The following is a 268208-nucleotide window of genomic DNA, read 5'->3' on the forward strand; positions in this document are numbered from 1 at the left end:
AAGTGATGACTGTTCTGTGAGGCCACACAATGAGCTGCTTTCTCCCAGAGCCATGACCTTTACCCAGGAAGAGGCCGACACACTTATCAAGTCTCTACATTTGCTGGAGAGAATCTGTTGTAAACAGAGCAAGAAGGCCTTCATTGTCACCAACGGCCTCTAGAAGCCACTAGAGCTTTTTATGCAGAGCCCTTAGTTGCCTGGTCAATGGCTATCATCCACTTTTACTGTGGAAATGGATTATTTAAAGTTAAAAAATAATTTACTTAGTTGAATTTGGATTGGGCTGGACGATTGCCAATGACAGCCAATGTGGCCATGCTATAGAAGATGTCTTCTCCTTCCATGCTCAAAAGCCCCGATTTTGTACAGTTAATTGGTGACAAGGAGTCAATCCCAGAGGATAACCGTTCTTGCAACCATGCCTTTCCTCCTTGCCAGGGATTGGTCTAGACTGTGGATTGCTGAAAGGTAGGGAGAAAATGCTGCCGTGCTATCTTTTCTTCTTGGTTTTGGACTTGTGTGAGGGCCTGCTGCTCTGGCCACCTTCTGTAGAGTGTAGGTATTATAAGCAGTTGACAGAGGTGAATAAAGGCCCAAGTCCTTGTTGATACAACTGAGCTTTGGAACTGCCTACTTCGGGACATCTTGTTAAGTTGGGTTTTCTATGGATTGCTGTCCAAAGCATCCTAACTGATACACATGCTTTTCCCCCAGCTGATCTAATATTATCAGGCATAACACAAACCCTTCAGCAAACACTTTATAAACACTCTGGTTTCCTTACAGCTTAAAGCAAGATGTTGGACTCCAGAGGATTTCCAAGCAGTTTGATTGTGCAGTTACACTACAGTGAAACTGGTAATTGATTTGAACAATAAGCATCAGGCTGGATGGCCAGGGAATCCTCTTTCCTGTCAAGACAATAGCCTGATTACTTCAGAACCAGCTTTCTTCTTTGTTTAGTTCTTTTTGCCTCCCTGAAGCATTTGGAATGGAGATCCATCCACTTCTCCATTCATCCAGTAAATACCTATTAAACCCTCTCCATGTGGTCATTTACCAGTGTGGCTGTGATGGGTTCCCTGATTCCTCTCATCCAGGTGCTGTGTTCACTGTGATGACTGTGGCAGTGGCGTGGGCCAGGGGCTCTTCGGTCAACAGCCTCCTGTTCCCAAAGCTGGGCTCTTCTGGAAGTAGTGTCAGAGGCAGTCCCGGGGAAACAGCCTAACAAAGATTTATCTGGGGCCAACCACACAGTGTCAAGGTATCAGGTGTGCAGAAAAGGACTCATTGCACCAGTGATATAGGTGCTACTGCATGAAAACATCCAGAACTCAGGGGGTCACTGGCTTGGAAGAAATCTCTGAGAATTGCTGCCTCATTAACATTCACCTGACAGATGAGGACTACAGACCCAAAGAGAACAGATCACTTGTTTTTCATATGCTAAATCCATCAAGCTGTATACAGTTAAGCTTTGTGCACTGTACTGTGGGTATGTTTAACTTCAGTAAAAAAAAAAAAAAAAAAAGGAACAAAAGCAGAAATGACCCTAGATAATTCTTTTTAAAGTTTATTAATTTAAGTAATCTCTGCACTAAAAGTGGGACTTGAATTCATGACCAGAGCAACAACCTCCTATGACTGAGCCAGCCAGGCCCCCCCACCCTAGGTATTTTTTTTAACCATCTCTTAAAAAAGGAATAAAGGCAGAGCTTTGCATAAAGGGAAAAACCAGTGACACTTTACATATTTAAATTAGTAATTATGGGAACGATCCAATTAATTTCTCATCTCTCTCCTGCTAGAAGCTCTTCTACATCTAAGGTTGAAGTTTTAACTTCAGTGTCAACGAGATGCTTCTAAATGTGTTTTGTTTTCTGTAGTAATAGGAATGCTGGCATCTCTGTGTTGATCTTAGAGTTTCAGATGCATTGCCTTCAAGCCGTTGGCTCCCACTCTGGGGTCAGGAATGGTCACAACGATTCAGAATGGTCTGGATGTTTGTAAGGGGCAAGCATCAGGGGACTTTAGGAGCCAGGGCAGCTTGCCTTGGCCAGCTGGTTTTATCTCAACCTCAATACAAAGGTCAACTTCAATACAAAGCATCCTAAGGGTATCAGATGTCAGCAGTGGGTCAGAGAACACTTAACCTCCCCTCTCGCCCAGGAGGTGCAAGAGTGCAGTCTCCATGAGCACAAGGGGGAATTTGTTGGCTTCCAGAAAACCCAGGAGTAAAATTAACTCCAGGTATGGCTGCATTCAGGGCTCAAATACTGCCATCAGCACTCAATTTCCCTCCATTTCCAGGTTCTTCCACTGGATGAGTTACGAACTCAGGAGCTCCAGGTGGTTCCACAAAGCTCCAGTCCTCCCTGGTGCTGACAAGAAGGCAGTTGGGTCTCCTTCTCTTTCTGCCCCTCCCCACTGCTCATTCTCTCTTTCTCTCTCTCAAATAAATAAACCGAATCTTAAAGGAGGAGGAGGAGGAGGAGGAGGGAGAGGAGGAGGGAGAGGAGGAGGAGGAGGAGGGAGAGGAGGAGGGAGAGGAGGAGGAGGAGGAAGAGAAGGAGGAGGGAGAGGAGGAGAGGGAGGAGGAGGAGGGAGAGGAGGAGAGGGAGGAGGAGGAGGGAGAGGAGGAGGGAGAGGAGGAGGAGGAGGAAGAGAAGGAGGAGGGAGAGGAGGAGAGGGAGGAGGAGGAGGGAGAGGAGGAGGGAGAGGAGGAGGAGGAGGAGGAGGAGGAGGGAGAGGAGGAGGGAGAGGAGGAGGGGGAGGCCGACGGCCACCGGGCTCTGCAGCAGTAGCTCGCACTCCTTCAGCTCCAAGCCCAGCGCCGGGAGGAACCGCCTCTCTCCGAGGGTTCCCAGGAATCTTAAGTCTCATTGGCGCTGAGCGGGTCACATGCACAATCCTGAGCCACTCGCTGTGACCCTGGAAATGCGATTGAGTAGCTGAGGCTTAGGTCACTTGCTTCTTGCTCGGCGCTCTTCCCAGACAAGTGGGTGGTTCCCTTGGCTTCCCGGGGTGTCCTGCTGCCGCTGTAACCCCTGCACCTCCCGGTTTTCCGGGGCCATCACGTATCTGTCGCCCAGGGGCTGTGAGGTGCAGTTACCCGGCTGCCAGGGCGCAGGGGCGGCTACACATCCCGCGGCCTGGGAAGCTGGCGTCTCCCTTGGCCTCTGACGCCGGGAGCACCTCAGCCCCCGCCCCCTCACCCCCCAGTATCGGTGGGCGCTGTCCTATTGCAATTCAGTGGTTTTTAGGTGCCCTACTACTCTGCCCCATCCTACAGATGCAGTTTCTTCCCCCTGCATTCTTTTTTTTTTTTTTAAAGATTTTATTTATTTATTCATGAGAGACAGAGAGAAAGGCAGAGACACAGGTGGAGGGAGAAGCAGGCTCCCCGTGGGGAGCCCTATGCAGGGACTCGATCCCGGGACCTCAGGATCACGACCTGAGCCAAAGGCAGATGCTCAACCGCTGAGCCACCCAGGCGTCCCCTCCCCTCCCCTATTAATGGACGCATGACCCCTCGTAGCATCTCTTGCCACTACAGAATGCTGGCAAACTGGTCCCATGTATGCAGCTGCTGTCCACGGGGAGCCCTGGGCTCACAGGTGGCTGCTCAATGCCTCTCATTCTTTGCAGGCGGCCACAGGACCCTCGCCCTTGCCCTTCTCACTGGCTTGTACCGCCCCACGCCATACACAGCGCCCATCCCTGCATCATAGGGGTCTCTGTCCGTGTTACCTTCAGGCGCATGTGTGTGTGTGTGTGTGTGTGTGTGTGTGTGTGTGTGTGTGGTGGGGTGATTCCTGGTCCCAGGAATCCAGGCAAGAAGCAGCTATAACTAGCTTCCGGATCGGGCTACACCTGGTCAGATGCCATCCAAGGTTGGAGGGGACCCTGCTGCTCTGTGTCACATGTTACTGCCTGTCTTATTCCGAGGATCACCTTAATGTTAAACTAAAGACTCAGATTTGGGCTATGAAAGGATAGGTAGGGCAGCCCGGGGGGCTCAGCGGTTTAGCGCCGCCTGCAGCCCAGGCCCTGATCCTGGGAACCCGGGATCTAGTCCCACGTCGGGCTCCCTGCATGGAGCCTGCTTCTCCCTCTGCCTGTGTCTCTGCCTCTCTCTCTATGTCTCTCATGAATAAATAAATAAAATCTTAAAAAAAAAAAAAAGGGTAGGTAGCAGTGAGAAAAAGTGTCCACGGCATGCACGCACCTTGCTAACGCGCCACTGGGGTTATTTCCTTCAATATGCCAAGCAGGGAGCAAATGAATGGACAGGAAGGAGCAAGAATCGGGGAGGGCGGGGACCTACCCTGCGGCCTCGGCGGCTGCCGAACCCCAAGCCGGCGCGTCAGTGACCTCTGCTGGCAAGAGCTTCCCTGCGGTCGGCACAGAGGTGGAGGCCCCTCCTCGGTCTGCGCGTCTGGTTCGGTCTCCTTGAGAGAGAAGGCGCAGGGCTGAGGCCTAGCGAGGGCAGGGCAGGCTGGGCTTTCAGGCTAAAGCTGTTACAAGGGCTGTGGAGGTTACAGCAGGTGGCAATTTAGGCATAGATCCTGCCCGGGGGTCCCCCAGCTTTCTCTCAAATGCTGACAGCTTGTTTACATTATCCACTTTGCACTTATAAACATGTTTTCTTCTTTTTTTTTACAAATATGTTTTCAAAAAGAATGCATTCAAAGACAAGTTGGGCATAAACAAGTTTAGAAAGTTTCTTAAGAACACTTTTGCAAATTGGCGGAGGGAGGTGAAAACGCTGTCAAAACAAGTACACTTTTTAATGTGTAGTATGTGTCGGGGGGTGGGAGGTGAGGTCTCCTTTACAAATACCTACTCAAATCACACACTTTGCGTTGTCCCACGCCATCCCACCCAAAGATATGGGGGAAATGCTGTCATGAGACAAGGCCTGAGCCCACCCCTAAGCCAGGCGGGCCTTTTAACAACTGTCCAGGTACATCTGTGTGGGACATTTGGGGAAGGAAAGCTGCCCAGCAAGGCTGGAAGCCACATAGCAGGTGTCAAGGCTCCTGCTGATGCAGCTATTGACCTCCTCCCTCGGGACCTCGTGGTGGGCACTTGAGGGCCTCTCCCAGCCCACCCCGCCTTCTCTGAATGTTGGGTTTGCCCTCAGGATTAGGCTTCTGCAGTCTCCTAAGGGGGCTCAGTCCCTTTAACCAGAGCTAATTGGATCCGGACTAAACTGACCAGGGGGAACCAGTGTCTTCAGTAGAGGGGGGAGGGAGGCAGGAATCAGACATCCTTTTCCAGAAACTGGCAATTAGCACCCAGGGATGGCCGTCTCTGTCTGATGGACACTGCCTGTGAGGTCCTGTCAGCTGGCCAACGTCTTGTGCTGCAGCTAGGGAGAGGCAGAGAAGGCTGGGAGCACAGAGAGAAGGAATAAAGGTGGCATGGGGATCCCTGGGTGGCGCAGCGGTTTGGCGCCTGCCTTTGGCCCAGGGCGCGATCCTGGAGACCCGGGATCGAATCCCACGTCGGGCTCCCAGTGCATGGAGCCTGCTTCTCCCTCTGCCTGTGTCTCTGCCTCTCTCTCTCTCTCTCTCTGTGACTATCATAAATAAATAAAAATTTAAAAAAAAAAAATAAAAAGGTGGCATGAAGGGGGCCTGGAGATGAGGGGAGGTGCTTCCCGGTCCAACTTTCCCATCCGTCCATCTTAGGTTCTTCTCGTTTCCTCCCTACATCCCATTTTTGTCTAAACAACAGGGGACCCTGCAGACAGGAGCACTTCTGTTCAGCTTGCATTTAATACAGAGCAAAATGAGTCTGAAGACTTTTGCTCAAGAGCTCAGGATTTGAATCACATTCATCCAAACTACCAGGAACTTCAGAACGGAGTGGGGCTTCTGTTTATTGGCGTTTCTGGGTGAGAGTTAAGCAGGAAACTCTTTCCCTGTTTGATTCCATCTTTGTTGTAAAAATGGTCTAAAATGCATGAATAAAGAAAAGACTGGAAACAAACGTTTAACAAACTCCTACAAGGGAGTGCTATGTAGGCATTAAAAGAATGAGACAGATGGATCCACGTGCCCCTTCCCCACCCGGAAGGTTCTCCATGATATATTGTTAAATTAAATAAAGTATTAAACACTATGTGTACTTACTGTGTTCTCGTTTGTGTAAAAAAAAAAAAAGGAAATAAATTTATATAAGTTCATATCCTACATAGAGAGCTAATATAGAAAATATACATATATGCTTGGGTATGCATACGATGTCTGTGGAGGACTCCCCAAGGTGGGGAATAGTGCATGCTTCCAGGGAGAGACCTAGGGGCCGAATGAGAGGGAAACTTATTTTTCTCTGTCTACCTTTTCGTTGTATTTGAAAAAAAAAAATGTTCTTTTACCATATATATGTACTAGCTCTTTAAACACATTCACATGAATGCATTAGCCCGCTTTCCCCTTTTATCACATATGGTGCAGTCACTTCTGTTAACCGAGAGAGTTCCTGGAAATTGGCCTAGAAAGGTCTTTATAAATGTCCCCGCAGCTGGGCTCACCTCTTCTAATGTGTTTGCATTCATCTGTAAAAGTCGATGAATGATCAAATAAAAGTGAGGAGTGGAGGCTCAGTGTTCCTTGAGCAGCACGAGTGAGGGGGGGCAGGGAAACGGGCAGGGGTAGAGTCGGGGTGGCAGCCAGTCAATATCCGAGCTGGAGGATGTGACAGGAAACTGGGTTCTCATTTCCTATGTAGATTCTCACCACTCTGCAGAGTGAGGTCCTTGGCTTTGGGCCTTTCTGCCTCTTTCACACCGTAAAAACAATACCTTCTTGCAAGGTTCTTGTTCAGAAGCAAGCATTGGGCATGGTGCCTGGCTCAGTTGATTTTAGCTGAACGTAATGTGTTTTGTGGTCATTTTGATTGACTTTTCCTCGGCACGTCCTGGGAGGAGGTGTATAACCTACATGAGTAGAGAGTGTGAGTGTCAGCGATGACGTTGGATGCTCTGGGTTTGAGTTCAGACTCTGGTGTTTGGAGGAGGTGATTGCTAGGAGTGCTTCTCTTCTCTGAAGATGTGGCAGGGAGTGGGGACTTTACTCCATTCAGCACAGGCATCTTTGCCATCAATTGGAGAGAACCAGACTGAGAGGGAAGCCAGTAGAGAAGAAAGTGGAGAAGAGGGAAAAGGAAGAGATAGGAGGAGAGAGAGGGGAAAGATATCATTTTTCTTAAGCCCTTACATCCGGCTCTGCTTAAGACCAGCGGTTCTGTCCATGGCAGTGGAGAAGGTCCGGCTCAGTTTCCTTGTTCTGGTGCTGAGATGTAGAAACACAGGCTACCAGAACCAGGCCATGTGTTTCCCATCCACCCACACCCCAACCTGATCCATAGTGTCTGAAGGTGGGGCTGAAGGAAGAGGGAGTGAGAGGTGACTTCTCAAAGAAATTCAAGTGCTTTCATCATCAAAATAGAAAAGGACTCAGCGGGAAAACCCAGAGCTGGACACACTTAGCAGGACGGATGGGCGGTGGTGAGGAAAACTGGGATAGGCCATCACTTATTCTCAAGGTGGACTCTGTAAACACTTCCTAGGGCAAATGCCTCGTGTGGGCAGCTGCAAGCTGCAGGGTCAGCTAAGCTCCCCAGGAGGTTCTTGGGAGAAATGAGAGTAGAGGGAGTTTCTGTGAAATAATTAAGGCCTTTTAGTAGGACTCTGGAAACTGGCCCCCATGATTGTCCTTTCCATTCTCTCAGCCCAGACTTGCACAGTCTAGCCACTTTCCTGTGTGGCCTAGATGTTTCTTCACTGCTCAGGAGGAGGTGGGAGAAAGCTGACAGTCCCTTTAGTTGTTTCAAACTAAAATTGGCCACTTAGTTTTATTTCTGTTGTGGCTGCCGATGCCCCCTCCCGTTCTGAAGAACCTCTTCCCCATTAGGGTGATCAGTCCTCCCCGTTTCCCCAAGACTGCCCCGGATTTAAGCACCGAAAGTCCCACATCTTGGGAAAACCCTCCTTCCCAGACACAGTGTGATAGTTTGTCACCCTGGAACGGAGCATCACTACTCTCAGAAGATGACTCATGTTTGGGACTGCTGTGCTGATGCTGGAAGCAGAGCTAAATAAGTAAGTTCTGGACTCTGCCTGGAGGAGCTTGCTGTCCGAGAGCAGAGGTGGAATTGAAAAAAAATATTTTGCCAGAGAGCTGTGGTGGGACTGAGGCAAAGGCAAGCCGGAGTCTGACGGTGTCTCATAAACCATCTCAAGGAAGAAGCTTTAGAAGGGGCTTTGGAACAACACACTGAGACATGGTCATGCCTGTGGGTGGGGGTAGAGTGGGGGTGGGAATGGACATCTCACTACCGCCAGGAACTGATATTCAGACATAGTGTGATGAAAAGCCAGATGCCCTAGGGAGTAGTGACGGCCTCCCAAACTTTTACAGGGTCGAGGGCAAGTGTTCAGATGGAGGCCTATGCAGTTGACCCTTGAGCAATGTGGGGACTGGGGTGCTGGCCTCCCCCGCCCCAGTCAAAAATCTGTGTATAACTTTTGATTCCCCAGAGACTTAGCCACCAAAAGCCTACTGTTGACCAGAAGCCTACCAACAACAGAAATAGTCAATTAATACATATGTTGTATATTTAGGTATTATATACTGTTTCTTATAATCAGGTAAGTTAGAAAAATGTTAAGAAAACCATAAGAAGGAGAAAATATGTTCACAGATCAACAGTAGTATATCAGATGTCTAAACACAAGTTATGAATCAGGTGAACTGCTCTTAATTAAGTATGCTCTACTCTCTGTCTTTGGTAAACATACCTTCATAACAATCTGGGAGGCCAGGTTTGGATTTGGAATTTCCGGTCTCGGGTATTCCAGACTGGGGTGAGACAGCACAAGTAGAGCCCGGGTCCTCCTCTCCTTCCTTCTTACTCTCCACCCTGCTCCCTCTGATAAGGCTGGGGGACTCAGGTACGCACATATGGATGACAAACTCTGTCCACATCCCCAGCAAACACCTGACCATCCCTGGGACCTAGGAGAGTGACACTGGCATGAAGAGGCCTGAGCAGGCCCTCCAAGTGGGCAGAGCCCACTGTGCCTGAGTATTCAGACTGGCACAGACTCTGGGTGGGCATTTCATTATTGGCCCTGGAGACTCAGCCCTGGGATGGGGTCCAGGTGGACTCCTGGAGGAGGGCCAGGGTGGGGCCTCCTCGCTTAGGTGTGGGGATGCTATCAAATAGCGAGGAGTTCCCAGTGACTGGGATGGTGCTGCAGTCGACATGAGCAATAGTGGAGGAGGCTGGTTCCCATCATGGTGACGAAAATAGTGGCTCTGAATTTCTCTTTAGGAACAGGAACGTCAGAAATGATGGGGTCCGACCGGGGAAATGGCCTGCTGCTCTTTCCACTAACCACATTTACCAAGATGTTGAGCATGTTCCAGTCAATGTGTGGGACCCGGCCTTTTAGCCCAGTAAAACCGAGAAGCTAGAAATTAACAGCACCTAAGCTACACGTTATTTCAGGTCGTCAGATTTCGGGAGAGAAGCTGGCCACTCAGAGGTGAGTCAGCTTCTCCCTGGCAATACCCCATTGCTCATGTGACATGAGTAAACTCTTTGACTTAGAGATGTCATTTCCTTTCATGGAAGATGTTCTCCCATTAGAGGGGCCGTGATGGGTAAAAGTAAGCAATGATCTGGACTTTCAGGGCTATGACATTACATGGGAACCTGAAGATCCTTCCTGAGGCCAGTCTACACCTCAGATTCTAACTCCCTGGTCCCAGTCATAGGCTTCCCCCCTCCTTATTTGACCCTTTGGAGTAGCTAAAAGTTTCAGATGTTAATTATTTATAAGACAAAAAAAAACCAATATAACCCATGCCCTGCCTTGACTTATATTTCTGTTCTTTCCTGATTGGATAAAGAACAAGTAAAAGTATAAAGCCTTCCACTGGCCTTGGGCCACACAAGACCCTATTTTCACCTCTAACATAAGAAGAGCTTTGTTTAGGGGTGCCTGGGGGCTCAGTCAGTTAGGCAGCTGACTCTTGATTTCAGCTCAGGTCATGATCTCGAGGTTCTGGGATGGAGCTCCTCATCCGGGTTCTGCACTGAGCAGGGAGTCTGCTTGAGATCCTCTCTCCCTCTCCCTCCATCCCTCCCTCCATTCCCATGTGCAAGCACACACTCTCTCTCTCTAAAATAAACAAATAAATCTTGAAAAAAGGTGAGCCCTGTTCAGCTAGTCCTTGAAATTTGAATCAATTTGTACCTTCCTCATTTATTTCCATTTAAAGTATTTTTAGACTTTCTTCCTCTCTTTGAGATCCTTCACAGCTAACTCCAGGGACTCTCTGGTTCTACTATGAATAATGCTGTGCTCCCAACCACCAGGGCTTTGGGATGAGAGGATGTGCTGTGTTATGAGCCTTCAGTCCCTTTCGCCTGTCTTAGCAGATAGACTCTGGAATTCAACCGCCTGGGATTAACTCTGCTTCTCCACATACCAGCTTGGAAATGGCCTTGGGTAAGTTATCAAACTTCTCTGTGCCTTGGTTTTCTCATTGGGAATTATCTCTTGTAGAATAGCTTGTCCCCAAAGATGCCTGCCATCGGATCCCTTTCCTCCCTGTATGTGCCTGCTACTCCCCCACTGAGGAGTATGGTCCATCCCTCCACCCTTGAATCTAAGCTGGGCTCAGATTGGATGCCCAGTGTGGTTAGGGCTTTAGATGACACCACACGGCGATCATCTGACTACAGCTGCATGAGAGGCCCACTCAACTGATCCCACTCAAACCACAAAACCATGTGAAATAATAATACTGGCACCTGGCTGTCTTAAGCTGCTAAATTTTGCGGCACTGTACAGTAAAAGATAACCACGTTGAATGTTGATGGAGATGATAATATAAATGACTATCTCACAGCACTGATACGAGGATTAAATGAATTAATATTCACTAGATGCTTAGAACCGTGCCTGGTAATACAGGCACACCTTGGAGATATGGTGGGCTGGGTTCCAGACCACCACAATATAGTGAATAGCACAAAGAAACAAGTCAAATGAATTTTTGAGTTTTTTAGTGCACATGAAAGTATGCTTACATTAGACAGTAGTCTATTAAGTGTGCAATGGCATTACGTCTAAAAAACCAATGCACATACCTTCATTAAAAAGTACATCATTGCTAACATGCTAACCCGCATCTCAGCTTTCAGTGAGTTATAACCACTGATCACAGATTATCACAAATATAATAATGAAAAAGTTTGAAATATTACCAAAAAAAAGCAGCATCTGCAAGGCAAAATAAAGTGAAGTGCCATAAAATGAGGTCGATCTATACTAACTGCCACATAAGAGCACACTGACAGAAAAAAAAAAAAAAGAAAAGAAAAGAATGACTTAGGGCATTCTTAGGGTATTGGAGTCTCAAGCTAATAAACACTCATTTTGAGGAAAGCCCAGCAGTTGTCATTGTCCCAGTCTTCCTTCCAAAATATCCCCTCGTCAACGTGGAGTCGGTGGTGGTGAAAACCGCATCCTGAAAACTGACCTGTCTCCGAGCCCCTTAGCCTCCTCATACTCTGTGTCCACAGCTTTCAGGTGAGGAAGACAATCGTCACCGCCACCGCAACAGGGGAGGGGGAGGGCCAAACAGAAAAGTAGTAGCGCAAGAGCTTCGCAGCCCCCTCCATCTGTGTGCGTCCACCAGACATTGAGGTCTCTAGTCCCGTAGGTTGAACCCGGCCTTTATAGCTCTTGACGACGACCACGCCTCAGGCCAAGACCCTCACCTGCCTTGCCTCCTCACCCTCTGCTCTACCCCACGCGGCGCAATCCTGGTCTCCAAACCTTAGGTTCCACTCACCTTTCTCTTTCTTCTCTCCTTCAGAGCTAAGTTTGCTTGTTTGCTTCTGAGAGACAGACAGAGAGCACAAGCATGGGAAGGGGCAGACTCCCCAAAGAGTGGAGGCCCCACGCGGGGCTCCATCCCAGGACCCCGGGGTCATGACCCAAGCAGAAGTCAGATGCTTAACCGACCGAGCTGCCCGGGCGCCCACTTCCCAGCTAAGCTTCTTGAAACAAGAAGCCACATGAACCACCGCCAAAATTACTCTTGCCAAGATCCACCTGTTGAGCCACTAGAGTGGGTCCGTGTCACCTCTTGTGAGCCAACTGGAGGTCTCTCTTCCCAACTCCACGTTCAGTGACGTCATGTTGTTCTCCAGGATTTTTTTTAATTTGTTTAAATTCGATTTGCCAATATATAGAATAATGCCCAGTGCTCATCTCATCCTGTGACGATGGTCCTCTTTTGCTATACAAGCTTCACAGGAGACATCTTTCATTCCCATCGTTTCAACAATTCCAAAACCAAAAGCTGCATCCTTGGCTCCTCCCTGGCCCTCACTTCCCCATATCCATCCAACATCAGGGGCTGTTGATTTTATCTTCCAAATAGCCCTCCTCCTCTCTCCTCTCCTCTCCTCTTGCCGGCCAATACATGGTCCAAGCCACTGCTGTCTCCAGCCTGGACCACTGCAGTGGCTTCCTACCCGCTCCATTCCTGGCCACTACTGTCCTCCACATCATTCTCTACATTTCAGCCACAGTGACTTTTCACACTACAAAACTGATTAAAATACTTCTTGTCCTAACAATTCAGTGGCTCTCTGTTGCTCTTAGTAGAAGATCTCAATCTGCAGCATGACTTGGGGACCCTGCAGGGTCTGGCATTTGGCCTCTGGTGTCATCTAAGAGCCATCTCTCCTGTACTCTGGCCACTACTGGCTTCCAATGCACAGTGTTCCTTCTAGAAGCAAACTTTTGTACATGCTGTTCCCGCTGCCTGGAAACTTGCTCCTCTTTCAACTCTTACTCCTTGTTTATTTTTTTTAAAGATTGTATTTATTTATTCATGAGAGAGGCGGGGACACAGGCAGAGGGAGAAGCAGGTTTCCTGCAGGGAGCCCGATGTGGGACTCGATCCCGGGACTCCAGGATCACGCCCCGAACCAAAGGCAGACGCTTAACCGCTGAGCCACCCAGGCGTCCTATGTTTATTTTAAAATTTTTATTTACTTATTCATGAGAGATAGAGAGGCAGAGACACAGGCAGAGGGAGAAGCAGGCTTCCTGCAGGGAGCCCCATGCAGGACTCAATCCGGAGGACCCCGGGATCATGACCTGAGCCAAAGGCAGATGCTCAACCACTGAGCCACCCAGGTGCCCCTCTTACTCCTTGTTTAGATCTCATTCAAAAGGTACTTCCTCAAGGCTGACTTCCCTTGAACTTTCAGACTAGCTTAGGACCCCCACCCCCGTGCCACTACATGTCCTCATAGCACCCCTTTTTCACAACACTTATTGCAATTGTAATTGCTTAGCTCTTTGTGTTCCCCGCTAGGTCATAAGCACCAGGGACAATGTGTTTTGCCCACTCTTGTATTCCCAGCACCTAGCTCAAATATGTTTTGAAGTAATGAAACATGACTTTCGGCTTCAGACCTGAAGTTAGTCTCCTTTTCCAAACTTCTGGTCCACATATCTAGTCTTCTGCTGGTGACTCCATCCTTCCAATGGCTCAGGCCCAGAACTTGGGAGTCATCTCTGACTCCTCTGTTTTTCTTACCTCCCGGGACCGAAATCACTTGCAAATCTTTTCAGATCTACCTTCAAAGTACATCCAATATGTCAGTGAGACAGTAGATGCCTCCTGATGGATGAACATAACCTAACTTAGGAAGCGGTCTTGCTAATTACCAGGCTGTGGAAACTCTTCAGGATAAACAACATAATTTCTTCAAAAATATATCGCAAGGGGGGAAACAAAGAGAGCCTCTTCACTGACCTGCAGTCTCTGCTGCATTGCAGTGAGAGTCAGCCTTTAAACACATTAGATCATTTCCTGTCTGTGGAAGCCTTCCCGTGGCCTCTCATGTTGCTTGGACCTTCTGGGACCTGTCTCTGACTTTCTGTCCTAGCACTCAGCTGCTCCTCTGTTCCCCCATCCTCTGTCAGCGTCAGAAGTACAGATTCTCTGGCAAGGCCCATGAGGTCCTGCTGATGTGTCCTCTGTGTGCCTCTCCTGGCTCACCACCCAAACCCCAGGTTTGCGGAGCAATCTGCCCTCACCCGTGCTCCTCTGTTTTAGCCACCCCTACCCAGGCCTGCTCCCACCGGGAAGCCCAGGCTCCCTCAGCCCTTGCTCTGTGCCATCCCTCTCATAACCTGACACAACCCAATCTGCTTCTGAGCTCCTAGGAGCTCAGAATTTTGTTTTGTAATCATCCCTTGCCTCATCAGTCTCCTTCCTCGGATCCAGCTCCCTAAAGGTACAGGCTACCTCTTATGTCTCTAGTGCCCTGGCCACATCTCCTGAGACTCAAAATCAAACATATTTTGAATGAATTAAAATTCTACATAAATAAGCATTGTTATGTCTTTTAAGTCTCTGTACAGCAGTTTTGTATAATAGGAATAATATCCTTACCCCTATTATTACATAGAAGTCATAACTTTAAAAATTATTGGGAAAAAAAGTGCTCTTGATTTTCAGCAAAACTTTTTTTTGGGAAAAAAAGGTTTTTATTTATTTGAGAGAGAGAGAGAGAGAATGAGGAGAGAGAAGCAGAGGCAGAGGGAGAAGCAGACTCCCCACTGAGTGGTGAGCCCCGAAGCAATGTGGGGCTTGATCCCAGGACCTGGGATCATAACCTGAGCCAAAGGCAGATGTTTAATTGACCTAGCCAGCCAGGCGCCCTTCAGCAAAAGATTCTAAATAAATAGAACTGAGATCTTACATGTCAAGAATGAAATAGTAATTTAAGAAATATTTAAAAGTGTAATCATAATTTTTATATTCAGTTCTTCCATTAGTTGTCTAAATTTGGAGTTTCTTTTTAAAAATTGCACAGGAAGCCAACTTGCCTGTTCACTGACCACCTCACTTGAAGACTCATCATCTAGGGGTGCATTCTGGAGAGGGAAGGTGGGGTTCCTCTCTCCAGAAGGGAGTCCATAGCCCATCAGGATTTGGGGAAGAGGAAGGTGAAGAGTTCTCAAGTATGGAGGAAACTGCCTCTGCAAAGAGCATCTGATGGAGACACAGGGCATGGAACCAAATCAATGGATAGGTTACGAGAAAAGAGGGCAGTGAGCAACAGGAATAAAAGGACCCAAAGTAATTAATACAGTATGTACAAATAGGATTGCCTTGCATGATTTGTTTTGGTGCTTTTAATCCAGTTACTTTCTCAATTGTTACAAATTCCTTCAATGTTTAATCTGTTTTGCTAGTGAAATGAGGTTAGTTTCAACAGACAGCAGTTACCAAATTTCTGGTTTGGGTTTGATTTGGATTATCCTTCAAATACAAAACTGATGCTACTGGTCAGCCACGGGAGGACTGGAAATCCGAGGTATTTTCCCTGTGTCGGTGATGGATTGTGCTGTCTGAGCCACTGGCACTCCCTTTCACGTTACCTACTGTGACTAATTGCATGCATTTGAAGATAATAAATTAAGGTTAGGACTATAGTCTGTGATGATGGAACACATTTTTTTCTTTATGTGAAAAATTACTCATTTATAGTAGCATTAAATGATGATTTTACTCCAAATTTTTTATTTAAAGAGTGCACAGGTTTAAAAAAAAAAAAGGTCTTATAGGGCAATATCCCAACATCTTAAGAGGAGCCAATGCCCAAAATGTTGCATTGTCAGTAAAAAAAAAGGAGTGGTGTGTCGGGGAGAGCTGAGACCAATACAGCCTCCTGAAAGCCATCACTGCAACGGCTGTCCTCCTCGAGTGGCGTTCATTCCTCACCTCGTGCCTCTCTTCCTCACTCTCTGCTTGGTTTACATTAAGCATTTTTCTCTAAGGTGTTTTGTTTTGTTTTAAAGATTTTATTTATTCACACAGAGAGAGGCAGAGACACAGGCAGAGGGAGAAGCAGGTTCCATGCAGGGAGCCCGATGTGGGACTCGATCCTGGGACTCCAGGATCACTCCCTGGGCCCAAGACAGATGCTCAACCACTGAGCCACCCAGGCGCCCCTCTAAGGTGTTGAGAAGAAACAAAAACATGGGCTTTGAAGTCAGGAAGCCCTGGGTGAGAATCCTGACTCTGGCTGTGGGATCTTCTCAAAGTCACTATCAAGTGTGGATGATGAAGTCGACTTGCAGGGGCGTCAGGAAAGACCTAAATGAAACGGCCCACGGGAAGAATGATGCCACTTCCAGGGCTCTCTGGTTCATCACGACAAGGTCAGGCCTATCCTAAGCACTACATGACAAGGAGACTTACCCACCTCTCTCATTCTGCTTTGTTTTTTTTTAAACGTGTATTTTGTTTGAGTCCTAAGCATGTAAGTAGGTATCACGGAAGGTAACCAAGTCAGGAAACGGAAATATATGAAGCAAATAGAACCTGTGGAATAAGGCTGTGACCCACAAAGAGGAGACTGCTGCTTGGCTGCACACGGGAATTAACAGTGAAACATGTAAGAGACTTAACATAGGAATAAGCTATTTTAATCAAGCAAAACCAAATTTGTATTCGTTATTTCTAAAAATAAAATTAGGCTTTTCCAACCCTTAACATCTGCATTTAATAATATCTTCTAACCGAAATACAGATGCTAGAACGGCAAATTACAATGTACCTTGTACGGCATATAGTATGTTCACTGCGCACACCTACTGTGGTTCTAGTTGGTCGTTAAGTACTCAACGCAAACTTCAACGTCACTCATGGTAAAGTCTTCACAATGAACAGAAAAAGGTGATGAGGCTGTCTTAAAACGGCTCTGCTATAAATTGTATAGAATATACAGTTACAAAGTCAAGTATTTTTTTATCAAAATATACACCCCTCCCTGAAACTAACACAAGCTATCAACATTTTAAACGGATAATACAATTATAGAAAATATCTGCAAAATTATTTTTTCATGTATAAATATTCTGCCATATTTACTTTGGTCTAGAATCATCAGCATACAAGTCCACTTAAAAAATTCCCACATGTGAGGGCTGGGAGACGTCACTACGGGTGATCGTTTTATAGAGTTACCTCAAATCAAAATGACTGAAATACACAGTAATTCTCTCTGATTAACGATCCTAATTGAAAGAAGACAGATTAGTAGATCACAGAATTGCCTATTCAATATTGTAATTATCAATTCAGAAAGGATTTTCATAAGCCCTTTGTGACTATCTCTTTTTTTTTAACAAGAACCCAGGTGAGCAGGGCAGGTATACATATATACAACGTATAAAGTAAGGTTGGATTTGTTTGCGTTTTCCCATTTTCCTCGATTATATAATACTGTATGTAAGTGAAAGTAGATGAACGAAAGCTAGATGCAGATGCAGTACTGGGGTTACTTAACAGCAAAATACTACTGTATAAAAAGGTCAGCTTTGATCATGTCCTTCTCTGGGTGTTTAAATGCCTTCTTGCCCACCCAAATCCACATGAAGTCTTCTTCATGGAGATATCACAATACTTGGAGAGAGGAACTGGAGTCCTTTGAACTACTTCTTCATAATGGTGACCTTGCAACCTTGGGTAACCTTGGGCTTCCATCTATCAAATCCCATGAACAGGAGTGGCTGTAGGTCACCCTTAAACCAGGTTCCAGATTCTGCTCACACTGCTGATCAAAGGGTAGGAATGTTTTCTCTCTCCCTCCTATCCTGGCAGTTTAAACGTAAGAATGATGAGTTCCAGTTTCCCAGAACCTAGTCCACGTGATGGAATGTCCTACTGGGCAATTGGACTTTGAGGCCAATGCTTGATGGTGTGGGTCAGCGTAAAAAAAAAAACATGAAAAAACTTAAGTGGGTTTTTAGCAAGGGAGCTAGATGTCTGCAAACATGAAGACGAGGCGTCTGGCTTTGGGGAGATGTATCTGGGTCCTATAAATGATGGAATCTTATCACTCCACATTCCATCTCCCCACCCCACCCCCCCAAAAACAAAGCTACCACTGGAGGCAAGGAAGGTCACTACTTCCTCTTGCCCACTCAAGTTATTAATGGGTGAGGTGGGAGGTGTCTTTCTGATGTCCTTTTGGTTTATACTAGTGTACACTTGTGGGCTGCATAATCTCCAAGAAGGCTAATGATTACAGGGATTAGGCTGTCACTTTCAAGTGGCTGGGAATTCACCACCATACGCATGCTTGCACTAAATTTCCTAGACACTCCTTCCGTGGAATTGGGAGTTGTCAGGTTTTACTTAAACCCTTGAGGCTGACTAAGTCTGTCCGAAACAGACTTCCACATCCATGGCCTTGTGATGGATGGAAGACTGCAGGGAGTTTCAGAAGAATTTGACCCTTCTTTGTTATCTGAGGTGAGGCCACTGCAAAGTAATATACAGCACAGGTCATCACAGGAAAGTTCTGGGAGGGCTCTCCCCCATAGATAAGGCATGACCTATGTTTTCTGTGACTGGAGTAGACCAGTTCTAGTATAGCTCAGCCATAACTTCAAGGGAACAGCATTCCATCTAAAAGCACACAACATGCTCTTAAACCAGATTCAAGATGCTTTCTACTGATTTTTCCATCAGTCCTCACTATTTGCAGATCTATTGCTCATCAATTATAATTCTCTACAGGGGACGTGGACAGTTAAAAGTCATAGTGGTTTATATATGTATTTTACAAGGTTTGTGTTGCAGAAAAAGTAGTTCTAGATAATGAATGTCCTACTTAGGTTACTCAATTTCACACATATTTTCAGCTATAATATTAAATATCTCATATATATCCACTAATTTAAACAATCTTTAATAGTGCAGAAGCTGGATGGGAAAAATGACCGTCAGAGCTCATTTACCCTCTAACATATTTACGAAGATGATGTTTTCATGATATCTGACCCTCGTTTTCTCCAGTGACTAAAGACAGCTCAGCAGCCAGTTCCTATCAGCACTTACTAGAAAGTTTTAAATTAGGCTAACGTTCGACTCTTTTTTTTTTTCCCACTGGCAGAAATACCACAGCTAAGAACTTCATAAACTTCCACAAGATACTTGGGATACTGGAGGATTCAGCTATTTCATTTTTGTGCACTTTGCATGAAGTTAATGCTAAAACCCAAAGTAGATACTAGGATCCTTTTTCTGGAATTTTCACAAAAGAGATTTTCTTTTACATTTCACTCCTTCATCAATGCTGTGTGAACAAAACTAACTTAAAAACAACAACAAGAGAAAACAGCTAACTAAAAAACAAAAACAAAAAAACAAAACCAAAACAACAAACCGGCCAACTTATATTTTTGAAGATTTTTCTATGTATCGCCACTCAAAGGACATTTTCAACAATGGTTTGTATGTTATCCTTTTGGTCACTGTCTTCTGAGTCATTGACATGTGCGTTCTCCAGGGGGTTTGAGTTTTCCTGGCACATGTCACCTTCTACTTTCTCCCGCTGACTTGGACTTTTGAACAAGTGTTTCTTCTGGTGCATTCCAAGGGCAGCGGCTGTTTTGCAAATTTTGGGGCACTGGAAGCAGGCGTAGCCCTTCCCATCATGCTCCCAAATGTGCCTCTGCTCATGATTCCTTTTTGTGGAAAGGTACAAAAAACTCTGAAAGCAGAACTGACAGTGGTAACGCTTTTCGCCGGTGTGGATCCTCTCGTGGATTTTGAGGGTCTCGTTCAAGGTGAACGCCTTGTTGCAGTACTGACAGATGAACTCCTTCACACCCAGGTGGATGCGTTCGTGTTTCTGCAAGTTGCCCTGCACCGAAAAGCGCCGCCCACAGGTTTTGCACGGGTAGGGCTTCTCCCCAGTGTGGCACCTCATGTGCATCTTGAGGGTGGAAGGGCTCTGGAACTGCTTGGCGCAGAGCTCGCAGGCGTAAGGCCTGGCGGTGAGGTGCCGGTGGGGCCTTCCTTGGCTGCCAGCCCCCGAGGTTTTGTCCCCATCACAGAGTTCACACTGCAACTTGGGCATCTCCTTGTTTTCTTCTTCCTCAAAGGCCTTCTCCTGCGGGGCCTTGGCCACGGCACGGTCCGGTTCTGCCGGGTATCTGCACTGAGTGCTTGGGCTCCTGTTCTCATGTTCCTTCTTCCAGTTGACTTTCCTCATTTTTCTCAGCTGTCTGGACTTCTTTTTGGGTTTGTAGTTGTAGTAAGGACGCCACGGCTTGTCCGTGGAATCCTGGTCACTGGCATCATCGAACATTTCATTCATTTCCACACACTCGGATTGGCAGAGCCCAAGTGGGCTGTCTCTGTTGGTTTCTGGGTCGCTCTCTTGGGGCAAAGCCTCCTCCTCCATCTGATACTTGGGTCTTCTTCCTCTTTTGTAGAATAGCTTAGATCCCAGGATATGCCTTTTCACGATGGCTTCGTTGCCGATTTTCACGGTTATTTGGCAGAGGGGCGCGACGTTGCTATTCGTGGAGGTTCCAGGCAGAGCGGGCTTTGCAATGTAGGTCTCAATTTTACTGGTTTCTTTCATGCTTGTGGTTTTGCTCAACGACCCTCCGGGATCAGCACTGTACTTTGGCTCCTCGGCTACTTCTGCCTTGTTACACGGCACGGTTTTCTTTTTCTCCTTAACGCTTTTGGGTCGGCTGACAGCTCTGCCGGCTTTATCGGGCTCGAGTCTGCGGTCATCCTTCAGGGCCTGACTGGCAGCCGGGTCCGCGGGGGCTCTGTGGCTGCTGCTGCTCATGGCAGCAACGGCGTTGCTGTGCATGATCACTGATGAGAACTGGCTACTGTGCACGATGACCGACGGAGCCGAGCCGCTGTAGCTGATCACGGAGGCCGCGTTCTCACTGCCGTTACTCAGAGATGAAATAGGCCCGTCCCCTACCGGGAGGTTGGAGCTCACCGCGTTTTCAGTGGAAGAAACGGACACCTCCGTGGAATAAAAGTTATTGTCCAGATCAACTTTCAGTGCCTCCTCTCCCCATTTGGTCCCCTCTGTGTTCTGTGCGTTGGCAGAAGCTGGGACCTCCTGACGTACAGATGTTTCCAAGGGGACGGCCGGACCGTGGGTCAAGGTGTTGATGCGGTCTTGGAAACTCAAGGTCGGTAACTCAGAGCTGTGTGTGTTCTGAATCACATAGGGACCAGGTGCAGACTCGTTCATCTGACTGTTTTCCCGGGCATTTTCATAGGAAGAGTTTCGGTAGCTTTTATAAGGAGCCCTCTTGCATTTCATAGGCAGTAGCCTATAAAGTTTATATGGATAGACACTAGGCTTCAGGCCTCCATTTGCTGTTTTTTTACTTATGGAAAGTCTGTGATCTATGGCATGGAAAGACTTCTGATGGTTTTTGAGAATATAGTAGGTCATGAAAGTTTCAAGGCAGAAAATGCACTGATAGCGCCTTTCTCCCGTGTGCCAAATTTCATGTCTTGTCCTGTACTCCGCCAATGCAAATACTTTGTTGCAATAATGACAAGGATATGTTCTTCTCCAGGAGTGAACGTTTGCATGTCTTCGGAGGCTGGATAAAGTCACATAACTACGTTTGCATACGACACAACTGTAGAGCATTTGCCCGTTAACAAATTTAACCATGTGGTCCGTCTCTGGCAAGGTACTTCCGGGACCGGAAAATTCACCAATCCTATTTTCAGATAATAGGGGTTCTGGACCTGTGAATGAACTTCCATTCTGTCCAATGGTAGGATAGTTTTCTAGAAAGCGTTGATTTCCCCCAGGAACCGGCATGTGGCTTGACCTCATACAAATCTGCTCGTGCCGATCCAGTCTGTTTAGAGTGCTGAACTGCTTGTTGCAGTATTTGCACACTAACGGCTCCTGGGTCGGCTTGTGAAGCTGCATGTGGGCACTGAGCAAAGTGCTACTGTCAAAGGATTTGGAACAACAGCTGCAATTGTAAACGAGAGGTGGGACCTCCACAGCCGGTGGCCCAGGCATGTCAGAGGACTTATTTTCATCTTCCTTGGAAAAACGGCCATCTCCTTCGTTGTTAGATTTGGAAGGAGGAAGAATTGCAGCTGGCTGTGGACTTCTTTCTTGATTAACCTCTAAGCTGGCTACTGGAGGGGGTGGTGTGTTTTCTGCAGCTGACTCAGAATCCTGGGGTATGGAGACTGTCTTTGGCTTCCGGCATGTTTTCGGCTTTCCTGCAAGAGCTTCACCATTTTCTTTACCTGTCTTAGCAGGGGAACTGCTGTCATGCTCACGTACAGGCGGATTTCTGTAGGCCTCGGCCACAGAAGAAACGGCGTACGAGTGCTCAGCTAGGGTGCGGACGGGTTCCGCCTCGTGGCACACGTCAGTCCTCTCCAGGCAAAGGCTAGTGCTTCTCATGGAGTCGGAGACCTTTTTAAAGCTTGCCCTCAAGTCCAGTGGAGAAAACATGTTATTACTATTTTCTGTTTCGATGATGGAAAATGCATTTGTGATCCTTGGCCCATTGGTGATTGCAGGTTCTTCATGCCTTTTTTCATTTTTTTCTTCTTTAACCACTCCTTTTTCAGTAATGCAAAATACATAGGGACCAGGGGAATTTGAGAAGTTGCGATCAGTAAGATCCTCCAAGAAGGATATTCCCAGCTTCTTTCCTGCAGCTGCAAGATCGGTGACTGTTTCCTGTCTCTTGACGACAACTGTGGAGCTGTAGATATAATTAAGAATTTCTGTAAACACTTCAGCTTTGAGATCATCCAGTTCCAGGACATGGCTGGAGATACAGATTGTATGGCTCCAAAAGATATTTTTGAAATAAAGGCTTGAAGCAGCTAGGACATTGCTGTGGGCTTTAAATTTGGTGTCTTCCACAATAATGGTGACATCACATAAAATGCCCCGAATGCGCTGCTCATTTAAGATGGAGAGCACTGTGTCACTGTGCAAGTCGTCCTTGAGGTCCCTGGAAAGGGACATGACTGTCATCTGAAATAAGAGGAGAGATATGATCAGAAACCCTTCTACAAGTAGTTTCTTTTTCTTTCTTTCTTTCTTTCTTTCTTTCTTTCTTTCTTTCTCTTTCTTTCTTTTTTTTTTTTAAAGTAAGCTCTATGCCCAACATGGGGCTTGAACCCATGTCCCTGAGATCAAGAGTTGCATGCTCTATTGAGTGAGCCTACCAGGCACCCCAACAAGTAGCTTCTTTACTTCTAGACAATTTTCAGTGCTTTTGAAACACTTTTTTTTTTTTTTTGGTATGAAAATACAGGTTTTTATCTCACTCTGCTGTTACTTGTAAGACTTGGAGTCAATATTAGAAGCTAAATCTTGATCTCGCCCCAGCCTGTTTCTCATACCATCGCTAATAGTTGTTATAGTTGGAAGTCCTCCCAGAACTCTTTCTCCAAGACCGTAGCTATATATACATGTCCAAATTTGGGAGGAGGAGGGTTTTCTCCACAAACCTTAAGGGTCTCATCATCAATCAAGGCTGCTGCATGAACTCCTAGAGATGAGCAATGCTGTGGTCCTGCCACGACCTCCTGTTTCACAGATGATCCTGATGATCTGATCCAAATATCATTTATAAATCAGGAAGATGATTTTTTAAAAAAAATCTTTCCCTAAGCAAGCAGAACCTGTATAGAAAGGTACTGCTGCTCAGAGAAGAAGCAAGAACTGGAGAAACCATTCCTACTTCGTGGCTCTGAAAGGTCTCCCCATGGAAAGCCTCATTCTGCATAACCAAGTCTGACCACCAGGGGTGCTCTGCCTCCCTGCGCTACTGGCCCTTACCTCTCTTACCTCATTCTCTGATTTCCCTTTCAGTATAACCAAAGTACATTAAGATTTCAGAAAAGAACTCTGAGGTACTGAGGGCACACAAATAGAAACAACACACAGAACCACCAAAGTATGTATCTAAGTCTAGTGTGATCTCCTTCTGGTTTTGATTTGCAGACATCTCTACAAGATCCTGATTCAATGCCTTCGGATACATACCCACAAGTGAGATTGCTGGATCTCATAGTAGTTCTATTTCTAATTTCTTGAGGAATCTCCATACTGTTTTTCGTTGTAGCTGTCACCAATTTACACTCCCACCAACAGTGCACAAGGGTTCCCTTTTCTCCAACCCTTTATCAACACTTGTCATCTCTTTTTGATTTTAGTAATTCTAGCAGGTGTGAGGTGGTATCTCATTGTGGTTTTCACTTGCATTTCCCTGTTGATGAGAGATGCTGAGCATCTTTTCATATGTCTGTTGGCTATCTGTATGCCTTCTTTGGAAAAATGTCTATTCAGGTCCTCTGCCCATTTGTTAATTGGGTTATTTGTGGCTCTGGGATGTTGAGTTGTACAAATTCTTTATATGTTTTGGATATTAACTCCTCACCAAACTATCATTTCCAAGTATCTTCTTCCATTTGGTAGGTTATCATTTTGTTGATGGTTTCCATTGTGCAAAAATCTTTTTAGTTTCATGTAGTCTCAATACTTGATTTTTGCTTTTATTTCCCTTGCCTGAGGAGACAAATCTAGAAAAATGCTTCTATTGCTGAGGTCAAAGAAATTACTGCCTATGATCTCTTCTAGGATTTTTATGGTTTCAGGTCTCACATTTAGATCTTTAATCCAGTTTAAGTTTGATCGATTTGTTTATTTATATATTTATTTTTAAAGATTTTATTTATTCATGAGAGATACAGAAAGAGAGGCAGAGACACAGGCAGAGGGAGAAGCAGGCTCCCTGCAGTGAACCTGATGTGGGACTCTATCCCAGGACCCAGGGGATCATGACCTGAGCCAAAGGCAGAAACTCAATCACTTAGTCACCCAGGCCCTTGAGCATATTTTTTGTATCTGGTGTAAGAAAGTGGTCTGGTTTCATTCTTTTGCATGCAGCTGTCCAGTTGTCCCAGCACCAGTAATTCCACTATTGGGTATTAACCCAAAGAAAACGAAAACACTCTTTTGAAAAGATCTATGCACCCCTATGTTTATGGCAGCATTATTTACAATAGCCAAGGTATGGAAGCAGCCCACATATCCACTGATAGATGAATGGATAAAATAGGTATGTTACACACACACACACACAGGAATATTACACATAAAAAAGAATGTTGCCATTGAAACAATATGGATGGGCCTACCAACTAATATTATAGTGAGGGCTAGAATATTACATAAGAAATACATGGTACATAGGGATCCAAGACACAAAAATGAAAACTTAACCTTACTTCATGCAATGTATTCTGTTCTGTTCTATTCTATTTTCTTTCATTTAAAAAATGCTAATGGCAACTCACAAATTCACTATACAGATCACTCCTGCAGTTAAAATAAAAAAAAACCCTCTGGTCTAAAGGCCATACTAAGCAACTATCATCCAGCTTCTCTATCTTTTATCAAGTGATGTCCAGAAAGCAGCAGAGCTTGAAGAGATCTCTTTAGCTTCCAGTGGCAAGTTCTTCCTAGCATTGGAGTACCACATTTAACTCATGGCATTCATTCAGTTATGGAGAGACCAGATGGCCACAAAATGAATTTTTTACCCTTTTTAAAAGCTATTATAAGTTGTGCCCATTATGTTATTTAGTGTCCTTTGTACTTTAGGATCCATTTGATTGATTTGATTCTTTGATCTCATCTAGCCATAGGAAAAAGTACATCACTACTAACAAATTCTTCTATTCCCAAGACAAGGAAGCTTACAACTAACTGTCATCGTCACCTGTTATAACAATGGCTACATTGTTAGCTTGGGTTTCTGGTGTAACTATTGTCTCATTTCCTTTATTTAATGTTAGTTTTTCTACTCTTGTTTACTCTGCCTTTAATTTTAACTGTCCATGAATCTTTTCTAGAAGTGTAAGGGATTATGTCTATGAATAAAAATGGAATTAAATGAACCAGAATCCATGGCTTCTTGTATGGCCCTGAGGAGAGGGGGCCACCTCTGAACAGACGGAATCTGTCCTTCATTGGTTATAGATCAACAACATATTTTGCTGATGATTCTTTTGCCTCCCTTGGGGTCTCTGCTGTGGGCCTCTATAGAATCCCTACTTTCTCTCCCGACTTAATTTATTCTCATCCTTTTAGGCTTTTCCAATAACCATACATTATTTCTTTATCCAGCCTGACTGGGTAGTCTCAGATTTGGTAAAGCACATACCATGGTTTTAAAAGCTGGTTTCCATCTTGGTTTAGTTCCATGCTGACATCTATTTTGTCCTTCCACATCAAAACTACTGCTTCTTCCAAAACACCCCACAGCACTCTGAAACTCCCAGTAGGCCTCACTTCCACCTGGGGAATACGGTATTTCACATCAAGCTAATACTCCCAAGGTATTAAATGATAAGCCCCATTTACTTCTATAGGATTTTATGATTCTTCTCTTAGATTGTTCAGTTAAGGTGGTTAGTAAAAGGCTGTTAACATTTAAGAATATCTTAATCATACAGTTAGAATAACAACATATAATAGAAAGTATCATTATATATATCATTAATACAACCTCCTAATTTCAGAATATCCAAGTATGACTTGTTCAAAAGGGGGACTATCTACCATTGTGTGGCAGAAATACTTTTAAAATCATAGTAACTAGGGATCCCTGGGTGGCGCAGCGGTTTGGCGCCTGCCTTTGGCCCAGGGCGCGATCCTGGAGACCCGGATCGAATCCCACGTCGGGCTCCCGGTGCATGGAGCCTGCTTCTCCCTCTGCTTGTGTCTCTGCCTCTCTCTCTCTGTGACTATCATAAATAAATAAAAATTAAAAAAAAAATAAAATCATAGTAACTATGATTTCTGCCACACAAATACTTTTAAAATCATAGTTACTATACAGTACTTCGATTTGCCTTCTTGGCACATAAATAAGAACTTCATTCTTGTGTCATTTTTACCCAACACATATGTTAATGCCTAACATGGTCACAGGGCTCAGAGCAGAAGATACTGAAGAATGTGAGGCACCTGTTTGTCCTCAAGGGGCTTAGAGTGTAGGGGAAGAAAGAGAACTGTCGACTAATAATTGGAATCCAGGATGACAGGCCTTATGTTAAAAAAGTATGTACAAAGTGTTAAAGGATGAAATGCCAACTTATTATTTATAGAGGCCCTGATCAATCAATAAGTAAAACATGGATATGGGAAAGGCATTCTTTTTTTTTTTTTTTAAGATTTTATTTATTTATTCATGAGAGACACAGAGAGAGAGGCAGAGACATAGGCAGAGGGAGAAGCAGGCTCCATGCAGGGAGCCTGATGTGGGACTCGATTCCAGGACTCCAGGATCACGCCCTGAGCCAAAGGCAGATGCTCAATGTCACCCAGGCATCCCTGGGAAAGGCATTCTAAGCAGAAGGAGCACCATGGGCAAAACAAACAAAAAATGTTTAAAAAGGTGGGTGTACTGCACTCAGGGACTGATAAGTGGGTCTGTGTGATGGTAGGAGAGGGTGTGCACACTGCTGTGTCCCTAGTGTCCTCAGCAGTGCCAGGCACATGGCAGGCCTCAACACTCTTTCTACTGAATGACTTGGGCGAAGAAAGGAAGGGTCAGACCAGATCATAAAGGCCCTAAAGTACTCCTAACAGTAAATTTAATATTGCAGGTTAAGAGGGAACCACTGAAAGTCATAACCAGATTTCAGTTGAAAACAAACAAACAAACACCCAATCACTCAGGCTGCAGTGTGTTGAAAGGATCAGAGGGAGGGGCAAGCTGGCTGTAAAAGACCAGTAGTTTGGCCATCTGTGGTACATCTGTGGTCCAGCAGAGAAGTTGCCCATCCACCCAAATGGACTGAGAAGTGGGGGCATATAGACAGCCCCACTCCACCTAAGAAAGTGGGATGGGGGTGGTATCTGAACTTAAAATAGATTTTCATTCCCTCTACCAATATTTATGGAATAACTGTTAAGTACAGGGATCAGGCTAAATGTTATAAGTAGACAAGAGTTCATTCTTCCTTTAAATGGATGCTTACTGAATATCTACTATATGCATTGGGACAGTAGTTTCCCAAACCTGGCTATGCATCAAAATCACCTGGGAAGCTTTAAAATAGCACAGATTTGTAGATATCCCCCTTCCCTGCTCCCACAGAAATTCTGGTGTAGAATAGCTGAGGCAAGATCCTGGAATCTGTATGCATTTTTATATTTATTTAGTGAACAAAGAATATATTCACATACCAAATTAAAAAGACACAACATGTAAACATTGACGAGCCTCTTTCCCACCTTGTTTCAGAGGCTCTTCAAGTTGCTTTTGGTTTTTGGGTGTGGAGCCCAACACAGGGCTTAAATTACTGACCCTGATATCAAGACCTGAGCTGAGATCAGAAGTCAGACACTTAACCGACCAGCCAAGCTGCCCAGGCACCCCAAGTATTTTTTTATCAACTAGCTAAAACCAGGCCTGGGGGGCTGACAATAAAACTCCATGCTAACAATAAACCCCATGCCTTCAAAGGTTTGTGGTGTAGCAAGGGAAATAAGATGTGTTTATGAAACACTGAATGACAAAGACAGAATGAATGTGCAGGATCACACAGGCAGGCAGGCCCGAAGAAGATGGAGAAGACGGTGGGAGTTCTGGGGAGCATCATGGGAATGGGGGGCGAGGGAAGGCATAGGGAGAAGCTCGACAAAGCCTTGCAGGAGGAAGCGCCATTTACTGCATCTTGAGGGTAGAATTTAGCTCTGCAGATACAAACAAAGGGGAAAGAGAATTTCACTCAGAGACAGGCACAGAGTTTCATGCCCTCAAGTTTATAATCCAGGAGTCAATGTAAGAGTTTAAAACAAAAAACCCAAATCTGCAAATGCAAACTGGAAAAAGCAATGAAAGCTGCTGAAGATGTACCTGAATGTCTTTAAGACTCTGGCACCACCCTTTCGAGCTTACCAGTGCCTTCCACCTGACCTACCTCCCAACCATAGTCACCTGACCATCTCAGAAGCTGCTGCAGCTAAAAGCCACATTCTACATGTTCAAAGGGCAATAACGAAATGAGTCTGAAGTCTGTAGACCAGAGGACCACAGGCAAGTCTGGTTCCTGCAGGTTTCGTCTGACCAACCTGGTCTTTGGAACTGTGTTTTTGAAAAACTGGGCTGATGTTGAAAAGAGTAAGATTTAACATATAAATCATACACCTTTTCTTGAACAATATGAAGAGGGGGCAACAGTAGTTGTTGCCTGCCTGGCAAGAAGGACAGGGCGCCTAGTAGCTGTGTCCCCTCATCGTAGTCACCTGTACACACAAACTGCTAGCCCAGCCACTTCCCACCAAGTGGCTCTCTCTGTAACATGACCAGCCTGGCCCCTTTAGCTGCTTTCCTTTGTTGAGACTGATAAGTAAATTATGTGAAATAACATTAGACTCACAAATCTTATCAGATATACTTACTTTAAAGATATCCCCATGATTAAAATTAAGACTAATAAATGACCTTTTATGGGTTTTTTTGGGGGGGGGGCAGTCATCCTCAGCAAAAATAGTATTCTTGACTTTAAAAAGTTGAAGTGATCTCCTCTACTATATTTCTTTACAGAGAGTAACTTAATATTGAAGCCTTAGGAGTTCCTGCCAATGGAAAGCCCACGAAAGACCTCAGAAAAATAAATAGAAGATGGGAAGATGACTTTTAATTTACATGTAACTTTCTAAAATGTTTCCTAAAAAGCAAGTTTCACACAATAAACTCACTATTCTCAGTAGTATTAACCAAGATGGAGTAGATAAGCATGAAAAAGGCTAATAAAAATGTAGAGGCAAAAACTCTGGTGGGCCTACATTTCTTTTTTTAATTTAATGTAGGCCTACATTTCTTTTAAATAATTTGTCATTAGATAACTAACAGTAGGGCAGCCCGGGTGGCGCAGCGGTTTAGCGCCGCCTGCAGCCCGGGGTGTGATCCTGGGGACCGGGGACCGGGGATCGAGTCCCACGTCGGGCCTCCTGCATGGAGCCTGCTTCTCCCTCTGCCTGTGTCTCTGCCTCTCTCTTGTTCTCTCCGAATAAATAAATAAATAAATCTTTAAAAAAAAAGATAACTAACAGTAGTCATGTGACTTGTTACTATTTTCTTGAGTTTGTATTTAAGCTATAAAAGCCTTTAACATATATCTTCTAAATACACATATGCAATCTATTCAAACGTATGTACAAATAAATGTGTGACTTTATAAATATATACTATGTAAAAATGTTTATGTAGTCATACACTTATTTATAAATATATAGGTATATATAAAGATAGGGCAAACATATAATTCAGCATCTAAAAAAGACACTTGAGAGAGAAAAGGGGTAAAACTAACAACTATGCCAGAGACACTGGTATATATTGGTTCAGTCCTGGGGAAATAAGGGCGAATCATCCTCTATTTATACTTATACACATACATGTAAGTGTACATTTGTATATAAGCATATATATATGAAAAAATAAAAACCTCTATATGAATATAAAATTCTATATTATAGTTGTAAGTACATATGTGTATATTTACATAAAATGTACTTAAAAGTATGTAAAATGCTTTTAAGAATTTTATAAATATAGGATAAACATACTTTTGTTTTTTTGTTTTAAAGATTTTGTTTATTTATTCATGAGAGACACAGAGAGGCAGAGACATAGGCAGAAGGAGAAGCAGGCTCCCTGCAGGGAGTCTAATGCAGGACTCCATCCCAGGACTCCAGGGATCATGACCTGAGCCAAAGGCAGATACTCAACCACTGAACCACTCAGGTGTCTCAATAAACAGACTTTGTATTTATACTTTATATAAATGCCATTGGGAAATTCTAGTTAATTCACATATTTAGGATCTTCTGCTGCTTTTGTCTCCTGCCATATTCCAACCTTCTCTAATAAATACACATACATATAATGCAAAGATATATCTTTTTTTTTAATTTAAAGATCTTATTTATTTATTCATGAGAGACAGAGAGAGAGGCAGAGACACAGGCAGAGGGAGAAGCAGGATCCCTGCGAGGAGCCTGATGCGGGACTCGATCCCAGGATCACGCCCTTGCCAAAGGCAGATGCTCAACCACTGAGCCACCCAGGTGTCCCAACAAAGATGTATCTTAAATAAGATACTTTTGATGATTAAATTACCTTTTCTTCACTGCTTGTAGAATGAACTAGCTTTAAAAAAAAAAAAAAATAGGGCTGCCCGGGTGGTACAGTCAACTGGGTAAGCGTCCAACTCTTGGTTCTGGCTCAGGTCCTAATTGGGGTCATGAGATTGAGCCTGAGTCAGGCTCTGTGCTCAGTGCAGAGTCTGTTTGGGTTTCTCCCTCCCTCTCCTTGTGCCCCTTCTCCCTGTGCTCCTGCTCTTTCTAAAATGAGTAAATAAACTTAAAAAAAATAAGTCTATGCTCGTGGTAAAGTATTCAAACAGTACAGAAGTCTATTAAGGTACAGAGCAGAAGCCGCCTTCTCCATCCTAGCCTCCCTCCCCCAGACCAGTGCACCCATTAACACCCATAGTACCCATACTCCCTAGGCATGGATACCTTTTTCCTAACTTTGGAAGATTTGCAAATTATATCTGTATAAAAGCTCTATGAGAAAAATTATTTCCTCTTCAGTTTCTTCTCTCCTAGCCTCTAGCTCCTCTGTTTGGCAATTCCTTAAACTTACTCATCTCAGGGAAGAGCCCATCTGGGCAGCGTCTGTCCTCTGGAATTTCTAGATTTTTGGTTCCTACCTTTATTATAATGTGTAGTGTTATACATCTATTCATGTTTATATCCTTCCCTCCCTGCTCCTTGAGTGCAGGGTCAATCTAACTCATCTTTGTTCTCCTGACACCTGTAGGGTACAGTACATTATTGATGATGTTGACAGCAAAAGGAACTGGCTCCTCAGACCCCGAGCAGCAAATGGCTTACACATTGTGCTTAGAAAAGTTCCTGATTTAAACTTTAAAGATGAGAAGCAGATGAATCCAAATTCTATTCTACAGAGAGCAAAATTAACTCTCTACTTTTATTAGAAAAATAAAAATTAATTTCTGTCCATTTCTTACCCCTAAGTTTCCTTCTAATCTGGCAGTTCTCAAAGTGTTTCATGGACCTCAAGTCTCCCAAGACCCTTTCAGCAGGTTTATGATGTCAAAACTATTTCATAATAACACAAAGATGCCAGTTGCCTCCCCCCACCCACCATGTGGAACATGTGCATTAACAGTACAAAAGCAATGATGGGTCAAAGAGTCGGTGTGGTAGCAAGCATCAGCCAGTAACACCCAGATGAAAAAGTAAAAATTATTAATTTTATTAAATCTTGACCACTGAATATACAGCTTTTTACTATTCTGTGTGACAAAATGGGAGGTACACACAAAACACTTGCAGTGCACACTGAAAAAACAATGACTGCCTTAAGGTAAAACATGTGGGTGGTTCTTTGAGTTGTGAGTTGGACTAGCCAAATTTTTTTCATGGAACACCATTTGTTACATGAAAAAATGACTGACAAACTATGGTTATTCAGATGTGGGTATCTGGGCAAACATTTACTTGAAAATGAACTAAGTATGCTTGTCATTTCTTTCTTTAAAAAAAAAAAAGATTTATTTATTTTAGAAAGAGAGAGTATGAGCATGGAAGGAGGACAAAGGGAGAAGGAGAGAGAATCTTGAGCAGACTCCCTGCTCAGAGCTCAGCCCAACCTGAGATCATGATCTGAGTTGAAATCAAGACCTGACTTGACTGACTGAGCCACCTAGGTGCCCCTCAAGGAAGCAGCCATTTTATTGCCAGTAATAAAATTCAACTTTCAGGTGAAAATTACAATTTTGAGGGATGGCTAGGTGGCTCAGTGGTTGAGTGTCTTTTGGCTCAGGGCATGGTTCCGGTCTAGGGACTGAATTCCGTATTGGGCTCCCTGGAAGGAGCCTGCTTCTGCCTCCGCCTATATTTCTGCCTCTTTCTGTGTGTGTCTCTCATTAATTAAAAAAAAAAAATTACAATTTCGGAAAAGTTGGGATTTAACATAAACTTTGGTATCTACTACGATGAGCTCTACACTTCTCAATACATAATTATTTTTCTAATGAGGTTAACGAATGTGATTTTTGGATAGCGTGCAATGAGTCTGGAAGACAGGCATAGTTTAGTGAACTAATATTTTCCATATAACCATATAACCAATGGTATTTTTACAAAAAAAAAAAAAAAAACATGTACGGGCTAAAAGGTGAAAGAGACATTAGTAGATTTAAATGTGACCAAGTATGGAAAGTTCATTGCCATAGTTGAACTTGGAAACTTAGAGTTTCAAGCTCCATGTTGCAACTAACCTTTAAAAAACTACCTGCCTGTCAAGGTTTGGATGTAGTATCAAAGAATATCCACAATTAATTGAAAAAGCTATTAGAAAAATTCTCCCCTTTCCAACGATCTATTCGTATGAGGCTAGGTTTTCTTTACATCAACTACAACAACATGCTTGGCCATTGAATTCAACGACTGATATGAAAATCCAGCTGCCTTTCTATCAGACTAAACATTATATATTTGCCATTCTTCTTCATTATATCTTTTGCCTTAGAAAACAGTTATTTTTTAAAATAAAATATGTTGGCATTCCTGGCTGGCTCAGTCGGTTAAGCATCTGCCTTTGGCTAGGATTATGATCTCGGGGTACTGGGATCGAGTCCCATGTCAGGCTCCCTGCTCAGTGGGGGGTCCACCTCTCCCTCTGCCCCTCTGCCTCTCTACCCCTCTGCTGCCCATTCTCTCTCAAAATAAATAAAATCTTTTAAAAATAAAATAAAATAAATAAAATACATTATTTTATCATGTAACTGGGTTTACTGTAGTCATTATTCATGAGTTAATTATTTTTTAAGTTCTCCTTTTAAATTTTGAATATGGCACATATTGATAGATATAGAACTCAGATAAACAAAAGCTCTTTGGGTCCTGAATGATTCATAAGGGCGTAAGGGAGTCCTGGGGCCAAAAAGTTTGAGAAATGCTACTCTAACCTATAAGAAAATGTTCAAATGATTTTTTTTAAAGATTCTGTTTATTTATTTGGCAGAGAGAGAGCAGAAGCAGGAGTAATGGTAGAGAGAGGGAGAGGGAGAAGCAGACTCCCTGTTGAGTAGGGAGCATGACCCAGGGCTCCATCCCAGGACCCTGAGATCATGATCCGAGGCAAAGGCAGATGCTTAACTGACTGAGCCACCCAGGCATCCTGTTCAAAATGATTATTAAAGAAATTATTTAAAAATTATCTTCGCAATAAATGAAATCAGGCATAGGTTTAAAAGAACTAGGAACAAAGTGGATGAAAATGTGGTTAAATACAAAGCAAAAATCCCCAGGAGAGGGAGACACCAAGGGATGGAGAAACACAGATACACCCACAGTCACGCAGATACACATTCCAGAGCTACCTTTAATCTCCCAAGCTTAAAGTGGTTGCTAACCATCTCTGGAGTTCAGGCATGGCTGGAAAACCTGGGGGACCGACAGTGCCCCCCCCCCCACACACACACACACTGTACAGACTAAGGTGAAAACTGTTCCTTGATCTGCAGGACCGCCGCCTCTCTTCTGTTTGAACTATCTAGCACTGCTTGCAGTCCTGCCTTCCAAATCTCAAAGGTTAGCTTGGTCAGTGTTGTGTGTGCCCATACGATTCTATCCACTCATCTATTAAATTCCCCAGTAGATCCTGGAGACCGCGTTTAGGTACTGGTTCACTCATTCTGTGACTGAGCAACTCATTCCCTGTATTTCCAGCTTAGTTAAATCTTCCCTTTCCAATTAGTCCAGGCAATTTTACTGAAAGACACAGAGGTCAAAAAACTTAAAATGAGCATTTCCACATAAACTTTAACTCTCACAGTGCAAAAAAAAAAAAAAAAAAAAAACCTTGGAAAACCTCTAGGTTATTAATCAACAACATATCTATCATGTAGAACTTTATAGGGCTTGCTAATAAAATGTGGTGTGCTTTTATTAGTAAATCTTTAAGACCTGACAGAGAGTGAGGTAACACTATCCTGAGTAATAAAGCCACTCTCCAGGGTGAGACTGAGGCCCATTTTTCTATATCTTCAGATCAGAGGCAAAGGCCAAGAGCCCTCTTGCAGCAAGTTGGCCACTTAATTCCTAACGTACATAACAACAAAACTGAACCAAGAGGGCAACTTTTGCTTCTCTCAACTGCACGTCTTCTGCTATAAAAAGAAACTTAGAAATAAAACCCAACTAAAAAAAGAACACATTGTATTAGGATACCGACCTGGAATCCTGCAAAAGTCAAAGGCCCAGTCCATTTTGGGGCAGTACGGGGCCCATATCGAAGTGGAAGCTACTGCCCGGGGCTGAGAGTCCCTGTAGAAAGTGTGCCGATGAAGGACACTGTTCAGTGATCCCGCTCCACCATCCCACACACATCTCTGCGGGGCACTTTCTCATAGTCATGGTGGGTGACGACGTCAGACCTCATGTGACAAGGTGTTAGAAACACACGCATCGGATCTCAAAAACAGATTACAAAACAGAAGCCTTTTATAGAGTATGGCTGTGTCTGGGAAAAGGAAAATCCTCTTGATTTCTAAATGTAGTTCAAAAAGGGTAGAGAAGAGCTGCATTTATCAGATTTTTAATGCACTTAAACTATTGGATTCAAGAAGGCATCATAAGGCAAGGCAAGTTTGCTCTTTCAACTGAAAATCAGGCCATTTGAAAGGCTGACATCAGAAAGCTGCCAGGGTGTATTCGACAGAGGGAGGTTGGCTTTAACAACCTTACTTGAATATATTACTTTGAAAAGGTAAACATTTGGTCTCTAGACTTGTAGTTGCGTGCATATTGATTGTAAGAACGAGTATTATCAGATTCATGAGTGATGCAATGTGCTCAGTTAAATATTTCAGGCTGCTTGTTTGGAAAGATGAAAGGGGGGAAAGGTCCTTGGCTTCTCTCTTTCTTTTTCAAACACAACAGTATTTCAGGGTAGCCCGTGTACCTTGGGTTCATCTCAGGATCGAGCTTGCCTACATACCTGCTTGCTTAAGAAACCTGGCCAACAGGCTTCAAGTGTTTATCTTTGAAGCCCTCCAGTGCTGTATTCGTTTCTCATCTCAGCCAAGCTCACTGAGACTAAGAGTCCCTAATGTGGGAGGCATTTTTAATCTGAATGCTGTGGGGGCCAAGTTACCAAGATGACCAGCACAGGGCTCTTGTCCTCTGAAACTTTTCATTTTGAGGTGAGCTTATCATCAAGAGTTGGTTTCAAAAACCAAATACTTTTATTGTGAGCCTTTAAAAGGCCAACTGATTTAATGGCCCATGCTTCTCTCAGTTGACTGTTTTCTCTTGGGAAAGGCCAAGGGAAGAACTGTCAGATATTCTGGGTACTGAACAAGGCTGACCTTCCAGCTAATCGCAAGGACGGGTCCACCAACTGCTGCTTTGGCATTACACTATATAAACCCACCTCCCCACGGCACCCTCCCTCTCCACCCCCTGCTCCCTTTGCACCCCAGCTTTCTGAGGACTACTTATGATAAGGAATCACAGTTTACACTGGTTCTTTCTCGATAGGCCAGGAATCGGGCAGGGAGAAATGAATGACACAACACACCCAGCATGAAGTGCAGTGCTTGGCACATTGTGGGGCTCAGGGAGTGTGGGCTGGAATCAGCTTGAGAACTGACCGTGTCCCGTTCAGCTGGTGGCTTTCAAGAGAACTGCTTATACAGTCCATGCTTCATATGATACATGGGACATTAACGATATCAAGTCAAGCCCTGCTGAAAACCCTTCAGTGGCTTTCCCTGAAGTCGGTGCAAAATCCAGACGCTTCACTGGCTTGTGAGGCCTGGTGTGGTCCCCAGGTCCTGTTCACTGTCTCTAGACTTGCCTGCTCCCTTCCATCCCACTCTGTGCTCACCACACAGGCCTCCCTATGCTTACTCTATCTGCCAAGTCTCTTCCGGCCCCGGGGCCTTGAAACACACGGATCCCAGTACTGCCTGTGGCTGGCTCACTCGCATGCTTCAGGCCCTGGTCAAATGTCATACTGGAGGGACCACCCTGTCCATCTATTTGATCCTGCTTTCACTTGCTCTCACAATGCCTGAAGTATGATAGTTTTCCTTCATACTACCCATCTCAACCTGTAGTCATCACATGTGTTTGCTTGGTCATTGTCCATACTCTGCCCACCAAAAGGGAAGCTCCAGGAGGGAAATGACCTTGTCCATCCTGTTCACTGCTACATCTACAGGACACAGCACATGACAGGCACTCAGGAAACAGTTGCTGAATGACTTAAGTGGGTTGTGCACAAAAAACACAAATGCTCACCCTGATTAAAAGAGCAACGCGTCCTTCTCCCCTGCATTCCTGATACCAGAACGCTGCTCTGCTTTTCTCTTTGCCACAGTACCCATAACATTCCAACAGATTACACATTTTACCTCTTGCTTACTATCCATCTGCCTGCTAGAATTTAAGTGCCACAAGGGCAGTAATCTTTGATATTCTTCCCTGATGTATCTTAAGCACCTAGAATAGTGCCTGACACATAGTAGACCCTCAACATTCAATTACTAAATAGACAATCCATATTGTAAATAGATACGTTTCTAAATCAGTATTAGATATGGGTAGGCACCCTACATATTGCTATGACAATTTGTTTGAATTTCCCTAATCAATTTAGAATAAGTTTGCTTTTATCTGATGCATTTTAGGTTGTAAAGCACTTCACGTATTAATTCTTTCAATCCCCTCACCATCCTGTGTAGTAGGCATGTAAAATGGAGATATTACTATATACTCACAGGGTTAAGAGAATTAGAAGAGTCTGTGCAGGGTATATATAGAAGCTGATATTATTGGGTCCACAATATCAAGTGGAAACTGAGCCCAGATAGTGCCTTGCTTACAGGGGAGCTGTAATTTCGGATGGCAGCACAGTGCTCAGCCCCCTACTCTCTGCTGTCTCATGGGCATGTGCACTCACAACAGGAGTGAAGACAGAGCAGGTGACCTGATCTACCCAGCGCAGAACTGTCCTGTGCCAAGTCCAGACGGTAGGCTCACTGTATAGGATCACCACTGAGAAGCCCGTGGCAGGAACAGACCCAGGCTGAGATTCAAGAGCTAGAGCTGCCGGGGGCAGCCAGCTGGGGTCACATGCCAAGAAGTAACCAAGAAACACTGCCTGTCATGAAGCAGAATGTGTCAGAGTGGGATCGGAGTTAAGGCAAGCAGACCCCTGGCCATGAGCAGCCATCACCAGGGCAAGCTGAGCATTGGTAGAGAATGGCCCTGGGCCTGGGCACTCAAGGCCAGCCGGGCAGACAGTGGAGGGACAGAGGCATCCTCTAAGTCAGTCCTAAGGTCTGCTCCATGGCCCAGAATTGGTTACACACCTGACACCAAGGCTTTTACACCCACAGGTTGCCAACTTAAAATTTCAGTATTTAAAAAGGTTGATCATGACCTGAGCTGAAGGCAGATGCCTGATTAAGCTACCCAAGCACCCCAAAAAAGGCTGACTTTTAAAAGTCTATTACCAATTCAATTCAGTCCATGCATTCAGAAGACAAAAGGAAATGCATAGCCAGGATTTGCTAATCTGAAGTGTGTGTAATAAGGAAAATGAGTTTTCATTTGCCTCCCCTCCCCCATGAGTACTTAGATTTGCCTTCTCAGCATAGGACTGGGGATGATGCAGGCTCAAAGATCAAGAAGCTCATGCTGGAGATCTGTCAGTCAGAGTATGGCATAAGAGCAGTGAGCATGAAGCCTCAGGGGAGCACCAGGGAAAGAGACTCTCCAGGGGAGGGCCAACTCTGGGTGTGCGCTTTCTCCATGACAAATGGAGAAAAGAGTCCCATAAACACGGAACTGAGACCTGGCCAGTGAAGCTCATTAACACCCTAAATCCAAATTCTAATATCTTCACCAAGGCTTATAAGTCCTCTGCGACTAAACCCCATTTCCTGCCACTCTACCCTGCCTCGGCAGCCTTCTTTCTATTTCTTGAATATGCCTAGGATCTTCCTACCTCCAGGCCTTTGCATGTGTTGCTTCTGCATCCTAGAACGCCCTCCTAGCCCAGATGGCAGCCTACTCTTATCTCCATCCAACAATCCTTTCCCCCTTAATTAGGTTCATCCATTACATATTCTTAGCATACTTTTCTTCTTTCATAGCACTCATTATGATTGTAATTAAGTATCAACAAATGTGTACCTTTACCACAAGAGTATCAGTTTTATAAGGACTAAGACTGTTCACCAGTATCCCCAGCTCCCAGCTCTGGACTTGTCACATGACAGGTGCTAATAAAGCTTTATTAAATGAACACAAAAACAAAAAGCAACCAAACACCAAGCCTTCTAAAGCCCACTACATTGGGCACTGAAACCAAGCTTTCTGGATCTAGCATTAAGGCAACACGAATTGCCCTATTTGTCACCTATGGTAAGGGATGAGTATGTTTGTTGAGCATAAAAAAGTCAAGAGGTTGTTCTGACATGCTACAAGGAAACACACACACGTAACCAGATCAACACTGCTAGCCTAAAGCCGGGCTAGATAGGACAAGCCAGGGCCATCTGCTGCCCACAAAGCTGTCATTGCTCAAACAAGTTGAAACATTGAAACACGGCTTCAAAACACTGAAAAAGGACTTACTATTTCTGCTTTGGCTCAAGTGAAGGAAAAGAACAATACTTGAAGCTCTACTGATATGCCTTGATCTGTGAGAGACAATGCCCAAAATGGAGTCACCTATGCTAAGCCCCACGTCACCAAACTGAAACATAACTTAGTTTGGCTCTTCCTGAAATGGAATCTTAAACCAGTCAGTCAGGAATCAACTGATCAGCATTAAATAAGCAATCTGCCCAATGATACCCTGCTGTCCTATATAAGGAAAGCAGCCTTGCAATAACCAATCCATTTGCCTAGTGTAACTTCCTTCTTCTGCTCCCTGCTGCCTATAAAATCTCTTGTCTTACACAGCTCTTTGGTGCTCCTTTTTATCTGTTAGATTGGATGCTTCCCAATTCACAAATCACTGAATAAAGCCAATAAAGTCTTTAAAATGTACTCAGATGAATTTTGTTCTTAAATAGTTTAAACTCAAAGGATTTGGACTTTGCCCCTGAGTGCTTGGGTTAACTTGGAAACAAACTTTTAAAATAGCTTTAAAAAAAATAAAATTTCAAAGTAATAAACATGTGGGTGTAGTATAAAAAAGCTGCGCACATGCACTGGCCCATGACTTTGAACTATGCTATGAAGAAACAGCTCACTATTGTCTCCTGCTTGTGTCAGAGCCCCCCTGGGTAGCCTTCCCAAGGACTACTTTCATGTGACACTGACATCCCACCACAAATGCATCAATGTCCTCAGTAAGACTCGTTCATTTGTTAGGAGGAAATCCACCTTATATGTCAGCCATGTCCATGCATCCAGTATTGTTCTACATACTCTGCACACACCATCTCGATTAAGCTCATGGCAACCTGATTTTGCAAATGAGAAAACTGAGATGCAGAGAGGCTGTATGACTTGACTAGAATCATTTCACTAGTGGGCAGCATAGCTGGTGTTCAGATCCAAGCAGTGTGACTCAAAAACCAATTTCAGATTTATGAACAACAAGAAGAAGAACTCGGCTTTTCCACCTCTTTCTTGGTATCAAAGTCTCATATGCTCATGACCCCAGCCTACTTACTAGTGTGTGAGTCCTTGGCAAACTGTTGGCTGGACCTGAGCAGGGCTGCCACATGCAGGGGGACAGGTTATGCCGTGTGATATGCTGTGAGAAAAGGGAGGCTGAGAGCCAGCTTATGCTCTCCTTGGCCAGGCAGGTGCACTGGTGAGGGCTGTATCCTCCTGCCAGATGGAGGGGGCCTTTTCTTTAAAATGTACAAAGATGCCATATGGCCCACCAGGTGGCTCTGTGGCGAATACATTAGGGAAATTCGGAATTCTTCGTAACATTCTACTTTAAATTTGTTTTTCTAAAAAAAAAAAAAAAAGTAAACTTCAAAGTAATATATGGTGCTCATAAATATTATTATTTTAAAGATTTTAAGTTATGTTGATGTCCAACATGGGGCTCAAACTTACAACCCTGAGATCAAGAGTTGCATATTCTACCGACTGAGGCAGCCAGGTTCCCCAAAATTATTAATTTTTGATCCACTTCTATTTCAAGGTACTATTTATCAAATGCCTACCACTCACCAATTACTGAGTGCAACACAGGGGCTCCTATAGGAAATAGGTATTGAGGGGTTCCTGGGTGGCTCAGTAGGTTAGGCATCTGCCTTCGGCTCAGGTCATGACTGCAGAGTGCTGGGATGGAGTCCTGCATCAGGCTCCCTGCTCAGCGGGGGACCTTGCTTCTCCCTCTGCTGCTCCCTCTGCTTGTGCTTTCTCTCAAATAAATAAATAAAATCTGAAAGAAAGAAAGAAAGAAAGAAAGAAAGAAAGAAAGAAAGAAAGAAAGAAAGAAAGAAAGAAAGAAAGAAAGAAAGAAAAAAAAGAAGTGGGTTTTGAAAAGCCGAGCGGGTGCAGAGATTAAATAATGCTCCTGAATCAGGAGAACTGAGAGGCCCCAAAGCACTGTATTAGTCTGTTCACAAAACAGAGATCTACAGAAGGATAATTCAGGGTAAGACAGGCCACTTCCAGTCTAGGATAGTGGGCGAGAGCCTGAACTTTGGTGTCGGATGGCCCTGGCTCTGTCACGTTCTGGTTGTGACCTTTGGGCAAATTTCTTAAGCTCTTTGTACCTCAGCCTCTTCATCTGCAAAATGGAGCTAAAAATAGAATCTACCAGGGTTAACACACGGATTAAATGATAATACCTATAAGTTGCTTGGCATATGTCTGGCACAAAATCAAACTGACTAAATGTTGGCTTTTATTAATATTACTATTACCAAATAATAATTAGTTGCAAGTGTCAGTAGGAACAAATATTACAAGCCTTGGCCCCAGGCCCCAAATAGAGGGAATGTGAAATTCCTCAATGGCAGGGACAAATGTTTTAGTTCACTGTGTGCCCAAAGGTCCTCATCACTCCTCCCAGAAGGGTTTATCAGATGATCATTCTACCCTAATGCAGAGAGCAGTTACATCTGAGCCTTAGCTCCTATGTGGGCATTTAGTTACAAGTATTGTCTAAATTCTTTTCTTTTTTTAGTTGCATTGTCTGTTAGTTTTCTTCTTAACAGGTGGAAAAAAAGTATTAAAAATTCAAATAAAAATCATTCAACTTAGCTATTTATTAGCGATTCTGGTAAAAGGCTTTTTATAGGAAGGAGACTAAAATAATGTTTAAGACATATACTTAAATCATCTATAAATTTCCATAATGTTTTCTTGTCCTTTTATGTCAGATCACTCAAATTATGCTATGTAAGGCAAAGCTAGCGTACCTCAGTTTATTGGGTTACCTGTTTTAGATAGCAACATTCTTTCACATTCATAAAGCCTCCCTTGGGGTGCCTGGGTGGTTCAGTCAGTTAGGTGTCCAACTCTTGGTTTCGGCTCAGGTCAGAATCTCAGGGCTGTGAGATCGAGCCCTGAGTTGGGCTCCACACTGGGCATGGAGCCTGCTTAAGATTGTCCCTCTCCTCTCTCTGTCCCTTGTCCCCTTCTCTAAAACAAAACAAAAAAAAAAAACAAAGCCTTCCCTATGTTCTGCTTCTTTACCTTTTCTGTAGACAGACGCCTGGCAGACCACGTTTGCTCCTTTCCCCCTCATACCACAGGACTTTTAGAGGGCGAACATCTTGGGACCTCCTCCTTACCTCAAACTAAGAATCTAGTAACATGTCCGTTTGTTATGTAGGATTTATTTTAGAGAACACTTTGGTTTATTGATTTTACAATTTTTTAAGTTTATGTGCAAGTGTAATGGATTGATTAGATTTATTCAGCAAAAAAAAAAAAAAAGTGGGCTCGGTTTGGGGTTTAACATGTTTATGTTCTTATTTGGGATTTTGGTTCAGGCTTCTACTGAAGTCCTAGAGGGAAATTTTTGACAACTGTCAGATGTAGTCAATAGTTTCAAGCTCTCCTTCTCTTGTACATTGAGTCGTCCTGTCTGTACAGTTAAATCTTTAGACTCAGAGGATCAAACAGTGCCTCTGCTTACACACTCTTGGGTTTAAACTCCAGTTCTGCCACTTACTAGCTGTATGAACTAGGATAAGTTAATTAGCACCTCCAGACAGGTTTTGTTTTTTTCTTTTTTTCTTTTTATTTTTTGTTTCCTTTTTTTTAAGGTTTATTTACCTATTTGAGAAAGAGAGAGTGCAAGCAAGCACGCAGGAGAGTGAGCAGGAGTGGCAGGGAGGGGCAGAGGAAGAGGGGGAGAGAATCCTCAAGTAGATCCTCTGCTGAGCACAGAGCCCTACAAGGGGCTCAATCCCAGGACCCCAAGATCATGACCTAAGCTGAAATCAAGTGTTGGGTGCTTAACCAACTGAGCTCCAACCGCTTAACCAACCAACCCAGGCACTCCCAAACCTGTTGTTGTTGTTGGTTTTTTTTTTAATCTACAAAATGGATATAACCCAGTTCTTTATAAGATTAGATGAGACAACATAGATATCTCATATTCTATTGCTCTTTTCACCCTAATTTTCTGTAAAAACTCCAGAAAACAATACCTACAACTCATTTCCTTTTGCCCATCTCATTTTGATAATAGCAACCAATTTAATACTTGTTGGTTGAAAGGTTACTGGAATCAGGGGCCGTTTTGTAAGCAGGGGTTTCTCTGAAGCTGAATGGAAAGATGGGTGGCCTGGAGAGTCTCAGGCTTCCAGGGTTTCTGGCAAGCCGAAGCAAGACTACTCCTGACAGGCTGGGCAGCTGGAAGCCAGGCTGACCCCAAAAGAAAAGAAGTTAGCTAAAAAATACTCATGGAAGTGCAAAAACAAATATTTAGCAAAATAAGGGACTGCGGGTAACCCAGTAAGGGTTCCTATATTAAGTCTTGCGAGAATATGCTGGCGTAGGTACAGTGATGCAACTAAAAGAACAAACGTTTACTTTGAAGGAATGAGTACATGAATCATGATATTAATATTAAGATACATAAAAGCCAAATACAAAATTAGTGACTGCTGGTTTTTTTTTTTGGGGGGGGGGTCCTACAAGCCCATTAAAGATATCACACACACCCCAACCCTACTGTGAAGAATAAGCAGAGAAGAGATCAGTGGCTTCTTTGGGTCTACACATTGCTCCTTCCATTTTGGGTAAAGGCGATGAGCAAGACTGCCTCAGACCATCCTCCTAGCCGCAGATTAGATTATTACTACTCAGTCTCTTCACACACAGAAATGGCCAAAACATCCAAGTGGCCAGCCTCACCAGTGTTAGTAGACAAGAGTTAGGGAAGGCAACACATTTTACAACCTGAGTGCTCTGTTCTCTTCACCCCTTCATTCTGTTCCATCCTCACTTCACTGGGAAGGAAGGGGGCCTTTAAACACAATAAAGAAGTTATGTCCTGAGTGGCAATCAATACCAGCAAGAAGGAGAGGAGGTGGGGCTGGATGCAGGATATAGGGAACAGGGCCACGGAGGGAGGAGCTTGGGCTCCCTCTCCAGGAGGCCTCTGCACTGATACCCTTCCAGGTAGACACACAACTCCTGGGAAGGTCTGGCTGCTGTGTCCCTGGATCTGCCCATCCTGCTCTTCCAGGTGTCGGGCTTAACAACAGGGTTGGGTCATCAAAGTAAATTCCCTAAGGCAGTTCCTAGCTCCAAGATTAGGCAGCCCCTTTAAAAAATGTGATCCCTTAAACAGAGCTTTGCTTCTGCAGCTGCTTTTTCAGGGTCGTTTTGAGGTTCTTTTCCATTTGATGACCACAGCCCATCCCCAGTCCAGGGAGCTGCATCCACAAGATGGTGCTGAGTCCACACACAGAAATGCTCGTGTCGGGGTAGCTGGTAATCCAATGCCCCAAATCTTTCTCAAAACGGGCAGAAGAGCAGCTACTGCTCCAAAATAAATGGACACTGAGTGTTCTAGGTAACAAAAAGCAAAGAACCTGCTTCTTAGTGGACGTTGCACTCTTACTCATTCTTAATTTGCCACGAATGGCTTCTAGAGATTCTTCAGATTGGGGTGGGAGGTGGAGGGGGTGAGGGGATGGTGAGGGCTCCACCCAGCACAGCCATTTCCTCCTCAGAGGAGCAGTCCTCACCGGGAACAAAGAAGGAGTCCTCAATTGTAGCCTCTGCCCGGATGACAGCCCTTTGAAGGCTTACTCTGCATGGCCCTCTCCCTGGGCTAAACATCTTAAATTCCTTCTGGTATTCCACTGCAAAGGGTTTTGTAGACCAAAGCAGCATCAGATTTGGTCCTCTCATTTTGGATGTGAGAAGATTGAGGGATGGAGAAGTCAAATGACTTGCCTAAGAGCTCATGGTCTGATCAAAACTGGTTGCTTAGGCACCTGGGTGGCTCAATGGTTGAGCGTCTGCCTTCGGCTCAGGTCCTATTCCCTGGGTCCTGGGATCAAGTCCTGCATCGGGCTCCTGCATGGAGCCTGCTTCTCCCTCTGCCTATGTCTCTGCCTCTCTCTCTCTCTCTGTCTCTCATGAATAAATCAATCTTTAAAACAAAAGAAAACTGGCTGCTAGACTTCTGGTCCCACATGCTTCACTGTACCAGGCTCAACAGGCAGATGCTGGGACCTGCTTACTAACAGCATGACCACAGAAGGACTTGACCTCCCTAAGTCTCAATCTCCTCATTTATAAAATGGAGTGAATGCTACGCACCTCACAGAGTGTGGGAAGATTAAATCAGAGTATCTGAGGACTTGCAAGTGCAAATAGTAAGCAAACAGCGCTTGGTAATTTATTTTATTTAGGATATACAGGTGTTTTTTCTTTTTTGGGGGGCATGGAGTTCTCTTTTCTTCCCCTGTTTTCTTCTTCCTCCTTGGCTTCCAAACTTCCAAGCCTGAATTTTTTTAGCTCAAAAATTCCCTCATTTATTCTGATGAAATTGAATCACGTTCATTTTGTTCCTCATCTCCAGTGTGCTGGGATATTTTTAGAACGTCAATTCTGTCTCATATTAGATCTACTGGATTTTTTTTTTTTAAAAACATGTCACACAGATTCACACTCTGGAAACTTACAGGTTAAGTTCAGAAGGGCGATGTCTCTGACAGAAAGGCAGGGCTGTTTCCTATGCCCACCTCCAGACAGTGGCAGAATGTGGTCATTCTTCTCACACATGCACACCCTTCACCCGAACAGATCGTATTTCGAGATCAGGACTTGGAAAATATTTTTCAATCTATCAGAATAAAAAAGATAAAGGCTTGGTTTCATTTCTGAGGAAGAAGGAGGTTGAATCCACACGATGAGGAAGTGACCCTGTGAAGAACAGCTCTGGCTGTGTTACCGGATTAATAGGTTAAGAACCAAGACCCTGAGACCTCAGGGAAGTGAGCTCTTACGTGGAGATTCAGAAAACTTCTGAGCTGCAGCAAAGAAAACTTTTACTTGAAAGAACAAGAGGTCAAACTCTGTGGACCTGACCTGTGGTCCCTAGGCTAGCCCCTGCTTAGAGGTGAACCGGCGTAAAACCCTGTCCAGTTACATTCTCTCAGCTCTGTTGTTTCGTTAAGCACAACAGGACTCTAATTTTCTAACCACTTGTCTCCATTCTCACATCCTCCCCAACTAGCTCATGCCATGCGTTTTTCTGGGGCTCATAGCCCAGCATCCTCATACCCTGCCCATCCCCCCCAGGAAATCAGACAACCTGTAACTGTTTCAGTGCCCATATCCACTGACCCCGCAGAACATCACCCTTCCCCATCCCAACACTTCCCAAAGGCCAACCTTCTGGACCCAAACAAAGGACAAGGACAAGGATGCTCAGCCTCACTCCCATTTAGTCCTATACCATTTCCAAATCACATTCGTACATACCATTTCATTTTCTTTTCTCACAACACCCCTGTTGGCTGTGAAATAATATTTTCATTTCAGAGACGAAGACCCTGAGGCTCAAAAAAATTAAGCCAAAATCCTAACATCATATATTGTGTAATTGGCACAGCTGGGTTTTCAACCCTGATCTTGTGACTCTGGGTCACACACTCCTTCTAGCACGCTGAACAGGAAGACTGTATTTATGTGATCCCAAATGTTAATAAATAGAAATCACCATCTCATCTTTTGAGTGCTGTTTAATGGCTTTGTTTGTTTTATGTCAAATTTGGTGCCAAATGTGAACATGTCACTCAAAAGACTACTCACCAAGAGCTATTTTGATCAACAGAACCAGTTTTTCCTGACCAGCCTATATGCTATTAATACAGCTGACCAGGTTATCATCCATGCATTCCACTTTGTGTTCTCTGCCATCTTGCTTTACCTGATGGCAAGCATTTTGTTTAGTTCACTCTGTAAAATGGGAATGATGCCTGAGATGATTATTGAGTTAGTTAAATGAAACAATAACTATGGAGACTGCAGCTAGCAAACATTCAATTAATGGCATTACACACAACTACTGTTACTTCTATAGCTTCATTACATTCATTAAAACCAAGCAGAGTTTTAAGTGTCTGATGAGATATAAGGTAGCATAGGTGCAATAATTTAGGAAGCAAAAACACTATTTCATCCCCTTGGCTTTGTTTACTCCTTTATTTCTTCCCTCATTCAGCCACTTTTTGGATGCCATAGTCTAATGGAAGAGACAGACATGCGGACAAACAGCTCCTCTGTGATAATCAAAGCGCACTAGCAAGTGGGCCTAGGACTCTGGAGCACGCAGCCTTAAACTGAGTTTGGGGAAGAAGAGTCAAGGAGAGAGAGATGGAACTAAGTCTTGAAAGACAGAGAGCATTTCTTGGAATCCCAGAGAGAAAGGGGCATTCTATTCCAGGCAGAGGTCTAAGCAAAGGCAAGCGGGCGTGAGATAGAATGACACATTTAGGGAATGGCAAGAGGTGGGTATGGCTGCCGCACAGGGTGTGGGTAGGGTCTGATGGAGATGGAGAGGGAGAGATTAGCAGGGATATAGTTGAGGAGTTTGGGATACTATCAAGACTTTGGATTTTATCATCTAGTCTAGAAGTTCTCAACCCTAAACTGCATCACCTATGGGAACTGAATAAAGAACCAACACTAGGCTCCAACTGGAGATTCTGTTTTGTTTGGTCTTGGGTGAATACTAGGTATTGCAATTAAAAAAAAAAAAAAAAATCTCCAGATGATTCTAATGAGCAGCCTGGACGATAGTGAGTCATTTAAAAGATTTTCAGCGGGAATTCATCTGGCAAATTTGTAGACAAATCTTTCTGGGAACCATTTGGTGAGAAGGATGTCTGGAGGGAGTCTGAAAAGAAGACAAGGAGAAGGTGGTGGGGAATGAACAGGGGAGAAAGACCTGAAAGCCATTTGGATGAAAGAATCAACTCACTGGAATTCAGAGGAGAGAGAGAGGGGAAGAATGAAGGTTAATACCCAGTTTCATTACCTCAGTGTGCCATTGGCAGGTAGGGAACCAGATCAAAGAGCTGGTTTAGGAGGACGATAATGAAGTCTGTGCTCCCTGAGGAGCCTGTGGGAGATGCAAGTGGTGCTCTCAATCAAGAGGCATCCAAAAGAGATTTTATTGCTGAAAGGAAGCTGGGCTGAAGAATTAGATGTGCACTGCATTGACACACAGGATGTGGTCGCAATCATGAGCAGGGATATTGGCCAAGGAAGGTAAAGTGGATGAACAGAAGGAACTTGAGGAATACCACTACCAAAGGGGTAACAGATGTATCAGAACCACCTGAAGGCCCTTATTAAAACTTTAGTTTCAGGGCACCTGGCTGGCTCAGTCGTTTAACTGCCTTCAGCTCGGGTCATGATCCCAAAGTCCTGGGATCGGGAAGAATAGGGTCCCCAAGTCACCTGTCCCCACCAACTTACCTGGATAACTTTCAAATCATCCTGAAATCCTACGAATTCAGCCTGAGATTTAAAGAGAGAACAGCTGGAATGCTACAAAGAGAAGAGTTCGCACTTCTAACAAGGTAGGAAGACTGAAGTCCTGGGATCAAGTACTGCATCGGGCCCCCTTGCTCAATGGGGAGTCTGCTTCTCCCTCTCCCTCTGCCCCTCCTTCTGCTTATGCTTTCTCTCTAGTGCTCGCTCTCATGAAAGTGAGCTCTCATGTAAAAACAAAACAAAACAAAACAACACTTTAGTTTCTTGGTGCCAGAGACCCACAGATTCAGAAAGGTCAGGGGTCAAGCCCCAGAAACTGATTTTTAACAAGCTCAGAGGCATTTCTGAATCAAGACAAGGACTGGACACTGTATCAGCTTCCTAATCATGCTGTAACAAGTTACACAACCTTGGTGACTTACAACAACAGAAACTCATCCTCTCATATTTCTGGAGGCTGGAAGTTCGAAATCAAGGCGTCATAGGTCTGTGCTCTCTACAAAGACTCGGGAGAACAATCCTTCCTTGCCTTTTCCAGCTTCTGGTTGTTCTGGGCAGTCTCTGGTTTGTGGTTTTGTCACTCTGATCTCTACCTACGTCTTCACATGGCCTTCTCCTCCTGTGTTGCTCCTCCCTGTGTTTCTCATAAGGCCAGTTGTCTTTGGATTTAGGGCCAGCCCACAATCCAGGATGAACTCATCTCAAGATCTTTAACTAACTTACATCTGCAAAGACCCTTTCTCCAAATAAGGTCATATTCACAGCACCGGGATCTGAACATATCTTTTTGGGGCCACCATCCAACCTACTAAACACCATGGCATCAACTCCTCTGGATAAATGAGAGAGGGAACTGAGATCCAGAACGCCAAGCAAAATTCCCTGCCAGTGGCAGGAAGAGGAGGAAGCAAAGAGGAAGAGAGAGAGCTGTTTCAGGAACTAAGATCTGTAGCTGCACTTCCAAATCTTATGCTGCCTGAGGGACCCCAGGCTGCCAAGTGTACAGGACATGAGGAAAAAAAATCATCACAATCATAAATTAACAAAATGCTAGACTATGTTACCCTCAAAACACAGATGAAAGCCATGAAAGGCTGAAAAGGCTTGTCATTAATTCACTTCTATAGGTAGGGTTTCGTCTCTATGATGCTGTGGCCATTTTGTCCTCACCACCCCAGTAGCTTCCGGTCCAGACAAGTCACCGAGGCAGCATGGGATAAGTTATTTCCATATTTCAGAATGTTTTCTTAGGAGCAGGCAAAAGTCTCAGTCACCAACATTACAGAATATTAAGAAGGTTACACCTTCATTCTCATACCTACCGGGGTCCTCAAGTCCTCACCAAGAGTGCATCACTCATTTTTACTCTGCTACATGTCCCACATTAAAATGATTTGTGTCAGTTCCTTGACACACAAAGGTTTTCTGGCCTCGTAACACAGGAATTTCCCTCCTTGGCAACATGGTTTGCATGGCCATAAGGGCCATGGGGGGTGGGGAGGGTGGAAAGGAACCAGGTGCAGGAACCAGGTGCTGTGTTCAGGTTAAAGTCACAGGCAGGGGACACAAGCCTTCAGAATCAGATTCCTAACATGGTCAAAACCACCCCATCATACATCCCTATGGTATTATGTAAAAGGCACATCTCCCAGCCCCTGCCCCAGAGACCTGTCCCAAAGCATCTCCAAGCTGGCAAGCCCATAAGGACGGGTCTCCATGCAAGTCTGTCTCTCTGCTCCCCACACATTAACGTGAACCTGTCAGAGGGGCATCTTGTTAAGGCACTTTCCAACACGGTGGGTCACTGCCATGTGGCCCGTGTTCATTTACATCAGGGTGGAGACAGCTGAGGTACACAGTTGAGTTGATGGCTTAAGGAAACCAAGTTCCCTGACCTGCTAGTGCAATCATAAACATTATGATGGTGATGGTGATGACGCCAACTACAACAAGAGCTAATATTTACTGAGCACTTTCTACATGTGAGATCCTGTGCTAAGTGCTGTATAGACGTAACAAGTCAGCACCAAGAGTACAAGGGAATACAGGAGTAGCTAAAAGAGATTTAGAAAAAAAAAAAAAAAAAGGCAAGGCATTATAAACTCCAGGATGTGCGGAAGGTCATTCAAGTGTCAATGGAGATAGGGGCCAGTTCTCACACTGTCCTCGTCTGGGACTAGTTAGGAAGTGGCTAACTGCTTGATATTTCAGAAAGCATCTTTGGGCCGAGCCAGTCAAAACGGGAGACTAGGTATATCACGAAATGCCTGCTGCCCTTCACGGTCACCCCAGGGCCTGGCGCCAGCCACCCCTGCAGTCTTGGCTCTATTCCGCTGCCTTGGGAGTAATGTGCCTGAACAGGGAGTGGCTTCCTTTGGTGGGTTCGTCGTGTTCTATCTGTCGTGTACTATTGGGCAGGCCGAGCACTGGGCAGCTTAATCGAGGCCGTGACGTCTCCTGCCTCTCCAGATGTCCTCCAGATATCCTTGGATGTACACGCTTGTGTTCTGCTGCTGATCCCACTGACAAATTGCTTTGCTTGTATGACACGAACACAGTTTATCACCAAAGTGGCTCCCTTATTTGCTGTGACACAGAGAAGGTTCAGTGGCCATGACTTTTCCTTGGGATGGGTCTTGGAGAACCTCAAGCCCAGCGCTCTGCAGGAAAGGCCTGGGCAGGCCGCCACGGAGGAAATGCAGACTGGTGGGCTGAGTCTGATGGGATGGCTCTCTAACTGGCATGCAGGCAGTCCAGAGGCTGGATTCAGCCCGCAGATGTGTTTCATCTGGCCCTACAGTATTTTTTAAAAATTTCATGCCTCCGGTTTGCCACCACTTTACGATTCCATCTTCTTGTACCCAGCCTGCACTGAACATTCATATTACCTTCCTGGTCTGTATGTATCTGAACTTTAGACCCTGATCTACAATAACGTAAGTATAAACCACTTAGAAGTTTTATCCTGCCTACAACGTTTCAGTCTCTGTACCGTGATTCACTGTCCTAAACTTTGGTGATTCACTGTCCTCTAAAATTTATGTGGTCAAGTATCCGTATTCTAGCTTCCATAACTACTAAAGTATTCCATCTTAATGAAGGACAGGTGGTGAGAAGCTGTGACACAGAATATATGTGAATCATAGAATATATTCTTCAGGATCTCTCCTGTTCATGTTTGTTCATTAAGAAAATTTCTTAATATATGAATCCTAGGGGGCAGAGTGGCAGATAGCAAACTCTTCGCTTTGCTCCAAAAGTCACTTTAACCATAAGGTTAGCTTGAGCTCCACAAAATCAGATTGACACTCCTGGAAGCACCTGGCTTTCCTTCTCAAACGGGGCTCCGTACTCCTCATTAGCAGATGATGTGGTGAGGGGAGCAATAACTGCTGAGAATGCACAGGCATTTACCAGTAGCTCCTTACTGGGTCAGAGTAATTTGGACGATACCATGCTTCACTACTATATGACACAAATAACGATTCCAAAAACCAGACCACAGAAGCGCAGCCTGGGCAACCCAGCAGTCAGAGCTTCAAACAATGGGATCAACACAATAAAGCATATCCCCCAGGATCACAAGTGTCTCCAGGGAATCTCTGCAAACTCCTCAGTAGAACAATGGTGGTCAACCCGAGGAAGCAAATTCAGCTCTAGAGACCCTGGAGTGCGGGGTGGGGATGCAGAGTTGATCCTTCCAGCCTCTGGCCTCCCGAAGGAAAGCTGCGGATGCTCTTGCCCTGTCCTGCCACACTTCCTTCCCGTTGTCAACAGACAGCCCATGGTTGGCAGTCTCTCCCCACCTCCCCACCACGGGTAAGGTGCCAGCACACAGAGATCATTTTCACGGACCCAAGCTCTCATATATTCGAGTCCACGTACTACTTTCCTTGCACACACATTTCCTCCTCCCGTTGTTTTCCATCATTTCTCTTCCCCCACCCACTTTTCCAGTTTGAAGCCACCGCTGCCCACACTGCGATCTCTGGAGTGAGGCCAGGCATGGCAGCCCAGATCCCCGAGGCAACATGGGATTGTGCAACAGTCACCTCCTCCCAGGGTCCAGGAGATACAGGTGACTGGCAGGGCGGTCGGGCAAGCCCACGGGCAGGTCGGACGGATGTACAACTAGAGGCACAAGAGCTTCTGCACTGTGGGAAAGTGGCAGAAGCTCTGGCTGGTCACACAAATGGACGCACAGCGGTTTAGACAAAAGAAATGGCCTGGGGAAAACTGGTGGGTGGAAAAGGCTGGAGAGGGGGGTAGAATATGAAAGGAACTGAGTCCCAGGGAGCTTCTGCCAATTTCTCTCCAGAAAAGACACTAAATTGAAGCCGAAGGATGGTTTCTGGCAGTAGGCACGTATCCGAATAGTTCCCCAGCTCACCTGTTGGACTAAAAGTGGCGGGGGGTGGGGGGGGGGGGTGGACAGGGAGCGATCACAGCGATAAATACGTTGTCTACACTTAAAAAAAAAAAAAGTGAAATCCCCAAACAAACCCAAACCCACTGCAGATAAAAACAACCCGCAATAGGCTGTTTAAAAATTATGCTTTTAAATATACTGATCTAAAAAAATCTGAAGAACAGGCTGTTCTGCAGAACAGCTCGAGTTTCTGCTTGTGCTTTCATTTTAGAAAACAAATGCTCAGAGACTCCACAGTGGGAGGAGCTTCATCACACAGGGATTCAAACTCACAGAAAATGGCCACCGGGTTTAGAAGCCTGAACACAACAAACAGGACACTCGACGGACCTTCTGGGAATACACGGCGCTTACCTTTCGCGGCACTAACCATCTAGAGACACATAGAACCTTTTTCTCCAACCAGTAACGTAAATCATGGCCTCCAAAGGATTTGTTTGCTGAACGCCACAATGACTAATCACCCGACTTTTTTTTTTTTTTTTATCTTCCCTAAGCAAGGGAACCTCCTGGGGCGAAGAAATAGGTCATTTTTTAATGTAAGGTAGCGACTAGGCTCCGAGGTAAGACTCCCATTTAAACTTCATTTACAAAAAAAAAAAAAAAAGCCCTCAAAAAGTATTTCCTAAAATAGAGAAGCACCAAATCACCTTATCAGAAACTCGTGACAATAAATAGAAAAGAAAGTCTTAAAATAGATGATTCAAATGTGGCAAAAAGTTCTTGAGTGATTTCCTGAAAATGTCAAAACCAAAACCAAGTATTAAGAGTGTTAAATATACAGCAAAATAGGGCAAGAGGCCAACCCTGCCGTGTATGTTCGTTTAGGAAAACATGTGTTTCCCAGGTAATCAACCCGTGCTTCTGTGCACAAAGTCAAATCATAGGGGGTAGTGGCTAAAGAAACTCCAGAATTGCTAGACCTGGACAGGAAAAAATTTAAAGGTCTGGTTCTTTTTTTTTTTTTTTTTTTTTAACCCTATTTAGCCCAGCACTTGAGGTAGGCTACATTCTCTAACGTCTGAGTAAAACCCCATTCGAGGCCTCATGTCCATGCCACTCACTGCTTTTTCCATCTATCCTGGTGCCTTCTGCTTCCTCAGGGTGGTCCTCCCATTAAAGCAAAGGTGGAACACCACAGGAGGTAGGGTTCAGCAGCAGGCACCCAGGAAGCAGGTATGACTTTGGCTACTGTGAGATAGTCAACTGCTTCCACACACGAGCATAAATACAGCGCGGAGACCTTGAGAAGCCTCGCTCTTTGAGCTCACGTCAGGGACTACAAGACCAGAATAAGTAGGTGTAAGCAGGGACAGACCAGAATATTGATTTTTTTTTTTTTTTTTTTTAGATTTTATTTATTTATTTAAGTGACAGAGAGAGCACGCGTGGGCAAGAGTGAGCAGGGGGAGGGGTAGAAGGAGAGGGAGAGAGTCCCGAGCAGACTCCCAACCCAGGGCTCAATCCTACCACCTTGAGACCATGACCTGAACCAAATCAAGAGTGGATGCCCCAATCGACTGAGCCATCCAGGTGCCCCACTGAGTAGATTTTTTTAAAGAGGAAATCCTCACTTTGTTCTAGAAGTGAATAAACCTTCTATCAGAGCTAATCAGAAGTCTTTATGTCTACATGAAAATGCATGCAGGTTTAGGGAGACTGTGATTCCAAATGTGGGTCCCCCTGGCCTGGCAAGATAATATATCCGGCTTTGTTTTTACTGAATTTGTGGTCTTATTATCTAATTGTGATCAACTCTACAAATAATCAGAAGTTGTTCTAACACACGAACAGGAAAAATAACACAAACAATATGGGGCCTAGAAACAATATCCAACTCACAAAGCAGGAAGGAAGGGACAGCTCATATCTATCTCACCTTGCACAAAGCCTGCATTCATGGATTGCTGAAATAACCCCAGGATGTTCCTCTAGGATTTAAATAGCCACTAGTTTTCTCATGAAAATGCAGCAGGGGATGAACGCATGTATAAAAATGGCCAGCAAAACAGGCCAGCATAACACACGCATACCAGTGGCCAGTGCAAGCTGGGTTGTCTTCTTCATATTCCTTCAGAAAATACTTAATTCCTCTCAAAATTAAATTATTTTATAGCTTAGTAATTTGCATTGAAATAAAAGAGAAAAAAGCACTTTCAAAAATAGGAATCCACCTTCTGCTTCTCCCAGTTTAAAAAGAAATTTTCTTGACTACTTTAATTGACAAGAATCCCAGTGGTCAACAGGATGGTAGTTTTGCATCATGGTGTCCAACTGGGTACTTGAAGCCCAGCAGGCATTATGGTCCACTCTCTCTAATGGAACAGCTTCAGCCTCTCTTTAAGCTTTGCTTTCTGACTGCCATCTGCTTTCCTGATCACCTGCCTTAAGAGAGGACCCCCCTCCTTCTGCAGAGAGTGAACTGGACTAAGCACTGGACACTGGGTTCTCTTCCCAGTTTGCTACTACCTGTGTGATCCTGAGTAAATCCCATGATGTCCCTGGGCTCCTATATTCTCATCTAAAATGTGAAGAGATGGGGCTAGTTTATTTCTAAGGTTCTTTCTGGCCACATAATTTGACAACCATAATTCCCTACCTCCCACTTGATTATCTTCTGATTGATTCCCAGCCAGTCTCCATCTGTTGGTAAGCATCCTAATTTTCCCAAAGCAAGCAATCTCCCATCCTTAAATTCACACACTTTCCTCAAAAGTGTAAGGTAAAAGCAGAACCCAGAATCTGACTGGTATTAGTCATTCTATGAGGAGAGTCAGAGGGGACTCTGAAATCAGGACCCCTGGCAGACCTCAAGCATGGTGTTAACTCTCACTCCACCTCTCTACTTGCTTATCGTGGCTCCTCTGCTTCTTTGCTGGAGAGGGAACATAATTCATCTTGAAGCCAGAAGAAACCTCGGTCATCACTGAGCCATACCTTCCTTGGTCACAGATGAGGAAACCAAGCCAGCAAAGTTACATGACTTTCTTTCCCCAGGTCACACAGTGGGACACAGGGACAAGTCTCAGGCCTGCCGGTTGGTCTGGTTTCTCACACCATGGTGAGTGGTTTTTTTTTTGTTGTTGTTGTTGTTTTTTAATCTCTTCCAACCTCCCTCTGCAGGGCTCTGGGCTCTTTCCCTCTCCCCATCATAAACTTCCTTAGGGCCTCAGAGGGTAATCAACAAACACTTGCTGAGCACCTCCGGCAATCCCCCAAGGAGCTGTTCTCCATTTTCAACTGGCATAGTGACTCTGGGAACATTTAGCGCTGCAAAGGACAGTAACAACTATAGCAAGACACAAATCGATGGTCTTATCAGTGTAGAAATCCACTGGTGTTTTCAGTTTAAAAGGAAAGCTTGCAGTAGCATATGGATGGTAGATAAGGACAGGTGGGGAAAACTAGGAGGCCCCATGAGCGTGGGGTCTTAATCTGGTACCTGGCACATAGTTGATATTTGTTCAACAATTTCAAGTTTGTGCATTAGCTGTGCTCCACTTGTTTCTTGTCAAAAGTTCTGAGGTTACAATAGTATCAGGGACAAAGGTCTCTAAGCTAAAATCAGAAAGAGTGATCTATTTCATATTATCTATCTGTGCCTGGGGAAACAATACGGTGTATGGAGAGAAGAGCCTGGGCTTTGGAGTCAGACCCTACGGTGTGAAAATCTCATCAACTGCATTACTGATCCTCTCTGCCTCAATTTCCGCCACACCAGGTTATTCTGATATTCTAATAAAGATGGCTGAAATAATGCATGGAAGGTATAGAACTCACTTCATGAAAGTTGCTCCATCTTTTCCCCTTAGGCACGATAGGAATAGAGAAAGAAACTCATTTCTAGGAAGGTTCCAGGCCACTGGCATCCTCCAACAGAAGCAAACCACCAACAGAATGCCAAGGGTATTACAAAAGGACCTGGTATCATTTTAATAAACATATTCACATTAAGTTATCGGATTTTTAAATTATGTACAGGGAGTATAAAGCTCAATTCAATATGAACAAGTCAAATACGTCTTATATTCTCCACACTTAGCTTAAGTATCACGGATAGACATATGTCTCAATCCCTTCTTGTGAATAAGCAAGGAAGACAGCGAGCACTAGGAGGAAAAAGAGGATCAATTCTTCTCTCATCTATAAAATGAGGTTGGGATGGATAAGCAAAATGAACTAACCTAAAAATTCTATGATTCCTGGATGCAGACAGGCAGAGAAAGGAATCAAGTTAGCAGAGATGTTTACCAACCAGAGGACACTGAGTCAGACAGAAAAACGCATCAAAATATATTTTAATGGCATCACCAGGCAATGTTGCTGCCATTATATTTCCTGCAGGAAGAGAAGTTGATATGGAGGCTACACGTCACCCGGTACTGCTGTGGATGTGCTGCAGACCGAGACGGTTGGGGGATGAGAATCCCAGCATGCCTTGACTATCTGGGACTCGTCTGTTTTTATCTTCTTACAAATATAATCCATTAATGTTAAGTCTCAAGTTTGCCCCTTTCTCTGCTTCCTAGAAACTGGCACTTGTTAATCCTCACCTTGTCCTGCTTGTCTAAAATGAAGATTCCTAGGCCCTCCCCCAAAATCTATATACTTAGAATCTCTGGATTGGGGGTGGGGGTGTCAAGGACCACATTTTAATGCATTCCCCAGGTGGATTCTTATCCATACTAAGTTGCCAGTCAGTTGAATTATCACGGGATAGATTAGCTATAATGGGAGGAATGCTTTTTCCTTGATAAAATCAACACATTAAAATGAGTCATAAAGATAATGCTTTGTATATAGATGCATATTATACAGAAATTTGCATATCTATACAAGGTTGTAAGGGGAAGGGAATCAACATTTATTAACTTCCTACTATGGTACAGATCCTGACCAAATTATGTATTACTCAATCTTCAAAATAATCTTATTTGAGTTATAGATGGAAAAAGTTAGGCCCTGGGAGTAACTTTTCTGAAGTCACAAGCCTGGAAAATGGCCCGGTGAGGTTGTGAAACTAGATTTATCTGACCCCAGTCTTCTCATTCCATTGTATTAAGCTCATATGCCCATGAAAACACACACACACAAACACGCGCATGCGCGCACACACTTTCTCTCTCACACATACATATAGCCATTTAGTAAAAGGCAAAGGAATTAAAATACTTTTAGCAAACCTCTTCCATCAACAGAAATGTAGTTTTCAACAAACTTATCCTACCAACAGCTATTCTTTGGTCTGTCTACTCACAACCATATTTAACAGTTGGAATTTTAGTAATCAGAAGTGTTTTGGGGGACTCACTAGGATCAAATTTAATGGTGATTCTTGATTAGTACAAGCTACAAATTCTTGTGAATGAAACCATTTAATATTCATTCTGCAAGTCATATTACCTCAAAGAGAAAAGTGTCAATAATGTGATGTAGCCTCTGTCAATCCAACAGCGTCCTGAGCCCAGCCCCCACCTCCCCAGAGTCTGGTACTTCCGGCTCCCTCCACTAGGAAGCCCCTTCTGCTGGCTGGTGGAGTCTGTTCCCTTGTAATTCTTCCTTGCTCTCTTGCCAGACTTCTCACTAGGTCCGTCCCCTAGGTCCTTCTTTCTTTTCCAATAAGGCTCCATCCTCCATCTTTGCTTCCCTATATTCTCTCTCTAGATAATCTCCCATCTCTTGACTTTTTCTTAGATCTTAATGACTCCCAAGCTAGCTCTGGCCCTCCTCTGTGCACAAAGCCCCCCGTGAGCTGTCACCACCTCAAACTCAGCACCTCTCACATGGTGCTCCTTACCCACCTTTGACGTTTCCCTCACAGGCAGCACTACTCTGGGAAATTTCAGTGGCAGCTTTAGCTATTCCTTCTTTACGGAAATGTCACATTGCGTCTGTTCTCTCTTTCGCATCTGTTCTTTCCTGTTTCACTGCTATCACCCATTTCAGGCCTTCCCTTCCAACAGTCCTACCTTTCCTTGATGGGCTGTGGCAGCCTTCTAACTGGTCTCCCTGTCACCAGTTTCTGCCCTGCCTTTTCTTCTGCTCCATCTCCCCATGAGCTACTCACAAGAGCATGCCCTGGATGCATAGCTGTGACACTCCCCTGTTCAAACATATTCAATGACTCCTTTTGGTTTAATACATTCATATTTCCAAGCTTGACATTCAAGACCATTATTGTTCGCCACTGAATGTTCTGTTTTATTTCCCACTTGATGCCTGTATAGGCCAGTTCTACTCAACTGGACTCACTACCTTTCCCTGAATATGGTTCATGCTCTCTTGTTCTCCTGCTGTTCTTCCTATCTCAAATGCCTTCTCCCCATCTCTCTCTTTTAAAAAGACTTATTTTTTTTTTTAATTTTTTTTTTTTCTTTATTTATGATAGTCACAGAGAGAGAGAGAGAGAGGCAGAGACATAGGCCGAGGGAGAAGCAGGCTCCATGCACCGGGAGCCCGACGTGGGATCCGATCCCGGGTCTCCAGGATCGCGCCCTGGGCCAAAGGCAGGCGCCAAACCGCTGCGCCACCCAGGGATCCCGTCAAGACTTATTTTTTTAAAAAGATTTTTTATTTACTTGAAAGAGAAAGAGCATGTGCATGAGCAGGGGGATACAGATAGAGAGGGAGAAGCAGATTCCCCACTCACCAGGGAGCCAGATGTGGGCCTCAATCCCAGGACCCTGAGATCATGACTTGAGCCAGAGGCAGACACTTAACTTACTGAACCATTTAATATTCTGTATTAATAGAATAGTAACCTGCATCTATAATAATAGGGCACCTATAGGCCCTAGGTGCCCCTATTTATTTTTAAGAGAGAGAGAAAGAGGAGTGGGGACAGAGGGAGAGAGAGAATCTCAAGCAGACTCTCTGCTGAGTGCAGAGCCCAACTCAGGCTCGATCTCACAACCCTGAGATCATGACCTGAGCTGAAATCAAGAATCGGACATTTATCTGACTGAGGCACCCAGGTGCCCCTTCTCCCCATCTCTTTTATGGAAATTCTACATCCTTCAAGGACTTGCTTAAATGCCTTTTCTCAAGAAAGAATCCCTTGATTCCTAGAAGTAAAAGAGCCTTTTCTTTTTCAAACTACCAAACTATCTTTTTTGGCATTTACCACACGGTGTTTCTGCATATTTTATTTCCTCACCTACATAATAGGCTCTGAAAGGCAAGGAATCAGATCTTTTTTGCTGCCGAATCCTCTGTTTTCTCTAGCACAGTGATGTACTCATGTAGACACTCAATAAATATTTGCTGTGTAACATTTGTAGAACTCCTAGAAATTTACAAAGCACATTCACATTCAACATCTCATTTGTTCTATCTGGAGTTAAGTTTGTTATAAGCAGCATTCAAGACTTACAAACTGATTTCTGTTGCTTAATGCAATTACCGGAGCTATCTCTAACTTTGTATTCTGTAAATCAGAGCATCTTAAATTGCTTTACCTTTGAACACTCCTAGTCCTGGGTAACCTACAAAGCTAGAAGAGAGAAGCATTTCAAGTTAAAGAAAGCTTCCTTGCCAAACTGCTTTCCTCTATATCTGTCGGTTAAGTCGACAAATAAAAGACCACTATAAGCAAGTGACAGTAATGGCAAAGTCAGAATTTAAAAGAGAAGAAATTCCTTTCTTTTTTGGGGGCAGGGAGGAGTAGAGGGAGAGAGAGAATCTTAAGAATTGACTCCAATGCTGGGGTCCACCTCACAACCCTGAGATCATGACCTGAGTGAAAATCAAGAGTTGGATGTTTAACCAACTGAGCCACCAAGTGCCCCAAGAAGAAATTCCTTTCAAGATTTTTTAAAAGATCTATATATCCTTAATGGGTCAATCTTGAACATCCTTGGAGCTAATATTCTAGTATGTTAGCAAAAGCAAATCTCTAACAGTTGGACAAATAATTCCTTCCTAAGAGATTGAACATAATTAATAATCATGATTGTAAAAATACAGCACATTTGGTCTTGAATACCCAAGTGCCTTATAGGAGCTTAATATACATTTGTTGAGTGAACACATCAATGAATTAATTCAGAGAAGATCTTACTATCGTTTCTAAGTTGAAAGTAAAAGTTTTAATAGTTGGATGGAAGTATAGGTTAAATTTGGAAAAAAGAGAAAAATTGCATCGAAAGGCAAGAACTATGACATGCCAGCGACTCAGGTCTCTTTCTGCAATACCTCCCACTCTGCCTGCTGGAGAGGCAGGTGAATGAGGGGTGAACGTCAGGCACAGCCCATCTGACTGTCTCTTTGAAGATTAGGCTACAAACTCTTGGAGGGGGCAAGCACTTTGCCTTGAACTTTGTGGTCCTAGCATTGTGCTTTGCATATAGAATGTGTACCATACGTGCAGTATGAGCTATATAGCCCTCCAGGACCTGTCTGAATTTTTTCACATGTTAATCCTTCACATCTGTTCTTTACCTTGTAGAGGTATTGTGAGAAGTAAATAAATAAATAATCCAGCACTTTGCTAGCTGTCAGTTCTTGTCTACATAAAAACTGCAAGTGTCCTGGGGGTGGGCTCTTCATGTGTGCACTCTCCATGCCTAACGTGGTACTCACCCTACAGCAGGCCCTGAGCTGGCTACATGACTGACTGAGATCCAAGCTGTGGTCCCACCTCGGCCCAACCCACTGGGGTGCCCTAAAGAGTCATTTAAACTCTCTGGGCCTCAATGATGTCTGTGGGCCCTTCCAGTCTGGACAAATCTGAGATCTACAAAAAGACTTCTAGAAGCTCCCATGATAGTCATTGGCAGAATTGGAATGAGAAACCAGTCGTCCGGGAGCCCTGTTTCACTTAGCTCCTCCTTCATCACAGGGGCCTCCTGTCTCCTTAATAACAGTTCACTTAAATGTCATTGTCACTTTGTAATCCCCCAATCTGGTCAATTGCTGGCACAAATCAGATGCCCCTTGGGAGTCATTCAGTCCCTCAGAAAAATCCCTTTCTTATTTCATACGGACTAACATGAGACACAAATTCAGTTACCTCAGTGAGAACACACCAGCACTAACAGTTTCTTATGCTTTGGAAGAAATCACTTGGAAATTCTTGGTTCTGAGTCCTCCATCTCCTCCTCATCAAGACCTAAAAAAGAAAAAAAAAAAAAAAAAAAGAAAGAAAGAGCACAGTCCCGTGACTGGCTGCCAGGATTTGATGTTTCAGCAATGACAATAAGTGCAATTAGCATGTATGTTGAACACGTACTCTAAGTACTGAGCAAAATACCGCCATATGTGACCTTGTATAGTCTTGATAATACCCCTCAAATGTAGGAGACGTTCCCCATTTTACAGCTGCACAAAAAGAGGCTTTGAGAGGTCATGGAATCTATTCAAGGTCACACAGGTAGTTTATGTTAGAGCTGGGACTTAAACCCAGGTTCAGTTGATTCCAAAGCCTGGGCTATTAACCTGTAAACAAGTGTTTTAAAAAACTTTCTGTGACCCGCTGTTTTTAAAAATTACATTATATAAACAAACCCCAAAGTCTTAAAATAACACTTGGTTTTACTAAATGCAATGTGCTCTGATATCTTCTATTCTCTTCTTTTCTGTATTGGATTATATAGTCTATGTCTTTAAAAAAAAAAAAAAATCCTGAAGTAACCCACTAAACCGAGTCCACAATCTTCTAATGGGTCCCTACTCTTGTTGGAAAACCACGACACCGACGTATAGTAGTACCTCACCAGGAGTTTCTCTGAAGCCACGCTCTGAATTCTCCTATGCTTTTTAGCCCTGCGAACCTGACCCGAGTCGTTGAGGTGGGCAATTGGGAGAAGTCTTCAACCGTTAAAATATGTATAAGGCACCATAACATACATCATCTATAATGGATCCTTCAAAGGAATATTCAATTAGGGCCGAAGTCCAGAATGGAATTAGTCACTTACCGACAGCAGAGGTGGACTTATAAAGTGGAGTCGTGGACAGACTAAAACCGCGGGTGCCTTTACGATGCACCCTGCAGGGCAGCGGCTTAGGCGGGCGGTTGTGTTGTACCAACAGAGGCGGCCCGAACTACTCGGAGGAGTGAGAGGCTGAGATTGCAACCCCTGGGGGCAGGGCCCTGCCTTTGCACGTCCCATTCAATTCCAGGGGCTCGGCGGTGAACCGAGAAAATCATCAGGTCCCCGCTGCGTCGGAACTGGGGTCCCCAGTCGCGGGCCGGGCGGGAGGAGCTGCGGCCGCCTGCGCGGTTCCTGAGCCCGCGGGCCCCGGGCCCTCGGGTCCCCAAGCCCTCGGGGGCGCCCTCCGCCCTCCGCCCCCGCCGCCGCCCCCGCCGCCCAGCGCAGCCGCGCAGTCGGGCCGTTAGACGCGGCGCCACCTGCCCGGCGCGGCTGCCGACCCTCGCCCGGGGCGCAGGCCCCGCTCCCGGCACCTGCGGCCGCCGCGCCCCCGCCGCGCCCCCGCCGCGTCCCCGCCGCGCAGGGGCTCCCTCCTGGGGAGGGGACGGGACGGGAGGGGAGGGGGAGGGGGGAGGGGCCGGGCCGGCGGCACCCGCGCCCCAGGCCGCGCCCCAGGCCGCCCCCCGCCCGCCCTCCGGCCCTGCGGGCGGCACTTACGGGGCTCCCCTGCTCCGGCGCGCGCTGCCCGGGGGGCCATGGCTCTTCCGGACCCGCGAGCCCGGCCGCTGCGCCACTCAGCACCGCCCAGAAAATGGACGCCGGCGGCTCGGCTCCGGCGGCCCGGCCCGCCCCCGGCCGGCCCGACCGTCAGCCCGCGGCCCGGGGCGCCGGGGAGCGTCGCGCGGAGACCAGGCCCGGCGGCGGCGGCGGCGGCGGGACCCGGGCGGGGCGGGGCGGGGGCCGCACGCCCGGCCCGCGAGGCCCAGCCCGCACCTGGCGCGGCGGGGGGGGGGGGGGGTCCTGGCGGGGCCCGGGCTCCGCCGCAGGGGCTGCGGGGGCTGCGGGGGCTGCGGGCTCCGCCCCCTCCCGGGGACGGCGACGGCCCCGGCCCCGGCCCCGCGCGGACCGCGGCCTCCCGCACTTCGGAGCAAGGCCCGGGGCCGCCGAAGGGACCCCGCGGGCCGGATCTCAGAGGGCGCCCGTACCCAGGACTCGGAGAAAGTCCAGGGCAGGAGTGGTGCGTCACCTGTGCCTTCCCGTGGCCGTCGGGGGAGGCCTGCATCCACGGCCCCAGCCCGCTATTAAAAAGCACTTCACGCAAAGACCCAGTCCTCTCCTCCACATAACGCGCCCTGACTGCCTGCTGGCATCTTTCTTCCAAGATTCAGGGGCTGCTCGTTGAAAAAGTATTTACTGAGGCCTGCCACAAGTTTGCCTTGTGGAGCTATGAGCCTCGTGCACTAACGCGCAGGTTTTGTTTGCTTTTTGTTTTTCAAAGCCATCCATGTTCCCTGCGTTTTGGTAGTACGACTCTTATTTTAAAATTTTCTTGAGCAGGGAAGCCTGGGTGGCTCAGCGGTTAGGCCTCTGCCTTAGGCTCAGCGTGTGATCCTGGAGTTCCTGGATTGAGTCCCGCATAGGGCTCCCTGCATGGAGCCTGCTTCTCCCTCTGCCTCTCTCTGTCTCTCATGAATAAATGGATAAAACCTTAAAAAAAAATTTTTTTTTCTTGAGCAAAGATTTACTCCCAGGTTGCAACTTAAAAGGATTAAAAAAAAAAAAAACCTGTTGTCCTGTTTTTAGTTTGGAATGCAATGTTTGCAATTCTGCATCTCAGTTCCTGACCATATTTTAAAGACCTGATCGTTTTGAAGAATAAAGTGGATTACAATATTAAATACACGTCTAGCAAAACATTTTAAATAATCAAGGAAAAATAAATTGACTTATAGTCAAATTAAAGAATTATGTAATTTAAAAATAAAGGCCGGGTTTTAAAGGCTGGCGGTTTGGGCAACATGCACACACATGTACACTAGCAGTTCCCCAGCCTTCTCAAAGCCAAGCACCCTCTAGTCTTTCTCAGTAGGCCACATGTTTAGAAAGATCTATTCCACTAAATTGTGTTCATTAACTAATGATTCATCTTGCCACTTAAAAAACAACCCTGCAATGTTTTTGTGTAACTGCCAATCAGAGCTTCTACAACACCTGAGCCAATCCATTGTTAATGGTAGATTGCAACCTAAGGAAACTTGCGGTCTGATTGCAAGTTTATGCGTTCCCAATGAGGCTTTTGGAAACTGTGAAAATCATTTGGAGACCTCCAAGAAAACTGAGGCACCCAAATTAGGAATCGCAGGTTGGAAAGTGCCAGTATGAGGCATGACTGTGCTTCCCTGAGACTGGGAAGGCAGGAAGTGGAAGAGCAAGGGAGTTTGGCCTTTGGATTCTGTCCCGCTGGGTTGAAAGCCCAGCTTTGTCACTTACAAAGCCACTCACTGTATAATTTTAGGCAAGTTACTTAACCTCCCCACGCCTCAGCTTCCCCATCCATAAAATGAGGTTTATTTTAAGATTACACTTACTTGTAGGGCTTTTTAATAATAAGTGGGATAATACATATGAAGTCTCTACAGAAGTGCCTGGAACATAGTAAGTGCTCTATACGTGTAAACTGTTGTGGCTGCTAGTGCTAGAAGGCAATGATCCAGAGCTCTAAGTTCCTACCATCCAAGCAAGAAGAATCATACGTACGTAAAGCAACCTTTATACCCTATAAATTTTCCATGGGTGAGCTCCCAGGGTCACCAGGTGAGTGACATAAAAGGATTTAAACACAGGTCTGTCTCCACAGTCCACTTTCTATGCTGCTAACATGTTCCAGGTGGTACCTTGATCAGACGCTGTCAACAGCTTGTTAAGGGTGAAATCGGCTCTGGCTTTCCTAAGAGGCTTAGCAAGTGAATGGCTCCTTACATCCACTTGGGAATTTACAAACAGTGGCATTTCTTTCTCATTAGAGCCAAATGTTTCTCCAGAAGCGAGTAGATTTCCCCAAATTGTTATTAATAACTAACATATCATGGCAACAGTTTTAAACGCCACAGCCGAAAACTTACATAAGCAGGCTGTCCTTCAAAATTTTCCACCCTTCCTCATAACCAGTCTCAGATTCTCTCTCTTAATCATTCTTCTGAGTATGGGGAACTATCTGGAAAATTCCAGGAACATCCCAACTCGTCATGATTTTATTCTTTTCTGTAAAGGTTTATTCTTTCCAAACCAGCTCAATTTGTCTATATTTTTTGTCTATATTTTTATAATACCTTTCAGTTCAATACATTTGCAAATCAGAAAAAAAAAAAAAACAACCCTAAGACTTTTGGGATCTTCTTTTCTTAAATATCCACCAGTTCTTTGACATCTCCACAGCCTGGCTCCTGGTCCTTGCCCCACCCCTTTCCCGGGAGGGTTTCCTCATTTTCTACCTTTAATCCTCACTTGACTTCTGCTAGGCTACAGCTACATTCTTGCACTTTTTGATTTAGGACTGTTGGCCAATGTAACGTTTACTGCCCACTTCTTTGCTCCTTCTCTCTCTAAGGTTTCAATATTATCATAATATATAAAAAGACTAGAGTTTGTCTCTTTTTAAAACCCACTTCCTTCCTTAGTTTCCCACCATGGGTTAGGAATCTATAACTCATTCTGTCTCTCATATTTGCGGCACTCTGTTAATTTATTGTTTTACTTCTCTTCTCTCTTGCCCTTATCTTGGGCTGAGGGAAATTTCTATCACTTGGCCTCCTTTTATGTGGCTGCTGATCTCTTTCCCTTCCAGCATTTTAAGAAAGTCCATGTCTGAATCGTCTTCCCTGCTTCCTGAAGGGCCTCTTGTGGTGGTGTGCTGAGAGGTGTACCAAAATCCCTGAAGAAGCAGTGTTTGGAACAGGGGCTCTAGGGCTCCAGGGAGCCAGGCAGAAAGGAGTGTGAACGGTGGCCCGCAGGATAATTCATATCCCACCTCAGTGGGGAATAGGTGTGGTCACTACCCAGTTCAAGGTTGGCCCTTGCTAGGAAGGGGGGGAAGGCCAGATCTGCAGAATTTTCCAATAAAGCCAAAATCAGAATTTTTATATAAAATCTATGGAATGTTGACTACTTAAAACAAAGGAATCTGAATCTGAACAAGCCTCTAGCTGTAACTACCAATTTATAAGAAATTTCTGCAACAGAAACATGTAGAACAGCACCAAGGAGTGTAACCAATCAGATTTCAGATTGTAGGAAACTCTATAGGTCAAACACTGTCTTCAACAGACTTTTTTTTTTTTTTTTTTTTTATTTATGATAGTCACAGAGAGAGAGAGAGAGAGAGGCAGAGACACAGGCAGAGGGAGAAGCAGGCTCCATGCACCGGGAGCCTGATGTGGGATTCGATCCCGGGTCTCCAGGATCGCGCCCTGGGCCAAAGGCAGGCGCCAAACCGCTGCGCCACCCAGGGATCCCAACAGACTTTTTTTTATAGCAATAACAAGGATGAAATAAAGAGGTCAGGAAACCAATGAATTAAATGAAATTTAAGGGAATATCAATTTTACTGTACGGACCTTATTTGGAATTGTGCTTTGAACAATTTTTTTTTTAATGACATAATGGAACAAGTTAGGCCAAATTAGGAGAAATGCTAATTATGATATATGATGTTATTAAAGAATTATTATTTGCTGATAATAATAATGATACTGTGGTTATTTTTCCTAGAAAATCACATTTTAAATGTATTTTTTATAACTCACATTTTAAAAACTATTTAGAATATTAAAAAGTTAGAAAAAAATTTCAAGAATAATGCAAAAAAACACCTACATTCTATTCACATCTACCTACCTATTTTTTTCCCGAACCATTTATTTATTTATTTTTTAATTTATTTTTATTTATTCATGATAGACATAGAGAGAGAGAGAGAGAGAGGCAGAGACACAGGCAGAGAGAGAAGCAGGCTCCATGCCGGGAGCCCGACGTGGGACTTGATCCCGGGACTCCAGGATCCCGCTCTGGGCCAAAGGCAGGCGCGAAACCGCTGAGCCACCCAGGGATCCCCTCCCGAACCATTTATAAGTTACAAACATCATTCTCTTTTACCCCTAAATACTTTGGCATTTATTTGCTAAGCAAAGGGGCTTTCACTTCTTATCCATGTCTTTTAGAGAATCACACTAAAATACTTAGAGGTAAAATGTTATGATATCTGGGATTTGCTTCAAAATAATATAGGAGAGAACTCACATAAAACACAGTTGGGGGATCCCTGGGTGGCGCAGCGGTTTGGCGCCTGCCTTTGGCCTAGGGCGCGATCCTGGAGACCCGGGATCGAATCCCACGTTGGGCTCCCAGTGCATGGAGCCTGCTTCTCCCTCTGCCTATGTCTCTGCCTCTCTCTCTCTCTCTCTCTCTCTCTCTCTGTGACTATCATAAATAAATTTAAAAAAAAAAAAAAAACACAGTTGGCCAGCCACTGAGAATTGGAGAAGTTGGGTGATGGCTATGCGGGAGTTCATTAAACTAGCCCTTCCATATTCTGTACAGGTTCAAGATTTTCATAACAAAGTTTTAAAAGATTATGTAATGAAAGGCTTTAAAATGATATATGAAATGAATAAAAGGAAGATACAAAATTGTCTACAAAATATTATCTCAAGTATTAAAAAGATCACCATGCATAGATAAAAGATTGAAAGGATACATGATCAAATAGTAATATTCCAAATTATTTCACAGCAGATATATATTACTTTTATAATTAGAGTTATAAGCATAACGAGAAGAATTTATAATTAGAATAAGTTAGAAAATGAGAAAACAAAAACATTGCAATGGACTAGATTAAAATTATTAACAAAACACAAATGTGCTCTGGACTGTCCAAGGGGCCCCAGTTTGCTGATTTTGGCTTAGAAAATGGGTCTACAGACTATAGCCTAGGCAAAAATTCAGCTTACCACCTGTTTTTGTATAGCCTGTAAGCTAAGAATGGTTCTTACAATTTTAATTTACTTTATCTTTTTTAAAGATTTTATTTATTTGTTCATAAGAGACACAGAGAGAGAGAGAGGCAGAGACATAGGCAGAGGGAGAAGCAGACTTCATGCAGGAAGCCCGATTCAGGACCTGATCCCAGGACTCCAGGATCACGCCCTGAACAAAAGGCAGACGCCCAAACGCCCAGCCACCCAGGCGTCCCTGTTTTCTCTGTTGTTATATAAATACCTACATAGTATCCCCAATTGTGCTTCAATCCACAAAACCTAAAATATTGGTAATTTACCATCTTACCCTTTACAGAAAGAGTGTGCAAACTCCTGGTTTAGGACTGGGCTTCCCCTGTGACCTAAAAGCAGCTTATTGTAGAAAGCGCACTGGACAAGGAGTCAAGGATGGTCTCTTAACTGTCCAAGTGACCTGGAGAAGTCAAGACTTCTTTGGGCCACAGTTCCCTCAGTGACAAAATAAAGTATGTCTAAGGTCCACGCAGCAACTGAAAAGTCTGTGATTCACATTCCTCTAAGAGCTAAACAAGCAGTACAGGGATGATGACAACACTAAGTGCTGGCATGCCAGCCGGTGTGGTCCTCCTAAAGATCAAGGAATTCAATGAGAATAACTATTGGCCCTCCAACCAGGGTCTGGAGAGGCCAGAGAAGAGCAATAAACAGACTTTGGGCATTCTAAGAGCAGAGCAGCATTCCCACATTGGGCAACAGGACTTTGGGAGAGAGGTCCTAAAATCTGCAGCTTAAATCAGGTGTTTTGGGTCTATTTCTAGTCTTTGCTTTGTAGAGGACCACAGCACATGTAAAAAATTTGCTCATTTAAAGTTTAATCCAGATCTAGCAGAGCGATGGGGGCCGGGTGGGGCTCTCTGGCATCCTCAGATATAGGAGAGGAGCCTTGGGATGGAGCCTTCCTAAGATTCTGGGATAAATTACCCTTAAAGATGTCAATCTGTAGGCTCTTTGTAAGAGCTTACATGGGACAATTAAGCAGCAAGGCCAACATGACCACGGAAGCCAGACAGCACATCATGGCGCCAGCCCCAAGGCCCCAGGCCCATGGCCTGCATTTTAGGGGCTTTCCCAAGACTTCTTTTTTTCTGAGTTGCACCCCTTTCCAACTCTTTCTCTTCTCCCTTATACCCTGCACCCCTCCTCCCTTCAGGATATGCACAGCAGCACCTCCTTTTGTTCACCAGTGGCCTCCTGACTGCTCCCTTTGTTTCCTCTTATTTTTTGCACCCCCACCAGCTCCCCAAAACCCTCTCAATCTGCGGTCACCTCCCTCTCCCCATTTTGTCTTCTAGATGACCACCCATTCTCTGCCACATTTCCTCAATAGCCCACAGTTCCTAGAGAATCTTCTAGTGGTGTAGCTCTACTCTTTCCCTCCTAAAGGTTCCCTTCTTTCCTTCCACAGCTCAAGAAACAAGAGAAAAGGGGAAAAAAATTACAAGGGCACTGCCCTTCTGGGATTTAACCACATTCTCAGCTGGTGGCTTTTGTTTTCTCGTCTCACTGGCTTGTAAGGCCCTCGGGGCAGGCACTCCGCAGTCATGCTCTGTGCAGGGAAGATGGGCAGGACTGTTAGGCCTTAATTAGAGCAAGGCCTCAGACAGGGTAGAGGATTTTAGCAGGCAAAATGAAAAAGGAATTTCAAAATGTCCATTTGGCAGCAATTACCACAGGGGAAGGAAGAGGTTTATTGTATTTTATAAAGAAAATCATGAAAGCTCTCACGGCTTTTCGCGAACACAGAAATAATATTTACACTGGCTTTTTTAAAAACAACACAGAACCGGAAAGCAAACTCCCTCTGCAGGCCAAATGTAGTGAGCATAGACCCAAGTGCTAGTCTTGAAACCACCCCCAAGCAGGACTAGCTGCAGAAGCAAGGAAAGAATTAAGGGAAAAGATGCAAAATGAGTTACAAGATCAAAAGAACAATTTTCTGGTCGATGAGACTTTTAGGCCACAGCAGAGCTACACCAGGATCATCTACTGAAGAAATGAGCTTTGGCGACTGGTGTTTGATACACCTGCTACCCACCCACCAAGCCTTCTGCAGGAGAGCCAGCCAGGAGACCCTCACTGTCAGCCAAAAAGGCACCAGCATCTTGCCTGCATCACAAATTCAAATCTTAGCACTCAAGGGTTTCTCAACTTAACATCTGCTCATGAATGCAAAAGGGCAGCAGCCCTTATGGAAGTCACCTGGCACACGCAGGCAGGCCAGCTTGGAGTAGGGCAGCCAGACATACGGGGGCTTATTAGGAGCCAAGAAGTCTTGGGAAGGTGATGAGCATGAGAGATGGAGTCCCAGGAAGAACCGCCCTTGCCATCAGCTGAAATGCCCCCAAACTGAAGGCTGGCCTCCAAGGGAACAGTGTAAAAGGCCACTAAGAAAACAGCATGCCATCCATTTCTGTCTGGAACAGAGAGGACCCACAACTGTGCCTGTCAGTATGACACTCTGGCCTTGGGTGGGAACCTGGATGGAAGTTCCACAGGGTATCTCATGTCATCTTCCATTTTGCCAGGGATAGAGTGGTCACTGTCACACAATAGGTGCTCAACAGGCGATGCTCAAGGAAGTGAACTGAATTATTGAGGTCCACTCCCCCTTTGGTGGGCAAGACTGCTACAGAGGCCTAGAACATTCTTCAGGCAGTGGAACGTTTCATAAGTTAGCAGTGGAACATTTCATAAGTTAGTTAAAACCGAAGTGGAGGAGTCAACGAGGCCATCTCTGACTTGTGATGAGCAAAATCCACTAAATTATGAATTGATTTTAGAAGGTGCTTCTGATACATTCTGAAGGCTTCATATGGTCTTACTGCTTTCCTTTTTCTTTCTTTCTTTCTTTCTTTCTTTCTTTCTTTCTTTCTTTCTTTCTTTCTTTCAATATTTATTTGAGAGAGAAAGAAGGGGAAAAGGGCAGATGGAGAGAGAATCTTAAGCAGACTACACATTGAGGGGCTGATCTCATGACCCTGAGATCATGACCTGAGCTGAATCCAAGAGCCAGATGCTTAACCGACTGAGCCACCAGGAGCCTCATAGTTTCTAACTTAAATAGCAAACCTATCCCTTTGTTCTCAGAGCTTTATCAGCAGACTAACCTAAAAGGCCTAAAAGAGTTCTGATTCTTAAAAAGAATTTCTTTGGTATTACTTGCTCAAATAGAGAAATACCACTCCAAGAAGTAAGGCCTTTAGAAAGCTTCTATCAGGCAATGAGATCTGTAGAACCGAAGAGTTTTAGGCACGAAAGTACAAAGACAATTTATTGGCAAGATGGGACAGATCCTTCTACCACTTTTGAAAAAAATTAAAGGAAATGGGCATCTCAATGTGTTGCCATGAGTTTATTTCTGAAGTTCTTACCAAAAAAGTCTCTGAGGAGCCTTTCTTCTGTGGATTTCTGGAGTTAGTGCTAAATCTATGCTGGCATTTCATCACGACCACTGCACCTTCTTAGGTTGTTTCAGGGTGGGACTGGGTCAGAGGCAGTGACTTCACGGGCACTGTGTCCTGGGAATTTGACCAAAACCAGCCATGGGCCTGGCCCACCCTCTCAGTGCAGCAGGGGAAGCTGACCCTAGGAGAGGCTTAACCCGCGAAGTCATCAGATCTGGCTTTGTTATAGTGGCAGTTACACAAAGAAAGGAGTTTGCAGTCTGAGCATGAGCACTCCTCTGCCTCGTGATGATCCCTGCAGAACTTCACTTGGTTGGGTCCATGCAGGTCTCCACTTAAATGCCACCTCCTCAGGAAGGCTTTCCCTGGCCAATCATTCTATGGTTGCTCTCCTCCCAACATGTCGTTCTTGCCTTTTAAATTTTTATTTTTCTTCTTTGCACTGTCTTCTTTAATCATTTACACATTTATTTTTGAGCTTCCCCAACCCCACCACTCTACTTCACTAGACACAGTTCCTTAAGAAGCAGGCCCTGATCTCTCTTGTTCATTACTCTACTTCCAGCCTTTGGAATACGCTTGGCATATAGTAGGTGCTCAATACATGTGTCGAATGTTTAATTACCAACAAAGCTGTTAAGAATAGCATTTCCTCTAGAAGGGAGCTGTTAGAATGAACCACACAGTTCCAGGAACTCAAAGGCTTAGAAGGATTTAGTGCTAAAGATAAAGGTGCTAGATCTTTTTCTTGATCCTTCTTCCCCTACTAACAGCTCTAAAACAGGGTCTGGCTACCAGTCTCTCTATGGGGGATCCATGGAAATGGTTGAAGTAGATCAATATAACTCTGAGTGGCAAGAAATGCAATATTGGTAGTCTCACTGAGTTAAGGCTCAGAAAAACATTTCCTATTCACTGCCATCCCCCCGCCCCCCCAAAAAGAAATAAAAGAAGATAAGAATTGTAGACTATAAATCATTCAGGTAGAAAACCACAGATTTGCTCATTTTGTTTTGGTGAGAACAAAGCAGTTGTTTGCACATTCTTTCTCTCGCACCTGCTCTGGCCTGCCCAGTATAAGCACCTTAGCCAAAAAGTGTAAATGGGTTAAGCACAGCCTCTTAAACAATGAGAAGGGGTAGGTGCCATCTCTGCGATCATCAGGAAGTGTTTTTTGGCTAGACTAGGAAATCCAATAATAATTGTAAATGGGTAAGTTTAGAAAAGCTTTGTGCCTTGTAAATATTTCTGTGAAATATGAAGGCTAAGCATTAAAGCGAAACACGACAAAGTAATAAATAATAATTATTTTCTTCCATTCACTGGTCTATTTATTAGAGTGACAATGGTACAATATACTTCCCAACGGTCTCATTTGGCTTTCAACCTCCTTGAATTGTGTTTAAAATTCTTTTAGGCAAGACCGAGAGCAACATAAATGAATAATGCCACACACAAAAAAATCATTAGGTATGAAAGTCTACAAGATGACGCAACCATGCTTGAGTTAACAATAAAAGGATCAACATTTTATAAAGAAGAAATACACTGTTGAATCTATCGGGCATTCATTTTTGTGGTAAAACAATCCCATTGCATCCATCTAATCTTGTGATTAAGATTCAAATAGGTTCAAAATGATTGATTTGTACTGGCCTATCAAAACAGAAGACATTGTACTTGTAATCTTTCTGAATAGCAATAGTGTTTTAATCACAAATGCCCGGCTCATTATTTGCTCAAGAGTGAATGACAATTAGCTTGATCCTCCTGCAACTGTTAATGCTACCGGTACCGAAATAAACAGGCAAGACTGAATCAGGTTTCCGACATTTCCCCTCGGTTTACGATCTTCTGATTGATGCTACATTCAAAATGTACTTAGTCACTTTTAGTCACAAACGAGAAGGAAAATGGCCCCTGAGCAGCCCAAAAAAAAAAAAAAAAAAAAGGTGTTGCAGGAGGGATATTTCATGGCAAGCCCCAAGAACGAAATCACCATGAGATGAATCATGTTCTAATATCATTGAGCCAGAGAAAGACGCCAAGCAAAATATTCAAGTTGGCCTCAAAACAGCACAACAACAACAGCAGCAACAAACCTTTAGCCCATAAGAGCTTTGTACTGTACACACGGTGCTTTGGAATATTAGACCAACTGCTAGAATAAAGCAGCCATCTACACAGATGGTTCTGAGTCTCAATGTTCTTCACATAGGAGCAAACCTCAGAGGGGTTTCAGGTTTGCCAGTATCTTCCTCCTAACACATCTACAAAGACATTTCCACAAAGGCTCCAGGTGCACTTCTCGTTTGGGGGGGTGGGCTTGGGTTTGGGTCCTTCTCTACCCAGAGCTCTGAAGTTACCAGTGGAGGGAATCAGGGAAAACAAGAGCACAGGCATTTTCTGATTCTCAGAATTTCTGAGATGCCTTTTGTTTCAGTGGCGCCGGTGAACCAGTGATAATGAAACTACAACTACACCTCTGTACACAAACCTTGACCGGCATTCTGGGGCATGTTACAAAGAAAACCTTAATTTTGAAAGTACTGAGCACAAAGGAGGAAGAAAAAAGCCCTCCCTGTGCATGCTTTCTCTCTAAGTGTAGAAATATGGCTTAATGTTTAAGGCTCGAAGACCGCATTTAAAAACGTCTAAAGCCAGTCCAGACTATATGAGAGGGAAAAGGACTGTACAATTTTCCTTAACCATTTGTTTCTTGTTTTAAGACAATCTTTTGCATATCTGTTATTGCATTTTTAAACAAGACTTGGTTACCAAGGAAACAGGTTCTGGCCCAGTGTTAATTTGAAACTAAAATACATTTCGGAAGTTAAGCTTAAAGGAAAGAGCCCATGAAATTATTTTGAAAAGTGCCAGAATTTGGTACTTACAGAACCACAGCTGTATGGTCTGCAATGAACCATTCTAGGGACTCTTTCATTCAGTGAAGCTCTTTTTCTTCTAACAGGGCCATCTACATTCAATATTCCCCCCCCCCCTTCAAAAATTCTAACTCCTCATCTCTCCAAATAATAGATATACAAATAGCATATTTATTCTTGTAGATTTTCTAAAATTTATTTAGGAAGCATGTAAGTTTTCATTTTCATCTTTCACATAACACGTTTACAGACCGCTTCTTAAAATTTAAATATTTTAAATGTTTCTTATTAAGCTTGTTTGCGCTCTTTGAAATTATCTCAAGAAACCCATTTATTTTTAGTTTCAAGCTAAAATGGAGCTGAAGCAACACACTTTTCAAAAAATTCTTTTGTTGTCTAATGGCGCCACACCTATCATATATATGATTTTTTTAAAAGGAATCATCTCACTTTTAGAGCAGAATCATTTTGTGAGCTTAATCAAAGCTATATATTGATATAGTATCTGAATAAGAAAGCCTATCCAATTTAATACCCTCCCTCCAAAAAATTACAACTGTCTTATTTAATGTTTGTTCCAAAAGTAATATTTTAATCCATCTAAAATTCTTGCTTCATGGCTCAAAAAAAATCTATAAAACATGCAAATTTCGACCTACCTGTATGTATCACTTAATGCAGTGCTAGCATGACAAGACACTCAGCCATTTTTATGTAAAGCGATGGAGACCAACTGATTTCTCCGTCTTCTTGCTCACAAGTTTTAGATGCAATTGTCACACACACAAAAAATCATACGCAGAACAGCTTGAATGTACTGTGATCACGAGAACTGAATTTATCAACAGGAAAACAGGATTGAAAAAAAGAAGTTTCTCATCCAAGGTTTCTCTGAGGCTGCAACCAAGGAGGTGGTGTGTTGAATTTTTTTCCCTTCCTCCTCTGAGAGTTCAAAGCCCGGAGCTGACCACTGCAAAGGCCACTGTCACATTTGCTGAAAATCAAACCACTGATACCAGCACTGAAAATACAAATTTGAGAACCAAGTTGTTTGCACACCATGGAGTGCATAAGAGTTAAAAATAGATTCCACCTTGCCTCCTACCTGCATAATAAATATGTAAGTTTCAAGTGTTTAATTTGATATTCACATTAATTAACAATACAACATACATTATTTAAAAGACAGCAAATGCAAGAAGAAAGGAGAGACACCATCTGGTAGCAGAGTTTTGTTGTTGTTGTTTTTGTTTTTAGGGGCTGGGTTTTTTTTTGTTTTTGTTTTTGTTTTTTGGCTTTGTTAAAAAAAAAAAAAAGGTAAAATCCTATTTTGAACGTGATGAAAAGCAAACATCCAGAGGCAAATGAATCGGAACTGAAAGGTGATGTTGAAATATCTGAGGCTGTAATGAGGCAAAAACAAGTCTTCGCTACCAGATGATATGGCATACCGAGCATTTACATACTCACATCTGAAATACTAGGCAACGTGTAATGAATTCTATACACAGCATGCACACACAGCAAAAGCACGGCTAATCCTGCCTGCCATCTTAGGCTCACAGAAGCAAGATACGCACTGCATGCAGCACACCGGCACTGGGGAAGGAGGAGGCAAGGGGGCAGCTCACCTTAAATGCAGTATCTGATTAATGTTGTAAGTGACATTGCATATCAGCCTCAGAGTCTTGGTTCAACTGGGTAGGAGGGAACAAAGAAAAATGTCATCAACTGGTGATGCAAGATGAGCCCAATCACTAAACACTGTTTAGCAAACTCCAAATTCTGCAACCAGACAGTAGAAGGCATTTCATACATTTAAGCAGAGCTGCTGCACAATGAATGTGTCCTTTTGCTTCTGAGGATCAAACAATCCTTTTGCTAACGAAGAAAATAAGCTGGAATGAATACTGTCATATCTTCTTCTTGAAGCAAGCTTTCAATACAGTATGTATCTGGTTTGGGATGCATTTTATAGACTATTAATTTCATAGAATTGCTAACAACAACAGCAAAAAAAAAAAAAAAAACCCAAAACTGTTATGCTTTTGCAAAGTAAAAAATAATATTATGTAGGGTATAGCTTTTCTAGATTATTTTTCAGATCCTAAGTGATGCCGGCAGGCTTGTAGAAGAATGCATGATCGGGCTGTCTGTATCCGTGCTATAACCTCTAACCACAAGCTGTGTAAATGTATCCTGCTAAATGTATCTGCAGTACAGAATGGCAGATACCTCCTCAGTTGGAATTGTATTCAAACGTGAATGAATTTGCTTAAACTTAGAAGCAAATAAAATCAGTACAGAAAAATAAATTGATGCTGAATTCCTTTGGATGTACAGTTGACCGTCATGAACGATAAAAGCTATCCTTAGGATGCTGACCTAAATAATGTTAAGGCTTGCAGCAGCATACTTACCGCGCCTGCTCAGAACATAGAACATGCAAAATGATTTTTCTCCTCCCTCCCTCTCCAAAAGCTAAATTGTAAAGTAACAAGGCATTAACAGGAATATCAAAAGGCTATATGTATATACATAGTACATACTGTAAGAGAAGAAATGGTGTTGTGCTGAAATGCAATGTTTCTTTGTTTTACTTCGAGGCTTATCTTAGCTATGCTTGTACGATGACATTGACATCATGGAGGTCAGGGCTGACACTGGGGTGCCATCCGTTTTATGAGTGAAATGTTTTCCGAAAATTAAATCTCATCTACTCAAACACCAAATTTCATGTCTTCTTCAATACCACCTCCCTACCCCCGCTGCTTAAGATTGATGGGATCTAGTTTGGCTCTGTGTAATAAATTGGAATTGCCTTCTGTAGAGAGTCCAATACATAATTGTAGGAATTAATTTTTTAAACAAAAAACCTTCAAGAATTCTTATGCATTCCCTTTCAATCCTTCCTATCAACACACACACACACGCACGCATGCACACACACACACACAATTGAAGCTCAAATTGCAATGAAACGTTTAACATGTGGAACAAAAAATGTGGAAAGAGCTGCTTATTCAGGATTTTGAAGAAATGCCTAATAAGCAAATACTGTTTTGCTACAAAACCAGTGTCACCATGTCCCCGAAGAGAGGAAAACAGCATAGCTTGCTAGAAAAATTTCCTCCAGAAACTGCCGGCAGGTAAAAAACAGAAAAGCATTTCATTTACCATGCTGTATAAAACAAGAAGTCTTTTATTTTTTAGGAAATAGAACAGATTCTTTTCCACTTTCTTCAGCTACAAAGAAACCATACCCACCCCCACCCTTAGATCCTGGATGTAAGCCAACATTTTTATAAAACGCTATGAGCCTGATTTTGAATATATATTTACGTTTTTCTTCTTATCTCTCCAAAAGTCTTTAATTGCCTTGTTGTATCACTGAATATACTAATGTTAATTAATTTTAACACATGCAAAAATGAATTAATATTTTCTGGGGTTGCTAGTTTCCCAGCGCCTCGATCTTCTATAAGGACTTGCTAAAAATAGGTTAGCAAAATATTCAAGTTCCCCAGAATTTTTTTTTAAAGGAGAAAATGTATTCAAATATCTTAACTTAGGTACTAGGTTTCACAACCGGATCTTTTGTTTCTAGCTTTCATTCTATCTCCTTCCCCAGAACCCAAGTGATTTTCAGCTCAATGCGTGGAAAGCACCAGCCCACCTCTAACCCATATACTTAGTCTCTGGGTTGGGTCGTCCAGATGGTCAGTTCATACCTGAACCACATCGAATCCTCTTCTCTTTGGAGCACATCTCTTCCCCACAACTACTCCAGAAATAAATGTGGCTCTAACGGAAACAGTAGCTCCTGGTCTAACACCAATGGTGGAACCATCTTCCCCACCCCCACAACATGCTCTATGAGCTCTGGTTAGCATTGACAGCGACAGAAAATTAGAATGGAGTGTCCTTAGGCTAATTCCTCCTTTACTATGGGGGTCAAAAATTAGAGAGACTATCAGGCTGAGTTACAAGGTACCAATTTAATATATGGTCATCTATAAAGCGGGGTCCTTAGAGTGGGGTCAGAGGAGGTTGAAGCGAACATCTAGGCATTTGATGCTATTGGTGTCTGTTCAGATATTCCCCAGTAACAACATCTGAAAGTTAGACAATCAAGTTTAAATACTCACAAATTATTATCATGTAGGCAAAATATATACGACACGGAAGCAACTCTGACCACATAGAACTAAGTTGCTGCCTCCTCTGCATGGGATAATAAATGACAGTAACAAGGACAGTAATCCATATCAAGCTCTCATGAGATGAGTGAATAGTGTTATGTCCTCACAGGGACAGGGTGGCAAATGTGGCCAGGCCCCCTACTAATACTCTTAAACCTGATGCCAGGGCAAGAGATTTCCAAACCTCCTAGTGGGTTCTCCGTTCACCCTCTGTCAAAATGAACCTAAAAGCCACGTATTTGTTTATTTTGTGATGTTCTAAAAATACTCAATGAGCAAACCTGGCCTATTTACCAAATCTGCTTGTGTTAAATTTGAACTGTAGTTGAAAGCATTCGGATAGATGAGCTTGTTTAGGCAGACATTCTTGACTAGTAAATCCTGTTTTGCACTTAAAAAAAAAAAAAAAAAAAAAAACCCCACCATGCTCATGCCTGAATTATTTAGGCTTTGTCATGATTACAAGTGGCAAGGGTAGGCATTCCCTTATGATTTTTAAAAATTGCATGATACTCATCAATCTCCTCAGGGCACGTACACAAACATTAATTTTAAAAGACAAATCCCTTCCCATGATAAAAAATTTTAACCTGTTTCTGCCACTTTGAGGAGCCAAGTATAAGGAACCCTAACTAATCTGGCAGGAGCAGGCTAGAGGACGGGGCCAGTGGTGAGGGGTGCGTCTTTCACTTTGATTAACGCTTTTCCTTGCTCACAGTCTTGTTGTTCTGCAGTCTGAGCTCATTTTATTTTCAGTCCTGTGGGTTAAAGTTAAATTGCATGGCTTATGCAAAGTACATAATTCGAGTATGAACAAAGCTTGACTCTGTATGTTTAAAAAAAGAGTAAAGTCAGGGCACTGAGTCCCAGAGGAATCCTTGGTTTATAAACATTTGGATTGGTTTGCACATTTCTTTACTCCATTCACTGCATTAAAAATTACAGCTGGTTTCCATTTACACCTCATATAGGCATTCAACAATTGTGGGTAAATTTGTTATTGGGTTTGGCCATTCTAATCTAAATTTTTACAAATAAAATGTTCAGCAAATATAACATTTCTGTTTAAATTCTTAGAATGGAGATGTTTAGAAAATTTTATGAGGTTATTACATCTGTCTATAATGAATGTATTTAGCCCTGGAAACAACATCGTGACTTAATTTATCAATGATTAAAAATGGCTTTGGATGATATATTTAAACTTAAATTTTTTTGGAAAGCCCAAGGCCATTTTGAACATCTACATCTTGCCTAGAGAGCTGGGCAGGAACTTCTGCTTTCTACTTTGACCAGAGCTAAGTCTACATAGCTACCATTTATTGAGAACCTACTACATACTCAAGATTTTGGCTATATTATTTAATTCTAACCCAGTAGTCCTTTAAGGTGAGCATTAGCTATCACCAACTTTGGGTGAAGAACTAATTGGGATTTCTAGTCACATAGTAAATAGCAGGGTTAGGATTCAAACCTAAGTCTGACCAATTCCAAAGTCTAGATCTTTCCACCAGTCCTCAGAGGGTAAAACCTCCTCCATCCACATTCTGTCCTGATGTAGGAATCTTCTTCTTGTGGAGACCCCTGGTAGAAGGGATCCCCACACCCTGAAGGGAAGATTAATTCTGTTCACATGAGCCAGCCTTCACCTCCCAGGCCCCAGGCATTGTGGGTACCTAGGATGCCACCAACTGGAGACAGGCTGGACCAGCAGGTGAAAAGATAAAATAAAAAAGGAGTAATCAATTAGACCACATTGAAAAATTAAGAGTAGAAAGCAGATTAATAACTTGGGGCAGAGGTTTGTTGTAATTTGGAAATATTTTATGAGGCAAAAGAAGTGGAAAAGCTTATATTTCCATCTGAGCAAAATGGAAAAGCACCACATTCTACCAGGTGTCTTTTTCTATTATGGATGAGGAAGCCAGGGCTGAGAGGGATCTGGTCATCTGCCCAAGATCACACATTTAATAAGTGAGTTTGCCCATTTGCTGTATTAAATGTATATCTTATTCCCTTTTATACTGAATATATTCTGCATGTGTGAGTAAATTTCCTATCAAGCCATTAGATTGTTCTAATCTAAATCATCAGTTAAAGAAAAATCAGTGTAACATTCAGGACTGACATGGTTTCCATTCACAAATAACGTTTTTGTCCTGAACAGATAAACTAAGTTGATATTATGAGTTCCTTCCCCAACATATATTAAAAACGGATTTTTCAAAAGTCTAATTTTTTAGTAAGAGATTTTTCTTCAACCACGGTTAGTGTTTCAAATGTATCATTTTAGTGATTAACTCTCTTTTAGCATCTATCCATTTTGCCCCTAAGATCCCTTCCAGCTCTGAATGTTTATGATTGTAAACAAATCTAGCCTAGCTTGCTTTTTAGGTTGGGTAGGCCAAGAGCTGGACTCCAAGTCTCCTGCCTCCTGGTTATGTGGCCAGCTGACTACCTTGCTCGTTGGCAGTAATCTTATATGCCAACCAGATGGCTCTCAAACGGGGCTTTCTAATCAGCTCCACTCTGCCTGGGAATATGAGAGGACGATTATGTTGCTCAGTGTTCATGAAGCAGTAGAGTGAATGCTTGATGGTCGAACAGAACTGAGGAATCTGAACTCTGGGAAGCCTCTGATTCTTACACATGAGCTTTCTCCCTTCTATCCATCAGCATCTATGTAAGATATGGGAAAGGACTATATACTTGATGGCACGTAAACTTTGGGGTTACCCCAAAAAGACGTGGAGGCAGAAGGGAAATGTGAACCATGTGGTTTTCAACAGAGAAAAGGTGGTAAGTGACTTAGGGCTTCGAGGGAGGCTCCGGTGGACCACATTCTGCCCCACTGTAATCCAATTCAGACTCTCCCACAGGAATATCAACACGTCTCACCATCGTTTTGATGTCACTACCTCTGACTTCAGCAACAGAATCGTGCCTGCTTTTATTTCTCAGTGTATCTATAATATGGCACTAATAAAGACCTTGTGAGCACATGGAGACCAAGAGCATTCCTGCATCCCTAGTCACACATTCATTTGTGGCCAGGACTGCTTGCCACTTCCCAAATGGAAAGCAAGTACAACAACAAGGTTTTACTAGATCCCGCACTGGCAAAACACATATGTGGCAAGATGGTGGAGTTTCTTCTTTCTAGAGAGACCGGCAAGTAGGGTGAAGAGGGAGGGTAGGGATGCAAATAAAAGGGAAAGAGGAAGAATTCCTACTGATTGGTAAAAGCTACCCTGTGTGAGAATCCTCTCCTGGTAGGAGAGTCCTCTCCTCTCCAAGACTCAACCCGGGGAACAAAGTCATTTGCTTTTTCTTCTCTTAGATAAATGACACAGCTCAGGGAGGCCATAACGGTGCACCTCATCTCACCAGAGCAGCTTAACAAACCGGCGAATCTGCATTTCCTTCGGACTGAAGATAAAAACAGAATGTGTTTATTGTATTGAATTATCTATCTTTATTCCTATCTCTGGCTTGCTTCCTGCAAGATTTGTGTATCTCCCATGGCACCTAGAGCATTGTCTGGTGCAGTGGAGAGGCCTCCTGTGGGTATGCTCTTCACTGACCAACACCAAATTGAGAGACCTTTCTCTGCTCTCACAACTACCAGTGGAACTTTAGCTTTGTCTCATGAAGCTACTTCCTAAAATAGAACTTGCTCCATGAACTAAGGAGTGGACCTGGAGGCTGAAAATACCTATAGAAGTCTTTCAAGTACTTAATCACTTATTTACCAAGGGGAGCCACAAGTTGTCTGGCAATCAGACCACAGGCTTTGTTTAAATCAGTCCCTCCTAGAACAGGGAAAGGGGAGACAGAAATAAGAGTGGTCTGACAGTAACCCAACTGTCTCCAAAATGTGCCTCAGTGTTTCCTCGGCCCCCTGTGTTGGAGCACGTTTCATAGAACTATACGATGGGCAAGGCACTTTGCAGGATGCCATCTCAACCCTTTTTTGAGGTGAAGAAAATCAGGTTCAAAGACAGTATTATGTCTGAAGACTCCAAGCAACTAGGATAAAAGCCCTATTCCTTACTTTCTAGAATTCTGCTCTTTGTAATGCAACAGACTGGCTCAATTAATAAAAAAAAATTCCAAGCTCTCGTGCAAATAGGTACTTAATAAATGGTTATAGAATAAGCGAATTAATGAATAGATTCTAGAAAGAGGGCTTACCACTTTTTTCTTAATTCCTCTTGGAAGAGAATGTTACAGTATACTTGTTTAAATTTGTTTAAGCTCAACTAAATATAATTTTAAGCAAAATAGTACATGTTGGCCAAAATATCACCTGAGACCAAGTGCCACTTTGTGTATCAGAGTAGTTGTCTTGATTGCTATTTAAGTCAATCAGATTAAGTTTAACCAGCCAAAGTCGCCTTTATCTTATTTGGTTTGCAAAAGAAATCTCATGAGTTAGCATGAACAGCTAAAAATAAGTTGCAGGTTTCATTTTCCGTTGTTCAGTATGGTTTTGAAACCAAAAGGTGCAAAGCTAGGAGATTCATCAACGCCTACTGAAGATCAACAATTCAAACTGTCACCTCTCTAGCCCACTGCCCTGATCTACAGTCCACGGCCAGGCCCAGGAAAGGTGCACCAGTGTCCTTCTCACCGTGGTCCCTTGACATTAGTCACCCTAATAACACATGGCAGGAAATTGGGGGCTGAGGCCAGTCCTGAGGGACAGTGGCTTATGTGCAAGTGTCTTGTCATATCCGGACAGGATGCCACGTAATCAGCCCCATACGCTCAACTTCAGTCTTCAGTGATGCTACGGGCCTTTCTGTAAAGCAAGAGAGTAAATAATGCTGGGCTTTCAGTAAAGAGGGGTCCCTCAAGGTAGTGGCACAGCAAGGAACCCTTGACCTAAGTGCCCATGGCCTTGTGCAATTCCATACCATAAACCCAGGCGGCTCAAGTTCGGTTTAATTTCAAAACTCTTTCCGTGGCCCAATCTGGCAAAAAGGTGTTTGACAGAGGCATAAATGCTTCAAAGAGAAGGCAGCCATCTCCTGCTGCAGCATTCAGCTGTGGCACAAGGCTCCAGAGAGCAGTGTGGCTGCAAGCAAGCCCTCAGCTGAATGAGATTGAAAGGGGGCAAGGAAGGGTTAATCTCCTTCCATTAGAGGGGGGGCCATTTGGTGAAGGTGAAGAGAATAAACTGTATGAAGAGCAGAGAAGACAAAGAGCCATTCCAGAAAAGAAATCACGGTGCAGGGGTGAGAAGGATGATTTGTCCTAGATTTTCACCAGGAGACCATTTCTTAGATCTCTGAGTCTTTACCTTGCTTTGAAGTTACAAGTCTCAGGGAGGGGGAAGGGGACATATTCACACTCAGCGCTGGAATACTTGAGCTTTGATTCCATCTGAGATGGGCTGTCTCTGAAAAGCAGAGGTCGAGGCCACAGAATCCTACTCATAAATTAGAAAGTGGCAAAATAAACAATAGAAGTTGCTCATAAAAGAGAGGCCGGCGGCTGAAGCCCCCTTTCTTGGGGTGGGGAACACCCCCCCATTTTTTCGACCTTAAAGTTTTTAGAAGTTGCTTTTAATGACATTTTTGGAAATAGTTTAAGAGTCACAAAAAGTTGCAAAAATAGGACAGTAACTATGTAACTTCATCCAGCTTCCCCCAAGGATAGTACCTCACACTAGTATAGCACCTTGTCGAAACAGAGAACTGACATTGGTGTAATACTATTAACTCAGGTGTGGACCTTACTTGGGTTTCACCAGTTTTTGCCTGCTCTGTGTGTGGGTATGTGTAGTTCTATGTAATCTTATCATACATATAGATTGGAGTAGCCATCACCACAACTAAAAGAACTATTCCATCACCACAAAGAAATCCTATGCTAACCCTCTCAGGATCACACCTTCCTCCAGCAGTAACCTCTGGCACTGGTCTATTCTAAATCAGTATAATCAGTATGTAACCCTTTGAGATTGGCTTTCTTTCACCCAGCATAATGCCCTTAGATCCATTCAAGTTGTAGGTAAAGAGTGTGTGCCTTACTCTTGCTGCGTAGAATTCCATGGTATGGATGTACCACAGTTTTGTTATCCATTCTCTCCTTGAGGGACATCTGGCTGGTTTCCTGGTTTAAGATATTTGAAATAAAACTGCTATGAGTATTGATATATGGCCTTTTGCGTGAGCATAAGTTTTCATTTCTCCTGTGTAAACACCCAGGGGTGGGACCGTATGGCAAATGTACGTTTAACTCTATAAGGAACTGTCAAACTCTTCCAGAGCAGCTGCACCATTTATATTCCCACCAGCAGCACATAAGCAGTCCAGTCCCATATGCTGGCAAGCAAATCCTTGCCAGCATATGGGAACATCAGTATTTGTCATTTTAGCCATTCTGATAGATGTGTATGGGATTCCTTTTGCTGATCCAGTCAAGATGGCAGTCAAGTGGGGGAGGCCTTCACAGCTTAGGTGGGTGGCTTCAGATATCTCTCACTGTTCCAGCTATCCTAATGCTTATCTATACAGCAGTTTGAGCTGTCTGGCATTTCAATGATGGAAAACAGGGCTCTTCATACTGGGTGAGTCTTTAGATTTGACAAGTTGCTCCTGACTACATTAGTGGGACATCACCAACTGGGGATGCTGGGCTTCTCTGAGGCAGTACATCTTGGCCCAACAGGCAGACTTGATACTAGTGGCACTCTCCCAAGAGGTAATATGAAAGCCATGATATGACGGCCATGGAGCAGAGACAAAATTTGCCTGGGTCAGGGTTGTCCAGCAACTTTGGCCAGAGACTGTGTGAATGCTTTTTATTCTGAAAGTTAGCTACTTATTAACAAAGTGTGCAGGGAATGGACATGGAGTCAGCATAGACAGGGAAAAGTGGGATTACCAGTGGCGCCTTGTCAGATCACAGGCTCCACTGAACACTTTCTGCTCTTGGGCTTCCTACCCTGTTTATCATCTACGATTCACCAGCAGCAATGTGGACACCTTGTTTGGATGTCACAGAACTCCAGCGTGTACTCCTGGGGGTTAGATCTGGACGCACTGCTTTCACCACCACATGGACCTTCTTGGCCTAGGGATCCAGGTCTTGTCAGTAATTAGAACTCTATCTAAATATTGGGAGGTACCTCCCAATCCCAAGTTGTAAAGGGTGCCAGGGAGATGGGCTTTGCATAGAGCCAACATCATAGCGATGGCCTGAACTGCCTCAGCCATGTCTGGAAAGTCACTCTCCATCTCCTGTGCCCCTGACTGAAGGGAGGTTGTGGACCTTCCCAGAATCCATACTCATCATGTCCCTGGATCTATGAGTTTGGACCAGAAGGCCAAGAATCAGGAGAGCAGTGATCCTACGTGGGAACAGCCAAGAGATAATGAAGACTGCACAGAGGCAGTGAAGCTTAGTGATTATAGGCAAATTCCCTGGTGCTAAGCATATATAATGGGTGCAGCAGAGGTACACCGTTGGGTTCTGGCTCTTGTGCTTCACCTGGTGCAGTCACAAGAAAAAGATGTGGGCTTCGGCATGGAGGAACCTAAGTGGTCATTTATAGAACCTGAAATGAACAAGAACTAGGGACCATCAGGATCAGGAGCTGAGCAGTACGTGAGGGCTGAACTTGAAAGCAGATGATATAAGGGAGGCCCTCTAGAAGTTGGGGTGCTAGAATGAGGAAGGGCAGCCATATGCCATCAGGTGGCCAACAGGTATATAGTCTGATGGGCTTGAATAGAGTTATGCCAACAAAATGGCTGGTCACACTTCCTCTTAAAAGGTAGTAAAAAAAAAAAATTTAAATTTGGTTGTTATTTGTTTACTATGTTCTCTGTTATAACACAATGCTCCCAATTTACCAGTTTCAGAGGCCTCTTCTCTGTTCCACTGCCCCTTCTTTGGCCAGGTGCTCCTATTTCCCTGCTGTCAGAAGGCAGCCTGGTGGACAGCACCTCTCAGATTTAAAGAGGCAGGTGCAGCTGGGGCAGGTACCTCCCCAGACTATGAAGTTATGCAATGGGACTCCATCTTTGAGGGTGAATCATACAGGTTCCCTCTAGTTCTGGCTTTGTCTTTTTTTCAGCTAATGCCTACTCTGACTTAAATCTGATCCCAATATGAGTCTCTGCTCTCTTGCCTTCTGACTCTGGACCCCCGCTCCTACTCTGCTCTTGTTCATGGATCTGCGTGACTGCTCCATGTCCTCCTTGGTCCTGCTTCAGTGGTACCACCTCAGGGCTTAGGGCACATGGTGATCTGGGTTCATTAGGTGACCAAAATGGGCATGTGGGCCCCTCATGGGGTCTGGGCTGCCCACACACATCCTGAGATATAGCCCTGCCCATCAGAAGGCAGACAGAAGTTTCCTGGCTGAGGCAGTCTCACCTGAGGGGTCTGTCTTCCCATTGGTGCCTTGTCTCTGCTACCTCAAGGTTGGATGGGTCTGGGCCCTTTGTCTACTCGAGTTGTAGTTTTACCTCTGCCACTAAATCTCTCTGGATAACCACCTGGAAATAAATGAACCATTCTCGGTCTCTGTTATCTCATATTTACAGTTAAGGTTTCCTGATTCCCATCTGACAATCTTTCAACTATCTCACACCATGATTAAGGAAAAATCTAAAATTCAGAGGCCAAAAAAGAGCTTTTATATTAAATTCTGGTTTAGATATACTATCTCAGGGTTCCCTGTTTTCTGCCTAATAAGTGTTTGCTGAAATGAATGTTTATTGCATTGAATGCAGCATATTGACAGTTCTCAGGTTTTAATGTGCATAAGGAATAGGAAGGTGTATATATTTTTTAATATTTTATTTATTTATTCATGAAAGACACACACACACACAGAGAGAGAGAGAGAGAGAGGCAGAGACACAGGCAGAGGGAGAAGCAGGCTCCACGCAGGGAGCCCAATGTGGGACTCGATTCCAGGACCCCAGGATCACTCCCTACGCTGAAGGCAGGCGCTCAACTGCTGAGCCACCCAGGTGTCCTTAGGAAGGTATATTAAAAAGCATATTCTTAGGCCCCCTGATCAGCACTTCTGATGCCACTGGAGCCTAGGAGCATGTGTTTAAACATAAGAAACTGAAGGGAATTTAGGTTTTTAAATTGAGAGTGGTGCCTTTCTGGAGGCTAATTTACCATTGTGCATTAGAAACTTTAAAAACAGGTCATTTGACCTACTAATTCAATTCTAGGAATTTTCCCTAAGATGTCCACAAAGATTTATCAACAAGAATGTTGACAGATTGGTAACAGCAGAGCACTACAGGCAATCAAAATGCCCATAAAAAAAAAAAAAGAATGGATAAATTAAGACATATCAGTGCAATGAAAATACAGCCGTTAAAAATCAAATTTTCATAGGCCATTTAGTGACTTGGAAAAATGTTGACAACATAATGTTAAGTGGGGTGAGAAAAAGCATATAAAATTATTACAAGTAATTTGTGTGTGTGTGTGTGTGTGTGTATGTGTATATATATATATATATATATATATATATATATGAAAAATTGGAAAGAAATGCGTCAAAATGTTAATACAGAATTGTTGTTTGGTTGTTGGATTATTGGAGACTGTTGTTTTCTCCTTGATATTTTTCTGTATTCTCTAGATTTTGTATAGTAGCTAGTTATGACCCTTTATATTTAAAAACAATGATAGAAATATTTTAAAAGACACACAAAGGAATTTGCCACATGTAGAGTGAAAACAGAGGGCAGAGAGGTCTCTTAGGAGTCCAGGCCAGTTGTGGCCTGGCTGCTGTAGTATGATTCAGACTCACTCTGGTGCCCAGGGTGAATTTCAAGCTACATTCTCTTTTGTGAAGTACCTTGGTGTAGAGTTGACGCCAAGGAATTTGGGTCAGTGAGAAAGTCCTTTCACTAGATACTACTTTCCTGCTATATTCAAAGATAACAGACTATAGGATCTGGTACATGGAGGAGAGCTCATAGTTTAAATGATACCTTCTTTACTACTGTTGGGCTGAACTCATGCTTGTTGACTCTGTATAATCCCCTACCCCATAACACCAAGTAGATTGACTGCACTCAGGATTAGGGGCTTTTGGACAGGTGATGGGACTCCATTCTCATTTGGGAGACACTACCCGAGGTCAGTGCTTCTGTGACGTGGTTTCAAAGCCTCCTTTACCCAATGCACTGGGAGCCCCCTAGAATGCCAGGAAATAGCATTTTTGGTTTTGTTTTGTTTTGTTTTGTTTTGGTGTTTTTTTTGGCAGAGAGATGGCTCAAATCCATCCTCTCTCACAGATTTCAGTGACCCCCAGGTCAAACCTCTCAGAATATTAGAAGACCCTCGGTTAGGCCTATGGCCTACAGTCAAACCTTTCCAAATGACCTTGGAAATTTTACAAGACATGTTGTGTCTAGTTAAGGAGCAGTACTAAGGAACTCAGATGAAAGTCAATTTAGAAAGACAAAAAAATTGGGGTGCCTAGGTGGCTCAGTTAGTTAAGCAGCTGCCTTCAGCTCGGGTCATGATCCCCAGTGGGGATTGAGCCCCGCTTCCGGCTCTCTGCTCAGCAGGGAGCTTGTGTTCTCTTTCTCAAATAAATAAATAAAATCCTTTTTAAAAAAGACAAAAAAATTTTAAATGATGATACTTACAATAGCAATACCACTACCAAAAGCTAAAACACCAATAATGACCATAATTATAATTCTTTTCATCAGTACCTTGACTTGCCATACATTGTTCTAAGTGGCCCAAACCATTTCACATATATTACTTTATTTATCCTGATAGAACCTCAGTTTTACATCCTTTAAAAATACCATTTTGGAGGAGGGAGGAAGCTTTCAAGTTCTGATGAAAAGCAGAGGCTTCTTGAGTTAAAAACAAAACCGTGAAGTCTTCAAGTATGGTGTTTTCCAACTTTGTTCTTGACAAGAAATCGGGGGATTTCAGCATGAGAAATTACAAAGCCCTATTACCGTGAATTCTTAGCTTTGGTGAATATGACGTGGCCTTATTGCAAAATCCTCTAAAGGGAGTAAAAGAACATTCATAAATGCTGACCCAGAGTAAGAAGGGGGCTTGCACTTCCGTGCTATGAAAACAATAAAACCCCTGGGATTAAAAATAACCAACTGGTCTAGGCACTGCCAATGTCAGCCTGCTGTGCTCAGTTCATGTCTGCACATCACAGATCAATGGGTCCAGGCCAAGCTCTTTAGGTGACCTAAGCTTCGAAAAGACTGTGGTGCCCCCAATGTTAACTATACCCCTCACAAGGAATTAAAATGTTTTTAAATAATAAAAGATTAAAGTTAAGGAAGCTCAAGAAAGGTCAAATTTTTCCCATGATGTCTACTTTGACACTTTTTTGATAATGTTGAAGATTAAAATATTTACAAAGTGTATACTTGGTGCATCTGTGATGTCACCCAGCATGCTGTACCGCTGTACCAACGTGTGGAGGAATTGTGCTGACAGAATCGAAATTCTGATTTGGTGATTCCACACCCCTCCTTGCCACGCTATCAACATAGCCGGACATTGGAAATCAGGAGGTTCACCCTAGCCTACTGCTCCATACACATCCTCATACGTCAGTTCCTAAATACTTAGTGCCTTGAGGAGTCGTTATCACATGGGAATTGAAATTAACAAACTGTGTCTACCAAGTCTCCCAAGTGAATGGACCCTGACGCCTTTCCTCCTCGACAGTGGGCTTTAGCCTTGCCCATCCTCGCAGACTCCATTAGACTGGGAATTCTGGCAACATATCATCCCTGCTTGGCTCTAGCCTTTGAAAACTAGCACTTGTTGTCAATTCACTCCTTTGGGTGCACTCTCCTAAGCAGACTCTGTATTCCTCCATTCAGTTTGGTCCTGTCTTTAGCTTCCTCTTACAAGCTCTCAGTTCTGGAGACACTTCCAGGACCAACCAAGGCACAGCAAATGAACTTTTAGAGGTTAAAGCATTTTTGCAACCAATCAACTTATTCTAGTCCACGTCCATTCCTGAGGGAGGTAGGCAGAGGCAAGGCAGCAGTAATAGGAGGCTAGGCCAGGCACCAGGTTCCGTAAGGACCCAAGAGGCTGTGTCAAATTGGCCGTAGCTGGCCTTGCCACACAATGGACAATGTGTGTTCTTCAGGATGTGGGTGGGGGTGCCATAAATGTCAAGTCCAGGGGTAAAATTCAATCAGAAACCAGAGCGTCTAGCCAGATATTGACAACAAAACTAGAGAACTAGCTTGGGCAAAGACTGTAGCCCATTTTTAGCATATGTGCTACTGAAGCAAGCACATGTGGTCCATTTTTTTATTGGAGGTCCATTTTTTTAAAATTATGATGCCTTAGGGGCATCATAATGCACCCACCATATGGTTTCTGATATTTATCAGCAGGGGAATTCTGCACTAAGACCAACAATGGTGAAAAGGCTACATAAAATATAAAAGTAGTTCAGAGTTCTCCAAACAGGGGTTACGGCCTTACCACTCATTATTTCAGCACATGTTTTGAAACTTTTCCTGAAAAGAAAAGGCTAGAACTATGTATCAAATCCTTAGGGTTGCACTAATCTCTCCAGCTGAGCCTTTTTAATCTACTTTTAAATGTTTCTCTAATAACTTGGTTTGAAGATGTTATTTTAGGGATTCTACTCCCACCCCCTGCCCCGAAAACACACAAGATTAAAAATGTGACAAGATCTGGAGTAGATCAGACAGGGTAGCTTCTCAAAGCTTCCAGCAACAGACAGAACCATGAGCTAAAGAAACCACAAGCTTTCCAAGAGACTACTGGGGCTCAGAGTTGGGGGAAGAGAATTCTACTGGACAATTCCAACTAGTATGACTAGACTCAAAACCAGGAAACATGGATCCCTGGGTGGCTCAGCGGTTTAGCGTCTCCTTCAGCCCAGGGCGTGATCCTGGAGCCCCGGGATCGGTACCACGTCAGGCTCCCTGCATGGAGCCTGCTTCTCCCTCTGCTTCTCCCTCTGCCTGTGTCTCTGCCCCCGCTCCTCTCTCTGTGTGTCTCTCATGAATAAAAACAAAAACAAAAAACCAGAAAACAAAGCCAAAATGGTCCTAGACCAAAAGACCCTGGAGAGGAAAATAAAGGGAAGAATATCCTTCCCTCTGTACTGGCCCTTGGCCGCATGGTAGTGTTCACACAAAAGCTCAAGTTTGCAGGGCACCTGAGTGGCTCAGTGGTTGAGCCTTTGGCTTGGGTCATGATCCCGGGGTCCCAAGATCGAGTCCCCCATCAGGCTCCCTGGATGAAGCCTGCATCTCTCTCTGCGTATGTCTCTGCCTCTCTCTGTGCGTGTCTCATGAATAAATAAACAAAATCTAAAAAAAAAAAAAAAAAAAAAAAAAGCTCAAGGTTGGAAAGAACAGAGGCATCTTGAAAGAATCTCACCTACTGTTCATTGCCCATCTGGCTAGATGTTACCTAAGACAGTTGGTCAGGGAATACTAAATATCTGGTAAGTTTTTGCTTCTCCCACCGATTCATTCTGCTCTCTTATCCTTAAGCAACTCTAAGTGCTTTATTATGCTGTGCCAGAAAGGACTACCTCATACCCAGCAACTCTCCAGAGCCGTCGCTGGAGAAGTGGCTGCCTCCCCAGGGACTACATTTCCCAGACTCCTTTGCAGTTAGATGTGACCGATCATGTGACTGAGTTTTAGTCAACAGAATGTGAATATAAGTGTTGTACATCCCTTCTAGGGATGGCCTGTGAAAACATCCCATGTGTATTTTTTAACACTCTTTTTCTCTTCCAGTGGGGAGTGGAGACAGTCCAGGTGACCTTGAAAACCACATGCTGTAGAAGGTGGCGACTCTTTCAATCTATAGCTCTGAATGAATGTTGAAAGAGAGTTTTGCCCCACTACACTCTGTTACATGAGCAAGAAATAAATTTCTGTTGTGTTTGAGCCATTATGCATTTTTCAGTCCATTACAGCCATTAGCTTATCCTAACTCTTACATGTTCTTTTGGAGATAGCTGGGATTTTTTGTGTGTGTGGAAGTTCCATGCCTTCTCCCCTTTCCTTAAATTTTACTATAAACCAAGAGAGTAGAATTAGCAAATTTAAATTTAAGCAGCCATCAGGGGCAAATGACACTCACCAGATTAGTGGTCACAGCATTCAGATCTTACAGCCAGAAGAGTAGTTTAGCAGTGTCTCACTTCAAGACAACCTGATAGGTTAAAATAGAACAAAAAGTAAATGTGAGATGTACAAAACAAATACATTAGAACTACAAAACAAATCTATAGTTACTTTCTAAAGGGTATTGTCGGATTATGAAGGAATTTGCCACTGTTTTCCAGTATATGACAAACTTCCCTATTGCCTTGAAAAAAAAAGATTTATTTTTTTAATACATTCCCCCTCCAAATATTATAAAATATAATGAACAATTCTACTCTGCTAAGTGAGCTACAGAAAGACTCGGTGCCGACTCAGGGGATGACACTGGAGGCTAGGAACACTGGGTATGATTTCTATTCTATGTACTCTGCCGTTGTTATTATGTATTATGTATTAAACTTTTCTCTCGGGAACTTAGCTTTCTTGGTCAGGAACCTTCAGAGCTTGTAAAATTATAGGCTATGCAAAGACTTAAGTTTTTTAGGTGGTGTTAAAACAGACATCAGAGATACGTTATATCAGTCTTTGTGTTTAATATCATTCCAGATGCAATGGCCCAAGTAGGAATTAAAGTAAGCTCTCTATAAACACAGTGATGAAACAATGGAGGTGCGCGCACCAGAATAATCAGAGGCAACCAGAAACATGCTCTGTAAAGGCGGCAGGTTGTGGATGTTTTCTTACCAGAGCTGCCATCTTTTACCAGGTTAAGTGCAAAAATACTATTTGATGGCATAGGGAACATGTTTGCCTAGAACAGCGTTTTTTTGTGTGTCTGATTACTCGATTTAAGATCCAGGAAGCAAACAGTTCAGAACTCTGAACAAACATTCTGGCAGTCCAAAACAGAGCACTAGGGCGGGAGGAGGAAGAGGAGACAAAACAAGAGGGTTGACAGGGGAAGGCAGGACTTGCGCCATCTTCCATAGAGTTTCAGCCTATATATGTGTGTACATATATGCATACGCACACACATATATATACTCTTTTTTTTTTTTTTGTTGAGAGGAAATGCACTCTTGTCTGGTCCCGTGAGAAGAGAGAGATCAGATAAAATCCCTTTGGTACTAAATTTGAAAGGTCTCCCAAATGCATCCCCACTCCCTCCCTCTGGGCTGGGGCCTGCCAAGCCACAGGTGTCAGGAAACAAGATGGCGCCCCACAGTGTAGGGCGCTGAGTGAGGGGGGCCAGGGGTGGGCCTTCACTTACTCGGAGATGCTGGCTCCTCTGAAACCCAGACGCTGCCAACTCCCTGGGCTCAAGAGTTATAACCGCTTTCTTGCTCTGGGTTCTTCACTTCTTGTTGAGATCAGCTCCACATATTTTTCTGATGATGTCACTCATTCTGACTTCCTACATTTTGAAAGTTGATCTACAAGCGAAACCTTCTATGAGGCTAAAAAAAAAAAAAAAAAAAAAAAAAGAAGAAGAAAAGAAAGGTGTGCGGTGAGGAGATGGAGAGGAGGAGGAGGAGAGGCAGTTGCCTCCCTATTTTGAGATTTGCTGCAGCTGCGAGTGCCACTCCCCAGCCAGTTTCCTGGCTGCAGAGGGAGGCCAGTGGCCCGGCGTGGGTGACGTCAGGGCCAGGCCTGAGTCATCGCCAGCGGCCTGGCTGCCCTGCCACTCGGAAGGGGACAAAAGGAACCTTTGATGTCCAGAGGCCCTCCTCTCAGCACACTCGCCTGTACTGAACAGCAAGCCAGGAGAACATTCCTGCTGTCTCCCCACCCCCAGCCGCCCTTCCTACTTCCGGAACAGTCCCAGGCAGATTCAGCAAGGCCTCCCCCAGGGACGTCACCCTCCTGCATGGCAGAGGCCTGGTCACTCTCTGTCAAAGAGAGAAGCAGAGAGGGTGTTTCTCTGGGGATTTCTCACCTCTCCCTCTGGCATCCCCCTATCTCCTTGTGGTGCTGCCTTACCCAGGGAGTCAAGTGGTACTAAAAGTCGTGTGCAAAGATGGAAGTGTTCTCATCACATCCTGGGGCAGTACTCAGTGGTCAGTGCCTTTGTGCAATGGCCCTGGGCCTCAGCTCCTTGCTCCACGAGTCCCAGTGTGTGACCTTGCACCTCCTAGATTTAAGAGGGCACTGTTCTTTAAGAGCGGTATTTATATCCCAGTGCCGGTATGGGACTCAGTAAATACATGATGAATGTATTTTGATATATTTAGATGATCATTTTAAAATAAAATAATAAAAAATATACGCTAAATACTTGCAGTGTATGGTTGAGCCTCTGTGCTACGTGCTTTACAAAGATTATTTATTACTATCGTGACAAAGCTATGAGGTGAGGTACTGTTATTATTCCCAAATCTATAGATGAGAAAATGGATGCTCAGGGATTAGGACTCTAAAGTCTCACAGCTAGTTCATGGCAGAAATTGCATCATTTGATCTCAAATCCTGTGTTCTGAACCACCATGGTGAGTGGCTGAGGTGAACGTGTGAATAATGACCAAGGGCAGCCTATTCAAGTGAGCAAAGATAAGGGTAATGATGGGGCCTGAAACCAATTGGACAAGGAAGTAATGGAGCAATTAGGGATGATGTGTCTAGAGTAGTGGGCTTCATGTCCTTTTGATGGGTCAACACAAAGTCTAAGTCTTGGTGGGACACCCAGAGTGGTCAGGAGGGCATGTTCGTTGTCAGGTCCAAGTGGGGACGAGAAGCTGGGATGGGAAGACAAAACCAGGGAGGTCTGGTGGTGTGTGGTGGATGCAGGATGTGAGAGAACACTGGATTGAGTACCTCAGAGAGACCATTGCTCCCTGGACTCATGGGCGAACATGTGGGGTCAGTGCAGCTAATGGCCCAAGTCTGGGACAGGCAAGAAGACCAAAGGGAAGAAAGATAAAATAGCTCTCAGAGACTCCAAGAGCTAGAGTAGGAGTTAGAACAATGGTGTGTTTCAAGTATGAGGAGGGACTGGAGGTGACAGGAACAGAGCTGGACCTGACAGTGGCGGTCACTGCCCTCAGCACTGCCTTATCAGGCAGCAGCTGCCTTTCTGAGACAGAGGAGAGTCTTGTCAGTGGCTGTGCTTGAGCCAAGATGAGGAGGGCTGGCAAGAAGAAGAACATCTGCTTATGGGGGTATCTGGGCCCAGGATAAAGATGATCTTGGAGGTACCTCCTCCTCCTAGGGTTTATGATCCGTGGCTTGTACTTTTCCATGATTCTCCTAGAGTCAATATCTCATTCCAAGAAGGAGACAAATGCCAGGAATTTCCAGCTCCTTGCGGGACGGAAGAGGGAGTCATCACTGGCCTCCACAATCATGCCACTCCACAGTTTGCTTTCCCACCTGGTCATGAGACCCTTCTCCTGGGCTCAGGAGATCAATGCCTCTGATAGCTGGGGACATTGTGTCATTGCCTTGTTCTTGGGAGCTCTGCCAGTTGCCACTCTGAGGAATGACATTTGTGTTCTAAGGTCTGACTCCCCAGGAAGGTGGAATTAGCGAGGGTGAATTTCAGGAGAGAGAAAGCCACATGCTTTTCATTGCAGAAACAACTGATCAGGGTCACTGTCAATGTCCACACAGAGCCTGACCTTGAGCTGAGTAAAGCGCTTTAAGTTCCAGGCATTTTTGGCAGAAGGCTTGTTTATTCTTTCCTTGTCTCTGTGCAGAAAACGCCTCTGGGCACCTCCCTACTCTGCTTCCCCAAAGGCCTGGTGGCCTTGCTTGCTTCACGCACACAGGTAGTTATGTCTCTAATAAGACGAAGAGAGGTTGATTATTTTTGCATCCACCTTGTGGGACCAAGATAACAAAGAGAAAAGGAAAGGAAAGAAGGTGAAATGTTGAGTAAGCTTGCGTGGGATGAAGAGCCTTGTACTATGTGTTCTGAGGTTGCTTCTAAGGGTGAGGATCAAATCAGCATTGGACAAAACATCTACTGGGGACACAGAGAAGTAAGTACAGTGACACCCTCTAAACTCTACCCCACCTGGAGAACCCTTTGTTACAACAAATGTGGTTATACGTTGGTAATTAAAAAATAAATAATAAAAAATAAATTAATTAAACCTTTGTGGGTTCAAGGAATTCCTTGGAAGACTGGTCTATACTTGCTGCCTCCAATTTCTCTCCTCTCATTCACTTTTTAGAAACACAATTTATTAAGATACGATTTACATACCATAAGGTTAACTCACTTAAAGTGTACATGTCAATGGATTTTAGTATATTTACAGAATTGTGGGACCTGTAATCTCATTTTAGAAGCTTTTTATCACCCCAAAAAGAAACTATGTGCCTATTAGTAGTCACTCCTCACTTGTGCACCACCCCTCCCTCCCGTCCTAGGCAAACATTAATCTTCTGTATCTCTAGATTGGCATCTTCTGGCCATTCTCTCTGTCTCTTTATATTTGCATCTTCTGGCCATTTCATATAAATTGATCACATATTATGTGGCCTTTGTGTCTGGCTTCTTTCACATAGCATAATATTGTCAAAGTTTATCTATGTTGTGGAATGTATCCGTACTTAATTTTTTAAGTTTATTTATTTTATTATTTAAAATTTTTTAAGAAGTTCTCTGCCCATCATGGGGCTTGAATCCACCGTTCTGAGATCAAGCGTTGCATGTTCCACCAACTGAGCCAGCAAGGCACCCCTGTACTTCATTCCTTTTTATGCCCAAGTATTATTCTATTGTGTGGATGTACCACATTTTGTTTATATCAGTTGATGAACATTTGAGTTGTCTCCATTTTTGACTGCTATGAGTCATGTTGCCATGAACATTCGAGTACAAATTTTTCTGTGGACATATATTTTCATGTCTCTTGGGTAGATACCAAGGAGTGGAACTGCTGGATTGGGTCATTAGGTGATTCTATGTTTACCATTTTGGTGTATGTGCTGCCAAAGCAAGTACTCTATGTTTAGTGTTTTGAGGAGCTGTTAAACTGTTTTCCAAAGTACACCATTTTACATTCCCACCAGTGATGTGTGAGAGTTCCGATTTCTCCACATCCTCACAACACTCTTGTCTATCTTTTTGTTTCTAGCTATCCCAGTGGGTGTCATGTGCTATCTCATTTTGCTTTTGATTTGCATCTCCCTAGTAACTAATGATGTTGAGCATCTTTTCATGAACTTCCTAGTCATTTGTATGTCTTCTTTGGGTAACTGTTTGTTCAAATCCTTTGTCCATTTTTAAATTGGATTATTTTTCTTTTTATTGTTCTTTATACATTCTGGATACAAATCCCTTATCAGATATATGTCTCACAAATATTATCGCCGTCTGTGCATTGTCATTTCACTTTCTTTATGATATTCTTTGAAGGAGAAAGGCTTTTAATGTTGATAAAGTCCAAGTTATCAATCTTCTCTTATATTACTTGTGCTTTTGGTATCATATCTGAGAAATTATTGCCTAACCCAAGGTCATAAAGATTTATACCTAAGTTTTCTTCTAATAGATTTATAGTTTCAGTTCTTACATTTAGGCCTATGATCCACTTTAAGTTAATTGTTATGGTATAAGGTAGGGTTCCACAGTCATTCTTTTCATATGGATATCCAGAACCATTTGTTGGAAAGACTATCATAAGAACTCTGGACATCTAAAACTATTCTAAAATTAAAAACAAACAAACAAAAAACAAAACAAAAAAACACCTTCTTTTCCAAAACAGTCCATTCTTTCCCCCCATGGAATTATCTTGACTCCTTTGTTAAAAATCAACTGACTATAAATATTTATTTCTCGACTCTTAATTCTATTCCATGGATCTAGATGTTTGTTCTTGTGCCAGCGCCACACTGTTTTGATTACTACAGCTTCGATCTTGTGCTTTTTCAAGATTATTTTGGCCATTCTGAATCCTTTGCAATTTCTATTTGATTTCTAGGATTATCTTCTCAATTCCTGCAGAAAATCCAGCTGGGATTTTGACAGAGATTGTGTTCTACCTGTAGACAAGTTTGGGGGGTATTCATATTTCAACAATAGTAAGTCTTGTGATCCATGAACCTGGGAAAGCCTTTCCATATATTTAGATCTATAATTTCTTTCAACAATATTTTATTGTTTTTGGTGTACAAGTCTTACATTCCTTTTGTTAAATCTTATTCTATTTTATTCTTAATTGATATTACCTGTATTGGAAATAATCTTTACTCACGGACTTGTTAAGAGCTTGTACTTTGGGGGTTGAAAGACCTAAGTTTCAGTGCTGGCTCTGCATTTAACTGTATGACTTAAAAGTTACTTAAAGTCAACCTCCTTTTTTTAAAAAAAAATCTGAAAAATAATTAATAACACCTGCTGGGTTTGTTATGCAGATTAAGTAAGATAATGCTTATGTAATCTTATGGTTTTTTAAAGATTTTATTTATTCATGAGAGACACAGAGAGAGAGGAAGAGACATAGGTAGGCTCCCTGCAAGGACTTAACCCCTGGACCCTGGGATCAGGCCTTGAGCCAAAAGCAGATGCTCAACCCTGCTTAAGTAACCCTATTGAGACCATGACCCACATGGGCCAGTCTCAGGGTCATATTACAATCTAAGAAATCCAGTCCAGTCACCAAAAGTAATTTCAAATTAACTCATATTTAATACTTGAATTTCTCAAGCACCATAGAGAGTTCCCTGCAATCCTTCTTAACATCCTTTTTCCTATCCTATCCAAACTCCTTATGCTCCATAGTTGTCCAAACTCCCTAGAAAGCTTTTTCTCCCACTCTAACCAATGTTCCTCTAATTCTTCTGCATCTGTCCTGTTCTTCTGATAGGCGAGGAGAAGAAACTGGACAGGCAAAGCCAGCATTCTTTTTCAGTGTGCAGGAAGAAAACAAAACCAGGGAACTCTCAAACTTCATGTACATCACCACTCATATAAAGTGCTCACTGTAATGTCTAATATATAATAAGGGCTGAATAAACACTGGGTTTTTGTTTTTTAAAGATTTTATTTATTTATTTATTTATTTATTTATTTATTTATTTATTTATTTATTTATTAGAGAGAGTGAGTGAGAGAGAACATGACCAGGGAGAAATAGAGGGAGAGAGAGAAGCAGACTCCCCCTGAGCAGGGAGCCCCAACATGGGCACAATCCCAGGAACCCAGGGTTAGGACCTGAGTTGAAGGCAGATGCTTAATCGACCCAGGTACCCCTGGGTTTTTATTTTTGTTATGGTGGTGGCTAAATTGTGTCCATCCGTACGTACTTTATGTTAATATTGTGGAGTTTAAATCGTGACCTCTGAGAATCCAGCGGGGATGCTACTGCTCAGTAGCCCATCCTTATTCATTTAGATGAATTTGTTATTATTGCTTTTTCTTCCCTCTTCCCGAGTCATTCCTCAAAGAACCAGCCCCTATAAAATTGTAAATAATTCATCGTTGAGGCTCCCTGCATAATGTTTGGAGGTCTTATCTCCTGTTTCCTCAGCCCAGCTCTAGGATGCTATCCTCCCATAAAAACCTCTAGAATGGTGTTCTTAAAACTGCAGTTCAGTACCCACTATTTATTGGGTCAGATGCAGCAGTAGTTTCAAGTAACAAAATAAAACAGAACAGAAAAATTAAAGTATGTTGCAAGACTTTTGTTTCAATTTTATAATAGTGTGTGAGCTGTGTCTCTATGTGAAATACATTTGTTACCATGGTTCAGAGTTAAAAAAAAGTTTTAAAAACTATGTTGGAATAGATGTTTCGTTTTCATTAGGGTGTTTAAGCAACTCATAAGAGCATAAAGTAACACTCCTCCAAGGGGTCTGTCCATTTGGATGAGGATAGAACACCTAAGTCCCAGGGATGAAGCTCCACTGGTAATGAAAGACTTGGGGGCATTGAGATCTCTTTTCTATAATTTATAACACTTGATGGAGGATTATTTCTGTTACCTCCATGGAGTTACCCTTGCGCCATTCCCCCATGCACCACCCCTCATGCTACCTGTAGTCATCACCTCTTGCTCTCCTAATACCTGCAAATCCACACCCTGAACTTGTACAGGGTTTTCTATTCTTCGAAACTCGTTCACATACACCATCTCCTTTGGTTTGCACAACTATCCCACGAAGTTGACAGGTCAGATCCAAACCCTTGCTTGACCATTTAACTCCATGTGTGACCTTAACCTCTCAGCTTATCTCCTCAGCTGCTATACAGAACCAGAAAGGTTAAGAGACTCAGCCAACATCACACAGACTGGATGTGGCAGGAACAGGAAGAGAACTGAATCTTTCCCCTCCTAGCCTGGTCGTCCCACGGGCTTTCCTCATGGAGACAAATAACTTCTTTTTAGTACTATTATTCACCTGACTGCCTGAATGTTTAAAAAGCAAAGAACACTTTGCTCTCTGCTACCATATCTAAAAATGCCGACTTTTATGGCACGGAGCACAAGACAAACAGCTCAACATGCCTTGTGGGTAAGGGTTATCACTCTCGACATCAAAGCCGATGTATTAAAGGCCAGGCCCTTCGAATCAGAGTCCACAAGGAGAAGAAAACAAAGTTGCCCAAGTGCTCTGTTCTATCCTTACTGTTGCAGAGTGTCCCCTCTAGTGGCTCTAGAGGAAAACGGCTTCTGGAAACCATGGTAGATTCAAAGTTGATGAAGTCAAACAATGTCAGAGCTTCGAGGGAACTCAGAGAACACTTGGTTCAAAGCATATCTCATTACTAATGAGAAACTGAGAACTGGAGCAGGGGTTCTCAACCAGGGGTGACTCTGCCTCCAGGCAACATGTGGCAACTTCTGTGGACATTTCTGGCTTTCATTTGACTAGGGGTGGGCGATGCTCCTGTCATCACTAGGTAGAAGCCAGGGACGCTGCCAAACATCCTACAATACACAAGACTACCCCTCACAACTGAGGAAAAGGCCTCAATGCCCCCAAGTCCTTAACTACTGATGGAACTTTATCCGTGGGATGAAAGTGTTCCATCCTTGTCCAAATGGACAGACCACCTGGAGGGCTGTTACTGCTCTGTTCTTATGAGTTACTTAAACACCTTAATTATTTGAACCCAAATGTCAATAGCACTGAGGTGGATTGGAGAAATGGTGCGTGATTACCCAAGGACTTGTAGCTTTTCCCCTCTACTCCCTGCCCCCCACTTTATTGAGATATAACTGACATATAACCAAGGATTTGCAGCTTATTCACAGCTTTTGGTGGCTCGGACCACATGGTCTCTTTCTTTTCATTTCTTTTAGAATGCTTTTATTAGAATTGTGAAAAAGTCAAAAGTAATACAAGTCCAAAATTAAAAGCAATATAGTAAAAGACTTAAAAGACTTTCCATCATTCTTTCTCCTAATCAATGTTAACAGCCTTGGTGGTTTATTAGGTGGGACTATATTAAAATCCAAATTTAGATCATTTTTGACTTATTTCCTATGGTTATGTATTTATTTATTTATTTTTAATTTATTCACGAGAGAGAGAGAGAGAGAGAGAGAGAATGAGAGAGGCAGAGACACAGGCAGAGGGAGAAGCAGGCTCCACGCAGGGAGCCCAACGCAGGTCTTGATCCCAGGTCTCCAGGATCACACCCTGGGCCTAAGGTAGCGCTAAACTGCCAAGCCACCTGGGCTGTCCTTTTTCTAAAATGTTCATCCACTTCTCCACACGCACACCAAAACAAGCAGCAATCAGCATGCAAAAGTTTCTTTTGACTTTGCTTATTATACAAAAGTTGGACTAACACACATTACAACTTGCTTTTTAAAAAATTTAATAAATTGTGACTATCTCTTCAGATTCAATAAAAATCTCTTATATGTTTACAGAAATTTGGAACAATTAGTACTGTGGGCTCCAAGGGGCTGATAGGACATTAAATGACACTGACTCATGTGGTGTGTGTCTTTAATATTTCTCTGACACTTGATATTCCACTCTTTTGTAGAGAGCTGAGCTCAGGATTAGAATCTTTGGTAGGCCATGCTATATAACTAGGAATGAATAACATCCTTTTGTTGTCTTTGTATTTATTACAGATATTTCTAGGCATAGCAAGTAATACTGATTTTCTGTCAACTGTGGTGCTATAAAACTTCATTTTATAACAAATACACGTGTACTAATTGATTTTATGTGTCAACTTGACTGGATCATGGAGTACCTGGATATTTGGTTAAATGTTAATTTTTGGGTATATCTGTGAGAATATTTCTGGATGAGATTAGCATTTGAATCTTTAGATTGAGTAAAGCAGATGCCTTCTCCAGTGTGGGTGAACATCATACAATCTGTTGAGGGCATAGATAGAACAAAAAGGCAGAGGCAGGGGGCATTTGGCCTCACTCCTCAGGTGGGTCACTGGCATTCTCCTGCCTTGAGACTGAGACACCATAATCTCTCCTCATTCTCAGGACTATACCACAGGCTTTCCTGGGTCTAGTGCTTGCAGATGATAGAGCATGTGACTGCACAGCCTCCATAATCATGTAAGCCAATTCCTCATAATGAATATTCTCTTTCTGTGTATATCCTATTCATCTATGATATATTTGTGTCCTATTAATATATATGTGTGTGTGTGTATATATATACATATGGTATAATCCTATTAATTCTATTACATATATATATTAAATATCCTATTAATTCTGTTTTCCTGTAGAACCCTAGAGTCAACTCAAATAAAAATGTTTTAATGGTATAATATTGATTGAAGTTTGGGTGAGAGTAATGTAACTCATTCTTGGTATGGCCAATCATATGTTGTTCAATCATTCCCTTCTGATGGACAAAGTTTTTCCAGGTGTTTGTTCTGTCATTAGTTAATGTTGTGATAAATATCCTTATTCTTATCCATTCATACTTTTATTTCTATGAAATAAATTGTCCAAAGTGAAATTATGGTTTCCATTTTTGTTTCTTTTAAATTTTAATGGATATTTTCAGATCATTTTCAAAAATAAGGTGAAGCCAGTCATACTCCAACCATTAATATCTGAGACTAAACATTATCTCACAGCTTTATCCTCATGGGATATTAAAACTTTTGTGGGTTTTTATATTTTACTAATCTGGTGGGTAAAAATTGGCATTTCACTTTTGGGTTTTTTTTGTTGTTGTTGTTGTTTTGTTTTGTTTGTTTTTTTGTTTTTTTGTTTTTTTGGAAGAGAAGTAGAGTATATGTCATATCATTTTTTTTGTTTAGTTTTTATTTAAATTCCAGTAAGTTAACATACAGTATAATATTGATTTCAGGTATACAATTTAGTGATTCAACACTTACATACCACACCTGGCGCTTATCATATCACTTTTGCTTTAATTTGGATTTCCCTGAGTCTAAGAATAGTGGTTAAGAGCATAAATGAATGAATTATATGGTGTGTAAATTATATCCCAACAAAACTATTATTAAAAAGTTAATAGGGGATCTCTGGGTGGCTCAGTGGTTTCGTGCCTGCCTTTGGCCCAGGGCGCGATCCTGGGGTCCCGGGATCGAGTCCTGCATCGGGCTCCTGGCATGGAGCCTGCTTCTCCCTCTGCCTGTGTCTCTGCCTGTCTCTCTCTCTCTCTATGTCTATCATAAATAAATAAAAATAAATCTTTAAAAAAAGTTAATATGTAGTAACATATTTTAAATAATTAGCAAAATGATTTTTAAAATGAATAGTAATCCATGCCCTGAACATCTTCATAACCTTTATTTCTACTCATCTTACAAAGCCTAAGTCAACCTCCTGAATTTCTCTACAAAGGAATTTGTAGGGTTTACTGCTGAAGTTAATTCTAGACTGTGGCTCATGCAGGTGAAAATAAAAATCATTTATTCTAGAAAGAAGAAACCAAATTCTCTACTGGAGAGGGAAGAAAGACCTCAGAAATAAATCAACCAATCACATTAAATAGAAAAAGGACATGAGAAAGGTAGATAAATTATAAAACAAACTGTGGCCTTGGCCAAGCCATGTTAACTTCTCTGAGCCCAGTTGCTGCCTCTGTTAAGAGAATAATAACACCGTACACAGATTTCACATCAGGCTGCCATAGGGCTGTTGAGAAGGTCAGAGGACTGTCTGCCAATAACGGTGACTTACTGCCCCAGTTGGCCAAGTTTCTCAGTTTTGAAACCAAAGTAGTCCCCAGAAAACCTAGATGAGTTGGGTATCATACTACCAATTGAGTTTTTAATGTCCAGAGTAGATTTTGGAGTACAGAAAAAAATTCACACATTAACATGTATCTGAATCAATATTCAGTCCATTTAAGTTTAAGTTAGAAAACTTAAAGTCATCTATAAACATAGTTTTTATTAATAAGTATATAAGTTCAAAAGTATGAAAATAAGAATAATTATTTTCTCTCATCCTTGAACTAATGTTCCATTAGGTTAAAAATTTAAAAGATTATATTCCCCTAAAAACAACAACAAAGAATCTATTCCTCTAACAAATAACCACTTACATAAGTTGAACTAAGTAAATACCCTTAAATATTTAAAACAAACAACGCTTACAACTTTAATGTCAAACCCTCTTGTGCATTTAAGTTACCTCATAAAACAGTTATAAATTTAACAAACAAAATCTTGCTAAATCCAAATACTCAACAAACCTAAAAGGCAAAGGGTTAAATACCCAAAATAGGGATCCCTGGGTGGCTCAGTGGTTTAGTGTCTGCCTTTGGCCCAGGGCATGATCCTGGAGTCCCGGGATCAAGACCCACATCAGGCTCCCTGCATGGAGCCTGCTCCTCTCTCTGCCTCTCTCCCTCTGTGTCTTTCATGAAAAAATAAATAAAAATCTTTTTAAAAATACCCAAAATATATAAAGAACTTATACAATGCAACTCCCCCAAAACAAATAATCCAATTTAAAAATGGCAGAAGACACAAACAGACAATTCCTCCAAAGACAAACAGATGGCCAAAAGACACATGAAAATATGTTCCTCATCACTTACCATCAGGGAAATGCAAATCAAACCTACAATGAGATATCAACTCACACCTGTTAGAATGGCTAACAACACAAGAAATAACAGGTGCTGGGGGGGGATTAGAGAAAAAGGAACTCTCTTACACTGTTGGTGGGAATACAAACTGGTGCAGCCAGTGTGGAAAACAGTATGGAGGTTCCTCAAGAAGTCAAAGATAGAACTATGCCATGAACCAGCAATTGCACTACTGGGTATTTACTGAAAGAATACAAAAATACTAATTCAATGGGATATATGTACCCCTTTGTTTATAGCAGCATTATTTATAATAGCAAAGATATGGAAACATTCCAAGTGCCTATCAACTGATGACTGGAAAAAGATGATGTGGTAGATATATACAGTGGAATATTATTCAGCATAAAAAAGAATGAAATCTTGCTGTTTGCAACAACACAGATAAAGCTAAAGAGTATTATGCTAAGCAAAATAAGTCAGAGAAAGACAAATACCGTATGATTTTACTCAAATGTGGAATTTAAGAAACAAAACAAATAAGCAAAGGGGAAAAGAGGAGAGAGAGAGAGAAAAAAAAAGACTTAATTACAGAGAACAAACTGATGGTTACCAGAGGAAAGGGAGGTGATGGGATAAATAAAATGGGTGTTAGGGCGTATCTCACAGGTTTGTGTTTAATTTTCCCATTCAAGTGGATGGTCATTGTTGGACACAGACTGGTATTATGCATCCTTTCCTCCTTCACAGAGTTTTTACCACTGTCCTTCAGATGAATAAAAGAACTTAGCCTCCCTTTTTCTCTAGGATGCATGGAAAATGAAGTTAGGTGATTTTAATAAATGGTCTTATCCCTATAGTATATGCCAAATAAATAAAAGTGAGGGGATCCCTGGGTGGTTCAGCGGTTTAGCGCCTGCCTTTGGCCCAGGGCACGATCCTGGAGTCCCGGGATCGAGTCCCGGGATTGAGTCCCACGTCGGGCTCCTGGCATGGAGCCTGCTTCTCCCTCCTCCTGTTTCTCTGCCTCTCTCTCTCTATGTCTATCATAAATAAATAAATAAATCTTTTAAAAAAAAAAGTGAGACTGGTGATATAAACATTTTAAAGGCTTTAAAAGGACCAGAAGAAAATAAAATATAATATTTTTATAATCTTGTGATAGAGGAGACTTTCCTAAATAAATCACAAAATCCAAGACGCCATCAAGAAAATCAATAATGACTTTCCCTACATAAAAACCCAAGCCTTCCATATGGCAAAAGATACCATAAACAAAGTTAAAGGACAAATAACAGTCTTTGAGAAAATATTTTTAAGAGACGTAATAGTTAAAAGGTAAGTAACACCACTAACTGAAAAAACAACACATCAAAGAATATGAACAAGTGATATATACAAAAAAGGCTGAAATGACAGCATATGAAAGATGTTCAACACCACTAGCATCAGGGAAATGGAGAATAATAAAACAAAGGTCATTTGCCTCTCTGATGGGCAAACATGGAAAAGATTGAGGCTATCCATAATTGTCAAGTATACGGGGGAAGATCAAATATGAATACTAGTGTTGCACACATATCATAATATACATGATTTTGAGAGAGCAATTTGATAGGCTCTAATTATTTTCTGCAACAAGTATTACATTCATAACTCCCAAGTAAACTTCTAAGAAGCCACTCCTGATAAGTAATGAAGGCAATTTCAAATTCTTTCTCTCCCAGTTTACTCATTTTTTATGAGGTTTATATAGAACACACTTTTAAAGATAGTTTTTGGGTTGCTTTCAATACTAAATAAGGAAGCCTGGAAGCACTGATCATCTTTAAAAACACTACTCTAGCTCTTTAAGTGAGAGTTTATTTAAAAAATTTTCCATAGTTGTCTGAACTGATATTAGCCATGTTATCTGGCTACTTCTTACTGTGATTAACCAACTGACTGGCTCTATGGTCGGGGGCTACTTTGTCCTGCTTTCCCCTCCCTGGTTTCCCTTGACCAACACTCAGTTGTATGTATGCTTTTTGCTTTACTGCTATTTGGTTAAGCTTTAATATAAAGCTGAGTCTTGGTGTAAAGTTTTATCAATCTGGGATGCCTGGGTGGCTCAGTGGTTGTGTGTCTGCCTTCGGCTCAGGTTGTGATCCCAGGGTTCTGGGATGGAGTCCTGCATCAGGCTTCCTGAAGGGAGCCTCCTTCTTCCTCTGCCTATATCTCTGCCTCTCTCTGTATGTCTTTCATGAATAAATAAATAAAAATCTTTAAAAATAAATAAATAAAGTTTTATCAATCTTTATAGTCATCCAAACAACTCACATTTTTCCAGAGCCTGGCATATTCCCTTACCCCACTGTCTTTCCTAAACAGGGCCACAACAGGCCTGTGATGCCCTTGTTTGACTTAGGAATACACGTCCCCTCAAGTGTACTTCCACGCCAGGTCGCACAGCTCTATGAGTGGAGCGCAGGTGTTCTTCAGCCCCCTGGGCCACAGTACTAGTTGTCCTGCTCCTCACACCAGTCCTCATTCAACTGATGCACAGGAAATCTTTGCAAATTGCCATTTCCTCATTTCAAATGGTCACAGAATACAGTGGCACCTACTACAGTTAATGCTGCAGATATGTGGCTCAGGTTTCTTTCCTTGGCTTCTCCTAAGCTGCCCTTTGAGATTTCATCAGGTGTCCAAATCTCCTTTGTTAATGCTTTTAGCCACCCCACCCCCACCAACATCACACACACCCTATAGGCTCAGTGTTTGCCCAGGGAACAGAGAGTGACGGAGAAGTTAATTGGTGTCTTATCCTTTTTACTGCTGTGGTCTTATCAGCAAAAAAGAATGATAAGGTGATTTTTCTTCTTGGCCTTCAGTTTAAGTTCTGAGCTTCCTTTCCTCAGAGGAAAAGAAACAGCCCTTTGTGCTTCACAGCCTAAAACAGAGAGGCCCTAGAATAAAGCCTTCTCATGCAGATCTTTGTTTGGAAGCCAGACTTATGAATTATGCAGGATCAAAGGAGGGAAGTGTGGCTCAGCTCCACTCAGGGTGGCTCCCCAGGAGGGGGAAGTGTGTGCAAGCATGTGTGTATTTGTGTTTGTGTGTGTGTGTGTGTGCATGTGTAAGGGTAGTGAGTTTCCAGGGGCCCACCACTCCTGTTGGAACTCAGGTGTGAAGCTACTTGAAAGCCTATGAAGGTTGGATACAATACATTCTTGCTTTGAGAGCCTGGGTTTGGGCCTCCATGGATAACCTGTAGCCATCGGAGAGAGATGCAGCACGAAGAAGCCTTTCTATGGTCTTCCCAGTGTCCTCCTGGACTAGCACATGGGATAGCGGAAGGGGCAGTAGAAACCAAGGCACCCATCATGGTCTACAAATCGGGATATCCCTACTTCCCTGGGCCTATGAAAGCCTGGGGGACAGAAACAGAGACCCAGTGATAATATTGGACTTTTCCCCAGCTCTAAAGAGTGAGGAACTTGCAGCCAAGTTTAATTTGATTTTAGAGAAATATAGGAATGTGGCATTCCTTGCAGTTGAGTATTATGCAGTAATTCTTACTATTGCCAACATTTTCTTCAATAATGTAATTTATAGAAATCCCCTCTGGAAAGAAAAGGGTTCCTGCATTTTGAGCAGAGTTTCCTTAACTCTTTCCTATTACAAATTCTCTCTTGTTTAAACAACACATATAGTTTAGTTCATAACATGAATTTATTTAGTGGAAACATAAGTTGTTAGGATCTTCCTAAGTGCTCTACTCCTCATTTTAAAAAAGACAGAAACAGAATCTTCAAGAAGAGTCATGAAAATGAGGCCTGGAATTGGGACCTACCAACCTAGATGTGGATCTTGGTTACTCTAAAATTCTGGTGCCCAAGAGGAATCAATTGGGGAACAATTGGGTGAATAGCAAGTAGATAAAAGGATTTAGTCCCTTTGACTCAAGAGTTTTCAAGTAACACTCGCTGTGCAAAAATGCAATGTGTGTTTGGCACTGGAAATACAGAGGAATAAATGATATGGGTCCTTTCAAGAGGAAGGCTCCACTAGCTCACTGGAGAGATAAGACAATGGGCCATGAAATATACGATGAGCTGGGTACACAGGAGCCCAAAGAGACAAAAGGACTAATGAGTCAGGGAAGTCTCCCTGGAGGAGGGACACTGGGAGGACACTGTTGCCCATCCAATTTCCTGATTTTGCTGTCTGGAAGAGAAAGGTGGAATGGAAGGAACAGAAGTTTCCAGAGCCTTGACAAAGGGACAGAGGTAAAATGTCAAAAATGGTCAATACCCGGCTGTGAGGTCAGTGAGGCATGCTGGGGTGGGAAATACATGGAGTTATATCTAGAGAGGAGGATCAGATTGTAGATGGTTTTCAGTGCTGGGGAGACGAGTTCAGACATGAGGCAGTTGCATTTCCAGCACAGAAATTACATGATGAGAGCAAGGTTTAAGGAGGATTAGCAGGCAGCTCCCATAGGAGATACCAAGAATTAAAGACTCTTTGGGTTAGTAATGACTTCTTTGTAATAATGCTTATGGTATGAAAAAAAAAAGTTGACTTTGAGATGCAAGCACTGTGTGTTGTGCATAATGCTTCCAAAGGGTTTATACCTTGATACGACTTAATCTGCACTATAAGTACTGGAGTGAAGGGATTAGTGACTTAGGAAATCAACAATCAGGAGGGTCTGGGTTGAAGAAATTTGGGAGCTGGTGTAACACGAGATGTCCAAGTGTTGACTTCATGAGGTGGTATGAGAAATTGCAAAAGTTGGCTAAGGACCGTGCTCTGTAAGAGCACACTCACAGGAGGAATAACTGGAGTATCCCCAGAAACAAGTGCTGGAGTCCAGGAGAGCCTCCAGGAAACTGTCCCAGACCTGGTGAGTAATGTGACACCTGCGAGCAACCTCACTGCACTCACTGCCTGATTTTGCCCATGTTCACTCATTCCTTCACGTATTCACTCAAATTCTTTCATTTTTTCAAGTATTTACATCCGCTAAGGTGCTATGGAAGGTAAAGATTTCAACAACGCATGGCATGCTCTCTATAATCCAGTGAGAGAGAAGAAAACTCACATGAATGATGGCAGTTCAGAGCTGCTGTTCTCTTCTTCCTCTCTCACTCCTCCCCAACATCCCCTCTTTCTGAAAAACTAAAATATCTGTTGTGTTGGTAGCTGACTAACTCTCACTTTTCCTTCATGAGCTTCAATGTTAACATTTGCTTTTTTGTTTAATAACAAGAGTGAAGATACTCGGTAAGAAGTTTCTAGAGTTCCTTAATTTTCCCTTCTTTCTAAGGGGTATGAATTGGAGGAAGTTTCTTTGGTTTGTCTGAGCTGAGGTACGGAGGCATATGGAACAGTCTGGAGAAAGGGGGTCACCCTTAGGGGGAAGGGGCCAGGCTTCCTGAAAAAAGGGAGAATGAGAGTTGGATTGCGGGGTGAGAGATTGCTCCAGAGAGAAAGAGAAGGGGAGGCAGGCTGGAGGAACAGAGACTGTTACGACAGAGATTGGTGGGGACAGAAGAGAGAGAGGGTCTGGGCACCCATGTGCACAGAAGGATATGAGAGGAAGAGACTGTTGCCTATCGGAGGGAAGTTTTGCTGTGTGTTACACAGTGAAACACTTGGACCATGGCCTGCACTAGGACTATTTTTAAGGGTTCTGGGTGGGGGTGGAGATGTTGAGATGTTAATAGTGCAAACCGGTGCTAAGACTGAAGGCAGCTTGGTCTTATTTAGGGGTGTTCCTGCTACCTTCAGCTTTGCAGTCAGGTTTCCTCATACTTCTCTATCTGTGCATATTTGATATCTGAGCCTATTGGCCTATGAGCCTATAATGGTTATAGATAGGACTTTTTATGGCTGCTGCTTGGCCTTATGTTCTCTACTCTCCCTCTCGAACATACTGCCAATTCCACCATTTTCTTGGCTACTCCTTTGGCCCCACCTAGCTAGCCCTCCCCTGATGGAATGCTTCTTCCACATTTCTCTTTAAACTTGGAGGTCTTCCACTGATCATCTCAACTACGTATCTTCACTTTCAACATACTCTGAATGCTAGGCTTTTATGAAATTTTGATTCTGACAGTTCAAATTATCACCTGGTTCATTCATAGTCTATATACATCCTAAAGTCAGAAATATAGATATTTGGGGATCCCTGGGTGGCTCAGCGGTTTGGTGCCTGCCTTTGACCCAGGGCACGATCCTGGAGTCCCTCTGCCTGTATCTCTGCCTCTCTCTCTCTCTCTCTCTCTCTCTATATATATATATATATATATATCGTGAATAAATAAATAAAATCTTTAAAAAAATTAAAAAAAAGAAATATAAATATTTGTATTCCTCCAAAGGACACATGGTGCTTGGATTATAGTTCCTTTAGATAACCACACAGCTCCCTCCCTCATTTCATTCAGATCTTGCATAGAATAGCAACACTTCTGCTCACTCTCTAACTTCTCTTCTTGCTTTATTTTTCTTTATCACCTGATATATTGTGTATTTATTTATTAAATTTGTGGATAACTGTCCTCTCTGCTCTCCTAGAATGTAAGCTCTACAAGGGCAAGGACCTTGCCTGCATTTCTAGGCCTGATACTGTGGCTTGCATAAATACTCATTTGGTAAATGGATTCCAGATAGATATCAGGTACTTAGGCAATGTGGAACTGAATTATAGAACTGGAAGTGCATGTCTAAATATAACCTCATAAAACAAGGATTTAACTTTGTTCGGATTGAAATTTTTGAGTAACTGGAAGTTCAATCTTTTCTTTCTCTTCCATGGGAATTTAAAAAACGTTCAAAAAACATAAGCTTAGGGGTGCCTAGGTGGTTCAGTCAGTTAAGTATATGCCCTTGGCTCAGGATATGAACTCAGGGTCCTGGGATCAAACCATGAGTTGGGATCCCTGCTTGGTGGGGAGTCTGCTTCTCCCTCTTCCTCTCCCTTTGTGCATTCTCTCTCTCTACCTCTCTCACTCCCTCAAATAAATTAATAAAATATTTTTTAAAACCCTAAAACATAATCTTAACTCGGATAAAACAATAAATAATTAAATGGATAATATTATACTTAATATTTTCAATTTATAATATTTAATCTAAGAAAAGCAAAAAGGTAAAAATTCATGACATTCTGATATATTAATGATAAATGGAGGTTACACTTAATATTTTCAGTTTATAATATTCAATCTAAGAGAAGCAAAAGGGAAAAATTCATGACATTCTGATATACTAATAAGAAATATTTATAATTTTTTTGTAAGGCAATTTTTCTTTTGCTATGCTAGACTTGGACTACATATTTAAACTGGCACTTGAATGTACGTCATATGCCTTCTAAAAAATATTATGAGTTATATATCAGAAGAATTCATGGAACATGTAAGCAAAGGCTTTCTACTTATAAAAGGTAAGTATAAGCAACTGGTTAATTGCCTCCCAAATCAAATAATGGTGAGGCTACCTCTCTGGGAGCCCCCAGTATCCCTTCTTGGAATCCTAAGCACAGCCTCTCCGACTCAGAAGTAACATAACCCTGACTTGTATGATCATCTTTCACCTGCTTTTAAAAATAATTTTGCAAACCACGTTTATAATTTTTAAAGCTTTGTCAAAATAATCATGTACAGTGTTAAGGAAAAAATAAGTAAAATGATGGTTTCCTGTCTTCTCCAGTACCGCTCTGCAGAGGCAACTGTTTCTCATTTTTCATGACATTTCTTCTGGTAGGTTATCTCCACGTCTTGAATAATAATGCTCATATTGTGATTGCATGATATAACTATTTTTTAAACAAGGTTTATTTATTTATTTTTAGAGAGAGTGTGCACATGAGTAAGAGGAGGGGCAGAGGGAAAGAATCTCGGGATGCCTAGATGGCTCAGCAGTTAAGGGTCTGCCTTCAGCTCAGGGTGTGATCCTGGGGCCCCGGGATCAAGTCCCGCATCGGGCTCTTGGGCTCCCTGCATGGAGCCTGCTTCTCCCTCTGCCTATGTCTCTGCCTCTCTCTCTCTCTCTCTTCTCTGTCTCTCTCTCTTTCTCTATGAATAAACAAATAAAAAGTCTTAAAAAAAAAAAAAAAAGAGGGAAAGAATCTCAAGCTGACTCCCTGCTGAGCGGGGAACCTGACGCAGGACTCAGTGTCACAACTCTGGGATCATGACCTGAGCTGAAATCAAGAGTTGGATTGGATGCTCAGCCAACTGAGCCACGCAGGCACTCCATGATGTATCCATTTGAAGAGGGTGGGAGAAGAACAGAGAAATGAGTTTGCCAACAGAACAAAAATCTGAATTATATCTGACTTGTCATTAGCAACACTGGAGGCTAAAAAAGCACTGGAGTAATTTTTCAACATTCTAAGAAAAAAATGATGCTTAATATAAAAATCTACTGCTAGCTAAGGTATCAATGAAACATGAAAATTAAAGACAAGGATGAAGAAGATTTATTACCCACATATCCTTTCTAAAAAAAGTTACCTGAGGATGTACCTCAGTAAACTAAGGGAGTAAGACCATAAAAGAAGGAAATGTGGGATCCAGGCAGGAATTTAAGCCAGTGAAGAGACAGAGTAATTTCTGTGCAAGAGTCATGATGGTCTCAGGGATCTCAGGGACAAAAAAGGGGATATGATAGAATACTTGATTAGATAAAGAGATCAGATAGGCTTGAGAATAATATAATGGCAAAGATTCTCAGAAACACAAATACAAACTTGAGAGGGGGAAAAATCAAAAAAGCCATACAAGAAAAGAAATGCAATCAGAGTGATTAATAGCCCTACAGCAAACAATATTTTTATAGTCACAATAATGTAAACCCTGTTGCTCATTTTCAATGTCTTAGACAAAAACTGTCGAGAGAGCATGAAAAGACTTAGTTTGGCCACGGAACAGATTATAAATGTCATAGAGAAATTTTTCTGTGTCCTCAATGTATACATTTAATGATTGTATGTCTAGGAGACTCGTGTCCTTCACCTCAGGGAAATGTCTTATCGTTCCCATTATCTATTTCTCCTTTTGGTAACTTAAACTAATCAGATGTGGGATATCCTAATTAGCCCTCTGTGATTCTTTTTTTTTCTTATGATTTCTAAGAAAATCTTTGTCCTTTCTTTGAGATATGTCTTTGAATTTATATTGCAATATTTCTGTTGAATTTTTTTAGTTTTTACAAATTTATTTTTAAAAAGAGTTTTAAAATTTATTTGAGATAGAGAGGGAGAGAGCACAGTGGGGGTGGGGGTGGGAGAGGGATAAGGAGAGAGGGAGAGGGGAGGAGTAGAGGGAGAAGGAGACTCCCTGGTGAGTAGGGAGCCCCACGTGGGGCCAAACCCAAGACCCTGGGGTCAAAACCTGAGCTGAAGGCAGACGTTTAACTGACTAAGCCAGCCAGGCATCCCTTACAAATGTATTTTTAATTTCCAAAGGCTATTCATACTTCTCTGATATTCCTCTTTCATCGTATCCTGTTCTCTTATGATGCAATATCTTCTCAAATACCTCTGAGAATACTAATTGGAGGTTTCTTTCTTCCCTTCTTGTTTCCTATCTTTACTCTTTCTTCTGGTCATTCTTGTGTTTATTTGTATTTATCTTTAATGTTGTGGCGTTTCTTCAAATATTTGGTCATCCTCAGCTGTCTTTACTTCAGAATGAGGCCATAAGATGTTACTTGATACTTTTTTTTTTTTTTTTTTTGCACCTGGATAGGGCTTATTAATTGAATCTTCACCTTGTGGTGATCTAGTTTTGCCAGTTACTTGCTGTGTGATCTTAGGCAAGTTATCTGATCACTCTGTGCTTGCGTTTCTTCCTAGAGCTGTTATGAACATTAAATAAATTAATATATAACATAGTCATTATAGTGCTATATAACTTTTTGCTATTTGTATTATTTCTACTGTGACTACTCGGCGGAAACCCAGATATCTGGCTAAGGAACTCCTAAATACCAACAAGCCAAGGAGCTTATCTGTGAGGCTGTTACATTTTGTAGAGAAGAGAATATGGTTGTTTTTTATTAGGAGTGAGGTGATGCAGTGGGGAGAGCCTATCTGGCTGCTACGCACAGAGAGTGAGAGTCCAACTGCTCCTTTGTACTATTTTATTCATCACCACAATTTCACCTCATCAATCACTCAGCTGACGTTTATGAGTTGCCTAGTACCCTAAGTTCTGCTCTACAAAAGATTTCTTTCTTGGTTCTATCCTCCTCCAACCTCCTACTTATGCAGTATGAGTTTAGCTTCCTCTGTTCTCTTTCTTCTGCCACCACTCTTCCAACCACCGTTTACCCTCCAGAGAAATCTTTGAAATGTTATCTGCTGAGAGTCCCTCTGCCATTACTAATTATCACATTTTAAATACCTTCATTTTCATTTTAGTGGCAATAAAATGAAGCATGCCTAATCCACCATCTTTAAATCAGACATGCATAAATTCTCTTGACAGAGTACCAGGTTCCATGTATGAAATCCTGGATCTTTTATGTACTTTTCTTACACTTGTAGGGTCCTTTAAGCTTAAGCAAGATGAGGAAGAAAGGGAAGAAAGGAAGTGGTCGCCAAAGTGACTTGATTTAGTTGTGGTCCCTCAGAAGACCTCTACTTCTACTAACGCATTCCATTCCTGGAATGATCCAGTTGATCTGAATTTGCAGTCAGCAGGAGAGAGGGTTTTAGGCAAAGCTTCAGGAAAGATATTACAAGTAATAATAAAAATAAATCACTAAAAGAGTGAGATATAAATTACTTCTAAGTTCTGAAGTTATTATGAGCATTTCTTTTACCATAACCACCACCAGATCATTCCTTCATGATGCTACTGCTGGAAGTCTGTACGTATATCAGCTCAAGAAGATTTTGGGCTATTTCTGCAAAATGCAGTAGTAATTTTATTATGAATAACATAATAATGGCATATGATTCACTATTTTCATTACATTTATTGTATGTAGATATTGAGTAAACTTAGGCCATCGCTTTGAAGCTCAAGTTGGGGGAATTCACAATCATTTGTGAAATCTAAATATCTTAAAATTTTTCTTTTAAGCAATAGTAACTTCAATAGATTATGAACTACCCTTCAAACAAATAATTACGGAAATAATAGATTGGTGATCACAACCATAATTAAGGAATTTACTAATAGCTAATCCATGTTAAAGGAAAATGTGTTCCAAAAAAAAAAAAAAAAAAGGAAAATGTGTTTTAACCATGACATACATTATTAATTAGGGACTAACTAGAACAACAGAAACCATTATACAGATTTGTAACAGAGAAAGTTTAATGCAGAGAATTGATTATGTAAGTTGATGGGTGACTGAGAAGTTGAAGTTAGTGACAGTGGGAAGTCATCTACAATGCTGAGCTGAGGGACAATCAGAAAGGGATGATATTACCAGAGCCCAGGGGTTGGGATCACCAATAGCAGCAGGAAATACAGCAGGCCCTTCTGGCAGGGGCTGGAGCCTTGTTATAACTACTGTCAGAGATACCACCCAAGGGCAGGAAGCTTGGGAGAAATACCCTGGTCCCTTCCTTCTGCCCCATTGCTTCTCTCTAGCTGAGTGCATCTGGAACCCAAGTGACCAGGCAGTCTCGGAAACCTGTCTGCTGTGGTCAGTCCCCTGAGACACAGAGCAGAGCAGGTGAAGGGAAGGAATGGGTCTGAAAGCAAATGGGCGCATGAACTATACAACATATACATAATATTATAGATCATATGGACGTTCCTTCAGCTAAATATATGACAAGTACTGGTGTACAATATATGTACGTATAACTCTGTAGTTATGTCTGTACTCAGATTAAATTGGAACCATAGTCTTGGCCAGATGAGCAAGGAATATCTTAATGGATTAAAATCAGGTTCTGACCAGCCATAAACAATTGCAAACAGAGCTATCAATTAAATGAGGTTTCTTGGGGTGCCTGGTTGTCTCAGTGGGTAAAGCACATGATTCTTGATCTTGGGGTTGTGAGTTTGAGCCCCACCTCTTGTTGAGAGATTACTTAAAAAAAAAAAAAAAAAAAAAGGAGGGCAGTCCGGGTGGCTCAGCGGTTTAGCTTACGGCCTTCAGCCCAGGGCGTGATCCTGAAGACTTGGGATCCAGTCCCACATCGGGCTCCCTGCATGGAGCCTGCTTCTCCCTCTACCTGTGTCTCTGTCTCTCTCTGTGTCTCTCATGAATAAATAAATAAAATCTTAAAAAAATAAATAAATACTGGAGGGTATTATGCTGAGTGAAGTAAGTCAGTCGGAGAAGGACAAACATTATATGTTCTCATTCATTTGGGGAATATAAATAATAGTGAAAGGGAATATAAGGGAAGGGAGAAGAAATGTGTGGGAAATATCAGAAAGGGAGACAGAACGTAAAGACTGCTAACTCTGAGAAACGAACTAGGGGTGGTAGAAGGGGAGGAGGGCGGGGGGTGGGAGTGAATGGGTGATGGGCACTGGGGGTTATTCTGTATGTTGGTAAATTGAACACCAATAAAAAATAAATTTAAAAAAAATAAAAAATAAAATAAATAAAATAAATAAATAAAAAGGAAGAGTAAATGATACTCTTTTATTTTTTAAATTAGGAAACACATCAACACATTTTGGACATGCAAACCATTTCCCTCCTTTCATTTTACATCTAATACTAACACTATGAGCATGCAATCTACAACTCCCATGATGGCACGAATGATCTGCCCACGCAGAACTCACAGACTGTGTGGTTTTTTAAACCAAGGACACCTAAGTTTAAGATTCTTTGGTAAATTTCATGGGACTATCAAAGAGTAATATTCTGAAACCTAGGCTTTACAAATAATGAAGAACAGAACAGTTCTGCGATTCTTCCTTCATAAGAGCTAGTAGTGGAAGTGCTGCGCTGGCTGTTTTCCCACACTAATTTCTTCCTGGCAGAGGGCAGAATAAAACATTCACAGTAGACAGTGCCTTCTTTCAGAGACTCAAATCCACAGGGTATGTGGAGAGAAGAGGGCTTGAGTCTTGGTCTCCTTCCGACGTGAACATTAAGCTATAAAGAAAACTCCGGAGGGTTTGAGAGATGCCTTGGGCTTGTACTGATGCCTGGCTCCATGGACTGGGCTGGCTGAGCCCGGCTGGACACTGACTCACTTGCCATTTACCCTGAATGTCCCTTCCCAGCCCTCCTCTGCTCCCTCAGCCAGAATGTAAGCCAAGAGGAAATAAAAACATTAAGAAGCTATAGACTGTGCTGCCTTTTCCATTCTTACCTTTTGTTGCAATGGAAGAATAGCTTGGATGAACGAAAGGGAACTGCACAATTAATTCTAATAATTATAATGAAAATGGGTAGAAGGGAGAAGAGGAGAAAGAGCAGAATAAAGGGGGAGGAGCTAAGGAAAACACTTCCCCAGTTAACGAAAGCGCTGCCCCCTCACACCCCACCCCCAGCTTCAAGGTTATTCACAAAGAAAGTCTCCTGGTATCTGGTTATGGGGGTTGGCTAATTACTGGGGGCATTAAAATAGTTGGACCCCGAGGCCAGCTAAATCAGATCCCTGAGCTCCAGGTGTGCGCTCGCTCGAGGACTCTGGGGAACAGGCTTTAGCGAGAAGTGGGGAAAAGGATGCTTAGCAGCGGCTGCTGCCCCAGAAACAGGAGATGGGCCAGCGGGTAGCCAGGGCCTGTGTGGAAGCCTCTGGAGCCTGCCATCTGGGGAGAAGACAGGGGCCCACGTGGGGCCTTCCCCTTGTGGGTATGGTGTTTCTTTTTCTTCCTTTCTTTTCTTTCTTTCTTTCTTCTTCTTTTTTTTAAAGATAAAACGTAAAAAAAAAAAAAAAAGATAAAACATTCAGAGCCACACACACATAAAAAAGGTCTTACCTGGGTGAGACCCAGGTGTCAGTATTTTTGAGATCTCTTTGATTCCAATGTGCAGCCAGAATGGAGAACCTCAGAAGTGTGCCCCACCTTGAGGATAACATGGCCAAAGGTGAAAAGCAGGAGTTCTGGAGGTGACGGGAAAGGAACCACAGTCACTATTTAGAGGTAGTAGCTCCCAGTTGGGGGCTGTACCAGGAAATTTCTTCTCACTGGAAAGCTCAGTAATCTGGAAACTGCCACGCCCAGCCCCTCCTAAGGACTGACATTGCCTTCTACTCACATGCTCTGAGCAGAAACTCCCAGTGGGGGTGATCTTGTCTACTGGGTGGCCTTTGGGAAGTCCATGGGGGTGTTTTCAGATGCTATAGTGATGAATAGGTTAGGGCTTGGCCAGGAATGAGGAGGCCAGGAGGCCGTTAGAATGGATGAGGGAGGGATAGGGAAGGAAACTAGCACTGGAAACCTCTCAGATGCCAGGCACTCTGATGGGCCCTTGTGAGAGGTGCGAACCCTCACCTTGCCACTTTTCCACCCCCAACACACGCCTGTGCACATGCCTACTGAGGCACTATAGCCTTATACAGCTTTTCTGAGTGTAGGGAGAAGAAATGTACCAATGCAAGGAAGCTAAGAGATGGAACCCAGGGATGAGACTGGAGAATACTCTCTCTGCATAAGGCCAGAATAATTAGCTCACACTGAATAGGGTCAAAGTTGAGTTAACAGAAGCACTATGAATCTCCAATGCAGACAGATGGGATTGGGAAAAGAACAAACTTATCCTCACAGCATGAGGTCTGCTTGGCCTTAGATATCTTAGGACAGAAAGAGCAGCACCCTCAGCAAAACTCCACCATTCTTTAAAGCTCATCTCCCTGTGTCCCCTGTGGGACAGAGTTCACCTTTTCCCAACACAACAAGCCCGATATCAGCCATCCAGGCCCACAGGTTCATCTGCAAGGGCAGCCCTGTGGCCATTCCATATCTATGTCCCGAGGATTGACCCTGGCCAACCCTCACCATCCCTCCCAAAGCCTTTTTTTTTTTTTTTTTAATGTTGTGTCATCCCAGGAACACTGCATCTCCTTTTCCCACAGAAACCACCAGAGCTTCTTCCCAGGCCAGACATCTATCCAGAAGAAGTGCTACATCTTTTCAACCCACTCAAACACAATCTTACCCAGCTTCCTTCTTTCGCCCACTTCCCACCCTCACCTCCCACAATCTGGATATTATGCCCACTTCTCAACCACAGCTATTTTTCCAGAGGTCACCAGGGCTCTCCTAACTACCTACTCCAGTCGCCTCTTCTCAGGTTTTTGTTTGTTGAGTAAATTTTAGATTTTCTGAAGTTTTCGGGCAGATAGAGAAGTAAAATAGTATAATAAACATATACACCTATTTCTTAGATTTAACCATTGTCAACATTTTGCCATAATTGTTTCCTTCCTTTTGTTGAATATTAAATAACAAATTAAACATTCTGACATTTCACCTTAAAATAATTCAGTATGCATTTCTAAAAAAAGAACATTTTCCCATACAACCACAGGATCGTATCACACCTAATAAACAATAGTTCTATAATACAAATTTTCCACACTCCAATTTCCTCATCTGTTCTAGAAGTGTTTTAATGGCTAGTGCATTCAGACCAAGTTGCAATCATGAATATCTAACTGTGTATGGTGGTTATGTCTTGGTTTTTACCAGTCACTGCACTGTGGCATCTGCTTCCACTAGGCAGTTACTTCTTGGAGGTCCTCCTTTGGCTTTTATAACATCAGTTCTCTCCTCTTCATTGCCTACTTCATTTCCTACACTTGACTATCTGTTTTCATCATAGAGCCTTCCTTTGCCACTTGTTTTTTCTGGGTGCTTCATGGAATTCTGTCCGTGGCCGTCCATTCTCACCTGAAACTTACTTCCTAGGCAATTCTGAACCATATTGCACTGTATACCACATTTTGTTTATTTATTTCTTAATTTATAGACATCAGGGTTGTTTCTATTTTTTGGTTATTATGAATAATGCTGCTATGAATAGAATTTGTATATAATCAATTGTATTTGAACACAAGTTTTTGTGTGGATAAATGTTTTAATTTCTCTTGGGAAATATACCTGGGTGATAGATTGCTGGGTCATATGGTAATATTACATTTAACAGCTTGGGAAACTGCCAAATGTTTTCCAAAGTGCCTTTACTGTTTTACAATCCCACTAACAATATATAAGGGTTCCAATTTCTCCTCATCCTTGTCAACAGTTGTTATTGTCTTTTTTTTAAAAGACAATATTTATTTATTTATTTATTTAAGGGAGAAAGAGAGCACACGCTAGTGATGGGCAGAGACAGAGACAGAGGGGTCAGCAGACTTCCTGCTAAGCAGGGAGCCCGAAGCAGAGTTTGAGCCCAGGATCCCAAGATCATGATCTGAGCTAAAGGCAGCTGCTTAACTGACTGAGCCACCCAGGTGCTCCTATTGCCTGTCTTTTTTATTATAGTCATTCTAGAAGGTGCAAAGTGATAGCTCATTGTGGTTTTGAGTTGCATTTCTCTAATGGTTACTGATTTGAGCATCTTTTAATGGGCTAATAGGCCATTTGTACTTTTTTTTATTTTTTGAGAAATGTCTATTGAGATTTTTGTGCAATTTTTAAATTGGGTTGTCTTTTTACTATGGAGTTACAAGAGTTTTTATATATTCTAGAGACGAGTCCCTTAGCAGAGATATGATTTGCAAACATTCTGTGGGTTGTCCTAGGATGCTTTTGCATATGTGTGTGTGTGTGTGTGTGTGTGTGTGTGTGTTTGTGTGTGTGTATGTGTGTTTCTTGAAGTTGAGGGCAGTGCTTAGTCTCTAGCACAGTACGTATTCAATAAAGACTTACTGAATTCAGTTGAATTCTTCATAGGTTTTTCTGGCAAAGTCTTTGACCATCTGTTTTACTCTCCACTCAACTTTAACTTTCTTTCCTAGAGTGTAAGAAAATACAAATAAAAATGAAGGATATGCGCAATTTGGACTGGACATACACATTTAAAAAAAATCTAAAATGCAAATGGTTTTCAAACAATAGATTTTTAACAAATCATTCAATCTGTTTCCTTGGCTGCAAATTGGATGATTATATGATTGTCTCAATCCTTGCTTCTACTCTAACACTGAATATGTTTAATAATAATAAGTCAAGGCTATTCCTAGTGGCATGCTGAGCTCAGAACAAGTCACTTGGAATAATCACCATGGCTGTCTTGCTCTCTGCTATATTACAAGCATAGAGCACTGTGACCTACACATAGCAGGTAATAAACTGAGTGAATAATAATCAGTAAGCTCATACCTCCAAATACACTGGTGACTCCCACATTTTATCTCTAGCCTGGATTCTTTTCCTGATGGATCCCTTTGCTGATTTGACACTTCCAACTGCAGGGCTAGCAGGCATCACAATTGTGTCAAAAATAGAACTCATGATTCTCCACACCTCCTCAGACTTGCTCCCTGACTCCTTACCCAACATCAGGGTTTTTTTTTTTTTCTCTCCCCACCTTCTCTTTTTTCAAGGAGGCTCTACACCCAGCATGGAGCCCAGTGCAGGGCTTGAACCCAAGACCCTGAGATCAAGACCTGAGCTGAGATTAGGAGTTGGATGCTTCACAGACTGACCCACCCAGGCACCCCACTGGGGTTTCTAATTTCAGTAAATGGCACTACCTCCAAAGACATGCTCCAGCATAACTATTAGTAGTCATTCTTAACTCTTCCTCTTCCTTGAAAGTTATTCAATATGTCAAAAAGCCTTATCACTTCTACCTTCAAAACATATTCCAAATCTAATGTCTTCTTACCCTCTCCATAGTTTACCACTCGGATTCGAACCACTATCTTCTCTCCCCAGGATTCCTACAGCAGCCTCCTAACTGCTGTCCCTGAATCTATTCTCTATCTACACTACACTGTTTTCTTCACATAAGGGCCGGGATGAATCTCTAAAAACTTAAGTTAGATCTTACCACTCTCCTGTTCAAAACTCTCCAAGGACCTCTAAACATATTCAGAATCAATCCAAAGTCCCACCAGTGGCCTGCTCAGGTGATCAGGCCTGGCTTCCTCTCTAATCTTACCACCTCTTTCTCTCTCTGCCTTGCTAACTCCAGTCTGATCATATATTCCTTGAGGATGGTCAGCAGGCTCTACCTCAGGGCCTTTGCACATACTGCTTTTAGCCTGCAACACTGGTTCACCTGAGGTTTCAGCATGGCTGACTCTCTTGCTTCATTCATGTCTCTGCTTGAATGTTACCACTTCAGGGAGGCCTAACCCAACCATCTTTCTAAAGAAGCCTCCTTTCAACTTACTATCCCTTTGTTCTGCTTTATTTTCATTCATGGTGTTTAGCATTCCCTAAATTAGAGTCTGTATTTATTTAGTTCTTGTTTCCCCCCACTAGAATGCAAGCTCTAAGAGGACAGAGATCTCGCCTTTGTTTATTGCTTGTTTCCTGCTACATCCCTAGTGCTAGGTACCATTTCCAGCACATTATAAACATTCAGTAGATATCACTGAATGAATAAATAAGCTGGTGATATCATAATCTGTCATCTGAGAGCAAGCCCTGGATTTGTGCTTTGGCTCTGCCATTACTAACTGAACAGCCTTGGGCAAATCATCAAATCTCTCTAGGTCTCGGTTTCCTCATTTATAAAAATGAGCTATTAATACCTACTGTGAAGGATGCTTAGAGATAAGAGATGAAAGCACCTGATATCAGGTGCTCACTTCATAGACCTGTAATTAGCCATAAAAACAAATATCCTTCCTCATGCATGACTTGGTTGAGGGACAAGCAATCATCAAACCTGTTCTCTTAAAACCAGAGCTTTTTTTTTTTTTTTTAATTTTTTTTTTAAATTTTTTATTTATGATAGGCACACAGTGAGAGAGAGAGAGGCAGAGACACAGGCAGAGGGAGAAGCAGGCTCCATGCACCGGGGGCCCGACGTGGGATTCGATCCCGGGTCTCCAGGATCGCGCCCTGGGCCAAAGGCAGGCGCTAAACCACTGCGCCACCCAGGGATCCCAAAACCAGAGCTTTTTGACAGAAAGTGGCACTAGATGCTAAGGAAGAAAATGAATCCATTTCAGCACAGAAGACTCAGTGAGCTGGGTTTATATACCAGCCAGAAAAGCTGGGCTCAGAGATACTACTTCCAAATTCAAGTCAAGGCACTGCTTTGTTCTACGGACAGCAGCAGGGTTGGAGGCAATGATTCAAAATGACCTCAGCTTTTGTCTAATCTGGTCCTGTGACCAGACCACAGGCAACGCCTCATCTAGGGTAGTAATTTCCTTTACAGCTCTCTGCTCAGAGGCCCTTCGACACGGTAAAGTGCGTGCAGCCGCTGCAAAAAATGAGGCGTTGCTGCGTGTTCAGACATGCAGGGGTCTTTAACACGTATTGCTGAGTGAAAATCTCCAGTTGCAGATGAAATATCCAGCACAAACACACTCCCAACGACACTCCACTATATGTGGATACAGGTTTCTCTAAAAATACGGAAACATATAGAAATGGGTCTGGAAGGATGGAAACCATATCGGTTGTGCGTGTTTCCTCTGAGAGGTGGGGCAGTGACTCAAACTGGAAGTGGGCGTCAAAGGAGACCAGCTTGATCTAGAATCTATTTTTACAAAGAGAATGAATGTATTACTTCTGTAATTGAAAATTACTTTTTAAAGCTGCCCGAACAAGATGATGCTAAAACGCCCATTTAAGTAAAATGAAGCAATTTACTGTCCTCTAACTAGCAGTTTTCCAATGGGGCAGTCACCCCCAGGGGATGCTTGACGGCATTTTGTTTTTGGTTGTCAAAATTTAGTTCCCCAGGGACAAGGGATTTAACTGTCTGCCTGTGTGAGACAGTCCCACCACACAACCTGTATCCCAGCTCAGATGCCAACTAGGGTCCTAGTGAGAAACACTGCCCAAAAGCTGGGGTTCACTGTACTTATGAGTTCATCTGTGACCCTCCCCGCCCCCAATTAAGAATTTTCTCTCTGATCTGAGCTACTGAGATGCTCAGCCCATGTTCCAACTCATTATATAAGACAGTAAATTTTATAATCAATAGTCAAGAGAAGTAAGTTGAAAAGCATGCCAGTTGCTCTGTCAGGGAAGCACAAGTGGCTTGGGTTTTGTGCCTCCCATCTAGAGTATGTGAGTATTTCTAAGAATAAGGGTTGTCCAGGCACCAGCTACCTTATACTTTGCACTAAGACTTCTAATTTGTTTTTTTTAAAGATTTTTTATTTGTTTATTCTGAGAGATACAGAGAGAGAGGCAGAGACATAGGCAGAGGAAGAAGCAGGCTCCCTATGGGGGATCCTGATGTGGGACTCAATCCCAGGACCCCAGGATCATGACCTGAGCTAAAGGCAGATGCTCAACCACTGAGATACCCAGGCGTCCCTGTATTTTTTTATTTATTTATTTATTTATTTTGCATCCCTGTATTAAGACTTTTAGACAAATGTCCCATTGGAAGGCAGTCAGGCAAGGGCTGAGAGGCAAGATGGGAAGGCCCCTTTCCCACGGTTCCCACCCAGGACAATCTGCCTTCAGACCCTCTGCTTTTGGGAAGCAGCTTCCAGCCTACAGAAATGATAGAATAGTGATGATAAGCAAAACAAAGTATTATAGTTTCCCCCTTTGATTCCACACTCTTGGTCACTATCATGGTGCATGCATTCAACAAACATTTATGGAGCGACTGCTATGTCAAACACTGTGCTTGGTGCTGGAATGTACAGGGAATGAGATGGGGACATTTACATTCTAGTGGGGAAGACATAACAAATAGATCCGCATCAATCAGATCATCTCAAATAGTGATACCTGTTGTGATGGAACACGAGTAATGTGGTCTATAGTGACTAGGAGCAGGTTCAATGTACAACAGAGCTTAGCAGAGGCCTATCCTGGGGCAAAGAATAGTGATGGTCCTGGGGGCCCATCATGGGAGGCTTATGCTTGTGCATTTGTTCCTGTCTCTTCCAGCCCAGCCAAGGCAACATGCCCTCTGGGACAACAGATGTGGTTCAGATCCCGTGGGCTGTCTGTGCTCCTGAGCAGGTAAAGTTATCACGAGTAACATTCATGCTGCTTCTTATTTTGTTTTCCAGCTGTCACCACCCAAGATTCCACCTGCATCTGAGGAAGCTGATTTCATGTTTTCAGAGGTGTAGGAGTATACTAGTGGATAACTGGCATGTGCTTTCAAAAGTACTGTTACTTAAAAACAGTTGCATGGCATTCACTTTGTGTCAGGCATTGCTCTAAACACTCTGCAAATGTTAAGTCATTTTGCCTGTACAAGAAACCTACATGCCAAGTGCTGAGGAGTCTGCAATCCTTTGTTCATTCACAAGGACATGGGACTGTTCCTCCAATCACAGCCCTTCCCCATGATGTACAGTGTGGTCTTGCCCACTGGAAACATCAACACTGGTTGGGGATGAGGCAGCAGCAGCAGCCATGGTGCTAGAAATGCAGATTTGTGACCTGCTCACCAGCTACCGAATCAGAATCTGTTCTCTCCAGGTGATTCTTATGGATGGCCAAGTTCAAAACCACTGATCCAATCCATTTTTTCATTTTTAGGGAGATGATCTGAAGGATGAGCCTTCCATAATTAGCTAATCCCTCACAATCAGAGAAGTGTTGTTTTTATGCACCCTTTTTCCTCCTTGGTTAAGGTTCATTTCTCAGGTAGGGGAACCAAGCATAGCAGGGTTCAAATCAACCAGTAAGCAAACGACATGAAAGCAGGACACAGTATGTACAAAGGGCTGCATTTGGTGGAGCCAGGGTTGGGGAAGGTAAAGGGGAAAAGCTGCAAACTACAAGACATTGTCCCTGCCTGGAAGAGTGCCTTATCCCCAGAGAGAAAAGATACATAAATGCCAAATGGGCAAACAGAAGTACTGTACTTTTTTTTTTTGAAGTACTGTACTTTTACAGTGACATCTTATCCTGCAAACAACTAAAGAGTCATCAATTTAACTATATATCCATGAAAGAAAGTAAAGAAAGCAATCAAGAGAGAGGGAGGGAAGGAAGGGGAGGGATGGAGATAGAGGGAAGGAAGGGGAGGGATGGAGATAGAGGGAAGGAAGGAAGGAAGGAAGGAAGGAAGGAAGGAAGGAAGGAAGGAAGGAAGGAAGGAAAGAAGGAGAGGGGAGGGGTAGAAAGAGGCAGGGCAGGGAGAAGATTAAATGTTATGGGATATTCCACCACTACGTTCTTCTGATGAGGTGTCTCAGGGGGAACTTGCATTTCTCTAGGGGTCCTCAGCTATCATGGTCCTCTTTAGCATACAGCTCTCTCTAGCTGAGAATGGATCTAACATTTACAGATTTTTCATAAAGCACAGCCCCCGAATGCCAGCCAACCACACTGCCTGGTTGTCAGCCAAAAAAAAAAAAAAAAAAAGGACTGCTCTGGTGCTAGAGGAAAAACTGGCTGGTAGGGCATACTGAGAAATGTATGTGTCCCATACTTTATTGGGTGATTTAGAGGATTTTCAAGAGACATTTTGATTAAATATGCTTTCATCTTACGTGCTGACTTCAAACATTACCCTTTACTTAAAATGTGACTATACTGTGTGAAGTCCTCATATTTTTTTTTACTTTCTCTGTTGCTAAAACTGAGAAACTGGCCAACCGGACCCCATCCTATGCTGCAAAGTCCACACCAAAGGAAGGAGTTGAGGTTGCCACCTCCAGATGAAGGAAGAACATTACAATTATTGATGGAATCTGTCAGTGAAAATACCTGCCTGCACCATTGCTGTGCTTGCACAGTAGACATGTGTGCCGAAACCTCCTGCAAAGTACAGTGTCAGGTGTCTCTGTGTCCATGAGAGAGTGCTAGGCATGGGGTGACTGCAACACCAGTTACCTTTTCCCCACCCACACTCTGCTTGTCCCCGAAAGCTGAGACTCCCATACTTCATGTCCTGCAGCCAGCCAGCACTGTTGGGGCTTCTTAATCTCATTGTGACCCTGCTACCATCACTGATTAGGCAGGGAATGGACCACTTAGCATGGGCTGGACTCAGTCAACTCCAGGGTCTCCCCCTCTTATAAATGGAATCTGAGGGGTGGCCAGTCTGCCATCAGATGGTAACGGTCTCTGGTACCAGAAGGACCTGTAGATTTGGGGTTAGTAGCCATCTTGAGCACACAGAGACAGGCAAGAGAAACAGGGATGAGGTAGCCTGAAGTGAGCAACCAACCAGGTGAGCAATCTTCTCTCTGAGGTTTTCTGCACTGGCTGCACCTGACTTTGCCTATGCCTTTATGCCACCCCATCCCTTTTTTATTGAGCTGGGCGGCCTTGGTTCTGTCTTTTGCGTAAAAACAAAGCTTCACTGGCCTGGGCTTTACATTGTCTTCTTGGGGGCTTGCCCAGAGCAGATAGTCTTAACTGCTTAGACACCTTAATATAGAGCTTTAATCACTTGAGATGTTTTGTGACCCAAAATGCAAACTTCCTCTCTCTCTATGTCTATCATAAATAAATAAATAAATATTTTTTAAAAATGCAAACTTCTAGAAGTCAGATGGTCTTGGCAAGTTCAGTTGTCTAATTAAATCCCTTTTTGTAGGACAGACATTTTTTTTCTTGGTACTATGTAAAGTGCCCATTCTTTGGGCCAAATTCTTCCTTTCCTGGCGGTTCCTCAGTGCTAAAAGCACTCCTTTCACCGGTGAGCATGAATTTCCCCTACTGTTCATTTACCACATTAAGGATGGACATAACAGTGAGACTAATGGTTTTCAAATATTTAGCAATAATTTTTTTTTCAAATTAGTGTTATTCGAAGCAACAAAGAAGAGATATATAACCCCAACCGCCTCTGGATTTCTTCTCTCTAAACCCTTCCCTCAACTCTAAGCTGCAGGCTCCTTTAGAACCCAAGGGCTCTGGGAACAAGCATTCAGTGCACTGCTCAGGGCGGCAGATTGTTTCATCCTTATCTTGGGCAAACATCAAGGAGCACCCATTATATAGCCCATCCCAAGCTCTGGAAATACTCTGGAAATACAGTGGAGTGAAAGACACATAACACAAAGGAGAAACCGGGCAGATAAGATGCTAACAGTCATCAAACAGTGTGTGCCAAGTGCAAGGGTGTCACAAATACAGTTACGACTATGGGCTCAGAGATTGAAGAAGTGGCCAGGGCTGGGGCTGGAACAGCTGGGGCAGGCTCCACAGAGCAGCAGGAGGGGCATCAGCAGTATTGGACCAGATTTACATAAGAAGAGAAAGTAAAATGTAAGGAGTGGGGGTGGCAGGGTACATCCAGACCAAGGGAGAAGCACAAACAAGGGTGAAGGCGTCTGTGATAGGAAATAGTTAGCTAATGAATTCAGTTGCACGACAGGGCGAGTTCCAAATGGGAGAATGGGAAGGGGCCAGAATTTGAATAACTGGCTAGGAAAATTCAACTAATTTTGGAGACCATCAAGAGCCCTGAGTGATTCAATTTAGAATCTAAAAAAAAAAAAAAAAAAAAAAAATTAGGAAAAAGAAAAACAAGATAAGAGCAGAAACCAGACGTCAAGCTGCTCAGAGGCGGTGTTTGACATGGGTCTGCAGGAAAGACAAGGGTCAGCAAAGGGAAATGTTGATGACACATTTCCCTACCGCTGACCGCCCCCTTCAAAGGGTCAGAAGCCTTTGAGACTAGGGAAGGCAAGCTGCATTATCTTCCACTTATTCATCAGGCATCAAGAAAAGCACTTGACTCATTTGAAGTCATCCAGCTGAGGACTCTGGGGGTCCTGCCTGACTCACAGGACTTCCCAGAAGAATCCTCTCCAGCAAGGACACATGATCATGAGATACTTGTTCAGTGGCCAGTGAGAGCAGTCTGCAACTAGCTCAGTGCTTCTTAGACCTTTCTCCTGCCTGAATCTAGGGAAGGCAAAAACCCAGTCACTCCCAGCCTCAGCCTTGGTTTACCACAACACTTTTACCAAAGGAATTCAAAGAAGAGTGGCCTGAGAGTGAAACCTCTCCCAAATCTTTACAGGGCAACATACACACACGCTCGCAGGCACACAGTCACACTTGGAGAAGAGGTGAACACCAAAGCTGAGCTGGGTAAAGGTGAGGTCTACACTTAGTCTGACCCAAACAAGGCCCATTGCTGCCAACTTCCAGAGGGAAGGTGCTATAAAGAAGGTCCCTCACCAGACATCAACTGATGGTGACACAGCTGGGCTAGCCAGGTGTCTCTGTCTCCTACACAATAAAGAATCCACAGACATGGGGAGGGCATATTATGGGAGGGTAGGAGGGAAACAGGGCATAAAAGGTCTGAGTGCCCTGCATGAGGTCCCCCTGGACAAGACAGTATGTGGCTACCCTCTCATCCTGGTCCTTTAGTTCCAGAGGCTGTGTTCTGTCCTCCAACAGCTCCATGGAACGGATGAGAATGACATCATCAGAAAAGGGGACAAAGAGAAAGCAGGACAGCCACCACATGTTCCCTGGAGGTGGAGGAAGGCTTTCCGGGAGGTTGTGCTGGACTTGTCAGCACCTCCGCTGGATTCCCAGGGGGCTGTTCCTGAGGTCTGAGGCTGAGCGGAGGGGGCACCTGTGGTGCCTTATAGTCAGGAGAGCGTGTCAGCTGCTGTTCAGCCAGTGACTCAGCACTGACGGGAAGGCCAGACCTCCTTGAGGTCACTGGCTGCAGTCAACACTGGACACGTTCACCTCTGGGCACATCCCCATACACAAAGAGGGGACTCAAACCAACTTCCTGGTGACAGTACAGCCCCTCTTCTACAATAAACGGGCAATCTCCCCTTTACAGATTTTCTATTCAAACCAGTTTTCTAAAATTTTTAAATATGATAACATGTACCTGGTTTTTAAAAATTTAAACAGTTGCAAAAGCTGTCCAATCAAAAGGAAAGCAACAGAAGTTTAAGTATAATTTTCTAGTTCTTGACCTATCAGTGTAAAGTGGCTTCGTGTGGCTTCCTTTCTCATAGACAAGGAAATTAAGCCACTTTGTATGTCCTTCTTCTTCTGCTCTCCTCTGCCCCATCCCTAATGCTTGGCCCCCTTCCTGTCACTGTTACATGGCACCGAGGTTTATAATTTTTATGGTTTGTTCTAGAAATAGAATTGTTTGTGCTTCATCTAGAGCTTGGTTCTTAAAATTAAAAACAAACAACCAGCATGGATCATATTCTGATTGTATGATTACTGCTCTCTCCCAGGCAAGTAGAGACCCAAGGAGAACATACGGACATGTCACTAAACTGGTGCTGCTGAACTCAGTTTGAGAGGCGAACTTGGGGAGGGGATGGGGTGAGCTTTTAAAGTTATTTCTGCTCACCATGTTTTGTTTTGTTTTTACATTTTTATTTTTTTTAAAGATTTTATTTATTTATTCATGAGAGACACAGAGAGAGGCAGAGACACAGGCAGAGGGAGAAGCAGGGTCCATGCAGGAAGCCCGATGTGGAACTCGATCTCAGGAATCCGGGATCACACGCTGGGCCGAAGGCAGATGCTCAACTGCTGAGCCCCAAAAGCACAAACTAATTCTGGATGTGCTTATAAAGTTTCCCTAGGATTTTCAGGAAATATTGGGAGCCACAGAGAGTCTCAGTAGTTTTCCAGAGTGGTTTCTCTGGAAGTTAGCTTTATTTCTTCTTTTTAAATTTAAATTCAGTTAGCCAACATATAGTACTCCATTCGTTTCAGATGTAGAGCTCACTAATTCATCAGTAGCATATAACAGCTTTTTTAAAATAAACTTTTCATTTTAGTTTTAGGTTTAGAGGAAAGTTGAGAAGATTGTAGAGAGAATCCTCATATACCCAACACTCAACTTTCCTCTACTGGTAACACCTTACATTAGTGTGGTAAGCTTGCCATCACTATTGAATCAATAGTGATACATCATTTTTAACTAAAGTCCATAGTCACATTTCCTTGGTTTTTAAGTAATGTCTCTTTGTTGTTGTTCTTGGAAAGCATTCAGGATGAGCACATTACACTCAGTTGTCATGTCTCCTTAGGCTCCCCTGGGCTGCGATAGATAGCTTCTTATACTTTCCTCGTTTTTGAAGACTCTGATAGTTTTGAGGAATATTGGGTCAATTATTTATACAATTTCCTTCAATTTGGGTTTGTCTGATGTTTTTCTCACTATTAAACTGGAATTACTTAGAGATGTCTGGGTGCTCAGTGGTTGAGTGTCTGCCTTTGGCTCAGGTAGTGATCCTGGGGTCCTGGATTGAGTCCTGCATCAGGCTCTCTGCAGGGAGCCTGCTTCTCCCTCTGTCTATGTCTCTGCCTCTCTCTTTCTGTGTCTCTCATGAATGAATAAAATCTTTAAAAAATAAAAAATGAACACATAGACCTGTCAAACTATGGAGCCTGACTTTAAAGGGACCTTTTATGGGGCCTAACATTTCCAAATGTATCTAAACACATGCAATCTCAAAATACTACATGACCAGACTTTATTTTTTCAAGATTTATTTATTTACTTTGGGGTAGGGGGTGGGGGAGGACCAGAGGGTGAAGAGAGAGAGAGAGAGAGAGAATTGCAAGCAGTCTCCCCACTGTGTGGAGATCAGAGGGTCGTGACTCGGGGTTCCATCCCACAACCCTGAGATCATGACCTAAGCCAAATTAAGAGTCAGACACTTAACCAACTGAGCTATCCAGATGCCACTACATGATGATTTTAAAATGCAAGTAGTGGCTTCCCTTCAGGTAGCCACTGGTTTACTACTTTCTCGGGCATGATGATTCCCTTTGAGTCAAGCCCAGAATGATGTCTTCTACATGGCCCATCCCTTGTCCATCTTGCTAGTGTTATGTATGAGGCTGCCCTAATTTAAAAGTCAGGAATGAGTGAAAACCCCTCAACAAGAAGAATCAGAAAGGAAGTACTTGAGAAAACTGGTAATGTTCATTGCCTCATACAGATAAATAATGTCCTACTTTGTTATAATAGCAGCACTCTTTTCTATAAGTCAAGAATATCATGGCAAAGACACACATGACCAGAGACTGCATCCCTACAAAAAAAGGCAAAGAATTTCGCACTAAGGAAAGATTACTATTTAAAGACATAATCAAACTCCACCAAGAATAGTATAAGGTGAGTTAGGTAACATAACACATGCATTTCAGCAGAATAAATTTTAATAACTTAATAAGAAATTATTCAACTCTGGTAATTTAAGACCCAAGCCCTCCGCTTTGGTTTTCTCCAGTGGCTCACCACAGGGCAAGGAAGAGCAAGGAAGTGACACAAACTGTTTTTCTCTCACTCTTTTTTCCACTTTATTGCCTGGACTTTGAAGTTCAATGTCATGTAAATATTAACTCACTTCTTAAATAAAGCCTCAAAGAATAAACTGTAATCTGAGCATATGATTTACCCCAACATTTTCCCATGAGCTCTAAGGACTCTGATTTCTTCCCTACCAATCTGTCTCTATTTCACAGAATTAGTTTGGAAATAGTCTTAACTTATCATCACTATTATGATTATGATTATGATTATGATTATGATTATGATTATTACTACGTGATTGAAGTATTTTCCAAAGAATGCCTGAGATGATTTTAGGTGGTAACATCCACTAAGTTTCCTTATAAAAATATTTAGGTCAAGGGATGCCTGGATGGCTCAACGTTTGAGCATCTGCCTTTGCTCAGGACATGATCCCAGAGTCCTGGGATCGAGTCCCACATCGGGCTCCCTGCGGATGGTCTGCTTCTCTCTCTGCCTGTGTCTCTGCCTCTCTGTGTCCCTGATGAACAAATAAATAAAATCTTTTTTTAAAAATGTAGGTCAAAAAACTAACTTGACTTGGGGCACTTGGCTGGCTCAGCATGTGATTCTTGGTCTTGGGATTGTGAGTTCAAGCACCACATTGGGTGGAGAGATTACTTAAAAATAAAATCTTAAAAAAACAAAAACAAAACTTAATATTACTTAGAGAAAAAACACGTCAGTAGCAGTACGCCTGGTAAAAGGTAGGGTAAAAATTATCCCTGACTGAAGTTTGGGATTTACTGAACTCTGGCACTAGTCAGTTTCACAGGTAAAATGTATTGTACATGGAAAGCCTGGATCATATTATTATAACTTTGGGAACAACCCACAGCAAATAAGATGGTGGGTTTGGCTTTTGTTTTTTGTTTCTTGTTTTTGCTAGTCATGTTACCAACAGTTTTCTTTTAGAATACAATTGTGCTGATGATGATGGTCTAAATTACTCCGGCAAACCCTTCAAACCAAATTAGACACCTCAATGACACAATCTTTGCACAGGTGGGCAAGAGAAAGCTTCTCTGAATTTGCTTTAGAGATGTTTTTAGATTTTCTCCTAGGTTATATTTTATTTTTCCCAAATTAAAATAACATGAAATTATAGTGGCTTTTCCTAATATTATGAACTTTAATGTATGTTGCTATTTGAATTGCTAAAGAAATAATCCCTTAGTTAGAAGATCCTGATTTTATAAAAATTATATGTCTTAATTATTTCCCTCTACTTCTGCCACTGTGGTGTGTTCTTTTGCAAAGTATGTGTCACCTAGACTGGCTTGCTGGACTTCAACTGTATAGCCAGTATGATCTCAAATAAATAAAAGACTGATACTTAAAAAAAAAAAAAAAAAGCTAATTTCCTTCATCTTTTTTGCCCCCCCTCCCCCACCACACACTGAGATGTTTTTCCTTGACGTATTAAATGCTTTTGAGCATTGTTGAATTACTGTGTGGTTAATCCCCCTCAACAGCAGGAAGCTTAGACATTTGTAAATTTCCTCAGCACACCATTTCTAACTGGTTAACCTTTTCTAAATACTAAGCCAAGCAGTTATAGTCAATTCTATCACTCCATGATCAGCTTGCATTTATACATAAAGTTCTTGGTTGTTGGCATAAATAGAACAAATAGATGTTACATTATAGAGTTTTGAATTTATCTTAAACTATGATCCCTGCTGTTATCTTTATGCTTATGCTCCAAGTAGTACATTTATTGTTGTTCTGGCTGTTACTATTACTTTATCTTTATAAATACATCCTTCATTTTGCAAAATGACCTAATATATTTTAGGTATCAGTGATAGTGCACTTACTTAACTTTGGAAACACTACTATGTTATCATCACATTATTTCTGAAAAATACATGAACATTCTTTCCATTTATGCCCATTCTCCAATCCCTTCTCTCTCTTTCCCTCCTTCCCTCCTACTGTCCTTTCCTTCTTGCATCAAACATTTATTGAACATCTACCTATCAGGCACTATGCTAGAGGTTGGGAAGTCAATGATGGATGAACTCTTGGTTCCCTATGAAGCTTACTCTATCAATTCAAAAATATTTCCTTCCTTTTTATGCCAGAGATCACATGGAAAAAACACACTTATGAAATTAATGGGAAAGCAAGCAGACATGGACCACTTTCACTGAACTGGAGAAAAAGCAAGTCACCCACCTTTAGTTGCTACAGAGTGATCTTCCTTGCTTGTGGGCTCTGGCTAGATCAACAATCCTTCTTTTCCCCAAGAACTGGATCTGGGGAGAGCATTCTTCCTCCTCTAGCAAAAATAACCCTGGGTGGGAATGTTGGGATGGACATCAGTTGGATGAGGCCCAGAGCACCTAGAGAGTCCTCTGAGAAAACTCAGATGCCCACGCTCGTTTGGTATGGTTGCCTGAGGCCTCTGGTAGAGAGCTCCTGTAGGAAACCACAAATGCACAGGAAATTGAGGAAAATCAGATAAAGGCAAACCATTAAATGACATATGTACAGAAAGGAAACAGTTAAGAATTAACCCAAATTAATTTAAGGCTATAAGAATAAGTGGTACAACGGTTTAGTTAATAAGTACCTAGTCTCCAGAGCTACGGCATTTTAGCCAAATGACTAAGGACCTTCAGAACTATGAAGAGGCAGATGGTTGGAGAAATGGACCTATCACAGAGGGAATCACAGATCACTGTGGGAAGAAGGAGTGGGCACTGGATAGTGGATCAATACAGATTCGTACATCTATCCACACCATATATCTATTGATCCATTCAGCAAATGCTTGTTGAGTGCCACTCTCCTAGGGATTATGTTGAGGATACAGCAGTGAGCATGCCCTCATGGACTTTAACATTCCTCAGCATATAGGAGGCACACTGAACAACAAACTGGAATTTAGGTAGAGATTATACAAAGAAAAGACAGTGTTAAAACTTGAGTTGGCTGAGTTTTGCTACTTTCTTTGGGATACCAGGGCCCAAAGAAATTTTTAGTGGAAAAAACTGTCTGTCACCTACTCCCTCACACTTTCCCTAATCTGAGGTTGTCTCCCCATCTTTTCATTCTTTTAGCTTACTTAGCAAGACCATGTCACCATCCACATCCTTAGGCTCAGGCTCATCTATACTCAGACCTCTAGTCCTGACCTAATAGGAAACATAAGACTCTTGGCTGTTCCGTACTTAGTTAAGAATCAGCTTCTTGGACTTCTGATTTCTTCCCTGTTTTGACTTCTAAAAATTGAATTCAAGTTCCTGGACTTCCCAGACTCAATATCTAATCTAATGTCCTCTATTTAACAGATACTTATCAATCCATATAACCCTACTCATATCAATCCATATGACTCTTTTTTTGTCCATGGGTCCTATCCCCATGGTACTTAAATAAACTTACTAAGGCCTTGACCATTGTGCTCAGCAACCCTGTAATACTTTTAGTGTTCTATACAGGGATTATGGAGTGAATCCAAAAGATTTTGTACAGCTTGGTAAGTCTCTTTTATTTCTCCAGCCTCTACTTCTTACTTGTTCTTTTCTGGAGATGTTCTGAATAGTATGACCCTTTGGAAAGTGTCCTGCTTGAGTGCTCAGGGGAGAACCTCTTGCTGGTGGCTACACTATGGGAAAGGATGGACCCTGCTGCCCCACTAGACAGTATTACTTTGGCTATGATGGCATTAGGCTCAGAAATCAGATTCTCCTTGTTTTTTCTGTTCTTTTAATTCATGTATTCTTATCAGGCAGAGGACAGCCACATAAGTTGTTTGGACAACCATCAATCTCACAACTCTCATGTAGGGTTTTTTCCTGAATAACCCAGTGTGATCCCTTGATAAGTATAAAATCCAAGATACATCTGGAAGCATGCTTCTTGAAAGGGACTAATCAGAGCTATTGTGTAGTTGTGCTACTCACCTAATAAGGGACCGCTCTCTTGGGGCTGGGTCATGGATAAAGACTCCAAGAAAGTTACCCAGATTAAATAGGAGTTCCACACTCTTGTTTTTTTCATGTCTCTCATTTATCCTTACCCAAGGGTTATTTGGCATTCTTGGTCCTGCTCTTAAATTGAAAGTACTTTCAGCTTAGATATATGATGCTTAATACAATACAAAATAGTTGCCCCTTCTTAACAAAGGTTAGGACCTCTACCCCATCCATTCATACTAGACCTATGTTTACAAAGGGTATTATTATACCCTTATTATATTTGGTTACCAAATATATTGACTCCCTCAAAATGTTAAAGAGGCAGCCCCAATCCCTGTGGCGTTTCAGTCTGTTCACCAGCAGCCACTATAGCCTAGAATGCAATGGAGAAGTGAAGGAAGGCTGACACCCTTTCTCAGGTACACAAAGAGTCAAGAATAAGGAGCATTTCCCACCACTCTGAACCCCAGGAAGCAATATTCTGATGGTGTGCCATTCAGAAGTGGAGGGAAATTTTGGTAATGGACTCTTAGTTAATGCACTCTCCTCTTTATAGGGGGATTAACTACGGAATCAACTTCCTCAGTCCCAAAGGATTACTCTTTGGGCTGTCTCATAGCACAGTGGAATCAATTTGGACAACAGGATTTAAATAAGTGCCTCATCTTTTTCTGTAACAATGCCTGGCTTCAATATTCTCTGGAGGATGATGAAAAATGGCTCATTAGTGCGTCTTTAAGCTTCAATACTATTTATCAATTAGACCTTTTTTGCAGGTATCAGGGAAAATGGACCAAAGTGCCCTATATCCAAGCCTTTATGGCACTGAGTCAGGATCTTAATCTAAGAGAGACTTGTAGGATGTATCCGCCAAGATTCTAGGGCCCCTCACTTTTAGATTTTTCATACAATGTTGTTTGTTTGTTTATTATTATTTTACAGATTTTCTTTATTCATGAGAGAGAGAGAGAGAGAGAGAGAAGCAGTGACACAGGCAGAAGGAGAAGCAGGCTCCATGCTGGGAGCCCAATGTGGGACTCGATCCCGGGACTCCAGGATCATGCCCTGGGCCAAAGGCAGGCGCTAAACCACTGAGCCACCCAGGGATCCCCACAATGATTGTTTACAGGCCACCCCAATCAAAGAAACCAATTGAGTCAGACAAATAAGATAATCAGCAGAAGAAAAAGTCAAAATAAGCCCAAAGCGAGTCGAGGTCCCTTAGTAACTCCCCCTCCACATAAACCTTTGGAACCTTCTGCTCAAAGCCCAGTGGGACATACTAGAAGCAGAACATCATATCTACCAAATACTCAGACTAAGGCAGCATTGTACCCACCGTGGGAAGTAGCAAATGGGGAAATGAGCACAATTAAGGTACATTGCTCATTTTCTATGTCAGATCTGGCTCAAATAAAACAACAATTAGGATGATACTCAGAGGATCCATCCAAGTTTATAGATGGATTTCACCAGGTGTCTCTAACATTTGATTTAACCTGGCAGGATATCTATATTATTTTAACATATTATTGTACCCCAGAAGAAAAGGCCTGATTTGGACTGGGGCACAAGAATTTGCAGGTGAGCTGGCAACTAGGGATAGAAATCATTATTCAGTAGGAGGAGATGCTGTTCCTAATACTGATCCTCACTGGAACTGCCAACAGGACAGACCTGGCAGGGAAAGACAAGACCACATGGTTGCCTTTTACTGGAGGAAATGAATAGAGGATTTTCTAAACCTGTCAATTTTGTCTCTGTTGCGTTCCAGCTGTTCTTTCTTTACATCTCAGGTTGAATTCATAGGTGTTCATTTATTTATTTATTTATTTTTTAAATTTATTTATGATAGTCACAGAGAGAGAGAGGCGCAGAGACACAGGCAGAGGGAGAAGCAGGCTCCATGCACCGGGAGCCCGATGTGGGATTCGATCCCGGGTCTCCAGGATCGCGCCCTGGGCCAAAGGCAGGCACCAAACCGCTGCGCCACCCAGGGATCCCTGAATTCATAGGTGTTCAGTTAAAAGTTATCTAGCTAAATTTGGAGGACCAGATGAAACGAGGCCCCCTACTCTCCTGCCATCTTGCCTCCTCCTCCAAACCTGCTAATTTTGATAAAATTAAAGAAGTGACCCAGGAAAATGTTGAATTTCTAGCCTTCTTTCAGGGGCATTTAATAGAAGCAGTTTGTAAACACAAACTTAGACCAAACCATACCACAAAGGACACTATCTTAGGTATGCATTTTATGAGCCAGTCAGCATCAGACATTCACTATAAACTGGCAAAGTTGGCCCTAGGCCCTCAAACTCCAATCCAGTAGCCATTAGAAATGGCCTCTGGAGTCCTTAATAACAGAGATATGGCTCTAAAACAGGAGAATGTGGGTGTCTCAGTGGCTCAGTGGTTGAGCGCCTGCCTTTGGCTCAGGTTGTGATCCCAGAGTCCTAGGATCGAGTCCCTCATTGGGCTTCCTGCAAGGAGCCTGCCTCTCCCTCTGCCTATGTCTCTGCCTGTCTCTCTGTCTCCCATGAGTAAATAAATGAAATCTTAAAAAAATAATAAAACAGGAGAAGGACGGTAGGGCTAAAATACAGGCAGAATGCAGGCTCAAATATTGGCTGCCACTACTGCAGATCCCCCACAATGCCAGGCTAACCAGGGGCAGCAGAAGAAGCTAGTATCAGACAGAAGTACAGGTAAGACCCTATGCTATAGGTGTGGCCAAACTGTACATTGGAGTAAAGAATATCCAAATAAATGCTCTTAGCCAGGGCCATTTCCTGCCTGCAAGGCAGAGGGACATTGGAAAAGAGATCGTCCTTGTCTCCAGAGAGAGAGAGAGAGAGGGAGGAAGACAAGAACTCATTTCCCAACCCAAGAGCAACAACCTGAAGAGATGGCATGATTGGGCTGAGGCTGGTCTGGCTCCTTTGAACATCAAGACGGCCAAGCCCCAGATTGCCCTGGATGTGGGAGATAAGTTCACTGATTTTCTTATTGATACAGGAGCTACTTACTCTGTTCTTGCTCAGCACTCTAGCCTGACCTGTCTTTCTAAACAAAATTACTGGAATAGAAGCAGCACCTAAATCGTATTTACAAACTTTTTCTTTAACCTGTAAATCTGAAGACCAAATAATTACCTATTCTTTTCTGGTTTTCCCGTCCTGTCTCACTCCCCTACTGGGAAGGCACCTCATGTTTAATTTGGGAAGCTAGTTCAAACTAACTGGACAGGATAGTCTCTTCTCCCTGAGGGCCAAAGAAAAACCAAACATTCATCCTCAAATCCTCCATGACATTTGGGAACAAGTAGACCCATAAGCTAGGAACTGTGATATCCCAGGGAAGACATACAGGCCCACTCCATCAAAATAAGCCTAAAGGATCTTGCTACTATTTCACACAAAACCCAATATTTTCTTATAACAAAAGCCAGGGCTGGACTCCTACCACTTATAGGTAAATTTCTTAAATATGGAATTCTTAAACCTTGCCAATTCCTTTATAATACTCCCATTTTGCCTGTTAAGAAGCCTAATGGACAGTACAGAATAGTACTCGACCTTAGAGCAATAAATGAAGCTGTAGTCCCGATCCACCCTATAGTGCCAAACTCTTATACTACACGGACTCAAATACTATACCGACTCAAATATAGAATGGTTTACAGTGCTTGATATAAAGGATGCCTTCTTTTGTATCCATTTAAGCAAAGAGGCCCAGTGTCTATTCACCTTGGAATGGGCTCCATTAGGAGAACATCAAGCATGCCAATTTACATGGATAGTCCTACCACAGAGATTTAGAGATAGTCCTCATTTGTTTGGCAATGCACTCAGTAGAGAATTTAGAGATCTTACATGGCCTCAGGGAACAACAGTACAATATGTTGATGATACTTCAACATGTAGCCCCATGAAATAGTCCTCAGACTATAACTCTATTGTACTAAACTTTCTTGGAGAGAGAGGATATGGAATATTATCTTTAAAGGCTCAAATTTCTAAACAGAAGGTACAATACATAGGATATGAATTAACTCCTGAGCATCGTTCCCTGTCAATTGAGAGAAAAAGAGCAACAATAGAATAGGACCTATTGCTACAAAAAAACCAACTCAATCTTTTTAGGAATGGCTGCATTTTTCTGCTAATGGATTCCAGAGTTTGGAGTCTTAGCCACTAGGAGGCCAGATGAAGAGCCTTTAAAATGGGAAAAAGAACAACAGGAGGCCTTTAAACAACTAAAAACTAAATTATCCTCAGCCAGGCTCTGGCTCTACCAAACTTAGGACAGCCATTTATGTATGGTATTCGAAGCTTGTATGGACCAAGAACTAGGAATAGTAGCATAAAAACTAGGGCATGAGTTGAGACCTGTAGGATATTTTTCCAAAGCCATTGATAATGTAGCCCACAAAGATGACCATCATGTCTCTGATCAATAGCAGCTACTGCACTAATAGAAGCATTTAAACTTTCAGTGGGACAGCCATTGACAGTGATGATTCCTCATCAGATTCAAGGAATTTTAGAAACTAAAGGATATCAGTAGATGACAGGGGGACCATTGGCTAAATATCAAGCTATATTTAGACTTTCCCTATACTGTTCTCAAAACTTGTTAAACCCTAAACCTGGCATACCTCATGTCTGGCCGAGAGCATGCTACTATTATGTCTAAACATGACTGTAAAGAGGTAATAGAATTAGTCTATTCCAGCTTTCAGGTCTAAGAGATCAAGCCATAGATAATGCCAATAGTTGGTTTACAGACAGTAGGAGGACACGGAAAGGCTGGCTATGCAACTGTTAGCTTAATGAAAGCTACTGAGACCAACCCATTACCGACCAATACTTGAGCTCCAAAGGCAGAAGTGACAGCTCTCACTAGAGGTCTCCAGTTAGCTAAAGGCCTATGAGTCAGTATACATACAGATACAAAATATGCCTTCCTTGTGCCTTATGCACATGGTAGCATCTGGAAGGAAAAGGGGTTATTAACTAGTCATAATTAAAAAAAAAAAAAAACTAGTCATAATTACCCTATTAAATATGGACCTGAAATTGTAACTCTATTAGAGGCAGTTTGTCTCCCTAAAAAGTTGCTGTAATGTATCTTAGGGGACATCAAAGGGAAAAAATTTAGAATCTAAAGGAAATAATTTAGACAATTGGGTAGCTAAAGTGGCAGCTCGAACTAAGCTAGTTATGTCTTATACCAGTCTCAAATCCCTTAAAAATTGTTGTTCCCACTTTTACTATGGAGGAGAACGATGGAGCACTTGGGGAAGGATATGCTAAAACTGTGGAGGGATGGTATAAGATTGATAAAGGAGGAATCTTTGTCCCTGAGGAAAAACAGAAATTAGCAACAGGCCTACACCAGGCTACTCATATGGAAGAGAAATTTTAGGGAATTTCACCAAACCCTTGTTTGACAGAATAGGATTAAGAGCCATCTTACAAAAGGCATGCAAACTTTGAAGATGCATTATGACCACCCCCTCTTAACACCTGTCCAAATATGTGGAACATATCCTCTGGAAGACTGGCAAATTGATTTCACACAAATGCCACCTTATAAGAATATAAATATTTATTCATCTATATAGTTACCTTTACTGGATGGGTGGAAGACTTCTCATGCAAGACAGAAAAGGCTACTGAACTAACAAGAACTTTATTAAGCAAAATCATCCCCGAGTTCTGGCTCCCTCAATCTCTTCAAAGTGATAATGGCCCATCCTTTAGAGCCTAAATAACTCAATAGGTGCCCCAAACCATTAAAATAAAATATTTTTTACATATAGCCTGACACCCTCAATCACCAGGCAAAGTTTAAAAAGCTAACCGTAATTTATGGATTTTTTATTATTAATTTATTGTAGAGAAAGAGTGTGTGTTGGGGGAAGGCAGAGGGAGAGGAAGGAGAGACCTCATGACCCTAAGATCATGACCTAAGCTGAAATCAAGTCTGAGGTTTAACTGACTAGGCCACACCCAGGTGCCCCAAGGCTAACCATAATTTAAAAAGACATTCCACCAAGATGAGCATAGAAACTCAAGAAAACTGAGTAACTCTTTTACCAATAGGTCTCTAAAGAATAAAAACTACCCCATGGGAAAGATTAGGGATAAGCCCTTTCACATTAATATATGAGAGACCCTTCCTTACCACTGACTCATCCTTGAACCCAGATTATAATAATCTGTCACGTTTTTCATTATAAACTTGATTAATCCATAAAACTCTTAACAAATATGCTAATAAGGTACTGCCAAAATTGGACCCTAAGGAAATTCAAAATTCTTTGCAAGTAAACCCTGGAGACCTAGTCTATTTAAAAGGTTGGAAGGCAAACAATTTAGAACTAATTTCTAAATGGAAAGCACCTTACAGGGTCATATTAAGCACTCTCACTGTGGTAAAACTAAAAGGTCACTTGACATGGGCTTTTATTTCTAGAATTAAACATATACCTCCTTTCACAGGATGATAACGAACTGGACTATGTGTCCTCATATTCCCGTGAACCAGTGGAAGACTTCAAATTCCTCTTCAAACAATAAGATAAGAAAAAAAAGAAAGTCTTTTTTTTTTTTTTTTTTTTTGCTATCTTTAAACCATACTTAAGTGGTAAATATTTTCTACAACGGCACAACATTACACTGAGCTACAAAACCAATCTTCATGCTGGATTTGTGGCTTACTGTCCATACCAAGCACTTCAGGCCTCCCTTGGTGGGTTTCTCCATTACAGGGTACAGATTGACATTACTTGCATCAACACATAGCCAATATGACACATCGCCCCACTACCAGCACATACAGGGATATTCCTATTATTAAAAAGAATGTTTCTTCCTGGCATACTGTAAATGTTACACATGACTCTCCAGGCCATAAGTGGCCTTTCTCTTATCCTCAAACTACCAACATTTTAACTGAATATGTCAAACTACAGATAAGTTCACAACAATGAATTCCCTGACTACTTAGTCCTTCCTATTGATGCACCCAGGAAGGATTATATCAAATATGGAATGAATATATATGATTACTCCCACGGTAGGACAACAAAGCCAAAAGGCCCTTCTATGCTGAGAATAGAAAAAAACATACTCTTGATTCATGCCCAGTGGTACTCACCAAATGGGATGGCTCCCCCTAGAAGCCTGTGAACATGCCATTACTTTACAGGCAACTGATTGGTTTGCTATTGACTGGACAAGGCCACCAGGCATCATATGGCTAGCACCTAATGGAACATAATGGTTACGTGGGCCAAATTTGTGGCCCTGGCTTCCACCTGTTTGGACTAGAAAATGTATTATAGGTTATACCTGGATGCATGGCCATTGAACTAAGACTATCACAAGTCCAGCTAATCTTCTATATCTAAAACAATAATGGATAAGATCTGTGTTCCACTGGTCTGACCATATGTCTATTTTTCTTCCATCAGTAGCTTTAGAAGATGTCATATGGCACACGGAGGCCCTGGATAAATACACAATTAAGACCTTAAATGACTCTTGAAATAGCATTACATTATTAAACCCTGAAATAACTCAAGTGTGTAAAGCAGTTCTACAAAAGAGAATGGAATTAGATGTCTTAATAGCAGCATAAGGGGGAACATGTGCCATTCTTAAAGCGGAATGTTGCATTTACATTCAAAATTATAACAAAAATATAACAAGATTACTTACTGATATGAATAATTGAATTGGTGCTCTTAAAGACCCTACATTGTCACTTAATGGCATTCCTGGTCAGGAGGTGGACTATGGCCCACGCTAAAGGGTCTTCTCATTGCTCTTCTTATTATTTTTTTTTTCTCATTGCTCTTCTTATTTTCATTATAATAATAATCCTAATGTGTTCTCTTTCACTTTTTTCTCTATCGTTGAAATACACGCAAGCAGTTCCTGATTCCTTCGCCTAGATGACAGATGATCCTTACTACTCCAAGCAAATTTATCTTGATGTTCATTCTGGACTCTACAGCAATGGCCTTCCATAATAGTTTAGTTGTAGGGACAGATAGTAACCAATTTCAGTCCATAGGTAGGGACATCTCTATAACCCCTGTCAGCTTGAAGAAATCACAGAAGATGAGACCTTCACCTTTCAACAACCTTAAAGATTTAAGGACCAAAAATTGGTCAGAGGGGAAATAATGAGGGATAGAAACAGAAAAATGTTCATTTTTGGCTCAAAAGGCTGACCTATAGCCCGCATATTTCCTTTTTTTTTTTTTTTTTAAAGATTTATTTATTTATTCAGAGAGAGAGAGGCAGAGACACAGGCAGAGGGAGAAGCAGGCTCCACACAGGAAGCCTGACATGGGACTCAATCCCAGGGCTCCAGGATCACACCCCAAGCTGCAGGAGGCACCAAACCATTGCACCACTGGGGCTGCCCTAGCCTGCATATTTCCAATAAGGATCAAATATGTGCTGGTTGCTAGGTTCTTAAAAGGTCTCAAGACTGCCTGTATATGTCACTGATAGCTAATATTGAACTGAATAAGCCCCAGAGAAATCCTGGAAAGTAGTTTTATGAGTAGAAATTTGAAGAAAACATTTATGATCTAATATTCCCTGCAACCCCTACCCCCAGCAGTAAGCATATAAACACCAACTTCACATAGCAAAATGTGCAGTGCTTTCTGCCCATGGGTCCTGTTCCTACGCTACTTAAATAAACTTGCTAAATTGCACCATGCACCATTTCCAGAATTCTTTCTTGACTCTTGTGCTTGACGACCCCACAACACACCTAAGAACTTTAAAGACCCTATAAGAGCAAGCTCCACATTTCTTGAACAAATGTAAATATGTGTGTGAGAGTGCAGCAGGGGCTTCTTGGAAGTGCTCAAAGGGAGCACTTCCAAATAGTTCCCTGTAATAATTAACCGGATGACTTGAATTTTTATTTTCCCAGGCCAGTGAAGGCCCCTGTATTAGTTTTCTAGGGATAGCATAATAAAACACCACAGACTAGGTTGTCTAAACAACAAAAATGAATTTTCTCACAGTTCTGGAGGATGTTAGCCCAAGATCAAGATGTCAGCAAGGGTTGGTTGTCCTCTGAGGCCTGTCTCCTTGGTTTGCAGATGGCTGCCCTCCTGCTGTGTCCACACATGACCTTTTCTCTGTGTGTGCAAATCCCTGGTGTGTCTTTCTTATATCCCAAGTTACTATTCATATGAGGCCAGTCAGATTGGATTAGGGTCCACCTAAAATGATCTCATTTTAATTTAAACACCTCTTTAAAGGCCCTATCTCCAAATACAATCATATTCTTTTTTTTTTTTTTAATATACAATCACATTCTTAAATATGAATTTTTAGGGATACAAATCAGCCCTTTACAGCCCTTTCCCTTTGTTGATTCTTGCTGTCTGGGTACCCTATGATTCACTGTGTGGATAACAGCATGAACCACAGAGAAAGCCAGTAACCACAGGGCCCTCTATTTCCTCAAAGAATGCTTGCCTCAAACCAAGACAGAAGTGGAGGAGTCTTGGGATCTGCACCCCTTTATGCGTATTTGCACTCTAGTAAGAGAGAGATCCATCATTCATGCACTCTCGGGATTTAGGGCATTTCCCGGAGTGACAAGGTAAGCTTCTACTTGAAGCAGCAGAAATGTCCACGTTGTACCTAAGAATCACATGAGAAAGATACAAGCCATTGATCACCAGAGGTTTCAGACTCAGGAGTCTTTAAAGATTGCAGGTTGCTACAATGTGGTAACAGAGCCAGGACGAGAGGAAATAAAAGAACTCTGCAAGGCACAGTCGGTAGCACTCTGAAAGTCAGTGTTTCCTGTTTGCTAACAAACCTCATTCTTCCACAGGGACCTTGTTCCATGTTAGCAGGGGTTGCAATGCCAATGGCTCTAGGTCAAATCACTGAAAGCCAGGTGTTTCCATTTTACTTTCCTAATCCCTGCCTATCCCCCTCTCGTCAAATTTCTTCAATTGTTTCTAATCCCTCTTAATTCTCCCACTGCCAAGTGTTCTCACTTCCCGCCCCCATCCTTTCAAGTGCCTCTTGGTCCCTCCAAGCCTTGGTCCCCTTCCCGGTTGATCCTATTGCTGCCAAATCACTTCCAGTCCTACGGATCCCTCCCTCTAGGCTCCCTGAGCCCCTCTCTTTCCCCGCATTACGCCAGCCCCTCCCACTACGCCTAATACCCCCGCCCCGCCCCCCTACGCCTATTTCTCCCTGGCCCCACCCACTTCCGTCAGCTCCTTCCCACCTCAAAGAAAATGCAGACGTTTTAATAGTGGTAAACACAGCCCAAATGCCTATGAAAAAGTGTACCAATTTACACTCCTAATCAACATGGAATTCTATGAAAACCCTCTTTTAAATTATCTGATGGGGGCAGCCCTGGCGGCTCAGTGGGTCTAGCGCCGCCTCCAGCCCAGGGCGTGATCCCGAAGACCCGAGATCTAGGCCCACATCAGGCTCCTTGCATGGAGCCTGCTTCTCCCTCTGCCTGTGTCTCTGCCTCTCTCTCTCTCTCTCTCTGTATGAATAAATAATAAAATGTTTTTTTTTTAAAGAACCATTTAAAAAATAAATTATCTGATGGTATTTTTTTTGTGAAAATAAACGTCTTAACTGTTTTGTATTTTCTGGACTACTAGTAATGTTGAAAATTTTAACGTGGTTTTTTGTTGTTGTTGTTGTTGTTAACCGTATTCCTGGTTCTGTGAATTGCCGGTTCATAGCCTTTGTCCATTTTTCAATCGCGTTGCTTTTTTCTTACTGATTTATATTTGGATTATTAGTCTACGGAGCTCACGGATACGGTCTCCTCGATATCCCTGGTCTTCTAACGGGGCCGGAACGGCCTGCGTATTCCTTAAAAATGCTGCTTGGCAAATATGATGGCATACTGACCAACTAAGATTTTGCAGAAATGTTCAAAGTTGTTAAAAAGAATTCCATCCAGGATGAACTCCCAGCGGAAGGCAGGCGAGGCGGGGAACAGGGGTCCCCGGGACTGCAGAGCCGCAGGCCTCCACCTCCAGAGCCGCCGGGGCGCGGGCGGGCAAGGGGGCGCCCCGCCGGGATGGGCGGCCACGGAGACCGGAACTCGGCGGGCAGCGGCGCGGAAGGGCTGTGGCCTGGTCTTTTCCTTCCAAAGTCCCTGTTTCTCTGACTCACGACCGACCTCTGGAGGCAAACACTCTACCAAACGACACCGCGCCCTTCCCACTCCGACGCTCGCCCCCTTTCGCTTTCGAAAAGGAGCGCATTTCCGGGGTGGAGACCCCAGGGGCCTCTCTGGGAAATGGAGTCTCTGCCAGAAGGATTCTGGGAATCGTAGTTCCCGCCTGTTACTCTGCGCATGCGCATTTCTGTTTTCACGTAGCGGCCCCGGTGTTGCGGCGGCGCGGGAAAGGCACGTGCGCGCGGGTGCCGCGGTGGCCTTGGCACCGCGTCCTCTCGTGGCTCCTTGTTCTATGGAGAGGGGGCCCCGGATCAGAACGGACTTGGGTCTTCTGGTCAGTTTTGATCGTAAACTGTAATTGGGCAATTACAGCGATTTGTGATGATCTCCGAGATGCTAGGTGTAGGGGCAGCGTGTTAGGGCATGGAGGAAGAGGAGGCCTCAGAGCCCAGGCCCTGGGGCGTGGCGTAGGACCAGGCTGAGGCCACGCGTCCAAAGTCGGGGGCCTTGAGAGCCCAGAGACGCCAATGAGCATGGCCACGACCTTGAAAGGGCCTTTGAGTTACTGAGGTGGCATCATCCTCTGATAGTCTAAAGCTGTTCTTGCTTTCAGGCACGGGTGCTCTGCACCCCTAATTTCATTTAGGTCACTGTGGCTGTGGTTGGGAAGGGCCACCAGGGGAAGGCGTTGAGGACCCAACTGTAGTCCGGGGAGATGTGATAAGAGCTCTCATGGTGGCATTGGCAGTGTGGACTGAGTGGATGATGAGGGCTCAGGGAGGGACACCTTGAGGATTCCTAGATTCCTGGTGTGGGCTGCTGTCACGTCTGCAGATGATCTCACTTTGTGAAATTCTTAATCCTAATCTGTTTCAACTCCAAAAAACACTCAAGGGGTTCTCGAGTGTGCACACGTGCACATTTATTCACAAAACTATTCAGATGCATGCTTTGATCCAAAGGACATTCATTCACATAGTCATACAGCTGTTATACCCACCCTTATGAGCAAACCTGGTGTAGCCATATTGCTACTTATGATCATATAGCTTATTCATCATCAAATACTCCCATATACTCCATGCCCCAGACAAGGGCCCTGATAAATGCCCAGAGCTGAGGTTGGCCTACCAACTTGGGCTAAGTGTGACCTCCAGGCCAAAAGGACACGTGCATTCTTTGGCCTTCTCTTTGGAAACTTCACATACAGCTCAGCCTTTATCCTTCCTACTACATCCATGTCCATTATGACTCTGACTCTTCCTAGTTAATCTTCCTGCCACTCTGGCCTGATGGAAGGGATAAATGGGATTTGAATTCAGATAAAGGTTTTGCTTACCTGGATGTTTGCTGAGGGTTTTCCCAGAGCAATAGTTCTGAACATGTATGTGTGTGCTGGACTCTTAAGAACCCAATGAGGGGGGATCCCTGGGTGGCACAGCGGTTTGGCGCCTGCCTTTGGCCCAGGGCGCGATCCTGGAGACCCGGGATCGAATCCCACGTCGGGGTCCCGGTGCATGGAGCCTGCTTCTCCCTCTGCCTATGTCTCTGCCTCTCTCTCTCTCTCTCTGTGTGACTATCATAAATAAATAAAAATTAAAAAAAAAGAAAAGAACCCAATGAGGGCTGCCCTAGTGGCTCAGCAGTTTAGTGCCGCCTTCAGCCCACAGCGAGATCCTGGAGACTGGGGATCGAGTCCCGTGGGCTCCCTGCATGGAGCCTGCTTCTCCCTCTGCCTGTGTCTCTGCCTCTCTCTCTGTGTCTCTCATGAATAAGTAAATAAAATCTAAAACAAAACAAAACAAAAAAACAAAGAAAGTGGGCTCCTGGGTGGCTCAGTTGGTTAAATGTCTGCCTACAGCTCAGATCACGATCCCAGGATCCTGGCATAGAGCCCTGCATCAGTCTTTTTTTTTTTTTTTTTAAGATTTTATGTATTTATTCATGAGAGACACAGAGAGAGAGAGGCAGAGACATGGGCAGAGGGAGAAGCAGGCTCTATACGGGGAGTCGGACGTGGGACTTGATCCCGGGTCTCCAAGATCACACCCTGAGCTGAAGGCGGCACTAAACTGCTGAGCCACCCAGGCTGCCCTGCATCAGTCTTCCTACTCAATGGGGAGTCTGCTTCTCCCCCATGCTTGTGCTCTCTCTCTTTCTCAAAATAAATACAATCTTAAAAAAAAAAAATCCAATGAAAGCTGTGAACTCTCTTCTCAGATAAATGCAGCTATATATCCATACTATTTTGAAAATAAATGGATCCCTGGGTGGTGCAGCGGTTTGGCGCCTGCCTTTGGCCCAGAGTGCGATCCTGGAGACCGGGGATCAAATCCCATGTCGGGCTCCCAGTGCATGGAGCCTGCTTCTCCCTCTGCCTATGTCTCTGCCTCTCTCTCTCTCTCTCTCTCTCTGTGACTATCATAAGTAAATAAAAAATTAAAAAAAAATAAACTTCTAAAAAAAAAAGAAAGAAAATAAAATTGAAGCCCATCTATTATTGGCCCCTGGTTAAGAACCTCACTAAAGGTAGATCAGAAGGTCAATTTCCTGGTTCCCCTCTCTGCAGTTTTCAAGTAGTGCTAGAGGGGAGAAAAGTAGGGGGTCCAAGCCCCTAGAGGAGTCAGGGCATGAGGAAGGGCCAGCCTCTGCTTCCATCTTTCTGTTACTCTTAGTTATGGAGCCAGGCTGTCAGTCTGCAGTTCCTCTGCTGGGCAGTCATCCAGCTGGTTAGTGGAAGTGTCCGCAGGCAGGTAGTTTAGGCTTATCAGATGTTTAGTTATTTAGTGTAGGTCATTTAGAAAGCCAGTAAATCAAATGATTTGTGGTTTAGAAACTTAATCAGCCAACCAGCCAGTCACTTAAGGTTAATTTTTCAGATGGACAATTGTCCATCAGAATCCATCAGTCGAAGGTCGATTTAATGATCAGTCCATCCATCAGGGAGCCAGTTGAGAATGCTGAACAGCTGGGTCACCAGTGGACAAAAGGACAGCTAGGGTGAAACCATCTGGATACAGAGTGTGTTTCTACTTGCTACATCCTACAGATAATACACTAACACACACACCCCTGTGTTTGTGGTTTTGCTTTCCACGGTTTCAGCTACTGGCAGTTGTGGTTGGGAAGCATATGATCCTCCTTCTGATTTATTGTTAGAAGGTCAATAGTAGCCTAACACCACATCACAGTGCCTACATTGTTCACCTCACTTCATCTCATTATGTAGGCATATTAGCATCTTACATCATCAAAAGAAGGAGGGTGAGTGCAGTACAATAAAGATATTCTGAGGGAAGGAGAGAGACCTCATTCACAGAACTTTTATTACAGTCTATTGTTATAACTGTTCTATTTCATTATTAGTTAATATTGTTAATGTTTTACTGTGCCTAACTTATAAATTAAACTATCATAGGTACATATGCATAGGAAAAAACATTGTATATATAGGGTTTGGTACTATTTGTGGTGTCAGGCATCTACTGGGGGTCTTGGAATGTGTCTCTCAAAGGTAAGCGTGGACTACTGTACAGGCAAACAGAGAGAAGGCAAGCGGAGAGGACAGTTGACTCCTAGGCCACCAGAGGGAGCTTGGGTTTGCTGGGAAAGAGGCCTCACCTGGTGTGGGGAACCAGGAAAAAGGAAAAGCTGTAGAACAAGGGCCAGAGTTGCCAGTAGAGGGCAGTGTGGCTCCCCTTCACATCCATGCCCTGCTCACCCCAGAGCCAAACTTCAGGCTTGTGGGAACCCAGTCTCTCTGGCCAGCTTGAGGAAAGGCTCATGAAAGGATTTCTCACCCACTTCCAAGACATGCTTGACTCCCAAGCTAAGAGGAAGCCAGACAGCTGCCGATCAGGAGGACTTGTCATTCCCAGGCACTGCTGGCCAGGAACACATCAGCCATGGTGAAGGAGGAAGAATGGAGGAGGAGCATCCTACCCCTCTCCCAGGACGTGGAGGGGAACAACTCCCCAAAGCTGAGGCATTGAGGGCAGGACCTGTCTTCTGTTCAGGCGCATGTCACTTCCTGGGCTGCTTCTTCAGCTTCTCCAGTTGCCAAGGAAGAGTAGACCAATTGACTAGATGACCCCCATGCCTTTGCTACTGCTTCTGCAATGGGCAGTAACTCTAAGGCACAAAGATGGAGGTCAGGTATAGACAATGAAGGAGACATGGGGAAAGGATGAGCTATGAGCTTCATTTCCCTTTGGGAATAAATGAGATGTTTATATAAGGTGTCAAGTATGGCTTTGGGCACAAAGGCAGGACTCAGGAGATTCGAGTTTTGTCTCCCCTCCAAGAGAAGTGCATGAGCCTGGGTAGTTGTATCTCCCAGTTATGCATAGAGCATGATGTTATGCCTCCAGATGGGCTTCCCGGCTTAACGGGCAGGGGCATATTTTGGCTCCAGCTGGTTTTGTTGTCAGAACAGTTAAAAGAAAGAGTAACTTGGAAACAATAGTGATTGCAGAGGTGTCCCATGTGCCTGGGGCTTTATGTTCACTCTCACAGGAGGTATCATCCCCAGTTGACAGTCGGGCCATCTGAGGTCTCACAGCTGGGAAGTGATGTAGAACTGGTTTTGAACTCTGTGTGGTTCCAAAATTCTTTCCATTTCTAGGAGACCCAACTCCAAACAAATGGGGACAGAGAAGAAAGTGAAAGACTGGGAGGTTGCTAGGTCCTGAGGAAGGTTTGCTGGGGCTGGGTGTTGCTGGGGGGCAGGCGGCTCTGGATAGGATTGTCCCCTTCACAGATTCTGCAGACCTGGCATTCCCCCATAGTGACATTAGTCCTTTTTCTCTCTCCCAGGCACGCAACAAATGCATCAATAGGGGCAGCCTGTGCACAACCCCTTAGGCCTTGCAAGTGACAAAGCTAAAGAGGTAAGTGGGAGTCAGACCATGAAGAGGCTTGTTAATCATTTTAGGGAGCTTGGAGTTCATCTAGAAGGTAGAGGAGGACCAAGGGATTTTAGCAAGGAGGGGCATGGCTCGGTATGTGCTGCCCCCAGTGTACAGCCGGTGTGTCAGAGAGAAATATCGAGTATGGACTTAGCGTGGATGAGTAAGCCTCTCACACACACTACGCGGGGCCTGAGAGGAACGTTTACTAGGACGGCATCGGGATCATGAGCGAGGGCTCGGGGGTTGGCGGCTGTGAGGCCTTGGCAGGTGACGGCTCCTCTCAGTTTGTCTCCATCTAAAAAATGGGAGACAATAAAGGGCAGCCCCGGTGGTGCAGCGGTTTAGTGCTGCCTGCAGCCCAGGGTGTGATCCTGGAGACCCGGGATCGAGTCCCACATCAGACTCCCTGCATGGAGCCTGCTTCTCCCTCTGCCTGTGTCTCTGCCTCTCTCTCTCTAGCTGTGTCTCTATGAATAACTAAATAAAATCTTTTTTTTTTTTTTAAAAAAAGGGAGACAATAAGGATGATTTCCAAGCTATGAGGCTGAAATGAGAAGGTTTTGCTTATAAAGCAGCGCACAGTGCCTGGGACACTGAAGCACCCAGCGAATGCTGGCTCATCCTCAAACACATCTGGGGCTCCGCTCGCAGTGCTCCTGGCCTTGTGCCTCTTGTGCTACTGCTGTGGTGACTGGGCCCCTGCAGGCTTTTCCTAACAGCATCTCATTCTCCAGCTTTCCGCCCCAGGGCTCCCCGGATGCCGGAGTGCCCAGGCACACGCTCTGCACGGATGCAGGTCCTCCTCAGAAGTGGGGGGGGGGGGGGGGGGCAGACAGCTGAGGGTGGGATAAACGTCCCCCCCACCTTCAGGCTTCCTCCAGGCCAGCAGTCACCGAATCAGCTCGGGATACATCCTCCCTGTGGCTTTCCCTCTCCGTTTTGTCCCCTTCCCTGTTCTTCCCTTCTCCTTGGGACTACATTCCCTAATAAACACCTACACTTAGGCTTTCCTTCTCAGACCTGCTTTCAGAACCCAGGTTAAAACAACCCATTAAGGGGGGATCCCTGGGTGGCTCAGCGATTTAACAGCTGCCATCAGCCTAGGGAGTGATCCTGGAGTCTCGGGATCGAGTCCCGCATTGAGCTCCTTGCATGGAGCCTGTGTCTCTGCCTCTCTCTCTCTCTCTCTCTTTCATGAATAAATAAATAAAATCTTTAAAAAAAAAACATTAAAAGGTGATCCTACTTTCCTGGAAATGCTGCATTAGAAAAAAATGGGAAGAGGGGTGCTGGGTGGGGGGCTCAAGTCATGATCTCAGGATCCTGGGATCCAGCCCTGGGTCGGGAGCCTGCTTCTCCCTCTCCCTCTGCCCATCCTCGCTGCTTGTGCTTTGTCTCTCAAATAAATAAATAATATCTTTTTTAAAAATGGAAAGAGAATCGGCCTGGACGGCTCAGTGGTTTAGCACCTGCCTTCGGCCCGGGGCGTGATCCTGGAGAGCCGAGATGGAGTCCCACATCGGGCTCCCAGCATAGAGCCTGTTTCTCCCTCTGCCTGTGTCTCTGACACTCTCTCTCTCTTAAGAATAAATGAATAAAATCTTTTAAAAAATAAAAGTGGGAAGAGAAAGGAAGCTAGAAACATGAATGCCTGTAGCAGAGATCACTCCCTGGACTAGGGTCTACTCGGCTACCCCCACCCCCACCCCAAGTCTGAGGTTCTGCTAATTTACTTGGATGAGGGTAGGTGGAATAAGGGGGCAGCAGCAGCAGTGAGCCAAGGGACCTGGAAGAGCTTTGTAATCTGGGATGACCCATGTTCCAGCCCTGAATCTGCCACTTTGTACTGACTATGGGATCCTGGCTACATGTCTACCTCTGAGCCTTTGTCTCCTTACCTGTAAAATGAAGACAAGAAATGCTTGCACATCTTGTGAGACCTAAAGGCTGTCAGTTGAGTGCTAAGCCCAGTGTCTAGCCCCTGGTGTGTGTTCAGTAAAAGGGAAATCTTGGTATAACAGCTGTCTGTAATCAGCTTTGGGCTATTCAGCATCACATTTCTCCTTTTGCTTCTTGGCTGCTTATTTAACTTCCACAATAAAATAAACTCCTCAAAGGCAGTGATAGAAGTTTGTGATCAATAGGTACATTATCCCTTTTAAGTAAATGAATCCAGCGTTACTGTCCAGAATAGCAGAGAGCCTTAGGCCCTAGGATTTGCTTGCTTTCTGCTGCAAGTAGGTTCCCAGGTGCAAAGTCAGACAGGGATGTATGGGGAAAGTTTACTGGGGAATGTTCTTGGGGCCAACACCTCTGTGAAGGAAGGGAAGGCAGCAGGAGAGCAGCTGTGGGCTCTGATGTAGTCATGAGGCCTCAGTCGACCCCGACCCCGTGGGGATTACTGAAGTTGGATGGTCCTTCAGGGTTCTCCCCAGGGTTTTGTTTTGTTTTTTTTTTAAGATTTTATTTGTTTATTCATGAGAGACAGAGAGAGGAAGAGGCAAAGGGAGAAGCAGGCTCCCTGCTGAGCTGGGAGCCCAATGTGGGGCTTAATCCCAGGAACCTGGATCATGACCTGAGCCGAAGGCAGATGCTTCACCAACTGAGCCATCCAGGTGCCCTCCCCAGGTTTTTCGATCCCTGCCCTTGCCTCGTCATTGGATGTAGCTGTCCTGGGAAGGAGACACTGCCAGCTTGTACACTCCCAGCCACTGGGGAAAGACTCCTGGAGCAGGGGTCTGGGTGGTACAGTACCCATCATTCAGTACCAATGGGGGCTTTGGGAGATGTGGTGGCTGCTGTGAGTCCTCTACCCAGTATCCGTTCCCCGCTCTTCCTTATTAAGAGGTAGGTGCCTGATTGGAGACAGCAATGTGCCCAACAAAAATACTCACTTTCCTAGATTCCTCTGCAATGGAGGTGGGCCAAGGGACCCCCTTCTGGCCAGTAAGATGTAAACAGCAGCCTGGGTTCCTGATGACATGGCAGGGCCACTGGAGAAAATGAACGGCTTTGTTTGCTTAACCACTGTATTCAGGTTTCTGTTGCATGTAACCCAGCAGTCCTAAATAGTTTTGAGAGGCACTGCCGCCTCCTGCTTAAGAACATGGCCCTTCAAGTTAAATGGACAGCAGCTTTGAGTCCTACCGCTGCTGCGTACTCGCTAGCTATGGGAAACCTCTGATGAGTCACTCCATCAGTTACCTGTCTCTGTAAAGTGGGAACGATGGTACCACCTAAGGCATCTCATGTAGCAACTTGTCTCAGTGTGCCTGGAAATTGCTCAACTGTAGCAAGGAAAGTCCCACATTCTGGGGAACACCTCAGTTCCAAGCAAACTGGGACAGCTGGCCTCCCTATTAAAACACATCTCCAAACTACCCAAGTCCTTTACAGAAACAAGACTGGACCCGGAAGGCTAAAAACTATTTTTTTTTAATTTACTTTTTATTTTTTTTTTTGAAAGAGAGAGAGAGATAACAAGAGAAAGAGCATGAGCAGGGGGGAAGGAGGAAGCAGGCTCCCCATTGAGCAGGAGCCCCATGTGGAGCTAGATCCCAGGACCCTGGGATCATGACCTGAGCTGAAGGCAGACACTTGACTAAGCCATCCAGGTGCCCCTAAAAATTATGTTTGGTGCTATTCCCTAATGGCTGAGTATAATATAGTATCACCGCAAAGATAAGTTTTACATCATGTAAGTTTTTTCTTGACAAAAACAGCAACCACTGATGATCAGAGGCACAGTTGGACTATTCTGTTCAGTTAGGCTTAAATTGTTTTCTTTCTTATTAATATTTAACTTATTTATTTGAGAATGAGAAATAGGGAGAGAGAGCATGAGCATGAGTAGGGGGAGGGGTAGAGAGAGAGAGAAGCAAACTCCCTGCTGAGCAGGGAGCCGGACATGAGGCTCAATCTCAGGACCCCGGAATCATCAGTTGAGCTGAAGGCAGACACTTAACCGACTGAACCACCCAGGTGCCCCTAGATTTAAATCTATAACAGTTGTAACTTCACTGTTTTAGTACTCACTGATATTCACTAGCAAATAGAGTATCTTAGAGGGCTACAGGGAGGATTACATTAGTTTAGGAAAAGCCTTTCCCACAGTGTGTTACACAGTATCTGTAAAGTTCACCAGTGTCACATAAACTTGGGTTAGACTCTAGGCTTTGACTCTTCCTTTGGAAAAGTGACTTCGTCCCCTGCCCCACTCCAGCCTCTTTCCTCATTTAGCGGTAATAGGAATTGGTTGAGAGGGTTGTTAGGTTGATAAAGAAATGCGGGGTCCTCAGCGGAAGCATGATCCCACAAGAGTGCCATTACTGCTCAGGGTTACCCAGAAACCAGGCCTCAGGCCACCCTCCTGCTGAGGAGCTCTGCAGCTCTGGGAGGAGCTGAGCTGACCCTTCAGAACACCTGCTCCTCATCAAGGCATCTCAGAAGGCAGATGGGCTTCAGAGGCCACGAAAGCCTGACCAGACCCTTGGAATTCAGCTGGTTCCTCTTAAGCAGAAGCTATTATTAGTCTTGAGATGGACCACAGGGCAGGCACTATACAGGGGTACAACCCCAACATTTAGTTCAGTAGCCTTGAGCAATCGGAGCTAACTGGTGCCCAGGCCAGGACTCTGGCCACTATCCAAGCCAGAACTTCAATAAACCCTAGCTGCTCTCTGCTTTTTACTTGTGGCTGTGTTTAAACACACGGGGACACCCACACTAGCTGGGCTGCTAAATCTGTTCAGGCTTCCTGAAGATTCACAGAAATGGAAGCACGAAACTCTGCCTCTCTTGCATCAGGCTTTAGTGGTCCTAGAGGAAGGAATCGCTCACACCTTTCAAAAGCCTAATTCTGCTATAGCTTCAAAGACTTCAAATAGACTTACTAGCAGTATTAGGTTCTTCAATTCTGCTTATCAGTGAAAGTGGAGAAATAATACTCTCATATATTGATAAATATCTGTAGCTACACTGAAAAAGGGGTAATTGCTCAGTTGGGCTACAAAATTCACACATACAATTGCTGCCTTCTGCTTGTCCCATGTACCTCAAAAGCCTGTGGTCCCATTTTGGTACCTTGATTTTAAGTTTCAATTTCATTTATTTTTAATGATCTTTAAAGATTTATTTATTTGAGAGAGAGGGAGGTAGAGTCTTAAGCAGACTCCACCCTGAGCTCAGAACCTGACTCCAGGCTTGATCATGACCTGAGTGGAAACTAAGAGCAGACTCCACCCTGAGCTCAGAACCTAACTCCAGGCTTGATCATGACCTGAGTGGAAACTAAGAGCCAGACATTTAACCAACTGTGGCACTCAGGTGCCATTTATTTTTTTAAATATTTTATTTATTCATTCATGAGAGACACAGAGAAGAGGCAGAGACACAGGCAGAGGGAGAAGCAGGCTCTATGCAGGGAGCCTGACGTGGGACTCAATCCTAGGTCTCTGGGATCAGGCCCTGGGCTGAAGGCGGTGCTAAACTGCTGAGCCACCCGGGCTGCCTTCAGGTGCCATTTTTAATGATATTTTTAAAATATGTGTTATGTATATTGTTAAATATTAGGCACTGACTGTAAAAAGAGCTACCTATCTACCTATCTCATCTGTCTAGCATCTATGTCAATGTGGAAATATCTCTAAGACATGCTGTTAAGGGAAGCAAGTTAATGAGAAATATGTTTAAGACATATTGTTAAAGGAAACAAAATAATAAAATATACTTTAAGGGAAGCAAGTCACAGAACATATATAAAGTGATCTTATCGCTAGTTAAAAATTGCATCTGTTCGGGATGCCTGGGTAGCTTAGTGGTTGAGCACCTGCCTTTGGCTCAGGGTGTGATCCTAGGGTCCTGGGAGGAGTCCCGCATCCGATCCCCTGAAGGGAGCCTGCTTCTCTCTCTGCCTGTGTCTGTCTCTCATGAATAAATAAAATTTTTTAAAAATTTCATATATTTCTACATCTGAAGGGAACATTTATAGAAGAATATCTGTCAAATAGCTCACAGAGTTCTCTCTGGAGGTGGGAATAGAGAACTTCACTTTTTTTTTTTTTTAAGATTTTATTTATTCATGACAGAGAGAGAGACAGGCAGAGGGAGAAGCAGGCTCCATGCAGGGAGCCCGACGTGGGACTCAATCCCGGGTCTCCAGGATCGGGCCCTGGGCTGAAGGTGGCGCTAAACCGCTGGGCCACCGGGGCTGACTGAGAACTTCACTTTTGAAGTTGTTTTCAGTATAGTTTGTTTTCCAGTGTGCATGTATTAATTTTTTAAAAGATTTTATTTATTTATTCATGTGAGACACAGCTAGAGAGAAAGAAGCAGAGACACAGGCAGAGGGAGAAGTAGGCTCCATGCAGGGAGCCTGATGTGGGACTCGATCCCAGGACTCCCGGATCACGCCCTGGGCCGAAGGTAGGCACTAAACTGCTGAGCCACCCAGGGATCCCCATCATGTATTAATTTTAATCATAAAAACAAGAATGCTGAATTTGCACATGTATACACCCACACCTGCCATGAACTAAGCCAATTAAGACCACTGTCCAGAAACCAATAATTAAATGCATTGATCTCAGCCCAGTGTTCAGTGTTTGTTTATGGAGCAAGATGTCTCAGAACTTGTTAGGAAGGGTGATTAAGTTAATGATGTGCACACCTGATGTCTTGGGAGGCAAATCTTTATCTATGTTTTTAATGTGGGCTCTTTTCCAAAATATTTACCTTTACCAACAGATGTTTCAAACTGATTTTTTTAAAGATCTATTTATTTTATTTATTTTTATTATTATTATTTTTAAAGATCTGTTTATTTTAGATAGAGAGTGTGAGAAAGTGCATGCTCCTCCCATGAGCAGGGGGAGGAACTGAGGGAGAAGGTTGGGGGAGAGAATCTCAAGCAGACTCCCTGCTGACCTCAAAGCCTGACACAGGGTGAGATCTCATGATCCCAAGATCATGACCTAAGCCAAAATCAAGAGTCGGATGCTTAACCAATTGAGCCACCCAGAAGCCCCTCAAACTGATTTTTAAACCATCTTCTGATTCACTTTTAGTTTTAAATCTTCAAGCTGTGTTTAGCAGTTCTAATTCAGATATACTGTGAGTGGGAGCAAAAAAAAACCAAAAAAACAAAACAAAAAAAACCCCAACTGATTAGGCTTTAAATACTCAAGAGACAACACATGACTTTCAGCAATAAAAGGAGCAATTAAGATAGATTTTAAACCAGTCCACCCGGCCCATGGAGCCCTCATGTTGCTGTCAGAACAGGAAGCTGTGGCCCCTCCAGGTCCAGGGCTGCTGGCCCTTTCCGCCATCTCTCCTGGGCCCAGTCGGCCTACAGCTGGTCATGCATACTGGAGAATTTTCTGATTTAAAATATTTTTACTTATACAGAAAAAAAAAAATTTCTAAAATATTGGCACTTACTTGAACTAGAGTGAGAGTGACTCGTAGGTACAAATCATGACTTGTATGTATGAGTATTGTTCAAAAATTTATTTATAGAAACAGACGTATCCAAAGGCAACATTAGACAAAAACAAAGAGAAAAGTTTGGAATGCCAATGACACCAGAGAATCTCACTTGCACTTTACATTTCTTCACCTGGAACTAGCACCATTTTAGTTCAGAAACCACAGATTTAATTATAATTGCTTCTAATATATAAAATATCTTATAAAGATTATTCAACTATCTAGTAACAAAGTTCTTCCAAAAACTTATTTAAAAATCAATTAGAATTTATGGTTTAAAAATTGATCCAATTCTACGGCTTGTCAAAAGGAATGAGCCATAATTAGTTTTTTTGGAAGAAAGTGCCTGAATTCAGCTTCTGGCTTCCTTCTAACCATCAAGCAGGTACAGTAAATTGAGTATTACATAGGAATAGGAGCACATCTAAAACTGGTCTTAGAAAATATTTTCCTAGACTATAAAAATACTAAGTGGAATACAAAAATTTCAGCATATACAGCAAACAGACTACAGCAGACAAATATTTAAAACATACCAAAAACTATCTTCTACCATAATCATCATGAACATCAAATATTATTCTAGTAATTTTTCTATGATTCATTCTGATTCAATGTTTATCTCCCCTTAAGGTTTGTTCTAACACCAGATACAGACCAAATTCGGTGTTTCTCGCAGAAGTTACTGGAGGCACCACTGAGTAATTCTTTGTATCCACCTGGTTCTCAAAGTGCTGAAAGTGCAAATGTAGTAGGGCCTGTTTTTTGAGATCAGGGGTCGGCAAACTTAGGCCCTGTGAACACAGCCACACTTATTTGTTTACATGTTGTCTATGGTTGCTTTCACCTTACAAGAGCAGAAGTTGAATAGTTACGACTGTCTGTGGCCTTTGGGTCCCCAGAGTCTAAAATCTTTACTCTCTGGCCCTGTACAGAAAAAAATTTGCCAACCCCTATTTTAGATAAATAATTTCAGGAAATGTTTCACTGAACAGGGACAAGGTAAAATTGCCCCAGATGAAGAAAATTTTAGCTGAGGTTTGCTGGTTCCATCAATAGAGTACCATGGCAGATTGAAATAATACACATGTGGACTGGCAACTTTGGGTATCGAAATACTATTCTGGTATCGTAAGCAAAATCTGGCTGTGATAAAAGTACCTTCCTCTTTCTGTGAACTGACCATTATGTACCAAGTAACTCACATACCCAATTATAGCAACGTACTTACTGTTCAACCCAAACATCTACGTGGCTCAATTGTGATTTCTAGCCTTTATAGCTCAATAATCTTATACTCTTGGCAACGGACAGAACTAGAAGCAGACCCTTCCCGTCCCTCTGTATTGGCATAGATTCTATAAGCACTGCACTGCATACTTTTTAGAATCCTTCCCTGTGACATGCATCATAATAATTAGTACTACTGCTACTCCCCAGGGCCACAAACATGTCCCTCTTGACAAAGCGGACTAAGTTTTCAAGGGGGCACATAGGCTTGGAAGAATGCTTGTGGTGATCCTGGCAAAAAGAGGTGTGGAATGTGACATCGACACCATTATAAAGAATCCGGACAGAATGCTCACTGGGCTTTTCTCTGTCTTGCCAGAGCTCAAAGATCAACCTGGCCGCAAACCTTGGGAATCGGGCTTCCATAAGGCCCAGGGCACTGAGAACTGGTGACAGGGTGACATCATGTGCAGAGTAGAGGGCAAAGACCTCCTCTTTCCTGCCTTCTGCGGTGCGCTGCATGCGGCTGATGGTCTGGTTCAGGATGGGGTGGGCACCCAGAAGTGCGTAGCCCAGATATAGTTTCTTCTCCCGCCTCTCTCTCTCGTCCTCTATCTGATGCGTCTTGATCACCTTGAAGTGCTCCATGTCAATGCAGCCATTCCTAGTGCATGGGAAGCTGACGTTGTGGCAAAAGTGGCAGAGCATGGAGTCTATGGGGTTGGCAGCTCGAAGCTGCTTGGTGGGCACGTCCACGATCCTGGCCATGTCCTCGTAGGTCCTCTCCAGCTGGCTGTTTTTCAAACGTAAGAGGTATTGCCGACGCTGCTCCTTTTCTAGATACTGGTTTCTCACTGGGCAGTAGCAGTTTCCGGAGCAGAACAGAGCACTTGGCTGGTGCCTGAAATGAATCTTCTTCCAGTCAAAATCTGGGAGGAAGCCATAAAGCAAGGCCAGCCCACTTTGTAGTGTCCGGCTTTTCCCAGTGGTCTCCAAGTAAAGCTGGTCTGTGGACCAGTCATTCGGCAGGAGTTTGTGTTTTTTCAGATAGATGTCCCTCAGCAGCTGGCCATTCTGCAAATGCTGCACGACTCCTGAAATACATGGGCACACAAACCGTGTCCTCATTACCAGCTCAGCAAAAGGGGCAGCAAAGGGAGGCCGAGTTAGTGGCCAAGTCCGCAATGCTTTATTTAGATCAGTATCATCAAAACCATTCCCTAGCATGTGGAAGCTACAAGAATGGGTTGGCATCAACTCAGGAGGGGAGCCCCTTGTGGTTATCCATGAAGGGATGAGCAGAGGAGGAGAGCACGAGGACCATCTGCTCAAACCCCCTGCCCTGGGAGGGGGCATTGGGACTGGTGTGCCTCCTGGTTGACATCAAGGTGGTAACTGGCATGGATCTAAGGAGAGCTTTCTCCCTCTGGCCCAGGGACACGGCATTCTTTAGCATTCAGGAAGGGCCCATGGAAATCAGTCAGGTAAAGAGGAAAAGGTGCTTGATGGCTGCTTCATCCCCTCACTGTTGGGATGCTTTTCTTCTTCACCTCATTCTCCCTACTCTCCCAAGTGAAGATTGGCTGCTAACCTTCTAGGTACATTCCATCTAATCCTGCCGGGGCATTACTGGCTCATCACTAGCTCGTCAAGGACAGTCTGTCTGCACAGATATGGAATGATCTCTCACACACTCAGAAGGAATATCAGAAAAAAAAGCAAAGCGCAGAACAGTACATCTTATTATACTCCTCTTAAATAAAAATGAGGGAAAAATAAGAAGTGTATTTGCAGTTGTTTGTGTTTTGCATAAAGAGACTTTGGAAGGATGCGTAAGAAACTAATACCAATGGTGACCTGGGGAGATGGCACAGAAATGGGGTACATGGAACAGAGGTAGGAACAAGAATTTTAAATTTACCTGTTAACTAAAAGTTTACCAAGTTTTAGTTTTGTACTGCCATAGTACAGTAACAAATTATCTTGAAAAAAAAAAAAAAGAAAAGAAAAGAAAAAGACTTATCTTCAAGCAGGAGAAGACAATCCAAGATGAAAGCAAGCTCACCCTTCAGGCAACAGGACATAGGGCAATGGAATCTCAGTAACAGATATGAATTCTCTGAGGGTCAACCACACACAGGCCCCACGACCAGTTCATGACCAATGTCACTTATTCAGATGCCCAAATAGTGTGAAAACCTGAAACAACTCGAGGCTGAGATGCATCAGGGGGAATTGCACTGGCCCAGGAAGGGGTACAGCTCAGGAAAACATCACGATGGATGTCTGTGTCCCACTCTGAAGGAAAAGTATTGAGCACAGAGTTCCCTCAGAGATCTGGGCTGACACAGGTCTTAGGCATTTCCAAAATGATTTGCAAAAAGAAGCAAACAATGAGTGACAAACAATAAGAATCTGTGTCTGGCCCTGGTTCACCTCTGGGCCTGCCTTATATTTCTAGGCTACGTATACTAAGGTTGAGTGCTTCCTGTGTGCCAGGCCTTTCTCCTTTCATCCTCACAAAAACCCGATAAAGAAGGCAGATAATTATCCCCATTTTCTTTATTTTACAGCTGAGGAACCTGAGGCCCTGACCAGTCACTGTTAGGAAGTGGTCCAGCTGAAATTCAAGCCCCAACCTGGGCCCCCCTTGCCCTCTTAGTCCCTGCGTGTAACACCTTCTCCCTGTAGTTTCAGGCAGAAATACTAAGTTCTAGCCTTTTAGGGCCTCTTGGCCTCTCCAAACACAGCCTATCTCCGTGACCTTGGTCATGCCCTTCTTCCCCTTTCTCTGCCTAGGGAAGTCTTCATCTGGTTCCCCGGCTCCGATATTGCCTTCTCTGTACTCTTCCCTCATCTTCCCCCAGGTCAGATCAAGAATTCCCTTCTGTGCCCATACCGCTGGATCTCTGGGACTTGAGCTGCGATCAGTGAGCCTAGCCGACGCCAGCACTGTGCCGGGCACCTGACACAAGCTAATCTCACTCACTGCCTCACCAGCCTATGGGGGTCACATCAACAGGCCCGTCTCACAGGCCTGTCTACACCACAGCCTGAATTTCTTCTGTAGGACTGCGCAGCCTGCAGCAGCATAGAGAGCTGCCTCTGTGTGCGCTGTCCCGTGGCACCTGCAGGCTCCTTTAGGACAAGCAGGGGGAGCATCTATTCATCCAGCCACTCCCTACCCTCCTACACTCAGCAGCTGCCAAAGCATCTTGAATAGAGTAGGCACTAATGAGTGGGCTTACATAGTTACGGTGGGGTGCCAAAAGTGTTTCAGTTATAAATGGTTATTCTAACAGCTATGCATTTTTAATGAAATTTAAAATAGAAGATAAAAATGAGCATTAAAAGAGAATTAGGGAACAGGAGCAAACAGTACTATGAAAATAATTTCTAGAGTAATGCTGATTGAGAAGATGATGTAGATAATAGAACAACTGAGAAGAGAGATCAGAATGAATGAGTGTCTACAAGTATGTGAAGGCCACCTTCCCCTGCTTCTTCTCAGGGAACAGCCCCTGGATCCAGAGGCTGGGGAGGCCCCCATTGTTCAATACATAGTTACCCTGACCTCGGAGTCAACCAATGGACATTGACCTTAAAGGACCCTATTAGACTTTCTCTCGCTGTCAAGAATTTGGACTTGCAATTCATCTCTGGGTATGGCTAGGACTGTCACTCTGTGGACAGACACAGACCTAAACCACAGAAGCTGAAACAGACAAATTTCTTCTTTCTGGTTCCAGTCTCTGGAGGCCTGGTCATAATTCTTGCCCTCAGAGTCTTTGAGTCATCCTGAATCGGTACAATAAATGTCCCTCTTTTGCTTTACTTAGTGTCTGTCACTTGCAACCAGAGGGTTTAGTCAGTGGTTCTCAGTAAGCCTGGCTCTGCTCTGAGAGAGGGTTTGGGGCTTGAGTTGTCACAACAATATGGAAAGGAAGATTCCTGACACTTCGTGGGTGAGGGCCATGGAGCTAGACAGTCTCTCCAAAGAACTGTTCTCTGACCCATATAACTTTTAGATGTACCACAAGTTATTCCCACATGTGAAAAACCTGTTAAAATACTTTAGCCTAGAGTTGCAGAAGGGGAGGTGGGTGGGGGCATGGGGTAACTGGGTGACGGGCATTAAGGAGGGCACATGATATGAGCACTGGGTATTGTACTGTATGTTGGCAAATTTAATTTAAATAGACAATTTTAAAAAATACTTTAGCCTAGAACCTGTTTCTTTGTGTCATCAATACAAAACCATTTTGACATACCATGAAAGCCACTGATTTTTCCAGAAATGAGACAGAAATTAAGGGACATCTGTATTTTATTTTGATCAGAACTTGTCAAAAAAATTATGTCCCAAAACATGGTGTCAGAGTCCCCATTATGTTACCCCTCAGTCTACATTTGTAGTAGTCACAGTCACCAACCTACATTTAAGTGTAAACAACCGAGGATGTCATTCTGTCTGCTAGTGAGTGTGAGCTCAAGCTTTTACACTGAGACACACTGCATTATATAATACATTTGTTTCCTTTTGTTTCCCCTTTTATTATAGTTACGGTACCTGATATAATTGCTCTTCTTTAAAATCATATATGTATAGGAAGGTTCTATTATATATGAATTTCACTTGAGAGTTAAGGAAGGTTCTATCATATTTGGATTTCACTTGAGAGTTAAGGAAGGTTCTATTATGTTTGGACTTCACTTCAGGAGAGTTAAGAAAGGTTCTATTATATTTGAATTTCACTTTAGGAGAGTTAAGGAAGCACCATAAAATACTTGTTAACAAAAGGAGGCACTTGGTCTCCTGTTTTAAACCACTGCCTACCTTGTGTACGTGGAACTCATTACCAACCAAAAGCTTTTGACAACCCTCCTTATTCAAGACTAGTCTTCTAGAACCTTCAGCTTGGCCCACTCTGTCACTATCATTCTCCCCAATAATAATGGATTTTAAAACATGGCAAAACTCCACAGGGCCAACTTTAGGACAGAAACCTTCCTTTCATCAAAGCTGAGGTCTTAGAGTAGTGGTGGGACAACATGGCCAACAAATCCTCCGGATTCTTCCAAAAAGGCTGGTGACCCTGCAAAGACCCTCTGAGGTCCTGGATTGAAGTAAGAAGGAACTAGAGGCTATTGGGGAGCTGCCAGTTCCTTCTCTTCCTAACAGAGGTAATTCCACAGTTAACTCACCAACCCACCCTGACAGGGAACAGGCTGTGTAATGAATGGTATGAACAGGGCTCAGAGGGAAAGGTGGGCTTCTGTGAGGAACACACTCAGTCAAACAAGCTCCATGCTCACTAGGGATCTGCCATATATATTTGTTCATGAGATCTCGTGCATTAAAACTTATCAGGTTGTTTTCTTTGAAGTATGTTCTTTGAACATGGGATTGGTTACATAAATTATGGCCCAGCAATAGTGGGATAATAGGTGGACATAAGAAATGATGCTGTTAATGAATATTTATCGACAGGGAAGGATTATCACAACATACTGTTAAAAGAAAAAGTGTATTACAAAGTTGTGTAGTAAGATACCACTGTGTGTGCATGTGTGCACACACATAAACAAATGAAACAAGAGGACCCATTTCTTCCGTGGGCTGGGATTTGGGGGTACTTTAAATTCTTCTTCCTTTTGCTTGACCATCTTTCCTAATTTCTCTACCATTGACATATACTGGTTTTGCAATAAAGAAAGGGGCTATTTTTAATTTTTAAGATACCTTGGTGGGCTCAGAGCCACCTGTGGTACTAGTCCTTATTCATCCCCATGAGCACACAGCGCCTTGCCCAGGAGCATCTGCTCCGACGTATGCCACATAGAAGAGGACATGGGAGGAGGAATGAGCCAATGGCTGTCACACGTACCTGTCTGCGTGAGCTCTCCCATCTCACACAGTGGGTGATTGGGGTAAAGAGGCAGGGAGTGTAGAGGGCTTTCGAAAGAGGCTCCGGATCCTTTCGACATGTGACTAACGAAAGCTTCCAGTTTAGGGTGATATGGTTTCCTAAGGAGACAACATGGAGAATTAGTCGTCACTATGCTCCAGAATAGTCCACAAAGGTTTCAACTTCAGCCAGTAAAATCTGAGGTGCGTCCTACCCTGCTCACCCGTAAGAACAGGTACTGGGCTCAGTCACTTTGATATTTTTTTTTTTTTTTTAAGATTTTATTTTGAGAGAGCGCGTGAGTGTGTGCTGGAGCAGCGGAAGGGATGGAGGGGAGGGAGAGAAACAGATTCCTTTTTTTTTTTTTTAAGATTTTACTTATTTATTCATGAGAGACACAGAGGGAGAGAGAGAGGCAGAGACACTGACAGAGGGAGAAGCAGGCTCCATGCAGGGAGCCTGATGTGGGACTCGATCCCGAGTCTCCAGGATCACACCCTGGACTGAAGGAGGCACTAAACCGCTGAGCCACGGGGGCTGCCCGAGAAGCAGATTTCTGCTGAGCTTGGGGCCCAACACGGGGCTGGATCTCATGATCCTGAGCCCAATCAAGAGTCAGATGCTTAACCGACTGAGCCACTCTGGTGCTTCAAGTTCAATCACTTTTAAATTCCAGGATCACGTTTGCTCCACCACTAACATTGCATGAGGCCAGGCCAAACCCCTAACCTCTGCTGAAGCACCCATCATTCCTGGCACTGGGGGAGTCAGCTTTGCCACCCATATCCCACCACCCAGATCCCGTTTCCTTCCTCAGGAGGCTACTGACTCCCACCAGGTGGTCATGCCCAGGCTGGAAGTCCTCCTTGATTTCTCCTTCCCCTGCTCCTATGCATGCCATCTGCCACCCCATCCTAGATGTGTCCTCCTGGGGCTTCTCTACAGCCACTTCTCTGCAGCCACTCCCTTGGTTCTGGCTCAGGCAGCTTTTGTCTCTATGGCATGGGCTCCTCTTTGGCCTAACTGCAATCTAATCTTGCCTCCTCCACAGCCCGAGATTGAGATTGACTTAACAGCAAGTCCAGTTGGCCCTGCTCCTGTATACTTCCTCTTTCCCACCGGACCCGTGTGGCCTATCAATCTGTTCTGGGGGATCCTCGGGTGGCGCAGCGGTTTGGCGCCTGCCTTTGGCCCAGGGCGCGATCCTGGAGACCCGGGATCGAATCCCACATCGGGCTGCCGGTGCATGGAGCCTGCTTCTCCCTCTGCCTGTGTCTCTGCCCCTCTCTCCCTCTCTCCCTCTCTCTCTCTCTCTCTGTGTGTGACTATCATAAAAAAAAAAAAAAAAAAAATCTGTTCTGGCCCCACCTCACCTTGAGGCTCAGGGATTCCCACCTTTTCCATTTGAATACTGGGCTCTGGTCACAGGTAACTGACTGCCTTCTGTCCCAACACACCTTGTTCTTTCACACATCCCAGACTTTACACATGCAGCCCCTTCCTCCTAGCAAACCTATCCTCAACCTTCACCCCGGTAATCCTTAACTGACCTCTGGAAAATCTCCTTTGAGAAAAATTAATTGGTTAAGGTAACCAAGATCTCTACAGCTCTCTACCACTTGCTTTGCATTTTGCACATATAGTATCTCATTTCACATGGGGTGGTAATGAAGAGATAAAAAAACATTTTTTTTAATAATATCTGACATTACTTATATTTCTGCCACAATACATGGGGTAAATCAAGATTTAATTTATTCTTCTAGTTGCTAATATACAATCTCCCTAAATAATGAAATGACCTATAAATATATGTACATTTCTCTGAATAATGAGATAACCTAATATACACACCTTTTCTATGAATAATGAGATGGCCTATGAATGTGTGTACATTCTCCAGCTGAATGAAAGTGAACAGATAAGATGAGTTCCCAACTAAGCTAAATCAACATGAAGAGAAGCAAGGATAAATTGTTCTAATAGCAGGCCTCTCCTATCTGAGAGCCCGGTTAACTTTGGCTGCTAAAATGCCTTTTTTTTTTTTTTTTAAGATTTTTATTTATTCATGAGAGACACACAGAGAGAGGCAGAGACATAGGCAGAGGGAGAAGCAGGCTCCCCATGGGGAGCCCATGTAGGACTCAGGATTACAATCTGAGCCAAAGGCAGATGCTCAACCACTGAGCCACCCAGATGCCCCAGGTAAAATGCTTTTATTATCTTTCAAAAAAGTAGAAAGCCCATCTTTAAAAAATGTTTTAAAATTAGAGAACGCTAATACTGACACAATATATAGTCTAATCATCCTGGATTGCTGTAGGCATTGTGTCTTTCCACAAAAACAGAGGATATGTTATTATTCCCAAGGCTAAAACACATAAATATTTGCAAACTGGGAAATAAGATTTCCAGACTGACAATGAGGGCTGACAATTTGAATTAATATAAACAAAGGGCATCCATCAACAGGATGTGGAAGTATTTGCTGAGCTTATCTCACGTTTTCACGGCATCTGACGGCTTAATGACATGTTAATATCTAACTGTATAGATAGAAACTTGGTTTTGGTCCGGGAAGGATGGCAATTGCTGGAAGGAAAACTTCACTTAACAGGAGAGATAGCAAATGGCTGGATCTTTTTTTTTTTTTTTTTTTTAAGATTTTATTTATTTATTCATGAGATACACAGAGACAGGCAGAGACACAGGCAGAGGGAGAAGCAGGCTCCATGCAGGGAGCCTGATGCAGGACTTGATCCCAGGATCCTGGGATCACAACCTGAGCCAAAGGCAGACGCTCAATCACTGAGCCACCCGGGCGTCCTGTGGCTGGATCTTTTTAACAAGAAGAGGACCAGGTAACCTGAGTCCCTGGGCCTGTCCTGGATCTAAATGTCCAGGTCCTGGCTACCCAGTCCATGGCTCCACTCCTCCCTCCCTCTGTAGCCAAGAGGGTACCTAGCTTGATGGCAGATACTCCAAAACACCTGTAAATGAATTTGACTGGGAAGTACCCCATCCTTAGATGCTTTATGAAAAGTCCAAGCCTCCCATAAACTGTAGCAATGAATATGACAAGTTCCTATACTGGTTTACTAAAATACTCAGATTTCAATGGAAATTATTATGAGTGAAACTGCTAATTGTGACAGACTCTGAGTAAACTATAGTTAGGCTCCTCTGAACCCTCTTTCCAGCTAGGCCTCAACCTTTGGACTTCTATGTTCTTTGGACTTATGTCCATTTTGTATCACTGAGTTTTAGCAAAAAGCCTGCTAAGTCGATTTAGCCAGAATCTCCCGCTCTTCCTATCTGATCAAATTCCTCATCTCCCAGGTGGTATCTGCTCACACTGGCCTGTCTTTGGCCAGCAATTCACCCCTGAAGTCTCCTCTTAGTCCTATTCTGGCCACTGACCTCCACCCTGCTCCCTGGCTATAAATTCCCACAGCCCATGTTGTATTTGGAATTAAGCCCACTTCTACACTGAGATCTCTTTTCCCTTACTTCATTAGTTCCTGAATACAATCTGTTTTTACTGCTACTAACTACTATCTAGCTGTGGTTTTTCTTTAAACATTGTACACTAAAATCTGTTCTCCTCTGGGGCACCTGGGTGGCTCAGTTGGTTAAGTGTCCAACTGTTGATATCAGCTCAGGTCATGATCTCAAGATGGGGAGATCGACCCCATGTTGGGCTGCATGCTCCGTGGGGAATCTGCAGATTCTCTCTCTCCCTCCCCCTCAGCTCCTCCTCCCCCTTTAGCATGTTCTCTCTCTCTCTCAAATAAATAAATAAATAAATCTTAAAAAAAAAATCTATTCTCTTCTTGGGAATTGGTTAGGTTCCATTTCTGAGGCCCTAGTGGTTAGCTAGAACCACATGGTATTTGCTAATGGAATGGAAGGATGTATCCCACTACTGAGTTTAGGTTTTTAGATCATGGAATGCCCTTTAGCATTCTTTTCCTTCCCACCAGCCACTAGGCAGACATGGAAGCAATCCAGGTTCAATCATGTAGATATCCCTAGGGCATTATGGGAGCCATGATCTGAAGGAACCTGGGGCCTTAAATGACCAAGCAGAGCCACATAATATGACCTGGGTCACTTACTTCAGACCTTCATGCAAGGCAAAGGTAAACTTTGGTATTTGAGGCAATGGATTCTTCGGTCTCTTGGTTACAAAAGGCTAGACTAACTCTAACACAGAAATGATTCTATCTGTCATGATGAATTTTTCTTCAGGAAAAACTCATGTCATTGCAACCTCCCTGGAAATCTGCTTTCCTATTGAAAATCGACAGAACTGGGGCACCTGGGTGGCTTAGCTGGTTAAGTGTCTGCCTTCAGCTCCGGTCATGATCCGGGGGTCCTGGGATTGAGCCCTGAGTTGGGCTCCCTGCTCTGTGGGGAGCCTGCTTCTCCCTCTCCCTCTGCCCCTCCCTCTGCTCGTGCTCCGTCTCTGTCAAATAAATAGAAACCAAAAAAAAAAATTGGAAGAATTAAAGGTGCTGCTATCTTAAGGCTTCAAACTATTCGTTTCCAGAGTTCTTATTTACACTTTTGTATGCATTGTTTACGTCTCTCTATGCCACAAAGCTTGAGACAGAACCTCAAGGCTAATCTACACACCCATGAGAAAATGTATTGTGCTTTCGCTATAATCTGAGCAATTACTGAGTCCTGCATAGAACATTAAGACAGAGAAGAAGCATAGTGCCAGTGATACTGTTATCAGAAAACACAATTCAAAAAAGCTCATGTGGCTGGAAACTGGAATGACTTCATTCCACAGACTTTTACAATTTATGAAAGAGATTTTATTTTATATTATTAATGAAATGAAATTCTAAACAGATAAGCTCAATATGCTTTTCTCCGTCTTTGGCTTTCTGGACCTCTGTGCATTACCTGAGGTGATTAATTGCCCCTCACTCTTTGTTAAAAACTTCCTCCTTTTTTAGCTCTCCTAACATTGCCACTCCTGTTTGCAAAGTCTCCTCCTGGGATCCTCTCCCTCTCTGGGCTACTTCTTGGCTCCTGTTTGCCAGGACTCTGTTTTCAACCTTCCCTCGCTCCATAGGCTCTGTGATACCAGTCACACCCACAGTGTCAGCTGCCATCGACACATGAACTCTCAAATGAATCTCTGTCCCCTGGCAGGACAACATGCCAGAGCCCCACACCTACACGCCTATACTACCTTCTAGAAATTATCACTGGAATGTCTGATGACAGCTCATACTTAGCACCGAGACCTGTCCTCCTAACTTCCCTCCCCTTCCTCCCTTTCTCTGCTCTTTCTATTCTGGGCAGGGGCACCAGCACCAGCCAGATACCCAATCAGAAATCTGGCCACCATCTCCTCTGTCTCTGTCTCACCCTCATCCTGTCAGCAAGTCCTACCAACCCCACCTTGTGACCTTCTCTCAGACCCAAGGCTTCTCTCCAACTCCACTGACACTCCCTGAGTTTTAGCCTCTATCCATTTATTCATTCAACAGATATTTGATCATGTTCCTCCCATTTGCCAGGCATCCTCTTAGGCCCTTGGCATATAGCAGCATTGAACACTGCCCTCAGGGAGCTCGCATTCTAGCCTGGGGAAGCAGACAACATACAATGAACACCAGAAAGTGTGTGTGGGGCGTGCACCTGGGTGCACTGACACGCTCAGTGGTTGAGCGTCTGCCTTTGGCTCAGGTCTTGATCCCGGGGTCCTGGGATCAAGTCCCGCATTGGGCTCCCTGCAGGAAGCCTGCTGCTCCCTCTGCCTATGTCTCTGTCTCTTTCTCTGTGTCTCTCATGAATAAACAAATAAAACCTTTAAAAAAAAAAATGTGTGTGTGCCCGTGCGCACATGCACCCTAGAAGGTAGCAGATGCTCTGAAGCATTGGTGTGTTTCTCAAAAAGAAGAGCAGGAAAAGAGGGACCCAGGAGACTTAGATGGAAGAAGTGCATTGTAATTGTAAGTGAAGTGTTCTGAGAAGGTGACATTTAAGCAAGGCTTGAAGGAGGTGGACCTGCTGGCCATTAAGCAGCTGGGGAAGAGCTGTCTGTAGAGAGAACACCGTCAGTGGGAAGGAGGGCTAGGGGCGGTGTGGCTAAGGTGGAGTGAGTGAGGATGAGGAGAGCCCCAGGGCAGGGCAAGGGGAAGGGGGAGAGTACAGGAAGTCCTGTAGGTCATTTTAAGGACCTGGGTGGGACTCTGCAGGGCAATCTCTCTTCTGGATCACTATGGCCATAGGAACGCAAACATCGCAGCCAGCCTCTGATCCGTCCTTGGCATCATGGCAGCCAGAGATCTTGGTAATTCCATCCCTCCCCTTCCCAGCTCCCTCGCCGCCTTGATGCCTGCCACTCTCCTTAGCTGGGCGTTCATAGCATCAGATGACCTAGGCCCTCCCCACCCTTCCACCTCTCCGCTCCCTGCTCCAGCCTGTGGGCTAAGCTGTCCACCTCCGCAAACCTTTGCCCAGGTAGGTTTCACCGCCCCAGGTACCATTTATCACCAGCTGCTGCCTGATGTGCTCCCGAACACCCTCTAGGTCCCTTGGTCGTAGTGGCCTTCCTGGACCTGCCATCCCACCTCTCCAGTCCCCCCCAAGCCCAGGCAGGCTGCCCTCTTGTGGTTCATGCCCCAAATATGGTTCTCAAACTGCTTCCACCTCTACTTTTTCTAATTCTTCCACTGCTTCTCTAATACTGCAGATGCCACCATGGGTGCTGGCCACCAGATTGCCTCTCAGGCAGGACTGGGCCCCCTGGGGGCAGGAGCAGCCTTTCTTCTATGAGTCTTTAGAAGCCCTTCCTCCCCCTTCCCTGTCCAGTCCAGCCACATACTGGTCTTATTCCAGCCTCAGGCTCTTTGCACTTACTGTTCCCTCTGTCTGGAACCCTGTTCCCTCAGATATGTAAGGGGCTGGTGCCTTTACTTTATCGAGGTGCCTGTTCACATGCCACCTCTCTGTATGTGGGCCAGCCACATGTCACAATACCCGACACATAGTAAGTGTTTAAAAACACAATGTACTGAATAAATACTGATTAAAGCAAATCTTCTTCTCTTCCTTGGATGTAGAAAAGAGTATCTAGTTCGTATTCATGAATGCAAGCAAAAAAAGCATTTAATACACATGGCATAACTATGGCTGATAACCCCTACGGCTGGCCAAATGCTGTCCCATGAGAGTTAAAACAGCACCTTTGCCACGAGGCACACGGCCTTCAGGAAGAGGCAGCTTCCGCTACAAAGACTAGGGAGAGCCACGGAATGGGTCACGGTGACGTGAAGCATTGGGGCCGCCAACGTGCCCGAGTGTCAGTTCCTCTGTACGCAGCTCACTGCGACCCTGCCTGCTGGCCCAGCTACACCCTCTCACTAGACTAGACGAGAGGCCCACCGCCCTTACGAGGCTATAAAAATGGATGATTCTCGAACCTGAATCCGTACCTGGGAAGGCAGCAGGCACGGCTGGTGTCCCAGACCCCACAGTCCCAGGGGATTCCGAAGCCCGAGGGTGGGGAGGGCTCCACATCATTGGGAGTCCTGCTCACTCTAAGTGTGCATTTATGACAGGTCCACTTCATGTTTTTAAGGATGGAATTAATTAAATGTCAGCAATTAATTAAACATGCATACTCCTCCCTCCTTCCACCAAGGACTTAAAGCAGCTCCTGAAGACATAGAATGTTCAATAAAACAGAAGTAGGTCGGAAGATTAAGGCCAGGGAAAACGGGGGCAGGGGCAGCAGAGCAGCTGGTCCCCAGGAGCTGCACCTCTCAACTGGGAGCTCCAGAAACGGCCCCATCGCAGGATCCTGCCATGGCTGTAATGGATGAGGGGCCCTGGGACCTGGCCTGGCCTCCTGACCACGACCACTCAAAGTGGGAAAGAGCCTGGGCCCAGAAAGCCTGCAGGCCACTGTAGTAAATGGAACACCAACGCTTGTCAACCCCTCAGTACGACCAGCTCAGTGCGTTAGTGCAGCCCCTTAGTTAGAATTCACAAGGTTGTGCTAAGGGATGGACCACTCACTGTCCCCACAGCCCAGGACAAAGTACTGAGGGCCACAAAGCTAAAGTGATTGGCCTTCTACCAAAAGGGTTTCTAAGGCTTCAGAGAGTTCCATGGCAGAGGCTAAAATCTATCATGAGGCACTTGATCAGCAATAGGACTTGTGATTCTCACTAAGGTCCTGAATTCACTCTGCAACCAACCTAGTGTGACAACTGTTTTATGCCAGGCTCAGGCTGGACACCAGTGATAAAGGAGAAAGATCCAATGCCTTTAAGGAGCCAGTGGTGTGAGAAGGGCACAATCATGCTGGAAGATAAGCTGCAAAGCATGCAGGTACACGGGGGGAGGGGGGGGTCTGCATGTTGGCAGGCAGCTGTGCCCAATGGGCACCTTCTCTAGCTAAACAGTGAGGGTAACCTCCAGAGCCTGGAGGTGCTCAGGGACCTGAGTAACAGCTGACTGGTCTGGAGATGGACCCCTGGTCTGGGCCGAGCCACTGAAAAATTCTCATGTCTGGGAATGTAGAGCCCAGCTAGAGAAAGGGGAGCAGAAGACATGTTGCCAGGGCTGATGCATGGTATTGTCAGAGTCCTTGAGGCCCTGAGGCTGGCGAACTGAGAGGCCTCCTGGCCTATCTATTCCTGAGCAGTTCAGACGGCAGATATCCACAGACTGTGCCAGTGGAGCAAAGCCACTTCTCTGAGCTGCCCTCCTTGCACCCCATGTTCTCCTGCCATCCTAGATCACTCTAGACCATCCTCTGATCCAGAAACCAAAGGGCTGATACCCAGCCCAGCAAGGGGCCTCTCTCCTTCCCCTAATCCAAAGGCCAGTTTAGGTCCTTCAATATTTTGTTCGGAGAGCCTTCCTGTACATCGCCCTTTTCAGTTTGAGTGGGGACAAATGCCCGATACGAGAGAACCCATCCTCACACATCAGGAGAGGTTGCCCGGAAGGGGCAGCATTTCAGGGGAGCCTCTGAGGAGCTGTAGGAGTGGGTTTAGGGAGCTAAACAGCAGGGGCAAAGGTCTGAGGGGTGGGGAGCCAGCAAGAGTGGGTATGGCAGGGGGAGAAGGTTTCAGAAGGTTGGCACAGAAGGCTAGAGACCTTGACCCAGGGGCTTTTCCAACCTGTGGGACACTGGGACATTCACCTATGCTTGCTAAACACAGAAAAAGACATAAGCACCCAGGCTGCAGGCTTCGTGACCTCCAGCAGGAAAGGAGAAAGTGCGTGATAGGCTATAGTCACACACTATTTCATGATGTGTTCACATCCAATGGTTCACTTCCTCTTCCCCATAATCCTGGACAGTGAGAAGCCTGGAGACCCAAAAAGTTACCCTGAAACTCCCTCCCTGGGGTTCACACCACCATCCACTAGAAGGAAGAGGCCTGGTCCCCCAGACCGGGCCTGCCCAGGGCAGGCTGGCACCCGGAAGCATTCCATCCACATGACATCTTCCTCCGTGAGCACTTCCCTCCCGTCTCCTTCGCTCCTTCAGTCAATTCTGCGAGGGCTGTTACATGTACCCAGACACATCGTGGAGGCCTCGCCCATCATTTCAGGGCTAATTTGCCTCTCATTTTAGAGCTGTGCCTTACCCATATGCACAATTTCCAGTCTCTGTTGAATTCTTTTGCATCCTAAGGGCTCTCAGCCAAGAACGTGCTATCCCTATTCCCATGAAAAATTAAAATTAAAAGGCTGTAAGTCTTACATGTACATGGCTCTACAGCTGGTGGGGCATGTTCTCCTCTATCATTTCACTTACTCGTGACCCAACACAGTCAGCAAAGGCATCCCCACTGCAGAGATGGGAGGGCAAGGCTCGGAGACTACGGGACTCACCTGCTGCCCCAAACCACACAGCTGAGCCAGGGCCTGAGCACATCGGGCCCAGTGTTCACTGCACTAGGTCCCTGCTCCTTCTCAAACTGCAGAACACAGGAGGGAAGAGCAGGCCCCACAATGGCCTGGACCCAAATCTCGGTTTGTCTGCTGTGTGGCCTTACACGGCTGTCCTCGCTTCTCTGGGCCTCCTTCTTCTCAACTGTGAAATGGTAATTAACACGCAGGATTGTGCTGAAGATCAGGCTTCTGGCAAACAGGACTCGCTTGTTGAGCTTACTCCCCCTGCCTGTCATTCTCCAGCCAGCGTTTTGACTGGGACAGAGAGAACCGACGCTTGGAAACGACTCTTAGAAAAAGTGCAATTTACCTGTTGGCCACCAGAGTGCAGTCGATTTCTGGTCGCTTCGTTTTGGGAATGACATACAGTGGGTATCTGTCCCCGTGTCGAATGAACACATGCACTGAGATCAGCTTAAAATGATGGGGGGCGTGACCTGTGGGAGAGGAGTAACATGGCCTGGTTATCACTCGGGAGGTGAGCAGCCTTTCCACTTCACAGAGGTGGGGAGGGATGAGCCTAGCAGCAGGGTGCCGTGCTGCAGGCAGCGGGGTGGCTCACAAGGCAGGTGGAGGAGAGAGACAGGACTGGTTATGTCTGGTTAGGTCTCTGACACCCCAGAGGTGACAGGGAGGCTCTGGGGGTGTGGCTGGGTGCTGGAGGCCAGAGTGGCCTCACTCACAATCCACAGTCTAGCGAGTGGCCTGGAGAAATGCTAGAAACAATGACTTCTACTTCAAAGCTCCATGAAACGGGATCTGGCTCCCTTGGTGGAGCATACAACTCTTAACCTCAGGGTTGGGAGTTCAAGCCCCACATTGGGTGTGGAGCCTCCTTAAAAAGATCAATAAAATAAATAAAGCTCTATGAAACAAATCAGGGCAAACACTGATAAAAATATTCAGTATCATTTTGATCCATGTTCAAAAAAAGCAATACTCAACACAAAAATCGTATCTTCCTACACCTTTACTGCAGGATACCAATGGAGCATCCAGCATCCTGTGGACATCGTAGGCTCCGAAGAGAGTTTATTGGAAAGTGGGGTGTAGTTGGGGGTGCTGCCCTAGAGCCCATCAATCCTACCTTTCCATCTCTGGTATCCCACTGAAAACCGTAATGGCAAACCTGTGCAGAGGGCTTCTCATGAGCCACGTGTTTGAAGCATTTACTTAAGACTCCGGGCAGCCCTGTGAGCAGAGACTGCTCATTACCCCCATTTCACAGATGAGGAAGCTAAGACTTGGGAACTCATTCAAGGGCACGGCTTAGTGGCAACTGCAGGATTTGAGCCGTCAGGTTCCTTCCTACCATGCTGCGCTGCTTGAAGATCTACTCGTTCCCATAGGGGCGTCTGTCCTGGTACCAAGTTGGGCAGGGCAGGCAGGCCTACCTTCCATGCTGCGCTCAGCCACACTGGGAATGTTGCAGTACAAAAGAGCTTCGTAAATGGGGTCCATCACAGGGGGCTCGGTCACTGGGTCAGGCATGATTCTCTTTCGACTCTTGCTACTCACTCCATTCTTAGCTGTGGACACTGGGGTCAGGTGGACTGCAAGGAAAGCAAGGCAGGTCATGACAGGTGCAGCGTGGGGGGCCCCAGGCCAGCAGGAGGGGCCCAGAGCGTGGCTGGATTTACACTGAGTAACCCTTCTCTCCCTTAGCATTAGGGTGGACTTCAGTCCAGCAAGCGGTCAGCTTCTTATCAAGAACTGTTTCCTAAGCCTTCACTGGGCCCTGCCTCTTTCTCAACGCCATTACCTTCTCCTGACTGATAATTAGCTGTGCCACAGCAGGTGGGCCACCCCAGAGAAGGGGCCTGCCTCGCTCGGTGGTAGAGGAAGAACTTCATGCAACCTGGTTACCTCATTCCTAGCACCCTCTGAATTCTAGTAAATACTAGAGAGGAAAGCCAGCACCTCTTGGGTGCCTCCGAAGTGCTATATGTGCTATCTGACAGATGTCCTTTGATATCATCTGCTTTGCACCCTGGGGTCCCCAAGAGTCCAAACACAGGCATCACTCATTAATCCTCACAAGACCACTTTACAAAGAAGAGAGCCTAGCGTCAAGGGAGGAGATTGAGGCAGTCACCCAAGGTGGATGTGGCGGGTAGAACCCCATCTCAAGCTCACTCCTCTGCCTCTACTGGTTCTCCCCACCAGTCTTCTGGATGTCATGCGTGGGCTCCGCCATCTATCTGTCTGTCCATCTAGCACCCTTCTTTCTGTTGGTAAACTGCTCTTTCCCCTCCTCATGTGGTTCTGGTTGAACCGTCAATCACAGGGTCCCTGCCCCCGGCCCCCGGCCCCCGGCTGGAGATGGACCTCTGACTGAGTCAATGAGGATAGTTATGGGGCAACTAGTCTCCTTCTCCTTGACAGAGGCACTGTGCACGCACTAGAAAAGGCTCTCTTTTGTATGCTGATCTCGAAGAACGGAAACCTGGGGCTGCCCCAGCTACATGTTCCTCCTCAGACAGCCTCTGCCTGCAGAGGAAGAAAATGATGCCGAGTAGAAACAAGGCAGAAAAACAAATGCAGAGACCTAATCAGAGAGAGAGAGAGAGAGAGACCTGAGGACATCCATTCTTGGAGACCCTGGGTTCAGATGTGGCTGAAGCCAGAACCTCTCTTAAAAGTCCCAATTACATACATCATATATAACCCTTCTTGTTTAAGCTAGTTTCAGTTGGGTTTCAGTTACTTTCAACCAAATGAATCCCGATGAACAGACTTTTATCAATTACTTAGGAGCAGATGTAAGTCCATCTTCTGGGTCAATGGTCCATATATGGGGGACCTCTTTGCAGCACCACAGATTTTCTGGAACTCTCTATAAAATGATAGTTTTCTTTTTAGCATCCACCAACTGAGGAAATCCACAGAAATAGCTGTGCCCATGCATCATTTAATTTCTAAAAGGTTTATCAATCACCAGAATACACATACATACATTTGAACAATAGCTAAAATAGGGCCCAACCACCAGTCTAAATCCATTTAAATTCCCTTATTTCTTTTATTTTTTATTTATTTTTTTTAAGATTTTATTTATTTATTCATAGAGATGCAGAGAGAGAGACAGAGAGAGAGAAGCAGAGACACAGGCAGAGGGAGAAGCAGGCTCCATGCAGAGAGCCTGACGTGCGACTCGATCCAGGGTCTCCAGGATCACGCCCTGGGCTGCAGGCGGTGCTAAACCGCTGCGCCATCGGGGCTGCCCTCCCTTATTTCTTTTATAGGTTCCTCTAAATAAATACTTAAGGTTTTCCTTTGGCAAACAGATGTTATAAATAAAGTTAAAAGACAATCCACTGAAAGGAAAATATTTGCAACATAAGTAACAAATTATTAAAGCCAAAATGCATATGAGCTTCTACAACTAAAAAATCAGTAGGGGGTATGAGTTGATTAATTACAGAAAAACAAACACCAATGGCAATGAATGTATGAAAAGATGTTCAACGTTATTCATACTTAAATACAAAATAAAACAATAGCATCTGATCCCTCCCCATCAGACTAGAATCTCATGTTTTAATAATAATAATAGCAGTAGCAGTACTGGCAAGGCTGTAAAAACTCACTTCCACACACTGCAGGTGAGAGTGGAAACAGGAACCTTTTGGAAGTATTTGGCAGCATCCACCAAAATGCTATATGTGCTTTATCCCCAATCCTGTTATCCTACCTCTTGGAATTTAAATCAATCCCAATCACAAAGATGTATGGCCAAGGAGACTGGCCGCAGCATTATTTGTAATAACAGAAAAGGAAAATGGACTAAGTATCCATCATTAACGGAACAGAATGTTACATCCATATTGGGGAATATTCTGCCAAAGTTAAAAAGGATGTGAAAGAGGGATCCCTGGGTGGCTCAGTAGTGGGGCGTCTGCCTTCAGCCCAGGGTGTGATCCTGGAGTCCCAGGATCGAGTCCCACAACGGGCTCCCTGCATGGAGCCTGCTCCTCCCTCTGCCTGTGTCTCTGTCTCTCTCTCTCTCTGTGTCTCTCATGAATAAATAAATAAAATCTTTAAAAAAAAAAGATGTAAAAGAATCAAAGATAAATGAAGTGAACAAACCAAGTTACTGGCTAAGAAAAAAACTATAAATGTACGAACATACAGGCATTTATTATGTAAATGCATAGAAATGTCTACAGGGACATCCACTACAACGCAGCAGTGTTTTCCTCTGGGGAATGGGTGGAATGGGGTATGAAGTAGTATTTTTATTTGTTTTCCCATAAATGCCTACATTGTTTTACAGGTCTACATACATACACGTTTACAGTAAGCATGTTACATACTTCCTCTATGTATAGACATGGATGTATCTTTCTATAATATCTAGATACACTTTTTTATTAGCATATTTTCATTCATTACTTTTATTATTTGTATTACAACAACAATCATAGAGCTATAAAATTGGTCGGAACTTCACCAATTCAAAATTAGTCCTTTGATCGGTCCTACAGCCACTTTCTTCCCAGCAGCTGGAAGGAGCCAGAATTGCTAACACCATAAGCTCAGGTGTCTATAGAGGTAATTTACCACTGGGGGATTCATGCCAGAGCAAGGGAAGGAGAAAAGTATATGTCTGAAGGCAGCATCTTAATGACCCAGCAATTCTGGCGAGCAACTCTGCTCTTTTAAGAAATGGTGCCGGATTCCGGCCCCTTGGCCATGCCTGCGGGCACACTTCATTTGAGTCTGGGCCAGGCACAGGTGAAGCTAAGGACACATGATCATATGAGTGACACAGGGACATAAGGTCATAGGTCTCTAGACATCCCATAGTCCCCACAGTTGACTAGTTTATCTGTAAGCACACTGGGTAAGGTCTATGGAGGCTACCACTTGGGAACTGCTATAGACTGAATACTTGTGTCCCCTTAAAATTCACATGTTGAAAAAAAAAAAAAAGAAAAAAAAATTCACATGTTGAAACTCCAACCCCCAATGTGAGGTGAGGTCTTTGGAAGATGGAGGTCAAGTGGGATGAGCATCCTTATAAATGAGACCGCAAAGAGTAACTACCTCCCTGACCCTCTGCCATCTGAGGTTACAGAGAAAAGATGGGTCTTCACAGACACCGAATCTGCTCGTGCTTTGATCTTGGACTTCCCAATCTCCAGGAATGAAAAAAATAATTTTCTGTTGCTTACAAGTTACCTCATTTAAGGTATTTTTATTAAGTGGCTCAATGGAGTAAGAAGGAATCATGGTAGTTGGGCCCAAATGACCCATTCATGCCCCAAGGAAGCAGTGGTTTGAAACTCAGATAAAAACTGGGTGATGATTAGAGGCCTTCTGTCCAGAAAGATTTTATCTGCTGCTTCCTCCGGCATCTGGGCCTGTCTGCCTCACCCACTAGCTATTGAGATCACCCTGTGCTGTTTGCACCCTCCTAATCACCAGAACGCAGGGCCAGCCCATGTGAGGCCCTTTGATGGGTCCTCCAAACACCAGACATTCGGGGGAGGTTCTGATGCAAGAGGCTGGGGAGTGAGACGTCTCCCCCAGACCCACTCTCGTACATCCTCACCCCCAACTTGGTCCTCACTGTCCCTGAACAGCTTGGAGCTGCCCCCACTGCCCAACATTCCTCCCTCTGTGTCTAACTACCCTCATCTCACCATTGTTCTCTAAATCTGGCCAACTCCATGATAATCCTGGGGTCACCCCTTCCAGGAAGCCCACCCTAGCATCCCTCTTCTATTGTCCTGCCCCTGGTTCTTGCTGCCATCTTAGCTCACAACACAGTAGCCATAAACAGGGGTGTCCACAGTTTCTCAACTGGCCACGCTAAACATCTGGAGGCTCAGGGCTATGTCTTTTTCATCTTTATATTCCCCCTCTGACCAACCCAGGGCAGGCCCCCCCACAAATGCTTGTTGAACTGGAGGCTTACTCTGAGCCAAGTGCTGCACTCCAAGACAGAAAACAAATATCCACCTGCACACCTGGCCTTCCTCCTAGCTCTAGCCGTAAGAACCTCCTGTATATAAGCCCTTTACAGGTGCCTCAAATCTGACTCCCATCCCTGGGTCAGATCACCACCCCTCCCTTCGTTCTGCAGAGTGGCACTTCCCCCCAGGCCAACTGCCTGGCTTGGTGGGGGGTTGTTGTGCTGCTCCTCCAGGATCCCGTCCTTGTATACTGACTGGTCCAGGGACAGGGGCCCAAGTCTAGCCACCTGTGCCAACGAGGGCTCTTTCCACAAAAGAAAGGCTTCCCCATGTAGAAGCAACTTTATAGGAAGTCAGGTGGCCTCCTGCAATCCCTACCCAAGGCTGTAGGCTGTCTCTTACTGTCCCTGTGCCTCTGAAGTTTAGTTGTCAGCTCTTCCTCTTATTACACGGACACCCTGGCAGATCCAAATCAGGTGTCAGGTCCACAGGTGTCCTGGTGAAGACAAGCACAATGGGGCTAAAGTGTCGGCTCACCTCTCCATCACTGGCTCAGCTGCCCGAGTCACACCACTGACCACACCAGCAAAGAACCTCATGGGGTCAAAGGCATGGCTCCACCAACTGCTTTTTACCTTCCTAGCTCCAGAGCCTGCCTCACCATCAGTCCTAGGCTGGTCATCTCCCTAGCAGACTGTAGTCACCTCTTCTTTGGAACTTCTTGTTTCCAGGACCACTAAAGCCTGTCCTCAGTCAACTCTGTTACCAGGCTACTCATGGTTCTGAATGCAGGCAGGTGGTGTGGGGCTGGGGGCTACTGAGTCACAAGCCTGGGTTCAAGTCCTGACTTTGTTACTTCCTAGGTGCATGACATTGGGCAAATATTCCTGCCTCACTAGGCTTTATTCCCTTTACCTGTAAAATGAAGATTACGGCATCTCTACCAGAGTGGTGGCATGGATGACTTGAGGTGTCACTTGTGGAACACTGTATAGTGCCTGCAGCATGGTAAGGGATAAAGAAGTGCTATTTGCACATCTGTCCTCTTGATGTGATAATTCTGGCCACTTCCAGGCTCTTAAAAGGTGCTGCCTTCAACTCAGGATCTGGAAGGGATGCTGACCCTCTGTGTCCACACCTTTCACAGAAGCATAATGAACCAGTCTCCCTTTGCCTCTTGACCACCCAATTTTAGCAGCTTTTCTGACTCCTTTAAATACATGCAGCTTATCCAAGATAGCATCTTCCTTTTTTTTTTTTAAGATCTACACCCAATGTGGGGCTTGAACTAATCAACCTGAGATCAAGAGTCACACGCCCTACTGACTGAACCAGCCAGATGCCCCCAAGATGTTACCTTCTTCTTCTTTCTTAATAAAGATTTTACTAAAAAAAAAAAAAAAAAAAATTTTACTTATGTATTCATGAGAGAGTCAGAGACACAGGCAGAGGGAGAAGCAGGCTCCCAATGGAGAGCCCAATGTGGGAACTGATCCCAGGACCCTGGGATCAGAACCTGAGCCAAAGGCAGACGCTCAACTACTGAGCATTACCTTCTTATAAGCTAAACTACCCCTGATTCTACTATCCCCCAGTAATCCAAAGGTTCCTGAATTCTGTTTCCTTCACAGGCCTGCCAAAGAATAATGATTTGCTCTATAGGCAATTCCCACAATTCCCTCAGTGCTGCTCAATCCATCAAGTTGTCTTAAAGATCCATTGTGCCTCTACCCTGCACTGAAAATAAAAATGTCTGTGTGTCATTCTCAAATATAAACCAGAACCACAACTGGAGACCAATTCTGTTATTTGCCTTGGACCATTTGCTTTTATTATTTTTAAAAGATTTTATTTATTTGAGAGAGAAAGAGTGAGTGAGAGTGAGAGAGAACACACGGGCAGACGGAGGGGGAGAGGGAAGCAGGCTCCCTGATATAGGGACTCAATCCTGGGGCCCCAGGATCATAACCTGAGCCCCCCTGACCATTTGCTTTTAATAAAAGGCAGCAGAAATCATGCTTGAGGGTGCAAGGCGAAAATCAAGCCCACATTTGCAAACTTTGAGAGACTTGGTTTTACATGGACAAGATGGATCAAATAGCTGAATCTATCCTTTTTGACCTATCCACTTGGGGCCACAATACAAGACCAACCTTTCCTGTTCTCTTCATTCTTTTTTTTTTTTTTTTAATTCATGATAGTCACACACACACACACACACACACACACACACAGAGGCAGAGACACAGGCAGAGGGAGAAGCAGGCTCCATGCACCGGGAGCCCGATGTGGGATTCGATCCCGGATCTCCAGGATCGCGCCCTGGGCCAAAGGCAGGCGCCAAACCGCTGCGCCACCCAGGGATCCCTGTTCTCTTCATTCTTAACTATTCTTCATTCCTCATGCTTGTTACATCATGGTGAACTACTGTTAAGAACCTAATAAGTGCTTTTGGTGCCAGTGATAAGCCTGGTCCCATTTAGGGAGCCAGTAAACCACAGGAGGTCTGGCTCACGAGGTTAGGACTCAACACATCCCATCAGGCTGGAGGTTTGCTCTAAGCTGTTCTCAAGCTCTTATCTCCTACTTGTCTGTCCCTCCCTCTGACGTCAGCCACGGAGTCCTAAGTCCACGGACTGCCAGAGCACAAAGACAGGGTTCCCACGGTGGCCTGAGCTGGAGCCCAGCTGTGGCCTCCCAGGCAGGACAGGAAATCTCAATGTCCCCTGGGGCAGCTGATAACTGGCCTGGCTCAAACAGGGTCCTTTTGGATGAGATGACAGAAACTAGAAATCAGAGAGCCATCCAAGGACAAGCCCCCAGAAAGAACTGTGACAAGAACCTCAGCTATCCTTAACCATCTCATAGCCTGGCTCCCCCGTCTCAACTTTGAGAATATGATCAAAGTTACTGCTTCTCAACCCTGAAAAAGGACTGCACACACAAGCTTCTGCGCTTGAATTCTGAGGGTTCACAGGATCCCTGAAACCACAAGACGATGCTGATATCTGTTGGACTCAGGCTAACAACCCAGTATGCCTGGAAATAGGTTTCTGATTTTGACACCCTTGATAGAGGAGATTTTTCTTTTTTCAAAATGGAGAGGGAGCTTTACAACTCACATAAACATGTGTTCATCCTAAAATAGCCTTTCAACAGTAAGGTATAAAAAGAAGTGAAAATCATCCATAATCTTATCACCCAGAACAACCCCAGTCTACATTTTACTGCATATGTGTGGCTGGGTGTCCTGCCAGAGGTGAAATCTGTGCTTCTGTCCGCACTCTGAGGATTGTTTCCTCTCCCCTCAAGAGGAACAAGTACGTTTTCTGTTTCTCAAAGGTCTACCTTTTGAGGGCACTAAAGCTCACGAAGGCCACCAAACCAACTGCCCAGGAAGGCGGCTGGTCATCTGCCTTCTGTGGAAAGGGTCACAAGGAAGAGATGGTCAGGAGTGAGGGAGCACTTTGGGGAAGCCCCCTGACTGAGAGACAATGCTGAGGGTGGGGCCTGGACCCCTTAGGTACCTGGACTGACCGGCCAGCCCACCCTCTGGTGGATACCTGGGGCCAGGCTAGGTTCCAGGTTCCCCAAGAGGCAGACGCCTGGGCAGTCTAGGGTCTAGCCTCTCAGATGACACAGGAAAGAAAGGGAGGGAGATGGGGAGGCTCAGCGTGATACCGCAGCCCGGGCCAGAGACGTGAGAGAAGGACCATGCATCATGGCCGACTCCCTGTCCCTCCCACCCACGGGCAGCCTGGCTCTGCCGGGCCGGTGAGGCACTGGGTGCCAACAGTGAGACAGTCGCAGAGCTCTCCCTGGGTGTAGCCTGACTTCACTCTCATATTCCAGATTCAGATTCTCCCCTCAAGACCTCATTCCTGATAAGTTTCAGAACAGCCAGGCCACCCTTCCTCCAGGGCAGAGCTGCCATCAAGACCATGGGGTTCCACCTCTGGTTACCACTAACCTCAAGTCAAGGTGGAGTTTCTCGGTTTTTTTTGTTGTTGTGAATGTTCTTTTAATGTCATCACCTTGGAGCAAACTCCACCTGGGCCAACTCCCACCATGTCCTTGGCTCCCCTCCATTCTGCAGCTACTCCAATGTAAACATCTGCAGCCTTCTCTCCTATTTTGTCCCTGTCCTCACATAGGCTTGGCATATGCAGATACTCTGAGTTCATTGGCTACTTCTACTAATATTTTCTTGTTTTACTAGCTAGTCCTGATAGTCTTCTCTTCTCTAAAATAGGAGACTCCCTTCTTGAGTTGACACACACACACACACACACACACACACTCCCATATAAGATACCACATGTAGTTACCATATTATGGACAACCTTGTATGAGAATACAAACAGATCTGTGTAATTACAGCGTAATGGCTACAGGAGTATTTAATGTTGGACACTTGGCGCCCCCCCCCCAACACGTTTGCCTATTGTGAGCTATCCTGGAATAAACATCTTTGAACACACATTTCTATCTTCTCATCTAATTACCTTTAGGAGAAATTCTCTAAGATCAGAAACTGCGAAGGAAGGAAAGGAGGAGGGAAGGAGAGAGAGAGGAAAGGAAAAGAGAGGGGAGAGAAACAATGTGCCACCACACCCCCAAAAGAATCCTGGAAATGACCCCCACACATAAATGCGTCCATTTTTAGCTCATGGAAGGGCCTGCTATGTGATACCTCTCCCCTCCCCCATGTAACTACAAAAACTGAAGACACATGATGAAAGCTGATTAGTCACACTTAATTTTGACACCTACAGAATTTTTTCAACCACAGACATTTAACTCTGTGTGGTAGCTGGGCACGAAGCATTCAGAGAGAAAGCAAAATTAAAACTCTCAAGAGATCAAACAGAAAATAAATCTTCAGGAAAAGGACTGAAATTAAAAAAAAAAAAAAACGAAACGTAAAACTTCATAGTGATAATAATGAGATTAGGCTATTATACATAGAACTTCCTAGGTTAAAAACACAAGCCTTCTTGTTTAATTCCTCATTCTTTCTGACTCCGATTCACCAAAATAAAATCCCAGGAGGAACCTTATTGTGACTTTTAAAATTGAGTACACAGGGGCACCTGGGGGGTTCAGTCGGTTGGGCATCCTACTCTTGGTTTCAGCTCAGGTTGTGATCTCAGGGTCCTGAGATGGAGCCCCCCGCCATGGTGTTGGGCTCAGAGGGGAGTCTGCTTGTGATTCTCTCTCTCTCTGCCTCCCCCCAAGTGTGGTCTCTCTCTCTCTAAAATAAACAGATCTTTAAAAATAAATAAAATAGAGTACATACTACCTAAGACCCTTGGCATTCTAAGGGTTGCATCCCCAAACCTTTTCCATGAAAACGTTAAAATCTTCATGAATCCCCAATTCACACACACAATTGGGGCACATGATTTTCTCCATACCATACACATGGGATGAAGAGCAGAGCGTGACAAAGCCCCGTGGCCGGCTCGCTCCCAGCTATTATTATCCAAGTCTGTGCCTCAGCAAAATCCCTGCCACCATCTATCTCTACCAGGGTGCAGGGTGCCTGTGAAGAGTGGGAGCTGTGAATGCCAACAGCCGACCACGAAAAGCAGGCTGAAGCCAGGGGCTGAACAACCAAGGCGGATGCTACAACCCCCAGGCACCTTTCAGGAGCTCCTCACTCTCCTTCTCAGAGGCAATTTTCTTTTAATTTACACGCTGTTCTAGCAACTTGGTTATTCTCTTTCCCAGAGGACAACAAATCCAAAGCAGCATATAAAAGGGGAGGGGAGTGGGGGCTGGAGACTGTGGGAAAATGATGGCTCTGCGGGAAGAGAGGTACCAGGGAGACTACTGAAGACATACACACACCGCATGCCACTCCCATGCCCGTACCACACATGCCACATACACATACACATACATACCACTCACACATGCCACTCATACGCACCACATACACATCACTCATGTGCATTGTTCACATACCACATACACACGGGGCTCACATGCAGCACTTACACTACATACACACCACATACACATGCTACCACTCATAGACACCACATGCATGTACCACATGCACACACTGCCACTCACAGACACCACACACACACAAACGCTACTCACACACCACATAGATACAAAACTCACACGCAAAGCTGGTTCAGATGGGTTACCTATTCAACACACACACCACTCACACCACACATAACACCACCCTTCACACATATTGCACACCACCACTCGTATACATCAGATACACACAACTCACACAGGCTGGTTCGGCTGGAGTGCCTACTAAACACACACACACACACACACACACACACACACAGCTGATTAATCTGAAATTCCTCAGTTTCCTACTTGCTTCCCTCGGTTTGGGGGCCCCACCTCTCTGCTGCCATACTGTCTCCTTCACAGCCTCCCTTCCTCTGTCAGCCCAGATCTCATCTCTGCCCTGTCCTCTCTTCCTTCCACCTCACCACAGAGCTCAAACTCTCAAGGTGACAGGGTTCAGCAAGTGGAGACCAAGGAGAAAGGAAGAGCTTGCACTGCCCACAAAGGGGGCAGCCAGGACCCAGGTGCTAGCTCCAACACTGTCTCTGCAAGGGATTATGGGTCTCGGCTTGCTAGATAGTCTCTTTGTTTGTTTTTTAAAGAGGAGCTGGAAGTTTATGTGAAACTGCCCAAGTTCTAAAACATTGGTAAAGAAATGTGAAAACACACATTGGGCCAAACAAAACTGTCGGTCTAGAGTGGCTTCCACATGCTCCTGGGAGACCTGGTCTCTCCAGGTCATGGCTTCAGGAACAGTGAATACAAAGTCCCCCGGCACTGCCTCTGGACAGGGTCTCTCTTAGGCTCAGATCCCAAAACCACCTTCCGGCAAGACACAGTACCCAGTTGGCCCTCAAGGACCTCACCGACACCTCCAACTCCTTGTCCTGCTCCACACCCAGCCTGTCCACTTACCTGGGCCTGATGCAGGCCTGGGGAGCCATGGGTCCCATATGGTTACCCCCCAGCCCTATTTAACTCAGGCGGCGCTGAAACGTTTATATGAAAAACCACACAAACACACGAGTGACCGAGGCATCTACTGGACTACCCAAGCCAGACTCCTGTGTGTGTCATGGTGGTCTTCCCCTTCTCTCATCACCCTGGCCCACTCTACCACCCAATTAGCTCAAAGTCCCACAGCATCACCTGCTGCTTTGGTGTCCCCTCAGCCTTTTATGGCAAACTCAGGCAAAACAGCCTGAGTTGCCACCCAGCTTCACCCTCCCATCAGCCTCTGAAAGCAGAGTGCCCAGAATTTGTGCTTATAAGACTCACCCAGGGAGCTAGTCAAAAGTGCAGATTCTGAGTCCCACTCCTGTAAAAATTCTGATTCTGTAGGGAGGGGCACAAAACATGCTCTTCTTTGGTTTTGGAGCACTCTTCTTTTTTTTTTAATAAAGATTTTTAATTTATTTATTCATGAAAGACACAGAGAGAGACAGAGGCAGAGACACAGTCAGAGGGAGAAGCAGGCTCCATGCAGGGAGCCCGATGTGGGACTCGATCCCAGGTCTCCAGGATCAGGCCCTGGACTGAAGGTGGCGCTAAACCGCTGAGCCACCCGGGCTGCCCTGGAACACTCTTCTTTACAAGTTTGCAGAGCCACTCTGCTCAAGGTGCTCAGGAGCCCACACCTGGGCAAACACTATCCTAGACTGTGGTCTTTCTGAGCCATAAATCTCCTGGTGTGTTCCTACTTCAGTGGCTCCCCACAGCCTTCAGGATATAATGTGGTGATAGAGGTGGCCCCAGCTTTTGTCCAACTTCATAGCTACACACAGGTGACTAACCTGGTCCTACTTTTTCATTCTGTCTTTGCAAACCCATCTCCATCTGTAGGAACGCCCCTCCTACCTTCCTCCATGGCCTACTCATACTCACCCCTCAAGGACGAAGCTCAGATGTCACCTCTGCTGAGGAGCTGTCCCTGAATTTCCAGACTGGATAAACTTCTTGTCCTCTATCCTCCCATATCACCCTGCCATAAATGATCTCTAATTCATTTTATTTAATACACAGGGGCCGCTGGGTGGCTCAGTCGGTTAAGCACCTACCATCGGCTCAGGTCATGATCTGAGCAGCCTGGGATTGAGTCCTTCATCTCCCTCTGCTGTTCCCCCTGCTTGTGCTCTCTGGTTCCCTCTCTCCCTCCCTCCCTGTCAAATAATAAATAAAATCTTTAAAAACAAACAAACAGGGATGCCTGGGTGGCTCAGAGGTTGAGAGTTTGCCTTCAGCTCAGGGCGTGATCCTGGAGTCCCAGGATGGAGTGCCATGTCGGGCTCCCTGCATGAAGCCTGCTTCTCCCTCTGCCTGTGTCTCTGCCTCTCTCTCTCTCTCTCTGTGTGTGTCTCTTATGAATAAATACATAAAATCTTTAACAGCAACAAAAAAAACAAAACAAAAACAAACAAACATACATACATTGATCACTGTGTAACAGGCACTGTTTTAGGTGTTTCAAAATATGAGCTCACTGAATCCTTCACTAACCCTATGAAATAGGGACTGTTTTATCCCCACTCTCCAGATGAGAAAACTGAGAGGGTAAATAACATGGCTGAGGTCACCAATCTGGTAAATGGCTGGGATTCAATCTGAGCAGTCTGGCTTTTTCTTAGAGCCATGTTCTTTCACCGGCTCACCTTACATGATATCACCTCTTACCTATCCTAGTGTACCGCACACTCTATTCCAAGTGTCTGCTCATGATTTTCCTCCAGTAGGACAGATAGCTCCTTGGGTCTATGACGGAAACTCAAGGAACATTTGCTGAAGGACAAAGCTGTACATACTCATGGCGCTGGATCAACAAGAAAAGATAAAATTCATAAAATCTCAGAGTTTGAAGAGGATTTAAATGGAATCAGGCCCAATGACCTGCCTTCTCAGGTCAGAGAATGCTCCAGAGCAATGCTCCAGAGTTTGCACTACCTCTGCATGACATGGATTCTTAGGACACTCCACCTTATGCTTAGCTGGAATGTGTCCCCATGGTCACCTGGGCCACACAGAGTAAGTCTACTCCTGCAGAAAGGGCTCTTCCGATATTGAGGGCAGCCCTGGCTTTCACTGCAGCAGGGTTATCTTCCCTCTTCCCTCCAGTCCATCTTCGATAGTTTCCTCAGAACCTGCTCTGGTCAACTGGTTTGCCCTGCCTGGGAAGATCACCCCCAGATATAGTGCCATGTGCCCAGTGTTGACTGGCCACATTCATGGCCAATGAGCTCTGATCAAAAACAAATAAAGCCTCCTCCCTGACAAGTGGCTGAAGGAACACAAGCCTTGGCAGCCTTCAGGACACCAAGAGTCCTGGCTTCTGAAGAAGGTACCTGGTGATGGGACTCCGTGCTGTTGCTTCAAAGGTTCACATTGACTATGCTCCTACAAGCCAAGCGTTTCCTGACAAGGCCTGTTCTCACACCAACATTGCAGCAGCAACTAATTCTACTTTACAGAAGAAGAAAGAGAGGCTCTGAGAGGTCCAACTTGCCCAAGGGCTCACAGCTGCTGAGTGGCAGAGCGGCATTCAAATTCAAGGCTGTCATTCCAGACAGAGCCTGCGCAGGCTCCGTCACGCTGCCATTTTGGGACTGCCCGTTGGAACATGGCAGGACCAGCATAAAATACGAATTAAGGAAAGGCTGGGTTGAAGCAGCAAAATGGACGATTACAAGAGAGCAGAAAAAAGCAGAAATGTAACTAATCAAGTCTTTATATCTTGGTGGTCTTGCCCTATGGCATTAAAGGAGTCCCTTAATCTGAGAAATGATTTTTCCACTCATAGACATTTCAGCTAGAATAACTAAAGATAGCTATGCCTTGCTTGTTCCCTTCTATAATTCAGACATCAGGAATTTCAGAGTTTCCCTATTTTAAACTCAAAAATATCAAGGGCTTGAAAATACAAAATGAATGATTTCCATTAAAGGCTGTTAGCATACAGCAAGTCATTAGTACCATTTAAAATAAACATATTTTGAGAAACTATGAACTGTATCTTAACCTTTTTTGTATCCCTTCCACCTACCCCCACCCCGACACTGTAAAAAAATGCCTGACACACATAAGCACTTAATAAATATATCTGGGTTCACAGACGCACTTTCTATACCAAGAGGAAGAAATGCTTATTTAAACAACCTAAAAAATAATGATAATAAACAACCTGATTTTTAAAATTGTAACCTGGATCATAACTTTCTCAAATTCAAAAAGCCTACAAGACAAAATAAAATACATGATCACTGCAGAAAGCAAATAAAATTATACTGATTCACTTAAAGCCTGAGGAAAAACCAAGTTATATTTGATTACCTCACAAAGGTTACCTAAAATAGTTGTATGTGCAAATCTGGCATTTAAAAATTACTCTGAAGAGATGATGGGAAAAAAAAGTCCATATATTTTAGGGTAAAAATGAAAACACAAATGTTAGTTAAACGTATACCTTTGTGGTATCAATTAGCGCAGTTCCTTACACCATAATAAGCAGCAACCCACAACGCAATTAAATAAAGCAATTAAACTCCATTTCTACAGAAATGGGTAAATTCCAAAGTTACAGTTTACCTAGAAGTAGAAGAGCAGTAAGAACATCCATATCTTAATATCTCTCCGAACTCCAACGTATCCAAGAATAAAGAGCTCCAACCCAGGCAGGCTAATTTACCCTGCAAAATTTCCCTTAAAAAAAGTATGGCTGAAAATTGGCTCTCCTAAAACAGAAGGTACTTTCAGAAGAGTTATATAATAAGCAAAACACACTGGCCAATTCAGTGACGTGGAAACCACCTCATGCAAGAGAAACGCAGCAAACACAAGTAACCCACATTCACGTCTCAGATCCTGTCAGCTTCTCAGAATAAAAATCAAGGTTGACTGTAACCTCCTAACTCTCCAGCCAAAGGATGGAAAATTTTTAATGAAAAGTTATGGACAATTAAACTAGTGAGAGTCCTAACATATTTTTTTGGAATGGATTCGCATTTTATGGTTCATTAACCATCTGGAGTTATCTTTAAACTTCCTATGTCCACCTACTCTTGACCTCATTTCCTATTCTGGAAGGATAAAATGAGTATTTTTAATTGTCTTTAGTATTAGAAATAGCCTGTCATATGTACCAGACACGTGCATGGAGTATGTCACAAATTGGAGGTGTATGAGGGAAGCTTGTTCAAAGCCTCTCTTCAAACCACTTATTCCAAATGCCAAGTCTTTCCGACATTCCCCAGCGCACTCAGAACATCCCACTTGCTGAGCCACCTGGTCTTCTTCCCATTATTCAAACTGCGACAGAAACGCCACCTCCTCACAGAGCCGTCCTAAGCAGTGATGGGTGCCAACCACTTATCTCCCATCCACCAGGGTGAGGTGGTAATATGAAGAAAAGGCAGGTGACAGCAAACACACAATTTCCAGCATCATACAGAAGATGTTCTCAGCTTCAAGTATACAGCACCAGAAGGAGAGGGAATTCGGGTCAGCTTGCTTTTCAGAACAGGTGTAGATTCATTCATTTAACAAGCAGTCATGAAAACACCTACTGTGTGGTTGGCAGTGCAGTTCCCGGGGTATAGAGGGAAACAGGACATGGCCCCTGCTCTCAGAGAACAGTCTTGTAGAAGCAAGAGCCACAAGGGTGCCTGGTGGCTTAGCAGTTGAGTGTCTACCTCTGGCTCAGGTCGTAATCCTGGGGTCCTGGGATCGAGTCCCACATCAGAGTCCCCTGCTTCTCCCTCTGTCTATGTCTCTGCCTCTCTCTCTCTCTCTCTCTCTCTGTCTTTCATGAATAAATAAAAAAACAAAAAGCAAGAGACACAAGAACTCAACATTAGAGTTAGTGTAAGTGGTTAGTGTATGGAAGGGGACTGGTTTAAGGCATCCTGGATGCACATCAAAGAAGCATCAGACCCGGTTGGGTGTGGGGGTAAGTCCTGGAAGTTTCCTGGAGAAGAAAAGGACTGAGTGAACCATGGGGAGTAAAGGATGAGAGGGAACTGAGGAGGATGGCAGAGGGGCTGGTGGAATTTGGGCCCAGAGAACAGGGTAAATGTGTAGAGAATACCAAGCAATTCGGCATGAGAGAGGGGCCACTGGAGGGGCCACCACTGAAGGGTTACAACCAAGGAGATGCTGGGGCTAGACCTGTGTTAGAGGACAGCCACTCTTGGCAGAGCAGTGGTGGTACTTTATAGGCTTTGGGGCTGAACCTGAGCACAGGCTCCCAGTGAAGGACAAAGTGCTGGGTGGCAAGATCTGTGGACTGGCTTCATCAGCTGTGCTCTTGCCTCGCCACACGAGATTTCCTGGACATGGTCCCTGCTGCCCAGGAAACTGAGTTTGGTACCTCATTCCCCTACACAACTGCAGCCTCACAGCTCACTGAACATAAAACAGACACCCAACCCTCAAAGAACCAAGCAGCAGGCTAACTACCTCTGCTCACACTGGGCCACTCAGTGTCTCCCCCTTGGGGACCTAAGAATCTGAGAATAACTGAGTAGTTTAGGAATCTATGCAGAAGTCAAAAACTATCGCGAGGCCCAGTGAGCACTCATTCCTTATGGCCAAAAAAGACGCTCAGGACAAAGCTCTGCAGTTTAGGATTTGTACTCACAACCATCCACCATCAGTACCAGCAATAAAAAGACTCAGTTGTTTTAATCTGCATTGTTCATTTGAAAAACAAAGGCTTTGGGGCCTACTTGTTTCCTTCCCACAAGGGCCCTCTATTCCAGAATGAAGCCCTCTCCCCTCCGGCGACCCAGTGACACCAGGCAATACTCACAGAATTGCAGGCTGAGGCTGACGAAGGCCAGCAGCGCAGCCAGGGCCAGCAGCAGCAAGAAGCGATTGCGGAAAAGCATTATTATTTGTTCTATTTTCTCTTCATGGTTTCACCTCCAATTGGGAACATATCCTGTGAATAAGAGGCAATAAACATGTGTTCCGAGGTGGAAAACCAAGTTTGTCAACTGAAAATAATCCAATTAGCCCAGTCCTCCAGCAGGGAAGCGTGAATCCTCATCGGAGAACAATAGTTGGTTATGTCTTTGCCCCCCAAATAAGCCCAGCCGAGAATGTTCCCTTCAGATTAATGAGAGGAAACCAGTTCACGAGGGTTCCGTTTATCTGACATCGACAGAGAATGAGATACTTTCCAGCACGACCTTTCCAAAGAAAAATGTAAGGAGACTGATGGAGCACTTACAGGGTGCCAGACAATGAAGTCTTTATGGACCAGCTCACGCTCACCCCATTCTGACAACCAACTTCTAAATCTTCAACCTCCCTTGGTGAATATCTTGCTAATAGGATTCTGGTATTTTAAAATGTTGATCATTCACCTGAATGCCAATCATTGCCCTGTGTCCCACAGTAACACCTTTAGGGACAGCTGGGGCATGGCAGAGGACCTGTCCGAATACTCAGTGGCCCCATCTGCCAGCTGAAGACCTTCGCCCATCTGGGCTGGTGACCCTATCTATTCCTGCTGTGTCCGCCGGTCTTCCTGCAGCCCCACTCTACCCCTTCTGATTTCCTCTAACTGTGTTAGAGTTCTGCAAAAGGACTTTAAAAAATGCTGAATGAGGTCCTTCTGTGAGAACAGTGAATGATTGCGTGATTGCTCTAGGGTGTAACCCCATCAGTCTTAGATATCAAGATTGTCTCCCGGTTCTCTCTGGGGTTTAAAATAGAACTTGAAAATCACAATCTCTTCAGAAAAGGTTCAACCCGTTATGGTTCAAAGAGGACACTAATTTCAAAGCTCATTTTAGGGGCAGCATCTTTTCCTCCTTCAAATACAATCTCCTTAGGAGCCACAATCAGACAAAAGGTCATTTGCTCACGTGGTGAGGGTTCCCATTGCACAACTTTGTGACTGTGTATTGAGGGGCTCCCGGGGTGGCTAAGTTCATTAAGTGCCTGACCCTTGATTTTGCATCAGGTCGTTGATCTCAAGGTCTTGAGACTTGAGTTCCACTTTGGGCTCCGAGGTCAGCAGGGAGTCGGCTTAGGGGCTTGGGATTCTCTCCTTTTCCCTCTCCCCCACCCCTACTCATGTGTGCACACACGCATGTGCTCTCTCTCAAATCAATCTTTAAAACCTATTGAATTGTGCACTTTGAGGGAACTGAATGGTTATGTGAATTCTATCTCATATTATCCTTTTTTTTTTTTTTTTAAGCCTATCTGTAGGGAATGAAGCAGGATCCAGAGCCTTGGAGTCTCTTGTTTCCCAGCCTGTAGTCCCAGCAAAGGGAGTCTGAGAACCACTCCTTTAAAGGGATTTGTCAGTCTTTCTACAAAGAGAATATTTGTTGAAAGGTTAACAAAAATATGCTTGCATCTCACAATTGAGCCTGTACGTTGATAACCAGCAAATCTGTGGACAAACAGATCCCAATTTTACACCTTCAAATAATCACTGCTTCTGTCCCTTTAGTCACCACCCCTAAGCAAGGACCAGTGCCTAGTGTCCCAAGGTGGCCTGTAACTCCTCCTGCGGACACCCCCTCCCTGCCCTGGAAGAGACTCTTTAGCCTCTCAAGCTCTCTCGCATCCTGGCTAAGACAGCACACTACCCTGGATGATCCCACCCAGGACTTAACGGATTTGGGACCCCAAATAAATGTTTTGTTCTCAAAATTCAAATTCCTCATAAACTCCAGTTGAGAGTGTTTGAAAAGACACACACAGATCTGAAAGCAGCTCAGGAGAATCTCTGCTTGGTGAGGGGCTCTACACTGAACCCCCAAGGAGGCTGAGGTCACAGTATGAGACAGAGCGTGGGTCCACCTGACTGTGGCACTGCAGGTAGTCCCTTCTGTGCTAACAAGGCAGGTGAATCCCTGATGCTGACAAATCCAATCCCAGATACAGAGTGTTAAGCCTGGGTGGCTCTGGAGGTGACCTTGGAGGTACCCTTGCTATTGCTTGTCTGGTGGCTCAATAGTAAACCTCGCCAAAGAAAAACAACCTCAGTAAAATCCGAGTCACAGTTTTTGTCCTCCACCCCCTAGACAGCCTCTACTGCTGGGCCCAGCTTCCCAGAGGATGAGCACGGAAGGAGACAACATTCACCTGCAAACACCCGCCACAGTGTTTTCAAAACATACCCCACTTGGACAGAATAACAATCAGCTACCCTCGCACCCAGGGTGGGAGCCCCTCAGCAGCTTTCTACCTCTGCTCTGCTTCTCCAGGACCCAGGAGCTTCTAACTGCGAGAAACCATTGTTCCCTGGGTTTCCATTCAAAGAGCACAGTGTGAACCAGCCACCATGTGGGGCCCTTGACACAACCTCTTTTATTCTCTCCAGGGCAGACATGTGCGTTTCTAATATGCAGGCAGAAAACCAAAACTCAAGAGCACAGGTTATTAAGTCGCAGTGACAAGATGTAAAACAAGATCTCTGTGCCTTTACAGTTCGTTTTTATGTGTTGTCGTGTCTTCCCAATAGGTCTGCTCAACTGAATTCTAGCTGCAAGCTGTGGATCAACGCAGAACAAGTGAGTTCTTGGCCTGTGCCAGCTTCTTAGGTCCTTGAAGACGGCTGGCAACTCCTCACTAAATTGCCTGTGCGTTTCATCTTTCTACCTTGATGGAAGCGCGAACTCTTCTCTCTGCAGCATTCCAGCTGTTCTCTCTTTAAATCTCAGGCCGAGGGATCCCTGGGTGGCGCAGCGGTTTGGCGCCTGCCTTTGGCCCAGGGCGCGATCCTGGAGACCCGGGATCGAGTCCCACGTCGGGCTCCCGGTGCATGGAGCCTGCTTCTCCCTCTGCCTATGTCTCTGCCTCTCTCTCTCTCTGTGTGACTATCATAAATAAATAAAAATTAAAAAAAAATATTAAAAAAAAATAAATAAATCTCAGGCCGAATTTGTAGGTTTTCAGGATGATTTGAAAATTATCTGGGTAAGTTGGTGGGGATAGGGGACTTGGGGACCCTACTCTTCCGCCATCTTGCCCCGCACCTCTGCCTGTGGGTTTCAGAACCCTCTTGTTATCTGTTATTCCTGATTGAATTTATTCTATTTCATTAATGACTTTCTTATAAGATTATTCTTTTTTATTTTTTTAATATTTTATTTATTTATTTATTCATGAGACACACAGAGAGAGAAGCAGAGACATAGGCAGAGGGAGAAGAGGCCTTCCTGCAGGGAGCCCGATGTGGGACTTGACCCCGGGATCCCAGGATCACACACTGAGCCAAAGGCAGATGCTCAATCACTGAGCCATCCAGGTGGCCTAAGGACATCCTTTTAATTTGCGGAGGGAGAGTGGGGTGTGTGGGTGGAGACTGGATCACAGAATGGGGAACAGGTTCAGAGGATCAGTCTCCTTTGGGGTATCTCTATATTCCTGAAAATAAATATGCTGGGGCTTTTCTTTATGCCTTCCTCCCCTCTGTCACCATGGCACCTTCTTTTGAGTCCGCCATGTTTTCCTTTACATGCACATCTTCCCGTGTTCCAGCCTGGGAGACGGCCTTTGGGGTCTTTCAGAGCTCGCCGGTTCGGAGGGCTCTGCAGTCCTGGCTGCCTGAAAATTCTCTTTCTTGTGGGTCACATCAGCAGCGTGGTGCAGAAGACAGGAGCAGCCCTCCAGAGCCAGACAGATCTGGCCAGAATGCTGAGCTCAGCGACATAGGCCAAGTTCCTTAACCTCTTTGAGACTCAGTTTCCTCATCTGTGAATAAGGGCTAATTACCTCAGGATGTTATGAGGACTAAATTAAAAGTCTACGTACAATCCGCAGCATACAACAGACTTTCAAAGGACAATGGTTGTTGCTGGCATTACTACCGCCTCATCTTCTCTCAGCTCACTCGGTCACTTCTTCCCTCCTCCTGGAAAACACTCAGGTGTCCCAACAGGAAGAGTTTCTTCACCTCTTTGTTGGTTCCTCCGGGTACGTGAGAACTGAAGGTTGACACATTATTGTCCACCTCTCCCTCTGTAGCTCCGTGCAAATGCTGTCTTCAGCCTCTTTCCCACTCTGGACCTGGGAATCAATCTTGCTGGCCCTGGGAAATCACCCACCTCTGACTTCTAAGCCCGGTGGTGTCTTTTGCTTCGGTACCGCAGAGACAAGACCTGCCACCTTGGTTGCTCTGCATTTGGGTGTAGAAGGTGAGGGTCTTTTTTCCCTGTACTGGGGCCAGACCTGGTCCTTCAACTACTTCCTGCCTCCAGCCTCTTAGGGGATTTTCCACCACACTCACTGGCAGGTGAGGCCACCAGAACTATGACTAAGTAGTCTGCCTATGGTTTTACGTGACACTGCCTTTTCACACGAGGATGAACCATGAGACTGTCCAGAGTTGTCTTCTGGTGGGCAGAAGGTGGAAACAACCGCTACTTACTGACTTAGACCACAGGGTTATAGCATGGTGGATTTGTAGCAGTGACAGTCCCCAATCTGTTCATGCCTTTCTGTTTCCATGGCAGGTGTAGTTTCCTCCTACATGGACTCTAAGCTTGGACAAGGTATATTTACTTTCGTCAATGGGAACAACAGAAACTGAGCTGTAAGCAGAGGCTTGGAAAGTACTTAGGCATTGGGGCCTGTCCTCCTTTGCAGCTTCTGGAACACTGAGACCACCACGGGAAGACACACAGGCTAGCTGGTGGAGGATGCGCAACTACATGGAGCCCAAACAAGCAGCCCCTGCCGAGGCTCTCTTCAAATAACCAGCCTGCCTATCACCACATATGTGGGCAAGGCCATCCCAGACTCTTCCAGCTCGGCCACACAACCAGGAAAGTCAGCCCAGACTAAAAGAACTGCGTGGCCAACCCACAGATCACAAGCAAGTATAACGGTTACTCTTTTAAGCCACTAAGTTTTGAGAGCTTCATACAAAACAAAAGCTAACTGATACAACAAAGAGGAAACAGCCTGTATCTTCACCAGGGATTTCTAAGGCAGGGCCTAGAGCTCCCTACCATGGTCTGCACAAAGCATGCAAAGCTCCACTTGTCTACATCCCTCAATAAGCTTAGTGCTTTTTGGACAGGGGCTATATTTAGTTCCAGATTTAAAATACTGGGGATGTGTTGGGTTAACCAGATGGCAGGGACTGTGTGCCTGCCTCACTGCTTCTAGTTTTTAGGCTACTGACATCTCTATACGTCTATAGCTTTTCATTTGACACAGGCCTTAATCTGGGAACACCCACCCTTTTCCCCTTAATACTCTCAGGACTTCTGCACTCCCCCTTCAGACTCAGTTTTGGAACCATCAAACACCAAAAGCCAGGGATGTGGTCATAGTCTCATTATTTCCACTTGTGCTAGGAACCGGCCTGGGGTGATCATGGCTGTGGGGGTGCGCACACAGCCTGATGGGGGTGGTGACATCAAGCCCCAGGAAAAATACACGCCTTCTTCTGGAGCCTATTTTCCTAGAAAACTTGGAAAGTCATGCTTTGTTCTTAATTTTTTTAATGGCTAAATAATTTAGTATCTAAAATTCACATGGATTTGAAGAATTTGTGTTTGCAGCTGGAGCTAGAACCCCAATGTGTATGTGTGTGCACAGCCAAGAGTAGATCCCATAGTGGGACCTAGGGTGCATGGGTTAGAGAAAAGATGCCTTTGGCAGAGACCCTTCCTCAGTGTGAGAGACAGAGAGGAGTCCTGACGTAAAGGCAAGGACAAGGCTCCAGAGACCGGCCAATCTGGGCCAATTCCCTGCTCTGTCACTTAGTTTCTGTATGCCCCTCTGACAACTAATTAACTTCATTTCTCTGAGTCCAGGATCTCGATCCTTCAGTGAGAGTGTGAATAAGAGTATGAGAGAGCAGGAAGGCAGTGAGGTGCACAGCAGTGGCAGTGGGCATATGCCGTGTTTGCCCAGCTCCAGAGGAATCCTACAGATCCCTGCATCATCACCTGAACAAAAAGACTTGTCCTTTCCCCTGAGCTACTGCTTCTTCCCCATACTGTGGCTCCTCTTCCAAATCCTGACCACTGGCCACTTTTCTACTCATCAGCCCCAGCCCCAGCTGTCAGGGCAGTCAGCCACGTTTGCAGCCCCATTCCCGACTCCTTCACCACAACGAGTCTTCCCCTCGGCTGACTCATCTGTGGTGTTCCCCTCAGCCCTCCCTACACACACCACAGGTTTTCCAGCCTGGAACATCTGTGTCAGCTTCTACTGGGCCCCATCCTAAGAAGACGAGGATTACCAGCCAATGGGCTCTATCTCTGTGGCCTGAGCTCTGGCCCATTCTCCAGAGAGTCCATTCTCTTTTCCATCCATAGGGAGGAGGCTCGTGCAGCCACTCAAAAAGTCATGCAATCCGTGGGTTCCCTCCAGCCATCTTGCTGCATATTCCTTCCACAGGGGCTCTATGTGCACACTCCTGGGGTCTGCTCTGGCTCCACCAGACACTCCCATCACACTTGTCCAAGTCATGCCAAGTGATAGCCAGGTCTCTGGATCCACAGTGGGAAACCCCAGAGCCTGCTCACTCTCAGCCCAGAAAATAAGTGCATGTGAAGAGTCATTGCTACAGCACCAGGGTGAGATGCTGGGATTATGACCACCTTCAGCAAAGGACTCACATCTCCTTGTCCTCTGACATCTCTCAAGCCCATCACCTTCCAAGGAAAAGACGCTCTAGACTCAACATGGCATCATGACCCAATCTGACTCCTATAAATATTTCTGTAGAAACAACAGTTTTATGTTCCAGGCTGAAATGTAACAGGGGCTAGTAGTCATCAGATGTCTACTGGGTACAGTCTTAGTCCCTGTGCTAAACCCACAGAGTAAAAATATCTTAAATCCAGAAATAAAATTATTACTCTGAATTCCTGATGAAACAGCAAAAAATAAAACACACAGAAAAATGCAGCCAACTTTAACTTCATAACAGATCTGAATGGTCAAAGAAAATATTTTAGAATATGATTTTGAAAAAAGGACTAGCTGATAGGTACTTCCCATTATGGTAAGTACCACTTCTGAATTAAGAGGAAAAAGGAACATGTCAAAGGCATTTTTATAAACTATCATTCTACCACCAGAGATTTCTAAAAGTCCAAGCCTTGGTCCGATTTTTACCTTGTAAGAGTGGAAAATGCCACGTCTGGTGACTCTGGCCTCAGGGTCCCCTTCAAAGTGTACAGAATTTAGGGTTTTAAACATGACCACAACGGCCTGAAAAAAAAAGTGTATTTAATTATCTCTCATTTGTGTAGTTAAAATACCATTACCAGGAATAGAAAGATGTTATTAAAGAAAATGCTTTAGATGTATTCTATACTTTGATTTTTTTGGGTCTTAATCACTTTAACCTAAGTAAATACTGTATTATAATTAAAAAAAAAAAAACCCAAGGCTATAATTGTGACTAAATATGAACCACGCAAAGGTAAAAGCTATATCTTAATAGCCCTCTGTATCCAATGTCACCTCAACGTAGAGTTTTTTTTTTTTTTTTTCCAACGTAGAGTTTAATTGCAAAATCAAAGACGCTTGGCTAAAAATAAACCAACCTTAAAGTCTGAGGAATGATGGACAGATTTCAGAACCTCCAAGAAATCCCCAGGCATCAGGACAGGCCCCAAGGAGGCTGTGGGCTCCTAGCAGTTATTCATATTCCAGCTAGTTTGCATACTCAGTTCTAAAGGGTGAAACCAATTCATTCATCCAGTCAATCAGTCCATTCAAAACAACATTTCTCCAGAGCCAATATGTGTTGGGCATCATCCACAGTGCTGTGACCCAAAACACAGGATGCAGTTCCGTCATCTTGAAGCTCACAGCTAAAATGTATAAAAATATCTATGGGAGGATGATTCAAGATCTAGGAATTGCTTTAAAATATTCGGGGGTGGGGCGTAGGTTGAGGAAGAATTAATAAATCAAGATCAGCAAACTGCTGAGTGCTGAAGCCGGTTAATGGATTCTTGAGGATGTATCATATGATCCTTTTTGCCTTTGAGTATGTTAGAAATTAAAAGTTTTTTTAAAAAAAGGGATGCCTTCGTGGCTCAGCAGTTGAGCATCTGCCTTCAGCTTAGGGTGTGATCCTGGAATCCAGGATTGTGTCCCGCACTGGGCTCCCTGAGTGGAGCCTGCTTCTCCCTCTGCCTGTGTCTCTGCCTCTCTCTATGTGTCTCTCATAAATAAATAAAATCTGGAAAAAAAAAAAAAAAAGAAAGGAAGAAAGCTCACAGTCTGGTCAGTGGAACAATGAGTAAAATGGCCATTATACCCTATGAAACCAGTGCCATCAGGCAGAAGAATGGGGAGAAGAGGAGACCCACTTAGGCCCAGAGAGGGAGCACAGCTTTCCTGGGAGACTCTCAGTGGAGCTCAATCTTGAGTAGATTGGAACTGGTGCATTTATTATTGCATTTTTAGGAAAACAGAATGAACCAAAGATAGGACCAAATAAGACTGTACTGACTGGGGTGCAAGAGGGAGTGGGCCATCCTACTGTTCATGAGCGTCAGGAGCCACTCATGGGAGTGGGTTAGTCCAGCACCATGCAACAGCTGCACATGCAGTGAAGCACTGTGCCCGGGGAAAGCTGGCTACCCAGAGGCCACACATGGGCTTGGCCAGGGAGGCCTCACTTTGTCTGGGTCTGCTCCTCCCTGGGGAGAGTGTGCCCGTGGCCTGGCACCCAGAGGCAGGTGAGCTGCAAGGGCCACACTCCTCCTATCTAGGCCAGCCTACCTGATGATCGCAAGGAGTCCCATCACCAAGGGCACCAGACAATATATGCACTGATGGCCACTCCCTCCCTGGAGCCCCCTCTGGGCCCAAAGTCACTAACTTCCAGGTTGGAGCAGAAGGAGTGTGATCCCAGGATCCATGCCATCAATCAGTGCCAGGCTAGCCTAAGGGACAGTCCAACTTCTTGGATGGACCCTCATTTTCTGGGGCCAAGGTCTTCCCAGCCCCAGCCTTCTTTGGGAATACAGGACAGGAGCAAGGCAAGAAGCCTCCGTGCTCCTCTCATGGGAACAACACCTTGAAGGACGCCTATTAGGTACATGGTGTGGTTCTCCTTGAACATCCTGCACTTTGCCCCAAGGCTAACCCCCCCCCCCCCCCCAGGGCTCCTCTCTCACCAGGGTCCTCTCCTCCTAAAGAACAGCCTGTCTTCTACCCCGGGATAGTGAAAGGTGATGTAACCCATGACAACATCATGCCCCAATGTGACAGGAGTGGCAACAGCCATTTCCTGGCTCTGGGGTAATAATGAGGGGTTGAGGGAGGCAATCAACACAGCAGATGGATCTCCAAACTGACCCTGGGTAAAGGGTAGCAGCAGGCCCAAGGCTCTTTAGCCCTACTTGCAGAGTTTACTATGATCTGGCCACACCTCACCAATCCCACCTCAGGCCCCAGTCCTTCTCACAACACATAGTTAAGTGTGGGCTCAGCGATCAGTTGGCTAGGTCTAAAGCCCTTCTTAAACCCTTACGGAGCCACAGTTTCCCCATCTATAAAAAGGGAAAAACCAGAGTCTCCACCTCACACATTATGTAGGGATAGTGAGGTTAACAGGTGTAAGAGAAAAAAAAAAAAAAAAAACAGGTGTAAGAGACCCAGAATAGTACCTGGCTCCTAATAAGTACCAAGTGAGCTAGCAGTGACTTCTCTTATGGCTTTTTTTTTTTTTTTTAAGATTTTATTTATTTATTCATGAGAGACACACAGAGAGAGGCAGAGACATAGGCAGAGGGAGAAGCAGGCTCCCTGTGGGGAGCCTGATGTGGGACTTGATCCCAGGATCCCAAGATCACAACCTGAGCCAAAGGCAGATGCTCAACCACTGAGCCACCCAGGTGCCTCTCTCTTATGGTTTTAATACCAACTACCCATGTATGAGGTACTCACCCTGCTTCCCCTTCATCTCTTCCCCCACTCTAGAAATAGAATGCCTGTGGGACCATGCCAGAGAAGGTCAGAGCTTAAAGAGGTTTTAAAGATCACCTGATTCAAGTCCTTTGGTTAACCAGAAGAGAGGTCAGGACAGGTCAGAACTGGCATAAGGCTCCAGGCTACTCGGGGAGACTGGCTCTTATGACTCAAATCCTTGCTTCACAATCAGAGTGGCACCCAGCACTCTCTCCTTGTTACAAGCTTCCTCTCCACTCTAGAGGACATACTGTGTGGCAGATACTTCTGTCTCCTGGTATCTATTTGCTCTTTTTTTCTTCCTAAGGGAACCCTCTAGGTTTTAGCTGGATACGTGGTCACCTAGCTAGAGATGATATTTTCCAGAATCCCTTGCAACTAGTTGTTGTCATATGATCAAGTTTGGGCCAATGAGTTATGACTGGAAGCCTTATGTGCAGTTCTGAGTCAAAAGGACTACCTCATTCTGACCTTCCTTCTTCACCATTTCCCATGCTCTGAATCACTGGCATGGGGGTAAGCCAGCATTCTTGAAGCCCATGGAGACAATATCCTAGTGGATAAGAGAGAAGAGCCCTGGATGACCACAGGGGGCAGACTACCCATTTCCTTGACTGTCACCCACCCAAGCTGTTTTGGGAGACAATAAATAATCTCACAACCTTTTAAAATCAGTGTTATTTCACTTCTGTTAAAGCAGTCAAACCAATAACCTAACTAGAACCTGCCACTGGTCCTCTTCATGGGGGCTCCCTCTGTAGGCAGCGATGAATAAAAACATACACATTCATGACAAATGGTATTAGGCAGAAAAATCTCACACATTTTAAAATGCCACTCTTAGGTAGGATATAAATGAGTCACGGTTGTGATAACTTTTGTTCTTTTTGAGTTTTATCTTTTCTTTTACCTTGAATTATTTATGCATCTATGAAGATGGCTTGGCTGCAGGTAACAGAAAACCCTCACTTAATGCAAAGGCTCTCAACCCTATTCTCACATAATGAGTCATAGTGTGAGGAACAGTGGCTCCATGTGAGGTAATTCAGCAGCCCAAAAGCATCATCAGGAAGCCAGGCTCTTTCCATCTCTGGACTCTCTGCCATCCTGTCTTTGTTCTGTTCCTAGGATGACTGTCTCTCAAGGGTTTTAAGATGGTGGCCACACTCGCAAGCATCACTGTCACACTGGCCGATCTGCAGAGGGAGAAGGGACAATCCTGTACATTCCTACTGGAAGCAAGGAAGGCTTTCCCTGAAACCCTCCAGTGGACTTCCCCTAATGTCTAACTGCCAGAACAGCGTCACGAGCCCATGCCCCAACTCATCACTGACACCAGCAATGGACCACAAGGACTGATTGAAAGGATTCACCTCTTGAAAGAGGCCCATGGAGGAAGGGAGGGAGCGGAGGCCCACACAGAATTGAGTTCTGTTAGGAACAAGGGAGCAAGGGGATGCCTGCAATAACCCACAATTGCAGAAGATTTGACAACACACACAATTATTCTAAAAAATAATGACAGTACCAGTACTTTTCAAACCTAGCAATCAACGCACATACAGTCATAATTATATGTTTAAGAAACATCAGTGCTGGTTTGCTCAGGTATGATTCAGCAGTGATAAATGGCAGAGTAGTAACCCTCAGCACTGACTACAGCCCATGTTCTACCAACAAGACCTTTTATTCAATATTTTACATGTGTTTAAATATACAACATGAATTATTTACCTACCATTGCTTTCCAAAAAGGATCTGAGGCAGATAATCTATGGATTTAGTATTTTTAATCCCTGAAATAGTAAAGGTTTTTAGTTTTCTTTTCCCCCATTTATGAACTATACATTCCTGCCACTCTCTCTTCTGAGGTTTTTTTTCTTCCCCAGCTCTACAAAGGATAAACTTGTCAAGGTGTCTGATCATGTCTCAGGACCAGAACAGATTGAAATAATTAATTCATCAAGCCAGGATTTTCGATCTTACATACTCCTCAGTGATCTCTTTCTGAGGTTCTGGGAGAAGCCTGTGTTCTATCCAACTTCACTGCTCTGCTTTCTGAAAGTTGGAGAAGTAGCGAAATGTGCCAATCTGAAATCAGCATATTCTGACTTCAGAATGTCAAGAGCAACTCTAAGTACATCAACAAAAAAACAGGAGACCGGAGACTGTGCAGTTGGCATGATTTACTCATCACAAAGCTACTTAAAAAATATAGCTGATTCTTTTTTATTTTTGTAAGCAAGCTGTGTCAGTTAAAAGTTTGTTACAATGTCAAGGGAAGCACAAAACATTAAATAGGCAGGGCTGTAAAGCTAGAAATACAAATAGACAATGAAGGGTTGCATGGCAAAAGCCAAATTTTACAGGTAAAAAAATAAAAAGAGCTCAGGAGGGCCCGTGAATCACAGCTGTGCATTGTGAATCAGGCCCACCTGAAGTGCCGCTTTCTGTGGCCATTTTCGCTTTCTGAAAGCTACACAGCTTTTTTCCTATGTTAGCAATACTACACAGAAGCAAGATTTTGTTCTGGGCAAACACATAGATGGGAGCACTGATGCATGCCCAATGAGGCCTTTTTCAGGCTAGAAGCACCCTTACCTACTACAGAGCTTTGACTAAACCCCGTGCTCAGTGGCAGTTCAGTCCATGACTTGATCATGATGAGGCGTGAAGTATCAGATCCCCTATAGATAATCACTGCCAGTATCCACGGCAGGAACTCCATGTCCTTAAAATGTTTTTTTAGAAAACTTCTGGATGGTTCAGTGAGAGGTTGGCAGCATCAGTGTCAGTACAAAATGAGCCCTCCTGCTCAAGGAGGTAGTCAAGTGTAAGTAGTCACTTGCTGGTGATGCTGTGAGGGGGCTGACACAGGTGACCTCTAGGAGCCCTCCATGTACTTCAGATCCAAGGATTGTCTGGTTCAGATCCCAAAATAAGCTCTCAAAACTTTTGTTGCGGGGGAGGCTCCTTTGCAGTTACAAACTCTATAAAAACAGAGCTAAGAGTACTGTCACACAGAATCACAGACATTTAGCTTGGGAAGGAATGTGAATTGCTATCTGGTCCAAACTCCCTTCCGGTAAAGTATGGACTAACACTGTTATAAACTTCAAAACTTTGATTCAGCTTAGGTTAAAGCTGTAATTAAACATAAGCCTCAAAGTCAATGGTACTCATCATACACAATAGTGGAAAGCTGAGAGCTTTTTATCTAAGATCAGGAAAAGACAAGGGTGGCCACTCCTACTTCTATTCACTGTAGTACTAGAAACTACCCAGAGCAATTAGGTAAGATAATGAAATAAAAGACATCCAAATCAGAATGTAAAAAATAGCACTGTCTCTATTTGTAGATATATAGAGATATAGATACAGATATATAGATATATAGATTATATCTATATATATCCCTGCAAGTTTATATATGTATGTATATAGATATAAAACAACCTAATGACTCCACCAAAAAACTGTCAGAGCTAATAAATGAATTTGGTGAAGTTGCAGGATACAAAATCAATGTAGGAGAATCATTTGCATTTCTATACACTAACAACAAAATCTCAGAAAGAGAGCTTTAGGAAACAATCCCATCTACAGTTGCATCAGAAAGAATAAGATATCTAGGAATAAACTTAACCAACGAGGTGAAAGACCTCTACACTGAAAACTATGACATTGATAGAAAAAAAGAAAACTAAAGAAGACTCAAATAAATGGAAAGATGTTCTGTGTTCGTGGTGTAAGTGAATTAATATTGCTAAAATATTCACACTATTCAAAGCAGTCTCCAGAGTCAAAGTTCCAATAGCATTTTTCACAAAAATAGAAAAAAAATCCTAAAATTAGTATTTAACCACAAAAAAAACCCCAAACAGATAAAGCAATCTTGAAAAAGAACAAAGCTGGAAGCATCATACTTCCTGACTTAAAACTATATCATAAAGCAATAGTAATCAAAACAGTATGGTATTGGCATAAAAACATGGATCAATGGAACAGAATAGAGATCCCAGAAATAAGCATATGCATACATGGGCAATTAATTTATGACAAAGGAGTCAAGAACATACAATGGGGAAAAGATAGTCTCTTCAATATATGGTATTGGAAAAACTGGACAGGCACCTGAAAAGAATAAAACTGAACCCCTACCTTATACCATCCACAAAAATTACGCCAAAATGAATGAAAGACTTAAATGTAAAACCTAAAACCATTAAACTCCTAGAAGGAAAGATAGGGGCTCAGCTCCTTGACATCATTCTTGTCAATGACTTTTTGGATTTGACACCAAAACCAAAGGCAACAAAAGCAAAAGTAAACAAATGGGACTACATCAAACTAAAAGGCTTCTGCACAGCAAAAGAAATAATCAACAAAATGAAAAGGCAATCTATGGAATGGGAGAAAATATCAGCAAATCACCTATCAGATAAGGAGTAAATATCCAAAATAGATAAAGAACTCACGACTCAACTACAGAAAAACTATTTGATTTAAAAAATGTGCAGAGGAACTGCATAAACATTTTCCCAAAGATATACAAACGGCCAACAGGTACATAAAGAGATGCTCAACATTACTGATCTACGAAGAAATACAATTCAAAACCACAATGAGATATCACTTCACATCTATTAGAAAGGCTGTTATCAATAACAATGTTATTTTACAAGAGATAGTGTTAGTGAGAACCTGGAGAAAAGGGAACTCTCGTGCACTGTTGGTGGGAAGGCTAACTGGTGCAACCACAGTGGAAAACTATAGAGAAGTCCCTCAAAAAATTAAAAACGGAACTACCATATGATCCAGCAATCCCACTTGTGGGTATACACATGAGGGAAAGTCAGTATCTTGAAGCAATGTCTGTGCCCTACGTTCATGGCAGCATTACTTTTAATAGGTAGGAAAACGTGGAAACAATTTAAGTGTCCACTGACAGATAAATGGATAAAAAAACGTGGAATATATATATATACACATATATATATAATATAATGGCACACACACACACACATATATACAACGGCATATTATTCAGTCATTAAAAAAAGGAGGAAATCCTATCATTTGCAACAACATGGATGGAACTTGAAGGCATGATACTAAATGAAACAAGTCAGACAGGGAAACACAAATAATGTATGAACTCACTTATATGTGGAATCTAAGAAAACCCATCTCATAGAAAATATTGGTGGCTGTCAGAGGCAATGGTGGGGGTTAGGAGAAAAGGGTGAAGGTGGTCAAAAGGTATGAACTTCTGGTTACAAGATAAATAAGTCCTGAGGATGTAATGGATAAGCATGTGACTATGGTTAACAATATTCTATTGCATATTTGAAAATTGCTGAAAGAGTGAATCTTGAGGATAGTGTGGGTAGATCAGGGGTTAAACATCTGCCTTCAGCTCAGGTCATGATTCTGGGGTCCTGGGATGGAGCCCCGCATGGGGCTTCCTGCTCTGTGGGGAGTCTGCTTCTCCCTCTGTTCCTCCCCCTGCTCATGCTCACTCTCCCTCTCGCTCTCTGTGTCAAAGAAATAATTTTTTTTTAAGATTTTAAAATTTTATTTATTCATGAGAGACACAGAGAGAGAGGCAGAGACACCGGCAGAAGGAAAAGCAGGCTCCCCACAGGGAGCCTGATGCAGGACTCCATCCCAAGATCATGACCTGAACCAAAGGCAAAGACGCTCAACCACTGAGCCACCCAGGTACCCCAAAGAATTAAAATCTTAAAAAGAATAAAGAGTAAATCTTGAAAGTCTGCATCACAAGGAAAAAAATTGTAAGTGTGGAGATGGATGTTAGCCAAACTTGTGGTGATCATTTCACAATATATACATACATCAAATCATTATATTGTACATCTTAATACAATGTTATAGGTCAATTATATCTCAACAAAACTGTAAAGGAAAGAAAATTGTATATAACTTGATGTTGAGTAAATAGAAATGCACAGTGTTAATAAAATAATACAAAGAATAAAAGAAAAAAGCACAGATTATAGAAGGGAGCTTCTACCAGCCTGGGTCCCCAAATCTCTGGGTGGAGCAGAGGTCCCACCTCTTTCATGAAACCCTATCCTTGATACCATTGTCTTGGACCCAAACTGGACTGTTTTTATAAAGGAGAAATAATGTATTGTGTTAAGCCACTGAACTTTATGAATTTGTTACAGTAGCTTGACACTAATTCTAATACTTGTCTGTGTATATAGGCTATGGATAAAGATTAAACAAAATAATATATATAAAAACACCTGAGTCATAACAGTTCAATAATGGTTAATCCCTTTCCGTTTTTTGTCTGCTACCACCTGAAAATACACAAATAAAATCCATTTTTTGCTTTGGAGCAAGAGTTTTCTAGGAATATTTAATTTAAATACACAGATTGGGACTAACCCCAAAGATTATCAAGCAACATTTTCAGGAAAGTTCTGGTTATTGACATCTTAAATCACTCTGTCATCTGGAATATGGTACTTACCTTGAAACCTAATTTGAAGCTGAGAGAGGTAGAGGATTTGAAACAAAGATGTCACTTGGTAGATGTTAGGCCCTTTCAAGTTTTCCAGAGAGGCCATGCTTACCTGTAAATCACTAGGGGTTCTAAAAAAAAAAAAAATAATAAGTCAATGGTACTTAATGAGAAATGTGGGAGAAGAAGCTGTTCATACAAGTGCTTTTGAGGATGCAAAGCATGAGGATGGCCTTGATCTTTGTTTACACATCAGTTTCCACAAACTTAAGCTAAATGAATTCTGTACTATCATCATGAAATTGGGTTTCTAAATTGAGTTTCTGAGTATGTCTACTAAACAGCAAAGCGCTATCCTATAATATTTGTATTTTTTTAATAGTCATCTTCCAAGGTTTACTGTGTTATTAATTGGGCACTATTCATTGTTAACTGTTGCACTATTATTTGGGTGTTATAGGACATCATGATGGTAGGAATGTTTGTTGTAGACTATGTTCAGCTAACAGTGTTGTGAACTCTGTTGGCTATGGAAGACTGGCTCTGCCCACCAACCTGTGATAACTAACCACAGACTGCCAAATCACTGATATTATTATAACATGATTAATCAGGATGGAGATCTATGCTTCCTCTTCTGAAATTAGGAACACACTTGAAAATCTTCTTTTGTAAGAAAAAAATCATTCTAACAGATTAATTTAAAAGCATGATGCAAAACCCTGTTCTTCCCAGAGGTCTGTCGTCTTCTTTTCACTGAGGTATAACTTACATTTAATATTATGTTAATTAATTTGTTCATTTATTTAAGATGTTATTTACCCATTCATGAGAGACAGAGAGAAAGAGAGAGAGAGAGAGAGAGAGGCAGAGACACAGACAGAGGGAGAAGCAGGCTCCATGCAGGGAGCCCGATGTGGGACTTGATCCTGGGCCCCAGGATTTCACCCTGAGCCAAAGGTGTCTGCCCAACCACTGAGCCACCCAGGTGTCCCTATTATATTAGTTTTAGATGCACAAATCATGATTCGATATTTGTATGTATTGTAAAATGATCATCACAATATGTCTAGTTAACATACTCACCACAGTTAACATTCATCACCACACAGTTATAATATTTTTCTTATATAAGAACTTTTAAGATCCACTCTTAGGAACTTTCAAATATTCAATACAGTATTGAATATTTGTATTCAATATTTGTATTGAATATATGACTAACTATAGTCACCATGCTGCATTACATCTCCATGACTTTGTACCCCAAGTTTGTACCTTCTGACCCTCTTCACCCATTTTGCCCATCCCCACTTGGCAACCATTAATCTGTTTTCTGTATCTATGACCTCAGGATTTTTTTTTGTTGTTGTTGTTGTTGTTTTAAGATTTCACATATAGGTAAGATCATAGGACTGTATTCTATAATCTCCCTGGCAGATGGTCATCAAAACTTTAGGCCTTTAGCAGTTTCCTATAATGTTCTTAGGGTGCTGATCAAACACTGCCCATGGCCTACAAGGCCCCAGGCTCACCTCAGCCCCACACTATAGCCCTCCAGTCGTCCTAGCATCTCTTAGCCCCACAAGAGTCTTGTTGTTTGGGGACTTGGCACCTGTGTCCATGTATGTCCTCTGATGACCCAAATAGGAGGTAGGTCAGCTGGGAAGATCCCTGCAGTACCACTCCTCAAGGGGCACCAAGCCCCCTAGCCCCCACAAGAAAGAGCCAGAGGTAAAGAAAACTATACCTTTCTGAAGCTATTTGGGGCAGAAGAAGGTGGAACTCCCAAGGGGCATGGTGGAGTCAGGACGCAGGCCATAAAATTGTCTCCTCTGGAAGACTCTGGTAAGCTAAAGCAGGCAGGTAGGTTTAAAGCCAAGGATGAGGAGTGTCGGGGTGGCTCAGTCAGTTAAGTGTCTAACTTTCTTCCTTTTCTTTTTAAAGATTTTATTAATTTATTTGACAGAGAGTATAAGCAGGGAGAGTGGCAGGCAGAGGAAGCACGAAGCCGGATATGGGGCTCCATCTCAGGATCCTGGGATCACAACCTGAGCTGAAGGCATATGCTTAACCAACTGAGCCACCCAGGTGCCCCTAAGCACCTAACTAAGCATCTAACTCTTGCTCTCAGCTCAGGTCATGATCTCAGAGTCCTGAGACTGAGCCCTACGTTAGGCTCCCCACTCAGCATAGAGTCTGCTTGCAAATTCTCTCCCTCTACCTTCCCCCCACTCATGTATGTACTTTCTCTCTCTCAAATAAATAAATAAATAAATACTTTCTTTAAAAAAAAGTCAAGGGTGAGAAGCTAGAGAGAGCAGAGCATCAGAGTGTAGTGGTTCTAGAGCACATCTACAAGTTTTTCGTCACATCTCCCATCAGGAGGGGGTTCTAGGTCCCCTGAGCAGGCCTCAGAGCTACCTTAAAACAATGGGGCAGGAATGCTCTGAGACCAGGCTGGAAAAGTCCATGAGATTCCACCTGGCTTGGTCTCTTTTGGGTCACCTGCTTCAGGAACCCTGAAGCTATCATACTAGAGATACCATATGAGAGGCCATCCAGAGACAAGGATGCCCAAGCAGCCCCAACTGTTTGAGGCTTCCCAGCCCAGGCTTCAGACATGTGAGTGAGGGAACATTTGGGTGATTCCAGAATAGCCAGTGCCTGAATAATTGTGAGAGACTTGAGTGATAAACACGAGCTGGCCCAGTCCACCTCCAGACCATGAGGATAACAGTAAAATGACGGCTGTTTGAAGTCACCAAGTTTGGGGATAATTTGTTACACAGCAGTAGTGATGAGGCTAGAGACTTTGTCAGTCTTGCTCCCTATTCTTCTGTCCTTGGTACCAGGAACAGTACTTGGCCCTTGGCCCAGCTCAGGTGATCAATCAATGTTTGTTGGATGACAGAAAGAATGAATGAACAGAGGAGAGGCTCATTATGGCCACTAGCAATCCATTCTTTCTGCCTTCCCCGAGCCGGCAAGCTGACGTCTCTCCTCCGTCCCTCTACCTTTTCCACCTAGCTAACTCGTGATTGGCCCTTGGATCCTAACTCACAGATTATTTTCTCAGGGAAGCTTGAACTCCCCTGTCTAGATCAGCATCCTGTCTGACACTCTCAAGTCACCCTGTCTTTCTCCTTCATGGCATTTCTCAGAACCATCATTACATAATCTAAGAACCACACTGAAATGTTGGCTGTCTCCTGTGATTGACTAGAAGCCACCAGACAGCAGCAATGGTGTCTGCTCACAAGTGTGTCTCTGTGCTGGACAAAGCCTGGCACAGAGCTGGCTGACTATGTGTCAGAACATTTCTGGAGAGTGGGAGTGGTAACATACAGCTTTGACTCACAAAGCTTCTGACACAAATGTGTAGCGCTTTTATTCCCCCCATATGAACCAATTTTCCAACTCTGTGGGCAACAGCTGGGTGTCCTACAATTCGACTCAATTCTGACACTGACTACTCCAACTTAGTGTCAGACCCCACGAGTTGAAGGGCTCCATCCCAAAGACTGCCCCCACCTGAGTAGCCAGTTATGAGCACTGGGTCCCTGAATTACCCACTTTTGTCAGACCTGGCTACATCCCTACCCCTTTCATGTTTGATAATTTGCTACAACAGCTCACAAAACTGGGAAGCACTTTATTGCTGTTACTGTAGATTTATTATAAAGGATACAACTCAAGAACAGCCAATGAAGAAATGCATAGGGCAAAGGTATGGGGACCGGGACACAGAGCTTCTATACTCTTTCCAGGCATGCTGCCCTCCTAGCACCCTCATGTGTTGCCAACCTGGATGCTCTCTGAACCCCTGCTGCTCAGAGGGTTCTTTGTTTTTGTTTTTTTTTTAATTTATAGAGGTTTCCTTATGAAGTCACGGTTGATTAAATCATTGGCCTTTGGTGACTGATTTCAACCTCCTGCCTCCTATCCCTCCCTGGAGGTCAGAGGTTAGGGTTGAAAGTCCAACCCTCCAATAGTGCTTTGGCCTTTCAGGGACCAGCAGTCATTAGCATATAAAAGACACTCTTAGCACTCTAGAGATTGCCATGGCTTTTGGAGGAAAAAGACCAAATATTTCTTTTTTATGATACCATCCTGTTATTAGACAGTGTGTGTTTTTACTGTTTCAATAATACAGAGCTAGAATTGGCCTCTAACTGCTAGCCCACCCTCTACCAGGCTGTCCAAACCCACTCACACCCTGCTCATTCTCACCACACAGACCCCAGGGAACCAAGCTGAGTGTCTTCAGGTTTACAGCACAGTCAGTGGGAAGAGTTGGAATCTGAAGCCAACTCTTCAGGCTTGCCAGTTCATCATGATGTCCATCACACCACTCTGCCTCCTGGATGTTTTCACTGATGTGAAAAGCTCTGGGAGAGTCATAATCCCTCCATCCAAACAATAAACAAACCTGTACATTTTTCATAATGAAACACACAAAATACGTGAAGCTTCTAATATTTAATATTTGGTCTTCAATGTCTCTATGATATAGGAAAAGCCATTAGGGTTCGAAGCCAAGGGCCAAGAGAGAATTCTTGAGACATCTTTGGTGCAAAAAGGTGATTTTATTAAAGCACGGGGACAGGACCCGTGGGCAGAAAGAGCTGCACTGGGATCATGAGGACTAGCCTATTATATACTTTCAAGTTGGGAGGGGGTTAGGGATTGCATAAGTCTCTGTGGAATTTTGGAAGCAAGTTTTCCAGGACCTTGAAGGGGCTAGCTATTGTTGGGAAAAGGTCATTTATTACTGTCTAATAGAACCTTAGTCATGAGACCCTTCAGATGTCTATCATGGGCCATATGCTTGGGGGATGATTCCCCGTATTCTCAGGAGGTTTAGAGATAAAGGAAATTTCTAAAGGAATTTCTATATGTTAAGGTAGATTTACAGGGTCCTGGAGGACAGGCTAAGATTGCCTTTTGCCCTGGGCAAAGTATTAACATCCAGGCAGTTGAGTCCCTAGAGGAATGTCACTCTGTCTCTTTCAAGAACTTGCCAGTAGGCTCTAGGTAGTAAGGAAATTTAATAATTTTTCTTCTGCCTTCGTTTCTCACATCATCTATAGAACAAGAGCTCATGGTGATATTTACTCTAGGCACCTCCCTGCCAAATACCTAAGGAATGAGGAGGCTCTGAGCGAACATCTAATTCAGATTTTAATTTGATTGTTTTACTGGACAGACCCTATGCCAATCCCCTGCAGAAAGTTTTCATTCTGCTTTCCTTTCTTTTCTATTACTTGTCATTCCCCAAGTCGTTGGAGATTAAGGACATAAAGAAATGAAGATAAAGAATACTCCAGGTGATCTGCCATACTTCAGTAAGACAGCACCCCTGGACAACTGAGCTTTTGAAGACAATGCAACGACCCAGAAAAGAAAATGTGAACATTTTAATGTGACTTAATGTGAAAAACTAAAAAAAGATACAGAGTCATGCATAGCACGACTCTAATTTTTTAAATGCATACATACATATATATATATATATATATATATGTTTGGAAAAGTTGGATGGAAAGAAATACAAATTTTAAAATGACATGGCACATCTCACCCTTCAGATTGGGAAAAAAATAAAAATAAAAAGATCATTCATCTCCAGTGGATGTTAGTCCCAATGGGGACCAATGTTTTCACATACTGTCGGTAAGAGGGTTAACTGGAACAGCATTTGTTAAGAAGAATTGATGGTCTAATTTAAACAGCAAACACATATACCCTTTGCCCCAAGAATTTGTATTCTGGGTATCTATTCTCAAAAAATGCTCTTTCACGTGTACAAAGCAGCAACAGGAAATATATATAAAAGTCTGAAAACTAAAATGTTCACCCATACGGCAATGGTTGGAGAATTACAGTTTGTTTACACAATGGAACATGATTCTTCCTTAAAAAAGAAAGGGGGGGGGCACCTGTCTGGCTCAGTTGGTAGAGCATATGACTCTTGATCTCAATGTTGCGAGTTTGAGGCCCATATTGGGTATAGAGATAGCTTAAAAATAAAATCTTAAAAAAAAAGAAAAAAATAAAAAAAAGAAAGAGAAGTAGGCTTAGATATGGATGTGGGTAGACCTCCAGATTCTGCAAGTTAAAAATGAATGAGAGAGAGTGTGCAAGTGGCAGCATCATAGATACAGTGCATATCTACTACATAGGTATCTCGTGTAGATAAGACATCTGCACATCTCAACATACAAGGAAATCTGAAGAAAACATGTAAACTTACAGAATAAGGTCTGCAAAGAGACAGCCTCCAAATTAATAGTGGTCGTCTCTATTGCAGACTTTTCAATATTTACTCATATATTTAATGCTTTGTTTTTACAATGTATTATGTACAAATAACAAAAAAAGGGGGCGCCTGGGTGGCTCAGTCGGTTGGGTGTCTGCCTTCGGCTCAGGTCATGATTCCAGGATGCTGGAATTAAGTCCTGCATTGGGCTCCCTGCTCAGAGGGAGTCTGCTTCTCCTTCTCCCTCTGTGCAGCCCCCTGACCCTGCCGGTGCTCATTCTCTCTCATAAAAAAACAAAAAACAAAAAACAAAAAAACAAAAAAAAAACTAACTAAAAACAAAAAAACAAATAATAAAAAAATATTAGTACTAACAACATAAATTGTTATGTTCTTAAGTCAAAACAGCAAGCTATGATACAGCCTATACAGCTTGAGCTCAATTACATTATAAGGAAGATATACAAAGCTGGACTCAGTGGTTTGAAACAGGGTTGGGAGTGGGACTTTTTACTGTTACACTCTTTAGAATTTTGAACCTATTGTTATTTTTTTAAATCAATAAAAGTGACAATTTTTAAAGAAACGCTGGAAAGAGAAAGTTGACTCAATGTTATGAGTGGTTATCGGTGGGATTACAAGTAATCTTACTTTTCTTTGAAACAAACAGAAGAAAAAACAAACAAACAGAAGAGTGGAAGACAGGTTTACAACTCTTTAAGTAGGTAGTGGGATCCTGGAAGACTTTTCTAATTTATAGTTTTCTGTATTTTCCAAACTTTCTGAAGCAAACATTTGTTACTTTTAAAATTAGAAAGAAAAAAAAAAAAGAAAGCTGTAAAACTTATTTAAATTATTTCTTAAACCACGCAGTTAAGCAAGAAGTCACAAGACTTCTTGGGTACATGATAAGTGATAAAGAGACCAGTGGTTTTGAAAGAGCATCTCCTTTCAAAACTAATGCAACGTGAAACCTGATGTGTAAGAAAGATAAAATCAGAGTTTACTGGGAGGGGCCGGGTACCCCCAATGGGCAAAAGGAAGGTGCAGAAGGTGCAGAAGCCAGGGCTCTGGGAACGCCCTTAGGAAATGCACTGCACAGACAGATGGAGGAGGGGCCGTGTACTAGCTGGTCTGAGGGGGCTTCAAGGAAGAGGTAGAAACTGTTCCAGCTACAAGGGCAGGGGGGACACCAGTGGGCATGCTGGATGGTGGCTGGCATTTCAGAAAGGATAAAAAATGTACACAGCGGTGCAAAGGCAGAGGATACCCCTCCCTCCACTGTTGACAGATGACAGGCTTTACTCAGTCACTCACCAGTGAACAGGGTGGAGGATGAGGGAGCCACAGAAGGTTCCTGAACACATGCGTGACAGGCAGCAATACGGAAACATCACTCCCGAGCCGCTGATGGATACACTACTGCATATCCATCCCACTCAAGTTTATAGCAGGGCACCCGCAGCCAGGAAGGCAGACAATTCTCTGGGCCTTGGCATCTGGGGGCCTGCGGCTCAACGCTATCCAAATGCTGGCTTTTGCCAAGATTGTGCTGCATTTGGTCAGACTATCAGCCAGACAGGCTACGGGCCTTCCTCCAGTGCTATCCTGGAAGTCACCCACATTTCAAGGACAATGGGGCTAGGATCCCAAGTCACAGCTCACGGTGCTTCCCTGGAACTGAGATCAAGGCCTTTCATTCCACCACTTACCAGCTGCGGCACTCCAGGCGGGTTACTTAATCCCGCTGAGCTGGTTTCCTCACCTGTGAGTGGTGATTCGATGATTTATTCAACAAATATTTCCCAAACAACTATCTGCTATATGCCAAGCAGAGTTCTAGAAGCTGGGGATAAGTAGTAACCAAATCAGTCCAAAATTCTTCCCTCATGGAGCTTATATTCTAGTGGAATGTAAAATTACCCATTTCATGGGGCTGTGGAAGGGATTAGGTACTCCCTGAAAAGCATTTAGAGTATTAAGAATTCTGTATCTAATTCCAATGTGTGTATGGGATCAACCCCCTACCCCCATCACCAAGGAGTTCTTTGACACAGGCTGGGTGACCTACAGTTCAACTCAATTCTGACCCTACCTAACTGGGGATAACATCAAATCCCACAGATGAAGGCCTCGGCCCCACAAGACTGACCACATCCTCAGCACTTCAGAGGCCAACTGCAAATCCAGATGGTCACTTGTGCTTCTGACCAACTGGCAAACTGGAGGTTCCAACAACCTTCTCTTTGTTCAATTAATTTGCTAGGGCGGCCCACAGAACTCAGAAAAACATTTTACTTACTAGATCACCAGTTTATTACAAAAGGTTGGAACTCAGGAATAGCCAGATGGAAGAGGTGCAAGGGGCAAGGCATGTGTGTGGGAAAGGTCACATAGCTTTCATGTCTTCTCCCAGGGTGCCAGTCTCCCGCATCACCACGTGTTTGCCTTGGAAACTCTTAGAACCCATCCTTTTTGTGTTTCTACGGAGGCTTCATTACAGAAGCATGACTTGAAATCCTTGGGCCATTGACAACTGATTCAACCTCCAACCCCTCTCCCCTCCCTGGAGGTCTGGGGCCGCGACTGAGAGTTCTAACCTTCTAAACGCTTGGATGGTTCTCATGGCAACCAGCCCCCATCCTTAGGTTACCTGGGGGCTTTCAAAAGCTTCACTTCATTAACATAACAAAAGACATCTTTATTGGTCCCATCACAGGAAATTCCAGAGGTTCTAGGGGGTCTGTGCCAGAAACAAGGACCAACAAATCTGTTTCTTATTACAAAACTTATCACAGGTTGTAAGGATCCTCCTTTTCTTATTTTGTCATTATGCACATTTCCTACAGCCCTTAGCACCGAGAAGGCACCTGCTAAACAACAAGGAACTGGTCTAAGTTTCCTTCTATGGATAGAAATTTCCTTACCTGGAAACAAAGTGCCATACATTCAGCCCTGAGCTCAGACTAGCATGAAGGTTCCTCTCTGCACCCTACCCCCCAGCACCGTCAATTCCACCTTAATACACAGGACTGGGTAAGGAGAAAGAAGGAAACCACCCTGGGGCTATTCTTCCCCATGATGGCAGCGGACTGCTCTGCTAAACCTGGCACAGCCCTCATTTCCTGGGGGACTTGAGCAAACCTGTGGGCTGTGAGAGCAGGTCCCTTCTCAGGCAGCGCTTTCATCCTTCTCGCCTGGATGCTAAGACCCTCAACGACTGTGTGGCAGCATGAAAGGGGCCCAGAGAGGTGACCCAGCCTCTCCCGAGAGGCCAGCCGGTGGCAAGGCCAAATCTCACTTAGTGGATTTCAATGTGCTCACGGGGTGGGGAATAGGCACAGTCGGGCCAAATTCTGAGCCAAGTGGCCAGGAGTATTGGTATGAGTTGAAAGGAGAGGGAAAAAAATTGTAAACCAACTTTAGAATCTCATCCTTGGGGCTCCAAGAAAGTCCTTCAACAAAAATCTAGCTGCCACATAGCTTGATATGTAATGACAGTTTCAACTTTCCTCACCGACTCCAGGCTGGTGTTCTGGTGCCAGCCTCTATTTTTATAGCTTGAGTAATGCGGGCAAAGAACCAGACAAGAATCGGAAACAGGGACAGGGCAGGAGAGGTGATGGCACAAGTAACAGGCCCATATCCTACTGGATCTCCAACAGCAAACCCTTCAGGGCAGAGGCTGGGTCAGCAGCCAAGCCTTCCTCCGATTCCTGCCCCCCCTCTCCTGTAGTTTCATTCCCCTTTACAGCCCAGACTCGTGGGGATGATAGGGCCCTATCTGCTTTGTTTACCACTGTGTTAAATGAGTGAATGTCCACGCTACCCCACCCCAGGACTGGCACACTGGACTTACGCACCATTCCTCCTGAAACCCCACACGACCCCTCTCATAACTCAATGTCTGAATCCCTTTCACTCTCTTGGTCCAGGTGCCTTCTTGACCTGGTTAACTCCTGCTCATCTTTAAAAAAAAAAAAAAAAAAGATTTTATTTTATTCATGAGAGACACAGAGAGGCAGAGACAATAGGCAGAGGGAGAAGCAGGCTCCCCACAGGGAGCCCAATGCGGGACTTGATCCCAGGACCCCGGGATCACCACCAAAGCCAAAGGCAGATAGATGCTCAACCACTGAGTCACCAGTGCCCCAACTCATGCTCATCCTTAAATGCAGCTCAAAAGCCAGCTCCTCCTGGAAGCTTTCCCTGACCCCAATGCTAGGTGAGGCCCTCCCAACATGGGGCAACCATAGCCTTCCCATAAGACTCATCAATGCACAGGCTTGGGTCAGCTTCCTTCCTTAGCTAACAACCCCCCCCCCCCGACACCCCCCCCACCCCCCCACCCCCCCCACCCCCCCCCCCCCGCCCCGCACTAGATGGATGCAGGGCTGAGTACCAGCAGGTGCTCCGTAGGGGTGTGTAGGAAGAATGGGAGGGATAGAGGGAGGGAGGGCATCAAGAAAGATGCTGTGGATGGGGAAGCACCTGTCATTGAAGCCTACAACAAACTGAACAAGAACACTAAAACCCAGCAGATCAATGGATCATTGTCAATGCTTACTGAGAAAAAAATAGCAGGAAGTGGTTGGGGAAATATTTCTCAAATCATTGAAGTGGGAGGCAGAGGTCACTCTTTGCTGCATCCTCTCCTTTCCGGATGTGGGCTGGGTGCAGGCTGAAGGGGAAGGAAAACTTTGGAAGGCTAGATGAGTGGAGGCACTTAAAGGCTCACAGGCAAGGAGTGGTCATGGGCTTGGAGCTCCTCTGGCCTAGGGGTGCCGAAGGTCGTTTCTCCTGGGGTAATCTTCAATGGCTGAGGGGGATCAGTGATGACTCATTCCCATAAAGCTGTTAAGAATGTGTCCTGGGTCAAGAAACAGGGATCATAAGGACCTGCTACTGTCCTGCCGGCCTAGTCCCCAAAGGTAGGAAAAGAAGCAGGGATTTAAGACAGATAATCCAGGATTTAAGACAAGGCCAGAGCCTTCTTAACACAATATTTCCTTGTAAGACAGACACCCCGAGTTGTCCCTCATTATTCATTCCTTCTTCCTTGCTAAGAGAATTCTGATGGGGGGCGCGGTGTGGCAGAGATTGCTGGCTAATTATGAAACCCAACTCCTCTTCCTCCTAGGCACCGGATCACGTGCTCCAGCCTCTCTTGCAGGAGGTGTGGCCGTGTGTCTGAGCCCCCACCAGTGGAATGTCAGTGGAATTAAGTCACCACCTCCAAGCCTGGCCCCAAAATTCTCCCACACACCATCCTCCATGCTCCTTCCTCTTCTGATTGATGTAAAACAAGCATGGCAGTCTTAAGAGTCTGGGTCCCTTAATCACCTCTTGGAGGTGTATTCCCCACAGATTAGGAATCGCCATTTTGGATTTTGTGTGACCAAAAAGTAGACACTACCTTATTTGGGTCTTTAAGCATATCTGGGTTGTTTGTTTAGCAGTGCGCCCACCTAACTATTCTTGGCAGCAATGTGCCCTGCTAAACACTCACATGACCCTTTAAACTGAGAGTGGTCATATGACACATGAACAGTCAGGGGAAGTCTGCTAGAGGTTTTGGGGAAAATGTCTGCTTTCCTGATAAAAGGTATTGATGCTGTTGGTACCTGCTTTCTGCCACAATCATCTTGCCACTGTGAAGGACAGGCCAAGAAAACAATGGAAGCATCGGTCCAGACAGACAGCTGTTGAAACTAAAACTAGCAACCACCTACCTTTGGACATCATGTTATAGGAGAAAAATAAGCCATTATTTGCTTTAGCCACTAAAGCAGGGATTTCTGTTACTTGCAGTCAAAAGCAAACCTGATTGCTTTGCAACCACCCATTCATTCATTCACCCAGCCTTTACTGAGGCCTATTTCATGCCAGTCCCTGTGCTAAGGGCGGAAGAGTCAGAGACAGGCTGGATGTGGCCCCTGGCCTCCAGGAGCTCCCTAGCAAGCTGGGGAGACAGGTCCACAAGCAGACAACCCGCACACAGTGGGAGCAGATGCCGTCAGGGCACACAGTGTCCCAGGGGAGTGTGAGTGTTGAGTGGCAGGCGGGCATTGGGGCAACGAGTTCCCAACTCCCTTTCTGGCATTCAGCACACAGAGAAAACACTCCCCAAGCTAAAAAGCAAGTAAGAAGAACACACTATGCTCAACCAGGCCAACTGCAATTATTTACTGTATGTGGAGTTGTTACTATATGTTGCATCAATTAATGCAGCTGTTCTAAGATAATCAGCAGTCTTTTTTTTTTTTTTAAGATTTTATTTATTTATTCATGAGAGAGAGAGAGAGAGAGGCAGAAATACAGGCAAAAGGAGAAGCAGGCTCCATGCAGGGAGCCCGACGTGGGACTCGATCCCGGGTCTCCAGGATCACACCCTGGGCTGAAGGTGGTACTAAACCGCTGAGCCACCCAGGCTGCCCAAATAAGCAGTCCTTAGAGCAAGATGCAACAGAGGAGGAAATAAAAGATCATATGCCACTAACACAGAAATGCTGTAAATTAGATGAACCAGGCAGCCTTGCCGACATCCTCCTGCCTGCTGAATGTTAGTCATCTCCTCAAATACACCTTCTTTCTCGAAAAAGACATGGTCATTTTTCACCTCGAAGACAAGAGCCAAAATAAAATCAACTGTCTATGCCATGACCTTCAACCATAAATGTCCAGGCTCTGATTTCTGGGTCTGCGTTTCCATTAGGAATTGTGATGGAGACAGACAAATTGGCGACAAAAGATGACCCCATCTGGGAAATCAAGAGGCTACCAAGACCAGAAAAGTCAGAGCACTCTGTTTAACTCAGTTCTGCCAACATACAAACAAATGGTTTTCAAAAATGAATGACATTATTTGCTCTGTTTTTATTTTCCAAGCATGGGGCAAGTATTAAAAAAATAATAACATGACAAAACCTCATTTACTTCAAATTCCAGTAGTTTAAAAATGAATAAAAATAAGCAGGCTCCTCATTAAGAGAGCTGTCAGGTTTCCAGTCTGACTGCCAACTTATTCACATAAGAGCTCCAGTGCAGAGCCAAGGGTGTACCAATCACACTCGCACCAGGCAGAGGGGCTCACGTTCCTTAGGCGGCAATCCCAGGCTCTCTAATCCACGGCCCACGGCTAGAGCACCTTGCCAGGCCCTGATGGCTGGGGCTAGTCGGGCAGGCTTCCAGTGGGAGTTTCTTTGTAAGACACACAGAGCAAGTGAGGGACCTCTCTTCTCCAGAACCAGTTATTAAACCCAAAGCCTACTGGGGCACCTGGGTGGCTCAGCTGGTTAAGCATCTGACTTCAGCTCAGGTCATGATCTCAGGGTCCTGGGATCAAGCCCCATATCAGGCTCTATGCTCAGTAGGGAGTCTGCTTCTGCCTCTCTCTCCCCTTCTGCCCCTCCCCCTTCTTCCGTGCTCTTGTTCTCTCTCTCTCTCTCTCTCAAATAAATAAAAACTTAAGCAACAACAACAACAAAAAACAAGCCTATCAACACAGTTTCCCAGAGATCTTCACGGTTCTGGCTATGGCAGACAGGAGAAGCATAATCGTCTGGCCGCCTGCCTCTGGCAAGTCCCCTACCCACCCTGAGGAACAGCTGTGCCATTCCTCACTCAGAACCAGGTCCCTCATGGTATTGCAGGCTTCTAGGGCTGCTGAAAGACTAGTCCAGAGCCATGGCCAAGGCAGTAGGCTGTCCACCAGGACCAAGAACAGTGCTGGCAAATCAGGTGAGTAAATACTGAGTTTATGGTCTCTTATCACACTTCCCACTACCAACCTGAGGCCAAGAGTTATAGTGAAAAGATTAACAACCAGCATGTGTCAGACATAGGCCAATCAACTGCGTGCCTACCTTGAACAGCTGGCAAGGCCAAGTTACACCAGTGTGTACCTGCTGAAGATCATCAGCTCCCCCACCTGCCATAGTCAACCCTTTATAGGCCTGCCCTAGGCTCTCATGACCACAGTACGTGGCCAAGAGCCAGGTGAATGCCTGGGAAATGCCTGTACTACCCTTCATGTCCTTCACTGTGAACTTGAATATAGTGTCCTCTGTTCCAGGGGGACAGAAACTAGGTGTGTCTTGTCCATTCTCCTATATCCATCAACTCAGTGCAGCTGGCTGGCACCATAAACAGATTTTTAAGGAATTGTAACAACAACGAATATTTTTAAAGCCGACCGTGTGCTAAGCACCGTTCTAAGTCCTCATCAAGATATCTCACTTCAGCCTTACAACACTAGCCTCTCAATTTTCATCATCATCGTCTCAATTTTACAAATGAAGAAACCGAGGCACAGAGAGCTTAAATAACTTGCCCAAGTGTACAGAGCCAGTAATGGCAGATCCAGGATTCAAAGCTAGCCTGGCTTCAGAGTGAAGAGTCTACACTCTCCACTCCTGCACTAGTGTGAATATACAGACTCAGGTACTCCAGTATTAGGAAGTCATCACTAGAGAGAACCTCTGAAATCCACAAACCCTGAGAAATCCTTCCAGGAAGTTTCTGGTGGTGCTAATCATACATTGTTTTTGTCTCTTTGACCTGTAGAACATTTTAAAGAAAGCCTACTTTTACCCCCTAAGCAGGAGACTACCTATAATTTTCAAATAACTATGTAGCCACATTTGGTTATCAAGCAACTGCAGCAGGAATATCTAGGTTTACATAGTATTTCCCTGCTCAAAAGTTGAGCCTCTGAAACTCTCGGTGGTCCCCTGTTCCCATCTCTAAGACCACAGACTTGCTGGAAGGATTGAAGGAGATCATGGACTCAGTCGCCCATTTATATGGTAAGGTACTGCATAAGCATAATGTTTCATCACATTAGTATATTTTAACAAAATGACTGATTAAAATTTCTATACTCACCAGAATTCCATACTTGTCTATACTTCTATGGAGGTTCCTATTTATATCTCTGCACATTTTATTTTATTTTATTTTATTATTATTATTATTATTTTTTATGATAGTCACACAAAGAGAGGCAGAGACACAGGCAGAGGGGGGAGCAGGCTCCATGCACCGGGAGCCCGATGTGGGATTCGATCCCGGGTCTCCAGGATCACGCCCTGGGCCAAAGGCAGGTGCTAAACCGCTGCGCCACCCAGGGATCCCTCTCTGCACATTTTAATAACGAAGTTTAAAAGTCAGTAACTTATTTTTATAAGATGGTGTCCCTCCATTATTATTTTTGAGCTTCCAGACATCTCTACTATAATAACATTCCTCCACCTTAATCCAACTGCTTCTTTCATTTGAGAAGCATAAAAGAGTTAACAAGGCGGTAAATGCTTTATTCTAACTTCAGATTTTCCTATATTAGATGACAAAATTAGCAAGCAAGAGCTTCATTTTCTTTTATAATTTAAAAGCTCAAAATGATACGGCTGTATCTCTGAAGGCCTAATGTTTGGTATTGGATCCAAGAATGAGGGAGGTCTAGGAAAGTAAATTGTGGTTTTGCTAGTTGGAAAGACACATGTCTCCTTCTAATTGAGGGGTAGGATGGATAGTATTCAAACTATTTGTAAATTCGGTGTAAATTATGACTCTAACCACAAATGAGCAGAGAGGAAGGGAGTGTGTGTGGGGGGGTGTCAAAACCAGGTGCAATAATGCTCATCTTAGTTTATTTTTTTTTAATTTTATTTATTTTATTTTATTTTTTTTAGTTTGTTTTTTAAAGCTCTGGTTTCCACGCTCTTGATTCCGGCTCTCTCTAAGGAAGTCAGTTATACACAGAGGCACAGAGTGGTAAGCACATGACCAAGGATGCCCCCTAACATGCAAACATGAATGTATAAGTTGGGGAAGTGACTGGGCAAATAGAATTTTTAAGTTCCTACTGTTATTTGAGTTCCCCAAATTCTCTTTCCACCCCAGCACAGAGGCAGTTCCAGTGCTGTGTGTCGTGCAGGAGGAAGAGACCGGGCACAGGGTGGAGGAGGGAGCGTACATGGATGAGCCAGCCAAGAGCATGTGGGAAAGGCTGCCTCCTGGATGCAGGAATGACTCCACCAGGCTCCTCCAAGTTCATTTTTCAATCATTTTATCTTTTTAATCATGTCTCTTCCCTCCATGCTCCTCTCTTCATTACCGACTGAACCATTCCTTTCCAAAAGCCAGGAGTCTCCCCAGCCAAGGCCCAATAATGCTCAGAGCAGCCTCCCGGTTCTGGGGGTGGAGGTGAGCAGGCTGGAGTCTGTGGCTCAGTTAGATAATCCTGACCCTCCTGCCTTCTGAACTCAGGGCACTCTGTGAGTCATTCCTGGTCCACAGGTGCCTCCTCGTGGCTGCCTGGCAGGATCTGCAAGGCTGAGGGTCTTCAGCAGGCCTTAATCCATCTGTCAGGCTACCCAGCAAGTTCAAGAAAGGACCCTGGAAGGCTGCTTCTGTCAAAAGGCACCATCCTATCAGAAGGCAGCTGTCACCTCTTCTTCACCCCCCATATAAGGGTGCACAGACCCTGCCAGCTGTTTATCCTTTTCCACTCCTCTCTGCTCCCCACTCAGCATCTCAGGTATGAGGTGACTCCCCAGAGCCAAACCCCAGACCAACACCACTCAAGCCATTTCCAAAGGGGCACAACCCTCCCTTCAAAACCTGGGCTCTCCCACTTTGCTAAGGCCAGCGCCTTCTAGAAACCAGAACAGTGGGCCCAGCAAACCATATTTCAGATTACTGTGGCGGCTATTCTTCCCATCTCAGTGACTCTGCTCCTGATGGTCACTCGTCTACCAGAATGTGCGCACCTGTCCTTATCCACCAACCAAAAGCCTTGACCCTTCTGTTTTTCCAGGACCCTTGATAGCCTCCCATCCTTTTCCCTACCCACCTTGGGATAGCAGGCACCACCACCCTCTTCACCCTCTCCCTCTCTGTCTCACTCACAAACTGCAGGCATTAATTAAGCCTCTTCTAGAAAACAGATTTTCACCAGCAGTGGGAATTCTGGGTAAGAGCCAGACCCAGAGACAGAGACAGTCTGGGTAAGAAAGATAAGCCCTTGACAACCCCAAACCTGTGGGCAGTACAGGTTCTCACATCCAAGGAACACTCTGAACGCCAGCCCTTCCTGGATTCCCAACAATAGATGGCATGAGGCACTCCCACTCCGTCAGCCTCTGGTTGCACTCCCCTGGGCTGGCCTTTGACAGAGGCTGAAAAGCTGGACTTTGCTCAATGTGTCAGTGGGTCACAACCACCTCTGACATACAGAAACGTCATCATAGAACACCAGCATCTCCCCTCCCCCCCAAACCCCCAGAGCTGCAAACCATATTGCCAGCAATGAGAAGTGGTACTCTCAGTTCTCCATGGGAAAGTTCTCTGGAGTGGACAGCAACCACTGGACTGAGGATGGTGCAATCTGAAGCAACTGGCAGGGCTCTGCAAGTGACACCTGGTCTCCCTGAGTGCTTCCTCCCATCACAGACAGGGATGAGGGATGCCTTGAGGGGGTGTGGCTTAGGCCACAGCTCAGAGGGTCTTATAGGTCAAGCTCTGCAGGCCTCATTCACTCAGCAAACAGCCTTAGGTCACCAGAGTGCCCCCCACTTCCTCACCCCAATTCTAGGATAAGGACAATTCATTTCCTTCATGGAGTTCCCAACGAGGTTAGAGACACACCTACCAGAGCCTGACCCATTAACTGAGCTCTCTGCCCCAAATAGGCATGAAAATGAGTTTCTCTCCCTTCCTCTCTCTCTCTCAAAATAAATAAATAAATAAATAAAAATAAAAATAAAAAAGAGAGTTTGTCTCCAGTGACATTCCGTACTTTAAAAACAATCGATCAATTCAAGGATAATGTTTTGAAAACAGAGCAGCACAATGGAAAAAAATGTAAGTCATGGACTTGGACTAGATTCAAGAGGGGGATCCATTTTTTCCCTCAACACTAGTACTTATCACTTAAAGGGTGCCAGGCTGGGTGCTGACAGAGACGGCTCCAGCCTGAAGGCACTCCTGGCCAGTGGGGCAGCGGGCAGTCAACAACTCACCACCCAGCAGTACCATGAGGACAGAGCAGATGCCCGCAGCAGTCTCTGGGCACTCAGAGGGAGCCCACTGTGCCCCCGGACGACCTTGGGCTAATGACTTATTAATTCACTCTTCAACGCTGAAAGAATACTGAGCCGATTCCTATTCGGGCTAATCAATAGGAACAAAAAAGTCACTGATCCTGCAGCTTCACAGACGCTCCGAGTGCTGGGCTGCGAGAGGCCAAGGGGCCCATCCCGGCCCGGGTGCCCCACCGCAGCAGCCTCCGGGGCATCAGCAGGGCGGGCTGGCCAGGAGTTAATCCTGGAAGCCAAGAATCCCCCACGCGTCCTTTCTCTGAAACAGGCAATTAATTTAAGCCAAGACTTAATGGAAGCCAGAAGGGCCGGGGCAGATTCAGGCGCTGGCTTTCAGGCCGCGACCCATACATCTCCACCTCCCTCTGGGGAACCCGAGGCTTCTCAAACCATCTGCTTTAACCTCGCTTCCCACAGATGTCCACCGAGCACCAGCACCTCCGAGGAGGAGCAGCTGCCCAGCTCCCCGTTTGCAGTCAGGTCACGTTTACAAGGCTGGGCCGGGCAGGGTCGGCTCTGCACTCGGGTTCACCCGGGGGGGGGGGGTGCAAAAAGCTCTGCAAAAAGCGACCAATGTCCCCAAGTTGCGAAGCCCTTCCGGGCCCCGCCGGCCGTCCACCCCACGCCTCCCCACGCGTGCCGATCGAAGCCCGCACATCCCCCGATTCCACTTTTTGAAAGCCTGCGGAGAAAGCCCCCTCGCGTGCCCAGGAAGGCCCGGCCGCCGCGGGGAGGGGCCGCGAGCAGCGCAGCGACGCGGGAAACATGGCTCCGCGACCGCCCGCACCGCTCGTCCTCTAAGCAGCCACAGGTACAACCTGAAAGACCGCTGCTGCCACAAGGAGAGCCACCTGCTCGAGGCCAACTCCGTGTCTGTGCGTGTGACAAAGAGGAGACCGCGACCGACGAGCAGAAGCAACGCCGCGGGGGGGGGGGGGGGCTGAGCCCCGCGGGGTCCCCCCCCCCGGCACCCGGCACCGCAGCCCGCGCGGGGTCCCCGGACTCCCTACTCCCTGCGGCGCGGGGCGCGGGCGGCGGGGCCGCCCCCCAGAGGCCGCCAGGAGGCCGCCGCCCTCTCACCTGGAGGCCGCGGGTCGGGGATCCCGGGAGCGGGAGCTCGGGCTGGAAGGAGGCGCAGGAGCGCGCGGGGCCGGCGGGGCGGGCGGGGCGGGGCGGGGGCTGGAGCCGCCGGGGGGGGGGGCGAGGGCTCCCGGGTCGTCGCGATGGTGACGGGGGTGCAGAGGCTCGGAGACGCGGGGCTGCGCGGAGTCGGCGGGGCGGGGGGGGCCTGGGCGAGAAGGCGCGAGTCGGGCGCTGGGGTTTGCGGCGGGAGCGGGAGTGCAGGGGGGGACGCGGCTGCGGGGTTCGGAGCCCGCCCCGCCCCCCGCGCTACTCTCCCACCGGAGACCCTGCCCGCGCGCCCCGGGCTCCGCGCGTCCGCGGGACCCCCCGGGGCTCGATCACCCCCGCCTGCCCGCCGCGAGCCTCCGCCTCCCACTCACCTTCCTCCATGGCCCCGGCCCGGCTCCGGGCCCCGCTCCGCCGCTGCGCGCCCGCCGCCCGCTCGGCCCGGTGCGGGGGGAGGCGAGGGCGGCGCGCCCCGACCGCCCGGCAAGCCGCAGCGCCCCCTGCCGGCCCCGCGCCGCCCCGCGCCCCGCGCCCCGCGCCCCGCCGGGCGCCCTCGAGCTCCGCCCCGGAGGCGGCGATGCGGGGCGGACCCGCCCGGAGGAGGGCGCGGGAGGGTTTGCGGAGAGGACGCTGCCCCGGGAGCCCGAGCCGGCCCGCGGAGCGCGGGGGGGCCGAGGCCGGGTCACGGGCATCCCGGGCGCGTGGGCAGCGCGCGCCTCCCGCAGCCGCACTTGGCCTCGGGGGCTGCGCGCGCGCACGGGCCGGCCTGCGCCCCGCGTCCTCGGCGGCCGGGATGCGCGCGTGCCGGAGGCCCCGGCCGCCGGGGGACCCCGACCGTGCACCCGAACCCTCACGACTCCTGCCCCCCCCCCCCCCCCCCCCGCCTTCCTCCCGTCTCCCTTCCGGCACCGACCACATCCGGCCGCGTGTGCCAACCGTAGACCTGCAGGCGCCCGGGGCAGTCGCGGCCGCCAAGCCCCGGCCTCGCCCCTGCCCCCTGCCCGGGCCGGGCCGCCGCGGTGCCCCCCGCGCTGGAAGCAGAGCCGCGTAACGGGGACGCCCGCGAGGCGTGTGGTTGACCCCGACGAGATCCAGCCCGGCTGGCTCATTTCTGTCCAGTGCTGGATTCCAGCTGGTGGGAAGAACCAACGTGTTTTCTCTGTGGGAGATGATCTCACCAACTATGCCTGTCGGGCTTTTGGTGCCTGTGACCCCCGTGTCCTAGCACAGCTGGCCTTGAACAAAACACACTGTGAGTGTTTCACTCCTCTTCCCTTTCAAGAAGCCCTTTCTGGGGGAGCTCCTCGTTTGGCCTCTCCCTTCCCCCGTGTACTGATGGCTCCTACACTGTAGCACACCCAGATATTCTATCCATGTCTCTGCCCGTTCTCTGCTTTTCTGTTTAGAACTGCTCAGAATTTCCCACACCAGAGCCTTCTGCTCCCACTCCCAACCCCATCTATCCCATGTGGTGTCATCACTCCCCAGCCCATCCAGGATGCCTTCCTCCCCCTGAAGGCTCACGGTCCACTGGGTGTTTGCTTCCACACTCGGCTAGCCTACCCTTCTCACCTCATTCCTGTGACACCCCTGCCATCCTGACTCCTTCCTGCCCCGACTGGCACACAACCCCTTCCATTCATGAAGCCAGGGCCACGTATCTCTCATGAGAAAAATCTTTTCGCTGAGCCTGGAGCATCACCCCCGACTCACCTGGTTCTCAGTCTACCCATCCCACCCAGCACCCCTCCTGCTGACTGTCCTCACACTGATTCCCGACCCCGCTCCTTTGCTGGCGCTTGTCTCCCTCCACTCACATGGATTAAGAGCACATTCTGCTGTGAATGACAGACAGTGCAATTCCCACTTCCTTAAACAAATAGACAAAAAGAATTGGTTGGCTTATGTAAATGAAAAGCCCAGGCACTGCTGCCTCAGGTCTGGATTTAGTTCTAGACACTGAAGAATCCAGAGAGTCGCCATCTCTCAGCTTTGCTTCCTTCTGCATGGGACCCCAGCAGATCCAGGCTCACAACCTCACAGCAACAAGTCCAGCAGAGAAAGAGCTTCTCTTTGTCAACCATCCCACCAGGCCTTGGGCCTGGCTCTCATCAGCAGGAGTGGGCCACCTGTCCCTCCTGTTCTCCCAGCCACCGTGACCTCGAGGTAGGTTGGTTTCCTCTCCGTCTCTCAGCTGCCTTCTTGTCCCCCACAGGGAATATGTGGGTGCTCCTGGATCCCTTCTCCGCCACAGGGGGGCAAAGGTGACAGATCCTGATGGTGATCGGGAGCCATTTCCGTGAAATATGATGCACCACCACTTCACTTTGGCATATGGCATTCTGGGGCAGAGTTCCAAAGAGGAAGTAGGCACAGGATCTCTCTGCTTTCATCTTTCTCCTTAACCTGCTGGGATTTCTTTTTCTTTTCTTTCTTTCTTTTTGTTTTTTTTTTTAAAGGTTTTATTCATTTAATAATGGGAGACAGAGAGAGGCAGAGACATAGGCAGGGAGCCTGCTGCGGGACTCAATCCCAAGACCCAGGATCATGACCTGAGCCAAAGGCAGATGCTCAACCACTGAGCCAGCCACCCAGGCACCCTAGGATTTCTGTTGTCATACCATACCTCTTCCTAGATCAAGACTTGGCACAGAGGTGGCCTCAGGCCCCTCAGGGAACTTGGGCATCATGTTCTCCTTAGACTCATCACCTCCAGTCTCTTTCCTCACATTGCCCATTCCCTGAGGACTTCCATGCCACCTTCCATTCTGGAGGAGGTATCCCCTTCTTCCTGCCTGTGGACTTTAGTTCTGAGTGGTACCCATGCTGCCCTGCTTCTAGGACAGCAACACCTCATGGCTGAGCTTTATGGAAGAAGGGCTGTAAAGAAAGAAAAAGAAAAGATTCCTATGGGAAAAAAATATATGAGGAAATAATCTCAAGACCATTATTCCCATTCAACCTCTTTCCTTTGTGGTTGCTGAGGGGACAGGATGTCATCGGCTTAAAGCAGCCAGTGGTCATCTGGCCAGCACCTGGGGAAGCTGTACCAGAGATTGTAGCTGACAGAGAGGGAAGCAGAATTGAGAGGCAGCTTTCTGTCATGCCTGAAACCAGGACCTGGATTTTTTCAATTACATTGTCTAATAAATCCCCCACATCCCCCCAACAAGTTAGAATTAGATTTTCTGTCACTTGCAAGCAAAAAGTCCTGAGTACTACAAACCCATAGCACAGTGCCTGGCACGTTGGTTCCCACAGAATAGGAACTGATAAATAACTGTCGTTATTTATCTGATAGAGGAGCAAGTGATGCCCAGTGAAGAGTGTAAAACAGAGTAGAGATGAAAATGTGTGATGCCATCGGTTCACAACTTTGGTCCCCCCCCCCTTTTTTTCCCAGTCTGTTCCTTTGTCCTTTCCCCATACGTCTTGGCCCACAGGGAAACTATCCAAATTCAGTGAAAGCTGAACCCATCCATCTTATAAAAACAGTCTCAGGCTCCCCCAAGTTATGAATATTCTGCTAGGCAGCTGCCATTTGCTGAATGAATATTCTGCTGACATTTGCTGCCATTTCACACAAGCAATCCCTGCCCAGACCAAGAGCAGCCAGGAGCAGGTGCCCATCTTTAGTTCAGTTTCAATTCATTAAGCAAAAATTGAACAAATATTTGTCCAGCCGCCTTTGTCTTGCACTGAAGCCTTAGAAAAACAGTGGGCTACTACCTCACCCTTAAGGGAACTTAACTACAGGGGAAGGCAAGTAGTCTAGGACAGAAGCTGAGATAAGATAACAATACCAGAGGAGGGGGTGGGTGGTTTATTTACACCGGGTCCTAAGTTCCAAAGGTCTGCTGCCTGCAATCCTGCCTTCCAACAGAATTATACATCCATACAAAATACTTCCCTTGTGCCCACCACTGTATCTAGGTTACAAATATTATGTTTAAATTCCATTTATCATAGGTTTCAGTTCTCTGATGATTAAAGGACTGCCCGTTCACCGTAGAAACTTGGAAAAATACACAGGATGCAAAAATAAACACGGAAATAAAAAATATCCATAATTTATTTCTGTCGATGACTCTAGCACAGAATATCAAACTAGGCCACCGAGAGAGGAGATTGTCCGATGCAAGCTTCTACCTCGCTGCTGACAACACCGGGCCTCAGGAGATAAATATCTTACAAAAGGCTAAAGGTCATTTCAGAGGTTCTTGCAAAAGTGTTGTACTCTCCCTAACACTTGCATATTTAAAAAAAAAATGCAGTGAGAGCCTCTCAGCTTCAGGGTGGTCTGTTCTCTATTATTTATGTATGCATGATTCATTTTACCGCTGCAATCCCTTCTCCCTGCCGCAGGCTTATTATATAAACCCCTTCCCCTCCTGAGAGCAGCTAGGGAGGGCAAATCCATTTGACCATCTATCTGGGTGAAATTTAATTAGAAAGGCAAATCTGGACGAACAGAGCACAAAATAACCACGTTAACTAAAAATAAGAGATGGCTCTGAACCTGACCTAGCGCCAAAAAAGATCACAAAGAACTGAAGTAATTTGTTGAATCATAGATCTAAATACTCATTTTTGTCTTCTAAACGCTGAGCTCAACTGAAAGATGTTTCTAAGAAAAAAAAGGAAACAAACAAGCACTAGATGAACTCATATGAATGTCATTTAGAAATCATAAAGGGACAACAAAGATTCTGGCAATCTATTTAATCTGCCAGTGTCTGGCACATATTTCATAAAACTTGGATGAATGGGGGCGCCTGGGTGGCTCATTTGGTTAAGCATCTGCTCAGGTCATGATCCTGGGGTCCTGGGGTGGAGCCCCGCATCTGGCTCACTGCTCAGCAGGGAGCCTGCTTCTTCCTTTTTCCCTCTGTCACCCCCTCCCCCTGCTTGTGCTCTCCCTCTCTGTCAAAAAAAAAAAAAAGGATGAATGGATGAATGGACCAAGAGTCCCTCCCTCTCAGTTAGAAGCCAATCAGGGGACAAGAGAAAGGAGCCTGGTGAAGCTTTCTATGGTCTCATGGGGTTCGTGTTCCTGAGAGAGGTGGGACCACGTAACACCCCAGACTTCCAGTGAAGACCCAAAACAGAAAAGATGGAAGCTAGGAAAAAGCCTTGAAATGCCAAAAGAGGGGGACCTGGGTGGCTCAGTGAGTTGAGCGTCTGTCCTCCGCTCGTGATCCTGGGATCCTGGAATCGAGTCCCACATCGGGCTCCCTGCTCAGTGGGGAGCCTGCTTCTCTTTCTCCCTGCCCCCTGCTCCTGCTCTCTGTCTGTCTCACATAAATAAATAAAATCTTAAAAATAATAAATAAAATGCCAAAAGAGGGGTGCCTGGGTGGCTCAGTCAGTTGACCAACTCTTGGTTTTGGCTCAGAGCTTGGGGTCATGATCTTAGGGTTGTGGGATGGAGCCTCAGGTCAGGTTCTGTGCTCATAGCTGGAAATTCTGTACCTCTCCCTCTCTCTTCTCCTCTGCTCCTCCCCACACCACCCCCCCACCCCGCAGTGCATGCTCTCTCTCTCAAATTAAGAAAAAAAATGCCGAAAGAAAGTCATTGCCAATGGAGAATTCTGTGCCCAAAGAACAGGGGACTAAGAACAGTCAGCTTGTCCAAAATCATGGTGACAAAAGGGGAGATCTGGAACTAGAATCAAGGCTTCCTGAACATTTCAGGGTCCTTTTCACTGAACTAAGGTGGGTTGTTTTTTTGTTTTGTTTTATTTTGCTCCATAGATATGTCTTAAAGCACTGATGAAAAGAAAACAAGACATCTCAATATTATTTAGAGAGGAGATGAAAAAGTTTATCTTCAGTTTGATTTTTTTTTTTTTTTTTTTTGGAAATTGCATTCCAAAGCCAGTTGGGGTCACCCATACTCTCTCTCAACGTACTCAGGTTACTTATATTTTTTAACACTGGCTGAGTTGACTTGGGTTCTGAGATTCTTTGCCTCCAGCCCAGGATTCTCTGCTGAGCAACAGACAAGAACATCCAATATTTGTTCAGTGATTCCACCTGAATCTCCACAAACTCCACCATGTTTTTTTTTTTTTTTTTTTAAAGATTTTATTCATTTATTCATGAGAGACACACAGAGAGGGAGAAGCAGGCTCCTCACAGGGAGCCTGATGTGGGACTCCATCCCGGGACTCAGGAATCACGCCCTGAGCTGAAGGCAGATGCTCAACCACTGAGCCACCCAGGTGTCCTACAAACTCCACCATGTTAAAAGGGAAAACTTTGTCTGATGTTCAACCTGGTGTTTCCTGTCTAGGGAATAACACATCAGCCACTTTCCCTAGTGTGAAAACTAGAGCTTGGGAGGCATCCCTCTCTCCCTCATCCCTACATCTACCTTTTCCAGCTCTTGTTAATCATACCCTGTTTAAATATTCCCCGCATTTGCCCACTGTGGTTCTCCCCATCATTGCCATCGTCCAAATCACACATCTGCTTTCTATCAGTAGAGAGTAGTTTGCGCTTTCTAGAATTTGACGTAAATTAAACCATACAGAATGCATGCTTTTTGTTTTGTTGCTGGCTTTTTTCACTTACTTAGCATAATTATTTTGACATTCAGCCATTCTAATGTGTGTATTTTTTTTAAAAGATTTTATTTATTTATTCATAGAGACAGAGAGAGAGGCAGAGACACAGGCAGAGGGAGAAGCAGGCATCATACAGAGAGCCTGACGTGGGACTTGATCCAAGGTCTCCAGGATCATGCCCTGGGCTGCCAGCGGCGTTAAACCCCTGTGCCACCAGGGCTGTCCTAATGTGTGTATTAAAAATTCATTCTTTTTCTTGTTGAATGTTATTCCCTTTTAAAGATATACCACAATTTGTTTATCAATTCACCTTCCAATGGACATTTGCATTGTTCCCAGTTTGGGCTATTACAAATAAACCTGCTATAAACATTTGGGGACAAGTATTGGTACTTGTATTAGTGGGCACACATTTTTTTGTATTGGTACTTGTATTAGTGGGCACATGTTTCCTTTTTTTTTTTTTTTTTTTGTTTTCTTTGATTTTAGGTAACTGTCTAGATATGGTGTGGCTGGGTCATATGGTAGGCATATGTTTAACTTTTTTTTTTTTTAAGTAATCTCTGCACCCAACATGGAACTTGAACTTACAACCCTGAGATCACAAGTCCCATGCTCTACTAACTGAGCTAGCCAGGTGCCCCCATGTTTAACTTTTAAAGAAACTGCCAAATTGTTTTCTACAGTGTTTATATCATTTTACATTCTCCAGCAGTATATCAAAATTCCTGCTGCTCCATATTCTTACCAACGCTTGCTACATATGATCAGTACTTGAAATTTTAGCCATTCTGGTGGGTCTGTAGTAGTATCTCACTGTGGTTTAAATTTGCATTTCACCAGTGTTTAAAGATGTTGAGCATCTTTTCATGTACTTATATGCCATTTGTATATTTTCCTTGGTGAAGTGTCTGTTCAACCTTTAACTTATTTAATTGGGCTGTTTGTCTTATTATTGGGTCATGATTGTTCTTTATGTATTTTAGACACAAGTCTTCGTCAGACATACATTTTGCAAACAATTTCTCCAAGCCTATTTTTTTTCCAAGCCTATTGTTTGCATTTTAATTTTCATAACAATGTTTTTTAAAGGCAACATTTTTTTATTTTGATGAAGCTTAATTTGTTGATTTTTTACTTCTTAGTTCTTGATTTTTGTGTTCTCTTTAAGAAATCTTTGCCAAACCCAGTGCCAGTAGGATTTTCTCCTAACTTCTTCAGAAGTTTTACCTCTTACATTTAGGTCTATGATCCATTTCAAGTTAATTTTTGTAGAGAGTGTGAGGTCAGAGTGGAGGTTGAAATTTGCATATGATTTCCAATTGTATTGTCATCATGTGTAACCATTATCCTTTCCCTATTGATTTGCCTGGGCACCTTTGTTGAAAATCAATTGTTTTATACATGTTTGTCTATTTGTGACCTCTATACTCTGTTCCATTATTTTGTATATCTATCTTTATGGCAGTACCACACAGTCTTTATTATAGGAGTTTTGTTTTTTTTTTTTTTTTAAGATTTTACTTATTTATTCATGAGAGACACCCAGAGAGAGAGAAAGGCAGAGACACAGGCAGAGGGAGAAGCAGGCTCCATGCAGGGAGCCTGACGTGGGACTCAATCTGGGGTCTCCAAGATCACACCCTGGGATGAAGGTGGTGCTAAACCGCTGAGCCACCCAGGCTGCTCGTTCTTTCTTCCTTCCTTCCTTCCTTCCTTCCTTCCTTCCTTCCTTTCTTTCTTTCTTTCTTTCTTTCTTTCTTTCTTTCTTTCTTTCTTTCTTCTTTCTTTTCTTTCTTTCTTTCTTTCTTTCTTTCTTTCTTTCTTTCTTTCTTTCTTTCTTTCTTTCTTTCTTTCTTTTTTCCAAGATTTTACTTATATAATAGCTTTATAATGAGTTGTATTTATTTTATTTTATTTTTATATTGATTGATTTTGTTACTAAGCTTTTTTTTTTTTTATTGGAGTTCAATTTGCCAACATATAGCATAACACCCAATGCTCATCCCGCCAAGTGCCCCCCCTCAGTGCCCATCACCCAGTCACCCCACCCACTTCCCCTTCCACTACCCCTTGTTCATTTCCCAGAGTTAGGTGTCTCTCATGTTTTGTCACCCTCACTGATATTTTCACTCATTTTCTCTCTTTTCCCTTTATTCTCTTTCACTAATTTTTATATTCCCCAAATGAATGAGACCATATAATGTTTGTCCTTTTCCGATTGACTTATTTCACTCAACACAATACCCTCCAGGTCCCTCCACATCGAAGCAAATAGTGGGTATTTGTCATTTCTAATGGCTGAGTAATATTCCATTGTATACATAAACCACATCTTCTTTATCCATTCATCTTTCGATGGACACCGAGGCTCCTTCCACAGTCTGGCTATTGTGGCCATTGCTGCTATAAACATTGGGGTGTAGGTGTCCCGGCGTTTCACTGCATCTGTATCTTTGGGGTAAATCCCCAACAGTGCAATTGCGGGGTCATAAGGCAGATCTATTTTTAACTCTTTGAGGAACCTCCACACAGTTTTCCAGAGTGGCTGTACCAGTTCACATTCCTATAATGAGTCTTAATACTAGGTAGCACAATCCTCTGATTTTGTTCTTCTTTTTCAGAATTGTTTTGTTTTAGATCTTTTCCATTTCCATATAAATTTTAGAATCAGCTTGTGAATTTCTACAAAACACTTGCTGGGAATTTTATTGGGATTACATCAAATGTATAGATCATTTTGAGGAGGTTGAAGAACTTAATATGAAGTCTTCTGAAACATGTGCACCATATTTATTTAGGTCTTCCTTACTTTCTCTGACAATGTTTTATTGTTTTCAACGTATAGGTGTTATACACAGTTTTTGTTGAATTTACCGCCAGTGGTCCCATATCTTTAATGCTGCTATAAATGGAGTTGTTTTAAAAATGTCCAATTGTGGGGATCCCTGGGTGGCTCAGCGGTTTGGCGCCTGCCTTTGGCCCAGGGCGCAATCCTGGAGTCCTGGGATCGAGTCCCACGTCAGGCTCCTGGCATGGAGCCTGCTTCTCCCTCCTGTGAGAGACTCTCTATCATAAATAAATAAATAAATCTTTTTTAAAAAGTCCAATTGTTCATCAATAGTAGAGTTGATATAAATACAATTGATTTTTGTATATTGCTCTCGTATCCTGTGAACTTGCTAACCTCATTTATTAGTTCTAGTAGCTTTTGGTAGATCCGTTTAAGATTTTCTATGGAAAATCTTAATGTCATGTGTGAATAAAGAGTTCTTCTTCCTTTCCAACTGGATGCCTTTTATCTCTTTCTTACTGCACTGATTTAAACTTCTAGTAAAATGCTAAACAAGAGTGCTGAGAATGTTTATGATTTTAAAGGGTCTTTGAGTCTTTCACCATTAAGTATGATGTTATCTGTGAGCTTTTCGGTCCCTTTTATCAGGGTGAAGATATTCCTTTCTATTTCTAATTTGCTGAGAGGTTTTATCAACAATGGTATTGTTGGAGTCTGTCAGATACTTTTTATCCGTCCATTGAGATAAATAATTTTTCTCTTATCTCTGTTAATATAGTATATTATACTCATTATTTTTAAATGTTAAGCTAGTCTTGGATTCAGGGGATGAATTCCACTTGGTCATGATACATTATCCTTCTAATACATTGCTGGATTTGATTTGCTAAAATTTTGTTTAAAATTTTTGCATCTATGTTCATGAGTAATATATATATATTTTTTTTGTTCATGAGAAATATTAATCTATAGTTTTCTTGTAAAGTAATTCTCTGTTTTTGCTGTCAGACCCATGCTGGCTTCATAGAATGAATTATGAAATGCCCATTCCTATTTTAGTTTCTGGAAAATGTTGTGTAGAACAGGTGTTCTTCCTTCCTTAAATATTTGGTGGATATCACCATGAAAGCCACCTACACCTGGAGTTTCCTTTGTGGGAATTTTTGACAATGAATTTGCTTTCATAAATAGATATGATTGTCCAAAATATCTATTTCTTTTCTAGTGATGGTAGACTGTGTCTTTGAAGTAATTTGTCAATTTCATCTAAGTTGTCAAACATATTAGCATGAAGTTGTTCCCAATATTTCCTTTTCTATTGACTCCACTTTCTACCGATTTCTACCATCACAACCATCCCGCAACCCCCCCAACCCTACCAACCTCACCCCTCCCCCATCCGCTCTGGATGCTCCTTCTCAGTCCCCTTGTAGTTCTTCCTATGTTCCCTGACCTCTAGGGAGGGAGTTGAAGCCCCAAGGCCCAGTGCTGGTATCCTGCCTTCTTTTTCCCATTCATTTCCTAGATGATTTCATCCAGCCCAATAGCTCAAAATGCTGTCTAGATGTTTAGGCCTCCTAAACATCTATTTTTCCACTCAGGCCTCTCAACTCTTTTTTTTTTTTTTTATTAAAGATTTTACTTATTTATTCATAGAGACACAGAGAGAGAGAGAGAGAGACAGAGATATAGGCAGAGGGAGAAGCAGGCTCCTTGCAGGGACCCGGATGCGGGACTTGATCCTCAGACAGAGATCACGCCCTGAGCTGAAGGCAGATGCTCAACCACTGAGTCACCCAGGTTGTCCCACCCTTATCTTTTTTGTTTTTTTTTAAAGATCTTATTTATTTATTCATGAGACACACACAAAGAGAGAGAGGCAGAGACACAGGCAGAGGGAGAAGCAGGCTCCACACAGGGAACCTGATGTGGGACTTGATCCCGGGACTCTAGGATCACACCCCAGGCCAAGGCAGGTGCCTAACCACTGAGTCACCCAGGTGTCCTCACCCTTATCTTTTTAATATCTGTAGAATCTGTAGTGATTTCTCTTCTCTCATTCCTGTTATTGGTGGTTTGTGTATTTTATCTACCTTTTTTCTCTCTGCCAGATTTTATTAATTTTATTGAGCACTTCAAAAATGAGCTTTTGATTTCGTTGGTTTACTCTTGGTTTTTTGTTTCATTCACTTCTGCTCTTACACTTATTATTCACTTTCTTCTATTTACTCTGCACTTTTGTCCACCTGATTACTAAATGTAAAATTTTCAGATCATTGATTTCAGACCTCCCTTATTTTCTAATATAGGCTTTTACTGCTATACATTTTTTTTTTTTTTTAAAGATTTTAGGGCAGCCTGGGTGGCTCAGCGGTTTAGCGTCACCTTTGGCCCAGGGCATGATCCCAGAGACTCGGGATCGAGTCCCACGTCAGGCTCCCTGCATGGATCCTGCTTCTCCCTCTGCCTGTGTCTCTGCCTCTCTCTCTCTCTCTCTCTTTCTCTCTCTCTCTGTGTCTCTCATGAATAAATAAATTTAAAAAAATTTTTAAAGATTTTATTCACAGAGAAAGAGAAAGGCAGAGGAAGGTGGAAAGTTTCAGAGGAAGCTAAAAAGTTGAGTTGAGCCATACGCTGGGGTGGGGTGGGAAGCAGGTCTGGGACAACTGAGGTGCTCTCTGCTGTCCTGGAGAACCAAAGATGTACCAACCCAAGCCCCTTTGAAAGAGTGACAGGCCAGCACAGTGGCAGGATGGAAGGGTGGGCAAAGAATGAAGTGGTTGCAAGAAGGCTCCAATTCTCTTTCATCCATTTATTGAGTGCTAGGACATGCCCAGCCCTGTGTTGGGCATCACTGAAGCAAGATAACACTGAATCATCACTGCCTGAGCAGTTTCAAAGACCTGTCTGGGGACATGTATGGTCTAACAAGCAACAGATTGCAATGTGATCACTTTGTGTTCAGAGGAAGAAATGTTATCCTATTTCCTATAAGGGAGAAAAGTAATGGCCAGAGAGGTCCAGTGACATGCCCAAGATGACCCAGCAATTTGGTGTTTGAGTTTGTATAAAATTAAGGCCCAGAGTAGGTTTTCACCCCCTTCCTTAGGCCTCTCATCCCTACAACCCTACCCCGCAGACCAAGAACCCCCTCACAAGTCAGAACTGTCCAGTGTACACATCATGACATCACAATTGTTCACCAGGGTCTTTTGCACAGGTCCCAAGTCCTTGGGCAGGGTCTGTACCACCCAGAACTCCCCTCACATACTCCTGATGCCTCGAGGGACTGGAACTTGTCATGCAGTAGACATGTCAGTTTGTCAGACAGCAAATGTCTCTGAATCATCCAGAGTGCCTTGCACGTGGTTGGCGATCAATAAATGCCTGCTGATCAAGTCTCTGTTAATGAATGGTGATGACTTCATTAGTGAATATTGATGGGTTTGAGACTTCTGCTCACTCTGGACAATAAGCCAGGGCTTTTGCCAAAGAAAACAGAAGAGAATTCCCAATAAGCTGTCCTATATGGACAAATCTGCAATCAATTCAGAGGAAGCAGGGCTCTTGCTGTTGTCATAGCAACTCTTAAAAAAATCTTCTTTAACAGCATCCCAGACATCAAGACTCTGAAGTAATGGCCTTTTAAAATGGATTCATATTAATAATATCTACCTGACTGAACAATGTATTTCTTTCTTTCTTTTTATTAGATGCATTATTAACTTGGGTAGCAATAAGACCTCATAAATGCAAAGTGCCCATTCAAGAACACTCCTTCCAGCTTGTAATATATAAGGATGCAACTCACCAATTCCAGGGATCCCTGTGGATAAGGAATACGCTCTATGAATGGTGATCTTCAGATTGTAGATTCTTGAAGGGTCTAGGTTGTGTGCGGGTCTCTTCTCTTAGCTGAATCCTCAAAGCCTGGGGCAGCTCATGCAGACATACAGACTAGGCTGGTCACAGGACATCAGAAGGAAGTTGGAAAAAGAATAAGTAAATTTCACAGAAGTTCTATGTAGTGCAAGAAATAAATTGCAAGAATCTTGAATCTTACAGCTTTCCTTCCCCAGTGTCAACTTTGGACATTGGTTTAAAAATATTCAGTGTTTATTGAGCAAGTAATAATCACTTCTTGGCCTTTGGGCTAAGATCAAGTATATTGAGCAAGTAATGAGGCGGATAGAATCTAAATTAGCCTCCAGTGATCTCCACCTCCTTGTATTCACAACCTTGTGTAACCCTCTTACTTCGAATGTGAGCAGGAACTGTGAGTTACTTTTAACCAATATGGTAAAGGTGACAAATGACACTTCCGTGATTACATTACATAAAATGTAACTTTTGTTTTGTTAACTGACTCTCTCCCTTGCTGTTTTTTTTTTTAAAGATTTTATTTATTTATTCATAGAGACACAGAGAGAGAGAGAGAGAGGCAGAGACACAGGCAGAGGGAGAATCAGGCTCCACACCGAGAGCCCCACGTGGGACTCGATCCAGGGCGGTGCTAAACCCCTGCACCACCGGGGATGCCCTCCCTTGCTGGTTTTGATGAAGCAAGGTGTCATATTGTGAGCTAAGCTATGGAGAGATCTGTTGGCAAGCAATGGGTCTAGAGACCCGCTGGCAAGCTAGAGGGCAGACTCTAGCCAACAGCCAGAAAGGAACGGAGACCCTAAGTCTAACAGCCCCAAGGAACTGAATCTTCCCAATAACCATAAGAGCTTGGAGGTAGATTCTTCCCCAATCAGATATTCAGGTAAGACTCCAACCCTAGCCAAATCCTTAATTGCAGCCTCGTGAGAAGTCCTGAAGCACAGGACTCAGCTAAGCCATGCCTGGATTCTTGATTCACACAAACTCTGAGATAATAAATGTATATTGTTCTAAGCCATTACCTTGTGTATGCAGCAATAGATAACTAATACAAACACCTGCTAATGTTCTTTTTTCAGAATTTAAATTCAATTAATTAACATATAGTATATTATTAGTTTCGGAGGTAGAGTTCAGTTATTCATCAGCTGCATATAACACCCACTGCTCCTTACATCATGTGCCCTGCTTAATGTCCATTGCCCAGTTATCCCATCTCCCTCCACCTCCCCTCCAGCAACCCTCAGTTTGTTTCCTATAGTCAAGAGTCTCTTACAGTTTGTCTCCCTCTCTGATTTTGTCTTTTTTTTTTAATTTATTTTTTATTGGTGTTCAATTTACTAACATACAGAATAACCCCCAGTGCCCGTCACCCATTCACTCCCACCCCCCGCCCTCCTCCCCTTCTACCACCCCTAGTTCGTTTCCCAGAGTTAGCAGTCTTTACGTTCTGTCTCCCTTTCTGATATTTCCCACACATTTCTTCCCCCTTCCCTTATATTCCCTTTCACTATTATTTATATTCCCCAAATGAATGAGAACATATAATGTTTGTCCTTCTCCGACTGGCTTACTTCACTCAGCATAATACCCTCCAGTTCCATCCACGTTGAAGCAAATGGTGGGTATTTGTCATTTCTAATAGCTGAGTAATATTCCATCGTATACATAAACCACATCTTCTTTATCCATTCATCTTTCGATGGACACCGAGGCTCCTTCCACAGTTTGGCTATCGTGGCCATTGCTGCTATAAACATCGGGGTGCAGGTGTCCCGGCGTTTCATTGCATTTGTCTCTTTGGGGTAAATCCCCAGCAGTGCAATTGCTGGGTCGTAGGGCAGGTATATTTTTAACTGTTTGAGGAACCTCCACACAGTTTTCCAGAGTGGCTGCACCAGTTCACATTCCCACCAACACTGTATGAGGGTTCCCTTTTCTCCGCATCCTCTCCAACATTGGTTGTTTCCTGTCTTGTTAATTTTCCCCATTCTCACTGGTGTGAGGTGGTATCTCATTGTGGTTTTGATTTGTATTTCCCTGATGGCAAGTGATGCAGAGCATTTTCTCATGTGCGTGTTGGCCATGTCTATGTCTTCCTCTGTGAGATTTCTGTTCATGTCTTTTGCCCATTTCATGATTGGATTGTTTGTTTCTTTGGTGTTGAGTTTGATAAGTTCTTTATAGATCTTGGAAACTAGCCCTTTATCTGATATGTCATTTGCAAATATCTTCTCCCATTCTGTAGGTTGTCTTTGAGTTTTGTTGACTGTATCCTTTGCTGTGCAAAAGCTTCTTATCTTGATCAAGTCCCAATAGTTCATTTTTGCTTTTGTTTCTTTTGCCTTCGTGGATGTATCTTGCAAGAAGTTACTATGGCCGAGTTCAAAAAGGGTGTTGCCTGTGTTCTTCTCTAGGATTTTGATGGAATCTTGTCTCACATTTAGATCTTTCATCCATTTTGAGTTTATCTTTGTGTATGGTGAAAGAGAGTGGTCTAGTTTCATTCTTCTACATGTGGATGTCCAATTTTCCCAGCACCATTTATTGAAGAGACTGTCTTTCTTCCAATGGATAGTCTTTCCTCCTTTATCAAATATTAGTTGCCCATAAAGTTCAGGGTCCACTTCTGGATTCTCTATTCTGTTCCACTGATCTATGTGTCTGTTTTTGTGCCAGTACCACACTGTCTTGATGACCAGAGCTTTGTAGTACAACCTGAAATCTGGCATTGTGATGCCCCCAGATATGGTTTTCTTTTTTAAAATTCCCCTGGCTATTCGGGGTCTTTTATGATTCCACACAAATCTTAAAATTATTTGTTCTAACTCTCTGAAGAAAGTCCATGGTATTTTGATAGGGATTGCATTAAACGTGTATATTGCCCTGGGTAACATTGACATTTTCACAATATTAATTCTGCCAATCCATGAGCATGGAATATTTTTCCATTTCTTTGTGTCTTCCTCAATTTCTTTCAGAAGTGTTCTATAGTTTTGAGGGTATAGATCCTTTACATCTTTGGTTAGGTTTATTCCTAGGTATCTTATGCTTTTGGGTGCAATTGTAAATGGGATTGACTCCTTAATTTCTCTTTCTTCAGTCTCATTGTTAGTGTATAGAAATGCCACTGACTTCTGGGCATTGATTTTGTATCCTGCCACGCTACCGAATTGCTGTATGAGTTCTAGCAATCTTGGGGTGGAGACTTTTGGGTTTTCTATGTAGAGTATCATGTCATCGGCGAAGAGGGAGAGTTTGACTTCTTCTTTGCCAATTTGAATGCCTTTAATGTCTTTTTGTTGTCTGATTGCTGAGGCTAGGACTTCCAGTACTATGTTGAATAGCAGTGGTGACAGTGGACATCCCTGTCTTGTTCCTGATCTTAGGGGAAAGGCTCCCAGTGCTTCCCCATTGAGAATGATATTTGCTGTGGGCTTTTTGTAGATGACTTTTAAGATGTTGAGGAATGTTCCCTCTATTCCTACACTCTGAAGAGTTTTGATCAGAAATGGATGCTGTATTTTGTCAAATGCTTTCTCTGCATCCAATGAGAGGATCATATGGTTCTTGGTTTTTCTCTTGCTGATATGATGAATCACATTGATTGTTTTACGGGTGTTGAACCAGCCTTGTGTCCCAGGGATAAATCCTACTTGGTCATGGTGAATAATTTTTTTAATGTACTGTTGGATCCTATTGGCCAGTATCTTGTTGAGAATTTTTGCATCCATGTTCATCAGGGATATTGGTCTGTAATTCTCCTTTTTGGTGGGGTCTTTGTCTGGTTTTGGAATTAAGGTGATGCTGGCCTCATAGAACGAATTTGGAAGTACTCCATCTCTTTCTATCTTTCCAAACAGCTTTAGGAGAATAGGTATGGTTTCTTCTTTAAACGTTTGATAAAATTCCCCTGGGAAGCCATCTGGCCCTGGACTCTTGTGTCTTGGGAGGTTTTTGATGACTGCTTCAATTTCCTCCCTGGTTATTGGCCTGTTCAGGTTTTCTATTTCTTCCTGTTCCAGTTTTGGTAGTTTGTGGCTTTCCAGGAATGCGTCCATTTCTTCTAGATTGCCTAATTTATTGGCGTATAGCTGTTCATAATATGTTTTTAAAATCGTTTGTATTTCCTTGGTGTTGGTAGTGATCTCTCCTTTCTCATTCATGGTTTTATTAATTTGAGTCTTCTCTCTCTTCTTTTTAATAAGGCTGGCTAATGGTTTATCTATTTTGTTAATTCTTTCAAAGAACAAACTCCTGGTTCTGTTGATCTGTTCCACAGTTCTTCTGGTCTCGATTTCGTTGAGTTCTGCTCGAATCTTTATTAACTCCCTTCTTCTCTTGGGTGTAGGATCTATTTGCTGTTTTTTCTCTAGCTCCTTTATGTGTAAGGTTAGCTTTTGTATTTGAGTTCTTTCCAGTTTTTGAATGGATGCCTGTATTGCGATGTATTTCCCCCTTAGGACTGCTTTTGCTGCATCCCAAAGATTTTGAACGGTTGTATCTTCAATCTCATTAGTTTCCATGAATCTTTTTAATTCTTCCTTAATTTCCAGGTTGACCCTTTTATCTTTTAGCAGGATGGTCCTTAACCTCCACGTGTTTGAGGTCCTTCCAAACTTCTTGTTGTGATTTAGTTCTAATTTCAAGGCATTATGGTCTGAGAATATGCAGGGGACAATCCCAATCTTTTGGTATCGGTTCAGACCCGATTTGTGACCCAATATGTGGTCTATTCTGGAGAAAGTTCCATGTGCGCTTGAGAAGAATGTGTATTCAGTTGAGTTTGGATGTAAAGTTCTGTAGATATCTGTGAAATCCATCTGGTCCAGTGTATCATTTAAAGCTCTCGTTTCTTTGGAGATGTTGTGCTTAGATGTTGTGCTTAGATGTTGTCCTTGATAGAAGCGCAAACTCTTCTCACTGTTGCATTCCAGGTGTTCTCTCTTTAATTCTCAGACCGAATTCATAGATTTTCAGGATGATTGTAAGGTTTTCTAGGTAATTTGGTGGAGACAGGGGATTTGGAGACCCTACTCTTCCGCCATCTTGCTCCTCCCCCTCTGATTTTGTCTTATTTTATTTTCCCCTCTCTTCCCCTCTGATCCTCTGTTTTGGTTCTTAAATTCCACATTTGAGTGAAATTGTATGATAATTGTCTTTCTCTGATTGACTTATTTCACTTAGCATAAAACCCTCTACTTCCATCCATATCATTGCAAATGGTAAGAATTTCTTTTTGATGGCTGAGTATTACTCGTATATATGTATACTCATTATATATATATATATATATACTCATTATATGTGTGTATGTATATATACCACATCTTCTTTATCCATTCATCTGCTGGTGGACATCTGGGCTCCTTCCATATTTTGGCTGTTGTGGACATTGCTGCTATAAACATTGGGGTGCAGATACCCCTTCAGATCACTATGTCTGTATCCTTTGGGTAAATAACTAGTAGGACAATTGGTGGGTCGTATGGTAGCTCTGTTTTCAACTTTTTGAAGAACCTCCATACTGTTTTCCAGAGTGGTTATACCAGCTTGCATTCCCACTAGCAGTGTAAGATGGTTCCCCTTTCTCTGCATCCTAGACAACATTTGTTGTTTCCTGACTTGTTAGTTTTAACCATTCTGACTGAAACCCTACTAATGTTCTAAGTGCCATGCAGACACGTGGCAGATAATTCTCTGCCTTTAAGGATGTTCCTTCCTAGTTGAGGAGATAGAAAATAAATAAATTAATAAATTATTGCCATGAAAAAAAAAAAGAAATCCAGGTGAGGGAATAGAATAGGAGGTGGGTGGTATTTTAAAAGATTTTTTAGGGGGCTCTTGAGTGACTCAGTTGGTTGGATGTCTGCCTTGGGCTTGGGTCATGACCCCAGGGTTTGGGGGATCTCCCCGCTCAGCAGAGAGTCTGCTTCTTTCTCTTTCTCCGCTTGTGCTGTCACGCTCTCTCTCAAGTAAATAAAATATTTAAAAAAAAATTTTTTTAAGTAATCTCTACACCCAGTGTGAGGCTCAAATTCACAACCCCGAGCTCAAGAGCCGCACATTCTACCAAATGAACTCCCCATGGATGGTATTTCAGATAGAGTTGGGGAGAAAGGTCCTCTGTGCAGAAGAAACATTTGAACAGAGAACTGAAGAAGTGGGAATATCAGAAAGAAGAACATTCCAGGCAGAGGGAATGGCAAGTCCAAACGTCCTGATGTAGGATCAAGTTTGGCAAGTTGAATCCCTAGGTAGAGGTAGCATTGTAAGAGCTGAGTTCAGAGAGTTGGTGGGGTTGAATCACAGATAGCCCTGCAGGCTGTGGGTAGGGCTTGCTTATATGTGCCATGTGAGAGAAGGTGCCAGAGCCTTATGAGCAAGTGAGTGATGTGATCTGACCTATGGATCTCTCTGGAAAGATCTTCTTCTAGTACATACAATATGAATTGCATAAAGCTACACAGAGTCTGGAAAGTTGCAAAGAGCTCCTCATCCATTTTTTTTCCCCCAGGGATTCTCCCAGAAACTTTGTAAAGTAGATGGAGCCATTACAGGAATTCCTCCTCAACTTTGCATCTCTCTAGTTGAAATGCTGGTCTATGTGGTTGGATTTCTACGTCCTTTTTCCACACTCAGGAGCCATTATAATGGAGGCAGGACAAATGGTGAGTCACTCCAGCTATGACTTAGGGACCCAGATCATAATGTCAGAAAGGTTTTAAATATTTGCATGGAGATGAAAAATAGTGCTTCTTAGATGCACGGTATTTGCAGCAAGGTAAGTGGACATGTGGGAATCTTCCTACCGCTACTTTTTTTTTTTTTTAATTTTAGAGAAGGAAGATCCTTAAAATATGTTTTAATGTGAATGAATTATATATGGCACATTATTGCTAATCTAAGATGTTTTAATTGCCATTAAGATGGTAGTTTCTTTTTTTGAATGGTACTCTCTGTATTGTGTTTTAGTAGAGGCCACTTAAATATAATAGAAGTTTTATATATTGACATATATTAATCCCTCAACCTTTTTATCTGGTAAGATTTGAGTCTACATGTACAATATATTTTTAAAAGATTGTATTTATTTACTTATCAATGAAAGACACATAGAGAGAGGCAGAGACATAGGCAGAGGAAGAAGCAGGCTCCCTGTGGGGAACCCGATGCAGGACTCAATCCCAGGACCCCAGGATCATGTCCTGAGCCAAAGGCAGATGCTCAACCACTGAACCACCCAGGTGCGCCTACAATATTTTTGTTAAGTGAACACAAACCTCAGGGTTAGAAGAGAAATCTGTATTACAATCCCTGAAGTTTGAGAGAGTGAGTATAAGACCTCTGTGTTTTCTTAGAGGGGTCCTGCTGGCTTGGGCTATGGGAGAGGGAGAGGGAGGGCAGCAGACGTAACAATATCGGGAAACAAGTGACTGAAACCTTGCCTACTCTCCATCCACCCCCCATCCATCCATCCATCTACTCATCCACCCACCCATTCATTTATCTATCCACTCATATCATACATCCATTCAACAAATATTCGTTGAGCACCTGACAGAGCCAAACATCGCAATAGAAAAGTAGAGATGAAGCAGCCATGGCCACTGTCCTCATATGGTCTAATCTTCATTCTCCACACAGAGTTGGGTACGATCCCTAAATCACCATCTCCTCTACTACCCTGAGGTCTCATTTCTGCAGTCACATATCTCACACTGGCTGGGCGATGTCCAGGTAAATGTTGCTCTCTGGTCTTGCAGAAGCAGAATCCAAGAGATTCCCTCAAAGAATTCTCTGGGATGGCTGTAGTCAGAGTAGACAATCAGAGATCTCAGAATCTGGTGCAAAGTCCTTCTGATACCTAAGTCATGGGGAAGGTCTTCTAGGTAAGTTGTCAGAGAAAGGTAAATACTAATAGCACAAAGCCTTCTGAAATAAATATTCAAATCTGTTGAATAGTATTACATGCTGGCAGGATTGAGGAGTATATTCTTATTTTCAAAAAGGAAATATTTCTTTCTAGATCCTGCTACTTTGTTCCCTCTGCCCTAAAATTTTGATGTGTTCCCTGAGGTTAACTTCTTAGCCTTCTGCTTTATGTATCCTAGTTGAGTTCAAACACTTCTTCTTCTTTTTAAAGATTTTATTTATTTATTCATAACAGACAGAGAGAGAGAGAGAGGTAGAACACAGACAGAGCGAGAAGCAGGCTCCATGCAGGGAGCCTGACGTGGGACTCGATCCCAGACCTCCAGGATCACACCCTGGGCTGAAGGCGGCGCTAAACCCTGGATTCTCCAGGTTCTGGTGGCCTAGAGAGGCACCGTCCATTTTGTATGGCATTAAGGACATTCAATTGATTCTTATTTGTACCAGTTGGGCATGACCATGTTCATGCTGTGATTTCTAGGACTTTTGGGTCTGGCATTTCCCTTATTTACTCACTAATATCTGAAAGTTCACTTTTAGGAGCCATCACTCCATTAGCTAAGGCTTTTGTGCTGTTTAAATGCAGTCTGTAGATCAGTATAAACAGATTCAGTTTTGGAAAACTGTCTGGGAATATTTACTTAAGATAAACACCTGCTCCATGATCTGGAAATTCCATGCCTAGGCATATACTCAAGAGAAATAAATGCATACATCTAGCAAAAGATGTATATTCATGAATGTTCATCATAACCTTTTCCATTATAGCCCCAAACTGAAAAAAAAAAACAAAAAACAAAAAACAACCCAGCAACTGGGCATCAATAGAAGAATGGATTGGCTAAAATTAACAGCATAGGAAACAACAGGTGTTGGTGAGGATTCAGAGAAAGGGGAACCCTTTTACACAGTTGGTGAGAGTGCAAAATAGTGCAGCCACTCTGGAGAACAGTATGGAAGTTCCTCAGAAAGTTAAAGATAGAACTATGCTATGATCCAGCAATTGCACTACTAGGTATTTACCCAAAAGATACAAAAATACAGATTCAAAGGGGTATATGCATCTCGATGTGTATAGCAGCATTATCCACAATAGCCAAATTATGGAAAGAGCCTGTGAATGGATAAAGAAGAGGTAGTGTATATAGGCACAATGGAATATTACTCAGCCATCAAAAAGAATGAAATCTTACCATCTGCAGGGATGTGGGTGGAGCTAGAGGGTATTATGGTAACCAAAATAAGTTGTCAGAGAAAGGTAAATACCATGATTTCACTCATTTGTGTAATTTAAGAAAGAAAACAGATGAACATATGGGAAGGGGGGAAATTAAAAAAAGGAGAGAGAGAAAGAAGCCATAAGAGACTCTAAATATAGAGAACAAACAGAGGGTTGCTGGAGGGGACGCAGGTGGAGGATACGCTAGATGAGTGATGGGCACTGAGGAGGGCACCTGTCGTGATGAGCATCGTGTGTTGTGTGTGAGTTAGGAATCACTAAATTCTACTCCTGAAACCAATATTACACTCAATGTTAACTAGCTACAATTTAAGTAAAAATTTGGAAGAAAAAAATTCTGTAGGTTAAAAAAAGTCAAACAAAATAAAAAAATAAAAATGAAAAAAACCTGTGTCTCTGCCTCTCTCTCTCTGTGTCTCTCATGAATAAATAAACAAATTCTTTAAAAAAAGGCAGGGGGGATCCCTGGGTGGCTCAGCAGTTTAGCACCTGCCTTCGGCCCAGGGCATGATCCTGGAGTCCCAGGATCGAGTCTTGCGTTGGGCTCCCTGCATGGAGCCTGCTTCTCCCTCGGCCTGTGTCTCTGCCATTCTCTCTCTCTCTCTCTCTCATGAATAAATAAATAAAATCTTTAAAAAAATGAAAACAAAAAAGAACAAAAAGCTTCCCCTAAAACTGTGGATAGCCATACAATGGAATACTACACAGCAATAAAGAGGAATAAGTACTGGTGCATGCAGCAACAGTGGATGAATCTCACAAACATACGTTGGATTAAAGAAGTCAGGCACAAAAGGCTACATGCTGTGTCATTTCATTCATATGTAGTTTAAGAAAAGACAAACTAACAGTGGAGGTGACCTCAGAGTAGAGACATTGAATGAAAGGGGGCAGAATCTTCTGGGGGCTGAGTTTATACTTTACCATGATCTGGGTGGTGGCTACATGAGTATATTAATATGTAAAAATTCCTTGGCTGTACATGGGAAAGTAGTGCACTTTTTTGCAATGTATTACAAGTCATAATTTTTTTAACATCAAAAAAGCAAAACAGATAGAGAAAAATATAAAGAATGTAGCTAGTCTTGAGCAGGAGAGCAAAATCGGGGAGAGCTGGGGTATTTAACATCTTACTTAGACTCTAATTGAGCTACATTTTTTCCTAGGGGGCCCTGATAGTACACACTTTAGGCTTTCTGGGCTGGATCGTCTCTGTCACAACTCCGCCACTCTGCCTTTGTAGCGGGAAAGCAGTTGCAGGCAATAAGTAAATGAATGGGGTAGTTGTGTTCTAATCAAACCTCATTTACAAAAGCGGGTTGGGCCTGTAGTACGTCCACCCCTGCTTGAATCCACTGGAGGCCACTTCCCAGAAAAATTGTGTTGAGGACCCGGAGGCCCCTTCAGAGTTCCCCAGGGAAGACTGTAGTGATGCCAAGCTATGTGTGTCTTAAGAGAGGGACAGAGCAGCCAGGCAGTTCCTCGGCCGCGAGGAGTAGCCAGTCCCTCAAAATGAGCCCTTGCAAGGCCTTGTTTCATCAGGAAAAGACCCCTTTGTCCTTAACCCTCTTACCAAAGGCCTCCTCCACCATCTGCCTTCACTGGTCCCCAGGACGCCACTCAATCCCGGGGATGCCTCCCTTTTCGTGCCTTATACCCCAGGTCTCCCTAATCCCCACGCCACTCCCAAACCGCCTGGCATGAAATCCTCCTCTCCCTTGGGGGTTCTGCTCTATAACCATGTCACCCTCTTCCCCAGCTCAGAGCTGACCTGTGTTACCCTCCCAAGCACCTCCCTCTCTCACTGCCCTCCTCCTCACCCCCTGCCCACTCCAGTGCCTCCAGGCCTGACCCATCTGGTGTCCTGGCCTCTAGGATGGGAGACAGCCGTGTTTCCAGAATCTTCCCCCGTCTTGTCCCTGAGCTGCTGGTTCCTACAGCCACAATCCGGACCTCTCCCTCACAGAGCCACAGGGCCCTGCCCATCAGCATCTGGAATCCCCACGTTGTCCACTCTAGACACAGTCCTTGTCTGTCTGGCTCTCCCTCCCACACTCTCACTGCACCTCCTCATGAGACCTGGAAGCATTTGATGTGACTTGGGCTTCTCCCCGGCAACCCCTCCAGGCTCCACTGCTCTTCGTGCCAAGCTTTCCACCCTCTTGCGGTGACTTCAACCTCCTTGCCCCTCTGTCAAGCTACCTTATCCCACCCCCAACTCCCCAGTTCCTGAGGAATCCGGTTGTCTGCTCCTGTGTGCCGCCTCCACGGGGCCTAGAGCTGCCGGAGAACATCTGAGGTCTCGGGAGGGCAGACACCTTAGGTCTCTGGGCTCCACCTCAGCGAGGGCCTCAGTGCCAGCAGGAATTCTTTCCCGAGCGCCCACAGCAGTCCTTTGCAAGCCTCTCTGCGGACTCCAGTCCTGCGCCCCTCACTCCGCTGGTGGGTGGCTTTGCCCCCACTTCCCAGAAGGGCTCTTTCAGCATCCTGCCAGCACCTCCTCAAGTGTCTGAGGGGGACCACATGCAGCCTGCCCCCTCCCCACATTCTCCCCAAGAGTGTGTGCACGTTCCTGGGGCTCCTCCCCCCACCTGGATGGCTCTGGTCCCTAGTGCCTGCCTCAGGGGGCCTCCCGGCCTTACCCCCACCCCCTCCCGCCCTGCCGCTGCCTCCAGGCCTGTGCACAACATGGGGAGGAAAACCCTCCCTCTTCCAGCCTTCTGGCCAGTGCTTGGGGGCCTGTGAGTTAACAGAAGAAAAGGCAAGGCTCATTTTCACCCATGCAAGGGGAGCTCCCAGTAATGGGAAAAACACAGAATAGCCTGAAGTGAAGGTTTATATATGTTAACTTAACAAAAGAGGGTTTTGGGGGGATGCCTGAGTGGCTCAGGGGCTGAGCACCACCTTCAGCCCAGGGGGTGGTCCTGGGGCCCCCGGGATCGAGCCCCACATCGGGCTCCCTGCATGGAGCCTGCTTCTCCCTCTGCCTGTCTCTGCTTCTCTCTCTGTGTCTCTCATGAATAAATAAATTTTAAAAATCTTTAAAAGAACAAACAACCACAACACAAAACCATTCTTTTCTCTGTAACATCCGTGTCCTTATCCCCCTGCCCTAGGTCTGCCCCTGCACCCAGTTTCCAGGGGAGAGATCCCTCTTTCTGAGAAGCAAACCACAGAGTCTAGAATTTTCCCCTCCTGCCTTCTTGGGGCCTCACTCTTCTACTTTTCTCCTCTTTCTCTAGGTTTTAACTGCTTTCTCCACTGGCTTCTTCCCATCTGTATTTAAATACTCTCAATTCCCTTTCCATCCTTAAGGGAAGGAAAAGAAAACCCCTCAAAATCCTCTTCAGATCTCTTCCTCCTTCTCCAACTACTGCCCTACCTTTTCCTCTCATTTGCCACCAAGATGTGGGAAAGTCGTCCGTGCTCCCGGTGTAGGCATTCTCAGTTCCAACTCTTCCAGCTGGCTTCCTCTGGTGCCACCCTAGTGAGACCTGCTCCGTTGCCATCTCTGCCATCTCGAGTGACTGCTTTGTAGTGACAGCCAGCTTCTGCTCTGAAGCAACTGCTTCTCTAGGTCTGCCTTGGGTTTCACGCTGTGAAAGTGCCCCTCTTCCTCTCCAGCCCGCCTTCTCCTCCTCCTCCGCTGGGCCAGCTCCGCTGAGGGCCCTCCTGCCTCCCCAGCTGCTCCTCCTCAAGCTCTTCCTCATGCTCCTCTGCACCTGTCCCTGAAATGGTCCCTCTGCAAGGCTCTGTCTTCAGGCACCTTCTCACTCTCTGTACTTTCTCTGAGCAAGGTTGCAGTCAGTAACCATTGTTTCTTAAGGCTCACCTCTCCCTGGAAAGTTCTGGGCATTTGGGGTGGTGATTATAACAGGGACTGCCAATGTGCCTCCTGGAATCCATTCTCCTCTCTTTCCATAGTAGCAGATCCCCAATGTTTAACTGGGTACATGGCTGCACAATAAAGAAGGTCCTGCCCAACCTCCCTTGCAAGTGGCTGTGGCCACGTGACTTGGTTCTGGCGAGGAGATGTGAACATGTCATGGAGAACTTCTGAGAGGAAGACTTAAAAAGAAGGTCACTTGACTCAGAGTCACATCCCATGTTGCTTTTCCCCCTTCCTCCTCTCCACTGACTGGAAGGAGCTGTAATGCCTAACTCCGCTGCCATCCTGGATCATGAGGTCATTTTAAGGATGGCAGTCACATGTAGTGGAGCAAAAAGATGGGAGCAGTCTGGATCTTGGATAGTTTGAGAGAGCCTCAACATGTGTCCTGGATGCCCACCTGGACTTCTTTAAGGGAAGAAAAAACAGAGCATGGCTGTGTGTCTAGGCCACTGTCCTGTGTGCCTCAGGGCAGGATGGTGGGGGCTCTGAGCACAGTGCCAGGCACACAGCAGGTGCTTAGTAGCTGGAAGACTAAGCCCAGGGACGCCTGAGGGCCCTGATTGTCCTTACCTGAGCCACACACACAGACTATGAGTTGATAACTCAGTTTTCCCAAGAAGTGGCTGGAAGTGGCTTTGGGGGAAAAGGGAAGTCCCCAGGAAGGCACTGCTGCAGCAGTTCCAAAAAGCAAATGTTGAGATTTGACCTGAGTCTTCCCTTGCCCGTGACACCATCCCAGCTGGCTGGCCCTGGAAGAAACAGCGGGGCAGACAGGTCTTGTCCCTGGGGCCTCACGCCCCTTCAGGGCTCTTTCTCCCTCCATCCAGCCCCCAGGTACCCTTACCTCCCCCTTTCCCCTTTTGCTGTGTGCCTGGCACTGTGCTCAGAGCCTCCACTAACCTTTGGGGAAAATTTTTCATGCCTATTTTATAGGCCAGACACTGGGAATCACAGAGGTAAAGTGACTGGCCCAGGGCAGCACAGCCAAAAAGGAATAGGCCTGGGATGTGCCCCGGGCCTGTCTGACTCCAAATCCCTGCTCTTTCCCTGCTCACCAGCACTTTTAAGCCTGGATAAGTATCTCCATCACCTGCAGAGCTATTAAAAATTCTGATTCTGGGGACGCCTGGTGGCTTAGTGGTTTAGCGGCTGCCTTCGGCCTGGGGTGTGATCCTGGAGACCCAGGATCGAATCCCACATCGGGCTCCCTGCATGTAGCCTACTTCTCCCTCTGCCTGTGTCTCTGCCTCTCTCTGTGTCTGTCATGAATGAATAAATAAAATCTTAAAAAAAAAAAAAAAAAAAAACCTGATTCTAAGGGTGCCTGTGTGGCTCAGTCAGCTAAGGGTCTGACCCTTGCTTTCCACTCGGGTCTGGTGTCAGGGTCACAGGATCGAGCCCGGCGTTGGGCTCCGCACTCAGCACGGAGTCTGCTTCTCCCTCTCCCTCGGCTCCTCCCCCCACTCGTGGTCTCTCTCTCTCAAACAAATAAGTAAAATCTTTTGAAAAATTAAAATTCTGACTCTAGAGCCAAACCCCAAAGATTCTCCCTCAGCTGCTCTGGGCTGGAGTCGGGGAGTTTGTTTTTTCACAGATGCCCTGGATTCCCGGGTAATTCTGTGGCTCAGCGGGTCCAGGATTGGCGCTGCATCAAGCCCTGCTGGCTCTCAGAGATAGGAGCTGCCACTCGCCCCTGCCCTGTCCCCCCCCCAGCCAACCCCCCCCTCCGACAGGGAGGGGGAGCCTGATGAGGCAGCTGCAGCCCTGCATGGGGGTCTGGCTGAGTATGAAAGAACCGCACCCAGCAGTAGGCCCAGCAGAGCCTGCTGAGAAGTGCTGGTGCCAGGAGACAGCTGTTCCCACCGAACAATGCCAGTTTCAGGGACTGTCACTTTGAACGCTGTGCATTGACCCATCTAATTGTTCTTGCCATTCACCTTGCACAGAGAGGCCAAGTTCGTGCCCAGCATCTGCCTATGTCAGTCTGTGTTCAAATATTTTCACGGCTTCTCCCATTCCCACAGGGTCCAGGTGAAGCTCCTCGTCCCAGGGTGGCCTAGCCTGACTTCTCGTTCCTGCTTCTCTCTGGCTGGTCTCCTTCACAAAGCCCCTGGACCCTTTGCTCCTGCTTTTTCTTTCTCCCCTTCCCTGATCTAGAGCCAGCACCCTATCCCCTACCCTTCCTCACTCCTACCCTAACTAAATATCCTTTCCTCCAGGAAGCCCTCCTTGACTGGCCTGGTCCATATCCTTCCTCGCCCCACTGGAACATTTGCTGTTGTTCGAGTCTCCTGCTCTGCTCTGTCCTGTGACCTCCGCACCTCTGCGTCCTGAGGACACAGCACAGGTTGCTTCTCAAGGTCATCGGCTGGGTCTTCAGTGTCTCCTGGACTCCACGTTTGCGCTCCTGAGCCGTGGCCCAAGCCCTGCATTGTCCTACCAGTTCCCTTTTTGCCCTTTCCTCCCTGCCTCCAGAACTGACCTGCCTGCCTTATGACCCTTTACTCTGCTATGAAACCAAGGATCTGGTTTGTAATAATCTAAACATGCGGTGTAATTTTTCATTTTATTAGGAGAGGAGCCAAATTTTAGGCAGCCTTGTCTCTTGGCTAGGTGTCTTACCCCAGCTGCCTTATTTATGGCAAAACCTCTTTGAGGCAGGTGCATTACTCTTTTTGCCAATGTGGAAATTAAGGAGCCATGCGCTCAAGATGGCACGGGGGTTGGGGGGGTGATAGGGCAGGGGAGTGAGGTCCAGGGCACGGCCTTTTCAATCATTTCCTCAGCTCCTGGTATCCCTTTCTTGCTCTGCAGTGTTAGCAATTGTCACCAGATGGTGTCGCGAGGCAGCTGCGAGCCGGGCTCCCCTGGATGGAGCTGGGGGGAGGCCGAGCCTGCGGCGCCCACCTTCACCACCAGGGGGCAGGCGGGGGAAGGCAAAGGGCTGTAGGGCCGCGCAGAGGAGGGGAGCTCTAAGGGGCTGGGAGCCCTGCTCCCTCCGAGCTGGGGCAGGCCGCAGCCCTTCACTGATTATGTTGGTCACTCTAAACATTACAAGCTCCAAAATGTGCTATTGAACTCTTCCTTCCATATGTCACAGCACCGTAGCCTACCAAGCAGAACTTGATGGATAACATCAACGCTATCCCCTCTGCAACTCCTGGCTGGAGCAGCAAAGAGAATCACCCCCCATTACCTCTGCAGATGCTTTCCAGGCTTAATTTCATCTTATCTTTACGTCTTTGAGAGGTTCTGAGAAGGGAGATGCCTTGCCCAAGTTTACAAGATCGCAATCCCAATCAAACGCCTTCAAAGTTTCTTTTTGTTTGTTTGTTTGTTTGTTTGTTCCACCCCCCCCCCCACCTCCCCTGCCTTCAAAGTGCCTTAGCCTCTCGGAGCCTCAGTAGCCTCATCTGCTAAAGGGGCGTGATTATGACAATACCTATGCTGGTTGTTGAAAAGGATCATGCGCATGGAGTGGCACAGGTGTGAGCACTCAGGTGGGTGAAGTACAGGATGCTAAATCCAAAACGGGTCCCTGAGTGCAGTCTCCCTTGGCAGCACCAGCAGCATTATAGATTCTGGTGGTGGGTATTTTCCTATTTGACTTCCATGGAAAGACTGAGGCCCCCCAATGCTTGTTGCACAGAGCAGTGGTGCCCAAAGCAGGAGCTGGGCGCCTCAGGGTGTGTGCCAGACGATCCGCTGGAATGCAGGAGGACAATTTTAGAGCTTCCATTTGCATTTAATTTTTAATTAAATAATAATTAATTAATTATCTCTAGATTGATCATGAGGCAGCTGACGGATCGGACAATCCTGCCTTGCTCCCGGCCCATGAGGCATCCTGGGAGGACAATGGGAGTCCTACACTGGGAATGGACCTCAGAAGCCCCCACTCTCATTTGCTGGCTTTCAAGCAATTGCAGGTGTGTTACTTCAACTACAGTATGTCCACCGATGCTAATTTTTACAAAAGTGAGATTTTCAAATATCAGGGTCTTTGTGTGACTTTGTAACAAGATGTCAAGCGACTAGGCATTTTAAATTCATTGGTGGTTAAATATGGTTAATACCATCCCCTGAATTTAAGATCCAATGGCAAAACTGGGTATTATATTTAGTAAAACAAGGGGGTGAAGCAAGTAAGGACACGTGGGATCCAGGCCAGAGGGGACAGCACAGCACAGCAGGGTGGACAAGGTCCAGAATGGCTGATGGGCAGCAGGTCCGGAAAGCAGCTCAGTTAGATGAAACTAATGGATGAATGACTCGGAGGCAAATGACTTGTTAGCAGGCCTGATGTTTAGCCAGGATGTGCCAGTTGAAGTACTTCTGAAATGTTAACGTGAGCCACCCTTCTTCCACTGCCCAGTTGGGTCCTCTGGACCTCACCACAGTCCAGAGCCTGAAGAGTTAATGCTTGGCACAGCAGGGGGCTTCAAGGACTGTGCTTCTATGGCTAGTGCTTAGTCCATTTTGATTGCTCTCTGTATGAATCATCCCCACACACTGAATTCAATTAGGTTGGTGGGTGATTAAATACTTTTGGTATATTTCTCTGCTTGTTAGAATATCTGATATGACGGGAAGTTTGAAGGTAAACTGGAACATGAGTTAGACAAATAAGACAAAGAAAGGAAAAACAAATAGAAATTCCCAAACAACTTCCAAGAAAGACAGTGCACTTATAGTAGGTTCTCATAATTGGCTGAGCCACCCTCAATATTTGCCTAGTCATAATCATGTAAACACTGTCTCCTGATTTTCAATTTTTAGATTCAGCCTGTAAACAAAGAACAGAAACCTTATTTGTAGTTGTGCAGTAGAACATCAGTCCTGAAAACATAAAGTAAACCTGACCAGGGTTAAGAGGAAGGAATAGGAGGGGGAGAAATTAATATCTTCGTCTGACAAACGGAGAGTCAAAATACACTGCGGAGGGCTGGTGAGCCTAAGAGTCGACAAATAAAGGTAGTACTTACAAAGACATCCAAATGAGGAATGCATGTGATTATTTGAATTCAGGTTAATTAGGAAGGTAACAGATAATGCCTAAGATTGGTAAGCCTAGAAAGCAAGTTAAAGTCATGTTGTCTTGGAGGAGGCTTGGGAAGATGGCAGAGTACCTGCTTCTCCCTCTGCCTGTGTCTCTGCCTCTCTCTCTCTCTCTCTGTGACTATCATAAATAAATAAATAAAATATTAAAAAAAAAAAAAAAAAGGGATCCCTGGGTGGCACAGCGGTTTAGCGCCTGCCTTTGGCCCAGGGCGCGATCCTGGAGACCCGGGATCGAATCCCACATCGGGCTCCCGGTGCATGGAGCCTGCTTCTCCCTCTGCCTGTGTCTCTGCCTCTCTCTCTCTCTCTCTGTGACTATCATAAATGAATAAATAAAATATTAAAAAAAAAAAAAGGAAGATGGCAGAGTGAGCTCACCTTGTCCCATGTTTACACCTAGTGATCACTCACACCCAAGTAAGTGAACCATAGAGCAATCCGAAGACTGGCAGGACACACTCCACAACTAAATATAGAGAAGAGCATCATACTGTCTGAAGATGTGGGATGAGCCACCAGCAAAAGTATCCGGAAGAGTTCAGAATGGCCTCACTGGGAACCGGTGGAAGGGTGTCTGGGCCTTCCCTTTCAAGCTCTTCTGCACTCCTTGACATTCTATCAACCATGTGCATCGGCTAAAAACTTAAAACCAGCAAAAGGAGCTTTGTCATGATCAAGCAGTCCCCTTAGGTGGTGGTTCTTGAAATTTAAAATGTATTGACGGACCTGCTTTGCTTAGAAATCTGTTGTCAGGGCACCTGGGTGGCTTAGTAGTTGAGCGTCTATGGTTGTTGAGCATTTGCCTTTGGCTCAGGGGGTGATCCCGGGGTCCTGGGATCGAATCCCACAACGGGCTCTCCGTGGGGAGCCTGCTTCTCCCTCTGCCTATGTCTCTGCCTCTGTGTATGTGTGTGTGTGTGTCTCATGAATGAATAAATAAAATCTTAAGAAAAAGAAAAAAAAATCTGTTGTGATTCAGACTCTAAAAAACCTGCCCTTTCCCCCCTTGTTGGGTTTCCTCAAGTGAGGTCTGGGAGAGGTAACCAGGTGTGGTGGGTCCCAAAGGTGGAAGGCTACTGCTGAGGTCAGAAGGCGATTGAAGGCCCTTGTCTGGATGGGGTGGGTGTGCTGTCTGTGGGCGGCAGAACAGGCACCAGACCACATTCGGGCATCCCACAGCTCCTGCACAGCCCCAGCTGGGCTGTAGGGCTGGGGAACCCATTGGCAGGGCCATTCTTGCTCAGTGAACAGGAACCCAGGGCTACTTGCGTGCTGGACCAGCTGCCCCCAGCCCCTGGGCCGTTCCACAGTCCCAGCATTCCTCCCTGAGGACAGATGGAGGTAACAGTTGGCAGGTGGACACATGTATGGGGGGGCGGGGGCAGGAGGATAGTGACTGTCCATCTGTTGGGGGGGGGCAGGCCCCAGGAAGAGAAGCCCGCTCCTTTCTCCTCCTCTCTGCCCCAATCTGAAGAGCTGAGGATACCAGTCCACAGGGCACCCTCCTGCCCCTTCCACTACTCCCCTTTCTGCCCAGTACAGATCCCACACAGATCCCCAGATTCCTTCCACCTCGGGCAGAGCCATGGATTCCAACATAATACACCACTACTCCTCAGTCAAAACCCAGCTCTCAAGGTCCTGCTCCAGCCGCACAGGCCTCTCCAGGGAGCTCATTGGAAATGCAGTATCTGGGGCACCTGGGTGGCTCAGTGGTTGAGCATCTGCCTTCGCTCCAGTCATGATCCTGGGGTCCTGGGATTGAGTCCTTCATGGGGTTCCCCACTGGGACTCTGCTCCTCCCTCTGCCTATGTCTCTGCCTCTCTCTCTGTCTCTAATGAATAAATAAATAAACTCTTTAAGAAAACAAAGGAAATCCAGCATCTTGAGCTCCATTCCAGACTCCCTCCATCAGAATCTGCATTTTTAAGAAAACCCCCAAGTAAGGGCACCTGGTTGGCTCAGTTGGTTGAGGGTCCAACTCTTGATTTCAGCTCAGGTCATGATCTCATGGTTTGCAAGATCAAGCCCCGCGTACGGCTCTGCGATCAGCGATCAGCGAGGAGTCTGCTTGAGGAGACTCTCCCTCAGCTCCCTCTCTCTCTAAAATAAATACATTGTAAAAAAAAAAAAAAGATAGAAAGAATAAAAAAACGCTCAAGTGATTCACATGCATATGAGC

At 44.3% G+C, this 268208-nt stretch overlaps 2 protein-coding genes and 2 long non-coding RNA genes across 50 annotated transcripts; 2 read left to right on the forward strand and 2 right to left on the reverse strand.

Annotated features, from left to right (window-relative positions):
• Positions 1-16527: 16527 nt before the first annotated feature.
• ZBTB38 (zinc finger and BTB domain containing 38) lies at positions 16528-149247 on the reverse strand. Of its 26 annotated transcripts, XM_077864897.1 has the most exons (11): positions 146838-147334; positions 137366-137608; positions 123691-123775; positions 95202-95388; positions 93966-94037; positions 77265-77330; positions 76293-76654; positions 62409-62507; positions 46149-46309; positions 26120-26253; positions 16528-22920 (listed from the first exon to the last, which is right to left on the reverse strand). In XM_077864897.1, the coding sequence occupies exons 9-11, from the start codon at positions 46246-46248 to the stop codon at positions 19339-19341; spliced, it is 3816 nt and encodes a 1271-aa protein (XP_077721023.1). In that variant the 5' UTR covers positions 46249-46309; positions 62409-62507; positions 76293-76654; positions 77265-77330; positions 93966-94037; positions 95202-95388; positions 123691-123775; positions 137366-137608; positions 146838-147334; the 3' UTR covers positions 16528-19338. The 26 variants fall into 26 exon arrangements, 21 of the variants coding, with proteins under 21 accessions (XP_077721023.1, XP_077721022.1, XP_077721025.1 ...); XM_077864896.1 differs by lacking the exon at positions 76293-76654; XR_013361101.1 differs by lacking the exons at positions 16528-22920; positions 26120-26253; positions 76293-76654 and adding exons at positions 28099-28659; positions 35240-35478 and having other exon boundaries at positions 146838-149247.
• A 1285-nt stretch (positions 149248-150532) lies between these two features.
• LOC144294307 (uncharacterized) lies at positions 150533-156411 on the forward strand. Its single transcript, XR_013361727.1, has 3 exons — positions 150533-150655; positions 155137-155210; positions 155743-156411. It is a non-coding gene; the product is annotated as an uncharacterized LOC144294307 (long non-coding RNA).
• Positions 156412-162725: 6314 nt separating this feature from the next.
• PXYLP1 (2-phosphoxylose phosphatase 1) lies at positions 162726-235114 on the reverse strand. 11 transcript variants are annotated; one of them, XM_077864921.1, is made up of 8 exons: positions 235027-235114; positions 215171-215292; positions 205852-205947; positions 198560-198691; positions 181192-181350; positions 180108-180234; positions 169838-169977; positions 162726-165043 (listed from the first exon to the last, which is right to left on the reverse strand). In XM_077864921.1, exons 4-8 carry the CDS (start codon positions 198636-198638, stop codon positions 164103-164105), a joined length of 1446 nt encoding a protein of 481 aa, XP_077721047.1. In that variant the 5' UTR covers positions 198639-198691; positions 205852-205947; positions 215171-215292; positions 235027-235114; the 3' UTR covers positions 162726-164102. The 11 variants fall into 11 exon arrangements, with proteins under 11 accessions (XP_077721047.1, XP_077721048.1, XP_077721051.1 ...); XM_077864922.1 differs by lacking the exon at positions 235027-235114 and adding an exon at positions 234605-234663; XM_077864925.1 differs by lacking the exon at positions 215171-215292 and having other exon boundaries at positions 235027-235100.
• Positions 235115-235574: 460 nt separating this feature from the next.
• LOC144293800 (uncharacterized) lies at positions 235575-266952 on the forward strand. 12 transcript variants are annotated; one of them, XR_013361110.1, is made up of 8 exons: positions 235575-235904; positions 236603-236818; positions 254415-254568; positions 255009-255144; positions 255664-255789; positions 263184-264464; positions 264750-264893; positions 266426-266952. It is a non-coding gene; the product is annotated as an uncharacterized LOC144293800 (long non-coding RNA). The 12 variants fall into 12 exon arrangements; XR_013361116.1 differs by having other exon boundaries at positions 236671-236818; XR_013361115.1 differs by having other exon boundaries at positions 236674-236818.
• Positions 266953-268208: the final 1256 nt, after the last annotated feature.

Source organism: Canis aureus, chromosome 22, assembly GCF_053574225.1.
Source record: "Canis aureus isolate CA01 chromosome 22, VMU_Caureus_v.1.0, whole genome shotgun sequence".
NCBI lineage: Eukaryota > Metazoa > Chordata > Mammalia > Carnivora > Canidae > Canis > Canis aureus.

What these genes read in the sequence shown, in the direction of transcription:
- ZBTB38 (XM_077864899.1), bottom strand. Translation starts at nt 46,248, where the DNA reads ATGTGTGAGAAGAATGACCACATTCTGCCACTGTCTGGAGGTGGGCAT. An exon ending in CGCCCTTCTGAACTTAACCT is followed by an intron (nt 26,254 to 46,148) that starts GTAAGTTTCCAG and finishes CGTATTCCCCAG; the next exon opens with GTGGAAGTGAGGCCTACTGG. An exon ending in AACCAGCTTTTAAAACCATG is followed by an intron (nt 22,921 to 26,119) that starts GTATGTGCTTTA and finishes CTCTTATTTCAG; the next exon opens with ATGACAGTCATGTCCCTTTC.
- PXYLP1 (XM_077864921.1), bottom strand. Translation starts at nt 198,638, where the DNA reads ATGCTTTTCCGCAATCGCTTCTTGCTGCTGCTGGCCCTGGCTGCGCTG. An exon ending in GGCTGAGCGCAGCATGGAAG is followed by an intron (nt 180,235 to 181,191) that starts GTAGGCCTGCCT and finishes CCTCTCCCACAG; the next exon opens with GTCACGCCCCCCATCATTTT. An exon ending in GGGAGAGCTCACGCAGACAG is followed by an intron (nt 165,044 to 169,837) that starts GTACGTGTGACA and finishes CATGTATTTCAG; the next exon opens with GAGTCGTGCAGCATTTGCAG.